Below are 288,358 nucleotides of genomic sequence, written 5' to 3'. Positions count from 1 at the left end.
TTGGATGGGATATCAATAATGGTAAAAATACACAACCAGACAAAAAAGGAAGGAATGGATGGCAGGGAGAGGCCTCCCTTTCCTTTCACTCTATTCTAATAAAGAACAATTCTTCCCATTTGGCAGCTGGACGTACCAGGAGGAAAACTTTGACTCTTGAGAACGTCTTGCTGATTTCTCATCTGTGTGATTGCCCCCACTCCTTTTTAAATCTGAGTGGTTTGGTTTGATTTTCAAATAAATAGGACTCTCCTCCCACTAACTCCCTCTGTGAAGTAGGAAACAAAGGGAAAATACGTGTTTGGGTAGGAACCGTGACCTCTGTTGGATGGAGTTAGAGTGGCTTTATCTAGTGCTCATTGGCTGTGTACTGAAGTCTTCTTTTAGCTGAGGTAGGACCTGATGGTTTGGGTGTAGAAGGATTGGAACTGGAATACTCTCCCTACGATTGCCACAAAGTAATATGCAGCATAGTGACAGTAGTGCAGTCGTAGCTGGCTGGGGCGATCTTACGCTTGTGCTTCACTGGATATGAATATCTTTTTTTCATAAGGAGCATTCACCTTGTGACAAGCTGATTCCGAAACCTCTGCTGACATGATTTCCTGCTGGTTGAAGATGTTCTATTTATGGGCCTTTCTTATGGTTGTTATGGCAACCAGATGCCAGTTACTGGCACCTTTTACAGGCCTGTGCAATGAGCAGCAGGTTTAAATGCTGCACCTGCTGACTCTTAGCCTCTCTGATAGCTTCAAGAGGTCAAAAATCCATGATAATGGCAGAGCTGAACACTTGTACATGCTGGTTCAAGGCAGCACCAAATCTCTGGGTAAGGCTCCATCTGAACACTTGGAATTTACTGTGGTAAAGCAGGACATATTCACTGTTAGCTCTGGGAAAGGTGGAGTTAATTTTAGACACATGACCTCCTGAGGGCTTTCTGTCTTTTTGTGCCTGGGCTGTGATTATTCCCTCCTCTCTTCCAGGCACTGTGCTCTTCCAATTCATTTCCCTTTGCTTCTTCAGCCTGGCGCAGTACCAGCTACCATGTCTCCTCCTTGTGCCTTGTATGTATGCCATATATCTGCAGTCCCCTTTTGCTTATCTTTCTCAGAACCCATCCTTTATATAGTCACCTGCCATCACCCACCTCCACCTGCAACACTACTCAAAAATATAGCTGTAATTAACTCTGCTTGAGGTGGAACCTGAGTGCTCTGGATCGAAAAACATGACTCCACATGCAGTCGAAGCCAATGAAGCATTTTCCTTAGCAAGATGACATTAGATGAGCCTTAAATTCATTGTGGCCCAACCACAAGAACAAGGGTGGATAATAAATGGGCTGTAGGCTGGATGCTTTATTTTCCTGCACATCCTCAGGTACGGCCGCTCGCAGCTCCCATTGGTGGGTTCACTGGCAGCCTATCAGAAGCTAACACTAGTGAACTGCATCTAGCCTGCATGTCACGTATTGTCCACCCCTGCGGTAGGGGCATACCAAGACCTATACTCCCAACAACCCCGTGGGAGTCAGGAGAACACTGAGCAGGACTGAGACCCAAAGATGACAGGTGGGAGAGAGAGGAAATAGCTTTGGCACTCAGTCAAGGGCAAGAGAGTTGTGGCTTGTGTTCCAGTCCCCAGCTCTGAGGCCCAAGGCTGAGTGCTTAGAGTCAGATGTCGGGGGTGGCAGAGCTGGATTTGAAGGTATGACTCCAAACTATGATTTGGAAGTGTTCCTACTCTGCCTGTCACGCAAGAAAACCAGCTAGGCGTTGCAGCGGTTCATACTATGCTTTTTGCTGAAGGCTTTAAGGAACAGAAATACCGTGCTTCGCCTGCTCTTCCCTTGGGAGGAAATCTCCTCTTTATATTTTATTTTTGGTCATGTGCTTATTATAGCTGTTTCCCAATTCATCTCTCTTACTAATAGCTGCTGTCTTACATCCAGTCAGAGAGAGTTGTAGCAGTCCTAGGCTTTAACACTGAGTGACTACAGACTGGGAAGCCGTCATTTTTCTTGCACAATGACTATGAGAAAGGAAGGTTTTAGCACTGTAACAATGAGCCTGGAGGGAGAGAGAAGTGAGCCAGCCCCTCAGAGGACTGCAGTGGGTCACATTAAAATCTCTTAATATGTCCATTTTGTCAGTGTGATTCCAATGCACTGGTTAAGGACAGTTTTACCACCCTGTGAGTCTTCTTTATTTCATTCTATATTGGTTCTTTAGCTTCCTGGCTTTGGATCACCCTCCCTATGGTATCTTGACATCTGTGTTGGCCAAGTTTTGATAGAAGTGTTCTTGTTCAAGAGGGATTGCAGGGTGTCAGTTGTGGGAGGGTACAGCAATAAATGGGGAAAAATGTTAGTGTAATTATGCACTACGGCTGGCTTCTTAAGAGTGATAATCTTTCTGTCAGGTTCTGAGAGCACATAGGGCCTCTCTAATGCTACTGTTTTGTGCAGACAGGGATGAGAGGAACACTGCTTTTGCTGTCGGCTAGGCTGGGTTATGGAGTGATTGAGCATGTACGAGGAGAGGATGTTTGGAGAACAAGGGATGCTGGGATCCACATCCACATTAACTTTACATGGGATTTAAGCCTGGAACTGATTTCAGATTCAGTTACATCAAAATCTTATGAACCTCTTTTGCAAAATTTCAGCTGTAAATGGAACCCAGCTCTCTGAGGTCTAATATTTTAATAAGGTTTCCTGTGTTTCTTGTGGTTTTTTGTCTATATTATGGAACTAAATCAGTGAGATGGTTTGGTACCTATGTTTTGCATAGAAATACCTCTGGAATCCAGAGGGGTTCAGATTGAAGGTTCTGATTTTGGCCTTTCTCCAAAAGTGAGAACACACATGTAGATTCCCATTTGATTTACACAATGGCTTCATTTGCTGGAAATAGTAGAAGAGCTGTAGGTAGAACATCTGCAAATGGAGAACTGCCCTGCAACTGCACTGTAGTATAAGGTGTGAAACTGAGGCATGAGTCCACCCAGTTAAATTTTCAATCATGGTCTTTGAGCTTCTGATTTTATGAATGAACAGATAAGACACAAAAAGCAAGAGTCCAAATAACCATGCTCTATTTTTTTTTTTATTTCATGACTGTTCTCTAAGCTTTGGTCTGGTATTTTCAGCTTGGGACCTTGTTTGCTTGTTTTATATATATACATATAGATAGATATCTATATCTATATCTATATCTATATCTATAGAGAGAGATTTCTACATTCAGCAATTTTTCATTAACATTTGTCCCATTTTAAATTATTTATTAATACAACTTTTACTTTTTATTTGAATAAAAAAGCTATAGAGAACAATATCCATTGTGTCAGCAGAATATGATCTTTTTCAAAAGATGATTTCCAAGGGACTTTTTGCTCAAAATTTAGCACTATGCTCATAAATCTTTAAAAAACCTTGTCAATAATTTTGCCCGTTGCATTTTGAGGTGCTTTATTCAGTTTAAGGCCTAAACATTTAATTCTTCCCCAATGCTAGTCAAACTCCAAAACAGTCTGAACAGCAGCTGCAGCACGAAGCAGCTATATCAGAGAGGTAGACGTGTTAGTCTGTAGCTTCGAGAACAACAAGAAGACTTGTGGCACCTTATAGACTACCAGATATTTTGGAGCATAAGCTTTCATGGGCAAAGACCTGCTTCATCTGATGAAGCGGGTCTTTGCCCTCGAAAGCTTATGCTCCAAAATATCTGTTAGTCTATTAGGTGCCACAAGACTTCTTGTTGTTCATGAAGGAGCTGCTAACTCATTCAATGTCCACTTCTCTCTCCATGTCATGTTTTCACACACACAAGCTGAATGTTTACCTTGATAACTTCCTCTGATCTGTTTATTTGTAAAAAAAAGCACATTTAAATAAACACTGATTAACATCACTTGTTAATTGGAAGAGTATCTTGAACATTTTACCATCCTTTTTTATCCAACATTTTAATAAATTGCAGTGAGGATACCATGCTTTATTAAGTTTTAAGATTGGTGTCTGAAATAGTTTGGTGACACCCTGATTTGGTGTGACAAGCAGGGATAGAGCAAAAGCATGATGGTAGAACTGATCTGGAATCATATACAAATATATAGATTTATTGCTGTAAGTTTTTCATGTCTTTATTAAAAACACGTAGCAGTTCATGACTACAGTAAAACAATGCCTTTAGTCATTGACCCCTATTTTAGTTTTTCTTACATCTGCAAATTATCATTATTTTGTTTTGGCACACTGGCCTTGTTAACAGCTAATGTAGTCAAAATTGAATTGATTCTGTTAACATCCTTCATTTGATGAAAGTGTGACAAATGACGTAAACTTATTAAATGATCCCTTAAAGAAAAGAGTTGAACAGAACTTACACAACAGGCTGCTTTATCCTGGAAGGCAGTGACTCTGAAAAGGATTTGGGGGTCATGGTAGATAATCAGCTGAACATGAGCTCCCAGGAAGATGCTGTGGCCAAAAAGGTTAACATTATCCTTGGATGTGTAAACAAGGAAATACCAAGAGAAATAGGTAGGTGATTCTACCTGTGTATTTGGCACTGGTGCAACCATTGCTATTATAACATGTCTATTATATATAACATGCTAGAGTCAACAGTTCAAGAAGGATGTTGATAAATTGAAGAGAGTTCAGAGAGAGAGCTCCTTAAATCAATGAATGTGTTTAACTTAATAGAGGGAAGCTTAAAGATTAGGATCAAGTCACCTTGTCACTTCTTACACATTTGATAATAGGGGGCTTTTCAGCCTAAGAAAGTTATAAGAAAATGCAATGGTTGAAAGTTGAAGCTAGCAAAATTCAGAATAGACATTTTAAGTTGTGAGGATAAAACAACTATTTTATCTGTTTACCATTAAAACAACCTATGAAGGGGGACATGCCATCCTCAGAAATTTTTAAATCAAAATTGGATGTTTTTCTGGAAGACATGCTGTAGTTCAAACAGGAATTATTTCAGGAAGTTCCTGTGTTATGCAGGTGAGATGAAATAACAGTCCCTTCCAGCTTTATCTATGAATTGTCACTATGAAACCAAAAATTCCTTAGAAATTTTATTAAATTCTATAGGTTTTAGAGCAAAGAGGTAACTTTTCCATCAAACATTAAACCATCCCCAAGAATGCTTGCTATGAAGTTTGTCGGGTATTTTTCTTTCATTTTTTTTTTACATACCCCACTTTGAGTAGGAGATCAGTCTCTTTTCCTGAGGGTTGGGAGATCTTAAGAGTGCATGAATCCTCCAGCCTTTTCTAGACACTGCTGTGAACATTCACCCCTTAACTGTTATAGTATTAAAGTAGTAGGTGAAAGGAGGAGCCAAATAGCTCAAAGGGCTCCAACTGTTACCTTAAAGATTTGAGCAGTTGAAAGGTCTGTCCGTTTTTTGTGCATTTGTCAACTTGCACGGGGATAACTACAATGAACTCTTTGTAGGGCTATCCTTGAACATCATCCAGAATGCTATTGCCTACCTCTCCAATGGGACAACCAATATGACCATGAATCATCAGTGCTTCATGCTTTGATTTGGCTGCCAAGTCAATTTTCAGTGCAATTGAAGATGTTGGTGACCATCACTGAAGCCTTTGGTAGCTTGGGATGTGGCTGCTGGAGAAGCTGCCTCCTCCTGATTCCAGTGGATAAATTCAGCTTGAGGCACTGTTGTTCATAGAGCTGAACACTGCAAAGAGGCAGTGGCTTTATGAATCCCAGCTGGTGGTGTGCAGGTGACAAGATAACTACATCTGTGGTATGTATATATTTATTTTAATTACAGTGATTTCAGCTGGGAGGGAAACTTTAAGTTCTAACAAAGCAACATTATTTCAATTCAGTTTGTTTCCACTGTGGAATTTTAAAGCATACTTCTAGTTGTAATTACTGAGTCTCTGTATCTTGATAGACAAGTATCACTTCATAAATATTGAATTGTGGCATTGTATATGGCACATTTTTGTGTGTGATGGTTACTTAGAAATAAATTGATAGAAATTAGGTAATTATCACTGGAAGTATGAATGAAAATTTGAAAGCAGATAAATAATGAATAAGAATGTCATTTACTCATTCCAAAGAACTTTTAGTGTCATTATCTCATTGATACATTCAATCTGGTATGTTGGAAGGACTATGTGACAGAAGAGAAGAAAAAGCTAAAGGCGATCCACATGTTTGACAGGCAACTATTGTCACCCCAGATCAGTCCAGCAATGGCAAGGGGGGGGAGTCTTGAAGAAGAAAAGAATTGCTTAGTAGATTGTCCCAGTAGACACAGGTCCACAGGTGCTGAAAGCTTCTCTGAGTTATGCCCTGTAAAAGATGACAACCACTAGTACTCTGCCTCAGTTGGGCTGGGTCTACACGTGCCCCTTCCTTTCGAAAGGGGCATGTTAATGAGCGGGTTCGAAAGATGCTAATGAGGTGCTGCAATGAATATGCAGCGCATCATTAGCATAATGACAGCCATGGCGATTCGAAAGTGCAACTTTTCGAATTGCGTGCCGCCCGTGGAGACGGGACCTTCTGGAAGGACACCCCCCCAGTTTTTGAAAGCCCTTCTTCCTATCTGTGATCGGAAGAAGGGCTTTCGGAAACTGGGGGGGTCCTTTCGGAAGGTCCTGTCTCCACGGAAGGTGCGCAATTCGAAAAGCCGCACTTTCGAATCGCCATGGCCGTCATTATGCTAATGAGGCACTGCATATTCATTGCAGCACCTCATTAGCATCTTTCAAACCTGCTCATTAACATGCCCCTTTCGAAAGGAAGGGGCACATGTAGACCCAGCCTTGAAGTCTAGCACTATCCCACTGCAGCAAAACACTTAGTTAAGTTTCAGTGCTTGCCAAATGTGGGCCTATTTAAGCTAAAAGTTTGTCAGTTTAAGCTACCCATATATGTTACAATAAGAGAAGTTAGTTATTCAGAAACTTATTTTTCTAATGTAATAAAGCTGTATTGGGTGTGTAAGGGGAGGTGAGGTGTGGGGAGAAGAAATGTTAAGGAGATAGCTATTGTTACCTCATTTTGCTGCCAATGCCATCTGTTCCAGTTGTAAGAAGAGACTGATGAAATCTTTTTTTTAAATACCATTTTATTAATTTGCAAGGAATGTACAAAGTTCTACTTCTCTGAATTCAGGGGGAATCAAGAACAAAAGAAGCCATTTCTTAGTGTACAGCTCTAAGCTTCTTTAGCCAGAAGTCTTCTGTGCTTACAGGTTCCTGCTTAGCTTTCTCACTCTGCATTTTTTCTTCTTGTTTCATGTGTCCCCACCTGCTAGACCTTTCACACATGCACCAGTGATGCAGCCACCTACTGGATCAAAATTATGACCAGTGGAGCCCTCTGGCCAGATAGTCCTAGTTTCTGGGATGATTATGTAACGCCTTATTGTAGATTAGGCCCATAATTTGTTTAGGTGAAGGGCATGCTCACATATCAGTTTCAGTGAGATTTTAATTCAACCCATAACATTGTTATGGGCTGGCTTAAACCTTATATATATTTGAGAGAATAATAAAATCATCCATTAGCATAATAAACCATCTCTGTGGTCATGCTGGGAAGAGTTGATCTTGTGCTGGTGCTTAGGTCAGTGTGATGTACATCACCAAGGGGGTACCTTATTCATACTTGTGAGTGATATAAATGGATTGGAGAGCGGGAAGCTGTTTCAGATAGTGACAGCTAAAAAGAAGAGGCTTTCCACAAGAGTAATCTTGGTTTTGCACATTATCCAGCCTGTGGCAGAACAGACTGTAAGCAGACTGGACAATGTTAGGACAGAGTAAGTCTCATGGAGGTTGTAAAAACAAATGGACTTTATTTGGAATTTTTAAGTTAAAACCACAGCTTTAAAATTTTAAGATACTGCTTTTTCATTTGCAAGATTATTTCTGTGCATCACTCTTTTCTACTTCACTCTCATCTTTGCCAATAAGACCCAGCATACTGAAGACTCTGAAATACTAGGATATTATTACTTTCATGATTGCCAACAATATATCATATAAAAAGCATCCAGTCTCTTGACTGTTGTAAGCCTTATCTGTAACTAGAGGTGAGATTAAAACCAGGATGTGTTGTGTGTTATTGTGTTGTTAATGTATAATAAATGATTTGGTGAAGCAGAAGTGTCTAAACAAAGTGTACATTGATTTAAGCATTTTCCAGGGTCCCATATGCTCAGAGTGGTGTCTGAACTACTATTGTGTAATCATCTTCAAAGAAGGTTCTTTTTTTATCATCAGGATTGGTGGTTAGCCTTCCCCTGCCTGTCCTCCTATTCTGCCACATTTCAAAGTTCCGTTAGTCAAACTCTGTTTGATAAAAATGCTGAACTCTCTAGTTGCCTTCCACCATGTAATGGCTTTCCTGTATATGCCTTTCTTTGAGTTGTTGATTCTGACTTCATTCATCTGGCTGTTTACGTTCATTTTCTGCGTCGTATCGATTTATAGACAGAAAGTGGGGAAAACTTGTGTTTTTATCTTAAAGACTTAAAAATAATTTTCAAGCATTAAAAACAAATAAAACTAGGAAATTTAGCTTAAAATGCATTTATATGTTGATAGTTCCAAAAGCAAGGATTATTTCCAATCAGTTGTGTATGACTGTTAGGCTAGAAACAATATTCAAAATCTTTACTCAAGCTGCTTATGTTCCACTAGCATGGGACAGAGACATAATTAGATTTATTATTTAAATTCTGTTAAAGATATTTGACTGCCTATACATGTTCTTTCTGAGTCAATTGATATATAGTTTTCCTACTTACTATTTTGAGACCATCTTTTATTTTCTTATGAAAAACTTCATTCTTTCTGTATGTTCAGCCATTTTTCTCTTTGAGCCAATATTGAATCATTGCCCCAGTGGGGTGTAATGGCAATTCCACGGCTGGCTATATCATCCATTGGATGAGATGTAATATTGCAATGCTGATTTCTGGTGGCTGTTTAAAAATGAAATAACAACAAAACCCTTTGCCACTTTTGGGAGTGTTTATAATGACAAACTACTTGAAATTCAAGAAGGGAGGGTGAGGAATTCTTTTTTAAATTTTGTATTTCATCGTGAATTTAAAAATCATCTGATTTTGCTTATTGTATTATCTAAATGTAGCTAAATTTTAAAAATGGTGGCCCACTTGGAGTGACAGTAATGTAATGGAAATGAGAACATGTGTCGTGTGAGTGTAAAATAACCAGTTTGCCAACATGAGGAAACTCCAACTTTGGCTAAAAGGAAATGGTTGAAAATAAAGAGGGGCATGAGATGGAGGGGGTAGCTCACTGTTGTCACAGAGCCTCAATATTAACCTGGTAAGATTCCAGTGTGGCTAAATCTATGCAGCTTACTTAGCCTTCTTCGTGTAGTCTCATGTGGAATTAGGTAAAGAATATCTCCTGTCTTTGAGTTTTTGATTGTTTTGCTGTTTTACAGGAATTGGGAGTATTAATTTTGGGAGCCCTCTAGTGGACCTCCCAGTCTTTTAGTGTAGAAACCACTGGATTTTAACACTCTGTCCGTGTCTACATTACAAAAATAACTTCAAAGTAATAGACTTCAAAGCTGAGCACCTACCCATGCCTTACTTTGAAGTCAAACTTCGAAATAGGGCACTACTCCATTCCCGGGAATGGAGTAAGAACTTTGAAGTTGGGCTTCCTACTTTGAAGTTAACTTTGAAGTAAGGGAAAACGTGTGTAGACTCTTTGCTGGCTACTTCGAAGTAGCGCCTAACTTTGAAGTTAACTTCCAAGTTAGTTTCTAGTGTAGACGCACCCTCTGTGTGTGTGTGTGTGTGTGTGTGTGTAAACATGCGCATACAAGGATACAGCGAGAGAACGCTTGCTAGACTTTGTATGATTTTATATAGTGAGTGGGCATGGTTATTGGAAGCCAGCTGTACCTATGGGCTGTTCCAATAGTGCTGTGAAGGTGTGCACTGTTAATAGCTGCTGTGCTTTGCTATAGAAGCAGTTGAAGTGATTCTTGAAGTACTTGCAAATATCTTGGTAAAGTTTGCAAATCATTCTGCAGTGCTTCCATATATATAATTTGGATCATAATTGTCACCAAGTAGCCATAGTGCAAGGAAGGTAGCTACTGCATTGTTCTGTTTTATGGCCTCTTAATACAGATTAGGAAAAATCCTATTCATTGTCTAAAACAGATTTGATACATTCCATTCTTTGTGGTTTGACACACAGTACCTTCCATTTTGACATGAAACTGATCACTATATCAGGCAGGAAGAAATATAAAATCACATCTAGATCCACTAATCAGTACAACACTGGAATTATTTGATCTGATTTCCCCACATCTCACATGCCTCTTCTCCCCAGATTGATGGAAATATAATAGTTAATAAAATGTCTTCTCAGGATAGATTCATGCCTTGGATAAGGGATCACTCATCTCTAATGGATGTGTTATTGTAGAAAGGCCAATGGAAAGCTATTTAAAGCGTACAGCGCTGTCATTTCCCCATCCCAAAAGCTGTTAGCTCTTGTGTTTCAAGATTTTTCAATTGCTTGAGCAGAGAAATTAATAAAACAAACGAACTTGACATCTATTGATTAGTTAAACTCTGAGCAAATAGGTGGCCTGTGTGGGAACACCGTGGGCCACAGTTGTGCACTGTGCTCTCAGACATGCTTGTATTTAAAAGTTCAGTGTAGCAGAGCCTTCTGTTCCAGGGTGTCGGCTCGGGGAAAGCATCAGAGGCAAATAGGAATGTGCCAGCTGTACCATAAGAAGATAAATCCTGGTCCCATTAAAGGTAAAGTAAGCAGGATTGGGGCCATGGGGTCTGACCCTTTTTTCCCTTTTAAGTTCTGCTCTAGCAATTTCCATGGATGAAATGAAAGATCTCACTTCCAGCTGTGGGTGGGGCATCTGAAATGAGAAGATAAGAGAGACCTCCAGGTAAACTCTTCCTCTCCTTCTGCTCCTTCATGATGCTCTGTTGGCATAAAGGGGGAAGGGGAGGGGACAGAAATGATGAGTCCCTGAGTCCACTTCCTCCCAATTCCTTCTTAGGGAGAAGTTGGGAATGGAAACACGTGGGCTGGGTTACAGACACGGCATTAGTCACTGGTGCAATCTGGGTATTAGCTGTCTTTCACATTCTCCTTCCATTGGCTCCTTCTGGGACTTGGTTTATAGGAGTTAAACTATGCAGGATCTTGCTCAGATCCAGAATATGGTGGAGGCAAAGGGTCAGGCATTTCCTACCACCTTCATTTTTGCATTGAGTGCAGGACTGGAATATCAGAATTGGGCTTGGTGCGTGGGGTGGAGGGAAGGGGAGAGAAAGTGATTCATTGTCTTGCCCTGTGTGCAGTCATTTGCACTTGTGTGAAGCTGGGTGCAAAATACTACTGTTTTGTTACGGATAGCTGTATGTAACAGTACAAGGTACAACACAAAGGTGAAACGGGTTCATAATAATCTCACACAGGAGCTGCTCTGAAAATGACACGGTGTCCAGTTTTCCTCTTTTGAAGAAGGCTTTATTACTTGGTCTTTTCTGATTGTCCAGGTAGAATATTACAGCAAATATCACTGCACAGCCATAATTAGACAGATTGTGGTTTGTATTCTCTCTGTGCAATGGTCAGGAGTGCTTCATTTCAGACATTGGCAATTTGCTTCAGTGACTCTTTCAGTCACACAATCCTTATCGTGGGAAAAGATGAAAGGGAAATACTTATATATTTTTTATTTTGGAAGGTAGACACATTGGACACACATACCCGTGTTCTCCGACAATGGCTGTATTGACAGCAAAGAAATCTCACTATCTCTCAGCTCATCAAACATCAAAGCAAACGTAATTTTTACCATTGTCAGAAAGTTCCATTTTAAGATTAGCTGGTATAGTTTTCATTCCATATATCATAACTGAGCTCAGCTGCTAGTGAAGTTACAAATCCTTAATGCAAGTCAAAAGCATACAGAACAAGATATCTGTAATAGGTTCTTTATACCTATTAACCTATGGGAACCTTGTTGATAAATACAGATTTTATAGTTGACTTGGGCTGTGTACCTTGCGTGAAATCTGAGCTGTCTTGAAGCATAAGGAGGTGTGTGTTAGTATCCTGGTATCTGATCTGATGCTGCAACCCTTATGGACAGTCCTGTTGATTCCAATGGGTCCTCACACAAGAGCAAATATTGCTGCATTTGGCAATAATTTGTACAATAATCATAAACAGCCATGAGTACATTAATCAAAGTTCCAATTGTTTTCATTAATAACTGGGAAATGAGTCTTTTTTGCTGCTCCTGATGTGAACATAAAGTCCTTCATTTAAAAATTGGACTAAGAACATGTTTCTGAGTTCACCAGCTAGAGCAGAGGTCAGCAACCAAAATAGCAAGAAGAGCCATTTTTTGGAATTCAGTAAAAAAACTCAAGTAATTAAAGAGCCACAATTTATGTGAATATGTGGCTGTCCTTAACAAATAACGTCAAACCATACTTTGTGTAACCCCTATTTTAAGAACAGTGCATGCAATAATTTATAATGGGATACCTGTTTACTGCAAGATGTTCACAAACTTTTTAAAAGCAACAAGAAATCCCGTGGCACCTTGAAGACTAATAGATTTTTTGGAGAGCAAGCTTTCGTGGGCAAAGACCCACTTCGTCAGATGCAACCAAAGACCAGAGTGGATCTTTGCTCACAAAATCTCATGCTCAAAAATATCTGTTAGTCTATGAGATGCCACAGGTGATCTTGTTGTTTTCGTGGATACAGATTAACAGAGCCACCCCTCTGATGCAAACTTTTTACATATTCTGTAGAGGTTGCGTTTTTGTTGGCAAATTTCTCATTGCAAATGATATATAAAGGGAGCCAAGATGAGCTTTGTATAAATGTGAAGGATTGGGTTCATTCACGTTGAAATGTGCTATTTTCATCTTTGATTTTCCTCTTTTTTGAAGCCATTCCAACCCCACTTTAATTATATCAATTTTAGTTCATGTTTCATTTCAGTTCTTTCTGAAAATGTGTGTTGCCCTTCACAGAAGGAATGCTGCAAATTTCCTTTTCTTTTTCAAAATCAAGACTTTATTAGCAACATAATCAAAACCCAGACACAATATCATATCCCGCAATGCACTGCACAAAAGGGAATGTATCCAGCGTTTTGAGATCACATATCGTTTGCTATTTAGAGATGAGTTGTTCATTTTTGGGCTTTTAGATGTTCACCATTTATCGAAAATAAGCAGAAGGTTTTTTTTGTTTTTGTTTTTTGCTTTTAACTTTGCAATTATAGCGTTGTGAGCCACAAAAAAGTCCTTAAAGAGCCACCTGCAGCTCCGGAGCCACAGGTTGCAGACCTCTGACCTGGAGCAACTCTCTTGAGCGAAGCAGCAGTATATTAATATTGTTAAGGAAGGCAGGTCCAGTGTGGAAAACCTAAACATCTTTGAAAGTTCCAATTAAAGTAATTGGATTGCAGCATGTTGTGGTGCCAGGAAGGGGTCACAGCTGTGAGTCTGATCCCAGATCACACTGTCAGAGAACTGGGCAGACATACCCAATAATGTGCACTCCTGAATCACTACATTAGTTTTATAATGGAGCTATAGACCATGTGCCTTAGACTTCTCAGCCTGCACTTTCTCACCCAGGCAGACTGGACTTTATGATGAACATTTATTAAAACCAAAACCACCACACATTAGATTTTTTTAGCCCCCAAAGAGCCACTCACTCACCCCAAGTTTGGGTACTCTTTGAATCTCACTGAAGACAACACTGAAGCCAATATGTTTATGAAAGATTTATTAGCACGAAAAGAAAGAAGAATTGTTGAGAGGATTAAAGCAGATAAAATACTTTACTGATGAATCAAAGCATGTAAGTTCAGATAGCAAAGATAGTATATCTGCTTATTCCTCTGAGGAAGAATAGGGCAACATAGACAATTTGCAAATCAGCATTGTAAAACCATGGAACCTTACCATGAAGACAAGGTGCTTCCTCAATTACAGTTCGAGGCAGTTTTCATGACACTTTCACATCAAATGCACTCTTATTGTAAAACTAACATACTTTGTGGGTCTAGTTACCAGAGATTACATAATGGCATAGCCAGAAACAATTCTTCATTAGCTTTCCTATCATCTACATATTAAGTAAGTTCAGTTTAAACAAGCCTAGGTACAGGCCTTTTGACCTAAGCACAGTTGTATATTTAATATATAATTAATCGCAGAGTCGCAGGACATGGGAAAGGATATAGCAACAAAACAGGTTAATTTAGTTATACTAACAGAGAGGTAGCCGTGTTAGTCTGTACTCCAACAAAACAAAACAGCAGAAATGTAGCACTTTAAAGACTAACAAAATGATTTATTTGGTGATGAGCTTTCATGGGACAGACCCATTTTATCAGATCAATTTCATTTCCAATACAGACTGATATTTATAAGTATTTGATTTGATTTTTCAGTTTTTATTGCAACTTTTTCTTTTTCTTTCAGTCCTCTGTACTTGTAAATGTCAGTCCTTATTGGAAATGAAATCTGATGAAGTGGGTCTGTCCCATGAAAGCTCATCACTAAATAAATCATTTATTAGTCTTTAAAGAGCTACATTTCTGCAGCTTTGTTTAGTTATACTAATATATACCAAACAAAATGTAGGTAGATAAAGGCAAATACAATTAGCATCTGTTTTAATAAGTGAATTTTCTGGATACACACAAGCACATTTTAATACTGCTTTGTAGTTCACCGATCAATGAATTTCCCAAGGGCTCTGATCTTCACTGATCTGTCAACATCTGGGAGAGAAATTGTACAGAATATGCCACTAGAAATAGTGATTGCTTAAGGATTTGATTATATAGACTTTGAGACAGATGGGGGCTGTTTGTAATAATTTATGGAGACTATATGTTGGACTGGTTATTGAAACGTTCTCTGTGTGACTAAAGCAGTTTAAATCAAAAGAGGACATCTGGAAAAAAAGGCAGGAAGGAAAAGAAAGGCTCAAGATAAGCTATCCGTAAACACTTGAACGGTTAAGACAGGACAGGGAAGGGCCCTGCAAAAAAAGGAGATTAAAAGAGCTGTAGCAGGTTGAAAAGAAATGTGTTGAGGGGAGAGAAGGGAGGAGTATGTAGTTCTGGGATCCAAGGAGGCATATGGTGTCTGAAGAAGGCAAGCCTGTGTGAGTCACTGTTGGTGTTTGGAAGGGCATTAGATAAAACCGACTGATACTGTAGGTGGTTTTTCTCACCCCCTTCCTCTGTAAACTTTTGTTCCTGCTTCTAAAATAACCAGTTCTTTGGTTTTAAGAAGGCAGCCTGACCACTGTGTACCACTGGTCATTAACTCCAATAGGGAAGAGCAATATGTGTCCAAACTCAGTTAGACTCGTGAGATCAGGACAGTGGAGACATATGATGCTGTATCCTAGAGACTTGTTTAAGAGTGGAAGAGCAGCATAAATTCCACTTCAAGATAGCTAGAGACACAAGGCCTGACATCGGAGGAACTGCACTCAGAGACCAGACAGGAGTCAGCTAAGCATGTAACCATGACAGACCTTAATGAGCATATTTATCTCTGTGTTATTGTGCTTCCAGATTCAAACCAGATAGCTACAGACTTGGCCAGTTTTGAATGCGTCAAGCAGAAGTTGGTCCAATGAAAAATGTTATCTTGCCCACTACATACCTCTCCCAGCCCAAGACCAGTATGGCTGCAACAACATTGCAAACAGCAAACCAGGTAAAGTAGCAAGTGATAGTTTGGGGTTATGGAATGCACAATAAAAAACACTTCCAAGTTGAGCTAAACTATGAGAAATAATATGCGTAATGAACGGAGCTTTGTTGCATTTTAATGAAGTCTGTCTGAAGTACTGATTTTAGAATCAGGCGCTTGACAACTGAACTGATTTCAGAGCAGCTTGCTAAGAAGCCTGACAAATAAGCAGAGAAGGGCTTGAAAATGCTTTCCTAGGCTTTCACAGAAGTGCTCACTTTATGAACAGGGCCAATTCATGGCTAGCAAATTAAAGTGGGATTATTAAGGGGACCAAATTAGTGGAAGTGGAGTATCTAGTTCTTTTAGGCTGTTTGCTAGGTAGATTTAACCACCACTCATATACTGTTATCATTGCTGTAATGTGTTGGGTGGGGTGGCAAAAGAACATAAGAACATAAGAACGGCCATAGTGGGTCAGACCAAAGGTCCATCCAGCCCAGTATCCTGTCTGCTGACAGTGGCCAGTGCCAGGTGCCCCAGAGGAGGTGAACTGAAGACAATGATCAAGCGATTTGTCTCCTGCTATCTTTCTCCAGCCTTTGACTAAAGGCTAGGGGCACCATACTTTACCCTTGGCTAATAGCCATTTATGGACCTGACCTCCAAAAATTTATCAAGCTCTTTTTTAAACTCTGTTAGAGTGCTGGCCTTCACAGCCTCCTCCGGCAAGGAGTTCCACAGGTTGACTGTGCGCTGTGTGAAGAAAAAATTTCTTTTATTAGTTTTGAACCTACTCCCCATTAATTTTGCTTAGTGTCCTCTAGTTCTTATATTATGGGAATAAGTAAATAACTTTTCAATATTCACTTTCTCCACACCATTCATGATTTTATATACCTCTATCATATCGCCCCTCAATCTCCTCTTTTCTAGACTGAAAAGTCCCAGTCTCTCTAGCCTCTCCTCATATGGGACCCTTTCCAAACCCTTAATCATTTTAGTTGCCCTTTTCTGAACTTTTTCTAATGCCAGTATATCTTTTTTGAGGTGAGGAGACCACATCTGAACGCAGTACTCAAGATGTGGGCATACCATAGTTTTATATAGGGGAAGTATGATATTCTTCGTCTTTTTTTCTATCCTTTTTTTTATAATTCCTAACATCCTATTTGCTTTACTGACTGCCACTGCACACTGCGTGGATGTTTTCAGAGAACTATCCACTATAATTCCAAGATCCCTTTCCTGATCTGTTGTACCTAAATTTGCCCCCATCACATTGTATGCATAATTGGGGTTGTTTTTCCCAATGTGCATTACCTTACACTTACCCACATTAAATTTCATTTGCCATTTTGCTGCCCAATCACTCAGTTTGCTGAGATCTTTTTGAAGTTCTTCACAACCTTCTTTGGTTTTGACTATCCTGAACAGCTTGGTATCATCTGCAAATTTTGCCACCTCACTGCTTACCCCTTTCTCTAGATCATTGATGAACAAGTTGAACAGGATTGGTCCCAGGACTGACCCTTGGGGAACACCACTAGTTACCCCCCTCCATTATGAAAATTTACCATTTATTCCAGCCCTTTGTTTCCTGTCTTTTAAACAGTTTCCAATCCATGAAAGGATCTTTCCTCCTATCCCATGACCACCTAATTTACATAAGAGCCTTTGGTGAGGGACCTTGTCAAAGGCTTTCTGGAAATCTAAGTATATTATGTCCACTGGATCCCTCCTGTCTGCATGTTTGTTAACCCCTTCAAAGAACTCTAATAGATTAGTAAAACACGACTTCCCTCTACAGAAACCATGCTGACTTTTGCCCAACAAATCATGTTCTTCTACGTGTCTGACAATTTTATTCTTTACTATTGTTTCTACTAATTTGCCCAGTACTGACGTTAGACTTACCAGTCTGTAATTGCCAGGGTCTCTTCTACAGCCCTTTTTAAATATTGGCGTTATATTAGCTGTCTTCCAGTCATTGGGTACCGAAGCTGATTTAAAGGATAGGTTACAAACCACCATAAATAGCTCTGCAATTTCACATTTGAGTTCTTTCAGAACCCTTGGGTGAATGCCATCTGGTCCTGCAGACTTGTTACTGTTTAGCTTATCAATTAGTTCCAAAACCTCTTCTACTGACACTTCAATCTGGGACAGTTCCTCAGATTTGTCACCTACAAAGGACGGCTCAGATTTGGGAACCTCTGTAATATCCTCAGCCGTGAAGACTGAAGCAAAGAAATCATGACTCTCCCTGAGTTAGGGTGGTCTGGGGAGAATCATGGGCAGGTAGGTAATGTGACCTGTGCCCCTCTTCAGCAGTTGCCACTTCTGCCATGAATGACAGCTGACTGAAAGAAGGGGATGGAATCAACTCCACCATGATGGCTGCCATCCTCACCATCTCTAGTGCCCTGGGACCTAGTTTGACAACATTCTGCCTTCATCGTCCTAATCCTGAAAGAAGTTCTTACTAGGCAGGGCCAGAGACTTCACATCACTACCTCCAATGCTCTGGCTAATTCCGATTCCCCCAGGGATGTGAATCTTTGTTACACTGGTCCTCTGCCTACCCCCACCCCCACCTCCCATCCTTCCATACCCTCGTCTTCTTTCCTTATTCCCAAGATCGTCCCTGGGGGAGCGTTCAGGACCGGGGCAACTTCCCCCCACTGCAGTGGTTCCAGCTCTACCTCAGTTCTGGTCCAGCCCTGACCCCACTGCATCCCTTCCCCCAAGTCCTGCCCCTGCTCTGCCCCCTTCCTCTCCTATTCTGCCTGTGAAGCAGAGTGCAGCGGGCTGGGAGATAGGTGGGGAAGCGGAGCAGTGTGCCAGGGCATTCTGGCTTCTGCCACTGCAGTGAGGGCGGGTGAGCCAAACCCTGCTACCACCTTATGCCAGGCTCCCCACTAATCTCCCAGGCTGCCTCAGGCCTCGTGGGTCCCATTCATAGAACAGTTGAGGCACCTGCTGTCGGTGGGACCTGCTCAAAGCATGAGGCTGTTGCCCTGAACTATCCTATAGATGGCATAGCTTTGCTTGTCCCTCTCTTTTTCCCTCCCTTCTGCATATTTTGAAGCATTGCTGTAAATATGTAACCAGAAATACATCCAAAAACAATGTCTTAAACAACCCGATGCTGGTCCAGTTTGCCAAGTCGCAGAGCGGTTGGTAAGGCTTTGGGCTATATGTGTGTTTTTCCTTTTAAAGTCTGAAAGTGATCAGACAGTTAACAGAGAGACTGGGGCAGAGATCATTGGGGAATGCTAGAAGAGGGTGGACAGAGGCTGTTCTCAGTGGTGACAGATGGCAGAACAAGGAACAATGATCTGAAGTTACAGAGGGAGAGGTGTTGGTTGGATATTAGGAAAAACTATTTCACCAGGAAGCACTGGAATGCGTTACCTAGAAAGGTGGTGGAATATCAATGCCTAGAGGTTTTTAGATCCCAGCTTGACAAAGTCCTGGCTGGGATGATTTAGCTGGGTTTAGGCAGGGGGCTGGACTTGATGACCTCCTAAGGTCCCTTCTAGCCCTAGAATTCTATGAGTCTATGATATTCAAACCTAAAGTCAATAGAGTAGGGTAGGGTAGGCCTTGGTTAGGAAAGACAAGCATATAGCCTGTGGTTTTGAAATCCTTTTTCTCTTATTAAGTAATGTTACTAGAATTTAACAATGCTTAGTTTGGAAGGCTGTGCTGGGCTCACTATATTCTTCAATGGTCACAGTCCCAAAGGGAGGATTTGCAGGTGGTGACCCTCGTTGGTCCTGTTGAAGAATCCTGGCTGACATACAGAGGACTGCAGCCTGGGTACCTGGGCTAAGAGTGGGAGAATTGTACAATTTCACCTGGCAGAGATGGTGGCACAGGGCCTATTACATGAAATGGTGCCGACTGAGAGACCTTAGATGTGTCAAAGGTGCAGCTATCTTGAACTGTGACTGTAGTCCAGATTCCTGGGAGTTTGGTTTAGGGGCATCTCTACTGCAATCTGAACTTCTGCCTGGAGAATAGTTTAAAGTTTGAATATCATGTGAAGAAAAGTTCACATACCGTTTTCTCTAGGAATTTGGAAATCAAAATTTAACACAATATTAAATGAAAATAGAATTTCAACGTAAGCTATATTTCTGTCCTGTAAGAAGAACCTTATGTGTAACCTATTGCATAGGGTAATGAAAAGGTAACACAAGAAAATGAGAAGACAATGGTAGCCCTTGCATTAAAATATGTAATGTTTCCATCCTTATCTAATATTGTAAGATAGAGAGCCACATACCATAATAATTTGTTAATACTTAGAGGTAGCATGGTCTTTAAAATAAGTTGTGATGAGAGTGGGAATCAGAAAAATAGCTTTCTATTTTCAACTCTGCCACTGACTGACTTTGGGAACTTTGGCAAGTCATTTCTGGCTTGGCTCTGCACCCGCTGAAGACAGTGACCTTGACTTCAATGGGTAGGGTCAGACACCCATAGCTTTCTAGCTGTGCCTTCCTTTCTCTATTTGCAAAGTGGGCATAATCATACCTACCACTTTAGTAAACTCTTTGACAAGTATCACGGAAGTGCTAATTATTGATATGGTTATGAAAAATAGTCTGGAAATTGTATTTTCTGCAAAATAGACCCTTTTATTAGTGTGCCCACTGAGTTTTATCCATATTTCTCATTCATGCTCTGCTCAGCAACCACAGGAGGATGGGGCAGAGGGCAGAAAAATCAAGCTGAAATCTTAAGGCGTTAAGTGGATAATGTAGTGTGAGACAGAAGTATGGCACAGGATTACCAAAGTAACTTATCATTGGTCTGACATAAAGTGCTGTACTATGCTTGAATTATATCACTATGATCAATGGAAGCTAGTGCATCCATCTCTGCAATCTGATGGAATAAATAAAGTGTGTAATCAAGTTAGGTCCAATGTAAATGCAAATTGTCAACATTAATTAACAGGAACTGCACAGCAGTTATGTACTGCAAGAACATGCACAAGATTCATAGATACCCCTGCAGCTTTATCTTTTGATAATTAGATTGCTAAGCGAGGAGAAGGAATTTCAGGAGGCAGCAATTGCTTAGGACAGGGAACAGCCCTGACATGCTTGTCTCACTTTGTAATAGCCTGAGTGTAATCACTATGCAGAGTGAAGCGTTAGAGCCATCTCTTCCCACAGCAGCTCCCAACCCCTCACTATTATTGAGATATGGCCCTGCAGGAACAGAGCTGTTAAAATAACACATGGTGCATAAAGTAGTAAGGTGGCAGAGGTGTTATTAAAGCATATGTGTAATTTTTTTAAAAAAGGCCTTTTTTGTTGCCAGCAGCTGTGTAATTGCCAGCTTTCAAGTACAGGGAAAGGGACTGTGTCTCTACGATATAGCATTTAAAATACTTGTTCAACAGGAAACATCAAAAGGCCCAAAGATACAATTGTAACAGTAGCTAGTCCCCAGTAAAAGGCACCCCAAATTATCCATCAGTGTGGCTAGTTTATTCCTGTAATTATTAGAATTATCTTCCCATCTTTGTTTCAATGAAGGTTAGGAATCCTACAAATGCACTCTTTATGTAACAGTGCTGTAAGAGCAGCCCTCTCATTTTTAATTGAATGATGTATAAATGGAGAGAGAACATCACTGTTGATTGATGGACTGAGGTCTTTTACCCCCAGAGTGAGATGGCTTTCTGTACTAATGAATTATGAGGTAAGCATTGCATCTCACTTCCGGCTGGGCTAACAACTACCATGGGTCTGGGGCACGATGTGGGGGGCCCCTGTGTCAAGCCCCTGGAAGGGGCGGGGCCCCAGGTGGAAGGGGCAGGGCTGAAGCTAGCCCGCCCTTAGTGCTGCCTGTAGCAGGACTGTAGATTCTTCACCTCGGCCCTCAGAGCTGTGGTTCCATGGTGTTTCAAAGGGACCTGGGACTCCAGCCACTGCCACCGCTGTAATAGCAGCTGAGTTAGCTGGGAGCTCCAGGTCCCTTTGAAGTGCTGGGCCCCTGAGCAGTTGCCTCCCCACCCCTGGCAGTGACCTGCTCACTTCCCATCATACAGTGCAATGAAATCAGATGTCAATTATATTTGTTTTTGAAAGGCCAACAATTAAGCATTTGTGGAACTCTGATTATTTGTGAATTTTGGTGAAATGAGGGCAGCTTTTTCCCTGGGCCTTTAACTTTTTAGATTTCACTTATTCATCTCCTACTTCCCCCCAAATCTTGTAGGCTAGACTTATTTCGGAATAAAGCTACTGTTTAGACATACCCTGTGTGTACTGAAAACTTTGCTATGGTGCTGCTGCAATACAGATGTTGCTAAACAGACATCCCTTCACTTCTCCCCCAGCCTCCATACAGTCTATCTTCTCTAAAAAACAAGGATGCCATACAGGTGTAGCTGGTTATTGCATTTGCCTATTGGTATGCAGCAGGGTCAGCCAGCAGCAGTAATCAGAGTTAAGTGCATGCAAAGTATTGACACCTGGTGCTTTAGATAAAACAAGTTAATTCTTTGGCAGCTTAGGCAATGAGAAATGTTTTCTATAAACTAATATGTATTTTCAATTAAACAAAATAGCAGTCACGTAGCACTTTAGAGACTAGCAAAATTAGGTGATGAGTTTTTGTGGGACTGACCTACTTTTTCAGATCTATGTAATTTCCAGTCCAGACCCAAATATATAGTACAGAGGTCCAAAAAAACTGCAGTAAAAACTGACAATCAAATACATGAACTGAACGAAGGTATTGGGGTGAGGGATGTTCAATGTCTTGCCTGAGATTATTACAAACATCAAAGGAAGAGAAGTAGTCCTTGTAATGCGTGAAATAATTGTTGTATTTGTTCATACCAAGTGTTAATGTGTGATTTTGAACGTGAAGCCCAATTCACAAATTTCCCTATGTAACCTATGTAATGTTTTTAAAGTCTCTTTGTTGTAGGACGCATATTCTCAGGTCTTTAACAGAATGGCCCACTCCATTGAAATGCTCACTGACTGGCTTATAACAGCAATGAAGGGTCCTGTGGCACCTTATAGACTAACAGAAAAGTTTTGAGCATGAGCTTTCGTGAGCACAGACTCACTTCGTCTGTGCTCACAAAAGCTCATGCTCAAAACTTTTCTGTCAGTCTATAATGTGCCACAGGACCCTTCGTTGCTGTTACAGATCCCGACTAACACGGCTACCCCTCCGATACTTGACTGGCTTATGTGTATGGAGATTCCTGATGTCCTGTGTCCATACGTTCTTTGGCAAAGTGTTTGCCCAGTTTATCCAATGTACATTGTAGCGGGGCATTGCTGGCACAAAATGGCACATATAATATTGGTTGAGGTACACAAGAATGAGCCCCTGATCTTGTAATTAACATGGTTAGGTCCAGCGATGGTATCCCCAGAGTAAATATGTGGGCAAAGTTGGCAATGGGGTTTGTTGCAAAGAGAAGTTCCAGGATTAGTATTACTGTGGGATAGCCTGTGATTGCTAGTTAGAATCTTTCTTCGGTTAGGAGGTTGTCTGTAGGACAGTACGGGCCTGTCACCTAGGGCCTTCTGGAGTGTAGCATCATGATCTAGAATAGGTTGTAGGTTTTAAATTGTTTATCCACTGAAACATCTCAGTTTCAGGGCTGGCTGTGCTAAGACAAGAGGGAATGTGTGGCAGAGGTCAGAAGAACTGTGTGGACTGAAATTTCCCAAAATGAGATCCTTCTATATTCCAGTTATCACTTCCCCGTGTGCTTTTTCTTTATTAATGTACCTGTGAGGTGACTATAATTTTAGAAGCTGATTTCTCACATACATTTACTCTTCCTTTAAAACAAACAAGCAAAATACTTATCTGGGACATTCCTGAAGGCTGAGTTAAATTCTTATTAGATTTGTCTCTCATTGATATACATTGTTTTCTTCCTTCATTTGCTTTGAAGATGAAACCCAAAGTCTGCTTTTAAGGGCTATCATTCTGAGAACCCACAAAGGAGATTTTTATAGTTTTTGAAGACATTAATGTCTTTATTCCATTTTAAAAGCCTCTCACTAATATGTTTGCAGGGTACCTTGTTTCTCCTGTGCATTTCACATGTTCATGATTCTCTCCAGGATGGTATTGGTGCTTGTCCTGATTAGTGCTTATCCTAGTGCAATGCTGTATTCATTAAAGGGATTAGTATGTTTCATGTCCTCTGTCTGAACCTGATTTGAGTATGTTATAACTCCAGGCTCCTGAGCTATTTGTCTAGCTTTAAAAGTCACTGGTTCAAGGCCTGCTATGACTAAGATGGGTTCTATTAACATCTGCATAAGTAGTTAGGTGTGACTTATGTGGAGGATTGAGTAGTAGAAATGTGAACTTTGCCCAGCTCCCAAGTCAATGTCCTATGGAATCTCTCTGAGATGTTTCTGCACAACGTACTGGCTCTTCAGCAGAACACTTTAATATGAATCCTCATAGGTTCTATTTTGCTGTGCAGTATGACCGGAGAAGAGGGTGGGTGTCCATAAGAGCCGGCTACAGCTATATGTTTATGGTCTCATTTTCAAAAGCTTAAATACCAAAAATAAATATGAAAATTTCAATTATTTTTTCTTAGAGTATAGGTGCATTTGTGTCTAAGTCACACAAGCAATTACAATGCCCGCACACAAATGGATTTTTGTGCAGCCGGTTAACTTAGCGACACAACTGGTTGTGCATGTAAATACCTGATTGCATCTGGTCACTGAAATTACAAGTGCAAATGAGATGCATGTATGTTTACATGAAGGCCTGGTCACTTGACCTTTTTGAAAGCCAGGCCCTCAGTTTCTTTAGGCAATCTTATCTCTCAGCTCCAGTGGAAAGAGGAATTGTAAAGAGAGCAGAACAACAGAAAATGTGGATCAGCTGAAGCTTCTGCTCCCGATAAACATGTCTAACAATATCCAGGAAGAAAGAATGACCTAGCCTAGATCTGGCATTAACTGACAATTTAGGGGAATGAAATGTCACAGAGTCTTATATAAGTGGCTCCAGATAAGATGGTGAAAATGCTTCTAATGATGAATGGTGATAATAAAATGTGTTCTTCTCCTGGCAGCTCCTTTTCTGCTGGCAAAATTGATGATTGGCTGCTTGCTGGGCTATGCCATGTTTAGATTACACAGTGTGTGCATGTGCGTGTGTGTGTTGCTTTGGAATTTCTAATTGGTGGAAGAAAATTCCATTCAGTCTCTTCCAATTTCCCTGGCTACCATCTTTTGGTGGGAGACTTCTAATGGCTGGGATTAGGAATGTATCGTAAAGGCAAAGCAGGACGTTTGCATAATCTTGCCCCTTTCCCCTTGCAAACTTTCTCGAGCAGTGGTTACAAAATGGGATTCACCAAACTTGGCAAGGGAGGGCTGCGACTGAAATAATGACCCAAGCCATTTTCAGTCTCGGCGGGGCCAGACAGATGTAATTCCATAATCACTCTTTACTGATAGTTTCTCCTGACTATACAGCATCAGGGAATGTTATAAAGTGTACTGTATGTTGAGACTAGTAACAATGGAAGATGTACTAATCAAACTGGAACTGTGTGAGGACTTTAACTGTAGTACATGCCTATGTAGTGCTGGACTATATCTGTCTGTGGTTGCAAAGGGGACACTAATAATAGCCATAGTGCTATTATTCTACAAGAATTAGAGAGAAAGCATGTTTCAGGCACGCTTGGATGAGGCACTTTCATACAGACACTGGTACTAGAAAGCCAGTGTGGACATAGTCCCTGTAGCCATTATGTGATAGCTGTTGAATGCTGGTCTTGTATACAACATTGCATTCTTTTGAAGAGTTAAACTGATGATTGTAAGTGGACCTGCAGTTGCCTTGAGAAGCACAATACATGCAAGGACTACCACCACTGCTTTTCACCTGCTCCATAGCAAGGAGTTAAAACCACAATTTAGCTCTTCATGATTAGAGCTATGGCCTTAATTTGCATGTACAGAGCAATACAAGCTTTGGGAAGGCAACATTTGGGGACGTAGTATAAGTAAAATAATGTCATGATCTGTAAAACATAAATCCAAACATTAATGAAGTTTTAGCATTGCTGAATGAATAGGTTCTTATTCCTATGGTTTCGCTTTCTCTTAAAACAATCAAACAAAAGCAACAAACCAGCCACATTAGGACTACCATAACTGTTGCTCCCAGGAATATATGTACCTCATCATTAGCAAATGAACCTTCTTCACTGTTAACCTGTATGGAGGAGATCATCCGAAAGCAAAAGGTAGGACATGGGCAATTGCAGATGTATATCTGTCATATGTGACGTTTATTGAAACCACATCTTCATGGGTCCTCCAAACAGCTTTCATCAAATACAGATACGATGCAATCGATCTATATATTCATGCATAACAGAATGAAGGGAGCTGTAGTTATTCCATGGAGAAAGTGGGCTACATGTGTTGCTAGCGACAGGGTGCATTGGGCGTGGGATGGTCATGTGCTCCTCCCCAAATGTTATTGGGTGGCCAGGGGCCATCTGGGTCATAGCCAGAAGGGAAGAGGTGGGCCGCAGTCTCTCCATTTTTGGAGACACAGCCTGGCTGCTGTACTCTCCCAAGCAGCCTTCGGCCACTCTGCCTGGGAGGAGTCACTCTCCAGTGCATTGTGGCAACAGAGGACTGAATAGCAGGATGGGGAGGGAAAGGAATGGGTCCACACAGCTTGGACACTGCTTGCTGCCTAGTGCAATGCAGTGAGATAGAGACACCATTCTCCCCAAGTAATGTGGAATGGGGGTGGGACATGATGGGGAGATCGTTTGGGTCGTGGGATGAAAGGATGGCAAGGAGTCACCTCAGGTCTTATGTGGGAATTCATATTTGCTGGGTGCCCCATTTGTGTCCCCCCCATTAGTTTCCTCTGTCAGCTGTCTGTGTGTTATGTAGGTCACATCCCTGCATGTATACTACTTATATGTCTTTGAGGGTGTCACGTGGTTCAAAAGTGTGTTGATTGGGCCACTAAGCTGCCCCAGGCCAGAGGTTGAGAATCCTTGCTGTGGTTTGTGAAGGTGGTAGCTGTGGGCCTACACAGAGTCTCTTTAACTCAGTCCATTTTCACACTTTCGCTTTTACTGTTGATTGATGTGGTCATTATTGGTGAAGTTGACTATCTAGTGACAAAATCAAAATGTTGATTTCTCGCTCACCCCAGGCAGAGGAGTTAGGGTGCGTGACATATGTCATACGATGTCAAGTGACAGAATATGTATGTGATACAGTTGCTGGCCTGGTACAATAGGATTATAAATGAACCTGGTACTGGTCTGTTCATGAATTTGTGAACATAACATCCTCCATATGAATTCTGCAAATCATAATCTCGTATCTTCTGGGGTTTTTTTTGTTTAAATGGACATTTGTTTGAGAAAAAAGCCAAGTCTGCCTGTAGGTCTTAGAATAAAAATTTAAAGTAGCACATGAAACAGATAATAGGAGTCAGCAACCTTTCTGAGGCAGAGTGCCGAAATTTGACCTTTTGATCTCTATGTATGATTTGAATGCCGGTGATACTTTTTAAAGTCACTAGTAGTCCTACCCACAAGAGCTTCATTAGTAAATAAATGAAAATGCAGAGCTTTACAATTTAGGTGGTAGTTGGTAGCATTAGCTGGTCTTTTGTTAATCCAAAGGTGGCCTGGCTTTGACCAAGCTTCTGGCTGCATGGGGGAGAAGGGGAGAGACTGAGCTCCCGCCTCACGTGCTGATGAAAATTGGCTTGTGTGCCACTCTTGGCATGTGTGCCAAGGATTGATGACCCCTGGTTTATATGAAGAGTTTCCCACTGCAGATTTTTATGCTGATTCAAATATACACGGAGGAAATATTTTGTCCATGAAGTAGTTAGTGATGTTCAGCAGAGAGAAGAGCCAGTGTCTTCCTGGAAGCATTAAAGGGATCCTCATGTACAAAACCATTTAAATATTAATAATTTCATTCTCATTCACAAGTGCCAAGATCAGAAATAGTGTAGGGTAGGAATAACTTTAGTTTTAATTTCAGAACTTTAATAGTTGCTTTATGTCTGTATTGTAAATGCCACCTCTTGTAGAACTCCAGAGAATAGTTCACCACCACAATGTGTGAAGATTACTGACACATTAAATGATCATTATACCTTTTGACTTCAAGCGTTCCTAGTAATTAAACGCACCTAATAAATTACATACCTTGCAGTCTTCATAGCTGCTGATCCTTTAGGCAGCAGTCCTATGAAATGTTGGATACCATTGTTTCCCATTGATTTACCTCTCAGAAGGTGCTTAGAGCCTTTCAGGATTGGCCGTAAGGTTTGCAGTGGGATGACATTCTGAATATAGATCATTCTTTAAACATCCCCTTCAGGTAATGTCGCTTCAGTGACTCTGAGGCCATTCCATTCAACCTTTGTCATATGGGAACAGCACAGACCCTGATTTTGGAGAACAGAATTTAAGTTAACTATCAGCTATGATGCATCAAAGTGGTGGCAGTCAATGAACAAATCTTGTTAGATGCCATAATACAGCATGTAATTACTTGCAAGCTGATGCTTTTTTTAGGGGCTGGGAGAAAGGGTGTGAATAAAATAAGAATTGATGACTCAAAGTTCCATCCAATACTCTGAGTCAAAGTATTTGTGATCAGAAATTAAAATGTATGTAACTTCTTCCCACGCAAGCTTTGTTTAGGTTGATTATTTTCACTTTTCTGTGCATGTCCTTTTCAGCACTGGAAGGAGAGGTCTGTAATACAGCAAGACAGGGTATTTCTTGCCCAGCTGGAAGCAGGAAATCAAAAGAACTTACTAAGAGACTCTGTTGTCTTGAGACTCCATCCCATGTTTGCAGACTTAAGTGGACAGATTTACCCCTTATGTAACTCCATTGATATTTTAAAAAATGGTTTCCAAAACTGATTTCAAAATTTAACTGTAAGTCTAATTAGTATTATTCAGAATCCAAGATGTGCATGATTTGTCACGGAACAAGTAAGATGTGGGCTTCTCCCCAAAAAGCCTAAACAAACTTTGACAATATGTAGTATCTGGTGGTAGAGAGTAAAAAGAAAGATGGTTGGGGTACAAGGATCAGTGAGTTGGAAAGTTAATTATGTGTATTTTATGGTACAGAACTAACCACACACATTTATTGAGTAGTTTTTAATTAGGCTCTTACCTAAAATACTAGGTCTGAAAGAGCCCATCGTTTTGGAAGCAAAAGGATTTGGAATCCAGATTTTTCAATCATCCCTGGACTTTACTGTTAAATCAACATTGAAATGTTGTGGTGGGTAGATCTTTAGTTTAAGCCTATCAGGAGTTAAAATGGGAAAGAACATGATCTTGGACCCTTGCAAATTGTCAGTACTTTGAAAAACGGCAAGACATTTTGCCAGGGATTTTGCTTTTTGTCAGTGTTTCTTATGCAGTGTGCTAAGCATACTATATGTGGATGTAATCCCATCTAGCCAAATAGATTTTTCATTGTAGATTACAAAAAATATAATGCCATTGTGAATTTGATTTATGAAACCAATAAAACATTGCACCAAGGATACTTTATTACTCCAAATCATGGATATAATGTATCGGTGCCAGCACAGAATGGATATTTCATAATACTGCATGCTGTATGGTATTGGAAAGAAAGTCATTTGATTCTAGAAACCCATAAAGGAATTCAGACAGCAGAGAGAATGATGGATTTTATGTAACATCTCATCTATTTGACTACGTTAGATCTAAAATAACATATATTCACCAGATGCCCGCATCTGTCTCAACAAGTATGATCCTGCTTAGCAGGGTCAAGTTATGCCTCTAGGCCGTGGCTACATTAGCACCCCCTCTTTCAAAAGGGGGATGCTAATGAGCCACTTTGGCAGATGCTAATGAGGCACTTCCATGCATACGCAGTACCTTATTAGCATAATGGCAGCCACATGCATTTCAAAACTGCTGCTTTTGAAACCCGTGCCACCGGTGTAGATGTGGGCCTTTCAAAAGGACCCCCAAGAGTTTGAAAGCCCCTTCTTCCCAAAACCAAATGGGAAGAAGGGGCTTTCAAAATTCAGGGGTCCTTTCGAAAGGCCCCTGGCTACGCTGGTGGTGCACATTTTGAAAGAGGCACTTTTGAAACATGTGCGGCTGCCATTATGCTAATGAGGCACTGCATATGCATGGAAGCACCTCATTAGCATCTGCTGAAGTGGCTCATTAGCATCCCCCTTTCGAAAGGAGGGTGCTAGTGTAGCCATGGCCCCAGTGTTTGGATTTACATACCTCATTTCTTGTATTTTGTGCAAGAATGAATAGAAAAATATTTCCCCTTATTTCCTTTCACACTTTGGCATATTTTCTTATGTTTCAGAAGCATGCTTCAGGGTGACAGCAAACAGGTATCAGTGATCTTCAGTTGAACTGAATAAAATCATTAACAAAAATGTGACATTATTAACTTTAGTTAGTAGTATTAGCAGCTAATCAGGATTTGCCCATTGTTAATATATCACTGCAAAATCCCTCGAGGTCCTTTCTCATGCAAAATTCCTGTTAACTTCAATGGGAGTTTTGCTTGATGATCCCTTTGTTAAGGAACTTGGGAATTGATGTCGGTGATTGTAATATACAAGCGAAACACTTGGGATGCTGTCACATTTTTATCTACTTGTATCAGACTTCTGCTCTCCTTTCTGTAACCTTTGTGTGCATGCCTTCACGTGTGAATAAATTCTTACAGTGCATACATTTTGGAGTTGATTGTAAAATGGTAGGTATTTTCTGCAAAACACTTAGAAGGAAATGACACTTTTTGTGGAATGGAAAATATTCCACTCTCACTGATCAATAGGGTAATCACCTTCACAGTGCGATTCTGATTAATAACAAGGGTTTATATGGATTGGATTGTTCCACAGATGGCAACAGAACATTAATGAAACTGCCAGCAGCACCCAGTTTGGTTGGTGGTTATTTGATTTGTTGTTAGATATGAACATGAGGTGGGAGGAGCCCATCTGTCTTCATCATGGTCAACAACATGGCTGGCACAAAAATGCCCCATTTTGCTATAATGCTCTGACATTGTTTTCTGAGTTCTTGTGTATTGATGCCTTTTGTATCCAGAAAGGAGTGACAGGAAGGCATATTGGACTTGCTTTTGCAAATAGCAGGCAATACTGCTGAGCAAACGGCATTAATTTGCATGCTGCTAATTAATTTAGCTGATTGTTATCAGAAAATCTAAGGTTAACTTTCATCGCTGGCTGATGAGCCATGTATCAAGGACTCTGAAATCTTTCTTGCATGTTCTGAGGATTACTGTTTCAGCAGAGCATGTTCAAAGGCTTTTTCTAGGCTTCTCTTTGGGGATGGAGTGTGAGCCTCTCCCTCATGAAGGAGTCATTGCCTTTCACTTGAAGAAAAGTGATGTGTCTGAATGAATGTAGATTGCAAAGAAGGTTATGCAGCTTTCTAAATCAGTTCTGGCAGTGACGCGTGCAGCTTGGGAGCTACAGTCTCACTGCACAGGTTGAATTTTGGCCTTTCTACTTGACTCCCCCTCAAAGAAATTGTCCTATGCACGTAGTAGAACCTCACTAAGTTGATGGCTCTGTTCTTCGAAAGTTATGTTTTAGTTATACCACAAAAGTGTCTAGAGGCCACAGCTGAGATTGGAGTCCAGTTGTTTTAGGCAGCATATAAACCCTTAGTAAGAGTGGGCATCTCTTTCAAAGATCACTGTGTCAATAGAAAGTTGTGGAAAGACCGAGGAAGAAACATTTGCTCAAGTTGCTCACTGTGAATGGCAAAACCTGGTGTGCAAGCCATGTGTCACAGTTTGGAGTGCAAGGCAATTCAGTGAGGAACTGTGTAACTGCCTGCCCTGTAATCCTAGGTGCCTTAATTTCTCTGATGTTGTGGCTCACAGCCTGGACACCAACAGGCAGTAGACAAGCATTCACTGGGTATCTCTGTGTTAAGTACCCCTGGCTCAGCACTCTGACTCCAGCAGCCTGGTTTTTGCACTGCACCCACACTCTGGTAGCTACAGCAATGGATACTGCTGGCCAAGTGACTCCAACATACTCCCCATTCTGATTTTACCCCAAACTAGATAATTTGCAATGTCCAGCCCTTTCCTGGACCATTCAGGGAATAATAGAGGCTGTTTGCTTCTTTAAAGAGGAAATATGTAACAGTTTGACACAGTAACTGGTATTAACAATAGCTTCAATTCAACTATAGCGCTTGGTTGGTTTAGATGGACTCTCCATCCCTAGAGGTTTTTAAGTCCTGGCTTGGATGATTTAGGTAGGGTTGATCCTGCTTTAGGCAGGAGGCTGGACTTGATGACCTCCTGAGGTCCCTTCCAGCCCTTGGATTCTATGATTCTAGATTAAAATAAAACAACTTTATTAACAGGGCTTAGATTAAGTGATGTGAAGTAAAGAAATAAATGTAGATATATTTACAAGCAAATAAAAGTGAAAAACACGTGTCTAAAATTTAATCTAGCTTTTGAGTGAGATGCTTTGTCTCACCAGCCACACTCTGAGAGAAGTGTGCTGGTTTCCATTCACTTCTTAGGTGAAAGAAAACTTGGGACTCTTGTCCCCTTTCTTTTATAGTCCATTGAACCTCTGAAATTGATACTTTGGAAGCTTAACTCCTAAAATAAAGTTCATTCCAGCCATGAGGAAGGAGACATGGAATCTGATGGTGAAGGTAATTCCATGGTGGTTTCTTCTCTTGATGATGTTTGCTAAAATTCAAAACAATCTGTTCCTGCCATCCCCAATACAAATGAATGGCACTTGACGTGTGATAGCTAATTTACAGTCGCTGGGCTGGAGGCATTGGCTTGTTCTTTGGGACAAAGTGCTTACACACTCCCCAAACTTGTCTGTTAAACATATTTTAGTTCCAGATTTCCTTCATATTGGTATGGTCCCACAAACATTTACTGTATACTCACCATACAAGAATATTAATAACCAATGTGCTATTAGTTTTCCAGTGATACCTTACATGGCACCTATTAGATGCAGTTTAACATAAGTGAATTGGTGTACACTGAATGGCCAGCTGAAACTCATTATCAGATACACATGAGCATCTTGCATTAGGATGCTGTTAGGGTCACACAAGATCTCTTGGTTCCCAGTCTATTGCCTTAGTCACTAGACTATATTGCTATTCATCTGTTTTGTGTGGTTTTGGATTATAAATTCTCTGGGGCAGGGATTGTTTCTTACTTCCATGTGTAAAATGCCTAGCTGTGACCTTGACTGAGGCTTTTGAGGTATATGATAATACAAATACGTACTGTTAGTAAATTACAGATTACACAGAGATATTTCTGGATGATCCCTAAGCTTACTTAGTGAGCTCCGTGCCACATTTGAATAATTAAGGTTGTGTTGAATAATTAAATGGTTATATTGGGTGGTTTTTTGTTTTTGTTTTTTTTTGGTACTACAGTAGCTCTTAGCAGCTCCTATCAAGGATCACTTCTCTTAATACCAGGCATTGTCTCAGGAAGAAAGTGCCTGTACCCACAGAGCTCACAGTTGACACGCTGCCTAGAGAGGTGGTGGATTCTCCATCCCTTGAGGTTTTTAAGTCCCAGCTGGACAAGGTCCTGGCTGGGATGACTTAGTGGGGGGTTGATCCTGCTTGAATCAGGGGGCTGAACTAGATGACCTCCTGAGGTCCCTTCCAGCCCTGTGATTCTGTTGGCTGGGAAGTAACAGGCAGATAAAATAGACAAGTGGGATAGGGATGGATTGAGAGAAGGAGTCAATGATAAAACAAACAGAGGGCAATAGAAAAGCAGAGGTGGCAGCTCAGAATTTCACTTCCTGATGCCAGCTGGGAGTGATTTGGCAGCATCCCAACGTGGTAAGAAGGATGTAAACTTAAAATAATGAAAGATAAAGCCAGCATCTTTGTGAAAAAAATTGTTGTTAATTATCAGATCTGTTAGTCTGCTTATTGGCAAGTCAGAGGTATATTACCCAGCCATCAGTTAGGTGGGCGTTTGGAACAGGTGGTTATACGGCCCCAGGCTGGACCTGGCTGAGTTTCTCATTAGCACATAAATAACACACTGTGTTTGTTAATGCACAATGTAAAGGTGTTTTTGTTTGTTTATCCCTACGGCTGAAATCTGAGTAATACATTGTTGTATAGTAAGAGCAGTAGTAACTGCTTTATCTGGAAACCTGTACAGATGTGCTTTGAGAGCTGTGTAGGTGGGGAGAGGAAAGGAGATATCTGACAAATCCATCAGGGATCAGCTACAGCATAGCAGGAGAGAATGCGACCTGCATTTAGTGTAGTGTCACAACTAGACGAAGTAATTTCCAGGTTGTTTCTCCCTACATCTAGCCCCACCCTCCAAATTCCCACTAAACATCTCTCCTTAGCAAGGCAAACAAAATGACACCTACCTGGTGTTTGTAAAATGCGTGATCCTGGAGATAAACAAAATAAAGTTTGTGGGATAAGTCCACCACAATGAAGGGTTTGCAAACACCCTAATGTTCAAATTCCATTTGTGATTTTTTCCAGATTTCCCAGGGGAAATAAATCTACCATGATAGCTTAAGTAACAGGTACAATTTCAGTTGGATTTGTTTCCTTTGGGTGATGGGGCTGGGGAACTACAGAAGGTCGATAGGTTTATAGTGGCAAAGTACCCTAAACCTTAACAGTGGAGATTCAAATCTGTCATATGAACTCTGGGGTAGGCTGTACCTTCAAGATGCAGCCCGGCAGCACTGAAGAAGTGGGTGTGGAGGAAGTTATGCTGCAAATCAAGCCCCCATGAACCCCCAAGAGGAATTCTGGAGGACAGCTTAAAGTCTTCGAGGGGGGCAGAATGTGTTCTACAATAGCTGGAAATCCGCCCTGCTAAAGGGTTCAGCAAATGTTCTCCTCTATGCTGGTCAGTCCAGTAAGCAAGTGGGGTGCTACGATCCAGTTTCTCAGACCTTACACCCTGCCCAACACCCCGCTTCCCTACCCTCAGCTCCCTTCTGCACCACACCCCCTGTAGAGAAAACTGCAGCCCTTGACCACTTACCAAAATGTTGGAATGGCTCCTCATCAAAAACTGCCATCCTTGTGCTATGTCACTTGTTCTCTACCTTCAATCAACTTGACTACTGCTGCTCCCTCTTCATAGCTCTCCTGTATTTTAGCTCACTATACTACAGCCTGGGAAGAATGCTCACTAGACTTTTTACACAAAGATTTGCAGCTCCATCATTCTACAGACCATATGTGTAATGAGGTATGGTCACAGAAGCCCCCTTGGGATTATTTCCCAGTGTGCTGACCATGCCACTGACCCCCAGCTTCTTGCTCTCTGGGGCTCCTCAGCACCCTGTCTTGCTAGACCAGATCCTCTGGTCTCCCCAGACAAGGCACAGAGTTGGGGTTACTGTGTTCCCCTTACCCCTGCAGAGCAATGCAGACACTGAACTATTTCAGTTCTGAAAGCATGCTTTTCTAGGGCACAATATTCAGGAAGCCAAACTATCAGAGGGATCAGACCCCCACATAAATCTCTTCCTCTCTGTGCGTTTTGCAAAGAAAGGGCTCCTGAGGTAAGTCCCCCTTAGCAGTGAAAGACAGAGATTCAGAGGAATGCCTCTCTCAGATAATAATTATTTACACTAACAGCAATGAAGGGTCCTGTGGCACCTTACAGACTAACAGAAAAGTTTTGAGCATGAGCTTTCGTGAGCACAGACTCACTTCATCAGATGCTGGTCATTATTATTTACACTGGGCTTGATCATAGATAAGAGTTTTTATTAAGCATAAAAAAGTATGATTTAAGGGTTGCAAGTAAAACAGATCAAAATAAGTTACTAACTTAAAATGAAAATAAAACTCATACCTAGTTCTAACGTCACTAAGAAACCTATCTCATGTCAATTCTTCCCTAAAAAGGTGTTCTGATATCAAGTCAGAGGCAAACATTTTGAATCCTTTTTGGGTGTGCCAGGACATTTCTAAGGCAGGCTGAAGACTAAAACTGTTAGCTTCCCATTGCTTAAATAGACTGTTCCCCATGGCAGGAATCCTTTGTTTTACAACTGTCCTTCCTCTGGAAAAACACTGGATGACAATGGAGTTCAGAACCAGGCAGTATGGTCACATACCCACCTTCTAGTCTTACAGGGCAAACAAAGTTGTTTACAGGGGTGGGAGTAGGGGGCACTGGTAATGGCTCCCATTAGCACACTTAAAACTATAAACAGACTTACACTTCATATTTCTAACTCCACATGCAAGAATGATACATGCACCAAAATAGGATATACAGATCCAGCAGATTGTAACATTAAAATCGGTAGGTTACATGGGGTATTTTCTCCAAAGCATTTCTGAGTTATGCATATTTATATTAATCAGCCAATTTTAACAAAGCATGGGGGGATTTGTCACAATATGAATGCTCATCTTCATGTCAGACCTAACTTGACCAGCTTATTGTGCTCTGTCACTTCTGTTTCTTCACTGTGATTTTTGCAAGAGCCTTTGCTGCTTCTAACATCTGAGACAGTTTCTTTGCATCTAACTACCTCCTTGACATAACTCATGATTTCAGATCTTGTCTGAAAACATCTGATACTTTTGTTGTCTGTTTATTTGTCTCTCCTTTTTAGTTTCTATATTTTTGATTTAACTGTGATGGGCATAGTAAGTAATGTTTATGAAGGACTTTGATATGTATATAAGAATGTAGCTCCCTCTATTAAGATTTGTATTCTTTGTGCAACTGTATCATAGTGGATCTAGATTGTAATGAAGAATGAGAACATCAAAATGAGCAATACCAGCCAGTGCCTGAGGGGAAGAATAGAGAAGCTATCATAAAGGAGAAAATATGGAAGTTTTTAATGACAGTAAAACTTTATCCTCATGAATATACTTGTTATTCCTCCTCCAGTTTTGTTAAATTTAATGAAAGCATGGAGAACTTTACAACCTGTGCATCTCCTGATTTTTAATGAAAACTCATTGAGGAGATTAGATATTTACTTATAATCCCTTTGGTAAAATGAATAGATTTCTACACATTACAAACAACTCCTGCATAAAAATGCCTATAGGGTGCATTTTTTTATCTCTATTTACTTCCTGTTTTAACAGACAAAATCTGCTACATCTGATATTCACTGGGGACATTTGTTTACACTGGAGAATGGAGTGTTGTTCTGGTGGCTAGTCAAAAAATTTGGTGGATTAGGACTCCTGGCTTTTCCTTTTCACTTTGCCACTGATTTAGTATGCAACCATGGGAAAACTCACCTCTCTGTGTCTCCGTTTAATCCTCTGTAATGCAGAAATAAGATTTCACCACTGCAAAAGGAATTGTGAGGCTAACAGTATGTATAGATTATGTGGAAGATTGACCCAGTCAGGGTCAATCTTCCAGAGTTTGATTTTTGTGTGCCTGGTAGTTACGTGCAAAACTGAGCTATCTGTGGTTGTCCTCAATATCGCCACGGGTAAGGGAGGTTGATGGGAGAGTTTCTCCCATTGACCTCCCTCTGTGAAGATGGCCAGGTCTGTCAATTGCAGATAAACTGATTCTAGGTATGCAGTTGCCATAGCTAAAATTGCATGTCTGTAACTGACTTCTTCTTGGACTGAGCTATTGATCGATAGATCTCGTGTTCTCTGATGCTGTTGGTGAGCGACTAAACCAATCCTTGATCGGCAGAGTTGATTACAGATGTCACATAAATAGCAGCCAACTGCAAGTGTTGTACATTTGTTTCAGATCCTACACTTTTCCTGTAGTGCCTGGGTACCTTGACTCTCAAAGCAATCAAGAGCCTGTACAGTGGTTTACCATCAGAACAATCTGTCCTGAACTGGAGTTTCTAGATTATTAGGAGGTATGCTGAATGACTTCACATTGGCCTTTAAGATGTTTTTATAGCACTTACACTGACCACTGATAAAGCACTTTCCATGAGCAAGCTGGCCATAGAAGACCATCTTTGGTATCCGTGTATCATCCATGGTCATTCCATAGGCGTTTGGTCAATTTTCCAAAGGCAGTGCTGGCTTTAGCTAATTGGGCAGATATGTCATGATCCATGTTTATGCTAGAGGACAGTACACTTCTGAGGTAGCAGAACTTCTCAATAGCCTTAAGGACTGTACCACCAGCAGTGATCACTGGCATGCTGGGCTCTTTCCAAACAGGCTGAGACATAACTTCTGTCATCTTGAGGCTCATTGTGAGTCCAAAGTGGTAAAGCAGAAGTAACAAAGTGGTCAAAAGGCTCCTGTGCACCCTTCACTGAATAAGCCAACAATGCACAGTCATCAGCATACAGAAGCTCATGGATAGTAGTAGTAACCACTGTAGTGCAATTCTGAAGTCTCCAGAGATTGAAAATTCTGCAATCTGTTTCAAACTGAATAGGTATGCCCAATGGGCAGTCCTTAAAAGCAACTAACAGCAGCTTTGAAAAGTAGATGTTGAACAGCACAGGAGCAAGGTCATATCCTTGCTTTGTACCATTTAATATGTCAGGAGGTGATGATAACTCTCAACTGTTTAGGATGCGATCAGGCATGCCATCATGAAAAGACTAAACGATGTTGGTATATTTTTCGGGACAGCCAATTTGCCCAAGTATTTTCCAGAGCCCATTTTTGTTGACCATGTTGAATGCCTTGGTCAAGTCAATGAAGGTCCTGATGCACTCTCCATTTCTCTTGTATCTGTCTGGTTGTGAATATTATGTCAGAAGTGCCTCAAACATCATGAAATCCACACTGGCTTTCAGAAATGATGCCATTTTTGAACACATGTAGTGAAAGCAGGTTGTAAAGCATGAGGGCCAGGATATTACCAGCTTACAGACAGCAGAGAGATGCCCAGATGGTCATCACAATATGCATGGTCACCTTCTGTCTTGCATATGTTGCATCTTTGAAGTCCTGGGGGGTTAGTTCCTTCTCCCAAATGATGCTAAATAAATGGGTGAGATGGTACAAGAAGTGGCCACCAACAGCTTTATTAATTTCTGATGGAATTGCACCTCTGGAAGGTGCCTTTTCAGTTTTCATCTGGTTAGCGGCTTTTTATACCTCACCAAGAGTTGGCGGAATGGCCAGCTGTAAATTGTTAGCCCATTGAGGAATGTCTTCATGAACACTACTGTCAAAAGTTAAGGTCTGGGTCAATACAATGTGAAAATATTCAGCCTAGTGATCAAAGATTTCAGCACTATCTGTGATCAAAGTGAGGCTATCAGCAGAGCCCAGTGGTGTACAGTCAGCAATATGTGGCTCATAGGCTACGTCTACACGTGCACGCTACATCGAAATAGTCTATTTCGATGAATAACGTCTACACGTCCTCCAGGGCTGGCAACGTCGACATTCAACTTCGATGTTGGGCAGCACCACATCGAAATAGGCGCTGTGAGGGAACGTCTACACGCCAAAGTAGCACACATCGAAATAAGGGTGCCAGGAACAGCTGCAGACAGGGTCACAGGGCAGACTCAACAGCAAGCCGCTCCCTTAAAGGGCCCCTCCTGGACACAGTTGCACTAAACAACACAAGATCCACAGAGCCGGCAACTGGTTGCAGACCCTGTGCATGCAGCATGGATCCCCAGCTGCGGCAGCAGCAGCCAGAAGCCCTGTGCTAAGGGCTGCTGCACACGATGACCATAGAGCCCCGCAGGGGCTGGAGAGAGAGCGTCTCTCAACACCTCAGCTGATGGCTGCCATGGTGGACCCCGCTATTTCGATGGTGCGGGACGCAGATCGTCTACACGTGCCCTACTTCGACGTTCAACTTCGAAGTAGGGCGCTATTCCCATCCCCTCATGGGGTTAGCGACTTCGACGTCTCGCCACCTAACGTCGATTTCAACTTCGAAATAGCGCCCAACACGTGTAGCTGTGATGGGCGCTATTTCGAAGTTGGTGCCGCTACTTCGAAGTAGCGTGCATGTGTAGACGCGGCCATAGACTGCCTTCAGTTTGCCATAGAATGCTTTAAGATCATATCTATCAGCTGCATCTTGCAGCTTAGGTGCTTAATATTTCCACCATGCTCTTTCATTTGCCATAATTTGACTTGTGCCTCTTGTTTGGCTCAAATATATCCTGGAGACATTCTCTTTTTGTTGATCCAAGCCAGGTGTGTCACATGCATCTTACCAAGAAGAGCTTCAGCAACTCTTTCCTCATCATCAAACCATTTCTCATGTCTGCGTATTTGGAAACTGAGGCTCTCGACAGCCGTTCTGTAGGTTATTTTTTTTTTATGTAAATCCATTCATCCTCAATACTGGATGACCATTCTGGACCTTCATTGCTGATGACTAAGGAAGTCAAAACTGCATTGCAAAAGGCGCTTGCCTCTCAGGTATTTCAAGTTTACTTAAATCCAGCTTTTTTTAGCATACAGCAGAAAGATGATGTTGTGGTAGACAAAGGTTCAAGGAACAACACTGCGTACCATGTAGTGATGAGACTAGGAGTTCTTGCCATGCATTGCGCAAGTCAACTTGACATCAGAAAGACCTCCTTGTTTTGTGGTGAAGTATTCAGTCATATGCCAATGCTTAGACTGAGGGTTCATCCAATTTGCTTTGTATTTGTTTACCTGTTGGAAGAAAGTGCTTGCAGTAGCAAGCTCATGCTGTGCATAAGTTTGAAGAAGAATGCCATTGAAGTTCTCACTTACAATGCCATGATGTCCAAGCACCTCTGGCCATGTGGGGAAGTCCTAACCAACTCTAGCATATATAGCTTGGATTTAAAAAGTACTGAAGAGATCGTTGAATTCAGGCTAGCCTAGAAAGCCTCCTTTTCACCATCTGCAGTGGTCAAAGTGGGTGCATATGCACTAACAATACAATGCAATGTCCCTGCTTCAGTCTAAGCTTTGTGATCATAAGGCGAGGATTGATAGCATGTGGCTTGAATTCAAGCTGGGGGACTAGTGGTGTCCTGATGGTGAAGCCAACTCCTGCCTGCCTTGGATGACTCTCAGGCTAATCCACACAGTAATATGAATAGTCTGCTCCAACCTCTGTGAACTGGCTGGTACCAGAAATATGTGTTTTGATTAAAGCTGCAACATTAATTTTATAACATGCAAGTTCTCTATCAGTATTTGCTATCCTGCATTCATGGCTATCATTGTGATCAAGAAGTGCACGTACATTCCAGGATGCAAACTATAGTTTCTATTGAGTCATTGATTTTCTTTTGTGACAGCAAAATCTGAATATCCAGTTGGTCGCAGTTAACCTACAGGGAGCAATTGGAACAAGCTGTGTTTAGGGATTGTTTCCTCTCCCACTCTTCTTTTTTCAAAGAAAGTAGAGCTGTCCCTAAATAGGGCTGCTTTAACTCCTAGGCAGGATATGGGAGCTACTGTTCCAGTTCAGCAGACAGATGACCATCACTCCTGGGCCACCTATTTGCAGGTTTGTGGCTCAATGCTTCCAGTGGTATCCTCCGTTTGCAACCGATGTTACTTGCCGATCACCATAGGACTTTCATCAAGAGGTAAATCTTTAGCATCAAGAGAGAGACCTTCACATATGAATGGATTAAAGTGAGGCTGGCTTGTGAGTTCCAGCCCCACTCCCTCTTCCCAGTGGTCATCATCCCCGGCCATAAGAACTGTGATGTACGCTGCAGGGAGAAAGCACAGGTTTGAGATCAGAATGACCTTCTCCTAGACTGGTGTGCCTAAAAAGGCTTAGTGATCTCAGTCTGCCCCAATTTGGAATCAGTTTCCCATCTCCTAGGTAATGCTGGTCCTCAGCGCCTTATTCTATATTATTTGGCACACCCACTCAATCATTCCATGGAAGGTTTCCTCAATTTGCCACCCTGAGAACACGCCCCAATGCTGTAACACCCCAGTGTGAGGACTTATCTGTCTAATGTAGGCCAAGCCTGCATTCACTAAAGTTTATGAAGCTCTTTGAGATCCATAGATGCAAGGTGTGATAGTACAAATATATTAGCAGTCCGCTTTGAAACACTTATTGTACAATGACCACAAGGAGCTCAGATTCAGAGATATGTTTCAAATAGTCATACAGATGAAACTAGAAATGTGTCAGAATTCTGTTTTACTTTGAGAAAAGATGTTAATGTTTTCACCTCTAAATAAATGTTCGTGTGCATCCCACTTGTGGAATGATGCAGACAGCCTATAAGTAGATTCATTTTGCAGACAGGTTTCTTCCACTAACATGGAATCAGTGGTTTTGAATGAGAGCTTGAAGGCCATGGCTGACACCATGATAATCTGGCTTGGCGCTTACAGAACCAGATTTTCATGTGCACTTCTGTACACTTGGGTTGGGTTCTGCATGTGCAAAAATGGAAGTTTTGCCATTAATGTTGATAGCATTTAATCTAGAGCAGTTGAATCCACATTTTTTGTTTTGTTCATTACAGGGGTGAGGAGGGCAGGTTATGAAATTTGGCGTTGGCCTTGTGGTGATTGAAACTTGGCTGTTGCACTAAATCTAATGATAGCACATCTTATCCAAAAATAGAGGGCTTCCATGTCACGTCCTTAATCGGGCAGGTGGCAAGTCTCAATCTGTGAGACTACTCCTAGAGGATGATATTATTGACCAGCAGTAAGGTTAGTAAGATTAAGTCTCTTTACTTGCTTTGCATTGCATGGTATCTTTGAAAGGAGAGTTGCTTCAGTTCAGCTGTCCAGATTTTACTGGAAATGCTGCATATGTCCCTAAGTGAAATATCTTTAACACTTGAGTCTGGGAGGCCACATTTTTGATGGCTGAAAACGTAGATGACTAGTTTCCATGTGCTGGGTATAGTCAATGGGGCTGTTGCCTGTGAAGTTTTTATATATAAAAAATAAGCAGAATGACACAGATTATTCAACTGGAGGCAAATGTAAATGATAAAAAGCTGCTGGGCAAACCACATTAAACACATCCTATTACATGATGGCTGTGTCTACACGTGCACGCTACTTCGACGTAGCGGCACTAACTTCGAAATAGCACCCGTCGCGTCTACACGCGTCGGGCGCTATTTCGAAGTTAACTTCGACGTTAGGCGGCGAGACGTCGAAGTCGCTAACCTCATGAGGGGATCAGAATAGCACCCTACTTCGACGTTCAACGTCGAAGTAGGGACCGTGTAGACAATCCGCGTCCCGCAACGTCGAAATTGTGGGGTCCTCCATGGCAGCCATCAGCTGGGGGGTTGAGAGATGCTGTCTCTCCAGCCCGTGCGCGGCTCTATGGTCACCGTGGGCAGCAGCCTTTAGCCCAGGGCTTCTGGCTGCTGCTGCTGCAGCGGGGGATTCATGCTGCATGCACAGGGTCTGCAACTCGTTGTCGGCTCTGTGTATCTTGTGCTGTTTAGTGCAAGTGTGTCTGGGAGGGGCCCTTTAAGGGAGCGGCTGGCTGTTGAGTCCGCCCTGTGACCCTGTCTGCAGCTGTGCCTGGCACCCTTATTTCGATGTGTGCTACTGTGGCGTGCAGACGTTCCCTCGCAGCGCCTATTTCGATGTGGTGCTGCGCAACGTCAATGTTGAACATCAACGTTGCCAGCCCTGGAGCACGTGTAGACGTTATTCATCGAAATAGCCTATTTCAATGTCGCCACATCGAAATAGGCTACTTCGATGTAGGCTTCACGTGTAGACGTAGCCGATATAAACCAAATTTTGTAGGGTCTTAAACATAATACATTTTTTTAATTTATTTCTCCAATTGACCATTAATTTAAATTCTTATCACTCAATTTTTGAACAAGGTAGGGAAATTTATGAACTGTGTGTCTTGGATATTTTAATACAATTATTATCAGTTTCAGAAATTTTACATGGAATAATGTTATTAGGGTATATATTTATTGTTAAGTCAGAAAGCAAACCTCCTTTTTATAGCCACACAGTTTTCCACCCATAGTTGAATTGTGGGGGAGTCTCTTCCCCTCTGCTTGCTTGTGGGAACTAATCAGGTAGCTAGATAAAGTCACTGAGATTTATAGACCTGCAAGGCAATCTGCAAGCACAAAATCAGAAGGGACAAATTGCATCTAAATAAAAAAGGTTGGGCTTCACAGTGATTTGCAAAGATACCCTTCAAACATGACTGCAGGTATTAGTACAAACTCTGTCTGCACCAGTAGTTTTTCACATCCATTGCCTTCAATAAGAAAAGAATGAATTTGGCCATTAGCCTATTATCAGTCCAGCTGACAGGGACAACCAGGGAGAGCACGTTTTCTAAGAGGTGCATTTGAGATATCTGTCAAATTGTACAGACAAGCAAGGTCTTGGGAGTGACACCAGCTACTAATCTGCTGTCATGGTCTTGCCTTTAACAAGGGCCTTTATTATTCTTTTGGGGTTGGCTGGATAGCCGGGTACCATTTGCTGTGTGAGAACCATGTTAGGGACTTCTTTTTGAATGTGCCTGCTGCAGATGGGCTTTCTGCAAGTTGTAATTTGTTCCATTTCTCTTATTTATCCTAGTGGACAAATGCAGCACCACAGTGGGTGATCTCATCATTCAGACAGCCAATGGTGCCCTTTCAGGGGTGCAGTGTGTGTGTATGTGGGGTGGGAGTTGGTGAGGCGGGGGCAGAAGCTGTGTCCCCTGGGATGCTGCTTCCTCTTCTGCTTGTTCCCCTGACTATCAGGGAGCCAAGAGAAAGTACATAGGTTGTGTGAATCACAACTCTGCTCCCGTCACTCTCCAGCCAGGAATAAGAAGCATGTACATGAGCTTTGTACTTTCCCCTTGTTCCCTGATAGTCAGGGAATGGAAAGAAGAGCAGGCAGTGTCCCAGTACGCATAGCTGCTACCCAACCCCATGCTCCTGTAGTCGTGCCCTCAACACAGGCTCCCCCAAATGTGGGATCAGAACCCTTCACATCTATGTTAAGAGCTGCAGTAAAGATACAGCTGAGCAACTTTGGCCCTCTCGTGTTCATTTCTCAGGAATCATCTTGCCTAGTGTGTGAGAATGTGAGAGTAAATAACAACTTTCAGAGCTTCCATTGATTCTGAGCGTGACAGGGTGTACCAACCCTGCACTAACCAGAGGAGTGGAGGCAGACTTGCTGGGTGGAAAAGCCCCCTTCCCCAAGGCCCTGCTGGTCATGCTCCAACTGCTGCCCAAGTACAGAGGCCAGGAAGGCCAGTCAGAGGTCCTTATGACACCCTTTTAGATACCTGAAAACCGCTCTCATGTCCCCCCTCAATCTTCTTTTTTCCAAACTAAACAAGCCCAGTTCTTTCAGCCTTTCTTCATAGGGCATGTTCGCTAGACCTTTGATCATTCTTGTTGCTCTTTTCTGGACCCTTTCCAATTTCTCCACATCTCTCTTGAAATGTGATGCCCAGAACTGGACACAATACTCCAACTGAAGCCTAACCAGCACAGAGTAGAGTGGAAGAAAGACTTCTCGTGTCTTGCTCACAGCATACCTGTTAATGCATCCCAGAATCATGTATGCGTTTTTTGCAACAGCATCATGCTATTGAATCATATTTAGCTTGTGGTCCACTATAACCCCTAGATCCCTTTGTGTTGTACTCCTTCCTAGACAGTTGCTTCCCATTCTGTATGTGTGAAACTGATTGTTCCTTCCTAAGTGAAATACTTTGCATTTGTCTTTATTAAACTTCATCCTGTTTACCTCAGACCATTTCTCCAATTTGTCCAGAGCATTTTGAATTATGACCCTATGCCCTAAAGCAGTTGCAACCCCTCCCAGCTTGATATCATCTGAAAAATTAATAAGCGTACTTTCTATGCCAGTATCTAAATTGTTGGTGAAGATATTGGACAGAAGTGGTCTCAAAATGGACCCCTCCAGAACACCACTTGCTATACCTTCCCAGCAGGATTGAGAACCATTAATAACTACTCTCTGAGGACAGTTATCCAGCCAGTTTTGCACCCACCTTATAGTAGCCCCATCTGAGTTGTATTTGCCTAGTTTATTGATAAGAATAGCATGCAAGACCATATCAAATGCCTTACTAAAGTATACCACGTCCACTGGTTCTCCCTTATCTACAAGGCTCATTATCCTATCAAAGAAAGGTATCAGATTGGACTGACATGATTTGTGCTTTACGAATCCATGCTGGCTGTTCCCTATCACCTGACCACATTCCAAGTGTTTGCAGATGATCCATGCTTCTAAGTCCTGCTAAAGCCATAAAATAGAGAAAATGCTAAGTGTTTCCATTTATTCACCAGTATTTACTCCACCTCCAAAATACAATTCTCATTAGCTTGCCTTGGTGTGAATCACAAACCAATTTCAATGCAAACCTATCGATCTAAAGACATACGCAATGATCAGCCCAAGCAGGAGAAAACAAATAATAGGTAGCATTAATTAACAATTTATAGCACTACATTCCCCAACTGAAATTTTAAACACAGCTTTATTCTCTCTTAGAATTTTGTTTTGCATAAATGTAGTTATAATTTGCTGTTCAGAAAAGAGAGAAATGGAAATACTGACTTGAACTTGAAATAAAGGATTCAGATGCACTCAGGTCTCCACTCATGTGTCCAAAGTGTGTTGTTAACCCTGTCTCTTATTGTTTCAGTGTTTGAACTCCTTTTCTGAAACAGATGCTGCCCAGTGGCACGTGATACCTGGATAGATGCCCAGACATTATTAGATTAATGCTTGGTTTCTTCATTCATGAGAGAGAATTTGTCTGGTAACAACAAAACAAGAAACAACAAAAGTAAAGTTTACATGAGAAAAGCACGGTGTGTGTGTGTGTGTGAAGTGAGTAAATTTTCTTCTTATTGAACCTAAGATGGAAAAGGAGGTGATGAGATCATTTCTGAATCCAGACAGGGAGAGGAGATTTGTTTTCCACTCACATAAGCTGCGTCTACACGTGCACGCTACTTCGAAGTAGCGGCACCAACTTCGAAATAGCGCCCGTCGCGTCTACACGCGTCGGGCGCTATTTCGAAGTTAACTTCGACGTTAGGCGGCGAGACGTCGAAGTCGCTAACCTCATGAGGAGATAGGAATAGCGCCCTACTTCGACGTTCAACGTCGAAGTAGGGACCGTGTAGACGATCCGCGTCCCGCAACGTCGAAATTGCTGGGTCCTCCATGGCGGCCATCAGCTGGGGGGTTGAGAGATGCTCTCTCTCCAGCCCCTGTGGGGCTCTATGGTCACCGTGGGCAGCAGCCCTTAGCCCAGGGCTTCTGGCTGCTTCTGCAGCAGCTGGGGATCTATGCTGCAGGCACAGGGTCTGCAACCAGTTGTCAGCTCTGTGTATCTTGTGTTGTTTAGTGCAACTGTGTCTGGGAGGGGCCCTTTAAGGGAGCGGCTTGCTGTTGAGTCCGCCCTGTGACCCTGTCTGCAGCTGTGCCTGGCATCCCTATTTCGATGTGTGCTACTTTGACGTGTAGACGTTCCCTCGCTGCGCCTATTTCGATGTTGGGCTGCGCAACGTCGAAGTTGAACATCGACGTTGCCGGCCCTGGAGGACGTGTAGACGTTATTCATCGAAATAGACTATTTCGATGTCGCAACATCGAAATAAGCTATTTTGATGTTGGCTGCACGTGTAGACGTAGCCATAGTGAGACTTCAGGTTCACTGGGTCTAGGATTGGCAGCATTGTATTTGAAACATGAAGGACCGAACCCACTCTTCCCAAATTATAATTAGTACTACTGATAATAAAATTAATAACCAGTACTCACTTATATTTGACAAGGGTATTTCTTGCTGCTTTTTTGCAGTTCTCAGTAGCACTGAATGTCTGAATCAAGCCTGGAAAATAGCTTCTTTGCTCATGGAGTTTTGTTTGTGCAAATGCTTATGAGACTGTGTAGAGGCTACGTGCATTTCCCACCAGAAAAGTAACAAGATTTTGAACATAGTGTAAAGGACAAGTACAGCCCTAGGTTGTCTCTTAGGAGTGAGGCAACCTCTCAATGCATCTCATGTCAACTGATTTTGCATTTCTGAATTTTTCATTTACGCACATGTGCAATTGCTCTCCTGATAACCTCCCCCAGCCTTAAATGTTCAGCAATTGCACCCCGAATAGTTCCACGAAACAAGCAATCAGTTCTGCCTGCACTGTACTTATACAGCCTCTGTAGTTTCTTTGCTGTCCTTACATTTGCTCAGGAACAGGGTATACTTAATTGTTTAGAGCTAGTTCCCGTAAATGTTTACACTAAAAATGTTTCAAAAGCCACTTTCGTAGAGGGACTATTCTTTAGGGAGATTTTCTGAGCTTTTACCATTAAAGTCTGTGTGCGCCACAGTTTGTGGGTTTTTTTTTCCTCCTACCTTTTTATAAATAGCCATCTGAGCACTCTGTGGCATCAGTGTGTTGCTGTGGAGATGACTGTGATGTTGCCCCTGGAGACTGTGACTTCACTGACAGACTCTGAAGTAAAACGGAAACATGAAGAGTGGTTATTGTTTTTGTTTCAGTGTTCAGTCCCTACTGGCTCCATTCTCACAGTTGGCTGTGTTCCCTAGGCTTTTACCCACTGCACTTTGGACTGGAATTAGTGCACAAATCCCCATGTGGTCTGTATTTTGGAATACATATTTAAAAATGTTTTGGATAAGCCCAAATGTAAAAGTCTTCTGAAAGATACGGACCACGGGTATCTTGATACTGACACATATCTGTAACTGCTTGTAAATTTGTACAGTATAAGGGTTAACTTTTCCTGTGTGACTTCATTGTAAATGGCAGCTTTTCACCTCAGGGCTGGTTACCTGGGGCGTAAGAGTAGGCTTTTCCTATCAGTTCATGCCACTGTCCAACAATAAACAAAATCACTTTTTGCCTGCAAATCCCCCTGGTTCACCAGGCGAATTAACATACCCAGCCCCACAGCTACTCCTCTCCTTTTCCTTATTTCTCCTGGCTGCCCTCAAGGTCCAGGGTGATTGCACATATGAGCCTTCCAGCATGACCTGATGGGATCTGGCATTTGATGAGTGGCTGAGAACCCTCACCTGGAATCTTCCAGCTGCAAGTTCCTCACTTCTTAAAAAACAGTTGTGTCCCTTCTAGTGCTGACTTAGCTGCCTCAGTTCCCTTTTTAAAACGTTGCTTATTACCTGAGTTGCAGAGCAAATTACTCATTTTCATTAATCAAGGGGTGGAAAGTACAGAGTGGCATTCATGGAGAAAGCAAGGGAGAGGGGATGGGGCCAGTGCATCATTGTCTCCTGCCTGGTGAAAATGTAATGCAGGTTGTGTTACAGAGCCCTATCTGTTCTCTGTGTGTCTTTGTGAGAACAGAGTTGCCTGGGAGTTGGCGGAAGGCCATAGAGATGCAGAATTGGCTTGGCCTGTCTGTGGCATGTTCTGCTGTGGGGAAAGGAGAAACAAACCACATACGATGATGTAAATGACTGGAGTGAAATCTTGGTGAAGAAACCTTTCAGTCTCCGCCTATCTGTTTTGCTGTGGCATGGGGTAATCAGTCCTTTAGATTTGCAGCTAGATGATGCTACATTGGAGCTGCCATTGTCAATGTCAAACTCAGGTTGTCCACCAGGCTAAAAGAAAATCTAGCTCCAGTGACTTATGCAGGTCCTGCACGACTATCTGTGAAATTCATAGTTATACAAAGTTTTGGATGAAATTCTCAAGCTGTATAAACAAATGACAACGTTAGACAAAGTTAGCACTCTAGGAATACAGTGCATCTCTTTCTGGCAGTCTAGAGGCTCACATTGGAAACTTCTCCCTCTGATGGTAATTGGGTGTCAGCTGATTGCTGCTGAACCATGAATCAACTGCAGCCCATTATTAATAACGATGAACTAAAACATAATCAGAGGTATACTTTACAATGCTCTGCTACAGATTGCGATGATTGTGTGCAGGAAATGGTACCTGTGGCCTCTTCTTAAGAAAAAAAAATCAATCTTTAGAACAGCTGTCTTGGCACGAAATGGAACAGAAAGCAAGAACTGATGTTTCTCTTTTCTGTGTCCCACTGCAATCCTATTTCTGATAGCCTGTTAGAGAGGACTTGTTTCACAGCCATTATGTAGGGCCAAAATAATCAGCAGGCATTATTGTTAGTAGAAGTGAAATGTGCACTCAAAATCAGTTGTGAAAAATGGCACATTAACCTCAGATGTGGATAATTGAAAACTGTATTTTAGGTCTCATCAATACAGGACAATGGCTAATAATATTAATACATGGATAAGATACTGGAGTGATGGAGGTTATATAAATAATTAGATGGAAATTAATATATATGTAATACCTTTCAGATGAGATCTAATGCTACATGCTTTGTCACTAGCAGCCGTGATATTTTTTGTGGTGGGATAGGGTACGTAAGTACTACAGGTTGAACCTCTCTAGCCTGGCACTCTCTGGTCTGGCAACAGCTGTGGTCTGGCATGATTTTAGTCAGTCAGATGTTCTCTTATCATGGGTGTGGCCAAGCTTCCCATGTTCCCGTAAAGTTTGTTTACAACCACCAGTCCTGGCTCTCAGTGTTCTGGGCTGTTATTTAGTTGTAATTTACGCTTAAATATCTTTTCAGAGGCGAGTAAGCAGTGAGAGTGTTGGTAATGTTGCTAGACAGTATTGACCTCATGTGGTCCAGCAAATTCTCTAGTTTGGCATTGGTCAGGTCCCGAGGGTGCCAGACTGGAGAGGTTCAACCTGTAGTGCTCAAGACAAATACCTTTATTCTTGCCTAAAGGCTGGATCCTGAGCACATCACTGCTACTAATGAATGTGGCACATTCTCAGCACACTTCAGATATAGAATCCTCTGTCAATTCCAAGTGGCCTCGGTACTCCTCACTTCCTATTGTCACCTATTATATGGTGACAGTGTGTTGAATAGTTTCTTCATTCCATTCCATAATTATTCTGAATTTTGCCCAGGATTCAGACGTTAGCTGAATAGAAGTCTCTCCCCTAGGAGATTAATTCCAGCTGAATAATTGCAAATTTTAGATAAAGCTCCAAAGCTGATAACTTTTCTAGTTCTTGCCATCTCGGTTGCTCTTATTGTCCCTAGGTTTGCTGCTATTTGGAAAGAGAGCTCTGTTGGATTGTAGATGTGGACTCAGTTCCCTTTTGACTTATGGGCCTTTTGGTTTCTTGTGGCAATTTATGGCAGAAGGGCAATAGACCTGCTCTGGCAGAATAATCTGAAAACGGGAGTTTCTTCAGCTGGCACAGAGCTTATGCTGCTGGTCTGCTCAATACAGGTTAATGAAACAGGAGTTCTGGGCCATAACTCGGTTAAGGGAACTTGGCTGATGACCCAATTCTCTATTCTCTGGTGCCACAGTGGCCCTGAAGGGCCATGGACTACTGAGGCTTGGCCAACACTAGGAAATTAGATTGGTTTAACTTGTGATGGTCAGAGGTGTGAAAAATCTACACTCTGGAGCAGTGGAGTTAAGCCAATCTAAGTTTTGAGGGTGCTCAGTTAATGGAAGAATTCTTCTGTGGAGTGGGTTAGTGCCGCTTGGGGATGTGGATTACCTATGCTGATGAGAGATCCCTATCTATCAGCATATGCCGTATCTAAATGGATGTGGTACAGTGGTGCACCTACAGTCCTGCAGATGTGCCAGTGTAGCATCTTAAGTGTAGAGATAAACTGCCAGTGGCACCAAGAGGTGCTGCGTGCCCTGGGTCAAGGTGGGAGGGGCAGCTCTGTGCCCACAAGGACTGGGGCTAAGAGCGGAATGTGCAGAGCCAAGGGCAGGTCATCCCTCAGCACTGCCTGTACTGTGGCGCTGACCCCATCTCCACGCCCCACTTCCTGTCAGCTGTGGGCAGCTGGGGCAGTGCTGCCACTACATTTTAGTGGAGCCCGGATCTCTGGCTGCCACCTGGCAACTGGAATGCCAGGCCCGCTTGGGCCCCTCACCCCATCCCCGTTCGGCAGCCCTGTACTCTGCCTGTTTGTTAGAGCAGCACAGAGACTGGCTGAGGAGATCCATACTATGGAGAGGTGCAGTGCAGCTAGCACTAGTCAGGAAAAGCCCCATCCCTTGCCTGGAAAAAAAAACACTATTTCATGGGAAAAACACACTGAATTTTTTCAGGTTTTGGCTTTCCCCCCCCCCCCAGTTTTGGGTGTTCAATTTTTCACTATCAAATCAATATTTTTTTTCAAGGAAGCCACATTAGAGTGTATTAGTCATTTTATGTAATATTTATTTAGTTGGAACCCAAAGTTTTTCCATCAAAATGTTTTGGTGGAAAATATCAACCAGTCCTAAATGGTACTTTGCCTCTCTCTGAGCCCAGGCTGGCCATATTAGACAACTGGGTCTTTTAACTGCCTCTGTTTTTGTCAGTAAAGGGCCTGCTGCACTTTTGGTGCTAGATATGTAAATAATTATAAAGAGACAGTACCATTTAATTTAAAAAAGCCCTGTTCTTCATTAATGCTTTGCTCACAGTGTGTCTTGATCTACTGAATCTAATAAGGTGATTGAAGTTTATGAGTTCTCTTCATGTTTGACCTTTGCAGGTCTTGTGTTTGTCAGAGGAACTGGTTCAATTAGCTAGGCTGTTTAGCACTGATTGACTGAAGATTGCAGCTCTGACAATCTTCAGGAAGGGACTCAGTCTGGGAAATTCCATAAAATGCTGGTCAGTGGATGATGATAGAGTGACATGGATGACACAAACCTGGGCAAGGAGAACAAGGTTAATTTACTAAACGTGGCACTAAATGAGCCATTGATTTAGTGATGAGCTCTGCTCTGCTTGGAGAAGAGATGATCTACTTCCAATTAGTCTTTCTGAACTTTACTGCCTTATTTTTTTCAGAATCAACTCATTATTTGCTAAATTGCAGCAGACATGATGAAATCAGAAGAAGGGGAGCAGTCTTTTGACTTTAAGTGCTTAAGGACAACCCTGTGGTGGGGGAGAGCTGGCTGCAGCTTTCTAATGTGATGTGTAGTTAGACTTTAAAGTATATTATATGGTTTACATTTCTCCTTCAGTTTCTTTGCATTCTACATGTTGAAACAGGACAGGGAAGTATGACTGGTGAAACTGTGCACCAGTAGTGAAGGATTTGTACCTGCACATTGAATAAGTTAGTTTGGCTCTTTTACAGAATTCTAGTGTGAGGGGTAGAGATGAAAGATTGACAGGGCATAAAAAGTCCTACCCATTGCTCTTAGCTGTCCTTTTGGAATGATGACCTTTTAGGTCATCATACTCTGAAAATGAAATGGGACTTAATCTGGAGATCCTTGATGTGTCATAACTCGGTTCTTACTTGCTCAAACTCCCATTAAGTAAGGACAAGCAATCCTCTAAAACCTTAAGTAATTTTATTTATTAGGTGGGTAAGACCCACTTAATCAGATTCATCAAGTCTTACGCACCAAAGCTCATTACCAAATAACTAAAATTGTTAGTATTTAAGGTGCTACAGTCTTGCTTTCTTTTCCCCCGGAGCTATAGACTAGCACAGCTACCATTTTGAGACCATTAAGTAAGGAGTAATTTAAATAAAGGATTAAGGACATTCTGGTTTGGCTCATTGTGAAATTCCATATTTACTCCCTCTCAATGACAGCCAGGTCCTTACCTTATAACTTTTTTGTTATGTGAGAGTAGGAAAAGTCATAGTCGTCCTAGAAATACTTAGGCATGTAGACTCATTGATTTCCCAGAGGAAAGACTAAATAGACAATCCCCAAATATTAGCTAGGACCTGAATTGTCTAACATCTGGCATTTGTTCTTCTGGCTCCTCTATTAACCCCAGTAACAAAGACTGAATTTAAGTGAGTGTGCCGTTGGTGACTCATGAAGAGGAAAGAAATTCTGTTTCCCCTTCCATTAGTTTTATTGGCTCTGCCATGTTGAGAGATGTGAAAACTGGTTTTGTCAATAAAATAAATAGATGCAGGTGGAAGAGCCGAATAAGAATGTATAACTTTGACAAAATCAATTTGCTGACCACGAGCACAATTCATATTTGGTCTTGAAGACAACTGTGAGCAACTGACTCTGATGTATTTGCTAGCAGCTTCACCCTCTGCAACATTTGGTATTTGTTCCTTTGGTTTTCCACTGTTCTCACATGAAAGTATCAGTCCTCCGAAAATGTTTCTGATCATAACCAGCCTGAAGACCCTGGTTCTCTCCTATGATGTCACGCAGGACAATGGTGGATATTTCAGACATGAGGGGGCTGATTGTCAACATTCAATGAATGATGAAAAGAGATGTGTTGCAGCTTATAAACTGAGGAAATTTCAATGGTGTGGATGTAGGTTTGAGCCGCCTAAGGGAATGTACTCGTGTTTGCACAAACTTCTGTAGTTCCCTCCTCTTTTAGTAGATTTTGTTCCTCTCTGAAAAATGTTTCCAGTTATGCCCTTTTGAGTGCTTAGGCATCAGTGTCACTGAAAATATCCTCAGCTTTTTAGCTATGCATGATACTTTTTATTCTTGGGTTGTCCAAAATGGCAAATAACCCTGCCACACTTCTTCTTTAGCAAGAGAGGATCCTGTTGGTGCTCCACAGCTCCCTGCCACTCCAGTTTGTTAGTGTGACAAAGTCCTAACTTTTCCTGAACTCTCCAGAACTCTCCCTGCAGCATCCAGCCCCTGTTCCTGGATGCTCATAGGAGCACCAAGTCTGCTGTCTGCAAAGAGACAGAATATTTACAAGCCTCTTAGCTCAGCTGATGATGCACATCTCCCTTTAATGTAATGGCCCTGAGAGGAATTGATAATAAAACAAGAATAAGTGGTACTAAGCAGACATAGTAGCAACAGAAAATGATTGTAAATAAAACATAAAATCTACTCATGCTTTCTAGTGACTAAAAGTTAACTCAACAGGTGGTAATCCTTGTCTTAGGCAGTTTTCTCACCTACAGCTAGTTCTTACTGCCCCTACTCCACACAGTTGGGAATCCACTGTATGAGCACTGACCTCTCCCTTCCCTCTATGATAGGATAACAAGTTGTCCTTTTGTGTCTCCTGATATTCCCTAAAGTCCATTGTGTTTGTCTCAAAAGACAGGATTACCCTGGCTATTCTCTGGTGTGCTGAAGCTATGCTATTTCCTCATCTGCCTCATAACTGGTGTGTTGACTTGACTTAAACCCTTGTGCCCCAGGTGGAGCATAGGTTATCTACAAGTCTACTCCACTTTACTCTGCCTTGGGACAAAACTTCTAGCTGACCTCAGGAGTACCCCAGTTGTTGTCCTTCAATCTCAGTAGATCTTCTCCATGTTGTCTGAAGTTTTCCTCTTTTGTTTTTGACTTGCATGTTCCATTTGAGAGCCTGAGGGACGATGCTGGATGATGGTTTTCTGAAAGTATGGCCTAGCCATCCCCACTTTCTTCTCTTGATTTGAATGTTAAGTGGCTTTTGTGTTGCTCTGTTCCAAAGCTCCTCATTTCTGACCAAGTCTTGCCATTTGATGTGAAGGATGTACCTCAGTCATCTGTTTATAAATGCCTGTAGCTTGTGAATGGCGTGTTTACCTCAGAAGCAAGCGAACCTCTCTTTGTCTCTGGCATCCCCATGTTCAATTTACCTCAGACACAGACAAATCTACATTCCTTTGTCTGAGACAAACTTATTTATGATCTGTATTTCCTGCTTGCGTATATAACTCTTTACACACCATCAACATGTACATTATTTATGATGTACATTTAGCTAACTTTTTGACATTCTGAACTGTGGCATAGGGAGATACTGGACTAGTTTGTGTACATATTTGTTATGTACAGTTTAGCACACACAACTAAGCACACAGTTTAGCAAATCGAGCTTGAATCCTTTTGACATCAATGCCCCTCTGCCATGATTGAACAAACCAGACAGTCTCTGTGCCAAAGGATGAATGAACATAGATCTGATATCAGGAACTCGTATATACACAAAGCCTGTACAGGAACAATTTAACCTCCCTGGATATTCTATGATGGATTTAAAAGTAGCCGTTCTTCTTCAAAGGGATTTCACCACAAGATTACAGAGGGAGACATATGAACAGGAATTCATTTGCAAATCTGACACATTTAAATTAGGCCTTAACAGAGATCTCGACTATCTGAGGCATTATAAGGGCAATTTCCCCACCTCTCATATTTGCAGAAATGAGAAACATCCTACTTCATTTCCTTTAATAAATGGTCCTACTAGTGACAGGTAACCCTCTTCCCACTCTGCCTACCCATCCTCTCCTTGCTATATAAACCCTGCTGCTATTTTTCCACTCCATTTTTCATCTGAAGAAATGTGTTTTATCCACAAAAGGCTCATGTCCTGAGTCTCTAAGGTGCCCCAGGACTGCTTGTAATTTGTGAAGCTGCAGACTAACATGGCTACCCCTCTGTGAGTTAATTTTTGTTAAAATTATCTTGATAGAGGGCTGTCCAGTTTGTTTATATGGGAAAGTTTTAGAAGTTATGCCAGGATTGTTAAGCTGCTACAGTTACACTTGTTTAGGTTTCTGTGAGGACACTTTTATTCTGGAATAAGTGTGCATTTTTTCCCCTTTCAGCTAAATCAAAATGATGACAACTACACTGGAAAAAGCCATTCATTTTCTTATGGTGGAATAGGAGTATCTACTTTGGTGTGGGGGAGGGAAGAGAATAAGTGGCTTTATAGATGTAACTCTGTTTAAATTAAGACCTTAGCTTTTACTAGTTTAACCTTCTGTGACAAAACCTTTCCATCTCTTGTTACAGAGTTTCATAACTGATGCTGGTAGTCCGTTTCATTGTCCTACCTCCAAAAACATCCTTTCCTAATTAAAAAACACAAACAAAACAAACAAATCCCCCCCCCCCACACTTTTTCTTGGCTGCATCTTAAATCCATTTACTCTCCCGTTTTCATTCGCATGAACTTAGTGGTACCAATTTTCTTTGAAAAGACCTTTTGTTAGTTATCATACCTCCATTCTACCTTCTTCCCTTAGTCAGTTTAATTTTTTGTAGGTAAATTTATACTATTCAGTATTTTCCAAATCCCCAGGAGGCCTTCAGTTCATGATTTTTATTTGTGAATTGGAAAGTGCATATATATTCCCTTGTTCTTACAGCATTCACTAAGAGTGTGTCATTATTTCTAATGAAAATGATTTAGTATGCAGATTGCAGTGTAAAAGATACTACCTCACCCACACTGTCTATTTAGAATGCAGTGTTACTTTACTGATTAGTATTACAAGCCATTTAATATACTTCAAAGTTTGTGTGCTTTATATATATGTGACCATAGGTCACAACTGAGAACACCAAATTCTGATCACACTGCTGAGAAAAACAGGAAATACACCCCAAAATACTGGGGCTTATTGCCCATGATACCAAACCCAAATTTCTGTCTCATAGGAAGTCAGAAAAGCAGTTTCCTGAGGCATTCCAGTCATTGTATCACCCCCTACAAACAAAACAAAATGAAACAAACAAAAATCCTACTACATTTAACGATGAGTCATTCTTTAAAACAGTCGCATCAAATAACAGGTTCTTCTGATTGGAAAGGACCAGATGCACACCCCTGTCAATATACAGCTGAGATCTTACCCCAAAATCACGCTGCTGCCACTCCTTTACCATCTAAAAATCAAAATGTTTATTTATAGAAAGAAAGAAAGAAAGAAAAAAAAAGTTACAATTGGTTAAAGGAATCAAATACACACAATAAGTGAAAAGTTCTTGATTCAGGCTTGTAGAAGTGATGGAATAAACTGCTGGCTAAAGTCAAGTCTCTGGTTGCTTCCAAAACATTGGAAGGACTTCCGTCCTTTTGTTAGACTGCTCCCAGTCTTCAGCCCACCAAAGGATGGAAGGGAGAAAGGCGGGGGGAGCAATTGCCCTGGTACCTGGCAATTCAAAGGGGCCTGGAGCTCCCAGCTGCCCCTTTGGATTGCTGCTGAAGTTCTACTCTGTACAGTTCTGAGGACTGGGTTGGGGAACACACAGTGGACTGGATGACGCTAAGGACTGACTGCCCATAGCCCTGCTCCTTCCACCCAAAGCCCAGCCCCTTCCAGGGGAGCAGAGTCCCTCCCAGACCTTGCCCTGGGACCACAGTGAGTATCAGTCCCACTACCCATTAATATGAGCAAGAGAGTCCATAGTTCAGAGGTTTGAGCAAGAAAGAGACCAGATCAGGAAAGAGGCAAAATGGGGGTTTCCATGGCTTTTTATAGCTTCTGCCCTGTTGAAGGAATCCTTTTGTTCTTACTGTGGAAAATTCAGTAATAAGATGGTCACCTGGCCATGCATGATTTCACCTCCTCGCAGCTGTAGCTATTACTATACTTGTGAAAAGTCCACAAGAAAGTCCATTCTGTCCAATGGGGATTATGTGTGTTTTAATGAGTCACTGAGTTTGAACAGTCTTTGCAAGATGTGCTGGCTACAGACCTTGTTGGCATTGCTATAGGACAAACATTTGAAATATAGGAATAGAGCCAATGCTCATAACTTCAAAAACAAAAATGATACATGCTTATAAATAATATAATCATATTCAGCAACTCATAGCCTTTCCATAGGCATGTTACTCAATAATCTTTGCATAAGATTTGTTGCAACTATACAACAGTGGTTGCACAATATTTATATGGTTATATTTTAATAATAATGTCACAATTTCCATTTGTTTGCACTCAGCATTTTTGTTGCAATGCCAGAAAACAAAATGGAGCTACATATCTCTTCAAAGACCCTAAACAGAGACAAGAGAACTAGCAGCCCTGAGAGTAGTACAACAGCCAGGAGTCTTGGTTTTAAATTGAAATGTAGCTAGCTGCTGTATTTGTTTCTCACCAAACTAATGATGTATCATGGTTCTGTAAGCATTGGGGTACTGAAGGGTTAGTACATGGCACAATGGACCTGCTCTGTACTGGAAAGAATGTTTTTTTAAACAATTGTATGAAACTCCTCTTACATCAGGATACACCTGGAGGATATACACAAAGGTAGTGTCCTTTGGAGAGTGAGGGGGTGAATCCTTACTCCAAGTGACCCCTTACTCCAAGGGAACTGTTTACATTTCCCAAATCTTTGCTATAAAGTAAGGCTATATCTATACTACAGGGACAGAAGTTTTTTTCGGAAGATATTTTGCGACAAAACTTCTGTTGACAGATTGTGTCCAGACCACAGGGCGATCAGCTCTGTTGACAGAAAGCAGCTGGACTGCCCGGCCACTCTATTGGCAAAATGGCCACCTGGAAGCACAGCAGAAAGGATTACCCAGTGTTCTGGAGGCCTTTACTGTTGACAGAAGGCTCGCTGGAATGTCCAGATCTGCATTTTGTCAATGGCGGTATGGCTGTTGACAAACGTGTTGAGGGCTGTTGACTTACTGTCGGCAGAATGCCCATGGGAATCTGCATCCTCCAAGTATCAGAGAGGCAGCCATTTTATTCTGTATCTTCAAGACCAACAAGAAGTCCTGTGGCACCTTATAGACTAACAGATATTTTGGAGTATAAGCTTTCATGGGCAGAGACCCGCTTCATCAGATGCATGAGTGGAGGGGGGGGGTGGTTTCAGAGGGGTATTTAAAGAGTGGGGTCCCAGTAAAAGGGAGGGAAAGAGCTGACCAGGTCTATTTGGTCAGGGTGGAAAAGGCCCATTATCAGTAGTAAGTATGAAAAGAGTCAAAAACGAGTCAGATAAGACAGAGGGGATATGGCCCATTGTCAGTCTGGGTTTTGTTGACAAAATGGACATTTTGCCGACAAAGCCCTCTAGTCTAGACGTAGCCTAAGAGTGCAAAATGTAATGACAATAATTATAAGCCAGTATAATTTGTGGGTGTACTTCAACAGCTTGACAGAGAATTACTTGACCTTGAAGGGTAAAGGAATGAGTGAAACAAGGAAGCAAGATTAGCTTTGATTTACATTATAATTAATTTTTAGTGACATCCCTGATTGCCTTTCATGATCTTCCTGCCCCAGTAGTCACGACCCACTGATTGAGAAACATTGCATTAGTATAAAGTGGGCAGAATTTGGCCCTTGTGGTATAATTTAGAACTGCATATACAGGAGTGAATGCCCATGAGGATCCATTCCAAAATATAGGACCAAATCCTGAAGTTGTGGCACTAATTTTACTTACTGTTTACTCACTTTTTACTCAGAACCTGCATTTGATTTTCACCACTGAGAGTAAGACTGGGAGCTCAGTTTTTACTGATTTGGGGGAGGAAGGACTGAATAAAGTCCTCATAGTTTGATTCAGTGAGAGTTTGCCTCTCTCAGAGTGAGATTAAAAGTGAAATGAAACTTTCAGAATTTGCCCTTAAAGCCAACATACATCACCAAACAGCAGTCTGAAAACTTACAGCATCCATCTCCCATCTATTAACAGGCACTCCGCAGGTAACAAATGGACCCAGCTGCTTAGCCAACATTGCGATGTACTTGGAGAAACATCCATTCTAACCTACTACTGAAATATTAGAATTTAAAGAAAATGCTAATGAAGCCTGAAATCACATTTGCATTGCAAACAATGCAATTAGTTCTGCTTTTGTACCTGATTAATTTGAGCTCTGTTTCTTGTTTGTTCCGATTGTGCAGCAGAATAACGAATCTCCTTTGGGAGCCCATCATTGTGAAGAATTTTTTTTCCATAAACAAGGCAGGGTAAATTAAAACTTTGCTAGTCTGAATCGTGACTATACCTTGATCAAGAAATATGGACCTTGACAAAAAATATGACCTCCATGACAGGGATAGTCACTTAAATGCATTGTAGACAGTAGACCCTTCCTTTACTGCAAGATTGTTTAGTCTGTCTGGGCAGAGAAAGGGTGAAGCTAGGTATGGTTGTGATAGGTGGCCTAGGTTGTGTTTAGCTAGAGTACAGGCTCTGCTCAGCAGCTTTATTGTAATACAATTTGGCTAGAAGCTATTGTCCATCGAGTGTTTTACAACACCCAAGTATTTTAGAGACTCCAGTCTCAGTTTTCATTTAATCTAATCCATTTAGTAGCAGAAAGGACTGTTCCCAGCCAGAAAACTTCAATACATTTCTATGTAAATCTACTAATGGAAAGTTCCCCAGTTGTCCCCTCTGCATCATCTCCAATACTTATTTCTCTAAAAGGGAGGGACTCTGCAGCTGCCACTCAGCCTTGGATCCAGGTGCTACCAGATGAAAAGAAAGTGGGGGGCTGCTTCCACATGCACCGTGTGCACAAAGAAAAGCATCCAGTTTATTTTTATCTGTTGTTGATTTGTGGATTCTCTGGGGTGAGACAGATCTGGGAATTCACAGTACCTAGTGTGATGTCATCAGTCATGGTAGCTCTGGGTAGTGCAATGGTTCTGGATAGACTCTGGGCATCTTTTCTATCACACATGACACTGGGACATGGTTTAACCATGATATTGTTGAAGAGACATTGGCCAGTACAATAACCTCCAATCCAGAACTGTCCTTAGAATATACGGGGTCCTGTGCAATACTATTAAACGGGTGCTGCTATGCCAGATGGCAGCTGAGGGTAGTGAGCAATTGCTGGAAGTGCTGGACATCTTCACATTGGGCCTGTTGGACCAGAAGATGCTCAGCAGAGCCAAGCCCATTGTGTGTATGCAAACTTCTTGGCCTACAGCTAAGTGCTAAGAGATATGAAATGTTCTATTGGCTTCAAATTGTTTTTAAAATTAGGTCAATTTCTTGAGCTGTGCTCCAAAGCAAGTCTTCATCAGTAAAAGAACAATAGTGTGTGCATTAATCTAATTTAGTCCTGGTTTAGTTGGGTATTAAAAGCCTTCTCAGGCATCTGAAAATTATGAGCCAGCAGTTTCTGTTAAAGAATGAAATGAAGGAAGCTGGTTCTCATTTTTACTGCTAATGAATCAAACTTTCTGGAACACATCCTGACATCTTTTGAAATCAGCTTGTGTGTTCAGATAAGACATTATTTGCAGCTCTGGTTGTCATTCTGCATCTCGCTTCTAATGAAAACCAAGAGAGGCCTTCTTATATAAAAGGGAAGAGGATCTGCTTCAAACGCTATTCCCCAGTGGTGCTTGCCAGCCATTAATAATGCCCAAGTCTGCCAAAAGAATGAACTGTAGTCCAGCCAGAAGGGAGAACAAAGCATCCCAATGGCATCTGTCTCACTTAGCAGGCTGACTATGTGTTTCATGAAATTCTGTCCAGAACAAGATCACTGACATCATGGTTTACAGGCATTTACTTTAACTTCAGCCCTGCAGCTATCTAGACACAAAATGAGCCCCCACAGGTGGATGCCTTCCCACCAGCCCAGTCAAAGATGTCCTGAGGCTACCACTTGGGATTTTATCATATTTATAACATGTCAGCTGAATGTTTGAAAGATATTTTTAAGAAAGTTGAACGAATAATTTTCATAATTTTTTTTTGCTAGCACAAGAAAACTTACACATGCAAATAGGATACATATTTTCAACCACAGCAAAGTGAAAAGCCTTATATTTTGAGTCCCAGTAGTATACAGAAATTAGTCTGGAGAAATCATTTTGGTGCAAAAGGATTAGACAGTGAAATGAAATTCCAAAGGCTTTTTCAAATGTAGCTAAATTAGGTGTGTGCAATCCCTGAAGCATGCCACACAGGCAAGGCTTTTCACATGCAAATATTGACTTTTGCACACATATCAGTGTGTTTTGCATGCACAGGTCAGGCACACACACAACTTTACTTTGAGGAGGAGGACCTTGTTTCCTAGTGGAAGGTATTGCATAGAGAAACATGGCGTGTAATTAGAAAATTGTGTTATTCTATCTTTGAAATTTTCTTTTGGTTTACACGTTCACAAAGATGTAATTTCTATCACAGAGTTAGTGTATATCTGCTGAAAATATGTATGGGATTATCTGATTTATTGCTGATTTGCTTCCAATTCTCTAATGCTGTGAGTAACTTTTGGTCCATCTTTCCAAAGGACCTTCACAATTAGCGAATACACCCATGCATTTGTACATGAAATAATACATCAGATTATCAGAGAATAGATCTGAATTTCTCAGCTGTGGACCATCTTTTCTGAATCTGCATTTCCTCAAACTTTGGGATAAGATAATTGGGTCAAAAGTTTGTAGTTCTGGTCTATCATCACAAAGGGAAATATCTTTTTTGGTTCATTGCAGAGCTGGGATTCAGAAAGTGTGAACAGATATATTTGCAAATATTTTGGTTTCATTTGCAAAGGCTAATTGACACGTTAGGCCTTTCTGCAGATTGTTTGCAGGGCATATGCTTAATAGTTGGGCAAATGCACTGGGGCTAAGTAGGAAGGAAATGGGGGCAAAAAATTGCTTACCATTCACACCGTGCTGCACCTGAGATGTGTGTGAATCTGAATGTATTACTGCTTGCAAAAGATATCTTGAGCAATTAGCAAAAGCATTCTGGCAAGTAATGGCATCACACAATTAAGTACGTAAGTATACTGTGACTAGCAGAAAAGGTTATGCTATGCTAACAAGCAATTGCCATGAAATTTCATAACTTTTGCTTGTATCAGATCAATTCGAAAGGAGGTTGATATCTCAATAGGGTTTGTATGCCTCATATGGCAAATGCAATGAGACTGAGTGCTATGTCTTATTTCAACAGCAATTTTTCACCATCTACTTTTTTTATTCTTGTTACATGGTTCTAGAACAAAAAGTGAGTGAGTGAAAAATTGCTGTCATAAAAGACTCATCTGCTTTCCATTACAGTGACATTTAAAGATTGTACACATTAAAATTCTCCTACCTGCCTCAGCAACTGACATGGAAAAAAACAGAAGGTACAGTGTGTGAAATTTACAACAGGTGGGAGATTTTATAATGAGACAATACATTAAAAAGAATCCAATGATTTAGACACTATAAAGCTCCCCCCACAACTAATCTCTCCTCAAGCCCACATATAGCTGGCTGTCAAGAGGATGAACTGTCAGTAGAGGGTAAATTGGGGTCTCCTAAAAGGGTCTTTCACCTGTTTAATTCTTAGTGCTGTAGTACCAATATAATCAGGAACCAAATCAGCTGGCCAGATTCCCAGCTAGCACAGTCCCCTTGAATTCAGTGCTTAAAATAAATCAGCAGGTGTAGTCTGTTTCCTGGGTTGCAGTTGTAATAGAGCATTTTTGTTTTAAAAGAGAGCAAATCAGACCCCAAGCCTCTCACCTCTTCTTTGGACAGTGTGCACCCCTGGTACTATATGTAGGGTTTATGGGAAGGTAAGAAGGAACATTTTTGGGAGGGTCTTGTCAAAATTCTAGCAGCACATCTCTGCCCATGGCGGACAAATGATTTAACATCATTATCATGTGAGCATGAAGGGGAAAGGATCTCCAGGCCACCCAGATATTGACAGTAGAGTGGAATCCACCTCCTGCCATCTGATCCCAAGTCTTGCATCAGCTTTTTACTGAGTTCCAGAGGCAGTGCAAGGGGCCATGTCCAGAGAATGATTGATTTGTTCATTGCTGGAATTTAATGATGAGGTCAACCAAATCTGTAGGCTTGCTAGAATTTGATCTTTATTTTTATCATTTCGATGGATAATACTGGTTTTTATTTAATACATTTTTTTTCTATTTTATCCATTTAAATTTTCACCACTGTAGGAAATTGTGGAGAGAGACTCAGTACAAGCAATAAACAGTCTGCAGGCAGATGCAGTTCACCAGGGTTAGCCCATGGTGGGAAACCAGATTATTTATTTACCTGTGCATCGATAGGTACGGCCACTCACAGTTCCCCATTGACCATGGTTCGCTGTTCCCAGCCAATGACAGCTGCAGGGTGCGGTGGCCCAGCTTGTGCTGCTTCCCACATCTCCCATTGGATGAGGATGGCAAACTGTGGCCAATGGGAGTTGCAAGCAGCTGTATTTGCAGACACACAAGTAAATAAAATGCCTGGCAGTCCACTAGGAGCTAACTATGTCTGGCTCACAGGCCATTTAGTGCCCACCCCTGAGCTAGACAATAGGGGAAGGCTAGGGTCACACAATTGTTATTTAATGACAGTAGATGATGCAATTCAAAAATTGAAGCTTTATTTTCATTAATATGCAAATTTTCAGCTTCACAGGCCAAAATAAGAAAAATTAATTATTCTCAAATCAATCTCTTAAGTTCTCAACCAACATTTTTTCTGACACTATTTGTAAACATCAATTATTACTGATGAAATATTTTTTCATCAGTATGTGTGTACATATGGTGAAATCAACATTTACCAGTACAAATCTAATCATTCCACTCCTACATATTTGACGTTTCCTATCAAAATTATAGCAAAACTAATATGTTGAACCTGAATTTTGCCTTTAATAGAAATGGATTTGAAATAAAATAGGGAGCAAACTTTTAACCATACGGGTAGTTAACCATTAGGAATTAGACTAGGTCTATACTGCTGCAGAAGATTGACCTGCCAAGGTCAATCTTCTGTGGTTTTGTTTCACAAATGCGCAAAATGGCACTTTCTGGGGTCACAGTTGAACCCAGAGCTCTGTGCAAGCAGCCAGGATTAAGGAAGATCAATAGGAGAAATGCTTCAGTTGACCTTCTTTCTTGTAGACAGCCATTATAGTCAACCGCTGACAAGTTGATTTGAGCTATGCAATTGGCGTAGCTAAAATTGCATATCAGTGGTCAACTTCTATGTCTAGTATAGACATAGCCATACCAGAATCTCACATCACTCAAATTCTGGTTTTTAAAATGATGGTTATGTATATTTTTAAAAGACATAGAATAACTTTGGCAGAAGTTAGGGCCTAATGCAGAAAGTACTGGGTAAGCTTGTCTGGCCTGTGGTATCCAGGATGTCACACTGTGACTGGTGGATCATATAATGGTCCTTTTTGGTATTAAAAATCTGTGAAACACCTTTGAAATGCATGCATCCCCATTTTGTGGCTTCAACCTATCTCCGGTCTTGAGTTTGAATGGACCCTTATCCTTAACTCAGATTACATTTTTTCTCCTGAAGCTGTGTGAACCAAGTCTACAGGGAAAGATTTGAGTCTTATTTGAACAAATGGTGCAGGGTTTTCTTCTCAAGTGTTCAACAGTAGAGCCTCTCATTGTTTGCACCTCTGAAATCTGCTGGACAAACAACTGCATGTCTAATCTGGGCACACAATTATTGTAAATTTGTATGCACAGTCTGAATAGTTGTGAATGTAAATCAGTGTAACAAGCCAAGTAATCAAAGAATTGGAATAATTAAACTACATAGACCATGTTTTTCAAAAGTGGTTCGTGATTAAACATGCGCACCTGCAAGATATTGTAAGTTGGACACTTTGGATGTCCAACTTGAAATGTCTTGAAGGTGCCTGGGTTTTAGGAAGTGCTCAGTACCCATCTCTGAAAATCATGTCTGTCTTGATAGCTACTCAGTTTTGAAAACTGTGGCCCCCTAAAGCTTTTTTAAAAAATTAGCCTCATTTCCCATCTCTGGTTTCCAAGCATAGAGCACAGTGCTGGGGCTATGGGTTAGGATTGCTTGTCTATTTTTACATTGACTATAAAACAATACCCTGGGGTTTATCTCTTATTCTCCACCCACCAGTATCAAATGTGCTCAGTGTACAAGTCAAAACACGACTTCTCTAACTCCTGTAACTGCCAGCCCAGACTGTTGCCTGCAAATCATTCTCTGTTCAGTCTACTTCATACAATGTCCCTGCCAGCAATTAAGCTGGAATCGGAAAGGGGCTGGCAGCGGTGTTTACACAGGAAAAAAAAATAGTTTACACTTTTGCTATATCAACACTGCATCCTGAAAGGAGAAAACAAAACAAAAACCCAACCTTGATTTTGTCCATAAACAAAGCTGCTTTGTCTTGCAACACGGACCCTAAGTATGGAGATTAAGTATGGAGCGTGCACAGTTTGTTTCGTGACCCTTACAGCCCATTACGGCGGTCTTAGCGTTATATAAAATGCAACTTTCTGCTCAGCAGAAAACCTCTGTCTGCAGTAATAAGATATGTGCTATTTTTGAGCAAAACACAAAATGGAGTTAATTTATGAAATGGGTAAAATTACATAGGTCTGTTAATCAAAAGCAGAACTGTGTGTGGAACCCTGGAATCCTGAGTCTGGCCTGTGGTATGCAGAATGTCACTCTAGTGATTAGCACGATCACTAAACACAAGTGGTGTGCTGCATGTCATACTAGTGACTAGTTCCCTTTGTCAGCATTGAACAGAGTATATCCCTATAGTTAATATTAAAAGACAGAAAATGGAATTGTCTTCGCCAACTATAATACAGGGATGCTATACAGTTACTGGCCCCACACTTGGTGAGAGAGAGTTTAATCTTTCCGGTTAGCCACGTTGCCAGAGCAGCCCCCAGGCTTGCACTAGCCAAACTGCAGCTTCTGCTGCACCTTATCCCAGCCATCCTCCTCTTCCTCCTGTGTAGAGGTGAGCCTGACACCACCATCAAGGAGTAAGACTTCACTGCTGCAGGGCATCACTGGTGCCCACCCCCTTAGGTGAGCAGGTGGGTCTGGAGATATGCCACCACTTCTAACTGGTGGGACTGGTTGGTCATGGGGCAGTGGAATGACCAGCAGTAGCTGCAGAACTTCAAAATGTCCCAGGAACACAGGTGGGTCCTGCTGCAGGGGAGTCCACAGTGCCCTAGGGACTGGCCCAGGGGTACTGATCGGCCACGGTGGGGTCGTTGGATGGATGGCAGGAGGGCTGGGTGCAGCCTGGTCCTCCCTGGAACACACCTGCACTCATGCAGCTCAAAGCGCTGTCCATGGGAGTGGGTGCTGCCTGTTGCCTGTGGGTGTGCCCATGAGCTGAAAGCCACACTCCCTGGTGATGTATCTAGGGTTAGGCCATCACCCGTGTGGCTGGCTTGTTCCCAACCGTGGCAGAGGTAGGCAGGGTCCCCTTCCCCCAGGGCCCTGGGGCTCATGCAGCCTTCTGTGGGGCTGGCATTGGGCCGGTGCCCATGCCCAAGGGCTGTCTGTTTGGTGCAGGTCGGACATGCTGCACAGTATGGAGTATCGCGCGAGCTGGCTCAGCAAGGCTCATGGCATGTCCCATCTGTGTCTGCCCCCCAGATCCCAGGGGATGTAACCTGTGGAGTACTCACCAGAGGGGCCCTCAAAGAGGTCCAGGGATATACTGGAGCGGCCCTGGCTGGAGGAGGGGCCCGACTCAAGTGTGATGACCAGGGAGCCATTGCTGACCATGGGTCCGCTGGCTCTGCCGGGTCCTTGGTTGCTGCTCCTCCACCGGGGGGGTCCTCAGTTGTGTCCAGGGGGCTGCTGGAGGGGAAATGTCCTCATCCTGCAGGAGCTGGGGCAGCTCCTCATTATAGGAGCTGTTTGCCTGTCCTGTCCCAGACCTCCTTGTGGCATCCTGGGCCCGGGTGTAGCCCTGCCTTAGCTCTTTGACTTTAGCCCGGACCCATTCCATGATCCAGGTGGGGTGGCTGTATGCCTCCAGGGCAGTGGTGACCTGGATGTACCCTGGGGCATTCCATCTCTTGGCACCTGGGTCGAGAAGCGTGGTCTTCGCCGACCACAGGCTGAACAAGTCCTGGATCTCGGGCTCCGTCCATGATGGGACCTGCCTTTGAGACCCCCAGGGTGGGTTCTGGGAGCCCTCAGCTTGCTCTCTGGAGGGACCACGGAGGTTGTGGGGTGCCTGGCTTGCTGCCGTATGCCTTGCATCATGAAACAGGGAGTGGCTGGTGAGCTGGGAGCAGACGGTGTGCTGTTATGCTGCTTGTATACACTTGACTTCCTGCCACAGAGATCCCTGGGCTCCCTGTAGCTTAGAGGTCGTGTCTGCACTAGCCCCAAACTTCAAAATGGCCACACAAATGGCCATTTCAAAGTTTACTAATGAAGCGCTGAAATACATATTCAGTGCTTCATTAGCATGCGGGTGGCCGCAGCACTTCGAAATTGACATGGCTTGCTGCCGTGTGGCTCGTCCCGATGGGGCTCCTTTTCCAAAGGACCCCGCCTACTTCGAAGTGCCCTTATTCCCATGAGCAGATGGGAATAAGGGGACTTCGAAGTAGGCGGGGTCCTTTCAAAAAGGAGCCCCTTTGGGACAAGCCGCGCGGCGGTCAGCCATGTCAATTTCGAAGTGCTGCGGCCGCCCGCATGCTAATGAAGCGCTGAACATGTATTTCAGCGCTTCATTAGTAAACTTCGAAATGGCCATTTGCGTGGCCATTTCGAAGTTTGGGGCTAGCGTAGACATAGCCTAAGAGTGGCCAGAGGCAGAGAGCATAGAGCTCTGATTGTATGGACAGAGTGCTCCCCTGGCCAGCTGGCTGGCACTCCAGAGCCGCCACACTTCAGTGTTGTCGACAGAATCTGTTGAGACACACATTCTGCCTCATGAGGGAGAGGCACAAGTCTGTTGAGAGAAGTGCTAAGTTCTGTCTACAGTATGGCGATAGAATGCATTTTAGGTGTAGACGTTCTGGGGGTTTTGTCGACAAAACCCTATAGTGTAGCCATACCTGAGCTGTGTGCAGAAATAAGTGGTGTTGGTGAGAGGGCAACATGAACTCTACGAAGAAAAAACCAACACAAGGGAATGAATGTCAGTGCTGCACCAGGCATTGCAACATTTAGCTGGGATGTTAGGGATCAATAACAGTCATTTTCTTTTTAGCAATATTCTATTACCTGTTGCATTTCATCTGTTTTCAGTAAATACTGAGGATAGGAAATAACTGCTTCTGATAGACTCAATGGGGAATTGCAATCAAAATGGAGAGCAAAGACTACCTCTGACACTCCATTTGTAGGGCTTCAAAGAAGGCCAGCAAACTGTAATGGTCCGTTTTGTTATAAAAGGCCATAGGCATTTCTAAACACCTTTTGTTGTAGATGGTGAAGTTTCAGCATGATACTTAGTGTCCCTCTTTGTGCCTGAGTATTTCCATTTATAAAATGGAGATGCCAATAGAAAATGCTCTGTACAAAGAGTATCTGAATCAAGTGTTCATATTTTGAATCCACAGATACATTTCTGAAGGGTGCTAGAGACTGAACTCACTAATGCTTGTAAAATGCTGTGTCTTTTTCCTCAAGGTTTTCAAAGTCTTAGAACAAAACCCAAAACAGAGGGGCAGGGTGATCTGAACATACAGGACTGGAACACAGGAGACCTGTATGTAGTTCCTAGCTCTGCCTCAGACTGCCTCTGCATTCTTGGGCAAATCTTTTAAACCTTATTCCAGCAAGTACTATGCATTGACTGTGTGTTGTGTGAAGTGCATCCTTCTGCTGGTTTTAAATCTGCTGCCTGTTAACTTTACTGGGTGACCTCTATGCATGGGTGTGGCAGTTCCTGATACCCTTTATAGCTAGAGCTGCTGGTGACACTGGGTTTACACTGCAGTGGCTACAGAGGTACAGGTATGGCCTGTGACTGACATAGAGTCAGTAGCAGATCTCTGAACGGAATTCAGACTTGGCTTCCTTATACTGTGGAAAATTTAATAAGCTGTTAAACTTTCGCCATGTTGGTCTCCTCTGATTTATGTTCTCAGTAACACATGCTCTTTCCAGTTTGACAGCTATTGCTAGATATTTAAAACCAGTTATTTATAATGCTAGTAAACCCTTTTATAGTTCCGACTCTTCTTTACTGCTATAATATGTGCAGCTTGGATAATTTTATCCTTCCTATCAGAAGACTCAAAACTGGCAATTTAGTAGAAATTGGTTATAAAAAGCTAGGCTATATACTGGAGAGGCATAGTTGTGAGGTTGGAAGAACACAGGTGGCTGTGACCCATATTTATAAGATTTGGAATGTGGAGTGGCTTGTAATAAGTAAAAAGCCTTTAAAGATATCTTTGTTCTGTCTCAGATGAGTATGTTGTTGTTATTTAGTTTATAATACCATTACCCCTTTCACCTGAGCAGCTAGTCCAAGTCTGGGGTCCTAGGGATGTTCCAGCAGGAAGTAGAAAATAGTGATCATATTTCTTTGATGCAGTTTTGTTTGATTTACAAAAATTGCACCAAGTCCTGTATTTCTGAAGACGGAAGCAATCGAATAGCAGGAATTTGCTTCTTTAGCTCAAAGCACCAAGAACACTTGTTTCAGTGTGCACCCCACTGAGAAATCTCTCCCCAGGTCTCTGCCAGGGTCAGATATCATCAGGGAGGGACAACAGAATTGCTGCGCTCCTGGACATGGTGGAGGGAGTGTCTCTGTACCCCTAAAAAAGGGTGGGGCAGACATGGTGGGGCTGGGGAAGCCTCTTGCCACTAGCCCTTCAGAGCTCCCCACAGCATGCCACATGAAGCTCTGGTGATGATTTAAAGGCTCTGGGGCTCCCGACACTGCCACTGCAGTGGCCAGGAGCCCCAGACCCTTTTGAATCACTGAGCCCCAAAACAGTAGCTCCCTTTTTCCCATCCTTGTCAGCAGGCCTGGACATCAAGTTCTTCAGCTGCTGCATCCAGCAGTCTCCCCCAGTGTCTCTATCTTTCTCTCATTGTTGCTCTCTGCTTTTCTCTTTTGCATACACAACCCCATGTTGCTAGTTTCTGAGCAGACTCCAGCAGGTGTCCTTGCTGCAGTAGGTGGGCCCCTTATGCATTTCTTTCAATTGTCTTTAGTAAAGGGCACATTCAAACATCTGCATCAGCAAGGCAAGAGCTGGGGCCATAGCAGTGGCCAAAAGCCTGGCCTGTGCCAGAGCTGAAGCCCCTGCCAGCCCTGCTGGAATGGGGGTGGGGAGGGCAGAGCACCCACTGGAGCCTGGAGATGGTGGCAGAGCCCCTACTGGTACCCCCTTAGGAGGAGGAAGAGGGAAGCTGGGGAGCAGAAGACAGCAGACCCTGGTGGCTGGAGAGCCAGCGGTGAGCATCAGGGCCCCGACAGCTGGGGAAGTGATAAGGGAGCAGTGGGGCTGGAAAGACAGGGAGCCTGCAGAAAGCCAGCAGGAAACCACAGGCTGGGAGCCAGCTGGGGAGCTGCAGGGCTGGGAAGCTGTGGGCCAGGGAGTCAGCTGGGGATCAACAGGGCTGGGCGTGGCCAGGGAACTGCAGGGATAAGGGTGGGGAGCCAGCTGGGGAGCTGTGGGGCTGGGAAGCCACAGGCCAGGGAGATACTGGGGAGCCAAGGGGCGGGAGTGAGTGGGAAGTCGAGAAAGTGGCTGAGGGTGGGGGACAGGAGGGGAGCCCCAGGGGCATTGCCCACTCCTGGTCTGGCAAAATCCCTCATCCAGGATTACTCAGGTCAAAAGGGTGCAGGATGAGGGAGGGGCAACCTGTATAACATGAAAATGAGGCAAACAAGCCTCCCAGTGAGTGTGTCCCCTCAAAGATAGCGGGGCTTTTGCATCATTTGCCCTGAGACAATCCCACCTCTTCCCTCTGAAACTATGGGGGGATTACAAGCAGGGTAGAAAATTTATGGCTCAATTCCTCTGGCTCAGTTCCTCACCCGGGTGGTTTGCCTTCTGCCATGGGCTGTGACACACTTTGACGTAGGCCAGGGAAGGCTCTGTCTCCCCCAGTGCAGCCAGACCCCAATCCCCATTGTAGGGGTTGAGGAAAAGTTTGTTTTATTATGCCCTGTGCGGGTTCTGGGGTGGCTGTGGAGGCAGTGAGTGCTATTCAGCTTTCTGGGTTCATCGCTGATCTCGCTGGAGGGAGGGGGATAGCAAATACGCTCATCCCTCATTTAACAAATACTTTACTTGTGAGTACTCACTCAAACAAGGGACATACATACATACCTTTGTTCACTAAAAGGGTGAACTTCCTCTGCTTGTATGAGCCAGCCGTGGGGTCCCTGGCTGGCGGGGGGAGACCCGCAGCCACATGGCTGGAGCAGAGCCAGCCGTGGGGTTCCTGGCTGGAGCACGGGGAGACCCACAGCCCTGCAATGGAGTGGAGCCAGCCACGGGGTCCTTCACCAGGCTGTGAGGAGATCAGCAGCCCCGGCCCAGCCCAATCCCAGCACCCCTGGCCTGCGAGCCTTTGGCCCTGCCCACTCCCAACACCCACCCAGGCCTGGTGCCGATCCCCCCTTGCCCACTGCACCCCGCATAGGTACTGCTGCTGCAGCCCCAGGAACCAGCTGCCACCTCCTTCCTGCTCATGGCCCCAAAATGCCCCCAGCCTTTAACCTTTTCTAACCCTCGCCCTCCCGCCCCCCGCACCCAAGGTTCAAAAAGCAGCGCCACGTGCCACTTTTCAAAAGCAGCGCCGCATGCTGCCATGCCTTCCCCCCAATTAGGAGCATTAGGAACCAATCAGAGACTTTAACATGTATTTTAATGGTAATTTAGTGTCCCTCTTGCAAGTTTCTGGTTACAAGCAGAAAGTTGGGAACCAACTGTGCTCATATAGCCAGGGATGAGTGTAACCAACTCTTCAGCTGCCCTGCATGGGGTATGGCAAAAGGGGCTTTCAGACCACAAACACATTTCCTCTGGGCGGCTTGGAGTCTGGAGAGGGGAAGCTGGAGTTAGTGTGCAGCAGGCTCAGGGCTCCTATAGGAAGGTGTGGGGGGGGAGGGCCCTCTGGTGGTGGGTGGGGCATATAGGTAGCAGAGCTGAGGCTTGGTTCTCCCAAGGGGGGAGGGGTGGAGGGCTCTACCCACCATCCATGCCCTGTGTTTTCCCTCCAGAGCTGACTTTTCAGTTTTTGAAAGCCTTGCTGCAACTCACCTGGGTAAGCAAGTTCCAAACTGGCCAAAGCCTCTTTGGTTTTCCTCTGTTTCATGGGGGGAAATGACGGTCTGTGGCAATCAGATTGCTGGTCGCCTCATTTTACCATCTGAGCTGGAGTTTGTGCTGTGGGAGGGAGGGTGGCAGTTCTGTGCTACCAGATGGGGGAGGCCTGGGGTGGAAGGTGAGGGGCCGGGGCAGAGAGACCTCAGATATGGCAGACAGCAACACACCCTCCCCACAGCCCTCCATGCCACCTGGTCCACTCAGCACATCTCCCCAGCTCCAGCCTGCAGTGCAGTGGCGGTGATTTAAAGGGCCCAGGGCTTTGAGTGCCCCAGATTCTTTTGAAACACCAGGCCCCAGGGCAGTTGCCTCCTTGGATCTCCCTGTCAGTGGGCCTTGGTTCATCAGGGTAGCACTTCCCAAGCTTTCTCCTTAGAGTGATCCCATGGAGTGCCAGTGATCCTCCTTTCCAGCCTGAGCAGCCGGTCAAAAACCAGGGTCTAATAGAGTCCTAGGACATGATGGGAATGTGCATGCACTGTTGTTTAGTTACTGGCTGGTAAGGTTTCATGAGGAAGTTTTAAAATTAAAAGATCAAATTCTGTTCCATTTTGAACCCCGTTAAATCTGTGAGTGGAATCTGATTTAGCCAAGAGAGTTCTGCTTATCGACTATACTGTAGCTTTAAAGGTAATTGAATTGGCTGGGTATTCCCATTTGGTCTCAGACATGAAACATATATTCTGGAAAGGATTTATTATGTCCAGATGAATCAACAGAGTGGTTAAAAGAACAATGGGAGGAAAAAATACCTGTAATGCTTTGGATACTTTTAAATCGCAGACTCTCCTATAGTATGCATGTGTAAGGAGGCAGACTAAAAGAAAGACAGTGTGCTGTAGTACCAGTGCTCTGGGCTAGGACTCAGCAGCCATGGGGGATTTTTACAGAGCTCTAGTGTTGATCTAGTGGTTCAGATTTCACGTGGCAGGACCTAAACAGAAATATCACAGCTGGGATTGCTGAAGGCTGAGCCAGCCAGACACACAGAGCTGCCTACCACTCTATTACAAATGAAGGATTTGCAGTGCTGAGGAGAACAGAAGGGAAAGGAACTTTCTTCAAAAAGTTAACCACCAAGTGGCCATAGTGCCTTTTAACTTCAAGCCATAGTCCAGATCTGTTGTCTTTGATAATAACAAACAACAGCATGATCCTACCAACCCTTTTTTCTTCTAAAGGAATTACTGCTGATCTGTAAAAGCCTGGCGAAAGTTGAATTGTGTTATGTATGTAACCCTTCTACTAATGCCAGATGCCTGCCAGAAGGGCCGGATTCAACTCCTGTGGGGTTTTCCTGTTAAGGATACAACCAACCGGCTCGAGCCCCCACCCAGTGGCCTGGGATAATTTCACCCCCTGTGCTGGGTGCCTGTAAGGTGGTTCTCCCCCTCCCCCTCGCAAGCACAGAGTCTCAGATAGAAATGGCTTGTTTAATGACCATAACCTACCCCAAGGTTACAGTGACAGATGCAGTATATCTAAGCAAAGAAGAGACAACCCCTTTACCAAGATACCATCCCCATATGCAGTGGAACCAAGTCTCTTGCTGGGGCTCTTGGCGCTTTACCCCGCACACAATTGCAGGGTGTACCTTCTGCGGTGCAGTCCCAAACCCAAAGCCCACAGATACATCACCAGGGCAGTACTAGCTGTCCACTTGTCTGCAGCCTCCCCTTGCTGCCACTGGCCGCCCACCGGTCGCCATTGTCAGCCACTCCCTCCTACTGGCCTTCTGCCGGTTGCCATCATCCGCCGCTCCTCCTACCGGCCGCTCGCCAGTCGCCGTCGTCCGCCGCTCCTCCTACCGGCCACCCGCCGGTCGCCGTCGTCCGCCGCTCCTCCTACGGGCCGCCCGCCGGTCGCCGTCGTCTGCCGCTCCTCCTACTGGCTGCCCGCCGGTCACCGTCGTCTGCTGCTCCTCCTACCGGCCGCCCGCCATTGTCCGCCGCCGCTCCTCCTACCGGCCGCCCGCCGGTTGCCGTCGTCCGCCACCCCTCCTATCAGCCGCCTGCTGCCGCTCCTACCCCACTGCTTGGGATCGCCCTGAGGCAGAGCCTTGTGATTTCAGCTCTGCATGGCCTCAGCTGCCACTCTGTGATTTCAGCTCTTGGTATCTCTAGTGTGGGGTTTCACAACCACCCTAGTATCCAGCTCCATCTTTCAACATGGGAGGTGGGGAGGGTTAGTCAAGCCAGTCTTATAGCTGTATGGCCAAGGCATAGGCAGTGCCAAGGCACTCAGCAAACTGGCTCAACCAGTATCCCTCCCCTTCTCCTCTACAATGCTTTAAAGCAGGGAGCCCTGTGTAATCAATGTTTTATGCAGCTGTGGTGATGGCCCTGTCCCCCACAACAACCCAGAGCATTGGTGAGATCTCACAACTCCTGCACTAAGTGTCATCTTAAATTGTGATTTTACAACTACATGTTTACAATAGACCAAATCTCATGGCTTACTTGCTACCCATTAGGCTTTGCCTGAAAAGGTATCACACATGCACACCTTTGCATTCTCATGCAAATGATCTCTGGGAGACACATTCCTCCCAGCCTCAGTATCACACCTGCAGCCCTTTGCATTCTCATGCAGATGACCTCTGGGAGACACATTCCTCCCAGCCTTCAGCAGCATTGCGTTCCTTCTGCCACATTCCCTACATGTACTTCAGAATACTTAATCTTGACTTGCTTTAGGTGACTAACATGGCAAGACTCAGCCAGTGACTTTCAGAATCAATGAACAAAATCTCTGGGCTCATCTGCATTATCTGTAGCCAATAAACACCATCTAAGAGCCTGAAATAGAAATAAAGGTTCTGGATTCACCAAGGTCCTCTGCTGATTAGGCGGTGACCATCTGTCCCAGTTTTGGTGGGACAGTCCCGTATTTGGGATGTCCCCATTTATTTTGTCACAGGGGCTAATTGCCCCTTATTTTCAGATGGCTGCTACCCGCTTCCCTTGGCTCCCGTGTGGCTGCTCCACAGCTCCCCCAGCTCATCTGCAGCAGTGTGGCTGCCCCACAACTTCCCCCCCCCGGGGAGTGGGTAGCCAGACCTGTGCCATGGCTGCCCCCACCAGCTTCCCTCAGCGTGGGGAACTGTAGCTGGACCTGCACAGCAGAGCGGCTGCCTGCACCCCCAGCTTCCCTCAGCTGGGGGAGCTGGGAGCCAGACTGGCAACACAGTGATGCCCACCACAGCTGCTGGAAACTGGGAGCTTCACAGGGAGGGTTACAGCCCTCACAGGGCAGCCACCTCCTGACTCCCACATAGGGTGACCATCTCTCCTGTTTTGGCTAGGATGGCATCATTCCCTGTGTCCCACATTTGGGCTGGGGAGATCTGGTCACCCTGTTGATTAACAACTAGTCATGCAGGCCACAGACAAGTTTGTTGTTTGCAGATCTCCGTCTTAATTATTTAGGGGAAAAAATGTTTTTCTGAGGAAAGGTGGTTTATTTTGGGGGAAGAAGGTAGTTTGGAAAATACCGGTTAATTAAAATGGAAACTGCGAGAAAGGCCAGTTTGGATGGACTTCCTGTTTTAAAAAATATCACTGTCAACACTGCATTGTTAGTGTGGCAATATCCTGAAATCCTACCAGAGCCTTGTGGGCTGGGGACCCCCTGCAGTTCTGTGAGCATATATGCAGTACCATAGCTCCTTAGCTTGCTGCAGGTCCTGTACAGTAATCCCTCGAGATACATGCATTTGAGATATGGGCATTCAAAATGTGCATATCTTGCCCCGTATTTTCAGGCAGCTGCTGCCAGCTTCCCCTGGCTCCTGTGAGGCTGCTTCACAGCTTCACACTGCTCCCCCAGTGGCATGGCTGCCCCCCAACTTTCCTCTGCTGGGGGATTTATTTTGTCAAAGGGACTAATTGCTCCGCATTTTCAGTAGGCTGCTGCCCACTTCCCCCAGCTCATGCGTGGCTGCGTGGAAGGGATTGTAGGGTGGCGGGGGTTTGTGCCAAGGGGTGGGCAGGGAGCCTGCAGCCCTGTGGCTGGGAAGTGGCTGGGCTCTCAGCCCAGGCCCCAGCAGCAGCCCCAGAGAAGGCTGCCATTTGGTTCCCCTCTCCTCTGCCTGCGGGACCCAGGAAACTGACCAGCCATGAGCTGGTTCCCATCTCCCCTCAGCTTGTGCAAAAATTGGAGTTACAACATTGTTGAGACACATGAAATCTGACGAGGCCAAAAGAAGGATGCCACAGCTAATTTCTGCTGAAGATGGTTTCCCGGTTAGCCAGAGAGTGTCAGAATGCATGCTGTGTGGCTGTGTCCTGCACCAGGGAGAGGTGCTAACAATGTACAGTTATGCGGTACGTTTATTCCGAAAGAAGACCTCTGGGACTGGAATGGCAGGGCAGTGGGTCAGCATAAAGCAGTTTCAGGGAAGCTCTCCATGGGAGAATTTCACCTTTCATCGGCCAACACACTTGCCCCACTTGCCAGCACTATGCTATACCTAAAATAGGAGAAGAGCTGGATGGCATTATTTACAAACAGTAAGTTCATTCCGAAATGTAAAGGGTGCAAAAATACATACAGCCCTAGCTAACTCGCTTAAAACCAAAGCATCTCACTTTTCATTCTCCTATTGAAATTTACAAGGTCTATTTTTATTAGTAATTAGCATTCTTGATAAATACTGCCTTTAAAATGCACACACAAATCTCTGTCCCTGGCCTTGGGACCTTTACCTAGGGACAGGAGAGTTTTCTCTTGTGTCAGTTTTATTCTTATCTGCCATTTTGGCCTTTTTAAAATGTTCTGAATTCTTTGGATGGAAGGTGCTTGCAGTGCAAAATATAATAATAAGCCTCCCCCTCCCCCTCTACTCCCACCCCCATGATTCCCAAAGCTGAGGGAGGTGTTGTAGTGTTAACAGACTGAAGGCTACAGTTTTCAGACATCCTTCATTATCCTGAAAAGTATGTGCTTGGAAATGGCAATTAGATGCACATTTGCAGATGTTGGGCATCAGGATTACTGATGTATATGCCTACATGAATGCGTGAGTCACCGAACAGCTAACAGATGGCAGTGATTTTTGATCACTCCCAGCTTGGGCTGAATTCCAATTAAGGACCTAGAGATGGAAGGTTCCATATGCAATTTCCAGTTCCCTGAGCCATACACCCCCCGCCCCGTTGGTTTGGATTCTTAGGGCTTACTTTTTCGTACCAACTAGAACAATAGATTAAAAAGACACTGTTCTTTTACCTATTGATGAAAATGTTCATTGGAAACTGTTCTGAGATCCCTATGTACTTAAATGTTTCCATAGTAAATAATATGAAAGAGAAAGCTGTAAAGCTACCATTGGACTACTATTTCCTCCAATCTATCTTTGGAAGAAGCTACAGGTTGAATCTCTGTAGTCTGGCACCCTCAGGACCTGATCAGTGCTGAACAAAAAAATTTCCTGAACCACGGGTGGTCAATATTGTCTAGCACATTACCAACACTTCCTTTGCTCACTGAGCTCTTTGAAGACATTTAGGGTAAATTACATCTAAAAACCAGCACAGAACACTGACCACCAGGACTGGTGGCTGTAAACAAACATTATAGGACCACAGAACATTTGGCCACACCGATAAGTGGTCACTCAGCTGACTAAAATCATGCCAGATTATGGATGTTGCCAGGTAAAAGAGTTCCAGAGTAGAGTGGTTCAACCTGTACAGAGTTTTTTGAAGACTGGATTGTTGCTGGCATCTAAAGATTTTGCCTGATCTACTCAACCAGAGTTGCTTTCCTTGTAAACATTTTTTGTCTGTAATACATGTTTCACCAGGAATCTCAGCAATAACTTAGGCACAGGTGTTTTCAATGTTTAGCATGAATGAATTAAGTAAAATATAAAGTAGCAAAGGAATAGATGGTAATATTAATGAAAGTAATGAAGCCAAACTTTTAATATCAAAGGAATAGCTCAAGTGTTGTGACATATGAGTTAATTAATGAGATTTGTACCTTAGCTTTTATCACCCCCCAACCTCAGCCACTCCCAGGTACCACTGGTGCAGCCCAGAGGAACGAGCCTCCACCTCTAAGTGTATAATACAACCTGAACTTGACAGCCTCATCCCAAGTCTTCCAGAAATGTCTGAGCTAGTTGCACAGCCTATGGTGGAGGAACTTTCTCAAGCTCTTGATGTGCTCTCCAATGGACAGCACCAGGAAACAACAGAATCCCAGCTGAAGTCCTGAAGGCTGTGCTCTTCTGCTTCCTCTATGATTTACTCCTAAAATAATGGTGAGCAGGTGATAGCCCAAATGCCATGAAGAATGCAAACATCATCACTCTCTCTTAAAAAAAAAAAAGGTGACAAAGGTGACTGCAACAACTACAGAGGCGTCTTGTTACTGAGCAGCACAGCCAAAACATTTGCCATGCCATTCTCAAAAGCCTGCAAAAACTTGTAGATCGAGTCTATCCAAAAACACAAGGTGTTCGACACAGTCAGTAGATGAGGACTGTACCGAGTATTAACCAAGATTGGCTGTCCACCGACCCTACTCAAGTTCGTTTCACAAAAACATGGAAGCATCAGTGCAATATGATGGATTTACATCAAAAACATTTGTGATGAACAGTGGAGTCAAACAAGGATATGTTCTTGCCCCTACCCTCTTCAGCATATTCTTCTCAGTTCTACTAAATTGCACGTTTCAAAACTCATGCAGTGATGTATTTCTCCACACAAGATTAGATGGCTCTCTACAACCTGGCAAGACTCAAGGCCAAAACTAAGGTCAAGAAAGTTCCCGTCAGGGAACTCCTCTTTGCAGATGATGCAGCTCTCGTTGATCATAATGAAGACTCGCTACAGTCACTGATGGAGTCTCTGTACACAGCCTGCAAGTTGTTTTACCTTGACATGAGCATGAAGAAAACTGTTGTATTTACTCAAGGTGTACCTCAGCGACCCAATGTCATTCTGGTAACGGCCCATTAGATGTGGTTCAACAATTCTGTTAACTTGGAATTATTGTCACTGAAAACCTATCCATGGATGAAGAACAGAACATCAGAATTGGGAAGGCAGCTACAAAATGAGTATGTAACAATCCTGAACTGACAGTGAAAACAAAGATACTAATCTATCAGGCATGTGTATTGAGTATCCTGCTGTGTGGTTCTGAGGCATGGACCACCTACTTGAACCAAGAGAAAAAACTGAACACTTTCCATCTTCACTGCCTCCACAGAATTAAGAATGTCAACTGGCAAGAAAAAGTTTCAAAAGCAGATGTCCTGTCATGATCTGGCATACCCAGCCTCATAGTGATCCTCAACAGCAGAAGACTACAATGGCTTGGTCATGTGAGAAGAATGGGTGACGAATGTCTTCCCAAAGAAATCCTCTTCAGTGAACTGTCATGTGGGTTGAGAACAAGAGGAAGACCAAAGCTAAGATTCAAGGATACATGCAAAAAACGCCATGAAAACATTCAACATTGATCGAAAATCCTGGGAATCTGCATCATCAGATCGAAATACCTGGGGATGATTGCTATGACAGGGCACATCATTCTTTGATAGAATATATGCAAGTCATGTCAAAGAACTTTGTCTTAGAAGGAAAAACTCTAAGACTCAAGAATTTAGAAATAGACTGACGTGGTTATTGCAACTGACCATGCAAATCCAATATTGGATGGATAAGCCACGACAGCAGCTGCAGACTCAAACACTGCCCATGGATCCTCACCACCACTGCTAATCACCATCTCTTGAGATGAAAAGGGGCCATAGTAGTAACCTCAGCCACTCTGTCATAGTTTCCCTAGTTAATTGATAGAAGCAGATTTGACAGAATGAAGCTAGGGCCTTTTTACAGGGTGCCTTAATCCACACTAGTGGGGTGTAAATTCAATGGTGTACTAGTTGTTGTGCACTAGCTGGTTCCTGTCAACATTGCTGATGTGCACTAAAAGTTCCATAGTGCTCATTAATTCAATTGTACTATCATGTATAAGAGATGTTTTAGCATGTGCCTGGAGGATCCACACGGGTCAATTAGGCTATGTCTAGATGGTGCCCTAACCTTGAAGTAGGCTATTTTGAGGCATCCCTGTACTCCTCAAGTGATGAGGTTTACAGGGATGCTGGAATAGCACACCCATTAACTCGAAAACCTTTGTATATGAAATAGCGCTTCCTGTGTAGACCTAGCCTTAGTGTTCAACCTGCTAGTGCTCATTAGAAGTCACTCACACCACAGTTAGACTAAGGCTCCATGTAGACATCCCCTACTGGAGTTTTGATGATCGGGTTGCCTAGATTTGTGGATATGAGTTTACCCAAAAGGTTCGTCTGTCTTGCTTTTACCATCAATCTATTGTTCAGAGTAAAAATTGCACATGAAAAGAAACCCAGCTTAAAGTGGGCCGGCAAAGAAAAGATATCTGGGCACATATTCTTTATATATTAAAAAGGACACAACCACCTGTTAAGGGGTTTTCTTCTGCTTGTTTTTCTCCATATATTGGGACCATCAAGTCTGGTAGTCTGAGGTAATTCATTAATATTCTCAGATATGATTTGTAAGACCTTTTCTAATCTTTAATTGAAAAGGGCAGAGGTAACAAAAATATCTTCTCTGAAGTGTTTCTTAGATGTCAGAGTTAAAGTAGTATTAAGAAAAACAATCAGCTTTAAATAGTCTGAAGAAAAGTCACTTCCCATCTCAGTGTTCTGGAATCACAGCAGTGAGAGGCCGTGTCTACACTAGCCAAAAACTTTGAAATGGCCATGCAAATGGCCATTTCGAAGTTTACTAATGAAGCACTGAAATACATATTCAGTACCTTATTAGCATGCGGGCAGCTGTGGCACTTCGAAATTGATGCAGTTCGCCGCCGCGCGGTTCATCCAGACAGGGCTCCTTTTCGAAAGGACCCCGGCTACTTTGAAGTCCCCTTAGTCCCATCTACTCATAGGAATAAGGGGACTTTGAAGTAGGCGGGGTCCTTTCGAAAAGGAGCCCCATCTGGATGACCTGCGCGGTGGCGAGCAGCATCAATTTCGAAGTGCTGTGGCCGCCCGCATGCTAATGATGTGCTGCATATGTATTTCAGCGCTTCATTAGTAAACTTTGAAATGGCCATTTGCATGGCAATTTTGAAGTTTTTGGCTAGTGTAGATGTAGCCAGACTGTGCAAGTGAAACCTATCAATTCTCCAGTCATTTAGGGCAATCTGAGTGCATAAGGCCTGGATGTCCTGTATATATATATATATATATATATATATATATATATATATATATATATATATATATATATGTAAAACTAAACAAAAAACAGGAAAAGAACTTTGAAAAAATAGACATTTTAGACCTTTTTGAAAACACGCTATTAAGCACCAAAGAAAAATAGAAAAAAGCTCATAGCCTGTCCTTTTTCCCTTTCAAGATCACCTTGATAAGGCGTTTTTGTTAACATCAGCTGTGCCAGTTTGTTATTTATTTCTGTAAAAGACTCTCTCCATTCACTCTGGTACGTGTTACCAACTAGGTCTGACATTTTCAAAAGTAGGTGGCTAAAGTGAGTTTTCTACACCTAGTCACCTAGAATCAGACTTTTAAGAAATTTGTAGTTTCCACTGCCATTATCTTTAAAGGATCCTGGTCTTAGGGCCTGATTCAGCATGCTTGAAACTTAGTGGAGAGACTTCCTTTGTCTCTCAAAAAGAGTAGATGGATTTTCAAGGGTGCTGAATGCCTATTTACTTCACTTTTGAAAAAACACATTTTTAGATTCCTGCTACAGATTTATTTAGGCACTGAATTTGATTTCGCATAAGCTTGGAAATTCTGACTTAGAGATTTATGGTCAGCTAGTAAAACAGCACATTGTTCACCAACATGCTTCAATTCTCTCTTACTCTATAGTGATGCTTCTAAACATAGCTCTTAATGAGGTATTTGGGTGAAAACAAGTTCAAGAGGTTGCCTGACAAGATGAGGTTAATACTCTGTTGGATATCAATCCATCTGTGTAATTAGTGACTGTCCCTTGGTGGTATAAATAGTGTTACTAATTACGTTCATATTAACATCACCACCAATATTATGAAGCTTCATTGCAGATACAAATTGGGTTTGCTTCAGGATCAGAGAAATCAGCAACAGAGGGAATTTGTGATGGACTCTCACCAGGGTCCAAACCACACAAGTGCCTGTAAATTAAAGAAATTTTGAAATATTCAGTCATTAATACTTCATCTTGTCCCTCTCTGACCTGGATGATAACACCAAAGAGCCCAATTTATGTCCACATCAATGGAGAGACTCCAGCTGAGTTCAATAGGAATTGGACCAATCTTCAAGGCAGGAAGAAGTTTAGATCCAAGAGAAGCAAGAGAGGCATGGAGTTGTCTTTCCTCATTCTCTTATTGGGTAGGGTTAGCCAAGGGAAGAGAATAGCAAATGCAAACTAGAAAGAGGCAAACTGGGAGGATTAAAGCATCAACCGTAAGATTTCTAATTTGCACTTACAGTTAGTCCATAAATGTTCTGATTCTCATGATATTACTATGTATTTAGAAGTTACTGCTTCTGGTCCCAGATGCAGATTAATAATGTCTAACAACAGAGAATGAGCGAGAATTTCTTTGTTGTGTCAAACTTGCAGATGATGTTTTGGATGAGGGTGTAGACCGCGGGGGCCCACCCGTGGCTCTTGAGCCGCATGCATCTCTTTGAGCTGTTAAATGTAGCTCCTCCTCAGAGCCACGAGCCAGGACTTCCATCACTGCTCTATATGTGTGTTCCACTGCTTCGTGAGAGAAGTATATGGTGGCAGTGGTAGTGGCAGTGGTAGTGATGGGGCGGTGGCTCTGGGGCAGCAGCAACGATGGTGATGACTCTGGTGAGTTGCCGGCATTGAGTTAGAGCAGTGGGGGAACAGGTGCTGAGGGGCCCTGACTCTGGGGGAGCGGGAGGGCTTTGATTTAGAACAGAGAGGCTCAGGGTGCCTGGTTTTTGGGGAGGGGTGGGGGATTGGATTAGAGTGAGGGTCTGGGGTGCCTGCTTCTAGAGGAGGGAGAGGGTATTCTGCTATGTAGTATATGTTTATCTATAAGTCTATAGATATATATTATATTTATATAGGTAGATAAAAATAAAAACATAATACATGACTCTCTGTGCTCTGTCTGTGGCTTTTCATCTGTAACTGGTTGGCTACCTTTGGTGCAGACTATTGCTTGCTTTAGGCACACATATTCCTCTATTCCTAATTGCCTCTGAATCTACTGCCACAGCCAGCATTCATGTGAGGCTGGGGCCTCCTTAGGATTTACAGGGGCCTACACAGTACTATTAAACTGGTGCCCCTATCTCCGATGACAGCCTATGGATGAAGCAGTATATGGTGTTTTTTTTAGAAGTGTGATTTTATAATCTTCAGCAACACACTGAGATATTTTAAAACAAATTTTAAACTAAGGTCCTGTCAGAAACTCATAGCTAATGCCTGTTACCTGGCTTCATGACCACTTGAATGGCTCTTTCACAGGGTCACTGCTCTGCTAATAGCTCTGGTAGGCTTTTTCACTTTAAAGTTAACTAGTTCCTCTCCCAAGGAAGCAGAGCTGCTGACCAGGGTTAAGAAGAGGCAGAGGGATGGGCAGTAAGACCCAGTGATATCCCAAATTTTCAGTATCAGAGAGGTAACCACGTTAGTCTGTATCTTCAAAAACAACAAGAAATCCTGTAGCACCTTATAGACTAACACATATTTTGGAGCATAAACTTTCATGGATGTTTGTCACAAAAGCTTATGCTCCAAATTTTCAGGTGCCTGGTATTTCAGGTGCGGCTGTATATTCTGTATGTGGGCGAGGACAGCCCTGGTGCTAAGGACTGTATTTTGAAAGGTAGCAAGCACTTCATGTCAGACCATGCAACCCTCAGGTCTGCTTACCATTTTAGGTAGAGGAGAAACAGTTCAGCACATTATAGATTTGACTAAGAAACAATCTAGAAGGGGATGTGAGAAGAGCTTGCCAACCCCATAACTAAGGCTCCAGGATGTCTTCATAGATAAGTGTTTGATTTATAATGCAGTTAGGTGCCATTCACCTCAAATTAATAGCAAGAAATCCACATAAAAACTGCAATTGACAAGGGGATGCCAGGATTCCTAATAAGAACTGGAAAGTGGTGAAAACTGACTCTGGGCTATATTACGCTATGGGCATTCTTTATAAAGAGAGTTTAAAACAAATTTGGGTAATTTATCCTCTATCAGTAAGTGAAAGCCTTAGGTCTTGGTTATTTCAAGGAAGAAGGGAAGTTTTTTCTTTTTCTTTTGATTATTACTCCTGGCAGCCGTAGGCTACTTGAAGGAAATTCCTAGGTCCTTCTTTTTGGTATGTGTGCATAATCAAAGTTAATGGGCTTTGAACCAGATTATCAGTGTGGAATCAAAAGCACTTGAACTCTTTAAGCCACAGTTTGACTCAGAGAGTTGTGAAGAGGTGTATTAATGCTGGACTGTTGCTTGATGAAGAATAAAGCCTTCTACAAAAGCTGAGCAAGAAATGGGTCTCTCTTTGAGTCCCTTTAGTAGTACATGTTCTCTGATTCTGCTGCTATGAGAATGTATTATATAACTATATTGTGCCTCCACAGCAGCCAGCATGAGAGGAAAGTTGCCTTTAAAAATGAAGAAATGGGATTGTAAATAAGGTGAGGGGAAAGATTAGTTGAATGCCTTCAGCTGAGTTCTTGATGAGCCAGCAAACAACCCCCCAAAACAACAGTGTCTAAGATATATCCTCCATATTAAGGGGTCCCACTCCATTCAAGTGAAAGCACCATGGGCCAAATTCAGCCCTGACATAAGCTGGCACAGCAACTCCAGTGGTTTCATTACCTAATGAATTCTCATGCCAGAGGTTGCAATGCACAACAGGTCATACAACGAGCCTGCCTCACCCATATGGCTCAAGGGGAGACTAGATCCCAGTTTTCTGGAAGGGAGGGAGGGTTCCCATATGGAAAATGTTGAGAATGACTGCACTGAAGTCAGCAAACATGGCCTGGAGCTGAACTTCAAGCAATGCAAACTATCATTTAAGTTGCAGTTTGGGGCCTCCATGGCTTGGCATCTTGCAAATGGTACTCATGTGCTAAGCAAAATCCATCTGGGATTCTGCCTGTTCAATCATCAGAGGTTGGGTTTTACACCTTAAAAGCACTCACCTGGCCTAGGTATAAATGTAGGGTGACCATCCATCCCATTTTGGGTGGGACAGCCCCATATTCCGGGTGCCATCCCAGCCTCCCAATTTATTTTGTCAAAGGGGCTAATTGCCCCATATTCCACTTTTTCAGGAGTGCAGGAGACTGCCCCCGGTTCTGGCTCCCCGTGGCTGGGGGAGCCAGGCACCAGACCTGCATGGCTGCTGCCCAGCTTCCCCCAGCTGGTAGAAGCCGAGAGCTCTGCTGGCAGTGTGGCAGCCCAAGTCATGGGGCAGCTGAGAACTGCAGGTACCGTCCCCCTTCAGCTCCCCAAGCAGGGTGGTAGCACCCACAGGGCAGCCTCTGCCTGAGTCCCAGTTAGGGTGACCATCTATCCCATTTTGGCTGGGACAGCATCATTCTCCCATGTTCCATATTTGGCATGGGGAGATACAGTCACTCTATATATACAACTAGGCAAAGTTTAAGCTAGTGGAGAGTTGGAGCCAGATTCCACATGCAGGGCAAGTGGCACGAAGTGCAAGTCTGGCACAGGTGGGGACAGTTTCTCATATCTGGGGATCAGCTGGGTCCAAAACCACCCTGACCATACCCCCAACCTGATACCCTCTGCCAGGGCCTGGTAGGGGAGGTGGCATAGGATCCACTCAGATATTTACCAGGGACCAGCTGCTTTGCAGCATTGGAAAGGTACAGAATGACCAGAGCACCAAGAGAATTAAGGTTTCATCTTCCAAGTATAAATTGCCAGTACATGAGTGAGCGGCAAAGTAATGTATCTTGCTCTGATTTTGCATTCAGCCATTGTGTAACTTACACTCTGAGGTGGGTGTTTTAGCAGGAAAAGCAGTTAGCAGGAGGATATAAAATAAAGCAGTTCCCACCTCATGCATTTAAACTTATGCCCACATAATCCCCAGAGCAAACTCAAAGCTATCTTAAGCATGTGTTGCTTTCATTACCTTCCATTCATACCAAGGCTGAGTTTGATCCTTCACTCCCAGCCCTTTGCTGAAAGTGATTTCAGTTAAATCCCAGATTCGAACCCCAAATCAAATCCTAGCCCTAACATGTGTCAGGAAGCAGGCTGTTCTGTAAGGAAGGTAACATTTAGTCAGTCAAGCACAGATCCTTTAATTTATTTAGGGGCCTCACTCCTGCTGTTTTCAATGGGAGTCAGGTACCTGCATATGTCTGAGGATCTGGGCTTCCCTGCTAATGGTCAACCCCTTTGGGGCAGAGTTTCAGGCTGAAATAACAAGTATGGCCCATGCTTAAAGTCCAAGATCTTTATACCATACCAGTCTGTTCTGTAGATACTAAGGGGAAAGAATAAGGAAAACAAAATTAACAAAACTTTATAAAACATCGAGATAGTTTGTTTCAGGTTTGTGAGAAAGGTTTGAGTTGGCTTGTGCCATCTGTAAAATGGAAGCCTCTATGTGCAGAGATTAGTAACTACTCCTGCTGTTCTGGACAGAGTGTTCACCTTTACTGGAGGCAAATACTCCTCTCTGAGGTGAAAGCAGAACACTAGTCACCGAGCCATTTTTAATAGTATTAGGAGTATTTTGCAAGTGCCAGTAATGTGCATGGGCTATGTAAGATGCAGAATGCAGGGAATCCCTGCTAGTGCCCATGCTGTGCTGGTCCTGTAAGTATGCAACAAGACCTTGCAATCCTTGAACTGTAAATCTAGCAGCACTAAAAATTAATATGCAATGTACATATTGTACATATAAACAAATTAAATGTGTGTGAGAAGAGGGGATTCTGGCTCTCAGCATAGGCCTTAGCTATTGTCCCTTTCCCTTCCCAATAAATGTACCCATATTAATTTTTTTGGAAAAGTAACGTACATGCATTGTCAGGGCTGTGCCTCTCCGGGGTGCGCCCTAACTTTACGTGAGGACAGTTCTGTGTTTCTTTCAAATAAAAGGGAAATTTCCAGATTTCCTGCCTCTGTTACTCCAGCCTAGGAGGAGGAGGTGGAGGAGGATGGTTTTTAATACGTGGTGCGTAAGAGTCGAATGTCTGAGGCAGAAAGACAATATTGATCTTGCTGTTAGAATGAGCTGTTTTCCTTACTGGACCTCCATTTACTTGACTGCTCTTGTAACCCAAGTTAGCTAACCCATGTGAAGAGTCCCTGCTGTGTGGGAGTCACCGAGGGGAAAATACCAACAAGAAGTAGTCCGCTGGCTTGAAGCTGAGAGTTACATTAGCAACGCAGTGCGGGGAAGGTGGTGGTGCTGTAAATATATTGGGGACAGTTAGAATTCAGACTCGGGAGTTCTTGGTCAGCAGTAGCCCCTCCAAACAGCATTCAGTTCAAAGATTTAAAATTTAGTGGCTATTAAAAAAAAAAAAACAACCCAACAACGGCAGCTCTCTATGAATTACAATGGCACAAAATAACCACATTCCAGTAGGAAGGTTACTCTCAGGAATGAAATTAACTTAAAATTTCTTACAGGTCCTGTTCTATTGCAACCCAGGTTCCTGCCAGCTCTTTCCATAGCTGCATGCTGACTTTTGCTGCCGCTGAGGCAGCTCTTGCCAGAGCTGCGCTCCTGTTTACTTTCACCATTTGATTCTCTGCAAGGTCAATTTTTTAAATTTCCAGTTAAATTTTTAAGTCAGCCTGAAGCTTTGTTCCCTCAGAAAGTTGCATGCACCTCTCTTGGCATTTCCAATATTTGCATCTGTGTGTCCACGAACCAGATATGTGGACATATCAGTTCTGCTGTTCATTTCACAAATTGAGTATGAAATTGTTTGGATGTGCAAAATCACAGGTGCCAAATTAGCCTCTACATATGTATTCAAAGAGGAGTTGAGGTATTTGAAATGTATTCAGTTTTACTGAAATACAATACAGGTTGTTTACCACCTTTCTCCTCTTTTTAAAGATTTATCTTTTAACCCACATTTCAAAGCTAGAGACAGTTATACCCATGGAGCACCCTCCCTCTTAACTCTGTGAAATTGCCCTAAGGTGCTTACCTTCATTTGATGTTAGGCAGTCATTATTCACTAAACAATCTCATGTCCCCTTCTTATAAATCATCAGCATTAAACCTGCAGCTATGAAAGCTCTCAGTCTCCTCTGAGACTCCATTTGTAGTCCAGAGCTGACTGTCAGATAGTTAGGAGTTTAAGTACCTGTGGCTACCTACAATGAGTGGATTTAAAAAGAAGGAGAACTTATGAAGACAGATGAGTAATACCAGCAGTACAAGAGCCTGGGGCTGGAGGGCTTGATTCTGATCACGCATTACTCGTTTTGCGCTGATGTAAATCATACCATTCTGCTTTCTTTCTGAATAGTAACAGAGAGGAAGCCCTGCTAGTCTATACATTATCAAAACAAAAAGCAGTCAAGTAGCACTTTAAAGACTAGCAAAATAGTTTATTAGGTGAGCTTTCGTGGGAGAGACCCACTTCTTCAGACCATAGCCAGACCAGAACAGACTCAATATTTAAGGCACAGAGAACCAAAAACAGTAATCAAGGAGGACAAGTCAGAAAAAGATAATCAAGGTGAGCAAATCAGAGAGTGGAGGGGTAGGGGGAGGTCAAGAATTAGATTAAGCCAAGTATGCAGACGAGCCCCACAGTGACTCAGAAAGTTCCCGTCCCGATTTAAACCATGTGTTAACATGCTGAATTTGAATATAAAAGCCAGCTCGGCTGCTTCCCTGTGAAGAACGGTGCGAAAATTCTTTTTCTGTAACACACATACCTTTAGGTCATTAATAGAATGCCCGATTCCGTTAAAATGTTGACTAACTGGTTTGTGGATCTGGAGTGTTTTGATGTCTGTTTTGTGCCCATTAACCCTTTGTCTAAGGGAGTTAGAAGTCTGTCCAATATACAAAGCATCTGGGCATTGTTGGCACGTGATGGCATATATAATGATAGTAAAACAAAAAGCAGTCAAGTAGCACTTTAAAGACGAGCAAAATAGTTCATTAGAGCTGCGTCTACACGTGCACGCTACTTCGAAGTAGCGGCACCTACTTCGAAATAGCGCCCGTCGCGTCTACACGCGTCGGGCGCTATTTCGAAGTTAACTTCGACGTTAGGCGGCGAGACGTCGAAGTCGCTAACCTCATGAGGAGATAGGAATAGTGCCCTACTTCGACGTTCAACGTCGAAGTAGGGACTGTGTAGACGATCCGCGTCCCGAAACGTCGAAATTGCTGGGTCCTCCATGGCGGCCATCAGCTGGGGGGTTGAGAGATGCTCTCTCTCCAGCCCCTGCGGGGCTCTATGGTCACCGTGGGCAGCAGCCCTTAGCCCAGGGCTTCTGGCTGCTTCTGCGGCAGCTGGGGATCTATGCTGCAGGCACAGGGTCTGCAACCAGTTGTCAGCTCTGTGTATCTTGTGTTGTTAAGTGCAACTGTGTCTGGGAGGGGCCCTTTAAGGGAGCGGCTGGCTGTTGAGTCCGCCCTGTGACCCTGTCTGCAGCTGTGCCGGGCATCCCTATTTCGATGTGTGCTGCTTTGACGTGTAGACGTTCCCTCGCTGCGCCTATTTCGATGTTGGGCTGAGCAACGTCGAAGTTGAACATCGACGTTGCCGGCCCTGGAGGACGTGTAGACGTTATTCATCGAAATAGACTATTTTGATGTCGCAACATCGAAATAAGCTATTTCGATGTTGGCTGCAAGTGTAGACGTAGCCTAGGTGAGCTTTCGTGGGACAGACCCACTTCTTCAGAGCATAGCCAGACCAGAACAGACTCGATACTTAAGGCACAGAGAACCAAAAACAGTAAGCAAGGAGGACAAATCAGAAAAAGATAATCAAGGTGAGCAAATCATAGCGTGGAGGGGTGGGGGTGGGGTCAAGAATTAGATTGAGCCAAGTATGCAGACGAGCCCCTATTGTGATTCAGAAAGTTCCCATCACGATTTAAACGATGTGTTAATGTGCCGAATTTGAATATAAAAGCCACCTCGGCTGTTTCCCAGAATCACGGGCACTTCCTCATGCTCCTCTACTAACATCATATATGCCATCATGTGCCAACAATGCCCAGATGCTTTGTATATTGGACAGAATTCTAACTCCCTTAGACAAAGGGTCAGTGGGCACAAAACAGACATCAAAACACTCCAGATCCACAAACCAGTTAGTCAACATTTTAATGGAGTGGGGCATTCTATTAATGACCTAAAGGTATGTGTGTTACTGAAAAAGAATTTTCGCACTGTTCTTCAAAGGGAAGCAGCCGAGCTGGCTTTTATATTCAAATTCGGCACATTAACACATGGTTTAAACCGGGACAGAAACTTTCTGAGTCACTATAGGGGCTCGTCTGCATACTTGGCTTAATCTAATTCTTGACCTCCCCCCCCACCCCTCCACTCTCTGATTTGCTCACCTTGATTATCTTTTTCTGATTTGTCCTCCTTGATTACTGTTTTTGGTTCTCTGTGCCTTAAATATTGAGTCTGTTCTGGTCTGGCTATGGTCTGAAGAAGTGGGTCTGTCCCATGAAAGCTCACCTAATAAACTATTTTGCTAGTCTTTAAAGTGTTACTTGACTGCTTTTTGCTTTCTTTCTGTCTCATATGTACAGCATTACATCTAGTAGTGGTGAAAGGTGATGAATTGATGGAATTAAGGGCCACTATTCACCAAAAGGACACATCACTGGCCAGAGTATATGCAAATTTCCTTATTCTGCACCTTAATCCTCACCTGGAATAGAGATTATTATTTATAATGTCCTCTGCAGTTGCACCTAGAGGCTTCCACTAAGAATTCAGGCCCCATGGTGTCCATTATTGTAGTGACAAATATCAGAGGGGTAGCCATATTAGTTTGTATCCGCAAAAACAATAAGAAGTGCTGTGGCACCTTTTAGACTAATAGATATTTTGGAGCATAAACTTTCATGGGCAAAGACCTACTTTGTTAGATGCATGCATGCATCTGATAAAGCAGGTCTTTGCCCACGAAAGCTTATACTCCAAAAAATCCATTAGTCTATAAGGAGCCACAGGACTTCTTATGGTAGTGACAGAGTATAGTGACAGTCACTTCCTTGAGGAACTTGCAGCCTAATTTGGGGAGAGAAGTGGTGTTCCCTCTATTTTTTCTATCTGTGAGTAAAATAAATTTTATGTGCACCCAGGTATATGTGGATGTGCACCACCAATACAAACATATGCTGGTGGCTGTGGGTGGTCTGTTAATCACCTGGGTGGCACCTGAATCTCTCCTGTGCAGCCTCCCAAGTGCTCAGCTTTCAGGGAAAGCTGTTGAAACGGTAATTCAGACTCCATGTCCCTCAGTCTTTTCCTTTTGAACCTCATGTGGCAGAAAAGGTGCCAGGAGTGTTGGTTACTTTTGTAATGTCAATAGTTAGCTTCAAGGAACTGTATTCCCGGCAAATCAATCTAAACATCTCTCCAAACATCCATCAGGTGGAACTGACCTATTCCCCTTAATATCATTTAGGGCTTAGTCACAAGTCAGTGGTCCATTGACATCCACGGGCTTTGGATCCAGACCTTATTCATTAAAATTACACGAGGGAAAAAAGTCTTTCTGTTAAGGATTTCATGATTTTGACGCTCAAGATCTGTAAGAGAAAGTATGGCTTGCTGAACTATTAACGTTTCATATAATGCACAGATAACATGTACAATGAACCTCTTAGACCGTTTTAAAAACAGGCATGACATTTGCACATTAAATTAAGAAGCACCACTTTCCCTTAAATCAGCCCCTTGTTTTCTGACATTGGACTTCAGAATGAATTCTTCTAGTCTTTCACAAGAGATCTGCAGATTCCCATAGTGACCATAATACTATGAATAGAAAAAAAAATGAGAATTGCACTGTGACCCTCTCACTGGTGGGGAGGAAGAGGGACCAACCCCAGTTGAGGCAAGTCCAAAGATTTCCATGCAAAAAAAAACCCAACCCAAACCAAAACCCTTGGACACTGAGGCTTTAATGGATCATGAATAATACAACAAATGTCCACTAAATGGTTGTAGTATGTCTAAAACATCCTCTCTATTGACCTATTTTAATGATGACTCCAAATTTTCTGCACAGAAGTCAAAAGGCATTCCATCCAAAAGTGGCTTCTTTGTGACAGTGACTTTCTGCCAGAATCTCTCCAGTTACAGAAGGAAACCAGCAGTCATGCAGCACTTTAAAGATTAACAAAATAATTTATTAGGTGATGAGCTTTCATGGGGCAGACCCACTTCCTCAGATATCTCCAGCTCAGAGGAAGTAGGTCTGCCCCATGAAAGCTCATCACCTAATAAATTATTTTGTTAGTCTTTAAAGTGCTACTGGACTGCTGATTTGTTTTGATAGACTAACAAGGCTACCTTTCTGTTACTCCTAGTTAGTCTGCACTCAAGCCTAGTTGATTTGTCAGTTTTTATTGCAATATTGTTTTGGTCCTCTGTATTTATAAATGTCAGTCTGTATTGGAAATGAGATTGATCTGATGAAGTGGGTCTGTCCCATGAAAGCTCGTCACCAAATAAATATTTTTTTTTAGTCTTTAAAGTGCTACATTTCTGCTTCTCTGTTACCAGTTACAGAAGGGGGAGGCTCCCCTCTTGTGGCCATAAAGGAAAATTGCTGACTTTTTTATATTGACTTCCTCATATTTCTTGTTATGAAAGGGGAATAAACAAAAAAGTTACAAAATTCTAACACCTCCCTTCTGATTACATGAGCTAATACGATACTGTACATTTTTGTAGAGGGGTAGCGGAATTATAGCAGTCTTTCCCTGGCTGCCAGAGCTACAGCAGGGTTAAAATAGCTGTGTGGTAACACTATTCTTGACAGGTTGTGTTTAGTCCATCTGTGAGTGAGAGAATCTCTAAGAGCTACATGTTTAGTCTGTTTCCAGCAGCTTCAATAATGAATTTTTATCTAACACAACCATTTGGTTTCTCTTCTTTGTTGCAAAGAAAATTGGATTTCTCAGGGCACATTTTCTAAGGGCATTTTATGAAAAAGAATCATTTTACTCATCAACAACATGCAGCAACTTCTGGATTGGATCACGGCAACTGTTTAACACAACAGAGAAACACCAAATAAGTTAGTGAGAGAGGCTAAATTAGAAACACATCTGATATGTGTGATTTGGTGGAGGGATTGGAATCAGAGCACAGAGAGGGCTTGTATCTTGCAATTTGGAAGACATTCCAAGTTCTAGTTGACAGCTGGGATTCAAATCTGAATTACCGCAAAACCCAAAGGGCTTTGGATGCAGAGTTCTGCTTTTGGCCCACCCCTAAAGGAAATACGTAGGCAGGTTGGCTTAAGACACTATAACTATAATAAAAGCAATCAGTTAAAATCTTGGGCTATTTCTGAAATACAGATACAATAATCCACAAAATCTAATCAATAAAACCTGGTTCCTGTCCTTATTTTGAAAATAAAAGCTTTCTAGTTTTGAAGAAGCTTTTATTTTGTAAATTTCCAATTTGTGGTCACCGTTTATTTTCTTTAAAGCAAAAGTCTTTAGCCCAGTAGTCTGGGATATTTAGGAACACTGTCTTTTTTGCTACCTCTTTAATATATGAGGACATTCAATCTTGAAACTTTCCTTGTGCAACTGGCAGGTAGCTCTGTCCAAAAGAACTCAGATTAGCATGGAAATTGAATTCATCTTAAGAGTATGATATGAATGGAACAGAACCCTAACCTCATTCCATTCTTAAAACTCTAGTCTATTCCTGAAGCAGTGGCACAGGGGAAGAAAACAAAGGAAAAGAGGAGGTGGGGGGATCTGTTGGAGAAGAGAGGAACATGCCCACAGTCCTTAGGGACAGTTTTGTTTTTCAGTTTTATGTGGATGGCTTTTTTATTTTATTTTTTTCTCTTCCTTGTTCAGCTTGTGGAGGCTGGTAGGGGGCAGTGTGCTATACCAGAAGTAGAATCCGGGTAAGGGGTGGGACTTCCTTGAGTAGGAAGCTTATAAAGGCAGCCAAAAAGTCATCCCCCTGCAGAGAAGCAGCAAACAGAGGAGACTTTGAGTGGAAGTAGTCATGACTGGAAGACAGGTTTTGAAAGTATGTGCTGTTTAGGAGAGGCAGAGGCAGAGGTGAAGGTGGTGGAGTAGCGCTGTATGTCAGTGCTGAGGTGGACAGTAAAGAATTCAGAAGTGATGGAATGGCTAAGACAGAGTCTGTTCAGGCCAAAATCACTTTGAGGAAGAAAGCTTGCTAGAGCCAGGGTGGGGAACCCCCAGCCCATGGTCCAGATTTGGACTATGGATTGTGTGAATCTGGCCCCTGAGGCTCAGGGCTCCCCTCCCCAGCATCCAGCCCATGGTGGGTTGGGGTGGTGTGGAACCCTGAGCCTTGTGGGCCAGAGCCAGCAAGCCAGTGCTGGAATTGGCCCATGGGCTCTATCTGGTGGGGGCAGAAAGCAGCACCACCACTGCTGCACCTCCTCCCTCTTCCCCGGCTGGGGGATGTCAGTGTAGCGCTGCCTGGAGAGAGGCTTCCCCTGCTGTTCTGATTGGCCGGGACTCCAGCCAACCAGAGCAGCAGGGAGTGGTGCCTGGGAGCTCATGAGAAGAGCCTCTCCAGGGAGCTTTTCCATGCACTCCTGCATGCCTGGAGGTAAGCACCCTTCCCTGCATTGCGTAGGCCCTCCACCTTGCTCCTGCATCTTCCTCCCCCTCCCCACTACTGCCCCCGGTCCTCTTCTGCACCTTCCCTTCCACCCTAGCCTACTTCTGCACACTCCCTCCTGTACACTGAACCCTGACCCCGCTTTTTGGCTCCCCAGAATAATTGCCTGCAGGGAAGCCCTGAACCTCAGACTCTCCTGCTCCTGCCCATGGTGCTGGAGCATGAGGTGAGTGAGGTGTCTCAATCAGGGGCCACACCAGTGAGGGTTTTGTGTTTGTTTTGGTTTGTTGTTGTTTGCTTTGCTCCTCACTTTTATGTGGGCCCCCACTGATTTTTCTGTTGTTCAGTGGCCTCCAACCCAATAAAAGTTCCCCACCCCTGTGCTGGAGATTCCCTGCCATAGTGCTTGGAGTGTGTTACAGATCACCACAATCTGATCTGGATATGGATAGAGAGCTCTTTAACGCCTTAAATGAAATAAATAGCAATTGGGAATTGTGCAACTTTGGGAGACTTTAATTTCCCAGATACAGATTGGATGACAAGTGCTGCTAATAGTAGTAGGGGCCAGATTTCTAGCTGACAGGTTTCTTCACCAAACAGTTGCAGAACCAATAGGGTGATGCCATTTTACATTTAGTATTGGTGAGCAGTGAGAATATTGTAGAAGAACTGGCTGTAGAGGACAAAATTAGTTTGAATGATCATGTGCTAATTCAGTTTAAATGAACCAGAAGCATAAGCAAATGGCAACAAGGGGCCTTGATTTTAAAAAAGCTAACTAAAAGTAAAGGGAACTAGTTAGGGAAGTAGATTGGACCAAAGAACTCAAAAATTGGATTGTGGAGACTTGGAATTATTTTAAATCAAAGCTGCAGAAGCTGTCTGGAGCCTGCATCCCAAGCAAGGGGAAAAATTAACGGGAAGAGTTGCATATTAAGCTGAATGAGCAAGTGTCTCAAACAGATGATTAAGAGGAAGCCAAAAGCCTACAAAGTACATGAAATTGCAAGCCCAATAGCAAGGATTTTTAATGAACCAGTAACCTTTGATGTCATACTGAACAGTCAGGCTGGAGGGATGTTACTAGTGGAATTCCATATGCGTTAGTGTGGGGACCAATCTTATTTAACATTTTTATTACTGATCATGGCACAAAAAGTGAAAGTATGCAGTGGGAGGGCAGATGGGCAGGGTGGGGGGTCTGAATTACTACATTGAATTCCCTCCCAGGTGGCTGGCTGGTAGGTCTTGCCCACATATTCAAAATAACAAATGGACATATTTGTGGTCAGAAATTTTCCCCTGGGTCAGATTGGCAGAGACCCTGGAGAGTTCTCACTTTCCTCTGCAGCATGGAATACAGGGCCCTTGCAGGTTTAATGTAGTGGAAATGTTAAATTCTCTGAACTTAAAGTCTTTAAAGCGTGGTTTGAGGATTTCAGAAACTCAGCCCAAGATTATGAATCTATTTCAGGAGTGGGTGGGTGAGGTTCTGGTGATCACGATACTTCTTTCTGACTTGAAAGTTTCTGAAGCTGAGTCTATGAGACACAAAACTGGTTTAGAAAGAAGCATGGCAATTGTCATATCACATCAGAATGTGGGTCCCTCTACTTTAACATACTGCCTTTAGCAATGGCCCACTCCAGATACTAAAGGGAAGACAAGACCAGGAAAAAAAATTAAAAGAAACCATAATGCACCTTTTTGGTTTGTGCACTGTTATAGCAGGGAAATTTATGTAGGAATTGCTTTGTCTAACCCACCCTTACACACATATGAATCTTGCACAGGGATTGAATGTACCCTGATTGTACTTTGCATTCACAGGTAAAAACATTATGGATGGTCAGACTAATCCAATTCTTTCTTCTAATCCAGACAAACTACCATTTTAATTATTATTGATGATTTCCTGTGGCAACGGTAATTTAACACATACAGCACAGCAGGAACAAAGGTGAATGAGTGTTGCTGTTCTTTGATAACACAGGGAAAATGTAGAGCTTTTCAGCTGGAACTATCTCCAAATTGATTATGTTTATCTAGTATGCATATATTATGCATGTCCTTGAGTACGCTGAGGGCTTCTCCTGAGATGTAGCTGTGATCACAATATACCTGAATATTTATTCTCATCTGGTAAACAAAAATGTGTTAAAGAAGGCAATTTTTGACTGCTGCCTTTAGATCTATACCACTATTTGTACAAGCAGTCTTTTTGGAATTAAGGGCACTTAGAGAGTCTATCTGTACACTTAGAAATCGATATACAGTGCACTTCAAGAGCAATCAAAAGTCCCCTTGTTAACACTGTGCCATCTCTTGTTAGTTCTGTTGTGGTTGTGAGAGCTGTCCAATATAGATGGTGTTTATAGGTATGGTTGCACAACTTGTTATCATGAATAAAAAAGACAAACTATTCCACATCAAAACTACTGTGGAAGCTGAGTGAGGCAGTGAAAAATGGGAGCAATTTTCCTTATGCATTGTCTGTGGGGGGACATTCAGACATGATTGTTTCCCTTAAAGAATGATGCTTCAGTCTCAAGTTCTGCTGTTTCATATCAATCAGGTCATGGTCTAGAACTGTATAATTCAACGACCAGCTACAAACTAGCCTTCTCAGTATCTGGAATGCTTCCAGGGTAGAGTTAATAGATTCGCTATGGGTAGCTGCAGTCCCACAGAAATTAATGGCACAGCCTTGTTTTCTGATGGAGGTGAGCTCTGTTTCTCAGACATAAGAAGTGAACAAGCCAAGCTTGTTTAAATCTGAATATGTGTTGGGCATTTGACTAGAAGCAGAAGTGTAAGCAGAGAAATTTGTACAGGTTGCACCTCCCTTGTCTGACATGGTTGGGACCAGACCAGTCCTGAACAAGAGAATTTGCTGGACCGGGGAGAACCCCTGCCCCCAGCCCTCAAGTCCTGCCCCCACACTCCCAGCCCCAGCCCAATGCTCAGCTCCAGCCCTGTGCTGCCTCAGGGCTGTGGCCGGGCTCCAGCTTTGATGCTGGCCCCGCACTGCTGCAGGGCTGACAAGGGGTCCTACTTCATTCCTAACCTCATGTTGCTGCGGGACTGCCACAGTTCTCTGGCCTTAGTCTCATGCTGCCTGCAGCTAGGCTGCTGATTCTGTTGCCTTTGGCTCAGCTGGCCCTCCTGCCCTTAGGTTCTTGGGCTCTTTGGTCCAGGAACATCCATGGTCCTGCTGGACCAGGGATGTTGCCAGACCAAAGAGTGACAATTTTAGGAGATGAAACCTGTATTCAGATCTACATTTTTGACTACGTGGATCCAGAGTTCTGATGTGGCCTATTTTAGGAAGAAGAGGTAGTTTGTGAAATCTGCAGCTGGATTTGGGTCTTGAGTTTGAATTTCATGGAATCATGGGGTTGGAAGAGACCTCAGGAGGTCATCAAGTCTAACGCCCTGCAGAAAGCAGGATCATCCCAGTCAGGGCTTTGTCACTTCCAGACTTAAAGACTTTTGTGGAAGGAGATTCTGCCACCTCCCGAAGTAACTCCTTCCAGAGCTTTGCCATCCGAGACTTCTCCCACTGCAACTTCAGACCACTACTACTCATTCTGTCACCTGTCACCACTGAGAACAGCCTCTCTCCATTCTCTTTGAATCCCCCTTCACTCTTCTCTTCTGCAGACTAAAGCCCAAATTCCTCAGTCTCACCTCATAAGTCATGTGCTCCAGACCCCTAATCATTTGTGTCACCCTCCACTGGACTGTCTCCAGTGTGGCCACATCCTTTCTGTGATGGGGGGAAGGGATGCCCAGAATTCAAAGTGCTACTCCAGATTCAGCCTTATCGGTGCTGAATAAAGGGGAATAATCACTCCGCTAGATCTGCTGGCAATGCTCCCACTAATGCGCCCCAGAATGCTGTTAGCTTTCTTGGCTACAAGGCCACACTGTGGGCTAATATCCAGGTTCTCATCCACTGGTCCTTTTCTGAAGAACTGCTGCTTTGCCAGCCAGTTCTCAACCTGTAGCAGTGCCTGGGATTCCTTCGTTCTAAGGGCAGGACTCCGCTCTTGTCCTTGTTGAACCTCATCATATTTCTTTTGGCCCAATCCTCCAATTTGCCTAGGCCAACCTGGATCCTATCCTACCTTCCAGTATATCAACATCTCCCCCCCTAGTTTAGTGTCATCTGCAAATTTGCTGAGGAATTTATCCAAAGGTCAGAGATTTGGAGTTCAGCATAACTTGACTCAAAGGTTTTGTCTGTAGCTTATCACTGACTGAAACTTGAGTTATGCTTTTATTTATCTAACAAGTTAATATTTATTTTGTTGGGCTCATTTTGTTTTTGCATGATTTGCTTATGAAAGACATTGCTTCAGTGAGCTCTAGTAAAAGGTTAGCAAAAGAATTTGATTTCAAACTACTCTGTTAGCTCAAAACTTTTCTGTTAGTCTATAAGGTGCCACAGGACCCTTTGTTTCTGTTAATATTGTACACTGTGTTAGCAAGAGTATTTTTAAAAAAAATGCCACTAACTATGTGCCCATGATGTTTAATGCCCACATCATTTGTAGGTGCAAATTTTAACATCTAGCTGCTAGAGAGAAATGCATTTTCAACTGCAAATTACGTAGAGAGATGTATTAAATGTTTTTTCAAATGTGCCTTGAAATGCTTAGGTGCACACAGTGGTGAGTGTAAATATAGAGAGTGGGAGGAGACCCTTTTGAAAGTATTTCCACATCTGTGATCTTACCATATCTTGTGTGCTGTGCAGTTGCACTCCTGACCAAAATAGGGATAAAAGATCTCCAAAAACCTCCCCTTCTTCCCTGGTACTTTGAAAAGTAGTTTGAAGGTCAGTGGATGGCACAATCCTATCAATCCCAGAGATAGATCTAAAACACCTGCTCCAAAGCTTCTCAGATATCCTTGATCATACAGTAAATACTATAGTGGCTACTGCTGTAGTAAACTAGTCATGTTATTCTGAAAAAGAAAATAAAATATAAATTTTCCAAAACAGGAAAAAAATTTCCAGCTGTAAGCTGCAGCTTATGATGTTGCATGGCGATTTCCGGACTAAGAGGCATATTTAAGCTATTCTATCAGCTGGCGGATGTCGTCTTCTAGCAGGTAAGTCAAATTAATGGAAAGTGACTTCAGACTTCAGAAAGATCTTAAATTTTATTTTCTGAAAATTTTTGTGTTTTAGATTTAAAAAAAAATTAAGTGTAACAATTTTTGAGTTTTTATTGTTCAGGACAACTAGCCATGCTCAACCAGCCAAATAGCCACATGTGGTGAGTAGCTAGTGTATTGGGCACTACAGCAGTAGAATTTCAGAGCCATGAATACCAGAGTTATGAACTGACCAGTCAACCATGCACCTCATTTGGAACCGTAAGTACCCAATCAGGCAGCACAGATTTAAAAAATAAAAATAAAAGAGCATGTACTGTGTAGTACTGTGTTAAACATAAACTACTAATAAAAAAGAGAAAGTTTTAAAAGAGATTTGCAAGGTAAAGAAACTATTTTGTGCTTGTTTCATGTAAACTGAGATGGTTAAAAGCAGCATTTTTCTTCTGCACAAGAAAGTTTCCAAGTTGTATTAAATCAATGGTTCAGCTGTGAACCTTTGAAAGAACAACCACAATGTTTTATTTAGTTTCAAACATTTCAGAGTTACAAACAATTGCCATTCCTGACCTATGTGTAAGTCTGACAGTCTACTGTACTCAGGTCCTGAGGTGAATTTCTTGGTTTGGGCACATCTCCCTCATGACTTGCCATGACAGTGGAGGATATGTGCAGTAATAGTGGCTGTTTCTTTCTGAAAGACTCAAAATCCAGGGTCAAATCCTGCTTGTTTTACTAACATGAATCAATGGGATTGGTTTCTAGAGTAAAGAAAGCAGGATAATCATCTGCTGTCAATCAAATACTAATGCAAGACAGATGTTTGTTTGTGTGTGAAATTCATCCTTCGTGCTGGCACCAGCTTAGGGCCTATGTGCCATTTAAGCTCCATTTTCAGGTTTGGGCCATTCTTTGGTCAGAGTTGTCCTATCCACAGGATGAGGTGGATTGGCCACCCCAAGCCTGTGCTTTTGGGGGCCCTGTGGCAGCTGGTCTAATCATCCTATGGAGGAGAAGGACTGAGAGATTGCGTGGGCAGGTGTGGGACTGCAGCAGGAGGGGTTGTTCCCCCCTCACTCACTATGTGGGTGGTGGGATCTCCATTGCCTGCTTCACTCCTCCATGCTGCCCTCCTGGCCAGCTTTGCTCCACTTCTCTGCAGCAGTAGAAAGCAGAGTGCCCTGGCACCAGGGCACTCCACTTCCTGCTGCCACAGAGAAGTGGGATGCAGTGAGCTAGAAGGGCAGTGTGGTGGGACAGAGTTCTTCTGTTGTTCCCACCGCCTATGTGGTGACTGGAAGGGGCATGTGAGGGCATAACAGGGACAGGGCTGGGGAGGGAGTGAGGCCTTAAGCATGGCAGAGATTTGTCCTGGGCCCCTCACCTAGAGCACTGTAGTGGGGAGTTGTCCAAGGTCCTGCCCCACCCAGGATTATCTTTGGTAATGACCGACATCAAATCGTTCTTTGTGCTGTGCTATATACAAGAATAAATTATTTTCTAGTAGGCATGTAGGGCCTGGAAGGGAATCCTACAAGATGTATACAAACTGACCCTGCAAACCTACATAGTTTTATAGATCTCATTTGCGTGAGTAGCCCCAGTGGCTGGAATGAGATTATTTGCAGTAGCAAGCAGAAAGGATTGAGTCCTGTATACTGTGTGGAATTCACATTACCAGCTCTGTACTTGCATTTCTGTGCTTTACAGAGCTCAGCTTACTCACATTTGTGAATTCCTTAGTTTATAACATAGTTTGAGGTAAAATGTGCTACTGAAGGGGTGCTGGTTTTATGTTCCATTTAAAAATAAGGATTTAATTAGCTCCAGGTTTTCTAAGGTAATGAATATTTGCACAATGAATACTTGCACAATGACTGTTACAAATGTTTTACAACTTTATTCTTCCCATCATTAAAAATTATGGGTGAAATCCTGGCCCGCTTGAAGTCAATGGGTCAAATTTTGAAAAATGCTCAGCCCCAGCAATTTTCACGGAGAACAGCTGGTGCTGAGTGTTTTTGAAAAACATTCAGGTGCGTAAGTAAGAGCTGAACACTTTACAAAATCTGGCTTGCCTTAACTTTTAACCCCTGCATTTGTATACATACTTATAAGGCAGCTTTGCATGCAGCTTCTTGTATTTGTAATAGCTTCACCAAGTCCTAAAACAGAAACTCTGATACATTGCTCAATTTATTAAAATCATTGCTGTTGTCTCCTTGTCTTGCTGCCTATATTAATATCCCAGTAAAAAGATTTTATTTTATAATTAAGACTCAAGATAAATGACAAATACATTGTCTCCTTCAAGGGAGCAATTAAGTTAAAATAATCATGTTTCTTCTCCTCATTTAAAAACCTTGTTTTTGTCCTATTAAAAATTATTTTTGTTTAAGTGAATGAATTTGGTACCTTCAATTTGCATTACACCATTGCTTGCTTTTTGTATCACTTTCAACTGCAATAATAAAAATAGTCTTGTATTAGTGATAATAATACTTATAATTATTAATATACTATTTACTTGTTTTATTTTGAGGCATGCTAAGTGCTTCACCAAAGAAACATAAAAACAGAAAATGAACCTTTTTAAAAGTCAGTTTCTGGTCATTTTTACTTTGTGGTTTTGATTCCCAGGCACATTGTTGAAACATTTGAGTTGCAAGCACAATAATTGGTTGTTTACTTCCAAACAAAAACCAGATTTTTGGAAATGAAACAATTTAAGGAAATTTTATTGATGTTCGGTTTTGTCAAGTCTTTTATTTGGGGCTAAATTGAATGGGGATTGTTGCTGCTAACAAAAAGCAGCATAGCTCCACTGACTTCAGTGAAACTGTGCCAATATATACCAACTAAAGTGTCAGGCCCTTCTCTTGTGTTAAAAATATTTTAATTTCTTTATATTATGAGCATATGTCTAACATATTATATGATTCTGCTGCCGATAAAGTAAAATTGGGTTCCTCATTCATTTTAAAAGAGTGGTGGGCAAATACTACCACGTGGGCCAAATCCAGTTCACCAGGGTTAGCCCCTGATGGTACACCACCACTGCATTTACCTGGGCCTCCTAAGTCACAGGTGATTGCAGCACCCATGGGCCACAGATCACCATCCCTGGCCAATGGGAGCTGCAGGAAGCCGGTCTACACCGCTTCCCACAGCTCTCATTGGCCAGAAATGGTACTATGCAGTCAACAGGTGCTGCCATTGCCCTTACCTGTGGAAATATAGGTAAATATAGTGGGGCCCAACAGGGTCTACGCCTGCTGAATTGAGAGCATTTTATTGTCCACCCCTGATTTAACAGGAATATGATGGGGCCCATTGGGCATGATTCTGATCACACATTCATTCACATATCTCAGTGCATGGAGTAACGTCGGGGTGAGTTCAGAAGAATAGGCCCGTGATCTGTACTAACAGCCAAAATGCGAACAATATTCCTTCTAAATTGTCAGGAAGAAATCAGCCCCATACATTGAATGCCTGCCCATCGTTCATTATGTATCCAGGATGACTGAACTTCTTTTGAAAAATGTCTGTTTTTCTTTCTTGTTCTAATGACTATGAATACCAGGTCTATGAAAATGAGCAGATACTGAAAAGCTTTCCAGGATTCTGCATGGATTAATTTCTTCTGCTGTTGGCAGAATATTGGAGACACAACCCACTCTGATGTCATGGTATACTATCGCTCTAAATTACCCACCAATGTTTCTGTGGTCAGCCAGGGTCTAGAAGTGTCTGTACCATCATGAAATAAGTTTCCTGAGCTATGGGTTTGGTTACCAATAATTGCGTGTGTGTGTGTGTACAAATGAGAAACAAACATTTCTGAAAACTTGCAATGCACCAGTTGGAACCTCCAGTGCAGAATGAACACCCTGGGAACCTAGAGCTCGTAAAAGAATCTATGCAATTTAGAGCTTAGCATTAGTAAATTACAAATGCCTCTCATTTAACAAAGGAAAAGGAGGGCCCTCAGATTTTTAAGTTGAAACAAGCATATCTGAAGGGTCTGGTAACAATTTTTGCTTGTTACTATTTATTTGTGCTGTCAGATTAGAAGGGAGAGTTGGGGGTGGGACTTCTTTTTAGGGCAGAAATTTGGCAGCTCAGTTGAATAGTTTCAGTCATTTTCATCCTGGACTTCATTCTACCCTTTCACATGTGAAAAAGAGTGGAAAGGAGTCAGCAACATCCCGCCTCATGGCTGCCTTGGGCTGTTGCTCTGCCATGACATGGTCGCTGGGATGTGAGGAGTAGCTGAGTGGGGTGAAATAGGAGTGGAGGTCCTCTGAATTATCCACCCCATGGTCATCATCAGTGTGAAACTAGCCATTGTGGAGGGCAGGGTGGGCGGAATCATTCTGGAGTGTATACCTCCTTTGTTATTGGTGTGGCAAAGAAAAGGGGAGTGTGGTTAGAGAATACGGCAGGTCTGGATACCACTCTGCTAAGGCAATTATGGGCTACGTTTTGGGCCCTCATTTACCTTAAAACAGCTCTTGAGGAGGAGGGAATGCAAAGACCAGTATCAGGGTGGTATTGGAGGAGGAGGGGTCCAAGCCCCTTTTGTCCCCACCACTCTGCATTTAAGCTGCACCTGAGGGTCTGAGCCCTGAAGTTTTTATGGCATGCAATTTTTTATTTCCTAAGGGAAATCTAAGCTAATTCAATGAGACCATGATCTATTTGATGATAATGGGGGCTCTATGAGGGAAGAAATGTGTGGAGGTGCCATTGATAGGAATGAACTGTCTGTGGTTATAACAAAGAAAAGGAAAACATATCTTGCCTTCATCCTGCTGTTTTCTTTGCTTATTATACCCAGGGCTGAGGTTCTGGAAAAGTTTATGAACATTTTATAGGACTTTACTGGCATTGTCTGCCATATGAACCACTTCCTATCATAACAGTAATTTCCTAGCATTATGGCAGAGCATTTGTGATGCTCTGGTAAAGATGTGTCAGTATTTCCATTAGAAATTCTGTCTTTCCAGAGTTTTGTAACTGTGGTAGCAATTCCTTCCCAAGACAAAACTTGGTTTATAGGGTGTCAAAGCTGAACCCAGGTAATTTCTTCTATAAGTGCTGAGCAATTGCCAAAAAAGTGATTTATTGGAAATGGGCCAGCGTAACTTCATTAAGCAACCCAACAGTAACTCCACTAATACCTCCTCTTAAATGATTATTAATTCTATTACAGTGGCATCTAGTGGCCCCACGTGAGAATAGGGCCACCCTCCTAGGTGTTGCACAAACACATCTTGAAAGACAGCCCTTGGTATGAGAAATTTCATAGTCAAGAAGATAACACAGACAAAGGTGGGACATAGGAAGGATTATTATCTGCATTTTACAGATTGGAAAATAAGGTGTGAGGGATTAAATCACTTGCCAAAGATAACAAAAAAATCTGTGGCAGAAATTGGATTTAAATGCAGCTGTCTTGCATCCCAATACAGTGCCTAAACCCAGAGCTGGTGACAGACTTCACTGAGCAGGGGGAAATGGGGCAGGGGGGCTTGCAGAAGGGGTGGAGCCTCAGGAAGAAAGGATGGGGCTACACACTAGCCTCCCCCAGCCAGTCCTCAGCACTGTGCACAGCTCTGGCAGAGATTTAAAGGTCCCAGGCAGTGCCCTATTAAGGAGGGGACTGAGGGCACTGAAGCTCCAGGCCCATCATCAGAATATATCCTGTAACTGCAGGTCTTACAAGTCGTAAAGCAAGAAAAGTAACATTATAGACATTCTGCTCTGCAAGTGTTTTATTTTATTAAAATAAAAATTATGAATTCAGAAAAATTGTTGTTATTTTGAATTCTAGTGTGTAGTGTAGGCCCATCAAAAATTCTCGGCTTCTGGCCCAATAGGCCCTTAATCTGGCCCTGGGAGTGGCAACTTGGAACCCAAAGCCCTTTCTAACAGCTGGCCTAAGGGGTAAGTGCACATTTGCCCCAGCTGTCGGCAGCCCTGCCTTTCCCATATGTTCATTTCTTCCACCCAAAATCAAATAAGGGTTTAAAAAGAATCTGGTTTAATCAGAAATATTCCATGCAGCAGCCATCGACAATGTTACTTCATAGAATGTTAACATTAACGGATGGAAGAGACCAATTAGATCACCCGTTTTATTTCCCTGAGACATTAATAAGCTTAGTCTCCCAATATCCATATGAGGGACAGGGTAAGGATTATATTATTGACTGAATATTTATTATATTCAGATGGTGAAGCTGAGTCACATGGTTAAGTGACTTGCACAAGGACATCCTGGAAGCTGGTACTGGAGCAAATAATCCTGATTCTATGGTGTATGCTATTTGTTCCTGTTGTATCTTTTACTGTTATCATTTCCTTGGACCCTATTATCACCTCTGCTATATTCTTTGATTTTGCAAATCATTACAGCTATATAGTAATGTAACTTAATGGAAAAATCCAGATAGTTTCATGTGTCTGTGAGTCCAAACTGTCACACTACCTAATTCTTCAGAGAGAGAAATTTTAAGACAAAGCCTAATTGCTCTGAAACAATCTGTATTTCTAAAGATTATGATTTTTTTTATTTTTTATATTTTAGTATAGATGAGAGTTAAAATTTATGGAGCTTATTTGATTAATCTATTAAACCAAATGGAGCACTCCTAAAAACACATTCAAAAGGTCACATCTGCCAATTCCAAAAAATAACTTCAAATGAATCTATATATCTCATATATTCACAGTGGGATTGGGCTAAATCCAGAGGAAGTCATGCTGGCCAGCAATAACAAGATACACATGAGCAATGTGTGCTACCAGGCTTTCATCCAAGGGCTGTTTGGAGACAAGATAGTAGGCCAGCAAAATCATGGTTTAAGTGATATTGCTCCTTGCCATGCTCTTCTTCCTTGTTTTCCCACAATGTTGATCAGATAGTCTTCCCAGTGAGACCCCTAGCTCTGTTTGCTCCGTCAAGACATAACTGTCATATGTGCTTCTCCTCAGCTCCTCCATGTAGGATTTCACTAGACTGTAGTTGAAAGAAAACAGTTGGATTGAAGTTAATGGAGACGTGTTCAGTATTTTTGTGCAAAAAAGACATACATGTTTGTATGCGTATTGTGCATGTGCGCACACTGAACTGGCATATATAACTCAGCTTTTTATGAGAACAAATGATCAGTTAAATGCTGAACTGGCCATTTGCATGCACATTTATTGTGATTGCATACATAAACACAAGTAATTGTGAGTAGAGTGCAGGCACATTTTGCACTCAGACTTTTGCAACTCAGGACTCAATACTTTATTTACCAAGATATTGCTACACAGCAAGGTTATTTCACAATAGCAGCTGCTATTTCTAAATACCTATGCAAGCATCTACACTACACAACTGCTGTTTCAAAATAGTGGATGCCTTATTTCAAAATTGGTAAACCTCATGGTTGGGTCTACACGTGCCCCTTCCTTTCAAAAGGGGCATATTAATGAGCGGGTTCAAAAGATGCTAATGAGGCACTGCAATGAATATGCAGTGCCTCATTAGCATAATGGCAGCCGTGGCGATTCGAAAGTGCGGCTTTTCGAATCGCGAGCCGCCCATGGAGACAGGACCTTCTGAAAGGATCCCCCCACCGCTATTCGAAAGCCCTTCTTCCGATCACAGATATAGTCTGTAGTGCGTTCAATGGCTCTATTTCAAAATAGGCTCTATTGTGTGTAGACACACTAGTTCGAAATAAACTATTCTGGAATACCTCTGCTGGAATAGCTTATTCAGGAATAATGCTGCTGTGTAGACATAATCCAAGAGACCTGTAGAGGGCTGCTATCATGATCACATAACATTTCCATAGTGTCCTTGAGCATATGTTTGCACAGAAAAAGCTGTACATGGGCTAGTCTACCTAAACTAGCTTGCATCCAGCTAGTGTGAGTAACACTAGTAGTGAAAACAGAAAGCACAGGCTAGTGAGCCAATTAGGCACTCAGGTTCCGTGCCAGGCTTGTACTACTTCCTCTGCTACCTTTGTCACTAGTGTTACCAATGCTATCAGGATTCAGGCTAGCTCAGGTTGCCTAGCCTATGCACAACTTTTGCTGGACAGACATACCCTAGATTACACACCTCTGTTGGGATACATATTCCTGTATGATACATGAGACCTGTTCTCTGGTGCTGGCACAGCAATGTTAGAAATAGGACTGACCCTACAGCTTTCAGATAACATTATGGACCTCGCTTTTCAAGGGCCTCCAGAATAGTGCCACAACATTTTCCCATTCGAAATTATCACAAGAAAAACTGTATCTGAGTCTGCACCGCTGAGCATTAGTGCACCCACAATGTGAAGCTGCATGTATATGTATTCATCCTGCATATGAAAATGCAGGGTGCAAAATGAACACACTTGCAAACTGTGTGCGCATATTTGAATGCCATTTTTCAATGTGGCCCAATCTATAAAATACAAATCTCAAAAGACAGCGCTTTGAAGGTGAATGCTGATACATTTGTTGGTTCTGGTGGCAGCCTTAGCATTCTATTAATTGCACTTTGGAATTTAGAAACTTGGTGTGCCCCATTTTGTTTCCGTTGATTCATAATTGGGATTTTGTGCATGAATCTCTCTGTTTATCCAAATAACAACATGCCTTTTTGTCTGTGACCTGTAGCTTGTATTGTCACTAATGATATTATATTAGTATAGTTAAGCGCTAATAGAATTTTGATACTCCAAGGAAGTTATGGAAATTCACTAAAAGAATTAAATTGGAATAATGCCTCAGAGTAGTAGTGTCACTAGGGGCAGTGAACACTTTTATAAGGTGACAGTATAGAACATTGCAAACATTGCAGAAAAAATAATAGAGCCCTGTCCATGAAACATGTCAGAATTAAATGTTATAAAGATATATTTGACACAAAATTCCCATTAAATTTATTAGGACGTATGCATGCATGACTAGGGGAAAATGTGTATACATGCACACAGCTACTCAGGCTTGTCCTTTTGAAGTAATGGGTGAAATTTCTGCAAAAGATCAAGTCTGAGATTATTACAGCAAATTTACCACACGTAAAAGTTTTATTTGTCACCCTTTTCCAGACTTGCAGCATTAGAATCCACATTTGAATTCTCACTTTAGAGGCATGCAATGGCTCAAGTGTAAAAATGGGATACCTGGATTCAGAATTATTAGCTTGAGTGAGGGGTTTTGTGCTATAGTAAGTGACCAGTTTTGGTAGGTAGTCAGATGCAGAACCAGAGACTACTTATGGATGGTGAAATGTTTGGATTTCCACATGCAAATTTGGTCTTACACAGCTGAACAAACAATTCTAATGGTTCTAATATAACCACTTTGCAACTGTCTGTTCTGAAGATGTCTAGCTACTTGCTCTTCATTTGAGGAAATGAAGCACATGTAAGGCCTCGATTCTTCTTCTTGAATGGTGCTGTCTCCTTGCCAATAGTGAAACCTGAATCCCTTTTGAGAGATAGCTAAAATTACTGAAAGTTTAGAGTCCATTAAATGATGCTGGAAATAAGTATGTGACCTGCTTACTCCCCTCCTTGGAGCAATTGATTGGAGTATTGGAGGGTGGACAATCAGAAGAATCACTATTCCACCCCTTCCATTCATTGGTCTGGGTAGCTGAATTGGCCTTTTATGCCAGTAGAAAATTAACATTTATCTGGACCAAGGAAGAGCAAGTGAGGAAATATCACTGAGAGGGGTATCTCTGAACTGCAGTGCTGTGTAGGACTTCTCTTGGCAGGTAGCATCTACTCATCAATCTTTTCTCAGGGCTGTGCTCACTCATGTTGATCTGTCCCAGTTTGAATTTTGCAGTGTGAACAGGGGATGGAGGTGGGGAGTTACTGGGGAGCTGGTTACAGCTCCAGGATCTGCACTGAACTATAGCAGCCTCCATACAGCTCTAACTTATGCCCCAGTGTAAGGAAGATATAGCATAAAGTAGTGTAAACACCATAGGTAAACACATGGCATTTGTAAATGTGATCATGAGTTAGTACACCACTGTTACAAACTCTGTTGGCTTCTCTGTATTGTTTGTAAGAGCTGTTAAAGATCCAGTATATGTCTATTGTAACTACAGCTGGACTCTCTGTCTCTCCTGCTGGTTTCCACCATCTTGAAATTCCATCACTAGCTTAAAAGGCAAAGTATCAGGTACTTTAGGAGATGTGTTGCATGCAGCTCATTTTGATTAATGCAGTTCAATGTTTCCCAAATAGTGTTCTCTGGAACACTGGTGTTCTGTGAGCTGCAGATAGGTGTTCCATGAAAAAATTTTGATGCTAGTGATATTTTTTCTTCTAAAATATTAAATATGAAATTTGAGTGTATCAAAAATACTAAGGTATTTGAATAGTATTGAGATTGTAGGTTTATTAATATTTTAATGCATCCATAATAGTATAGTTGATATTATTTGACTTAAGCTGAAACAATCAGGCTATCTGGATATTTTCAGCATGAATCATGTTCAGAGAAATCACGTGATGCTGCACCTGATATGAGGAACCAACGCTCCAGTACTGTTCATAATATTTAGCAGATTTGTGATCGAAAGATGCAAAAACACGCTTCCCATTTAAAAAGCTGTCAAATGTTACTTATTTTTATTTTCCAGTAGTTTTCTGTAAAAATAACACATTTATAAAAACAAAACAAAACAAAAATTAAAAATATTTTTCCATACCTAATTTGTTTTGCATTTCTTTTTCATAAAAATGTTTAAGCTTTAAGGAAGGACAGTCATTTTCTAGACAATATTGTCCTTTCTATTTTTGTACCAAGGAACGACCCTATTGATCCTTCTTTTGGCTGTTATACTGATATTTTGTTTTGGGCTTTTATTTCATTTTTAAACTTAATTATAGGGTTGCTAACTGTCCTCCAATCAGAAGGACATGAGTTGTTCATTCAGATGGTTTTTATCTTGTTATTTTTTGCTCTTTGTAAAACAAAAGACATCGAAAAAAACTAACTCTTTAAAATCAACTTTTGAGCATTACATATGGCAATTTATTGGTGTGAAATCCTCCACCCTGTGCGCCACCCCGTCCCGCCCCTGCAACCAGCATGTATGTGTTGCATCAATATATTCCAAACCCCAAAGTGTTCTGTGCCCAAGCGACTTGTAACTGCCTGTAGTGCACTACCAATGGCAGGAATGTCCTTTGATTGAGTCCGGCAGAGTGCACTTTATGTCAGCCTCTAGATGTAGGTAAATGACAAGAAGGAATAAAATTTACAGGACCTCATGATGAAATAGAGCTCCAGAAGTCCAAATCACAGCATGTTTTCTATCCTTTCAAATTGGGACCATAAATTCTTCAGTTTATTCCATGGCTGATGTATCTTTTGTCTTGTGGGAGGTAGTAGTGGAACCATCTGCTGTAGAAATCCTCCGGACCCACGAAGGAGCAGCTGGAAACTGGCAGAAAGAGGAACTAAAGCAATGAGAGGAGCAAGAGTCCTGCCTTAACAGATGACTAGGAGAATGGCTTCAGATTCGCCATGAACAAAGCCATCACAGAGCTCCAACACAGCCCCAAAGCAAAAGAAGCAACAATGGTAGTAGCAGGTTTTAGGGCATAGATTGAACTTCTCTTTTTAGCAATGAGAATAAAATGGGCAGAACACCAGTCTTTTCAAACTCTCTACTTACAAAGACCTGGGTGGCTTTGCTAAAATTGTCATTGGGGAAATAGTTATCCATCTTTTGAGTTCAGAATCCAAATCCACTGTGATGCCTAGGGCTGGCTCACACCAGAGCGCTTCATTCCTCTATGTGCAAACTCGGCAGGCTAGCACTTAATCGGTAACTCTTTTTCTGGGAGGTTTTTTCCTCACCTCAGCACTTAAATTCTGTAGGAATTGAAGGGGCCACCAGAGAAGTGCTGATATAACGATACCACTGAATACCAGCTCACTCCATCCTCTGGCTTCAGGGAAGCTACTGAGGCCACATTAGTGAGGAGTTACAGTGAACAGAGCAGAATTGAAAAGGGTTCTTGTTAACTCAGTTAAATCCTAATTCCTCTCCTGGGTGTGTTGGCTGTAATAGTCATCTGCCATTTTTGTACCAGCCAAACAAAGCAAGTGTCAGAAACAGAAGGAAAGCCTGAGAAAACCATCCTTGATACGCTACTGGCTAACTTTACAAAAGCTGGGTGGTGTCTCTGGTGCGCCAATATTTGAGTAGGGACTGAATATCTGAGCAGGCGTACAGTCTATTGAGTCAAAGTGGTGGGAGCCAAGAATCCTAGGTTTTATTCCTCATTTTATTAGTGATGTATTGTCTTAGCTGGAATAATCACTTTACTGGCTTGTGCCTCAGTTTCCCCAACAGTAAAATGGCGATCATGTGCCTTTCTTTTTGACTTGTACAGATTAACTAGTTAATATTTGTAAAGTACTTGCAGATCCTAGGAGGGAAGTGGTATAGCTACTAATGGTATGTCTTTATGACAGATTTATTAGATCTTTCTATATGTGTGGTATGTCCTTCCAAGCATTAAGTCTGAAAAAGGCCTCAGCATTTGAAAAGTTGACTGGAGAAAAGGAATTCAGCAAGTGCTCTCTGTTTTCATTATGGCATGCTCTTCGCTGTACTTTGAATTTCAGCCAAAACGAATTACCACTCTGGCTGCAACAGTACCTTCTTAGTACAGGCAGACTGTCTCTCTCCTTGGGACTTTGTATTTCAGGTCCTACCAAAAGAAATAAAATGTGGTATACATAGCTCCCAGAACACCAGACTGGATGTCCCTCTCCCACCCACACACCCTCTTTCTGCTCAAGGCTGTAAGCTTGGCAGGTCTGAAGTCAGTTTAGTAAGTCTTTGCTCTTGCATTTTTGCGCCACGTTAATCAGTCCTTTATTATGAAAGGAGCAAAAATAGTGCGGTTTTAATGTTTCTGGTTTAAATTTTAATTTGAAGTGAAAGCTTTATGCGGGACACTCTATGTATAGAATTGTGAGACTGAAAACAACCTTGAGAGTTCATCTAGTGTAGTCCCCTGTATACATGGCAGGATTGAGTATTACCTAGCCCATCCCTGACAAATTTGTCTAACCTGTTCTTAAAAATTTCAAGTGCTGGAGATTCCACAATCACCCTAGGCAATTTATTCCAGTGCTTAACCACCTTTACAGTCAGGACATTTTTCCTAATGTCTAACCTAATCCACATTTTCTGCAGTTTAAGCCTATTGCTTCTAGTCTTAGCCTGAGCAGTTAAAAACAATTTTTCTCCCTTCTCCTTGTAACAACCTTTCATGTATTTAAAAGCTATTATCATGTCTTCTCTCAGTCTTCTCGTCTCCAGATTAAACAAATCCATTTTTTTCTAGTCTTCCCTATAGGTCATGTTTTCTAGATCCTTAGTCATTTTTGTTACTTTCCTCTGGAGTTTATCCAAGTTGTCCATATCTTTCCTGATATGTGGCACCTAGAACTGGATGCAGTACTCCAGCTGAGTCCTAATCAGCAAGGAATAGAGCACGAGAATTGCTTCTCGTGTCTTGCAACACTCCTGTCCATACATATTGTTACAGTTCCTTTATGCAGGGATCACTGTCTGGAAGCAAAGTGCAGTAACCTAGCCTGTTGAAGAAGGGCTGAGGCAGAGTTGCCTAGTGCTAAGCCAACGCAGAAAAATCCACTCATGCTTCCTCCCCATCTCAGTCCCAGAATACCCTTGCCTCAGAAGGCTTTTTCTGCCATGTATGAAGATGTCTTTGTGTTCACCTGCATTTGGGACAGGGTATCTCCTCAGACAGCGATGGACATTGTTTGTTGGGAAGGTGAGTGGCTAGGGTGGTCTTGTAACCCAGGAGGAATAGGCAGTCTGGTGCATGTTGTTTCCCTAATCCCAGCCTTCACTAGGAGCTGAACTGGCCTCCAGCAATATGAAGTTCAGAATTAAGCCCATAAGCGCCTTCCTGTCAGTTTCTGTATTCAGCTTGGTTCCAAAGGAGAAATGTGTTGGGGCTGGAGAAGGTCCATGTCAATAGATCAAACCACTAGGCACTGAGGGTCTCCACAATAAGGCATCAACAATGTCCACTGTTGAGAGTATTATTTTAAATGACAATATTTGTCTTTCAGTTGACTCTCTTGTGGGCACTACAGAAGAAGACAGAAAGGAGAGAGTTGGATGCAGAAGATGGTGAATCAAAAGGTCAGAATTTCCTCACTTTTTCTCCTCAGAATTACACTATGGACTATACCCTACTTTCACTGAGGCCAGACAGTCTTGCTGTCAGAGTATCATCTATGTGTAACACTGACAGACCTGGGTTGCTGGCTCCAGGCATAGAACCTGCAAACATAGGGTCTAAAGCCCTGTGCTCTACCATATGAGCTAAAGGCCATCTAGTGCTGAGCTGAGGCTGTAGAGCAAAGACTTTACTCACCCCAGATGAGGTCTCAGTACCTCTGGGTACTACATGCTTCCCTGGGCTGAGAAGGCTTCTGAGGCCTTCCAGCAACTCTTTCTGGCCAAGGCACCAGTTGTAACACTGATAGACCTGGGTTGTAGGCCCTAGAAATAGAACCTGTGAATATGGGGTCTAAAGCCCTGCACGCTACCACATGAGCTAAAGGCCAGCTGGTTCTCAGGGGGAGCTCGTAGAGCAGAGACTTCACTCACCCCAGATAAGGTCTCAGTACCTCTGGGTACTATGTATGCATTTTCTAAATCTGGAGTTTCAAAGTGGGATTTCAGCACTGTTGTTAATCACTCTAGCTCTGCATTGTTGGGCCATCCTATGGATGTGGACACAGTGGCAAATGAGAACAGACACCTGCATGGAATTAAGTGTCAGATGCAACTTTTATTAAATTTTAACACTGGGGAAGAGCACTGCCTGGCCAGCACCAAGATGGTCCTGGACCAGGTGGTTAATTAGTTCCGGTGTGGAGTATCCAGAGCTCCTTACCATAGAATGAATAATGAGAGGAAGGCTCACCTCAGCCCATGCCCCAGCACTCATCTCTCTCTGAGTCCTAGCACCCTTTCCCGCCATACAAGCGGGGGATGGGAGGGGGTAGACAGACAGTGCAGAAGGGTGGGGACCTCAGTCCACAAGTGCCTCAAATTTTCACTCCATCCCATGAACCCAAGTCTGATTGCAAAACTCCCCAGTAATTTATCTCTGGTAACTATTCACTTCATTTACTTAACCACAGTAGAAATGGGTCACACCAGTATTGCTTGTAAACTCAGTGCCTGGGTGGCTGGTCAGGAATCGCCCAGCTGATTAGCAGACCACCCACGTCATCCACAGCCAGCAGCATATATTTCTACTGGTGGTATACATCCACACATGCCTCGTGCACATAACTAAAGCTGTTCTGCCCATGGACAGAAAAAAAATTAGAGGGAACCCTGGTCACAAGTTGTGATGAATGAACAAGTTCACCCCAGTACCTCAGGTATTTAGGACATTTCTGCTTAACCCACTATGGCTTGATGGAGCTGTTAGAAAGGAAACAAACTGTCTTCTCCTCCACCAGTTGGCTCATGGAAGAAAAAAATTAATTCCTAACTCCCAAACAAGTGGCTAGACCAGGACTATCTGTCAATCTGGCTTCTCAGCCTTAGACCAGGTGAGTCAGTAGGGCTGCTGGAATGGAACTGAAAAAGTTTCCATGTGAACCCCAGACCAAGTTAAATATTGAGAACTAGGGAATATGGACCAATCAGCATCATGCTTCTCCAGAGACACCTAGGGGGAAGAGTTACCGATTGTCCCTCGGTGACTGTCTCCCTTCTTTGTTGCTAGGACTGTTCCCCTTTCACTCCTGGTCTCATCAGTTTGCTCACCCATTGATGAAAGCGGGTGGCATTTATAATGCTTGCCCTAGCAGCACTTGTGAGTTGGAGAGATAACTCCTGGGATGGATAATTGGGGACATGTAACATTTTTATTGCAGACAGGTATTCATGTAATCCAGGCTTCTGAGGGCTCATATAATCCATGTGCTCCTGGTATGTCAGAGTTAATGACTGCTCCTAGATATGAAATGCTAGTCTTGGGAAAAAAGTTTAGCCATAGATGATAAAGAGATGGAGAAAAAGGTGAGATCAGGAGAGAAAGAAGAATGGGTGTGTGAGGAACTTTCTGTTTCACAGCATTGCATTACCTATTACATTCATTAATTCAATGACCTGATGATAATTTTCATGGCCACATATGATGCCAAGCTCTTTGGTATTTAAGAAAATATATAGCTTCAAAACTGAGTCACAAACCAGTTCTGATATTTCACCCTTGGCTGCAGTGGTGAAGGGATATTTTAATATAAAGATCACTTGCTTCTTCCCGCTATTGCTAAGACTTCTCAGTTCTCAGAACGTTAAGAGCATTATGACAAGCAGATTGTTTTCCATAGATGCCTGAAGTCAAATATAGCATGAAATTCATAGCTTGTGAGACCACCCATTATTACAATGTTAATTATTTTCTAAAAATTTTAGTCTGGAGACAATATATTGCTATTCAATCGTACTGGGAGGTTCCAAGTTCTTGCTCCCAGGGAGCACCAGTTAAGAAACTATCTGGCCTTGCATTCCATTGAGAAGTTTTGAGCAGGGTTTTGTGCTGTTGATGAACTGAATGCACTTTTTGAGCACCTTTTTGGGAGCACACAGTATGTCATGTGTTAGTGAGCTGGTTTTGTAGGCTGGTGAGTGGGTGCTTGGGCAATGCAGAAAGTTGTGTCTACTGGCACAAAACAACAAAAATCGATGGTAACATGCGAGGTTTCCTTCACCTAAAATTGGAGTCGAGCTCAAGGTATAGCAGATCACACCAGTGTTGGCTGCACTATTGTCCTAAGAAAAGGATCTCTGATTTTAGAATTACAAACACCCAGCATGTTTCTAGAGTCATAGAAGTTAGCCAGGTACCAGACCTGCCAGAATATCCAGAGTATTGATGTGCAAATGCAGGTCCTATGGTAGAGGATGTAAAACTATACCTCAATAAACTCTTTATGATTACACTTTCTTGCTAACCCCTTTTCTTCCATGTAGCAATGGACCGTAGAAGCATCACTGTCTTTGGAACATTTTAGGATGCTGAGGCAAAGCATGCTTAGTCGCCTTAAGCTATATCTACACAGCAACCCCTATGCAATTGGCACTACACAAATTGTGCAGCGTATTTTGAGTGTTGCTTGAAACAGGCTATTCAGCATTTGGCACTGCCTAAACAGGAACTAACCACATCAGGGACCCATACACCTGCACATCCTGCTTGTTATTTGTGAAGGTTCAGCCTAGCACAGCTTCCCCTTGGAGACTATATATCCTTTAGTTGTAATATAAGCCAGCTTCTCCATTTGAGTCCCTTAAATGTTCTCTTGCCTTCATTCTTCCTTTCTCCAGGCTGGGATCAGTGAGTGGCAAGCAATGTTTAGCTTAATGGGGAGGACAGGAACATTCCAGTCACATAATTGCCACATATGCTGGTAAGCATTCCAGACAGTACCAGTTTGTACTGATGTTTTTCCAGAGAGTGCCAACAAGAGGTGGCTGCTGCATGAGCAGAAATTGCTTTTGCGTGTGTGTGTGTGTGTGTGTGTGTGTGTGTGTGTGTGTGTGTGCGCGCGCATGCACGCGTGCACACACGCTCACATCTGTATCTGATTTTCAGTCACGACTTGGTTGGTGACAGGCCAACTAATCTATGGCTCTGAGTTCATTTTCTTCTTCAAAGGGCTAGTCTGAGCCAACTTTAGGACCATGAAACTAATGTTGTTGTTTTTTAATGGAGGGCTGTTGCACATGGAATTTTCAAACATATCTCTGCGGAAATTATTGTTATTATTTATTTACTGATATTCTGGTAGTGCCTGAGTCCCACTCACAGACCAGGTCTCAGCGTGCAAAGTACTGTACAAACACAGAACAAAAAATGGCTCCTGCCTCAAGAGCTTACAGTCTGAAGCCCTTGTGTGGTATGTCCATCTAGACTGACCCCCCCCCCCCCCCCACCCCCTCCATCTGTGCACTCAAGTCATAAGAGTGGGCATAATTTGAACCGGATGAAAACCAATAAAATTTCCACAAGATTTTGCTAACATTTTTGGTGTTTTGTTTGGGATGAAATCACTTACATCCCCTCAGGTATAAGTTTTTGTGTGAAATATGATGAAATGGCTGTTTTTGTGCTTTGAAGATGTGTGAAAATTCATATGTAAAATTCAGAGCTGCATAAAACTGGCCTATTTTCAGTCATTTTCTCACTACAAAATATATTGTATTTGGGGCATAAGGAGCCTTTTTCAAGCTGGTACCAAAATGTAAAACTATTTCCCATAGTTTCTTCTTTTGCTGCAATTATTCTATGAAATACAATAACATAAAGAACTTAACAATGCCTTAACCTGCCAAAGAACAGTCTAATGTTGCCTTTCCCATTATTTATCTGTCCAAGTCACAGTCCCCATTTATATTAGGCTCATTTTTTAAAGTAGCATGTTTAGTTTGGAGGTGCATTTAGGGCTCTTGAAAGTTGTTGCACTGACATCTTTGGTGAATGATGATCTTTCTTTATCCAGAGAAGGGGTTACGGGAAATATATAGATGAGGGGGAGGGTGGAAGCAGTAAAGTTACCAAAAAGTAAAAGTTACTGCAGCACTGAATATGGTGTAGGGTTGTGCAACATTAATCACTGTTCTAAAGATGCTTTCTCCATACTAACCTGTTGAAAGGCCTTGTCACTTGTCATCCCTTATCTGGAAAAGTTCCCTCTGCGGATGAGCTACAATAGTTGTGATTCATGATTAATTAATCATTTATCTTTCAGCTGACTGTGCCAGACTGGTAGTGGTTTTTGTGATGTGCATACCTATCCATCTGCTCGGAACTCAACCAAGATGATGGCTTTGCTTCCCTGTCAGGCAGGTCATTGAGATGGCTGGATTAACTCTTCTGGGGGTCCAGCTGAGTTAGCTTTTGTGCCACCCCCAATGCCAGTGTGGGACAAAAAATGAGGGGGGTTCAGTGTGTGGGAGGGAGTTGCATGTTGAAGCAGGAGGGTGGATGTAGGAGGGGTGAGGGCTTTGACTGGAGGTGTGTGAGCTCTCAGGTAGGGCTGGGGAGGAGGAATTTGAGGTGCAGGAGGAGGCTCCAGGCTGGTGCCAAGGAGTTCAGATGTGGCGGGGGGAGGCTCAGGGCAGGAGATTGGGGTGAGGGTGCAACGTCTGGGATGGAGTTAGGGGGCTGGAGGGGACTCATGATTGGGCCCTGGGATCTAGGAAGGAGTTAGGATGCAGAAGAGGACTCAGAGCTGGGGACTGCAGTGGGGAATCTGGAAAGGAGTTCATGTATGAACAGGGGGCTTAGGGCTGGGGCAGAAGGCTAGGGTGTGGGGCATTTATCTGGGGCAGCTCATCTTTGGTGGGAGGAAGGGCAGGTGGCTCCGGGCTGCCCAGCATTCACCTGCAAGTATTGGTCCTCTCAAAGGGCCCATTGTTTGTGCGTCCTGGTCAGTGCAAGCTGTAGGGGGTGAAGCCTCCAGGTGAGGGCAGCACAGGGACAGCTTCCCACTGCTCTTGAGTCCAGCCTGGGGTGGGCCTAGAGGGAGAAAGGACTGTAGCATGTGGAAACACCTCCTCTTCTCCCCCAGGAAGGGCTCGTCCAGAGCAAAGGGGCTTTAGGGGGCCACAGACAGGGGGTCCAGGATCAAGGAGTCCCTCTTCATCTGGGGCCCTCGACTGTAGCCCTATAGCCCCTTTCTTAGTCCAGCCTTGGGCACTGGACACCCATTTGCTCCCTAATCAACTCAATGCGGCCAAAAAAACGAGACCTTAACATTTCCCATTTCATATCCATGTGGTCGTCCTTAGTAAGAAGACATAGCACCTGATTCTCCACTCCCTTCCAGCTTTTGTCATCATTTATGGGTGCCATTCAAAGTGTGTGTAAAACACACCCTAAATCCAAATGCTTGTGTTTTATAGCCACCTTTCCTATGTTTTTTTTGGGAAAGAAAGTGACAGCACCAGGGGAATTGCTAACAGAGGATCAGAACCAGTACTCTTGCAGTTCTTTGGCATCCTTGCATAAACTGTGAAAAGATAATACTAATGTGGCTCTGCTAAAGAGCTGCAGACTAAATGTGTGTGCATGTATTGGCTAAGCTATGTCCCAAGGGCAAATTATCTGTATTGCAGCAAGGCACAATATATTTTAGGTGCTGTATGCAATATGCATGGGTATAGGAAGGCACAATCCAAGAGTTGAAAAGCTTACAGAATAAACATAAAATTTAATAACGTGGCAATATTGAATAACTGCTCAGTTGCCAGGACCTTTTGGGTCTAGAAAGTAAGCACATGTTGGAATTGGCAAACATTCGTTGTTCAGCCTAAATGCTGCTGCATTTATGCTCTTATTTTACTGATGCTCCCTCTAGTGGTATCTTTTGACTAGGATGGCTGTTACCGTTTGCCTTTAAACATGGTGAGGGTATTATTCTTTTTACTGTCCTGTGACTTGGAACAAGTTTTCTGCAGCCTTTTTTCCCTTCCCTAAAAGGACAGCACTGTGAATCAGAGTCTAGTTCTACCACCCTTAAGTTGGCAATTGCACTGTCATGCAAATATTATTAAACCCATTAAATGAACCCCATTAATAACTTACTGTAATAGCTAATACTCACTGAAAGAAGCTGGTAGCTTAAATGGCTGTGAGCTTATAAACTGATAATAAATCTGTTGCTAGACCAAAATATTTTCACTTATATGCCCAAAGCAGAAGGTTAGTTTGAAAAAGGGACAATCTGGAAAACGAAGTCTTTCATTCTACATTTGATTAGTCACCTCTTGGCAAGTGGTAAGCTCACTCACATGCTTTGCACATAAAGCTGCTCATCAGTAACTGCCTGGGTCATCCCTGCAAGACTTGATGTTTTAAAAATTGTAACAATTGAAGACTAAGTATATTTCAGGCGCATACGGCACAATGATTGGATGGAGCAGACCAAATGAGGAAACTTGGCAGCCTTGTTTGTGTAGGGAGTTAACTAACTAACCGACTGGCTATTCAAGAAGTTTGTTGGTGTTATTGGCAGCAAACACATGCCTGATTATGATGCCTTTACCTTTGGTGACTACATATGAGTAAAGCATTAATTTAGATCTGTGTTGTCCAACATGCTAGCCACTAACCATATGTGGCTATTTGGCCAGTTGACTGTGGCCAGTTGGCTTGAAGAATAAATATCTTTTCAGAATAGTGTTGCCAGTTTGCTATAGCAGTAGTCACTGAAGTGGCTGTTGCTTCACTGGTTGGATGCTATGGATTTAGAACTTGAATCTTAAAATGAATTTATAGCAGATTGACAGATTTGTTTCTTCCACACTGAGCTGACAGTAAAACAAGTGAAGTTTTAAAGGGAATTGCAGCCTACACCGCATTCAATCTTTGGTATTTTTGATAAGCGTGTGCAGTATGGTATACTTCCTGTAATATACATTAGCATGTATTGATGTCTTTCTGGCAATGGTTGAAATCACGCCTTCTTCCGTCTGATTTTTGTGTGCATAGCCAGCATATTTTCCCCTGCATATGACTCACACACCACTGTGCAAACATATAACCTGTGATTTCAGTGGGTTCTTTTAAAGTCTCTTTACTTCTGCCACCCTCAGCCTACAGGAAAAAAAAAGGTTTGCCTTTAAAGGAAAAATGCTGAACTTCTGTATACCTCGTTTCCGACTGAACAGCGCTCTGTGTGTTAATCCTCCGCTATACAATGGAACTCTTACAGTGAACATTAGGTTAGTGGCTCCTTATTTAGAATCATTCATCACCACACCACAGGCTCATGTGTCCAGGGCAGATTTACATCAGTGAAACTGAGAAATAAAAACAAAGGCCTCATGAGCTGAGGGTGAGTGGGAATTATTTATGGCGTGTCAGCAACGTGCTAGAGACTGAGCTAAAATCATGGATTCATTCCAAAGCCTGGAGCGTGCTTCAGTGGTGCCACTGCAGCAAACTACAGAATGCTGCTTCAGGGAGGAGAATGTGTCCAGCACCCCAAGGCTAGAGTTATAAAGGGGCTTAGCCTAAATGCTAACACAGCTAAAAATGCCAACACCATGAGCATGCACAACCCACCCCACTCAGCTGTCCCCAGCCCAGAGGCTCTCTAGGTGCTTCTACTGGTAAAGCCTCACCAGTACCTAAAGTTTGGGCATATGCATAGCTGCTTCAGTCCTGTCATTGCTCAGCAGCTTGGTCTCAGAAAGGTCCTAAGGTTAGATGTTTCAAGGCCCAATCCAGTAATCAGTGGGCGAGAGACAATAAGAATGATGCTTGTCCTGGGTTTGGCTTTAGGCAGCAGGGCTTAAAAAAAAAAATGCAGTGTTGTCATTTGGGCTTAGGCCAGAGAAGGGACTCTATGATCAATTCGATTGCAGGACCTTAACACCCAGGCTCCAGTCCCGGCATAAACAGCTGCACTACAATTTTTAGCCTGAGAGTATGAGTCCTGTGAACCCAGGTCAGCTGACTCAGGCTAGCTCGGGGCATGCTGTCGGCATTTTACTGCAGTGTGAACACATCCTTAGTCCCTTCAAAAGGCATGAGGTAAATGGCCTCAGTGGTGTATTGGCCTCATCTCACTTGTGGGATACTAGGGATGACAAATGGGGTTACAAATGATTCTGTGGGATGTTTCCTCAATTTATACCTAAGTGACAGGGCCAAGATGGTAGTGGTTTGGCCATACCCTCAGAAAACCAACCATCACAAGGCAAGCCTTAGGTTGGATCCCACAAGGAAAAGAGGGTGCCCAAGAAACGCCTGGCATAGAGACTTGAAGGCAGACACTAAAATGATGGGATGCACCTGGTCAGAACTGGAAAAGATCTCCCAGGACACGGGATGCTGGCAAATGGTACTCAGTGACCTGTGCTTCAAGATGTAGGAGTGGAAGAGGCGAACAGAGCCAAGCTAGTTAGGAAATGGATCCTTCCAGGACACGGAAGCCATGATTGCTTAGCGTCCCTTTTGTCCCTCCTGCATCTTTTGAACTTGCCACAGTATTTGCCTGCAGTTACTCATTTTACCCAAATAAACTAGATACATTCATAAATGCTGTAGTTCCAGTTAAGCTGAAAATATAGCCCCTGGAGTATATCATTTCCTCCATTTGAAGAATCACAAATACATAAATGTACATTCATGTCTACCATTTGACACAGTTTACAGCGACCAGTACAATTGCCAGACTTCAACGTTCTGAATTGTGGAGCTCAAACACATGGGCCGCACTCAGACAGGGTTCCCTGAGCGCTTCACTTGCATAAGGGCTGCAGGGTTTCATGCACAGTGATGTGACATCATCTAAACAAATGTGTTACGCAGTTCATTCACAAAACCTCTGCATTACCATGGAGCTCCTGGCTAAACAGTCAGTTGCTAGGCAATGAGGAAGCATTACCACATGCTGTGTGTACTAGTGTTTTTTGTTACAAGAGGAGAAACAGCATCTCTTGGCTTGTGGGAGTTCTTTTGGTTTCATAGGCATTTCTGTTTGGTGAGTGTTCTCAGCTGCAGCACGCCCTTCCAGGGAGGGCACTGACTCATGGTTTTAGCTGTCACAATGACTGTTTTCATAAACAAAATTTAATGTGCTGTGTTTGCTCATTAGGGAGACAAAATCAGATGGCTGAGCAACCAAGAAAAATGTGCTTGGGCTTAGAGCTTTATTCATCTTTCTTTAAAGTTGGGCTGGGGGTGGGTGGGGGGTGTGGAAATGTGAAAAAGAGTTTATAAAAAAAAAAAACGCAGACTTTGGATTCATACTCCTGATATAAGCTGAAATGCACAAGGGACTGGCTCGTGGGATATTCAGGAGGAATTTACAGGCCTCGTTGAGAGCTGAAGACAATGGTCTAAAGTGTGATATTAAACTCACACACAGCACAGCAGTAAGGAATAGGAAGTGTTAAAGAACTGAGGTTTAAACAGCATTCCAAGTTAGTGCTGGTGAAAGGTGGGGGGTCACTTGGAGACAGATGCTCTGTGTTCCACAAAGCAGGTATTATGTGGGCACTGACCAGGCTAGTCGCTCCCACCCTTCCTGGACAATGTTCCTTCCATACCCATGGCTGGAGGAAGTCAAGTACTGTACTCCAGGCCATGCTAGCATGGCTATGGCTCTGTGTCAAGTCGTAAAATGGGGCAAGCAGTTAGAACCCCAAAAGTAGCAAGTTTCATATAAAATGATGACGCAAACATAAAAATGCATTTACATTAAGCATCCACATGGAAGTATCTGAAAGACGGGATAGCCATGTTAAAGGCTACGGCTACACTTACCAAAAATTTTGAAATGGCCATGCTATTGGCCAGATTGAAGAATACTAATGAGGTGCTAAAATGCATATGCAGCACCTCATTAGCATGCTGCTGGCCACAGCACTTCAAAACTGCCACATTTTGCTGCTGTGTGTCTCGTCTACATGGGGGTCCTTTTCAAAAATGACCAACATCGAAATCCCCTACTTCCATGGATTCCATGGTGGGCAGCATGCTAATGAGGCGCTGAATATTCATTTCAGCACCTTATTAGTATTCTTTGAGCTGGCCAGTAGCATGGCCATTTCGAAGTTTTTGGTAAGTGTAGATACAACCAAAAATGACTAAGCCCCAGAATTTAACACCCTCAGCTACAAATAGGGCAATGAATCATGAATCCTGGGCACAGATAAGCCTGGTTATGTCTTTCCATCCCAACTCACCAATGCAGGATAGTTCCCAAGGTATATTTCCTACTGCCTCGTTCTTCTGGTTTTTTTTTTTTCTGTGTTTCCAAGAATGATGTTTCAATCATTTACCGAGGAACGCTGTAATCCAGGTAGAAGTCAAATGACAGCGAATCCAAGGATCAGAGGGTAGCCGAGTTAGTCTGTGTCTTCAAAAACGACAAGAAGTCCTAGGGCACCTGATAGACTACTTGGAGCATACGCTTTCATGGGCAAAGACCCGCTGACGAAGCAGGTGTTTGCGCATGAAAGCTTATGCGCCAAAATATCTGTTAGAGAATCCAAGAAGATTTGAGAAATGTCCCAACACTGCACTAATGATTCTATCAGAGGTGTGTCTGGTCCCATGAAAAGGCTATATTTCGTGGGACAAAAATGACAATGATTATAAAGCCAAAGATAAGAAAACTGGAAGGCAGTAGCAGTAATACTATTTTCATAGCTATTTCATTATGTGGTGGGTTTTTAATCCTACCCTTTGAAGGGCGATCCTTTATTGGAATCGTCATTCATTATCAATACGTGTTATTTCTGGAAAGAAAATAAACCTAGAGTTCCTAGTCTCAACAAAATCCCCTTTGGCCCTTTTTTTCTATACTAATCTTGATTCTTTTGCGCAGAAAATCAGCATGGAATTTGCTGCCTTTGCATTAAGAATGGATTTCAACCATTCCTGAAAGCCTGCTTCCCGCCACACATACAGTAAGCAAAGTGGATACTTTTCACTTGTGCTCTTGAGGGAACCATAACTCAGTAGTGGGGGACAGCAGAATAACAAGGGTGTTTCTGGCACTAACATACTTGAAATATATCCGGTGCCAAAAGCAACGACTACTTAAATTGCAGCACCCATGCCAAGCTAGTATATGTACGTTTGTTACAGTGACTCACCTTTCAGTAACAAGAATAATATTGTCTGCAAATGACAAGATACAGTTTCTTACAAATGTCACACTGCAGGAAGATAGATCTGCCACCTAATTTGATTGATTTTTAAAGAGTGGTAAGCTGAGGCAATGGATAGTGCAGTAGGCCGGGGCTCAGGAGTTCTGGAGTATGTGTTACTGTGCTGCAGCATAATCCTGAACAAATAATGTCACTTCTGGGGAGGGTGTCACAGTGTCACTGCCAGTAAAACAGGCCTTGCTTTGTAAATGCATTGAGGCCCAGGGAGTTATAACTACACAGTATTCTGTTTTTAAAAATTAAATAGCATTTTTCCATGTGCAGCCCTTTGGTTTTTTTAGGCTTGACCACTGATTCCTTCCAGCTGAGATTTTGCACATGCAAAAAATGAACCTAATTTGTGTTCTGCTAAGGGCAGATCCAAATATGCACATGGAGTCCTGGAAACTTCATAAAGGAAGGCTGGGGTAAGTGTATACCTGTAAATCACCCTCCAGCTCATGTTGGCAGTGTTCTAGTTATTTTGATCCCAGGACACTGAGGAGGCTGGGTGGGTGAAGTAACATCTTTTATTGGGTTAACTTCCTTTGGGGAAAGAGACAAGCTTGGGAGCTAGCCAGAGGTCCTCTTCCGGTCAGGCCACAGGTAATGGTATTTTTCCTTCTGTTGGCCTGGGAATCTTTTGTCCCTCAGAAGTGTATAAGTTGCGCTTGCAGTGACCAATGTGAAGAGGCTGAGTTTAATTCCTCGCACCGTGTGCCCATCAGCCTCGAAATCCCATTAGTCATACGCATTCCCTCAAATGCATCTCGCCGATCTGTATAAATGAATACCTCTTGAATAGTACTACTTCTGAATAATTAGCTCTCCGAGCCGAATGTTCAAAGGTATTTTTATGCCTAGCTCCCGTTGAAACAAGTTAGCTGCCTAAATACCGTGGGAGATGTGTAGTTCTAAATGTGATGTCCTACATCGAACTAAGGGATTCCAAAGCATTGTGTCCTATGTCAAGGTTGCTGCGAAATTTTGTTTCGCATTTTTAAAATGCTATTGTCTTCTTATCTCCTTAATAAAACAGCCATGGCAGCAAGGCTCCCTCCATTCTGTTTTTATGTACATGTAGATTTTTTTCCATCCATGTGCGGAATAATTTTTTCTATGTGCACTGAGGCAAGTGTGAAGGTGTACCACTCGTAGAAACAAAAACCTAGCTGTGGGCACTCTGCTAATCAGCTGGGTGCCATTTGACTGTCTTCCAAGTGGCTGCACAAGCATGCAGCTTAAAGGGAATGCCACATGGCAGAATTGTCATAATAAATTTTCAGACCTGAAACGCCCACGGCTTGCATCTGGTCCTAAGTTACAATGAAAAGCTAAGCTACGTCAGATTTCAAACAGCCCAAAGTTCAGCGATGTTTAGCGCTTATATGTTAGTTTGAGACATTCTCAGAAGGGAGATAGTCTTAAAAACTTGAGAGCTCTCTCTGGTACACCTTCACTGGGTAACTTTTGCTTGGGATTCTGTCACTATTGGTAGGACATGGAGATCCTCTAAACCTTACCCTCTGATTTTCTTCTCAAGTACATGATTGCTGCACACCGCCTCTCGCCTTCGTAAGAGAGTTGCTACCATCTCCTGAGGATATGTGTTGTATGGCTAAAAATTTTCTTCTTCTTTCTAAGGATCCCAGGTGGAGTCTAAGATCCGGCCTTGTCTGATAAAACGTTAATGAAGATGAGTAATGCTGGACAATGCTAAAGACAAAATGGATCTCATTTGCGTATGGCACCTTGCAGAAAAATTGTAAGGTTTGCCTAATTAATTACTAAGGAATGTAAGAATCATTCACTTAAATGATTATTAATTAGTACCAAATGCACAACTTCATGTAATTCAGCACCACTTCCATCTTTCAGAAAAAAAAAACCACAGTCTGCTTGTTTTGTAGAAGGGGAACTAAGCTCCAACTCAAAGTTTAGTCTGCACAAAACTGTAGTGGCAATGGCATAGTGAATGATGTTCAGTTCTTGAAAACAGCAAACCTGAGTTCTGCGCCTGCTGCTGTTGATAACCTGCTATGTGAACTTGGGCAGATGCCTGTATTTTGGTTCCCCAGCTGTACAATGGCGCTATTGCTGCTAACTTGGAGGATTTAGTGTACACTGCAGCTGGGAGGAGTTTGGAGAAGGACGCAGGAAGTCAGTCTGTGTTCATATGGCTACAAAGCTACTCCGCACGTGTAACAGCCTAGAGCGAGACACTTGGGAAGGTAGGATTTCCAGACAAAACACTGCACAAACCTGGAACACCTCCCAAGCTTGGCAAAGTGGTGTGAGTTTCTTGGATGAAGAAGACATTCCACGTGATTACTACTTTCTTTGGATGTAGAAACTCTTAAGGATCAAATTGTCATCTCCTTCGCATGTAACTGCCTCTTGGAGGGAAGTGATTACTCCTGATCTTTGACTTGCAGAGTGTTCGTGGCAGTCTCCTTTTAGCAGGCAGGGGATTGTGCAAAGAAAATTTATGAGCTGAATGTATTTTTAGGTGATGCCCAGGGATCCAAGCAAGCAAATTCTGCAGCATGAGGGGGGGAGACACCTTCTTTCCTGTCTCAGGAGTTTGCTGTTGCATATATAGCATCTATTTAACAAAAACTTTACCAAAGAATTCTCTGGATTGCTCCAGAGTAGTGAGGCTGTTCCCCAGATTCCTCAGGAGGTCCAGCTCAAAGTTGCAGACTACATGGTGCTTGCCCTGTGGCACGTTCATTCAAGCCCATCTCTGCCTGATTAATGCTTCCATCCAATAGACCTCATGGGAATACAGCTTAATTCCGGTTTTGGCAGGTGATGAGTTAATGGCTTGCCAGTCTCTCTCTCTCTCTGGGCTTTCATCATGTCCTTGGGGCTTCTTTGTTCCCCTCAGCGCAACACAAGCACATGTTGAGCATACAGTGACAAGCTCTGCGTGCTCACTTGATGGCATGCTAATATTTTTCATCTGATGTAACTGGATTCAGATCACCAAGACAGCTGTGAGCCCTACTGTCCTCCAGATGGCAGTGATATTCTGCATAGCACAGAATCCTGACCACCAGTTCTAGAGTGACTTCTGTTTTTAAAAGGAGGAAAATGGTTCTTTTTATGCAAAAGAAAAAACATGTGGCGTCAAATGAACAATTTTTGTTTTGGCAGCAAAGTACACGCGAAAGGGATCAGTGCCATTATATGAGAGAATATTTCAAAGCCAACACACAAATTTGTAATAATGTAAGAAAAGAGGGCCTGGGTCAATTACATTTATTCGTTTCATTTTGTTCTGTGTTGTATGTCTGTTTGGAGGAAAAGGAAGCCAGAACAGTATCTTGCAAAATCTTTGTACATGGCCAGCAGGCATCCAGATTTTTAGAACTGTATGAATGAATGAGAAGTGAGAGCGAGACACTTTGGTACTAATGATGGCGGGAGCTGGTCATCGGGGCCTGATCACAAGGAGCAAGCACTTCCTTGCCTTCTCCCTTTGCCCACAGCTCCCTCCAACAGGGCTGAGTTGGAAAAGGTTGTAACGCCATAATCTGTTGAACCTGGATTGAGAAGCAAACTGGAGTCCAATATTTAGTCTAGCCTGAGATGCTTACTACTGCTAATACAGTCAAGAGGCTGTGACTAGGCCAGTACCCTATTTCCAATAGATTATATAACATGGCTATAAAAACTAGTTTCAGCCAACTTGCAATATTAAAAAGCACTCAGTTTGCTAATAAAATAGCTTTACCTCTTGTGGAACCATTCATCTGTTACTGAGTATATTAGAGTGTTGAGAGAGGACCTGGGCCATACTCAAGACCCTATTGTAAATCTAAGGAAGGTACCTTTCCTATCACTTTAGATATGTTTTGACTCCAAATTTTTCTAGATATGCATAGCTAAGCATCTAGAAAACATTACCATGCAAGTATTAAATTTATAATTTTCTCCGTATAATAAATATGCATGTTTTTCTGGAAAATAACTGGATGTCTTTTTTGGTTCTTCCCAGCTCACTCAGCAGTCTGTTACAGTTGCGCCGATACAAACAGTGTGTAGATATTTCACTGCTTGCTGGAAAACTTGGGATTTCAGGATGTGACAAAAGCCAAACATGAGCGTCTTCATAAATTAGTAGGGAAGGATTTGATTTTAATAATAAACATTGGTAATAATCAATGCTCCTGCCAAAAGAGGCACAAGAAAATCAAAATTTATGGAGAGTGAAATTAAAACCCTATGATTAGCGATGGGCCTATGTTGTTATGTTACAGTGTAGTCAGCAGTCTCTTCAATGATTGCTTATCCCAGACTAGGTTTTTGCGGACACAAATAAACACAAACTGTAGTGACTCAGTGTGGGTGCTGGAGAATCTGTGGGAACCAGAGTGTTTGTCCACATCCAGCTACCTCAATATTAATGTATAATCCAGTTCATGTTTATTAGGACGGAGTTTTGTCCCTTCTCTACCATATGGGATTTTCAGTCACACCATGTGAATGCAAAGCCAAGCAAGTGCATACTGTGAAGCGATTTCTTTCTAGTGTTTTAAATTCAGGCTCACATCTCTGTATATTGCATTCTTTTGTATCCAGCAGCCAACAGGGTCTCACAGACTAGGAGTGTCCTGAAATATGATAATTTGTCTCTCAATGAATTAGGGATTTTTGCCTTTTGTGGGCATCACATTTTCAACAAATAAGTTTTGTGAGGCACAGCTTATGAAACGTTTAACTAGCGCAAAAAAGGTAAGTAAATGAAAAAAGCAAATGGAATGAGCACTCATCATCTGCCAAAAATTAATACACAAACCAAAGTTTGTACATTCCAGACTTACTCGTATTATCATTAGGGGCTTGCCTCAGTGGGTGCAGTCAGGCAAGATAACCTGAATGAACTAAAGCTATGAATTTAAAGGGGCTAGTTAATCTCCTACATGGACCAAAAAAAATCACATTCATAATTAAAGTCACCTTAAGTCATATTTCATTTAGTTTTAGCTTTAAGACAATTTTAGTTCTGAAGGCGCATGTCCACACAAGAGAAGTTTAAATAATCTGCTTTTACAGTCGCTGAGGGCAGACACTGTAGGCAAACACTAAGAATTTCTTGGAGCACTTCTGAGCGACTTCCAAAAGTTACCTAACGCACGCTGTATCTTCAGCAGTGTTTGGCACTAGAACATTTCTTTATGCACCCTTCTGAACAAGGGGTAATGCTTCGATGGTTTCTGATGGCATATCTGAATCGTATGTCCTCCACTGCTTCCGCCTTACATGGCAGGGTAAGCGACCTGCTCGTAACAGGCTGCTGGTCATTACCAGAAGCAAATTACAATACCCCTTGCAATTGCATAGCTGTGGCTGTGGTGCCTAGCCTGCTTCTACCTGTAATGAGTACGAACACAGCACTTGCTGTCTCCCATGCACGTGCGCCCAGAGTCTGGCTAATTTGTATATAGCGTTTTAGGATTTCTGATTTCCCCTTACTCCCTGGCATAGTTGTGTTGGCTGAGCTGCAGTAGAATGTACTGGTACCCCAGTGTGTGATTAGTTCCTGGATGCAGTCATCCTAGTTGTGCTTCAGTGCTATACTGAGAGCCCCCCCGCCTTTTTTTTTAAAGAAACAAAGAGTGTGCTTTTAAGCCGGTAATCAACCAGGAAAGGCTATCAAGAAGGCACCTGCATCTATTGCTCATCTTTATGTCATCACAATGAGTGGCATCATGATAATCTGGTGGGTTTTTTTGCCGGGGGCTAAATGGGAAACAATTTAAACTTAGTACAGGGAATGCAATGATGAAAGGGCAGACATGACATGTGGGATATGGTTGTCAGGTTCTGAGTTTGGGCCCACCATATGTATTAAATCTCAGCTCAGGTGCTCAAATTTTCAGCCTTAAGTGTGCAATTTTGAGGTTACATAACTTGCATTTTCCTGTTGCTGAATACAACTAAAATTATGTGTCCCATTTAGTTACTCATCATAAAATGTTCCCCCTAGCCAGTAGCAGCTTCGTTGTTGGCGAAGGTTGTCTGTTTTATGGGCTTCCCAGCCTTTGTACAGTGCAGAGGGAGTTAAAAACTTCCATATGGCTCTTGCTCTGAGGCTTTTGTGAATAAGCAAAGCATTTGCTTCTATGTCTAGTAAATGTATCAAACGTAGTTTGAATTTTGTTTTTAAATGCAAAGGATAATATTGATTTTGTTAAGGTAAATGCCTTTAATCGTATGCTGTATAAATTCAAAAGTTACCAAGCAATAATGGGCTTTCTGGGCACCCTTCCAGCACAGCAGTCTGAAAAATGTACCTTTTAGTGTGTCCAGAAAAGAAATTGCAGAGTTGGGATTTAGAGGAACACAAATTAAATGGATCACATCCCCAATAACTATAAATGATGTGTATGAATGCTTTGCTCAAATGGAAATTAAATTTGAACAATTCCATAGCATTCTACAGAGCATCTGCTAATTTGGCCTATTTGATTCTTACTAAGAAAACAGAAAATGACTGTTGACACTGAGGATGGACTTTTTTTTTTCCACTGTAATTCAACCTGTTCTACAACAACTGGGAAAACATTAATGCAGAGGGACACTGAGCAGAACCTACTGTGCAAACAATGTCAGTTGTGAAATCCTTGCTTATACCAGCTTACCCAAAAAGTTGCACTAAAGCAGTCTCACTGGGCTTATTCAGGAGTGTGATGGTTAGAAGATGAGGCCTAATGATTTTTAAAAAAGGTGATACAAGTATTTAAAAATACACAAACACACATGCCACAGATATTGTCCTTTGATTTATTGCTAAACTATCATAGTACAAGCTATATAAAATATTTTACAGATAGGAGAAATCATTGAATTGGAGGTTAACCATGTTTTGCATAGGAATGTGCATAAGCCCCTCTTCACTTTTTTAAATTTAAATTTTGTGCCAGTAAAATGTTTGTTTGAAAATCATTTGCTTACTTCAGTCGAGTATCTGCATTTAAGCAGCGTGTTAGCTGAACATAGGGGCTGACAGTAGAGCAGCAAGTCTGGGAATATGGCAATTGTGGGTTATGGTTATTTTAATTGATTTACTTATTGCCCTATTGTGCCATCTTTAGGGGCACTGAACAGCTCCTCACTACACTCATTGACCTACTCATGTAGGAAGGTACTGCTCAACTTGAGAATGAGCACCGCAGGCTAGTCCTTGGGTTATTTTCAAATACTACAGGTTGAACCTCTCTAGTCCTGCACCCTTGAGACCTGACTGGTGCAGAATGAAAGAATTTGCTGAACCACAGGTGGTCAATATTGTCTAGTAGCATTACAACACTTCCACTACTTACTGGGCCCTTAGAAGACATTTAGGTGTAAATCAGAGCTAAATAACAGGACAGAACAGAGCCAGGATTTGTGGCTGTAAAACTTTATGGGACCCTGACAAATTTGGCTGCACCCATAAGTGGTCAACAGGCTAACTAAAGTCATGCTGGATTAGGAATGTGGCCAGATGAGGGAGTGCCAGACTACAGAGGATCAACCCTGTACTCTCCATTCTACAACAGATATATGGACTTTTTCAGAAACTCAGTATAGCCGTATGGTATTTCCATAGATCATTATTGCTGGAATCTTCCAGCATTTTTGTAGCACTTTCCAGAAGAGTTAGAGAAGGAAACTCAAAATAAAAAAAACTTTTCCCCTGCTTGCCTCTCACTGGCAGCCTATATGATCATATACAGCTACCAGCAGCTGCATTTGAAACTTTATTACAACATTGTTTAGGTTTCTTTGTTTCTTTGGATAACACACAAGGACAAATTAAAAATAGATAAATCTTGCATGGACTATCATAAAATGATTGATGCTGGTTAAGCAAATTGTTATCAGCTGGCATTCACTGGGGTTACACGGCCCAGAGGTAATAGAAAGGTATGCTAACTTGATGTGAAATGTTCAATGGTCTGGATACTTCATATTGTGTTAACAACTCATTGGTGTCTATCCATTTTCATGTCTGATGGCAAACTCAATGCTTTAGAATTACATGAGTGAAATGATGGACAGTACAAAAAACACACTACAAATTTGACAGGAAACAAGAAGTAGCGGGGCCTTAGGAATCTGTGGTCCACTTTTTTAAAACACAATAAAGGCACCTCTCCCGAGTCCACAAGCAAAAACAGTACAAACAACAAACATTCAATGTGGAGACTACATTGAGCCATCAGAGAACAAAAAAGGATCAGATCCAATGATGCTTTTGATCCACTTTTATATCTTAAATGTAGACAGGCATTTTCTTGTGGGAAACAATTGTTGTGTGATACACAACAATTTGGAAAGCGATTCATGGGAAAACAAGTCACACTGAAGTACTTTGAAAAACTGTGTTCAAAAACACATTTGGAGTCTTTGGAACACTTATCAAATACCAACTTGAAATCATTTATCTTATGAGGAATATTTCAATAACAAATACATAGAGAAATTAATGCACTTGGGGAAAAAACCAATCCTTTATAAATACAATTTCTAATGCAAAAGACATTGCATAGTTTGGGGGAGATAAACTTAGACACTTATTTTTTAAGACATGGATTATAAAATATATTAAAAAACATGCTAACTAATTTTGAGAACTGTTTTAGATATATTATCAAGCAGCAGTATTTTTATACAATAGAGAATAACATAGTGCGGTCTTTGGAAATATACTACATTCAGAAATGGTGTATTCCTACAAAAAGAATGGAAGTAATACATATTTACATGGGTACAAATAAAGCAAGTGCAAAAATATGGCTCTTCTACATTCTTTCTACCAATAAAAACACATACAATAGACACTTTCAAACCACTGCTGCTGTTCAGATCTTACATTTTGCTCATTCTCATGGAGAAAACCAAAACTGGACTGCATATTTCATTACAAATCTCTTCACAAACAATCGCTTCCCTAGCAAACTTACTTACATTTGCAACTGACAAAAAAATCTTCCTTATAGCTGTCAACTCCTATTACACTTTCAGATTGTTTATGTATCAAAAATGATGATTCTGTTTTAAGTGTGTGTATACATAATTGATGCAATGCTTTATAGTAGCTCTTCCTGTAATTTACAGCGTGGGTGGGGGAGACAGCTAGACGAACTTTGAGTTACAATGCGTCCCATGTATTTAACATAGTATAACATTGATGGAAAATGCAGTAGAGTTGTTCACCCTGTTGGAGGGCTTTTGGTACAATAGCAGGAAGGCACTGTGGTGAAACATTCAGATAACTGAGGAAAGACAGAATTTCCTCATGTGCAAATATGGCTGTTTTCCAGATAAAGTGAGAACAAATTACTCACAAATGCTATTAACTCTTCCAAGGTGAACCTAATGTTTCTACAGAGAGCAAGAGAGCAATTTTTATTTAATTAACAATATTAATACTGGAACAACACTGCTCAGCAAAAAGAGGAAATAATTTAGTACTGTATATTTCAAAGCTATTCAGCCAGCTATAACATTTTTAAGAGATAAAAAACTGCATAACTCTGTCTTGGGAGCCTCCCTCTCTCTAGAAATAAATATGAAGCTGGTTAAGGCTATATCATTTTTCAAATGTGTTGCATGTAAAATGATGAAAAGTAAACACAGTAGCATAGGCAGACTTCATGTAGCTGTAAAGAAAAACCACTAAAATGTAGTCTATATTACATACACGTATAAAGAGTCTTGATCTGTTAGCTGACATCATGCAAGCGCAGAGATCTGTCCCTTTGGTGCAAGATGCAGGACTGCAACCCAAGTATATAACACATGCATGTATATGCACATACACAAACATAGCTAAAGGCTAATTACTTATGTCTCATACTTTAGGAAAGAAAAGCATCCAGCTTAATGCAAGCAGCAATAGAACCCCTCTAGCACATAAAAACCACGCTGCACAGCTATCTCTGCAGGGGAAAAATGTAAGCTGAATGGATTTAAAAACAAAAACAAAACAAGTCTTCCACCAAAATAGGAGAGAAAGTATGTTGATCAGGCAGATCCTGCAATATGACTTCAGGGGAACTTCACTGTAAGGAGTGAAGCCTTGGTTTCTGTGGTAAGACAAGCCTAATATATAAAATGGGGAAATGCTGCAGGATGCTTAAATGATAATTTATAGGCAGGATCAGAACAGCTAGGCACACATAATGGGGGCATATTTCATTTGGGTAACTGCACATTGGGACAACGAAACTTTCTCGTGGATTTATGTGTGCAATTACCCCATATACATGTCCAAGTCAGGAGTGCATTTGTATAATGTTTTTGAAAACCTGTCCCTTCTTGGGGATTTATTTTGAGACTATCACCTAATAAGTTTCAGTATTTTTTTAAGAATGTGTCATCTAGCCAATTTATTGTGTAAACAAAATAATTAGTTCACATACTTCTTAGTGCTGCTTATTAAAAATCCAATGTGAAGAGAGTCCACATGGGAAAAAAGTCTGCCAAGTAATTTTTATGGTAGCTTTTTGTTACTTCTATGCCTAAATTGTGTAAAAGTGGAAAACGTTTTAGGACTGCACACTTGCAAAGTCAGCTGAAATAAATAACTTGTGCAAGATGACTTTTTTTTCCTCCTTGAGAATCAAGACAATTCAAAACAATGGGATGTTTTGCCTGGAATTTTTATCTGCCATAAAAAGAACCAGAAATCTAGAATATCTCAGGTATGATGCATTATTAAAGCAATAAATTCAAATAAAGTCTCTGAGGAAATCAAGCATGTTTAAAGCATACCACCTAGAGTTGTTGAAAAGTATAAAATAATTCTACTAAATTGGGTAATTTTAGGTAATTTTTAATTAATCACATGCAAAGGGAAGCCAATGTCAATTGACTTCAATGCATCCATGTATTATTTACTGATGGAGCATGTGTAGCTAGCTTTACGATGATCATGTGAAATATTCCTGTTGGGAAGAATTGTGTGATAGTCACACTTAGTATTGCAAAAATGACATATGGGAAAATGACCTTTGCAAAAAATATTCTAATCATGCAAAGTACCTAATCATATTCTGATCAGACCTTTCAACTGGAAGGAATGATCCTGCATAGTCTGTGTGTTATACTAGATCTGATTACATTTATGAGCAGTGTATGTTTGACCCACTTGAAAAAAAATGCAAATTTCTAGAGCAGGCTACATTTTTAACCAACTTGTCAATTAAGGATAGAAATGGGCTCAAGCAAGTCAAAAAATTCTGTTTAGGTTATAAATCCAGATTTTAAATGACCTAAGAAGGTTTGAATCCAGACTTTTGGTTTTTCCTATTTGCCAAATTCTGATTTAAAATCATCCAAAGATCCTGAGTTGTTTACGAGCCAAGATTTTGGCTAGGGTCAGTTTCTCAATCAGACATTCTGAAGCTATGCAAAGATTCATATCCTGGAGACAGTTAGTGAAATGCTGTATACTAACTCTCAGAAGATTATAAGTCTTTTCATAGTTTAAGTGGCACAATTTGGTGGCAGAAAATATATATTTTCACTATACTCATGAAGAATGATTGTGCCAAACCCTGTACTTACTACATGGGCTCTATGCACTTATCTTTCTTGCAGTGTTGGGAAAACATCCTACAGATGTTCTGCTGATCTAATATTTTCATACATCCTAATTCGTGCTGTCACCATGTGGACACATAGCTACAGACGATCTGTATTTTGAAACCCTTGAGTGTTTCGCTAGCGTGCCTTCCAGAGTGATCTTTTAGCACTGCAAATTTCCTATAAGCACCCTTAAGGATATTGATTTCTTTAATTTATTAAAAGGTTATTACATATTTGCTGCAATGTTATGGTTAGCCCTTACTGTATTTATATTATCCATATATAATATCTTTTTAACATGTCAGGGAAGCAATAACACACTAAATGAAAAGTGTGAAACTTGACAAGCTTGCTAGCTGCATGATTGCAAATGACAGGCATTATACATATTCTGCTTCCTACTGTGATTAACTTTCATGAGCACATTATATTCAAACTATGTGTTAGCACTAGTAGTCGTAAAGACTAACAAGGAAGTTCAGCCTTTCTGTAAATTGCTACTGGCTTTTCAAAGCAAAAGGAAAAAACGGCAAATAAATGTGTGGCTTCTTTTAGATGTAATTACTTTCCCCTGTAGTTTGTGTGATTAAATGTTGTGGCTTCTAAATGAGAACAGTTATGAATTGAAGGCAGGTTCTATATGACATTAAAGAGCAGCACTTTATCAGAATAAAAACATTAAAAGCTGTCAGTGTGTGAGGTAACCACTAGTTTAGGTCAATCACAAAGTCTTTTGACAGGCGTAATTCCACTTGAATTTTGTAACTCCAACAGATGCATCCTCTTCATTTTATTAAGGGTTATTTTAACTTGGGCTATACATTAGAGATGTTTAAATGCTTTTTCAAGTTAATGCTCCTTAAGCATTCCCTCTCCTTGAAAGGCAAATCAGTGCTGACTGAAAACAGCAAAGAAAATCCTGGATTCAAGTGGCAACTACAGTTTGTTGTGACAGAGTCAAGAAACCTGGCTTCTGTTCCCAGATCAGACTGAGACCTGATCTACTCTAAAATGTTAGGTCAACATGGGTACACCTTTAAACACCATAGCTATGGTGACCTAAACTCCAGGACAGATGCAGCTAGTTTGATGGAAGAATTTTTCTAGCACTCTAATCCCTGCCCCTGGGAGAGGTGGCTTGCTACACTGATAGAAAAACACCCTCCATCAATGCAGAACCCATTTTGCAGATGCGGCCTGACTTCTGCAAGTCTCTTAACTGCCGGGTGCCTTGGTTATCATCACTGATAACATTGGGAATAGGAATACATAACCTGTGTTTGTAAAGGGCTTCGAGATCTGGATGGAAAGGTGCTGCTATTTAAATGCAAAGCATTGTTAAGTTTATATGAAACACAGAAACTCCTCTATCCTTATTTCCCATCCCTATCTAAATGCTAAAATATAACTACATTTGATGTAAAACAGCGCTCTGGAGTGATGCCTTTCTTCTCTCTTATTACGGTATAGATATTTTTGCAGCAGGCAAGACACATACCATGTTATATGAGAACAATACAATCTTTGGACTAAAGGAAGGGTGTCCTTTTGATGTTTACAGAGAGAGGTGGTGAGGTGCTTTGTCAAGGCTGTCTGCTTGATGCCAATACATTGTTCCTTGCATTGAATCAGTGCCTTGAGATGAACCATTAAGGAAGCAGGAGGTTGTAAGGGCAGTGGAAGGGTTTAAACAGGTCAGTTATGGAAGGAGTTAGTAAAAGTTGTCTCACAATTTCTCTTCTTCTATGTCTGATTTCTGGCAGGGAGTCCAGAAAACTCCTTCCTGATAATTTCATTAACTGTGAAATAAAAAAAAAAGAGAAAGATATTTAGCATGTTCTGACAGTGATGGGAAGCCAAAACAATCCTAACAGGTTTTGCTATTAAGTTTCAAATGTCCCTTTAGCATTTTAAAATGATAACATATCTATTATTAACAACAAACCCAAACCTGAACGCTCACGTAGCTCAGTTTCTATCTGGATCACCAAAAGATGCACATACCTAAACTGTGAAACCACATTTGCTCTAATCTTTGTCATCTAGTCCTGTCCATGCTGTTTAACCCCGTTTATTGACTCATACCTAAAGTAGGGCTTGATCCTGCAACAATTACTTATGGGTACAGTTCTAGGTACTGGCATACTGGTTTACTATCCTAGACGATAACGAGTTGAAAGTGGTCACAGGATTAGGCCATTAGATGTGAAATATTTTTGGACAAAACCCACGTATTGCTGCTTTTCCATCTAGCGTTCAGCACATTTCAAGCGCAATAAAAATCAGATTGACATTTTGTGTCCTATGATCATGCATTTGATGCATAAAATAATTCTTTTCTTGCTTCATAGACAAAAGTCCCAAATAGTCAGTGCATATTGATACTCTTACCAAGATGCCATAAAAATAATTAGAAAAGTGAAGCACCAGATTTTGGAAAGTGCACTTTTACACATGCCAAACTTGTGTGCTTGCAATGAAAATTCTGTACACGGAAGATATGTGCAAAAATATTTTCCTGAAAATCAGGCCTTACCATAATTGTTGCATAGTGTATTTTAATTTACTGCACAAAAGTAAAAGTTTAATGTTCCATGCTTCCTTATACATTTATTACTCTAGCCTCCTGACATTGTGCTAGATGTGCTAGATTAATAATAAAGCCCAAGAGAAGGCATTAGCATATTCTCTTTCTTGCTCTTTTATTCAATAACCCAGAACAACATTGAGTCTGTGGCCACACTTGGCCAAAATTTTGAAATGGGCAAGCTAATGGCCAAATGAGAGGATACCAATGAGATGCTGCAATGAATATTCAGTGCCTCATTAGCATGCTGCCCTCCATGAAACTTCGAAAGTGCCACGGTTCAATTGCACACGGCTCAGCTACACAGGGGTCCTTTTTGAAAGGACCCCACAGACTTCGAAATCCCTTAATCCCTGTCAGCTGATACTCTTTAAGCATCCCTCTTCCACTCCTCAGCTGATCAAAACGTGGCACTTTCATTTCAGCACCTCATTAGTATCCTCCAATTTAGTCATTAGAATTTGGTCATTTTGAAATGTTGGCTAAGTGTGGCCACAGTCTGTGTGTTATATACAGCAGAAGCTCAGAGTTATGAATGTCTCAGGAACAGAGGTTGTTCAGCTTTGAAACTTTACTATGCAGAGGAAAACTTTCCCTTTTATAAACTAGTTTAGGTTTAACACAGTACTGTACTTGCTTCTTTTTTGGGGTAGGGAAGGTGTGTCTCTGCCTGATTGTACCCTTTTGGTTTTCAATGGGGTGTGTGGTTGGCCAGTCAGTTCACAACTCTGGGGTTCTATTATATTAGACAGTGTCTCCACATATTGGGTGATATATTTTATTGGACCATTTTCTGCTGGTGAGAGGAACAGGCTTTCAAGCGTACAGTGAGAGGGAGGGACACAGCGACAGACACCAGTTCAGGAAAGGACATGTGCATGCTTAATTACTCTCTGGCTACAGCTACACTACAGAGATCTTCTGAAAGAAACCCTTCCGGAAGATCTCTTCCAAAATAACTTCTTTTGAAAGAGGGCATCCACACACAAAAAAGCGGATTAAAAGAGTGATCTGCTCTTTTGAAAGAGAGCGCCCACACAGCCCTCCCGCTTTCGAAAGACTGGGCCAGAGAGCGAAAAATCAGGCCCCATGAGGACTGCTCTTTCGCAAAAAAGGGCCTGCAGAGCATCTACACACGCTTTCTTTCGAAAGAAGCTTTCAAAAGGGGATGCTCGTCCTGAAACAGGAAAGGAAGAGCAATTTGGGAATAAGCGCCCAATTGTTTTGATTTACTTTCGAAAGAACACTTTCAGCGTGTAGATGCTCCATGGGACCTTTCGAAAGAGCCCCCTTCTTTAGAAAATTCTTTTGAAAGAACTTGCTAGTGTAGGCACAGCCTCTCATAATAAGGAGATGATTTTCTGAAGTGGGCCTAGAAAGAGAGAGAAATATATAGAACTAGGCCTGCTGATGGGGAAGGTAGTGGGGACCAAGAGGGCAGTTGCCCAAGGGCCCGGCAAGTCAAAGGGAGTCAGGTGTCTGGCTGCTGCTGCCAGGGCCCTTTAAAGTGCTGCTGGAGAGGAGGCAGATGCTGTGGGCAGTGCTAAGGGCTGGCATGTGTGGGGGGGTGTGCGGTGCGCTCAAGGCAGTGCTGAGGGCCTCTTCCACCCTCAGCCCTGCCATTTCTGGGGGTGCAGAGTCCCTCTCCCCCTATACACCTTGCCCAAGGCCAAAAGAGACTGTCAGGTCCCCTTCATGGCACTCTTTTCATTCATCAGAGAAAGAACCTAAGCAGAGAATAAAATATTCAGTGTCACATGTTAAGGTTCCATAAACCATGGACCGGTTAAGGGCCAGGGCTGCTGAGACAATGTAGTGTCAATGCAACAAACCAACTGGTGATTCCTACAATAAATGGCCCTTTTGGAAAAAAATCCTTTAGGGTGCAGAGCTTGGTGCTTTATGTTGCAGAGTGGATTTGGACTCCCAGAATTCTACACCACCCCAGGCAGCAGAACAGTATTACATTCAATGCATTCCAGGCTCCCACACACCTGGAAGGGGAGGTAGATGCTACTCTTCTGAGCAAAGGAATCCCACTGGCAGTACAGCTCCAAATTTAGCCTCCCTCCTAACTCCTGTCAAGCTGTGCTGTTACATACCTGACCTTAGTTTGAGTGGTAGAGGCACCTACTGTAAAGCAATGGTATGCTGGGAAAATGGTTATACCATAAAAGGGATGTTTACCATTTCCCCATGCCTAACTTCCATCTGCCACATCTTCCCTCAGCTGCTGCTCCATAAGAGCTTGTGCATGTTCAGTGAAACAATTGTATAGCTGATGGTTATTTGCTCTATCATATTTCTGAGGCTTTGCAATGTAATCAAACAGCCAGTGGGAGGTGAGATTGCTCTAGTTTCATGCAAAAACAGCTTTTCTCAGTTTAAAAGACTTCCTGTTTTCTCTACCCAGGAAATGAGAGGAGCAGAACTTCAATGGAAATTTTTCATAGCCTCTGACTGCTAAAAATAGCAGTGAGGTGAAAGAAGTGGGCACTGACTCTGCAGGGTCATTTCCTTTATAAAAAGGAGTGGGCTGGATTGGCAAGCCCATTTATTTATCAACACATTTGTTCGTTTAGTCAGTGTATCTAAAACATATTGTATATGCATTTCCTGTCAATTTAAGACAGCCACCTCATATGGAAACATAACACTCTTCCTGATGACAAGAGGTCAATTCGCTCTAGGGAGGGCTAATATTTTAGGTGAAAAAGAATGTGAAACAAACTTACCCTGTTTGGAAAATAGACCTAAACTAATCTCTTAAATGTGCTGAGGGAAATTCATTTGAGATGCTGATTTTTTTTACATTTTCTTTCTACAACCAGAAGTAAAACTTGAGTAAAGCAAAATCTGCAGGGCAGGTCTGCCAAGTTAATAGCATAGAGACGGGAGAACAGCAACTAGCTGATCTCCTGTGCAAATATGGACAACGCTGTAGTGGGCAGGCACAAAACAATGTGGTCAGTGTAGCGAGCACTTGAAATCTAGCGGTTATGGGGTTTATTTGACAGTCAGCTTCACTTTCTCCTCTTCATGTTACATTCATTTGCATTGCAGGCTGATCGCGGGTGTGGTTGACTGAGGTGGCTAGTGGACAACACTACTGTTTCTTTGACTACTTCATGGGTTTCAGCAAGGGCAGAGTTTAGTCTGGGCCGGTGAGGTTGTTGGTTCCTGGGGGCTGCAGTGCAAAGTCTCAGTCTTGTAAATATTTACTACTAACAAAAGTCAGAACGAGTGCGTAAGGCTATGAATTAAGCTAGCCAGAGGCTACTCTCTTTTCACTATCACAACACTGGCTGAGCAATACTATTTGCACACAGCGTGGCCGACACTGCGAGCTTGGAGGCAAGGGGTGGGGGAATCTGTCTCCTTGCTGCCTGAAGCATGGAGCATCAGGTGGAAGGAGCAGGGCCAAGGGTAATCAGCTCTTCTTGAGGCTGGAAGCACAGTGCTGGCCACTTCCCAGCCCCCAAAAGCTGCATGGAGCAGTGAAGTGAGACTCCTGCAGTGTTTCAAAGGGACCCAGAGCTCCTGGCTGCTGTTAGTGCAGCAGTGGCTGGAAACTCTGGGCTCTTTTGAAACACCAGGCCCCTAAATAATTGGCCCCCTTGCCCTACTTCTTCCTGTCAGTGGGTCTTTTTGTGCAGCACTTAGTACAACAGTAGTCCTGGTCCAAGACTGGGGCTCCTATTCATTGCTGCAGTACAAATAAATAATAGCAGCACCTGGAACCAATCTTCCCAGCTCAGGAAAAACAAGCAGTCCCGTGGTGCCTTCAAGACTAACCATTTTATTTATTCATTAATGAGATTTCATAGGTAAAACCCACTTCTTTTACTCACAAAAGCTCATTACCTAATAAATAAAATGGTTAGTCTTGAAGGTGCTACAGGACCCCTTGTTTTTTGTGAAGCTGCAGACTAACACAGCTACCTTGGAGACTGTGGGTTATTTATAAGTTGGGCTGAATGAAACCATTCACAATGAATTGGCCTTCCCCATTCATGTGGGAGAATCTGAACCCCTATCCAGATCTAACCTTAAGTGACCCAGGTTGAGCTGAATGTGAGCTACAAATGCAACTACACCCAAACTTTGGAGGAAGTATGCATTCTGATCTGACTTCCATCTTCACATTTCTCTCTATTTGTCATGGCGTAGGCCTGGTCTACACTACAGAGTTAGCTCAATGTAAGGCAGCTTACATCAACCTCGCTATGTCAGTGTACAGCCTACAGCCTTGTCCAACCAATGTAAGTGTCCTACAACACTGACTTCATAGGTCCGCCCTGAGGACAGGCGGCACACTTACGTCAGTGTAGTTGAGGGATGCAGCATGGAGACTCTGCGCTACTTGTATCAGCTTTAGGCGGCTTTGTCAGGAAAGCTGGGCTCTTAGAACCTTGCAGTGCCCCCAGCTGGGCTGCTGCCCAGAAACTCCCTGCTCAGGAAGCTGAGAAGCTCATATGGTTGTGATCCTCCCCCACCTGGGAGCAGGGAAGCAAGAGCTGAGCAAAGCTAGGCTCCTGCTGGAGAGCAGCATGAAGCTGAGAGGCAGCCTCCCACACTGCCCCACTTTAGCCAGTGGAAGTGCTCTTGGTGAGGATGCGCACCATGGATAGGAGGGTAGTTATTGCAGTGACTCTAAGTTGAGCTCCATTAGATTGACTTATGGGCTGTAGTTTTTACATGCCAATAGTTAAAGTGTCCAGTATAGGTTGGACATTGTCGTATCCCCAGCATGCCACACATTCCAGTACTGCCAGGAACAGCATGGCCTCATCTGCCGATACGAATACAGAAGCACTATGCATGTGAAATCATGCCGCATGGAGGAATCCATTCATGAACTCCCCTGTCCCCTGATGGCATGATGTCATATGTATGGTGCATAGGAAGTCATGCTGGTGGGATGTAGGCGGTGTGCCATTCGACATATTTTCTCCATCTACGATACGGGATAGATCTAGTTTTGGCTCAGTACCGGACAGGGGCCTAACCTTATCAGAAGGGGACTCTCCAGCTTAACACCAGACACATGGTTTCAGCCAGGTTCAGAGTCCTCAGAACCTGGCTGCACTTGCTCATGGATTGAAAGTAAAGAGAAATGATCTGATTAATAAATAAAATGTTATCATCTTAAGGTACCTATGGTGTCTCTGCTTTGGAGTGTACTGTCACTTATATTGTAACGAGAAGCCAGAAGAGTTGATAAAACAGGACAAGCCATGTCACGAGGATATAAGCAAACATTATGAAAATTAAATAATAAAAGAAACACACTTAAATAACATCTGACTTCAGCTGGACAGACCAGGGAAATTCTCAGGTCAAAATTCCAGCTGCAGTTTGTCTTTTTGAGTGACTTCATCTAATGCAACAGTATTGCTCTAATACCACAACAGAATATCTTCTTTACCCTTGATTACTTTGGGTTAGAATTAGTCCTTTACCGTCCAGTTTTCCAAGAACCTTCAAACCATGATGGCAACAACAAACGCCCCTTCCCCTGCATATTTGCACATGCAAATAAGCACTGGAGCAAAAGCAGACAGTTGCATTACTGTTAGATACTCATTTGGCACATGCAAATATTTGCTGTGTCATGCACAAACATTGAGCCACAATTTCAGTAGGGTAGCTTCCATTTCATAAGTGCAGTTTGCACTTATAATTTTGTACTTGGATTATGGGCATGATTTGAAGTCACTTGCCTGAGCATGTGATTTGGGTTGTTACAGGCAGAAGAACTCTCATTTGCACATAAACATAAAGTGCACATGGGGAAAAAAGCCATTACAAGCCATTTAGGGATTCGGACTGATTTTTAAATTTTTAACTTCCTATTTTAGGTAATATACGTAGAAATCAGGATAAACCATTAAAAAGACTAAGTCCCTGGGCTCTGTAAGGATGCAGCAAAGTTTGATTTGTTGTACATGATCTACCTGAACAATGGGAAGTATTAGTGTACTCTGGATAAAATGCACTCTAATACAGTAGTAACAAAGCCACTCTCTTGTTCCATGTCATCACCTTGTGTTCCCCAGCCCTGCCAAACAGGCAGTTCTGTCTGTGCAGCCTGGCACACAAAAGGGTGTCCAATCATCTGCCCAGCCCACTTAGGTTGGGGATGATAGTGGCAACAGCAGCAAGTTAGTTGTCAAACAGCTGTGTTATGGCTACAGTAGAAGTTGATAGGAATGGATTCTACTCTACTATGTGCTCCATAGTCCCCCTGCACACACTTATTCACGTGGTCTCTGTGCAAAAAGGCTGAATTCCATCTGCTCTGATTTTGATATTATGGAATATATAATCCATACGAAAGATTTGTAGATGGGGGCTTTAGACCGTCTCTCAACAGACCTGGATGCTGTTGGCAGCTCTGCCACAGACTTGCTGCATGACCTTGGGTAAGTCAATTAACATTTTCGTGTCTTAGCTCCCCGTCTGCTCTAGATTGATAACAACAGTCACCTGCCCCACAGATGGCTATGCCTCTAGAAAAAGGGCCCAGAATTCAATGTCCTCCTGACTTTTCAGTTTAAATTTGCATTATTCCAGAAAAGTCTGCATGCACATTTGCAATAAAGCAGCTCTCTGAAAGACAAACAAAACAGGGCCAAAACTATAATTCGTAAAACTCTGTAGTGCCAGGCTTCTGCTCTGAGCAACTTTTTACAGATGAGTAATAAATCCCTTTAAAGGGGTGGGGAGCGTAATCATATAAAACAACCTGCCTAACTCATGGCAACAGGGAAGTTAGTGGGAACTATGGCATGGTACCCTTGTATACATGTGAGTCCAACCAGTTAAAAAGAGTAGAAGCCTTAATGGATTCTTGCTAGCACTTTTACAGTGAGGATATTAACCCAAAATAATACAACGATCATTACTGTACTTTTGAATAGTAACAGAGAGTAAGCTGTGCTAGTCTATACACTATCAAAACAAAAAGCAGTCAAGTAGCACTTTAAAGACTAGCAAAATAGTTTATTAGGTGAGCTTTCGTGTGTGGGTCTGTCTCACGAAAGCTCACCTAATAAACTATTTTGCTAGTATTTAAAGTGCTACTTGACTGCTTTTTGTTTTGATACTGTACTTTTGTTTGTTAACATCCTCACCGTAAAAGGATTGCTATCCTTCCTGGGCTGACAATGCTAGGTGCCAAGTTTATATGTACTTGACAAAGTCACAGTTTTAATAAATTAATACATTAAAAAAACCCCTTCATCTTGATACCTAAATTTAACAGTTTGAGCCAGCAAATGATATGTCCAAGGAAAGATAAACAAGGGTCACTGAGTTCTTGCTCAAGCAATATTCAGAGGGCCAAAGTCAGACTAAATCCACTTAATTCAGAGTCGATGCAAAACAACTTCAAGTAAGGCTGATTCTCATTTCACCTAAGGCCCTATCCAACAATCATTGAAATCAAAGGAAATACTCTCACTGGTTTTGCTGGGTATTGAGTCAGGTCCCTGTAGCTGCATAAATAAGAAGCAATTCCTATGGCACCTTATAGACTAACAGATTTTTTGGAGCGTAAACTTTCGTGGGCAAAGACCCTCTTTGTCAGATGCATGTGACAAAGGGTGTCTTTGCCCATGAAACCTTAAGCAATTCCTAAACATATCATTGCAGCTATGCCACCACAAAACCAGGAAAAGGACAGGACTCTCTTGCCCAGCTGGAGTTCTGTGACAGTAAGGTCTGCGGGATCTGGCCCCAAAACTTCACTAAATGAAATAAAACTAATCTGCATTGCAGGATAATTCCCCTATATTCTCTGTGCTGCAGTTAAGAAATCCTTTTGTATTCAGTGCTTGTTTCATGGACAATGTCAGGCGTTCTGCATATGAAGCAAGTGAAGAATAGGCATTAGGGACCTGACCACATATAGGAGCTCCAGAGTGAGAAGTGGGGCAGACAATCCTTTCCCACAGATGCAGAGTGATGCATATATTAGGAACACAGATACACCTAAGCAAGCTGCAGATTCTAACAACAAAGAGTAGCCATCAAATGTAAATATCAATTGTCTTACACAAACAGCATGCACAAACCAATGCCTCTTCCCTGCCCACCATGCCCCAGATATTTCAGGAAATCTATAAGGTATTTAAAATGAAGGAAGAGGAATTAAAAAAAAAAGATTTAAAAGCTTTTAAGCCAAATTAAAAGTGCCATGATGTTTAATTTTTAAATAAGTTTAAGGTTCAGAAAACACTCAGCTGGAGAAAAGGCAGAAAAATATCAATTACCTTTTTCTTTGATTGCTTGGATCAAAGATCACAGTCATTCTGTTTCATATAATGTTTTGTATCCAGCTAAGGTGTGTATCTATCAGCTCTGAAAAAGATTTGCAAAACCATTTTTGAGAAAAAAATTGTAACCTTCAGCCTATTTCATAAGGCCAAATGTTACAGTATCGGCTACTCTTTCATTGTGTGTCTTAGTTTATTAAATGGACATTTCAGCATACACAATACACAAGGCAGAAATTAACCGCTGACCTTTTATTTGCTCAGATCCAACACTCTATTTTACTTTTTTAAAAGTTTCCTAACTGATATTATTATCTAAAAAGGCATATTAAAACATTATACTGATATAGTACCTTGATTCAAACAGTATGAGAAGTGCTAATAATTTGATCTGAGATTTCTGAGGCACAGGAAGTCCATGTGTCTTACAAGCCAGGTCAAAGACTAGTCACTGCCTTTTACAGTAATTCTGTATAATTATCATCATTGCGGCCCAAATGAAACATGACAAAAGTACGCCAGACCTAATCTCAGCCTCTTTTAAATTCTTTGGTGGCCACATAAACACAATAGACTTTTGTATAATCTATGAAAAACATGGAAGTTATCTGCAAACAAATTCTGAAAGTGACATCTTTGCTTTAGTCACAAAAGATGTGAAACTTTTTTCTCATAAAATGGCTACACTTTATTTTCATTTACTTTTTATCTGTCATATCTCTTTAGATTTCTTTTCAGTTCATTGTGACAGCCTTTGGGTCTAGTTTAAACACAGTGCAAAGATTTAAAAAAATCATAGTATTAAAGTAATAAAAATGCTCTTTCAAGACTAGTCTAATATTCAGTCCAAAATTCATAAATATCTTTGCAGTTGGATTTCAGTTGGCTATACATGGAAGAGAAATATTTTACTTGGCTCCCTAAGATGGTGTAGCAGCATATTCTGTGCTTGAGTCTACCATCCAGTACATGCCATACTTTAGACCCTCTGTCTTGAAACACCATCCTTTGAACATACAAACACATCAACTTCCTAAAGTACAAAGTCAGTCATATCATCCGGAAGAAACCAAGCCCCAGCTATCTGCACTGGTAAAAAAAAAAATACAAGGGAACTTTTTAGTATTGTAAACAGAATGTAAAACACATCCTGGAACAAGAGAGATCGAGAAAGACGTGCACAGTTCAGTCATTTAATTAGCCCCTATTACAAAATTCCACTCCCTGAATTAAAGAATAAGCTTGAACCCCTCCTGGACCTATTCCTCCTTCTACTCCCCATTATCTGTGCCTTTCCTCACTCTTTCACCATCCCTGGCATAGCAAGCTAGCTTGTAAATATCATTTAATTGAACAAACGCTTGAAACAAGATAGATATTTAAAAGTAAATGATAATTCAGCCCCCAGGCATATACTTTGTGCCAGTTTCAACCCATCCAACCAACAAGATCTTTCCAGGACTCTAACATACATCATGTAGAAATCTTCTGGAAAACAGAATCTAAATATATTGCACTGCTTAGAAGTAATATTTGCACTTGTGGCTACAGCCTAGTTCCACCTAGATCAATATCAAAACTCCCACAGAGCTCAGGGGGCCTGAATTTGGTCCATAATATTTTGAATACCCTCTAGTTATCCTAGTTGCAAAGTAAGGAACAAAGAACCGAAAATGGACATTGCACTACCGTACTTAGAATTCCTAACAGGAAACTTGGCAAGTCTGTGAAAGAAGAATGAAAAAATACAATATGTGTCTGTTCCTTTCAAACCAAAAGTCTCCTGCGTGCACAATGTAATGCTATCTTCTAACTTTGGTCCTGCCTTTAGTACACAGAAAATCAGTCATTATGATACAGGTGGGCTGTGGAATTTTTATAGCATATGGATGGGGAGGCTCAGAAAGATAAAGATTGAGACCCCTCTGCTCCAAAGTGTCCACTAAGGATCTGATTTTGAAAAGTAATGAGGTGCCTAAAGATGCAACTGAGCACCTAATGGGCAGAGCTGGCCCAGTGGGTCCCGGCCAATAGGCGGGGCCCAAGGCAGCATGCTGACAGTGGGGCATAGCTGGTGAGCAGGGCCCAAGGTGGCACATGGACAGCAAGGCACAACTGGTGGGTGGTGGATGCTATTTTCAATTGGACCACAAGGCTCTGAAGGGGTGGGGCCCAAGGCAATCACCTTGCTTGCCTTGCCCTACGGCTGGGACTGCTAATAGTGTTTTCAGAATTGCCTAAGCAGGTTACATGCCTAAATCCTGCAGCCTCCTCTCTGCATCCTTAAGCACCTAAATTCCTTTGACAATTTGGCCCTAAGTGCCTAAGTCTTTAAGCTGTCCTCCTAGAAGTACTCAGGGCAGTTTGCCTAAACTTCAGTTGAATTTTTGGTACTTAGGACCTCTAAGAATCAGGACCTAGATGTTTCATTTTGAACAGCCAAAAATTGAGGCACCTCAGCTTAGATGACATTCGAAAACTTGAATGTTGGCACCTCGGTGTCTGCATTTACTCATCTTTAAGATGGTCAGACGAAAGTTACTACGAAGAAATGCAGAATATGACCATGAACAGCAAACATTCTGGGCCAGGAAAATGTTTCTTGAAGGCATTTTCTTCTCAATGACTTATGTGAAAAAATGTATGTATAAAGAGAGAAAAAAAATGGAGTGGTTTGCCTGAGTGTAGCTAATGTGAAACTTGTATTACCTCAAGAATCTTTTCCTACAAGTGTGTGCAGACTTGTTGGGTTGCTTTACTGATTTGCCATGCTTCACATGGGGCAAATAGTTACAGTCTTGTAAATCAGTAATAAGTCACACCTGAGTTTGTAAGTGACCGGTTAAGTCATTACACTTTTGTGGCCAGAGGGCTTTCACACAGTTCAACTGGTTGTGGAAACCAGTTTATTAAAATCCCACAATAAGAGAAGCGAAATCAGAGAGCAAATGGGGGAAGAGGTGTTATTTGTAAGCCCAAAATCTTCACTGGGAAAAGACAGGAAATATCACAGTAAGAGCAAGTGAAATATTAAAAGTTTTAAATTATATTAAAGGGTTATCTCTGGTGATTTCTGTTATTTAAATGTTTTCCCTTTTAAAGCCCACTGGATAGCAATGAATTAGGGATTCTATGCTGTTTCTTCATGAACTGGGAATAAGTGGTGCTGCAATGTATGTAGGACACACAAATTATCTTAACTTGCTTAATTTTTTTCAGCAAGGGAAGGTTTGTTGGTTTGCAATTGCAAAGCAATATTTTTGCTTCAGATGTGTGATTTCCTGTTTGCTTGATGGATTGCAGTATTTTATCATTGGTTTCTCATCAGAAGATTCTAAGATAGGCACAAACTCTGCCTACACATTGAGCTGGAGGAAGAATTTGCGTCAGCTGAAAATCAAGAAAGTGCACTTTCATGCAAAACTTTCATGTACTTTCCCTCCTTTCATGCAAGCCATTTGTTATTAACATATTGTTGCAGGAGGTATCTTGAGCTGATGTGGAGGCTCTTCCCCCCTAACGTCCAGAAAACAATCACATGGAGAGCTGAATTTATGACGCCCAAACATCAGGGAATAGGGGATTAGCATGCCATGCCAATAACAAGGAACATTCAGCTTGACTTGTCTTTCCTACCATCCCTTTTCTGAGTGGCTCACACCACTGCTTGTACTCGAAGTTGAACAGACCACAGAAATTCAGTATGGTACCAAATACCATCATTGGTGTTCCAATCCATGAGTCAGTGGAGTGAGGTACTCATCAGCATGAATAAGGCCCTATACCACAATCAGGCCCTATATAATTAAGGAACAGGACTCCTTAATCACATCAAACCTCTAGACGTCACGAAAAGAATGAGGAGCATAAATATTCTACTTATAGTGCTTGATAGTTTGCCAGTTCAATCTTTATAAAACTTGGTAAGACATACATAATGGATTGAAAAGTGATTTGAAATCATTGTGTGTGCATTCTCAAAGTGTAAATTGTACCTTACAAAAGTGACAGTGGAAACCTGAATTGAATTTGATGCGATGTTTAAGGCTAGCATCTCCTTGCAGATTTGCTTTGCTGTAGCTAATGGCAAAGGTTTTTATAAAGCATTATTTCTGATTGCATATATTTAGATTTGACTTTCATTGTGTAATTGTTTGATGCCAAGGTGTTTTGGCTGAAATTGTAAGAGAAGGACATGTGTTTAAGTCATGCATCTGGCTCTCTATTGGGTATGTCTAGAGAGCAGCCTTATTTGGATATATGCTGTTCCAGAAGAGCTATTCTGGAAGAGCTTCTTTCGAAATAACGCTGCTACATATGCTTAGTATTTCAAAATACAGCATCTGTACACATAGAGCCTATTTCAAAATAAAGCTATTGGATACACTATGGCTTATTTAAAAATAGGCTCTATTCCCTGTCTAAACAGCACCTATTTTAACACAGCTATTTCAAAATATGCACTATTCCTCATAGAATGAGTTTTACCAATTTCAAAATAAGCCAACTGCTATTTCAAAATTATTTTGGAATAGCAGTTGTGTTGTGTAGATGGTAGGATAATTATTTTGAAATAACTTTGCTGTGTACACCTGTCCTCTTACAGAGAAGACATTAACATGGAGTTTAATTTTAGGAATCATGTGGTGAGATCAAATGAAATATTCCAAGTAGTACTTTTGCCCTTGGAATAAATATGTATACATTTATACAGAAGTTGAAGAGGAAGCAGATCTCCTTAAACCAGAATGGAGGGTTAAAGCAATACAGAAGTGTGTCAGCAAAATGACTGAATCCAAAGAAGGGACATAATCAGAGGACAGGAGTCTCTACTTGGCTACTGCAGTTTTAGGCTGATGGAACCTCACTGCACTGGTTTAAACTGGAGTAAAGCAGTGGTGAATCACAATTGCATTTGTCTATGAGTGGATACTGAGGCCCATAAACTTGTTAAATAAATGCTGGGATATGTTGTGCTATTTGCAATTAATAAATCTTCCTTTTAAATTTAAAACAGCAACATTAAAATGGATTAGTGATGGATTTTTATTCCTATAAATTAGACCTCTTCTATTAATGCTATGGCAAATACCAGCAGTTACCTCAGTGCTTCTCCAATAGCAAGAACTGGCAGGAAAAACATACATACTAAACCATTTGTCACTCTGCAGTTCAAATAGTTCTAGATCTAACATATCTGATAGCAGACAATAGTAGCCATTTAATTAAGCATTTTAAAAATGAGAGGGAAAATGGACCGGGAAAGGTCACTTTTTATTGAAAATAAATATGGCATAGGAATCCAAGACAGCTACTGGATGTTCATAACTAGTGGTGAGAAATAAGAATCTGTTACTTATTTCTTGTAAGTGCAGCTGCTTATTAACTTCTCTGCCACCAACATTATTTAACATATATAATTATTAGAACATATATTTCTTAGACTGGGAAACAAAGCAATTATTTTAGACAGTATATAGATTAATAGGTCATAACCTAATCTGTCCACCTCTCCTTCCTACCCCAAACATTTCTAGTTATTTCCACTTACTCACATAACTACTTCCTGGGCTTCATTCTGTCACCCTTACTCCTTCTGAATCATCCTTTATTCTGTAAGCAACCCTACAGAAATCAGTGGGGCTTCTCATTGAACTGGCCGCCTGATGGCCAACAAAAGTTCTCCAAGAGCATGTATGAAGTAAAGCTTGGTGCTGACTCTTTGGTGTCATGATGCTATCCACAGGCCCATGACACAGAAGCAGCATGTATACATTATCAGCTAAATTTACGTACAAAATAAGCTCACAGTTAGCTTTTTGCATGCCATGTTTCAGTTGTCACATGCAATCTGAGTGACAGCATGTGCAAAGGAGGTTTGCATTTTGCTTGTATAATTGCACGCTCCAGGCTAGGGTATTCAAGTGGTTAAAAGGAAGTAGGTGTTCAGCTCTACCTGAAAAATCAATGGAAGCGAGGCACTTAACTTCCCCAGGGTCCTTTGAAAATCTCAGCCCTAAACTGCATGAAATCTGTTCTTGTATATGTATCCCACTCCAATTACAACCCCACCCCTCTCCAAAAGATGAACATTTTGAGCCATAGGCTCCTAATGTTAGGAACAGAGTTGTGATCTAAATGAGAAACTTCTTAAGAAGCTACCACATACAGTGCATATGCAGATATTAGAATATATGACATACTCAGAGGATGCATTTAGTGTAGAAGCTTGCTAAAACCCATCCAGCTACACTGTAATTACAAGAAAAAAACTAGAGACTACAGGAAACCAACAATACATTTGTATTTGCATCTCATCTAAATAAGGCCTGAAACCTCTTACCAGCAAATAGTCTGAGATTAGAAGAAAATATTACACCCATCATCCAAAGAGTCAAAACTTTCAGTATGAGTAAATTGTGCTAGTGAGAAAACTTTTGTTTTAAGTAAGAATAAAGAGATACCAATTACCAGAAACTACACTGAGCTCTTCATTGTATAGTAGCAGTTAGATCATTTTATTTTTGGGGTAAGGGGAAGACGAGCTCAAGAGTTATAAGGTTAGGTAATTCCCAACCTCATAATAAGAGCAACGACTAAAACCAGTGGGACCCTTAGATTATTTTAAAAATCTGACCTCCATGCTTTGGGGATATCCCCTGCAGACATTATATCAAGATTCTGGAACAACTAAAGAAAAGACTGCCCCAGAGAAGCTGTCTCAAGTTTTAATGTGCTATTCCAAACTGTACAACAGTACAAGTCTTTGTGCTAGGTGGATACACATGTAGTGCAAACAAGACCAATAAATACATATTCACCATAGACTCTCTGGTACATGATTTAAGAAGCGCCCAGTAACTGTGAACTTTATGACCATCTACAGCCCTGTACGCTCACATACATGGACAGCCTCGGATCTAGCAGTTGTAACTTGTATTGAACATATTGTATTTTAATTTGTTTTTACAAGAAATGTATTACTCATACATGGGTATGATTCTGGGTGAGTTCCAACCCAACTAATACAGATTTTGGAACTCCATGGTTTTAAAGCACTCTCCTCTCTGAAATCAAACGTCTTGGTAATGTCTGGCATAATCTGACGGGAGAGTGGCATATAGCCAAAGAGAATTGTCTGTTTTATATATATAGTCATTGACTCACAGAGGTGGAAGGGACCCAAAAGGTCATCTAGTCCAGCTTCTATGCTGGTTCATGGCCAAGTATGGCTTGATGCATGTTTGTCCAACATGTTCTTGAAAACCTCCAAGGGTAGGGGACCCCCAATCTGTTATCAGGTCTGCCTCCCACCCCGGCCCTTTTTACTTTTTTCCTCGAGGCTAAATATATCCATTTTTTTAAACCTCTCCTCATATGTGGGGATTCCGGGATTCTTATATTTTTGTCATGTTTGTCCCTATCCTCTGGACTCTCTCCAGCTTGGTCACATATGCCTTAAAGTATGGTGCCCAAAATGGGACAGAGTACTCCAGCGGAGGCCTCACTAGTAGAATAGAACAGTTACCAGCCTTGCCATACATACACTACGGTTAACACATGCTAGAAAGATGTCAGCCATTTTTGCATCTCCCCATATTGTCACCTCATATTCAATTTGCAATCCACCATACTCCTCAGATCACTTTCTGTGGTACTCCTCCCTAGCATTTCTCCCCTTTTTGTATTTGTGAAGTTAATTCTTCCTTCTTAAGCAAAGTACTGTGCATTTGTGATTATTGAATTTCATCCTTGTTGATTTCAGGCCAATTCTCTAATTTGTCAAGGTCATTTTGAAGTCTAATCCTGTCTTTCAGAGCATTTGCAATCACTCCCATCTTGCTGTCATACTCAGACTTTATAAACAGGAGCATCATTTGCTCTGGGGAGAGCAGTTCCTCGCCGTATGTGCTATGTCTCCTACCCACTCTTCATGGGTGCATAGACTTCATTCTTTGTCCTCTTATCTTGGTCCCAAAATTTGCAGGATAACATATATTCACACATGATGATCTAAACACTCACAACTTGGCTTCCCCCAGAATTTTTCTAAAATGTCTCTGTTTATAAGCATACTCTCCAATCCATTATCCAAACCACTGAGGTAAGTACTGACTTGTATCAAACCCCAAACAGACTCCTATGGTACTCTACTAGATGTGACCTCTCAGTTTGACAGGGAACCACTGATAACTATTCTTTTAGTATATTTTTTTTCAACCAGTCCTGTGCCCATTTTATAGGAATGCCAACTAGACCACATTTCCCTAATTTGCTTATGAGAATGTCATGTGGGACAGGGACAAAACCTTTGCTACAATCAAGATAAGTCACGTCTACTGCTTCCCCTCTGAACACTAGGCCACTAACCCTGTTGAGGAAGGAAATTAGGTTGGTTTGGCATGATTTGTTCTTGACAAGTCCATGCTGGGTATTACTTATCACCCTATTATCCTCTAGGGGCTTACAAATTAATTGTTTAATAATTTGTTCCAGTTGACTGTGCTCATGCAAGGTTAGATGGGAATAATGTGTATTTTGTAAAGTGGGGAACTAACTGAAGACAGAACTATAAAAATACTCTTAGTGAATCCTGAGACCTTACCAAGTCATCATTACTCTTTCAACATACCCTTATGAGTACAGCAAGATTCCCTTCTACCCAACAAGCATAAAGTTCTTTTTGATGAAAATACTCAAGAGACAAATACATTAATTTCAACAACATGTTAGCAACATTCTAGATGTTCATCTTTTTCACAATGACTACATGAATAAATGAATCCATTTAATAAATGTCTTTTGTTTGCAAAAGAATCTTGTTTTTGTTCACAAAAACTGATATACAGGTTCAGAAGCATGTGGCTTTTATCCCACCCCATATCTGATATTAGTCATCATTTTGGACTCCTCATCTTCTGAGTTTTTTTATAAACAAATATCAGATACACCTGACAAAGTGGGTCTTTGCCTGTGAAAGCTTATGCTCCAAAAAATCTGTTAGTCTACAAGGTGCCATAGTACTTATTGTTTTTATCACTGGAATGCTACTCTAACAGTGGATAAACAGAGGTGTGAATGGTTGGCAATAATAATTAGCCTCAGCTAATTCCTTGTGAGGTGCTTTTTTGCCTCCTCATGGTTTCAGTGCAGTAGCATCATGAGGAAGGATGTTGATGAATTGATGCAGCATTGTGTCATGATAGGGCAGTTCTCTCAATGGGGCAGTGGTGCCTGGTGATGCAGAAAGGCAAAGCCTGAACCTCAGTTTGGTTTTAAGGCTGTGGGCGCTGCTGTGAAAACAAGCCTGACAGGAGACTCCTGCCAGTGTGCATAGTTCAGGGCTAAGTGCAGAGGGGAGGACTCCAAATTCAATCAAAAGACCAGCTATAAATTCAAACTGCCACGTTCCCATAATTTGCATGAGTGCAGTTGACGTGGCTGTGTAATGTACCACACACTTAAGCATCTGTCAGCAGCTGCATGCAGGTTCAAATGGTCTCCTACAGAATAGCATGGTCTCCCAGCAGCTATTTGCAGGCAGTAGTAACCAGCCTGTGGGTAGTAATTACTTGCCTGGTCACAAGATCGCTTATGAGAGCCAGCAGCAAGAAAACAGGAAGGTGCCCAGTCACAAAGACAGAATATTCAGGAGGGACAAAAATGCTAATAGAAGAGGAATAAAAATGAAGGGGAGTCACTGCTGGAGAAAGGTGCCTGTAGAGACTGCCTGTGCTAATGCCCTGACACAGCACTTTCAGTACAGCCATTTAAGGCCAGCTGTCTTCAAGACGAATGCACACAAGTGTTTTGATGAAGCCAAGCAGATCCCAGTAGGCATGTAAATGCTGAGCTAAATGGACGCTTTGTGTGTAAAGAGTGAACAACAGCAGTGGAGGTTCCCCCCGGTCCCCCGTTGCACTGCAAGTCTCCCGGCTTCAGGAGTTAGAGAGTAGGTCAATCTCAATGGCCAGTTCAATGATCTGCCTCTCAGCAAGGGAGCTGATGACTTAAGTTGGATTTTTTGCAGGGGAGATATAAGGTCATCAGCTGGTAATGACTGTTGCTCACTCCTGCCCTGGCTTTGCCTCTGAATTGCTTACCTACCCATGGAAGGCTCCACATTCCTGTCAGCACTAGTTTTTGGAGATATCAGCTCCCATCCCTTCCCTTCCCCCCAACATCTATTTTCAAGTCAAAAGTCAGAGTGCAAACTTTTCTGGTCGATACATTTCTGTGCCCATAAATGTCAGTGATAACAATCTCCAGGTTGTTATCCAAGTGCCCTCAGTGACTAACGTGATATGGTATGCCACTGTGCGGGGGCAGCATCAGAGGCAGGTCAAGGAGTAACATGAGAGACTTCTTTATTTTTTTAAATTTTGAAATGTCATTTGCATCCAGCTGTTGTTATTTTGGAAATCTGCTGGGCTTTGTTTGCTTCTCTGATTCAGCATGGCTGCTGTTCCAGCTGCAAAATCCTAGGCAGCCAATGGCTCTCTTTAACCTTACAGCATGTCCTGCCTTGCTACATTCTCCTTTTAAAATGTTCTTAGCCTTCACTGCTTCTTTTTCTTCAAAAACAAGACTGGATAAAACAATACAGTGAAGGGAAAAATCATATGCTATAATCCACGGCAGTGTTTCTTAAATTATGTTCCACGGAACATGGTATTCAGTGAACAACTCACGTGTGCCACGACAGCGTGGTAACTAACAATGATGTGCAGTGCGGGTATATAATTTCTGTTATTAAAACCAGATACAGCGTTACTTCTTCATTGCTATTATACATGATTAAATTACTTCGTTTTGTTTTTGCTGTATAAGTTCCTGTTTGGTCTGTCTGTTTTGGGTCTGACAAAAATTATTTTTGAAGAAAATTTTCATAGCTGTTCCACATAAAAAATGTTATTGTTTGGTGTTCCATGGTCTCAAAATGTTTAAGAAAAACTGGTCTAGGGGATGAACTGGATAGTGTACATGGTCTTTTCCATCACCAGATTCTACAAGAAAGGGAAGCCAGCACAGGAGATGACACCTTGTTTAGAACCACCATTTTCAGGGTAAAATAAAAAATATATAGAGAAGGCATTTCTCAGGAGGATGTGCTAACTGCCAAGTTTATAAACTCACGTGGAGGACAAACTTCCAAGCACAAATCACCACCAGCTCCCCAGGTGAAATGTGCTCCAGGGCAGCATAACAGAGGGGAGGGATATAGCTCAGTGGTTTCAGCATTGGCCTGCTAAACCCATGGTTGCAATCTCAGCCCTTGAGGGGGCCATATAGGGAGCTGGGATTTAAAAAAAAAATCTGTCAGGGATGGTGATACTGTGAGTGCAGGGGGCTGGGATCAATGACCTCTCGAAGTCCCTTCCAGTTCTACGAGATACGTATATCGCTATTTAAAAAAGGAAAAATAAAAGTGGGTCCTACCATAATACAACCACAAACTATTAAACTGGCAAAGAACCACGGTACAGGTCTAGGCTTCCAGAGGTAAAAGAGTAATGACATCAAAGGCTATAGAAAAGATGGAGGGACTGTCCACATTGTCTAGCAGATAAGTGTAGAAACTTGAGACCAAACAAGGATTTCAGTCCTTTTGTGATTTCCCCATCTAGTAGCTGAATTGTTACACCCAGTTTTTATGCATCCAATTGTAAGTGCATTTGCACTCTCACTTGCACATTTAAGTGTCCATGATTGTATACACTATCCATCCTATATATTGAAGTCCCACATTAGTACAGTGAACAGTTGTACCAGATATGATAGCCTCCCTGGCACTTCTGTGTTCTACATACAACCAGTGGTGAGCAGCAAGGGACCAGACCTTGGAGATATACAGATAATGGCTGTGTATACACAGGCACAAATCTTTGAAGTAGCCATTCTAATGGCCATTTTGAAGATTACTAATGGGGCACTAAATTGAATATTCAGCACCTCATTAGCATTAGGACACTTCCGGCCACGGCCCTTTGAAACCACTGCTTTCGAACGCCCACGGCTTGGTGCAGCTACACGGGGGTCCTTTTTGAAAGGACCCCAAACATTTTGAAATCCCCTTATTGTGCTCAGTTGAGCGGAATAAGGGGATTTCGAAAAGGACCCGTGCAGCCATGCCGAGCCGCAGGCGTTTGAAAGCAGTGCTTTCGAAGTGCTGTGGCCGCAAGTGTCCTAATGCTAATGAGGCACTGAATATTCAATTCAGCACCTCATTCGTAATCTTCAAAATGGCCATTAGCATGGCTATTTCCAAGATTTGTGCCTGTGTAGACATAGTCATACCGAGGAAATTATAACATCTGATCAGTGTATCAGCTGCAGTAGGGTGTGGCAGGGTGCAGGATGCATTTAGGTGGGGTGCCAGGGAGATATTCACTGAAAGGTTTTGGCAATTGGAAGTGGGGGAATTCACGCTTAGGTGGACTCACTAGTTTTGTGGGGAAGGCAGAATGACCACATATGATAAAGCTGGCTGCAGATTTTCAAGGTGCCTAGTTGTTTAGCCAGTCTGCTGTCACTTGCACTGGAGTATACCACTGGTTTACAAAAGCCATCACCTGTTTTGTAAAACCCATACAGGTTAAACTTCTCATCTGGCACCCTTGGGATCTGACTGGTGCTGGACGAGAAAATTTGCCAGACTGCAGGAGATCAATATTGTCTAGCATGTTACCAACAATACCACTGCTTACTGGGCTCTTAGAAGACAGGTGGGGTGAATTACAGCTAAACAGCAGCACAGAACACTCAGAGCCAAGACTAGTGACCATAGACAAACTTTATGGGACCATGGGAAACTCAGCCAGACGTTTGCTCCCCCCACCCCACCCTCAGCCAATCCCATGGCTAGGGTTGCCTAGGTGCAGGTACTCAGTACTAGCAAGTACCAGCACAAAATAGCACTGCCCACACCTATGATAAGTAGTCATCCAGCTAACTAAAATCATGCTGGATTATGGATGCTGCCAGATGAGAGAGTTCCAGATTACAGAGGTTGAAACTGAACCAACTACCTGGAAAAAGGCCTCATTTTTCACTTATGCTCTTGGGTTGCTGCAATGCATAACCACATGTTGGAAGTGAGTAAAAGACACAGTCATGATGCATCTACCCCACATGCAGAAAAATACAAGGTAAAGTTGTTGCACAAACATCCTTTTGAGGTGATCGCTAGCTCCTGCTGTGCATTACACAAAGCAGAAAAGCAGAACATCCTGGCTGAACACAAATTGCGTTCACCCTGAATTTAACTTATGATGCGTTACAGGACATGTGTGAGGAGAAAACAATTATAGCAGTATATGGTATGCAATGCTTATAAGGTCCAATGATAAGAAGCAATATTTTATTTCCCTTTCACCCGGAAACAAAAATAACTAAAAGCCCTATCCTTGATTTATCAGAGTGAAAAAAACCAACCCTCTGAGAACAGGGATGGTTAAAAATGTCTCATTGATTTCATGTTGTTTTCCATCCCTTTAGAAGTAGAACCTTGCAGTGTGCCTTTTACCACAGCTGAGCTCTGGGCAGGCATGTTGGGGGAGGAGGAGAAAGGGGATGTGAAGTTTGCTGTGCAGCCCAGAAGATGAAAACACTACTGCTGTTTATAAAGGGAAACCCAGTTTGTCGGCCCAAATGAATTCCTTTGCTAATCCATGCAGGCTTCATGTTTTCCATCAGCCCTGGCCCCTGTAAAGACTATCTTTAGGAGGCACAGTGTGTTTGGAAAGGAGCAGCTGGAAAGAGGAGGCCGTTTATGCCATCTTGGCAGGGTTTTTGGTATGGAAAAAGAGGAATGCTCTCTTGGGTCCCCCCACAAAATTAAAGCATCTTCGTCCAGAGTAAAGCGATGCCAATCACAACAAACAAAAACGGCTTTCCCCAAGCCTCCTGGGCAGCTTCACTCCAAGGTTTCACAATGGTTTCCATAGAACTTGTTTTGCTATCATAACAAATTCAGTCTGTCCAGGCACTATGGCGCGCATTGTGTGCTGAAGACAAGAAAATTAATTTCCTGGCTTATTGGCCTGCCAAGGCATTTTTGTCTAGGGGCCACAAACAGACTCCCCAGATAACTGGTGCATCTGCCTTTCAGCAAACTGTAGCATTCAGCTTTTTAAAAAATCTCTTGTAATCTGTGAGTCTAAATACAAAGGAAAGATGAGTTAACACTGCTGCAAGGGCTGAGGGAAGATGCCTTCCTTGCCTGAGCGCTCCAACACCTTGGCCTCAGATTCTCCCAATTAAACCAAGCCAACCTTGTGTGCAACGTGTGTGTGTGGCAATGTAAGTTTCCTGTAATAAACCAGCCTTCAACTGCATGTATCCCTCCTTGCATACATAGAGGAAATGAACGTCTCGCTCTACTCACCACAATATTGCTGAAATGATAGTAAATATTACAGCCCAGTTGTGATTAAAGACTTGATTATTTGAACTGCTGAGGGGTACTTTCTGTCAAGGCACAAGGATAAGAATTCTAGTGGAATGTAACACACAAGGGGAACCCTCCTTGAGCATTTTAGCTGACACAGTCAAAGGTTTTAAATAGCCATGATGTTTTCCTAAGTGCCAGACGAGCTGGGGAAACATAAAGAGCTGATTCAAACCTATCCCCTTGATTGGAACCAGCAGCTTCAGACCCTATAAGTTATCGAGGCTCTTAATTCCAGTGAAAGTTAGCAGCCTAAGTTAGCAGCCTAACTTCCTTTGAGGATGTGGGCCATCGAGTTTTGGGAAACTCTGTGTTTTGAGCTCAGCTATATAGCTAGTACCTGGCTCTAGTCCATATATTCAGTTCAGAGAAGTCTGCATAAATATTTGCACTATTCAGACCCGTTGAAAAGTGCTTTAGAATTTAATGGGGATAAAAGAAATAGAATAGAGCTTACTCTAAAAATGACAATTTAATGGAGCATGAGAGCCTTTGAGTAGATTCATATTGTAACACCTGCCCTTGTTAAGTGTATGGCAGGAATATAAATATGAAATCTTATCCGATGACTTTTTAAAAAAACAAACAAAAAACCCCAACACAACAGGAATTTCCTTTAACCAAATAGGTAATTAAGCTTTTTTGTTTTCTCCCATGGCCGGAGAGGGGAGGGAAGCTCTGTAGCATATACAGCACTGAGCTGGGCAATTCATAAGACCAAGCAGTCTTCTTGTGACAGCTTGTCAGATGTGCCTGCTAGTCAGGGTGGTATTATCAAGTGACAGGTTCAATAGCATGATATATCGGCCCTCAGAATGTGTATTTACACTGGGAGGTGGCAAGTGGACAAAACTTAAGAAAACAAAAACTCCTCCTCCTTTTACACCATGTTTGCTGATTTGGCTTGTAGTGGCGTGTGCATTCAGATCACTTGTTATAGCCAACCCAGTTTTCTCACCTGTGCATGGAGTGGCTAGTACTACAGGTTGGACTGCTCTAGTCTGGAACTCTCTTGTTTGGCAACTTCTATAATTTGCATGATTTTATTTAAGATACATATCTCAGAGCTGGAAGGGACCTCGAGAGGTCATTGAGTCCAGTCCCCAGCTCTCTTGGCAAGACCAAGCACAATCCCTAACTGTTTTTTTTTAAATCTATTTGCCCCAGACCCCTAAATGGAGCTCATAACTCTGGCTTTATGAGGCTAGTGCTCAAACCACTGAGCTTAGTGGTTTGAGCATTGGCCTGCTAAACCCAAGGTTGTGGGCTCAGTCCTTGAGGAGGCCATTTAGGGGTCTGAGGCAAATTGATTTAAAAAAAAAAATCTGCCAGGGATGGTGCTTGGTCCTGCCAAGAGGGCAGGGGACTGAGCTCAATGACCTCCTGAGGTCCTTTCCAGTTCTGCGTGATGTGTACTTAGCTGAGTAGATGCTTATCATTGGTGTGGCCAATTTTCCCGTGGTCCCATGAAGTTTCTTTACAGCCATCAGTCCTGGCTCTCACTGTTCTGTGCTGTTATTAATCTGTAATTTACCCCTAAATGTTTTCTAAGAGCCCAGTAAGCAGTGGAAGAATTCACAATGTACTAGACAATATTGACCTCACACAGCTTGGAAAATTCTCTTGTCCGGTACCGGCAATGCTTGCCTTTTTTGTGCAGCATTACATGCCATAATAGATGACACTGGCATGTCGCTAAAAGATTATTTGTCCACACAACCATTTTGATGGCTACCTAGAAATGAAGGTGTTAATGCAACATCTGTGTGCCACCGGGGTGCAAAAGCAGATGTTGAAGATGCTATTTAGACCAGCAGCATTTGAAAATTTTGGCTCATTCCAGAATTTTTAATTACCAGACTTGTCATTCATGTGCCTTCCTATAGGATTCCCTTATAGCCAGCACCACATGGAGGGATCCAAGTGCTACCAATGCACAGAATTAGCTCTAGGCATGACGTGAAATGAGACGTTTGGGGCACCAGACAGTTTTCTCTCCAGCAGACCTGTACCAGTGAGGCTAATGAGTCTGGTAAAGGCTGCCAAGCAAAGTAGAATTCTTGTAAAATGTGTGCTATTATTGCTCATAATGACCAGATATTTAACCCAGGGAGTTTTTGAATGCCACAACACTTCTACCACTAGCTACTGGCTCATCTCTCTGGAGTGTCTCCCCTTCAGTTAGTCATGCTCACTCTTTCAAAAGAAGCTTAGAAACCACCTAAATAAACCAGCACAGTTTGAGACATTGCAAATGTCACAGGAGTTATTCATGAGTCTTACTATTTGTCCTACATTTGATTCAATTCATCCTGGGATGATGAAGTCATTTGATCATTTGAAAAATGCCAAGCCAAACCAAACTTGACCACACTTTGGGAATCTTTGACTGGACTTCTGGGGTAGTGATAATCAAAAGGAGTGATTACAACTTTACTGCTTTTCTTGCTCTGGTCCAAATTAATGTGTACTTGTTAAATGCAAAGTTCATGAGTCTTCATGCTAATTCAGGCCTAGTTGAAAGCTAAGCATTATAAATGCATTTAGGTTATTGAAGATATACAATTAAGTTTCAAGTAACTTGGGTTTTCCTGTAACGTCTCAACACAGTCTCCCCTGCTGAATGCATAATTTTCCATTTATGCAAACTGTGTGCACTTTGATCCATTAATAGCTACAAATCTGCTTAAGTACAATTGGCATGTGAAAATTGCACGCATATGCATGTGCTTCAAAGTGCATATGCAAACGTGCATGTGGATTGGTGGAGACGGCAAAGTGAAAATCTTTGCATTGTACTTTGAGGCGCTCTGTTTGCGGACAAAATTTGCCCTCAACTGCAAACACAGAGTCCCCTTTCACACGTATGGGTGAAATCCTGGACTTGTTGAATTCAATGACAAAATGTCCATCAACATCAATTCGACCAGGATTTTGCCCCATTAGAATTGTGATGTGTATCTGAAGACAGAATTTGGCCCATGCTTTCCAACTGGCATAAAGTTACAGAATTAAAAATCCATACTGGGCCATAACTTAGGTGATGGGCTAAGATGGAAACTGTTTGCTCAGAAACTTGTGTGCTTTACCATTGCATTGATAGTGAAATTCCTAGGACAGATTCCAGTGGAGTTATGCTGATTTATACCAGCTGACGATCTACCCCTTGTATGACTGAAGTAGACCACTGGTTAAACCCAGCCCAAGCCCAGAGGCAACAAAATTATTTCTATCTGCCCCCTGGAAGACCACCTACTTAAAGGAGCTAAGACAATAACAGCGTTCACAACAGAACTATTAGCCAGGATGGGCAGGGGTGATGTTCCTAGCCTGTGCTTGCCAGACACTGGGAATGGGTGACAGGGAGTGGCTCACTTGATGATTACCTGTTCTGTTCATTCCCTTTGAAACACCTGACATTCGCCACTATCAAACAGTACGATACTGGGGTAGAACACATTTGGTATACTCAGTATGGCCATTCTTATTTACCAGAAAGACTGTACTATGTGTATTAGAGGCAGGTACATACTGCCAGGCACCTGTGCCTGCCTCTAATAAACATACTGCAGAATTTGTTCCGGATTTTGAATGCCCCCAAAAGATGGATTTGGTGGGAGGGGGTTGGTTTCAGCCTCTTCTTGAGATAGGATCCATCTGTGAAATCTGCACTTGCCTTTTCACAGATTTCAACACTTGCAAAATTGGGGCATGAGCTTTTGATTCAAACACATCACTACGATTTATATATTTTAGGTTACCTGATAGCTAGGGCACCATTTGGGGAGGGCAAAGAGAGTCACAGCCATACAAATAGGAATGTTGCTTGCTCTTCTTCTCCTTCCCCTCATGACCAGGGAAGCAAGAGGAAAGCACACAGCTTGTGTGTCTGCCTCTCACTCCCAACTACTGAGGGGGCAGAGGAGTAAGTGATGCAAGCTGTGTACTTTCCCCTCAGTCCCTGATCATGAGGGGAAGGGAGAGAGGAGCACATTGTGTCCCATTAGGCACAGCTGCACTGTCCTGAAATTGAGCCCTTGCCTGTTCTCCTCCTCTTATTTTGTCTCTGTTAACTTTAAAAAGATGATGTGTTATAAAACAAGAGAAAAGGCATGAATCTGAGAGACAGCAATCTGCTACAAGTTAGTGAGATGTACCTCAGCAGGGTCAGGAGCTCTGTGATGTTCAGTCATTTTCTCTGACTCCTGCTGGGCTAGCCCCAAAGGTACAGCTTGCTTTTTTCAAATCATTGCAGCTAGACCTTTCTTGTCATCAATGCAAAATTTCCCTACAGAGTTTCTCCTCATATACTTGTCCAGTCTGGTTTTCAATTTTCTCTAGACACATTCAGCATTGAAAGTAGAGCACAGACGTCTCTCAGAACTGGTGAGTAAACAGTCCTACAGAACAATCTGAAAAAGTAAGCTCATAGCAGCTTCTGCGATGGCAGAGGAAAAGGGCTCGCATCCTCATGAGCTTTCTTTAAGCAAAGTAACTTGCAAATGGATGGAAAAATTCAGATGATTCATCACCTGACTCCAGGCACTAGGACCTGGGAAAAATTGAACTATCTGAACTGCTGGTAGCGCTACTGCACCATTCAATGTGGCTCTCAGGGGGCCCAGCACCACAGTCCCACGAGTGCAGAGGGCAACTGCCTTTGGCCCCACCCCATCTGCCCTGGGTCCTGCCCCTTCCAGTGTGCAGAGCCAGGTCCCCCCCACATACTTTGCCTTGGGGCCTACAATGGCTGTTGGGTCCGCTGGCAGATACAGCAACGAAGGGTCCTGTGGCACCTCATAGACTAATAGAAAAGTTTTGAGCATGGGCTTTTGTGAGCACAGACTCACTTCATCAGATGCTGGTCTTGGAAATCTGCAGGGCCAGGTATAAATAAGCCAGAGCAAGGGTGGGGATAACAAGGTTAGCTCAGTCAGCAAGGGTGAGGCTTACTACCAGCGGTTGATCTGGAGGTGTGAACACCAAGGGAGGGGAAGCTGCTTTTGTCAACTGTTGGTAGTAAGCCTCACCCTTGCTGACCGAGCTAACCTTGTTATCCTCACCTTTGCTCTGGCTTATTTATACCTGGCCCTGCAGGTTTCCAAGACCAGCATCTGATGAAGTGAGTCTGGGCTCACGAAAGCTCATGCTCAAAACTTTTCTGTTAGTCTATAAGGTGCCACAGGACCCTTCGTTGCTGCTACAGATCCAGACTAACACGGCTACCCCTCCGATATTTGGCAGATACAAGCACTTTTATACCACTATAATTGCACGTAAGGCTTAATACCAACGTTAGCAAATGAACAAACAAACAAAAATCAATCACATATCCCTAAACTTCTGAAAATGTAGGCCATGACTCTCAGCTTCTTGCTAATGGCTTACATGGGGAGTGAGTGATGAGTGGGTTCTATGTGGGCCCAATGCAGAGGGCACTATGTGGGCCCAGTGTAAGGTGACGTATTTCACCCAAGCAGCAATTTGTTCATACATTTACACACAGTTGCACAGTAACTGCATGCACAGTTATGCATGGTTTTTTCACATGTATTTTATAAAGTTGATCTTTGGGGAACTATTTCAATTTAAAACAAAAATTTTGATTTAATGAAAGAATCTTTGCACAAGCAATCTTGAATCCCCTCTACATACAATGAGCTATAAGGGAAAAGAAAAACTTTTGATTTATTTTAACATTATGGTTACATAGTTTATATGTTGCAATGTGGTACAATCTAGTGGATAACACGGAGAACAGGGAATTAGCATTCCTTGTTATATTTTCACTTTTTCCAGTGACTCCTGTCTGAACTTGGGCAAGTCACTTAACTGTTCAGTGTCTCAGTTTACCAATTTATATAATACAATCTTAGCACATTAGAACTGGAGGTTCAAGAGGTCATTGAATCCAGCCCCTGCCCTCACAGCAGGACCAAACACCATCTAGACCATCCCCGATAGATGTCTCTCTAACCTGCTCTGAAACCTCTCCAGTGATAGTGATACTGCAACCTCCCTAGGCAATTTATTCCAGTGCTTAACCACTCTGAGAGTTAGGGAATTTTTCTTAGTGTCCAGCCTAACCCTCCCTTGCTGCAAGTTAAGCCCATTGCTTCTTGACCTATCCTCAGGGGGCCAAGGACAACAATTTTGCTCCCTCCTCCTTGTGTAACACGCTTTTAGGTACCTGAAAACCGCTATCATGTCCCCGTTAAGTCTTCTCTTTTCTAAACTAAACAAGCCCAGTTCTTTCAGTCTTCCCTCATAGCTCAGGGTCTCTAGATTTTTAATCATTCTTGTTGCAGATCAGCATGCAGCCAATAACACTCAACTGCCTCCTGAGCTGGTAGTGTTAGGTATAATTCATTAGTGTCTCTCTCACTTGAGTGACAAGTGTCCCAGGAGTCACAAGAACTATGACTAATTTGGAAGTGAAGATTCTATATGAATGGAGTGAGTAAAAGTAAATAGATGCCTTATTTTGGCAAGCCTCTTCCAGCAGCTGAACATCTAATGATGTTCCTATGGTCTTTTTTATAGGAGCTGTCTGCTGCCTGTGATTCAGACTGCCTGTGGAATGCAGTGAGTATGGAGTAAGTGGACATGAAGTCTGGGAATGGACTTTATTGTGGTTTAGAAGCTTTCAGTTCCCAACTTGATGAACACATTCCTTTTTCAAGTTATTGTTTCCCAGGATTTCAAAATTACAATCGAAAGTTGTCTGATGCCATCTGGTAACTTACTCCTCAGTGCTGATAATTGTCATGTGACTTAGTTTCCAAACAACAAGTTTGTCTTCCACCAGCCAGGAGATGGGATTTTTTCCTCGTACTGGTGAACCAGTTGTCTGACAGGCCCTGTTCACAAACAGAGGGAATGTACGTGTACCCTACTCGACTGTCAATTCTCCGTAGTCCTCTTCCTCTCTTAATGGACTTTGCATGTTCTTCTGAACAGGAAATGCTTTGTCAGAAACTTGCCTGTAGGCATTGTGCTGCATCAATTAAAGATTCCTGAACTCAAGAACAAAGAGATGCCAGTGGAACTGTGCTTTTAATCACTTGGTTCATATTTTTTCCTTCCTCTGTGGCTGATTTTGGATGTATGGCGTCTTATGTTTTTGTTTTTGACAGCCACTTGGGAACGTTGCTGGGGAAACATCTTCAATTTTACATATGCAGAGAAGGTATTAGGCTGCTTATGCAAAGATTCTTTGAATTCAATCATAATATTTATTATTTTTAATTGAAATATTTCCTTATGGGCAGATTTTTAGAATGGGAGTTCCTGGTGCTTGTACACAGATGAAAAGATTCTTGGGCTTTTTCTGTCTTGTGTTGTTTCAGGAGGCCTGTGAAAAATCAGAGGGGTGCCAACCACGATGCTAATGACACCTGACATTTAACTACGTACACCATGCCTTTTTCCCAATGATTCCTGTGAACTTTACTAACATGAATCAACTTACCCTCACAACACCTCCTGGGATTGGGATACATTTTTATATGCAAGTACGACGAAGCCCAGAGTGATTAGATGACTTGGTCATGCAGAAGTCCTGCTGCCCAATGTTGTGTTCCTTACACTTCTATATAATAAAGATTAAGATGTTGGATGTAGGGACCACATTTCTCTTCTGCATTTGTATAGGGACTAGCACAATGAGACCTAGGCCTGTGGCTGGGGCTGTAGAGCACTACTGCAGTGCAAATAAATAAAGTGATAAAATATATTATGTGTACTGGAACCAAACCACAGAACAGCAACCTCACCTGAGACCAAGGGGCTAATACTGAGTAATAAGAGCTATAGTCTCAGAATCAGATTGGCTAATGCATAGATTTGCTTTAGTCCAGGAAAAATTGCTTGGCGAACGTATTGGATTGACTCAGAGGCTACTGAATCTGTGACCACACCTTCTATGAAAAGCTGTTCTAATTATAAACAGAAAGTGGCTTTCTTGATGCAAACTCTTTCTCTAATCAAACCACAACCCTGCAACATACAAATTCACTCCCTTCCATAAGGTGAAGAAATAGGAAGATAATTTTTTTTTCTCTTTCTGGACTACTCGTAGGTGAAAAAAGAGCAAACTAAACCCAAAGTGTAATTTAAACATAAGAGACCATGTACTTTGCAGGCTGAGGTTGAAAAAAAAAAGTGTGAATGCAAAGAGAGAGCTTCGCTGAAGCCAGTCAGAGGACTAAGTCCTTGGTGCTGGGTAAGTTGTCTGGTCTACTCCAGTAGCATGAATGGAACTGGAAGCTGCCTGGATCATGCAGCTAAGGTTTCCCTTGTGTCGGGGGACTCCCCAGCTGGCATAAAGCCAACATCAGAGTGGGCTGGAGAGGGCAGAGTGGGAGCTCAGTATTCTGTGATAATCCTGGACAGAAAGGTCCAATGAAAACTGCTCCAGATAGAATAAATTAGAGCAGCCCTTTGCCCTGAAAATAACTACTGATCCTGCCTCTTCTTTCTTCCCATATAAATAACCCTCCCCTTCCCTATCATACAGAAAGCCTGCTTCTTCCCCTGAAACACAGCTGGGGCCATGCACCAGACCACAGCAAGCTGAAGCCTGCACTGGTGAAATCCAAGAAGCCTCCTCCATTTGCTCCCTCTATATCGGAGTCAGCCATAAGCAAGTCCCTATGCTCTGAATGTACAAAACTGCTGGGGACAGATGCAGCCCCAGCATAGACTGGAACCACACTTTCAGTCCCATCTTGTGGAAGACACAGCACCTGTGGTCCCACCTAATGGATGATAAAGCAGCTGCATTAATCCAGCGCACCAGGAAACACTCCCTCTCCCAGAATATCACCTGAGGCAGGGCTGCTTTGCATTGTGTGCCTAGTGGAGATCTCTGGCTCATGGTTCAGCCTGGGTCATTATTAGTGAGAGAAAAAGACAAGAGGTGTGCACTGCAACTCCTGAGCTAGTCTTCGGGACCCTGTAAGTTTTGGTAACTTTCTCCAAGTGGGCGGAGGCATGCAGTAGAATCATTTGTTAAGTAACACTTTGGTGTCTTGCTGTATAAAGATAGGCAGAATTATACTGAAGTGTCAATAATCAGAATAAAAATCTCCTTTGGGCAACATTTGTGTGGTGTGTGGCAGAACCCACAGAGAGTAAAATCCTGGTTTTAGTGCAGTTGAGTGAAAGTCCTGGATCGTTTATATGTTTTGCAAGATGCAGGTTGCAATTTCAGTTCTGCTGAAACATCCACTTGTAGGGCAGCTCTTCTGAGAAACAAATCATTTGCTGTAAAACGTGCTCGGCTGCACTTCCGCCTGATGAACTGGAGCAGTTGTGCATCCCACCTTCCTTTTCACTGCTCTTCTGGTTATTGACACACAAAATAATTCAGCAGTTCTGAGCCTATTGTGGGGGTCTGAGAGGTGGGTAGATAGTTGCTGTCTGAATTACAAACTTATCTTCTGACAACAAACATGTAACTTACATATTCTCAGTCTGGAAAAACAAGGCCACTTTGGTGAATAGCTTCATGTTTGTTTACTTATTTAGGCCCAGATTCTACCTCCTTTATTTATTCCTACTGAGTCTGTCTAAGGTAGTTTTCTGGCTCCTATTTCTGTAGTACCTGAGCATCTCAGAATCATCAATGTATTGATGTCATACCCCTCTGATATCAATACATTGATGACTGTGATTATTGTATTGTGATTATACCATTGTACAGAGAGGAATTTGATACACACAGAGATTAAATGATTTGCCCATGGTCACACAGGAGCTCTGTGGCATTGAGGGGTCTTGAATCTTGGGTCACAGTAAGCTAGTTCCCTGACAGCTGTGCCTTCATTTCGTACCCAAAATTCTGAGTCTCCTGTGCCTAGCGACACTGGGGAAAGACACGTTGCCCACGGCTATCTATCCAGCACAAGATGTTTCATTCTATCGTAAGTTGTCTCCTTGACTGCAGTATGTTGCTATTGTCCTGCACTGGGACTTTTTTTTTTTGCCTCCCCCATCTTCTCTTTCCTACCGGTTGAATCAAATCTAAGGTGTATCTTGTGCTTCTGACACAGGTTGGCATAGGGGAAATGACTGAAACAGGTCCAAATCAGAACTCTGGACAAAACCTCCCTGAAGAGCTGGACAGACTTCCTTCAGACATCCACCTCAAATTGATCTGCATACATTTTACATTTCCAAGTACAAACTAATCTGCTGGGCAGCTTTGTTCTATGCAACCTTGAAATAATGCTATCATAGAATCTTAGAACTGGGAAATACCTTGAGAGGTCTTCAAGTCCAATCCCTTGCACTCATGGCAGGACCAAACACCAACTAGAGCATCCCTGACAGGTATTTGTCTAAATGGCTCTTAAAAATCTCCAATAATGGAGATTCCACAACCTCCCTAAGCAATTTATTTCAGTACTTAACCACCCTGACAGTTAGGAACTATACCTCCCTTCCTGAAATCTAAACCCATTGCTTCTTGTCTCCCTCCTCCTTGTGACAGCCTTTTAGGTACTTGAAAGCTGTTATCATGGCCCCCTCAGTCTTCCCTTTTTCAGGCTAAACAAACCCAATTCTTTCAGTCGTCCCTTATAGATCCTGTTTTTCTAGCTCTTATTTTTGTTGTTCTTCTCTGGACCTTCTCCAGCGTGTCCACATCGTTCCTGAAATGTGGTGCCGAGAACTGGACACATTACTCCAGTTGAGGCCAATTCAGCTCAGAGTAGAGCAAAAAGATTTACTTCTTGCTCACAGCCGTGTTGTAAATACATCCCAGAATGATGTTTGCTTTTTTGGGGGAGAAATAAAGAAGGAATTTTGAGGAGAAAGGCTATGGACAAGCAAAGTGGTTTTCAAGACTTGAACATTTTGGAATAATTTTTTATATGGAAGGATGAAAAGTGCCCGCCCCTGTCTGTAAGACCAAGGAAGGTGGGAAGAAGATGGAAGTGCACTCAGGGGATTGGGATGATCTTGTAAACCAGCTGACCTCTTATTGTAGTATGTAACTATTATAGAAAGGCATTACTGATGTGTGTGTGAAGCATAAGGACCCAGCAAGGGCAATACAGTTTGGAGATGGAACATGAATCATATTTTAAAGGTGGGGGGGTGAGGAAGAGAGGAGCTATATGGCTTACTCTTAATAACATGTGCCAGTAGCTAGGGTCTTTGGAGCACAGAGTGCACTGGGCAAAGAAAGAACCATAATTTCAAAAAGAAGGAAAGCAGCTTTTTTGCTGCAAATGGGAGGACAATAGGGAGACAATGAGAGACCTGGCAGCAAAATCACAATAGGAAGGCTGGAAGAAAGTAAGGGACATAATAATAATAATAGTTTTACCCTCTATTTCTCTGGTTGCTTCCAAGATTGTTCAAACTGTGTGGCAGTAGTTATCTCCCACTGAACATATGAGGAACTGATAGGGCAGGATTTGCCCCAGCATCACATAGGAACTTTACGTCAAAACTGAGAATAGATTTGTAGTTCGCTGAATTGTCCAACTCTGCATTAACCACAAGAGCAAGGCATATGGAGATAGAAAAGAGATGGTAGGATGCAATGATAACACAAAATCAATTTTGGCCTGTCAGCAGAAATCTGGAGAGAGAACAACAGGCTGAAGGACTAGGAGTAGGAACATAGTGGAAGAAAAAAGAGAAGGGAAGCAGAGACACCAAATTAACCACTGCCTAACCTCAGAAATGGGAGTGACAAAGTGGGCAAGGTAATGTCTTTTATCAGACCAACTTCTGTTGGTGAAAGAGACAAGTTTTTACCTGTGCAGAGCTATTCATTGGTCTGTCACAGGTGGAACTAGCCATGGGAATGGTCATCTAAACACCCACCTGTAAGTGTCTCAGCAAGATTTATCACCTGTTTAATCTCAGGAGACTAATTCAGTCAAATGGACTTGTAAATCTTGTTGATTTAGGTTTCTTTTAATACTATAAGCACAAAAATAAACTTTCTAGTTAGAAAAATGTGGTTCTTTTATATTCTAAATCACTTTTCCCCATGGAAAACTAAGGTGGTCTTCAAGACCTGAACATTTTGGACTCTCATGTTTTGCAAAGTAAAAGATAACTATCCCAAGGGCTCCTTCTTAGGAAAGAAAATATGCAAAGTAGAAAAGGGATATACTAGTGTGAATAGTTTCCCATTGTCCAAGCTGGGCATCATACCTCGTAATTAAATGTGAGGATTCTGAAAACACAGATGATTGAGAGCTGACCTCTGATTTTGACCTATAATGTGCAACAGCATGATAATCTGTGCATACTTTATATGTTCATTCCTTGAATGGGTATGGCTTCTGCCATAAAAAAAACAACTAACAACTTTAAAAAGGTTCCAGGTAAATAAAATGTGCCCAAATATCAGACCAAAACAGCTGTTTGTCACTTGCAAAACTTCTCTATAGAAAAGGATTCTGTTCTGCACTTCTGACTCACACATAACTCCTGCAAACAAATAACTTTGAGCAATATTATGTGCTTGGGTGGCATGCAATTTTTTAATGCTTTTCTGAGAGGCAGGCACCTTTTTCTGCACATAGGTGCTATTATTCGACAGATTTCAGTGGACTGTTCGTATGCAAACTAACAGCCAACCCAATGACAAAGAGGTTCAAACAGAAGTCTGCAGTGTCATTCCTAACTCCCTGCCAGTCCTTCATTAACTCCCCCTGGTTTGTAACACAGGCTTTGAGGCAGTCTGGTGCACTCATGGTATAGTGGGACATTACAGATGTGAGGCTAATCCCACTGAAGTCTTCCTTTTCACTTCAGTGAGCTTTGGAACAAGGCCTGTGTTCCCTCTAATTTTTTCCATCTATGGGTGGAATACATTTTCTTATGTGCGCCAAGGCCTCTGTAGATGTGCACCACCAATAGAAACACACACTGCCACCTGTGGGTGGTGGTGGGTTCTCTTCTAATCACCTGTATGGCACCTGAACCTCTCCTGGGCAGTGGTCAAAGCACTCAGCTTACAGGGAACACTGAACAGAATCCAAAGTTAATCAGCCTTTGCTTTGCAGTTCCCTATTTTTTCATTTGTATTGCAACCATGAGACTTTTTTTTTGTATCCAGTATTTATAAACGTGAGGAAGAATCTCTGATGCTCTAATATGATAAAGAACGTTAAGACACAGTGGCCACTTTTATAACTGAGAAAAAAATATATCTTGCACTGTTATAAAGCTGCTTTCATTGAGCAGTCTCTGGCTTCCATGTATTTTATTTAATGTCCCAAGAATACTAGTAAAATTCTGTCTGTGGACAAGGATTCATTTTATATGTGTAAAAACTGCTCCCAAATGATGCTGTGATAGTTTCAAGATTACATCAATTGCAGTGGGTTGAATGAAATAGATCAAACTTTTCAAATACAGACAACATTACAAAGGGGGTGCAGGGAATAGAATGAGGTGGAGAGTGGGAACTTTTTGCCCACAGCAAAAGGAAGTGACGACCGTGTCAGAGAAAGCTGTCTTCGAATATTCAGCCTCTCCAGATTCACAATGGCAAACAGAAAGCTGAAATTTTAATTCTATAACCATATAACTGTTCAGGATAAGCATTGTTTGCCTGATTTGTATATGAATTGTCAGAATTTCTCATGCACTGTCATGAGACCAAAATTGGTAACGTGCACTTGCCATTCTCAGATTGTGAGTGTAACTGTAACCGCTCAAAGACAAACTGGGACCTCTGGAGCTTAGTGCATGAGCCTGTACAGTTTGAGCTAAAAGCCAACTGCTTCTCAGCTAAGGCTATAGAGGAGGTTCATTCTTTCACTGTGTAAGTGATTTAAGTGCCACTACATGGAACAGTGAACCACACCTAAGTGAGGGTTACACAGTGGCTGTAATAGTACATGAAAATTAGGTATACATTTTATAGACACAATTGCACAATCCATTCCACTCCACTTATATGCAATGTTCTCATCAAAGGCTTCTGCTCTCATGAAGTAAACATGGGTTCTTCTACCAGTTTTAATGGGTTCCGGATCTACACCCCAAGGCTTAGCTTTGTATCTTATTCCCTGCTATGAAACAGTACCAACAGTTAACAAAACAGCCAATCAACCACTTTGCCAATAACTCGCAGCTACCTAAGGATAAACAGGATATATTCAAACAAAGCTTAACTCTTACTTTTATTCATCCTAACAGCTAAGTCTACTGGACTCGCAACAAAGAAATGACATTGTTTTATTAATCAATGTATTACTGTTCATCCAGAACATCTAGTTTTGCCTGCAGCACTACCCCATTCATTATTCATCTTCATGAACTTTTCAATTAAGCATTTTAAAATTTATTTATGAAACACACAAAAGGGTTTTGCATTGTAGAATTTGCATTGATATAAATAATACTTTGTGTTAGGTTCCCCGTTTTCAGCTAACGTTTGACACATGTTGAAAAATTAGAAATAGTTAGACCTGCCTATAGAGTGGGGCAAAGGAGGGAACAACCCTGGGGGCTGTTAATTCAAAAGGGCCCAGGGTTCCCAGCCACCACTGCTGATACTGTAGCAGTGGTGGCGGCTGGAGTTCCAGCCTTCTAAGTTGCTGCCAGATCTCCAGGTGGTGCACTCCGGAAGGTGCTGAAAGACCGCCAGGTGGACGTTAGTTCAAGCCCCCACCCCTTCTGGAAGTATGGAGTGCCCCCATAACCCCCGCCCACCTTGCCCAAACACCCAGCAATTCTGTCAGCTGACCTGGAATCAGTTTAAAACCCGACAGTTTAGCCTGCAACCTACAGAGAGAGGTTTTGTATAGACTGTAGAAATGCTTCTTTTTTGGACTTGCCAGAGTGTTTTGCTGTCCACCAAAAACACACCTGATGAAAGGCTTTCACAATAAGAAACTGCAAAATTTTACAAAAGATGGGTTCACATCCTGTCAAGGAGGAGGCCACACTATATATAGAGGAACAGATGGGATGTATGTAATAAAAAATGAGTGCTGCCTACCGTCATCCAGATATGCTTGGTCCAGATTCTGTTCCTGTTTAATAGTGACTCCAGCTGGTAACACTTCTTTCTGATCGCTAATGGGTGGTCCATTTTTTGCTGCTCTCTGGCTTGAGGCTGTCTGCTGCTGGATCACTGTAGGATATGAACTTGGACTTATCCTTTGTGCTTGACTGACCTGCGGCTGGCTGGGTCTTGCTACGTTAGAGGTAAAATTTTCACAGCACATGATATGCTGGAATTCTTGATGACTTCCACACCTCAGCTGCTGATTGGTAGGAGAATAGTGAATCACAGGAGAAGACTGTTGACTGGCTGGAGAGTGGTGGAGCACAGCTGAGGTTTGGCCTGGGGAACCAGTATGCACAAGCACTGACCTGTGTGCATCTGAAATGGAAACCTGCGTGGCCATCAGATTGGATTGCTGGTAGCCTAGTTGGCTAGGACTGAGACTTTTGCTTCTTTGGTATATTACAGCGGCTGGATTCTGCTGATGATATCGAGAATCTGGAGAAGACAGGCCTGAACGCAACTGCTGGCAGGAAGCCATAGTGGCCACAAGACAGGAGTGGGATTCGGGAACCATTGTGTGCTGTGAATAGTAAGGCTGTGTTACTGTTCCCAGACCACTGTGTATTGTATTGCAGATTAAGGCTGGATCATAGTCATCAATGGGCTCTGTTTTGATTGATGGTACTAGAATAAAGCATGCAAAGGACATTATTCTTAATGAGCAACTGAGATTGTTTTATCCTAGCACTATTAAAAAACCTGCATTGTGAGGGTGTGTGTGGGTGAGTACATTTCTCCACAAGGCCTCTACATGTACTAAATGGCTTGAGTGCAATCATGGGAAAATCTCTTGTAAAAGCACTTTGCATTAGGATGGACAAAAGCCTTTACCCAAAATGTAAACCTCACATTTAAAGGTTGAAAATTCTGATTCTCTTACTATTTTTATTGCTGTCATTTTAATTCACTTTTGACTCAGTTCTGCAATCTCTAGTTCAGGTGGGACCCAAAGCAAATGTACGAAGAAACCAGGAGTGAGGTGTTCCTCAGAGCACTTCTGGGTCAAGTGGAAAAACGAATTAGTGGACATTTTATGAGATGTGCTGATATTACAAGATTTATGATCCTGTTTTTCAATCCAACAGATTAACTAGTGATCCAAAGGAACACTCTAGGCTTGACAATTTTTGGAGCTGTCTTGAGACCCAATTTTTTGGGTGTGTCTTCCTGAATAACAATGGTCAACACCATGTACAAATGGAAAATAAACTTACATTTGTAAAAATTGACTGAATCTTGATGTGTTGGGGGGAAAAGGCCTTTTGCAGGCAAATAATGAAATTTTTACTCCTGGTATCTTTTCAATGCCTTGAATCTTAGTGCAGAGATGCAAACCAGGCAGAATGGAAAATAGTATGTAGAACAGATGAATTCCTAATGGAATCTTCTAGTTTTCTTAAAGTTTGACATTTTGAGGCACTTTTTAAAGTAAGGGCATATACACAAATGTAATTTCACAGTGCAACAATTTAGTGGCTATCAAAAGCCTTAATGATATCCTCTTTCCTACTATCAATAGAGTCATGCAAATCCACAGATGTCCTGCTGTGAAGGCCAGGACTCTATTAGGGTTTAAAAAAGAGCTTGATAAATTTTTGCAGGTTAGGTCCATAAATGGCTATTAGCCAGGGATAAAGTATGGTGCCCTAGCCTTCAGAACAAGTGCAGGAGATGGATGGCAGGAGATAAATCACTTGATCATTGTCTTCTGTTCTCCTTCTCTGGGGCACCTGGCATTGGCCACTGTCGGCAGATGGGATGCTGAGCTGGATGGACCTTTGGTCTGACCCAGTATGGCCATTCTTATGTTCTTATGTTCTTATATCAATGTGGATCCACATCCACAGCTGATACCTGCAGCTCATTTTTGATAAACATTGTATTTAGAACAATGCAAACTTGTAGCTATCTGCTTTATATCCACAGGTATTCCATTCTGTGGATGTGGATATCCACAGCCCATTTTTGCAGCTATAGATGCAGATGCAAATTTTATATCCACTCAGGTCTCTACCTATCAATTACACCGAACAATGAAACAATTTCTTTTAAGGATGTGTGCAGCACTTTGTACTATGTCAGTACTGACCCGGATGTTTCCCCATCCTTAGAAATTAGCAGCACTGAGATATCATTTCAAAGCTTGAAAAACCAGCCAGGTTTTTAACTGAGAAAAATCAGGCAAAGCTGGGAAGCGCTGGGAATCTCAAATAATGCTGTTTCACTTCTCATAAGGATTGCTCACCAATTCCCAAGGGAAAGCGTTTCAGAGCAGCACCCAAACTTTTTTTTTTCAAATCTAAACTGGCCCTCCATTAAAGAACATGTCTCAATCTGCCCCTTCTATACTCTGTTACTCCTTTCTCCAGATCTGATGGTAACTTCCAGTGGTACATGACAACTAGGGAAGGTAAAGGCAGTTCTCATTGATTTCACTGGGTCTGGTGCTCCTGCTCTCAGTGAAGTCATCTGCAAACTCCTGTCGTCTTAACTGGGGCAGAATCAGTCCATTGCCTGAACATCTGATGTAAAGCCCCCTTCCATGCATGCATGTATACATATAAAAAATTCCTCCTCCAAAATTACATGCAACCTTTAAACCAAATAATAGCTGGTGACCTGGCAGTGATTCTGCTTTAAACCAGAAAAAACTCATATGCTTAATTAATGACAAGAGACTGAGGTATCAGACTATAAGGCTTGCCTTGTGAGAAATTGTAGCCCAATCTGAACTCTGCATCAAGAATTACCTGGGTGGTAGGTAAAATGCTGTGGCTGACTTCTTTTTCTTTTCCCATTGATGACATAGAAATTCACCTTCACAGGTGTACGGATGTGCTTGTTCCGATATTCTGGTATCTCGACAAAAAGCATGCTCTGAAACAAGGAAATGCGACACTATCGTATTAGAAATTGAAGAGCAACGATCAGTGGGCTCTCAGCAATCACAGCCTGGACCGCATATCCCTGGAGGGAAGAAAAAGAGGGTTTCTTCATCTCTGAAAAGGAGGAAGTTGGAGGGGAAGGGGCAGGTGGGTTAGGACTGGAAGATTTCTGATATTAGGAAGCTGTTTTTTAAAGCTGTGTCTACACTTACAAAAATCTTCTAAATGGCCATGCTTATGGCCAAATTGAAGAATACTAATGAGGCACTGAAAGGCACCTCATTAGCATGCCGCTGGCCACGGCACTTTGAAAGTGCCACGGTTCGCTCACCCGTGGCTCATCTACACGGGGGTCCTTTTCTAAAGGACCCTGCCAGCATCGAAATCCACTATCTGCTGATAGGAATAAGGAGATTTTGATGTTGGTAGGGTCATTTCGAAATGGACCCCTGTGTAGAAGAGCTGTGGGTAAGCGAACCGTGGCACTTTCAAAGTGCCGTGGCGAGCAGCATGCGAATGAGGCACAGAACATTCATGTCGGTGCCTCATTAGTATTCTTAGATTTGGCCATTAGCATGGCCATTCGAAGGTTTAGGTACGTGTAGATGTAGCCTAAATGTCACATCCTCTGTGGCCACTGTGTCCAATACAGTCATCACTCACCACATCTGGCGAATGGGACACCACAATGTGGCAAATCAACTCTGGAGCCACATGCAGCTCATTGAACTTTTAAATGTGGCTCCTCCTGGGCCTGCACATGAGCGCTGCCTGCCTGCACATGCACCTCACCCCTGGTGGGAGAAACATGTGGCCGCTCCAGCGGCAGCCCCAGCTGCTCCTTTGGCCCCTGCAGCCCCTCCAGCCCCACAGCCCCAGCCATGGTGGATGTTCTGGCAGCTCCTCCGTCCCCAGCAGCTCCTCTGGTCCCAGCAGACCCAGCCACTCCTTTGGCCCCAGTCGTGACTGTGGCCTCAGCGACTCTAGTGAGGCGCCGGGGTGGCGGGGAGGGGAGCCCTGTGCATGCCTGCCTGGAAGGGGAGCTTGGGGCATATGCAGAAAGACAACAACCATAAGTGTGATGATCTTTCAATCCCCATTGGATGCTACTCCTCCGTGGTACCTGTTGATGTGCTGAACTTGAAGACAGACATCTCAGCTAAACATGGAACAAACACAATACAGAATTTCCAGGTCTGAAGAAGTGGGTCTAATAAATCGTATTGTAAAGTGCTACATGACAGTTCTTCTGTTTTGTGAAGACACAGACACACAACTGCCTCTCTGTGACAATACTGATTAATGTTTCAGTGCTTTAACTACTCTTATGCACTGGAGAAACATGAAATGTAATTATTTTATATATTTATTACTTATGCTTAACAGGATCCAATTTCCATAGCAACAGTGCCATTCCCCTTCTTAGGAGCAGATAAGGCCCATTATACTATAAGGGCTGGATCCTAGAGGGTTCCACTGATCTTAGTGGGAGTCAAGCCTGCTCAGCACTTTGCAGAATCACGCCTTAAGTGTAAATAGAGCAACTCAAGCAAAGTGTCCCAGACAGCAAAGGCCTGAGCAGCCCTAATTCTCATTAAAGTCAATGGTAGTTGGAGGTGCTCAGCACCCTGCAGAAGATGTTCTCGGCATATATCTGAAAAGCAGGGCATAAAGAACATTCATCAGTTTGCATACTTACAGGCTGGCTTTTATCTTTATCCACTGTTGCCTCCATCTCCCAGATCTGTTGACCATCTAAAAGTAACATTACAGTATTAACATATTATTGGACACTATCAGCAGAAATCTGGCTTTAAAAAAAGTCAAATGACTCATGAAGGCTCTGATTTAACAGAACATTTAAGCATACTGTGAATTCCAACTGAAGTTAATAGGATTTAAATGTGAGCATAAACTTGACTACCTTCCTGAACAGGAAAAGATTTATGCACATGCTTAAGTGCTTTGCTGAACTGAGTCTACGCTGCTGCTTAACACGTAAATAATAAGAACGTTCAACACAGATGATACAGCTGCTTTACAGCAAGGCTCTGATTTTATCCAAAAAGACTGACTGAGGGTACAAGGAGGTCAAATGACTTGACCAGAGTCATACTGTGAGTCACCACCTCAGCAGAACCTGGCTGAATCTTTGCTGTTCGTTTTAACCACAAGACTGAAAGTTTTCATCTTCCTTAATAATGTACATGTTACTGACAGAAGAGTTAGATTCTGGTAATAAATATATATAGTGAAATATAAGTCCTAATTTTTCTCCTAATTTTGGTTTCCTCTAGTCTCAAGTGTCCAAATTAAGACACCCAGGGCTTTGATTTTCAAAGATGCCGAGCACCCGCAACGCCCACTAAAATCACATGATGGTGTGAATGGTCAGAGCCTCTGCAAATGAAAGCTCCAGCTTTCTCTGGTAGTACTTTATAGGAACAAATTGTTACTGAATTTTTTAAACAGGAACAAAGCAATTTCCCAAAATGAAGGGAAATATGGAACTTTAAATGCTTTCTAGTCCATCAGTAACTAGGAAGGGTGGTAAACAGTAACTATTAAAAGTTAAACATTTGGCTAGGTTCAATAACTTGCATTCAGGAATAGAAAAAGCTCTTTAATCATTACAGTTGATTTTTAACAATTGTTGGACTACCAGCAAAAGGGTGGGAGAGCAGCCCAGTGGTTAAAGCCTGCAAATGTCTGGAGACTTGGCTCCTCGCACTGGATAGAGAACCTAAGCCAGTGCAGGGAATATGCAGCGGTTTACTATATTACAAGTGAGCAGTAAATCACTTTCCCTCCTCTCTCTGCCAGCAAGGCAGAGTCAGAGAGGAATTGTGACTCAACATGTTTCTGAGTCACAGTCCCCCCCGCCCCCCGGACTACTCCTGAGTTTGTATAGTTTATGCACTGCCTAAGCTCTGAGCTGCACCTAATGGCACAATCTACTCCTTTGTCTAAAATTTGGAGGCCCATATTTTCAGAACGATGCACACGGTCATCAGAATACTCCAGACAGTCACAGCACTGACATATACACATGCCCCATTAGAGATTCAGTTCCTTGCAATTGCAAGCAAACACAAATGGCTACACAACCACTGCAGCACGGACTGGGAATGCAGACATGCATAGATTGTGAAAATCTGACCAGTGTTCACAGTAAGTGGGGTGCTTGTGCTCAGGAGAAATTTAAATGCCTCCCAGCTGATGGGCACAGTGCCCACAACTAGGCTTTTGTTTCTACTGGTGGTGCACATTCACATGCCTTGGTGCACATAAAAAATATTCCACACATGGGTAGAAAAGATTATAGGGAACATGAGTGTTGACATTTTCTTTACATCCTCTCAGACACTATATTTATTTATTTATTTGTTACTGTACGGGAAGAAAATGCTGAGTAACTTCCTTTTAGTTCTCAGCATTTCAGTTCCTCCAAAATCAGCCTGTTGTCTCTTTTACAAACACCGTAACAGACTGACAGAGTGCAGACAGCATCAGCAGGCTGTAAAACCAGTCTGCAAACCTCTCACCTGATTTGCTGCTTAGCCCTAACATCCCAGAGGACCACCGTGTAAATTAATGGAGCAGATTCCAGAATTTTTATAATGAGCATTTATTTTGGCCACTGCTGGAGATTGTCACAGGTTACAGTTATGCTCTTGTTAACACACTTACAGCTGAAAGCTATAGAGTCAGTTGAAACAAAAACAGCATGTGTGTGTATATAAGGGGGTGGGGGTGGAGGGCCCTCCAGCAAAAACAAGGTCACCTCATGGCTGAAAAGCAGCATTTAGTGATGGATTTTCTTTGTAGTTGTCGTTACGGTGAAAATCCATCATACTGGCTATTAAGGATTCTTCATCAATCAAATATCAAAGAGATTGCTATTGAGATTCCTATGAGTGTAAGGAGCAGAAGAGACCAGCAGCAAAAAGTGAAATAGTTTATAAATAAATAAATTGGGAGTTGGTTGGGGATTTTTTTTTTTCTGCTCAAGGAATTGAAGGATAGGCTGAAAGCATTTGAAAAGCACCGCTGGTGGCAGGCACACTGCAATGGTGCTTACACTGAGCAGGTGATATACTTCACTTTTCACTTACTGTTAAGTTCTGGGTCTCTACCAACGCTCCCTGTAAGTTGAGCACTTGTGAAGCCACTCGGGAGAGATTCAAATTCCACCCAACTTATAAGCAAAGTGCCCACAGCTAGGTTTTTGTTTCTACTGGTGGGGCAGAGCCATACGTGCCTCAGCACACACAGAAAAAATTATTCTGCGCATAGGTGGAAAAAAATCCACACATGAATGGAAAAGATTAGAGAGAACGTTGGTCTCCAGACCAGTCTGTCAAAGCACCTCAACAGGCAATATTTACTTTTATTACAGTCCTGGCTCTCTATATTACTGCCAGTGCCTCAAAGGCAGATGCACTTTTTATTTCAGCCCTTGACATCTTCAAATTACCTCTGAAGCAGTACTGTGAGATGAGAAAATTCACTTCAGATTCTATTTTATTAATTTGCATTATGGACCTTTTCTTGCCTTTACATTTGAACTCAGGACTTCCTGGGTGACAAGCTGGGCTTACTTTAAATGACACCTTTGGAGAAGGTAAAGATTTAGATATGTTTGACATATAAACTGTTTTAAGATTTTGCGCATGTAGGTTAAGTACTATAAATTCTTGAACTTGGAGAAGGATTGAAGAATTAGGGTAGAGTTGAATGTCAAATAAGCCAAGAAAATCCTATTTGCAAAACCAATAGCTTACTGGTATATTTCTAGTTACAAGTCTGGGGGCTAGTCTTACTCTCACAGCTGCAGGGGTTAACCAGTTCCTTAACTAACACTAACAGCCAGCTGACACCTGCATATAACTTTGACTCATCTAAACAGTGTAACATGACCCTCCCTAATAACTCAGGCAACTACATGAGACTTTTGACACTCTTTCTCCTCATTACAGCATTTGATTGGGTACTGTACCCTGTATGTACATGTGTGTATTATATATACACATGCGCAAAATCTTAAAACAGTTTGTTCGTCAAACATATCTAAATCTTTACCTTCTCCAAAGGTGTCATTTAAAGTTAGCCCAGTTTGTCACCCAGGAAGTCCTGGGGTCAAATGTAAAGGCAAGAAAAGGTCCATCATGAAAATTAATTCAATTGAATCTGAAGTGAATATATATATAAAAAATATAAAAGTGAGTAAACAAATAAATAAATATACAAAATGTTACTTTGGCATAGAAGTACTACAGGCAGAGGGTTTCCTGTCAGTAGTGCATAAAACAAAGGCAACACAAGCATCAGAGTCACATTCAATACTCAAGAGGTCTCTGAAGCATACACAAACCACAACATTTGATTTGATTTAGCAACTAAGCCACTGCAATTGCATTGGAAACTAATGAATTCAGGCATAAAAATCAGACAATGTTTAGACTCAGTTCAAAGTCTACGGGGTTTAAGAGTGGAAAGGAGACTAACATCAAGTAAACAGGGAATGTATTTATTTTGGGGTTATCATTCTCGTGATGACGGATGCTTCTACATGGATCTATTTATGCCCACAGCTGGTAAACATTTTCCTACCATATCTGTCATCATGACAATTCCTGGTGTGTAAACACTGAAACACTCTTGAATACAAACATATTTCAGTTCATGTGCTGACCTTTATGCTTAAATATCATGTGGCATGCTCCATCTGTCTTGCTGCTTTTCTTTTATAGTCATGAACATACAAACCCTAATTTTAGATGGTCAATATTTGCTTTTCCCTTAACCCCCATCTATATGATCAGTGGAGCGAGCTCCTGGCAGAGGAAATGAGAGTATGCTTTAATGGCTGTGTTCATTAAAAAGGGCCTCACTTGAGCCTACTTTTTTGTAACAGTAATAATAAAAAGAAACCTCTGCATTGTGCACATGCAGACAGGTAACTGAAAATCAGAATCAAATATGAACCAGACATGGCTCCTCTTGGGTTCATTGGTGGAGCAATCTGAGGAATCCCGGAACATGGAACTACTTTTTCCACACAGTTGCAAACACAACACATTTCATCAGCATGAAAAATACACAAATGTGGCAGGAAGGAAGGGGAGAGAGAGCCACTGGAGCAAAATTTGTAAATGAGCTGTTAAAAAGATGTCTGCAATGTAGTTGCAGCCATGTCTTTCTCTCCCTCTCTCTCTCACAAAAAGAAGTTGATCCAGTAAAAGATTATCTTGCACACCTTGCCCCTCTATTCAAAAGGTGATGTTTTTACCAGGAAGGTGGATGCTCTGAGAGCTTACGAAGAGGTTACTAATACCTATATTATAGTAAAATCTAAAGGCCCCATCTGAGATTGAGATGCCATAAGCCCAATGTTTCTCAACCAGGGTATGAGTACCCTTGAGGGGACACCAAGGTCTTCCTGGGGGTACATCAGCTCACCTAGATATTTGCCTAGTTTTACAACAGGCTACATAAAAAACACCAGTAATGTCAGTACAATCTAAAAGTTCATTCAGAGAATGACTTGTTTCTACTGCTTCGTATGCCTTATGCTGAAATGTAAGTACAATATTTTTATTCCAATTCCTTTATTTGATAATAAGATGGTAGAAAGTAAGCAAGTTTTCAGGAGTGGTCTTCTGTGATATTTTTTTAAGTTAATGGTTTTTAAGTGAGGTGTAACTTGGTTGTATGCAAAATAAATCTGAGTCCTGAAAAGGGAACAGTAAACTGGAAAGGTTGAATGGCACTTGCTTCAAGATCTCAGATTATCTTAGGACCATATTTCTCAAATGAATTCTGGGGGTACTTATAATTGTTTTTTGAAAAAAGGTACTTTATTTAAAAAAAAAGTTGAGAAACACTGCTAGAGCCTTTCCATAGGTTTGGAAGGATTAACTTTTTACCAGTAAAAGCTAATTTCACTTTGGACTCAAACACATGAAACAATAAATAAAATATTTCCACTGATCATGATCAAAAATTTACAGATAGGTAAAAACAGAAAAATGATGCTTGAGACAATGTTACATAAAGTTTCAACTTTTTGAATACCAATGTCAACTGTCACTAAATTATTTTCCGGACCCTCACTTGTTTAAGTTGACCCACAAAAATTCCTGCAACTGTGAAACTATAAATTAACAATTGAAGAGAGGCTTAAAATAGCTTCAATATTATCCCCTGAAATTCAAATAAATAAATAAATAAATAAATAAATCTAATTCTCTCAAACCTACTTTTGTAGCTGGATGTAAATTTCTTCCCCACTTAGCAACACACCCAATGTCAGCATTGGAGAGTGTTAAGATCTCATAATCAGGCTCTATCCACATGTTAGACAGAAACAAATTTCCAATTGCCTCTACTTGCTAATAGAGAAACCTGGGTGTTAGCCTGGCTGATAATTTGCCCCCAAGAATGTGTGTATAACACTGCTCTCTGCTGGATAGCATCAGAGCATCCCCAGCTGCACGCTGAGATAAGGAGGCCACAAAAGTGCAGCAAGAAGCCAGCCGAACAGCCCAACTGCCCTAGCAAAGGACTGGCATGCTCTCCAGAGTCAACCTTATGATTGTGCACATGGGTAACTGGAATAGATTAGAGAGCCTTCCCTAAAATTTAGGCCCAGAGCCATACAAGGAAACAAAGTGGAATGGTGGGCATAGAAAAATCCATTTCAAAGCCATTGGAATCTATTCAGTTCCATGTTCTACTTAAGGTTTTGCAGGAGTTTATTTCTGACCTTATATACCCATTTGAATAAAGGAGAAATAATGCACTGTACCTAAACCCACTTTAATGGCTTATTTAACTCTTTATCGTCATGTTTACTAAAGCCAGGTCTACACTAGACCTGAAAGTCTATTTCGGCTAGGCAATTCTACCTATGGCAATTGTGTAGCTAAACTCAATGTATTGGAAATCGACTTACATGACGGTCTTCACTAAGGAAGGTCGACGGGAGCATTTCTCCTGTCAACCTCCTTACTCCGCAGTACATGGGCTGATGGCCAACCCCCAAACAGATAGATTTTGCACAGCTTTACCAGACACATGAAATTGAATTCTGGAAGATTGACCCTGGGTCTGGAATATTTGGGTCAGTCTTCGCGAAAGTGTAGACAAGCCCATGAATGTGGCAGTGGAGCGCCTTTGTGTTTTGTTACCTAAAATCAGTGGTTGATACCCCAATGAACAGACACCCACTTGAAAATGCATTGCCATTACCATCCAAAGACACAGCATCATTGCCCCATCCCTGTTCTGCATCTTCACCACCAGGACCCTTCACCTCATTGATGGCAAGTTTCCAGATGGTGTGAAGATTGTCTATAGAATGAATGAGAAGCTTTTCAATCTCAGGAGACTGAAGGCTAAAAGGAAGACTTCCATGACCTCAATCATGGAGCTCCAGTAGCTGGATGACAACATGTATGCTCAGCTAAAGAAGGTAAAAGTAGCTGCACTTAGACCTCTAAGCCATGGTGGTCTTGACAGACAGCTTTACTGGTGTGGGTCCCTGTATTTGTTCTTTTAATTGTTTGTCTTAGTTGACATGTCTATAATACTACAGTGCAGTGAAATGTTCAAGAAATAGCTGATTTTTGTGCTGCTTCAGGGTTGTGAGCTATAGCACAAAGCCCTGCTGAGGGATCTGATTGTGAAAGCACTCTCTTTAGGAATGAATGAGTTGTTAGAAGAATGTAATTCTACACTTTCTATCCCAAACCATGATCAGACCAAAAGTCTTGCTTCAAACACTGGGGAAAATCAAAGTGTCAATCTGTATTAGGAAAACCTTGCATGATCCTTTGCAGGTCCCATTTAGCTGTTTTTCTGACTGAGTAAGCTAAGTTTTCCTGAACCAGTTACAGCCTTTGCACATTATTGACAAGTTCTTCATTACTGGGCTTGTGAACTAACAGGAAAATGAGCTTTCTGCCATCACTGAGCTGGCATGACTGATGGACTGAGACATTCAGAAAATTCTCTTCACTGTTCTCACAAACTGAAGACTAACCACATTAGTCTGTGGATTCCAGGGCAGTTGGTAAATGATTTTCAATTGAAAATGTGTGTTGCCTTTTAAGGATCACACCAATTATGTAATGGATGATGCATTCACTTTTCATCACATGGAAAACCCATGTCAACTTGTAAAGAAATTTAGTATGGTTAGTAGGACAGTTGCTTCATCATTAAATTCCTATATAGAATAGCTTCTGCACTTGGCTATTCACAGTGCTGCTCAGAACTCTTCTAAAATGCACAAAGATTAATGTGTCTTTGACTTCTTATTGGCAGGCAATTGGCTGCCCCTCTCCCCAACTGCTCCAAGAAGAACCTAGAACATTTTTCAAGATACCCTGAGAACAAAAACTGTCACAACTTTGCCAACAGAACCCTCCTTTGCAGTGTTCCCCTGTAAGCTGAGCACTTGGGCGGTCACCCAAGAGGGATTCAGGTGCTGTCTAGCTGATTAGCAGAGTGCCCACAGACACCCACAGTAGGCAGCTGGTGCTGCACATCACATGCCTTGGTGCACAAAAAATTCATTCTGTGCATGGATGGAAAAGGAACCCTGCTCCTGGGAGATGGCATCTGATCCCAGCCAGTGGCCTTAGTCTGAGTCATAACACTTAAAATGAGGTGGCCCTAGGCAATGCTTCCATTTAGTGATGACTCTCAAAGTTCAAGTGACTGCTGCTGGAACACAGCTTACCCCAAAAGGGCCACTTAGTTCTTCCAGGGTTCAGTGCCAAGGACTTTCTTTTGGCTTTTTTATTTTGGGAGCAAAACTCCCATTGTAGCTAATTAAGATGTGCTTCTAGTGAGCTGAAAAGCTAGTGCTTAAATTTCACTGAGGACTTGACTTTGAATCACCAAGGCCAAAGATACATGTCAGGGTCTGGGTGGTAAAAGGCCAGTGAATTAGTCATCCATCACTCAGCTCCACCCCAAATCTGACATTTGGTACAGTGAGAACAAGTCTAGAGGAGCAGTCTCTGAGTCTACTGTGTAAGGAATTTGACTTGAGTTGCAATTAAATTAGTACAGTAGTTGAGTAATGAAACAGCAGAGGCAAATTCTAATTTCAGAGCTGCTCCAAATGATTCCTTATGCCAATTCATGGAAATATACTTAGGGTTTGTTTGTTTGTTTGTTTGTTTTTTAAGAAATCGATAGTATACATATCGTTCTATATTTTATTAAACAAAAGCTCCACTCAAAATAAAACCAGTGGGAACCTCCAGATAATAAAATGAGTCACACAAGGATGCGATGACTAAGTGGGAGAACAGGGAATTCCACTGCCTACGCCAGCTTTTTACATGATCAGTTTGTTTTCAACAGGTGATGGGAGCTTCTCTCGCTGCCTTTTGTTTATTCCAAGAAATTTTTTTTAAAAAAACAAAAAAAAAATATTCCTTTAAACCCATTCTGTTTCAAAGCTCAATAATCAGGAACAGGCCTGCTTCCACTCCAAGCCCCCATAGTAAACAGTAAGCCAGGGAATGCAAGCCAGTAGTGGCTGCTTGTGTTAATAAGGATTTACCAGCTGTAAAATTCCAAAACTGTGTGTCATATGGAGAAACCTTCCAAAAACACTGGATTCCACCCTGTCTCAATGAGTCTCCCACAGCTAGGGCTACTCAGCTTCACTGGCCATATTTTTAAACTATCTTAATATATACTTGATGAATATATCGTCAGGTCCCACTCCCTCTCCCTCACCCCCTTTTGCAGTGGAGTTTAGGGGAATCGCCAGCTTGACATCTGAACACTTCCCCCTGGAGTGTGAGAGCGCTTGGGGTGCTGCCCATCGCAGCCAAGCTAAAGCATGCAGTTTGAGCCTTTGGCAATGCTTTCAGCAACTGTTAGACTGAGCAAAGCAGAACGTTCCATTTACCAGTGAATCTTCCAGGCTGCTCAGCAGAAAAAAAGACAAATGTTAAGCTTCCATGAAAGCCGACATAACAAGCATGGGGCATTTTGATGGCTGGATGCACCTCTTCAGCCAAACACAAAAGCACTGGAATTTATCAGGGCATCTTTGTCTTTCCTTTCCCAAAGCGCTGCCCTCTACAGTCTGTTCTCAAATCTGACCTCATTTGTGAGCAAAAGTGACCTGCTGGCAGATATTTTTTCTTTTTCTTTTGCGACATGCAGCCATAAGGAGAGGAGATTAACTTGTAAGGCAGTGGGTCACCTTTAACTACTGTGAAAAGCAGGGGGAGGGTGTGGAACGACTCCCCACACAGAAAAGTATAATTTATTCTCCTGAACCATCCCACTGCTCTGCAGCAGGGTGTACTGGGAGAGGCTGTGCCGCCAGAAGCATACAGCATCAAAGGTGGATTCCAGCCACAAAGAGAGAGGACCAGAGAAAATCCTAGCAATCCAGTGCACCAAGAAAGGAGCAATACTAGCAATGGGGCATGTTTGTTTTACATAATCCCTGGGAAAACCTTGCTGATCCATAATTAACTGAGTAATCCCATGTTCAAAGGTGACAAGCTCAGATCTGTTGAGCTTGTTGCTTTTCCCAGAATCTATGACTCCTTCTCTGGTCTCCTCTACCGAAAAACTGGACCAAATTCCTGTTATTCCTGATGCTGAGTTCTGGGTTCAGCAAGTTATGAAAACAGAAAGTGGTGTGTGCATGTGCATGGTGAGATTTTTATGAAAGCAAAGAGTTGGGGGGGGACAGTGTAATCTATAATCTCCTTAAGTCATGCTCTATTGCTCTGGCAAAATTTAGATTTTCCCATTTCAACTCCTTTGCATTTGAAAGCTGCCATCAGAATTTACTGGGGCTTCCTTGGAATTCTGCAGGTTGTTCTCTGGGGTTAGAAAGCAGAATTTTCTGCAAGGAAAAATGGAAATGCTTTACTCTGCAGCCTTAATTCTCCAGAGAATCATTAAATCCAGCAGGACAGCTGTTGCAAATGGCCTGATATTTCTGTTTTTCCCTTGGATGTTTTTCAGATGAATGGAGTGATCATTAGTAAACTGGGAGGATTATTAGAAGGGAGCTGTACCCCCACTGCTCATTACTTTAAACCTGGCACCATGAAAAAGAGAAGAGGACTATTGGTCTAGGACAAGAAGTATCTTCTCTATATAGGGACACAAAGGGGCCCTAAACTTGATTGGGGCTCCCAGGCTGTACTATAATATAAATAAATAACTGAATATTTGATTTATGGCCTAGTAACGTGTGATTGTCCCTTTAAGTTGGAGCTGCGAAAGTAAAACTTTAGCACTGTGAGGACACGTGCTTCTTGTGGTTTGTCTCTCAATTTACACTCACACAGGATAGCGTGTGTGTGTGTGTGTGTGTGTGTGTAAGTTAAGGATGTTAGGAGGTGTACACAACAGAATGCCTACATGCACATTCCAGCAAGGTGCTGCACACCAGCAACACTATGTCTCTGGACAGTATGCCCGCCACAGCAAAGCACAGAAAGACACTTCCAGAAGTGGCCTTTATTAGGGCCTGTTTTTAAGAGCAACCTCTGCAGCGGTCATTTGGATTCAGTAGGGGCTGGAAGTGCACAACAGGATTTAGCCCTTCATGTGCAGTTAAAGCCTCACCAAAAATGTTGTCCTCAAGTTGGCACTATGTTTAGTTTCGATCCTTGCACGCCTTCTGTACTCCCCCTGTCCCCACACTCACCTTTGCAATCTGGCTGTATAAAGCTAGAAGACCTGATACTCTGAGACACTGAGGATCCCAAACACCCATTAAAAATGAGGGTTTCCCCTCTTCTCCCCTTACGCATGCAGTGCCTTTTAGGTCAGATGTTCCAAGCACCTGCTGCCAAAGACTTTAGCTAAAACCAAGGGTCCACAGTACCACTAAATGCCAAGCTCCCAGTGATGAGAGCGTTAAGATTCATCTTTTCTTATTTCATCCACAGTTCATTCGACCTACATTTTAAAGCTATCTTGACAATCCATGTTTAACCAATGAGAGGAGAAGATTATAAAAGCCAAAGTTTCCCTTAAACTGTTGCAGGCAGCAGCATATAATGTATTTTATTGGGACTGACAGCATGCATCAAGTCTAGTGTATCTTCCTCTATGAACAATAGTTGTTCTTTAGAGGAGGAATGCCAGCCAACAGACTGTATCCCTATGCTCATCTGTTTTGAATTACATTCTCCAGGAATATTTAGAGAGTACACTTAGAAAAAAATGCTGTAAAATCTGTTATTTTTATGAGTGAAGCAGTATGTTTCTATGAACTGAACAGATTTGCCGAATGTAAGTGTTCTAAGGCTAGGCTGGTGTTGTTAGAAATCAGCAAAAGAAAGAGGGCAAAGGAACTTGGTTGTTTACTGTTAGAAGGCAGTGAGGGATGAGTATTCAAAAAACATTGGCTTGCACATCTGCATGCCTACCTTGGCATGCAGGCATAATTACTGTGTGAAAAGCAGGTAATGGGAGCACAGATGCTTAATTAGGCACATTTGAACATGCAGTCACTTATTTGGCGCATGCAGTCAGGGACTTGCTCACACAAATTACCACAGGTATAAGGTGCACATGAGCAGTAACAGTAGCTTCTTTCACATCTGTACTGCAACAATCCCTCAAATAGCATGTGGATGTTTAGCCACCAGCTCAAGAGAAGCATGGTTAAAACACAGCTCCTAATTTCCCCCACTATCTCCTTCCTTAATCACTATGAGCAACACCATCTTCTTGCCTGTCAAACAGGCTTCTAACCTGAACATCTTGTCAACTCTGACCACACTGTAAAGCCTCACATCCAGGCTATGTCTAAATCTTGCCAGTTCTATCTGCATAACAGGTCTAAGACGTGGCCCTTTTTATCAATCCATACAGTGAAAACTCATCTGGACTCTTCATCATTTTGCCTCAATTGCAGAACAGTCTTGTCTCTGGCCTTGAGAAATGCAGACCTGCCCTGCTCTTATCCATTCTTTTCCTAGGTCAGGGGTCAGCAACCTTTCTGAAAGAGAGTGAGGAAATGTGACCTTTTGACCTCTATAGTCGGCATGCTGGGGATACTTTTGAAAGTCACTAATAGTCCTACTTACAACAGCTTACTTGATTAATAAATTACGGTTCAGCGTTTTACCATTTAGGTGGTGGTTGGTAGCATTAGTTGGTCTTTTGTTAATCCCCAGGCAGCATGGCTTTGAGCAAGCTCCTGGCAGCCTGGAGGAGGAGGGGCAGGACTGAGCTCCTGCCTCACATGCTAATGAAAAATAGGTTGGCATGCTGCTCTTGGCACCTGTGATGGTGGGTGCTGACCTGTGTCTTAGACTAACACTTTGACCAAGGCACCTCTCTCTTTGAGTAACTCCACCAGCTCCCGCCTCTCCAGCGCATCAAACACAAGTTGCTTGTATTCACTTTCAAGGGCATTCCTAGCCAATATCCATCCTGCCCGTCATCTGTTGTTCAGGACTGAGCTGTTGATGTCTGACTCTGATCACACCCACGATCCCAGCCTTCATGGCCTACTTGTTAAATTTTCAAACAAGTCCCTTAATGTTTTCTCCTGAAATGCCCCTTCCCTCCTACCAACCCAGCATGCTCAGCCCCATCCCTCGTAGCTGAGACCCAGCAGTGGTCTGCCACCGTCCTGCCTCAGGCAGATGTGAGGTGAGCAGAGAATTTTGTGGGGGGAGGCATATCAGGAGGGCTCACTTAATCCTCCATTCCCGTCCATGAATCTCCTCTATTTGCTGTGATAGTGCATGGATCGGTGAGTTACTGTTGGTGCAGTGCTTTGAATGTACTAACTGATAGGTACATTTGAAACAATAGTCCCAATATGCATAGAGATGGCCTAGACAGAGTTCCACACCCATGTGGAGCTCCACTAAAGCCAGTGGGCCTCCATTCAGAGTCAGTGGGTCCATGTAGATAGATGGCTACTGGAGTGGAGCCTGAGGTACCCAGAGATGGAAGCCTCAGAACTGTGAGATAGACAAACTTGGGAGGAGAAAAAGCTTAGGACCCTGCTGCCTGAATTTGGAAAGGTGGAGAGATTTTTTTTTCTTAAATTGACCTATTTAAGCATACATGTGTCAGAGACCTCAACAGCTGCACTGAGTTCAAAGGGGAAAGAAGCAGCCACCCCCTCTCCTTACACAGTATAGTTGACTAAATTAAAGATTTATGATAGATCTACTCCAAAGACATGCACTTTCCATGTGGGTTTTTCTTCCACCTCCTGCATTGTCCTACAGATGATTCATGATGTCCATGTGGCCACCATAAGAGTTTGGCAAAGGAAAACACCAAGCATACGTACAATTCTCCCAGAGAAAGATAAAGCTTTTCTACTACTTGCAGAAATCAGCAGTAACCAGCACACAACTGGGGAGAGAATATGAAGCAACTGAAGGCATGTACTTTGCAAATTACTCAACAGCAATTAAAACAAATCTAAAAGGAAAATTGCAGAATTTTCTTAACATAGATTTTACTAGCAAGACTGAGGCATTTCCAAAAGAGGGACAGACTTGAATTTCAGGATCTTTGAAACTCTCCTCTGACGTTTATCAGAGGGGTAGTGGGTGTCTGCCTACGAAAGCTAATGCTCCAAAATATCCGTTAGTCTACAAGGTGCCACAGGACTCTTTTTGTTTTCCTCTGACGCTGGAGCCGTCCTTTACCAAGATCAAGATAAAAAGAACAATTTGGCCACAGACTAATTATTTTGTTAGTCTTTAAAGTGCTACATAACTGCTGGCTTGTTTAATTTGGCCTCAGAAAATTAATCTGCAAAATCATTTGCTTCCTCATCAAGTTTTACAGATTCAGTTGTTATATTTATGTGACTTGGAGCCAGGGACAAATTTTAACTCACTTTCAGACAGATTTCCAGCTCTATTAATTCTAGTGAGCCACAATGACTTCCACCACCTGAGGATCTGCCCCTTAGTTTTGAGATGCCTTCTTAATAAAAGCATGCAATGCAGTACACCTTGGCTGGCACCCAAGACTACAGTGCTTAACACTCTGCATGATCCACAGACAACTTGAATAAAGTGTGCTATGCTGATACATCAGCTTCTCAAACACGAGTGAGTGTTTTATCCAACTGCTAACATACAAGCTACTTAGCACCCAGCCCCTGAGTTCACTTCCTGCTACCATTTCCTGTACCAGTCTTAAAATAGCAGTACACAGCAGTGGTTAGTGAGTGTATCGTAGAATCATAGGGCTGGAAGGGCCCTCAGGAAGTCATTTGGTCCAGCCCCCTGCTTCAAGTAGGATCAACCCCAACTAACTCATCCCAGCCAGGACCTTGTTAAACTGGGACTTAAAAACCTCTAGGGATGGAGAATCCACCAGCCCTCTAGGTAATGCATTCCAGTGCTTCACCACCCTCCTGGTGAAGTAGTTTTTCCTAATATCCAACCTACTCCTCTCTTTCTGGAACTTCAGACCATTGCTCCTTACTCTGTTAGTCTATAAAGGTGCCACAGGACCCTTTGTTGCTATTCAGAAGTTTCTCTCCATCCTCTTTAGAACACCCCTTCAGGAAGTTGAAAGGTGCTATTAAATCATCCCTCAGCCTTCTCTTCTGTAAACTAAATAAGCCCATATCCCTCAGCCTCTCCTCATAGGTCATGTGCTCCAGCCCCTTAATCATTTTGCTGCCCTCTGTTGAACCTGCTCCAGAACATCAACATTGATTCGTGTGGTGGTCAGTACAATAAAGAAAGCATGGTTAATTTTAACATTGCCAGCAGAGACTATTTCAGCCTATCACCTAATGTGTTGCTCAGGGGAAAAATCTGTAATGCCCTCTTTGATGCAGTGAAATAGTTTGTTCACAGAATCCATATCGATAACATTGGTCATTGCTTCTAATGGCACGGTGTATGTCAGCAACAAATATGGGCAGTTCTGATTTGCAAATGAGGAAGGCTGAGTCACCTATAAAATCCAAAGAAGAAAGGTCTGGGGTTCGTGGTTTATGTTTGCATTTCAGAACAAAAACTGTCAGACTGAACAAATCTCAGATCCACAGCAGAAGAGGATTCTTATGATTTCTTGCTGCGTGGAGACAGCTTTGCTAGACTCTTTGCTTAAAAAAAAAATTCTGATCCTCACCACCTGCAGGTTCAATCATACTAGCATCAGCTGGATTATTCAGGCTTCTGAAACTTCACCTTTTAAGGATCACATTATCTAAGCATGTTCAAAGCAGGCATACACATTGTCCAGTGTTTAAATGCCCTTACTTGCTAATGCCTTGTTCACACAAGTGCTCCTACGCTTATTACCACTGATGGAGCTGAAACTGCGACCACCAACGTGGACATAGCCCATGAGTTCACAAAGTGAAACCCAGAAATAATCATGCTTTCCTGTGTATTGGTGCCTCTTTCTTCTGCCACAAAGATGCAATTCTTGCATAGGCTCACTAGGGCAGCTGAGCTATCAGGAAGCAGAAGCAACAGTGACAGGGGCATCGGAAATATGCACAACCCACCCACTGTGGGTTTATTTTGGCTTTGTTTGCTTCTGAACAGTTTACCAATGTTTCTAATAAGGTCGTATGAAGATCAGAACTGCAGCATGCATGATGCTCCTTTCAAAACAAATTCTGAGCATTTCTTCAGCACTTTGTGCCCATGGATCTCAAATACTGTTACAAGCATTGTTAAATTAGGTTTCACATGCTTCCTCTGAGACACAGGACTGCATTATCCCTCTCATTGTTTCTTGATGGTCTCTTGTCTATCTATTGTCTCTTGTCCTGAATTTAAACCGCAAATTCTTTGGACGCAGGAGTCATCCCTTTGTTTTATGTTTATACTGCACCGAACGAGTTGGCAGTCTGGTCCATGACTGAGGCCTCTAGATGTTACAGTAATGCCTATAATTAACAACAATAATAATTTTATAGATAAGATAAATGATGTGCAGAGGCCCTGATTATCAGAGGCACCAAGCAGCATTCCCTGAAGCTGACTGCTTAGTCATTGGCCCAGGAGAAATTCAGGTGCCACCCAGCTGATCTGCAGAGTGCGCACACTGCCCACAGCCAACAGCATGTGTTTCTATTTGTGGTGCACATATGCACGTGCCTTGGTGCATGTAACAAAATTTATTCCTGCAATGGATGGAAAAAATTAGAGGGATCACTGATACTAAGCACCTGCAGCTCCCACTGGCTTCAAACAGTTGGGAAGAGAACCATTTTTCATCTTCCCATTCAATGCCTTACCACAAGAACCCCATCCTTCCTTCCTCTCTCTTGGACTGATATTCCCTGCAGCCTACTATTCAGAAGGTACATCTGGCAAGAATTAAGGCATTTACTAACACAGATTAAAATTAACCTCACCATTGTTTGCTTGGGTTAGTAATGAAGAGATATGCAATATTTTCATTCTGTTATTAAAAATACTTCCTTTGTTCAGTCAGTTTGTAAGAGTGGTACATTGCCTTGGAAAGATTTTCAAACCCATCATTTTCTTTTGTTTGTGAGGCACATATTGTACTACTTCCCACACACTATCTCCATCAACTGAGTCTCATATTTTCTCTCTACTACTAAGGTCATGCAATGCCATTCAGATAGTCTTAGGTGATGTTCCAGTTTCTGATGGATGGGGACCACCCCAGATTGAAAACATCAATCTCAGACTGAGTTTAGGTCTTTATCCTTTTTACAATAGTTGCCCTTAGATTTCATGTGGTCATAACTCTTGTTCATTTCCCTTTCTAACATCTAGTCTATCACCACAGATTTCTCTGGAAGTCCCATGGAAATAAGGGGGAGGGCGTTTCGGACACCACTTCCTAATGACCTCAAGAAGGGGCATTAGCTCTTTTTAGTCACTGCAAATCTCCTAGTGTTGCTATGCTACCAAACATACTTTCACGCACCTGAACAATTCACCGATACTGATGGAACAATGGCAGCCCAGCAGGGAAAGAATCGATACACGGGCCCAATCAGAAAAAAAATATAGTTTGATTCTTTCTAGTCCAGCACCCTCAGGACCTCACTGGGGCCAAACTAGAGAATCTGTTGTACCTCAGGAAATCAGTATTGTCTAGCAGCATTACCAACACTTCCACTGCTTACTGGCTCTTAAGAAAACATTTAGAGGTAAATTAGGATTAGGTAACAGTACAGAACGCTGACAGCCAGGACTTGTTGCTGTAAACAAACTTTATGGGACCATTTGAAACTTGGCCACACTCACAATAAGTGGACATCCAGATAACAAAAATCATTCCAGACCATGGATGTTGCCAGACCAGAGAATGCCAGATTAAAGAGGTTCAACCTGCATAGCAAGAAATTGCTCTGATTGACATTGTAAATTCCAAGGAAGGATTAGTGGCCCACAGACCTCTGGTATCTCCACTAAATAGCAACATGTTCTGATGGTGCGTGGAGCGACTGAGCCTAGTCTCACTTTTATTTTAACTGCACCCATACTGAGCAATTTCTGTCCCTAACATTCTTTTTTCCCCCACAAAAGACGACTATCATCAAAATACATGTCATCTTAAAATTATACTCTGCTCAAGTGTCCCAAGCCCAGTTACTCCTGTGAGATGTTGGGCATATTGCTTAATCATTCCATGCCTCAGCTTACCCAACTATAAAATGGGAACAACACTATTTACCTTATCTTCCCAGGGCATTGCAAGAATCAGTTTAAAAGGGACAGATTCTCAACTAGTCTCAACTCCTCAATTAGTACAAATGAAGTCAGCACAAGTACATGCAGAACAATCTGGCCCTTCCATTTGTAAAATGTTTGTGATCCGTGGACCAAAGGGGGTTATTTTGTTAGAGTTCACTATAATTCTTATGTTGTGCATCATCTAAAATACAAAAGTCAAGTCTTTTGTAGGATTTGCTATACAAAGCTAGATAGTTGGTAAAAGCAAAAAAGGGTCTTTTTCTGAAAACAAGAGGAAATGTAGAATACAATCAGAATAAGAACTAGGTTTGTCTCTGGGGAAAGAGGCAATTAATGAGCAGAATGTATTCATTTGCATTTCCCTCTTGCAAATATAATAGTCTGGACTTGTGCTACCTTGCTTAAAAACTTTAGACCACACTGAATATATATGCAAAAGGCAGGTATATTTGGGATTAGAAATCAAAGGTCTACAGGCTCTTATTACTGACATCCTATTATGAACACAGTAGGAGCGGTTTACAAAGCTGGTAACGACAAGTCTAGGAAGATAAAAACCCCTCAACAACTACCATTATTTTCCTTCTAGCAGAACTACAGGTTCCAAATCCAGGGCTCCCAGGGGTAGGCATTGTGCAAACACATAACAGGCTGTACACTCAAAGAGGTAGCAACTGTATAAGCACTTGCCTATATAGTGGGGTAACGGGCATGACAGGAATGTGATTTCTAAGGTGCACTGATGTGCAGCACATTAACTCTTCCAGGTAACCCTTGCTGCGGCACACTAAACAATTTCAAACAGTCCTGTGTGAAAGTGCACTAGGGAGTCTTTAGTGCAGGGGTGGGCAACTAAAATATTTTGGCATTAGAAAAGGTTCAGAAAAGGGCAACCTATTCTCTCTACAGAAGAGGCTGAAATTATAATTACGCAATAGGTCTGCAACAATATAGAAGATTAAAAGTAACTTTCTTTGCATTTCAATATGAATACAAAAATCATCCTATCTTCACAAAGAAATACAAATTCACATTTTTTCCAAAGAAGATGGATCCATTTTATATCAGATATGTGACAGAAAAAGTTCAGTTTCAAATATATCTATCAGAGAAATTGACTTTCAATAAATGGAAAACAAATAGCATTAGAATGCAGCAATATCCCAATAAACATCAGCATATTTCTTTGATAAGATTTCATATTTCTGCTTATCAGTGGTTTCTTTGTACTCCTGGAAGCCTCCTAGAACAATGTCCCCTTGAGTCACTATTTGTTGGGCTTGAAAGTTAAGGACCTAATATCACAGCTATTATTCTCAGGAGTAACTTTCCTTACATGATAAGCTTCAGTGACTGCAATGGCTTTTACTCAGGTGAACTTCAATGGAACTACTCATATGAACAGAATTACTCATGTGTGACATAGTTTTAGGATCAGTTACTAAGACAATATATTTCACCAGAGAAACATGGCAAAAGCTGCCTTACCTGATGTCTTCTCAGTGAATACAACTTTAGACTCTGCTGTGAAATTCTGACCAGAGAGAATCATCTGCTGTCCACCGTAAACCAGGCAACTATCAATATCTTGTCTTTCAACCATTGGAAGCTCATGGGCTGATCTCTGAGCTGTGGACAAAATGTAAACATGAGTGAAAGCAAATATGTTTTACTAGGGCTTTCCAGATCTTCACAGAACTATCCATGGATTGATCTTGTCATTGTCACTATCCTCTTGCTGCCAAAGGATCTTCTCTGAGATGCTAAATTTAGGTTTCAAAAGGAAAAATAAATTTACTCAAGACCTGTTATTTGGAAACATTCAGTAACAAGCTCCAAAGTTGTAGCTGTGCTGGCCTGGTTACTTTCCCTGGACGAAGGACAGCTTGGATGAATGAGCTAGAGTGTGTCCATGTCCATTTCCAGATAAATGGCCAAATTTTACAGTGCTCACGCACTACAATCCTAGAGCCTAAACATTCCACCTCTGAGATGGATTCCACTGAACAACAATGAATTCCTTATTTAAAAGCCCAGTACAAAACTCCACCCCTTTCCCAGAAGGATGGCCAACACAAAAAGGCTTCAGAACAATCCATTCACCACCAAAATACTCAACTGCTGTGTACACAAAGCCCTGAGTGTGTACCCTCAACTAGCTGTTTAGAAACACAAGACAGCCCATGGCATGCACACAGTGCTAAAGGTGCAGCAGTGGGTGCAGAGAGGCTCTGCTCCATTCAAGGCCTTGTGGGGTTACTTGCCTCTCCAAGGATACCCCAGTAACAAGTCTGTGCATCACAGACATCGAAAATTTGGACATGACAACATACAGAACAAGGGGCGTGTCAGCTGAAGGAGGATCCCTATGGAGATGTGTTACTGATTGATGCCCATCTCCATCAGAGGCAGCTGTATCTACAGGGAGCCGGACGGGATCTTAGACTAAGAATATTTCTCCACTTCTCTGGGTTTAGTTAGCCCAGTCAGGCAACTGAGGAGAGTAATACTTTCTTGCCTGGCAGGAGGAAGAGAGAGAGAGAATTACAAAGCACATGAGGGTCTTCTATGGAAATGTAATACGTATAGCATCTTCCAGACTATAATCACTGAGTAAAATCATAGAATGCTAGAACTGGAAGGGACCTCAAGAGGTCATCAAGGCTCGTTCCCTGCCCTCAGGGCAGGAACATGCAGCAGCTATATCATCCCTGACAGATGTTTGTCTAACCTGCTCTTAAATATCTCCAATGATCGAGATTCCATAGCCTTTCTAGGTAATTCATCCCAGTGCATAACCACCCTGACAATGAACAATTCATATGGACAGGAAAAAACATTTCTAGGAATGATATCTCCATGCTCATGCTTGCTCACAAGCAGCAGTATCTGGGGAAATAAAAAGCCCTCATCCAGAAGTCCTTTTAAAGTGTAGAGTGAGAGGACTGTAGTATGCAAATACTTCAAAAATACTCCTGGATCATGTTTTTTTTATTTCCCCAGATACCGCTGCTTGTGAGCAAGCATGAGCACGGAGCTGGAAAGGATTAAACACAGTCCTGGGACCAAGCCAAGTGTTTAGCGCAAATATTTTTGTGTGTACAATTTTGCAAGTGACACTATGGAGGCTGGGCACGAGGTCAGCTGACAATCTCCACCTCCAATCCCAGAATATCCTTCATACTTATTGACAAATATAGCTTGGGATCTATCACAGTAACTGCATCACTGTACTTTTTTATTCTTTGTTTTGAATTTAGGATAGTCTTGTGCCTTACCATGCCCATCAAATGTCCTACAACAGCCCCACTCAGAAGATGGCAATTGAGTATCTCTGAAGAGGGGCCCACAGAGGCTGACAGATGCACTGGGACATGCATATGCGTTGCAGGCCCTCATTTTCCATTCCAGACCCCTTTAATTCTAAAAGTTATTTTCACACTGGCCCATGCAAGTATGCATTCAAAATTTGCACTTGATTTGCACATGCAGGTTCAGCAACTGCTCAGCCAAATCTTGCAACTGCACACACAAATAGGCAATTGCAGTCATTTGCCTGTACAATTACCAATACGCACATGCTGGGATCATAAACACATGTATTAGTTATCCACCACTGCCAGGGAATTTTTTTTGCATGCAACTGCACATCTTGTGCCTCTGAAAACTGTGCTTGTATATTGGGATCATTTTACTCATCACTGAAATGCAGCCATTTCTGGTGGTGGAATGGACAAGACTCATGCACCCAAATATTAGATGCCAGTTAAGAACAGCGAAGCATTCCATATCTACTTAAAACATCAGAATTAGCATTGTTACTGTTAATTCTCCAAGAGTTTCTATCACAGGGTTTGTATTTTCTCCTTGATGCAGATATACAGTTAATAGGAGCACTAGGAGAAAAGGTGAGGTCAGGGTGCATCCCCTGTTTTATTCAGAAGACATTTGCCTGTATGCATCTAGCATTTTGTTTTCTTTTACACGGGATATTAATCACCAGAAAATCCTCTTCTTCTGAGCCTCATGATGGATGGCCTGAATGCAATAATTTCACATAATTTCTTCTCTCCCAGGGATAGGCACTTCATAAAGCGATCTCTAGCTACTGTCATTTATGAGCTCGAATAAATAAAGCACTGTTGACTTAACCAGTTGGGGTGTTTACTTTCAATAGCAACAGTTACTGACAGAAGGCAGCAAAGCAAATGTTACAGAAAGTCTCACACTTGGCCTGAAGCGGCGTGTCAACCTATTAGCAGTGCGCCTTGTTTTTCTATTTTAGGTGACTGTCTGCAAATCAAGATGTCATGGATCCTCAGTGCCAAGAAATACAATAAGCCCAGTGACAGGAGAGAAAATGGGAACTGCTGTCTAGGGGGGTGCTGGACTGAGCCTCTGCAAGCCCCACCCTCCAAACAAGAGGAGAAAGGGAAAGGGACAAGGAAAATGCTCCACGTGCCATGCTTCAGACAGGCAGTGCAGGCGATCAGCAGAATGTAGTCTGGTAGAAAGGGATGTGGGCCCTATGTCTTTCTGGTGGCATAGTACATTCCAAGATCTCAAGGCTATTGCGGTGACCCACTTTGCTTTCCTAGGGCCTCCCATAGAACTTTGGACAGACTAACAATGCCAGAAGGATTTATGCTGCACTTCAGGTGCGTGAGAATTGGGGATGTGACTGACCTTTGGACAGGTGTCCTCAGGTAGCGGAAGGGAGCTCCTTGTACTCCTTGCTCTCCCCTTCTTCTGCCTAGTTCCACAGAACCTCTCCCATCCTCACAAGTTCCCCATGGAAAAGCTGATGTTTCCTTGTATGAAGAAGATGGAAGAGAGCAAGGGGCTCAGAGACAATCAGCCCTTGAAATAAGCACCACTGTGGGCCTGATCCTGCCTTCAGGGAGTGTTGTTAATGGCTGCATAGCAGACAGAGTTGGGTTCCAAGTGACAAACTCTAGTAACGGCCTTACAAGCATTATTTCAAATAATCGCTGATCCTTCCAGCTTCATCTAAGACTGCCTCCCCCATCACCCCAAGAGGTGCAGCAATTCTCCTCCACTTTCACTGTGCAATGCCTCTCTTTGGATAAGTAGATCTAGCCCTGCTTTAGGGTCCTACTTGTTTCCATTGCCTGGGAAAGCTGCCAAGCATTGCCCTGTTTTCCCCGCACGTCGACTGGTAGATGACAGTGACTATTCACTCACACAGTGATTGTCCAGGTTCCAAAGTCTGTTTTTCTCCAGTGCAACAACAAATACTCAGATGTTTTCATAACACTGTAATACTGTCAATCTGGGGAAAGAACAGTGAGTGGGTGTGAAGTGGGGAGGTCTGGTGTCTAGGGCTCTGACCAGGGCTCCTGGCCAGTGAGAGACTCAGACACGGTAAGAGTCTATTTAGTCTTCCCAACAGAAACTTCACTGGAACCAACGTCTCCAAGAAATGTTTCCACTTTGGTGAAATTTCAGTTAGCCTAAAATGTCCTGGACCACTTCTTGTCCTGACTCATTGTATGACTCAACTTCACTGAGTCTAATGCTCACCTAAGAGCCACCAGAGAGGCACCTCCTAGGCATTCTTTCTTTGCGTGAAAGGTGCGTGTGAGAGGAGGAGTAGAGTGGAATGAGAGAGGTGAACAAAACCCACTAAACTCATCTGCCTTGGGTGAATTAGACTCATGGGCTTGCCTTGGGCAGTGCCAATCCAGCCATACAGAACAGACACTCTGCTATGTACACACACGGCTGGCTCCTGTCCCCTCTTTTCAGGGGTGAGAGCCTTTTTAGAAATTAAACAACCAGGATTAACATACATACGTTAGCGTCACTGCACTGGCCAAATGTTTTCACTTTGTTAGGAATTACATGGATAGGAAAGATGGGATTTGATCTGAAGTCCATTGAAATCAAGAAGGGGGTTCCCCCGGCCTTGTTTGGCTCTGGATCAGAGACCTACCTCTGTTCTATAGTGACTGTTGTACAGGGCTGTCCCTACCTGTGATGGTGCCCCGCAGGGGCATGCTGGGGGGCAGAAGGTGTGGAGACAGGGCATTGACAGCTCTCCCCGACCAGACACACTGGACATCATTGTTGTAGTGGTGGTGTCCACTCTGGGAGCGTTGGCAACCTTGGAGCAGGGCAGAGCGGCAGGGTCACCTTGCCCTCAGGTGGGAAGTGCAGACAGCAGAGAGTGGTGCAAACATGGGCCAAGGGAGCAGAAAGTGGCTGGAGAGAAGCAACGCTTTGAAAAGGAAACCACCTTCTCTCTCCAGCTGCCAGCTCTGCAACCACCCTCTTTTCCTCCAGAATCCTCAGGCCTGCACTTGCACCACTGCCTGGTGGGAGGGGGCACAGCCCTTGAGGGGGTTGGAGACTGGTAGTGACCCAGCACTGAGCACAGGAGGGTGAGAGTGGTGGCCATCCCTAGGCATACACAGCACTGGTACCCCAAATTCAGTAGTGCCCTACACAGGTGTATATTCTGTGTTTTCCTAAGGATTGCCCTGCTCTTATATTGCCCTCATCACTGTATTACCTTGGCACCTTAATCCCTGGGACTTGTTCAGTCTGGTTGCAATAATATCCCCAAAAGCTTATCCTGGCCTCCATGAACACCTCTGCAGAAAGAGTACGAAGGATAGCCAGCAGAGATGGGCTCAGTTATGCACCCAGTTTTCAAACTCCTGAAAAGTTCAGCTTGTTTGGTCCCAGAGTTTTGGTCTGACATTATATCATGAAGTCATCTGCAAAACTCTGACTGGGGGCAGCATTTTCATTTTGATCTCTCCTCAACTCAAAGCTCAGCAGTTTTCAAATCAAGATTGTTAGCTTGTGGCCACCTCCCTCGCCCCCAAAGTTGAAAGGAATAGAAACAGGATGTCTAATGAGGAATGTCTGAAAGGACAGTTTATGCGTGGCTCAAATCAAAGACAGTAGACATAAGCTAAAATAGTATAGAAAGGAACAGCTAAACCTTACAAGATTTGGAGCTGAGGCTTAGTTGGTAAAAGCATCTAAATTCATCAGGAATCTATGGGCATGTTTGTTATTTCAGAATAATGATTCTAGCATCGACGCAACGCAGATGCTATTTTGAAATAATTTTGAAACAGCGGTTGACTTATTTCAAAATTAGCAAACCTCATTGCACGAGGAATGGATGAAGGTTCAGGAGTTCACTCTTATTTCACGTGACCTGGTTTGCCCAGACTTGGGGCTTTGCAGGGAATCAAAAGCAAGGACAGAGACTGGTCAAAGGAAACAAGGAAGCAGTGATGACTAGAAGTAGCCAGGAAGCGAAAAGTGAAAGGGAGTGGGTTACAGGGAAACATCAGTGCCACAAATTTGGCAAATTGGTGGCGCCCGCTCCTCAAAGAGCCCATCATGCTCACACTTGAGGATACTGTAGGAATTACATCTTAGATCCACATTGCAATTGTCTCTCCATGCATATGTCAGCCACCCTCTGGACATGCCCACCCAACCCATGTCTCAGCCAGCCAGAGTTCTCCTCAGCCACCGTGAACTCATCTTGGCAGGCAAGCTTTCATCTAATTGATCAAAACAGGTTCCCCAGTCCCCACAGTCTTGACTCAGGCCCTTTGCTTGAGTCATACGGGGGGAAGGGGAAGACAGGAATAGATGACTGAGAAGATGCCTTCTGGTGCTAAAATTATCCAATCCTATACAATTTAAACTAAAACCTGAGAGCAATAGGGAAGAACCAAGAAAGGCAGCATTTGCTGGGAGACAGCAGAACAATCCTTCTTTTTCTCCTTAGAGTGAAACTTACTGAGCCAAAATAAATATCTCTTTCCTCCTGTCACACTGTGTTTATTAACCACAAGCTGCTTGCCTCAGGCAGGGTAGACGTTAGCAGAGCTCCTGAGTCTAATGCCTAGCGTTGAAGCAAAATGTTTCTGACGAGACTTCAATCCAACAATCACAGGCAGAGAAGCACTCCAAGCCTGGTGGGCTATGTGTGTGGGAAGGCTGCAGGAGCAAGGGGACAAAGGTAGGGCTTAATTTGTGCCAGGGATTGGCAAGCCTCAGCCCTGACACCTCTGGGCTTGGCATTTTGTAGCCTTAGCACCTCTGCCACATCAGTTCTGAAAATGAAAAATTTGCTTGTGCCCCAGCACCTCTTTCATTACCAATCAAGCCCTGGCTGGAGGCAGCTCTGAATCCTGGGATTTCCATAAGGAGAAAGAGGATGGGAGGCAATTTCAGTAGAAAGGAGGGAATCAGCATTCCTTGTCAGCTGAGCACTTGGGCAGTCACCCAGGCAAGATTCAAATGCCACCCAGCTGATCTGCAGAGTGCCCACAGCTGGCAGTATGTGTTTTTATTGGTGGTGCACATCCACATGTGCCTCAGTGTCTACAACAAAATTTATTCTGCACATGGATGGAAAAAAATCAGATGGCACGTTGGATGGGAGACTTTATTTCCAGGGAGTGAAGGGTGGTGACTGGCCTACATGAAAAATTGCAGTTTTCATTAAACAAACAAACAAACAAAACAACACACAGCCATGTTTCCCATCCTTGGCACTACGGAACAAAGCTTGTAGATATGACCACAGTACACCAAAAAGGATTTTTTAAAAAGGCAAAGAAAGAACCTAAAGTTTATTAAATAATTCAAACTTTGGGGGCTGGCTGTTTCCAGTGCTTGGGGTGGGCAGTATTGACTACTGTCTCCTCTTACCCTGAACAAGATTAAATGGTCCCAGGCGAGGACTCTCATGGGAAATGGTAGGGAAGTGTAGACCTGAGACAGCAATTTACAGGGAGGATAACCACTCTGAAAACATTTGTTTCCAGCACAACTTAAGCAGCAGTTTTTACAGGGCCTTTAGAACAGAAACAATGCACAATAAATAGAGGGTTTGTTCATGGTCTCCCCTTGCATGTGCCTGTTTTGAGGAGATCTTTGGGGAGGAGAAGTAAACAGCATTGATGGCAACACAGTGAGTTCAGAATGGTACTTTGTATACTGCTACCCTCTCACCAACCCAACATGTGATTAATGACAGGAAAACCATGGCCTCGCTTCACTTCACTGCAGAACAACTCTCTGGGTATGCACAGCATTTCCTTTTTAATCCCTCACGGAGGAGCTCTGTGGAGATTAACCTTTGCTCAAAAGTTTATGGTCTGCATAATGTACTGAGTTGTTTGCTTACACTTACAGCAGTGTGGCCATGACAGGCAGTAAACAGGAGTTTACTTTCTCACTGGGACTTTCAGCCTGAAACTGTGGGTGCGCGTTATCCTACTGTCAGCAGCTCACAGTTGCCAGGTTGAAATCTGACGGCAAGCACTGGGGTAAATATGGAATTCTGATTGCCTAGAATTATACAAACTGTTGTCGAAAAAGGCAAACACTATCTCCAATTCTAAATTCTGAAAAGGGATAGCCTACTATTTTTGAGCAAAAATACCCTCACAGTTTCAAGGTAACTTTTCTGATGGCCAATTTTCATGAAATAAAAATATGTTCTTTTTTCAAATTTAACTGAGGACAGTTGCAATCATCTTAGCACCCATGCTGCATTGAAGGAGCAAATTAAACAAACTACCAATTGTCAACTGATCATTTTTTTCTGCTTTTAATCTCTATAAACTAAAGCCCCTCTAGTCTCTCTCTGCTGTTTGATCTACGGGGATTCATAGCTGAGGAAAAGCAATAAAGGATTTGCCAAGAAGCAGACAACATTCTTTAAAATGACTAGCTCTTTCTATCATAGTTATTAATGTGCCACATATTATACACTGAGAACGTCTACATTTATGGGAAAATCTACTAGAAGGAGAGAAAAATAAAGGAAATTTCCAGGGAAATTGATTAAAAAGAAATAAAATCTTTGATTCAGTTTAGTGAAACAAAATTAGATAATCAGAAGCATCTACATTCCTCATATGCACACTACTAAAGGAAGAGTAACAGAGAGTAAGCCGTGCTAGTCTATACACTATCAAAACAAAAAGCAGTCAAGTAGCACTTTAAAGACTAGCAAAATAGTTTATTAGGTGAGCTTTCATGGGACAGACCCACACACGAAAGCTCACCTAATAAACTATTTTGCTAGTCTTTAAAGTGCTACTTGACTGCTTTTTGTTTTACTAAAGGAAGAGATTTTTTTAAACAAACCAACCACCTTATCATGTAAGAACAGGCTTTCAGAACCTAACAACATAAGAATAGCCATTACTGGGTAAGACCAAAGGTCCATCTAGCCCAGCATCCCATCTGCTGGGTGCCCCACAGGGGTGGGCCGAAGAAAATGAGCAAGCCACTTGTCTCCTGCCATCCATCTCCAGCCCCTGACAAGCAGAGGCCAGGGATACCATTTCTACCCCCGGCTAATAGCCTTTATGGACCTAACCTCCATGAATTTATCTAGCTCTTCTTTGAACTCTCTTATAGTCCTAGCCTTCACAGCCTCCTCTGGCAAGGAGTTCCACAGGTTGACTGTGCACTGTATGAAAAAGAATTTTCTTTTATTAGTTTTAAGTCTGCTACCCATTAATTTCATTTGGTGTCCTCTAGTTCTTATATTATGGGAATAAGTAAATAACTGTTCTTTATTCACCCTCTCCACACCGCTCATGATTTTATGTACCTCTCACATATCCTGCCTCAGTCTCCTCTTTTCTAAACTGAAAAGTGCCAATTTCTTTAACCTTTCCTCATATGGGACCCATTCCAAGCCCCTAATAATTTTAGTTTGCCCTTTTCTAAACATTTTCTAATGCCAAAATATCTTTTTTGAGGTGAGGAGACCACATCTGTACACAGAATTCAAGATGCGAGTATACCACAGTTTTATATAGGGGCAGTAAAATATTGTGTCTTATTTTCTATCCCTTTTTAAATAATTCCTAACATCCTATTTGCTTTTTTGACTGCTGCTGCACACTGTGTGCATGTTTTCAGAGAACTATCCACCGTAACCCCAAGATCTCTCTCCTGATCATTTGTAGCTAAATTAGCCCCCATCATATTGAATGTATACTTGGGGTTATTTTTTCCAATGTGCATTACTTTACATTTATCCACATTAAATTTCATTTGTCATTTTGTTGCCCAATCACTCAGTTCGGTGAGATGTTTTTGAAGCTCTTAACAGTCTGCTTTCCTCTTGACTATTATGAACAGTTTAATGTTGTCAGCAAACTTTACCCCCTCCCTACTTACCCCTTTCTCTAGATCATTTATGAATAAGTTGAATAGGATTGTCCTAGGACTGACCCTTGGGGAATACCACACATTACCCTTCTGCATTCAGAAAATTTACCATTTATTCTGACCCTTTGTTTCCTGCCTTTTAATCAGATCTCAATCCATGAAAGGATCTTCCCTCTTATTTCATGACAACCTAATTTACACAACAGCCTTTAGTGAGGGAATTTGTCAAAGGTTTTCTGTAAATCTAAGTACAGTATATCTACTGGATCCCTCTTGTATGCATGTTTGTTAACCCCTTCAAAGAATTCTAATAGATTAGTAAGACATGATTTCCCTTCACCAAGTTGACTTTTGCCCAACAAATTATGTTCTTCTACGTGTCTGACAATTTTATTCTTTCCTGTTGTTTCAACTAATTTGCCTGGTACTGACTTTAGACTTACCGGTCCATAATTGCCAGGGTCACCTCTAGAACCCTTTTTAAATATTGGTGATATGAACTCTCTGTTATGTCAACTGCAGCCATTGTAAAGCATTTACTAGTCCAGCATAACAACTGCAAACATGGACTTCATAATAAAAGAGCTGCCAGATAATTCAAAAAAGGACTAAAGCCACATTTACTAAAAAAGAAGCTACGACACAGCTTGAATGGTATTCATCATGATTCTTGCATTCATTTCCCGTAAGGGATTGTGTTTGTTTGCAAGAATGTTTGAGGAAAGCAAAATGCCAATGTGCTGCAGTGCCAGAAGAGGTTGTCGGGCTACCTGGAAATCCCTTCTGTAACCCTCCTCCTCTGTATGGAAGTTTGAGTCAAGGAGCAAAACCAATAAATGCCATTTGATTCAGGTAACTAATCACACACCAAGGAGAAACCTCGGCTGAGAGTAAAAGATGCAGTGCAAGCAAATGGGCTGAAGTAATTTCACAGAGAGTGTCTGAACAATTCTGCAATACTGGACAAGCTTCTAAAGATTCAAATGCATTCACAGATGAGTCACAAAGAGGAAAAAAAGGAGGAGGGAGCGCTATATTCGCTGAATAAGCTATTCATGACGACAAGTTTCCCCAGCTCTGATAGAAGCTATGTATCCAGAAATGTCATGCTGAACCTAATAGAGAATCAAATTTGGCACTAATGAAATAAGGGCTCAGATTTTCAGATCAAAAACCTGGATTGTTTCTTTAGGCTGAGCAGGCTTAGGTATGTAAAAACAGAGGGCCCTGGAGCACAGAGAGAAACACACAGTTGTTCTATAATCAGGTACATCTAGATACAAGGTCACTTTTGAGACATAACTGATCATTGAAACACTGCTCAAGATTACATGACAATCACATTCTGTCAGCAGCAAGATACAGGTCCAGGGGCAAAGGAGGACTGCTCCTTCTGAGAGCCCCTAGGGCACAATACACCCTTGTGCATCAGGCCGAGCATGCCGCACCTCCTGAAATGTTATGGGAGCTCACACACTCCTCCAGCGTGTCCCACAGCCCACTGGGATTGTTGGCTCAACACGTCATGTATTATGCAGCTAGACACTGATTCAGCCAGGTACTTAAGCATGTGCTTAACTTTAAGGACATGGATGTACGTGCCTAAGTAACTTGTTCATTAGAGGCCCTAAATTGTCACTACTATAACCACATATGCTACACACAGGTGACCAGCCAGCAGAGTGACAAAGTAACCAGTTGTGTGTCTGCTGGGACCGTGATCAAGCAGCACGCACAATAACTGGCCAGTTAATTTGCCTGTGAAAAGGCATTCGTGTGCAGAGAGATTTGAGGGCTGAGGGAACAGGCCGAGGGAACACACTGCTATGGAGATCCATTGGCTATAGACAGTCCCAGAGATGTGGGAGCTGGTACATCATCAGGGCTCCACAGCCTGCAGGGAGGATTCCTTTCAGTCCATATGGAACCCTCCCCTGCCCCCACCACCACCAGTGCCAAGCCTACAAGGGAGTGGATTTAGTCATAAGCAAACATTAACTGTTACTACAGTTAACAAAGCAGTTTAAAATTCCTTTGGTTCAGGGAAAAAGCAGCAATCACCAAAGGCACTACAGGCTGGACCTCCCTGATCCAGCACCCTTGAGATCTGACTGGTCCCAAACAAGGGAGATTGCTGGACCAGGGGAGATCAGGCTTGGGAGGGGAGGCACCAGCTTATCTGCTGGACTACCTTCTCCAGCCCTCACCAGGCCCTGCTGCCCCTGGACCTGCTGCCACCAGTTCCACAGGCTCCACTGCACCCAGCCCAATCTGCTCTTGGCCTCCAACAACCTCTGCTACTGGGGCTCTCTGCCAGACCACATATTTGCCGGACCAGAGAGGTACAACGTGTAGCTGCTCTATAATCAGGTATGGCTAGATACAAGGACTCTTCTGAGACGTAACTGATCATTCAAACACTGCTCAGGAAGATATGATTTAATCACGTTCTTCCAGAATCCATCTTGGGAGGAACTTACTCCTGATGGTTCTTTTGAAGTCACTCCTGAATCTAAGTACTGAATTTCATACACAGTTGATCAGAACTCCCCTGAAAGAAAGGTATTTCAATGATTCACAATTCTTGGTTCCTTGCAGCCCATGATCTGCTGACACCCAGGGGAGTTCTTAATCAGGCTCATCTTCTGCCAAAGTGGACAGTCCAGCATGCTTTTGGTAGCAATCTCTGGGAAGCTCCAGGGAGCAGGGCAAATGACCAGTTCACTTAATGATGCGTCCCCTTTGGGACATTTTAAACTGCTGCTGAATTGGTGGGTCTCATGGGAGGCTTTATCAGGGACAAGGACTCTCAAGAGACGCAAATAGCTGAAGGGACAAATAGCCGAACAGTGAAACCACATAAATGCTTGAATGTAAGTGTGGGGTGGAGATGAGCCTCTGACCCAGTAAGTGTCCTGGATTGTCACATCCAGGGTGGTGACTCTAGACATCGTGATGCTGACCATTTGTACGAACTAAGCTGAGTCACAACTAGAAGGAGCTCTGTTTCTGTAAACTAGCCTGCAGGAACATCGTTTTCTCCATTGTTGCGCACTGTTACCTGCTTTGCTAATGTTGCTGGGATCTCCCAGAACAAGGCCGAGGTTAGTAGCTGATGCTGTCATTTGTAAACACTGATAATTAACTAGTGTATGCTGGAAGCAGAAAAGACATGCTATTCCTAATCAGTTAGTCCATCCCCTCAAACTATGCAAGATGGCTCCCTAAAATACATTAAACAGTGTTTTATCCCCTATAGGGTTAAGTGTACCAAATGATGGGGCTTCCTCTTTTTTTCACTGGTGAAACAAATCCGTCTTCCCCCAATAGGAGCTTTAATTACTTATTAGAGGAACCTAATTTTTCATTGGCTAAATTAAATTCTGATGACCCTAGTAATAAGCCACCTGAGCCAATCTTTTACTTTTTGGTGTTTACATCTATCATATATTTGTAAAAATTATTGTATCACCAGGCTAATGGCGTGGGCATTTTTAGGCCTACATTTTCAAAATAGCAAGTATGCTATTGCAGCAATTGCTCAGGCAATTGTGCACAATGGTGCATGCAAATTACCAGCTCCTTGATTGACTCCTAGCATCCTATGACTGTGTGAACAATTTTGATGCACAATTGTGAATGGCTTTAAAACCTTCAGGCTGCATTCTTTTCAAAAGAGAGTGCTGCTCTTCAGGCAGTAGCCTGGGAACCCAAACACCTGGGTACTTAGCCACTGACTCATTATGTGACCTTGGAGCAAGTCACTCACCACTCTGCATTCATTTTACCTCTCAGTAAAGTAAGTATAAGACTTACCCTGCCTAGCTCACAATGGTGCACTGAAGCTTAATTCATTCTGATAAGTGCTTTGATAGCTTTTATAGCTGATTTCTTCAGATGACAGTAACTAGGAAGATATAAAGTTTAGCTAATGTTCCCTTATAAACCAGTCCTCCTTCCCCTAGTCACTTTTGCAACTCTTCTCCAAACCAGCTAACTCCAGGAATAACTTAATATTTGCAACACTTGCTTTGTTATCACAAAGTTGCTTCACCTGCCCTATAACATTTACCCTAATTGCCCTAAATAGAGCTTGCTTCTGAATTATAAAACACATGGTGACCTCTTCAGTAACCTCCTTCATATGGCTTTTTACAAAACGGCCTTTGTACATGGACATGAGTCATGCAGTGAAAGTAGCAAAAATGGTTCATCATGTATTTGTGAAATCCCCAAACAATTGAGAAAGCTCCAATCACCAACAAAAAGTATCACAGAATGCACACAGGCCAGTCAAGTAGATGGAGCCCTTCCAGAAATGACCTTCAGGATTGGGTGCATTTTGTTAGAGGCCTTTTTAGGGTTTCTTTAAGTCTTCAACTCTCATTAAAACCAGTGGTAGATGTGGGATTTTTAGAATCTTACAGGATCTAGTCTTCAGAGAATCAAACTCACACGCTTTCCTCCACCTCTCAGTTGTGATCACCATCATGCCCAGCACTCCAAGGGCTCTTCCTAGTTTGTTCTCAGAAGCCACAGCTGTTCTCCCAAGCTTTCAGAGCACTTAAACAGCTATCAAAGATGAATGCACCCTTCAAAATCCAGAGCTCCATTGTACATTCCTCCTCCCTTCCAAATTACAAAACAAAAACAAAACAGCTCAGAGACTTTCAGCTATGCAAATTGGGGTTAATTCGTAACAGAAATACAGGTTAGCCATAAAGCTAGGATCTGATTTGGGTTCAGATTCCAGACATCCCAATGTCTCTGAGCATTTGGACATAGAGTTTTCCTTCTGGTATCTTTCTACTAAATATAAAAAATGACTCTGGGTAGTTTATGCAGGTGTATTTGACACACACAGCTAATGTTAAATTGGATTTTCAAAAATACCTACCGGGATTTAGACACGTAAGCACGTTTGAAAATCCTACTGTAAACCTTTTCCACACCCAAAGTTAAATGCTATTGCCTGAGGCACAAACCTTAGAACCAAATTCTGCCATATACTGAAAAATTGGGGCCCATGTGCATCTCTGGATTCTGAACCTACAGCTCTGCATGCCTGAACAATCCTGGCTCGTTGAGAAGTCCTCTAATTTCAATGGAGCAACACACATCAGCAAGGAGAGCTCACAAGAGTGGGAGCTGCCCATGTACCTATATAAGCAACACCATGACACGACCTAACCACATCAGCCACACCATCAGGGGCTCATACACCTACACATCTGCTAATGTAATATACGCCACCATGTGCAAGCAATGCACTTCTGCAATGTACATTGGACAAACCAGATAGTCTCAGTGCCAAAGGATGAAAGGGCATAAATCCGATATCAGGAATTGGAATACACACACCTGCAGGGGAATGATTTAACCTTCCCGGACATTTCATAACGGATTCAAAAGCAGCCATTTTTCTACAAAAGAATTTTAACCTTCCCCCCAAACCCTACAATATAAACTCTGGATTCTGTTTTTCCATTCCATTCAATTATTTTTTTTCATCAGAGGACATAGGCTTTATCCACTAAAGCACACGGCCTAGTAATTGTGTTAGTCTCTAACGTGCTGCAGGACTGCTTGCTGTTTGTGAGCCCATAATTGAGAGCTGTGAGACTGGGCCCCTGATCTGGGCTGAGTCACATAAAGCCAACCAGTGAGAAAGGCAGAACATCTGCACTTTGCCTGAGGACGTGTACAGTATGTGGGATGTGCTAATTTCCCTTTACTGCATTCTGGCACACGAGGACAATGAAACATAATGGGTGGGGGAAACATTAAGAGAACATAATGTGCAACTTACAGCATTCAATGGGATTAGACGCCACTTGCAAAGAGACTATTCTGCCACTGTTTTCAGGGATGTGCACACGGAAAACAAGCCGCACCCGAGTGTTCTTCCTCCCGATGTCAGTCTCCCCTTTCCTCAGTTCGATGTCCGCATTCCTCAGCTTCAAAATCCCTGCACAGTCAATGCTGTCAAACAAACAGAAGCTGTTTCATGTATGCATAACTCAATGTCTCTGCTCTCAAACATTTCAAAGCCATTTAAAAGACAAGAAGGCTACGCCATTTTGCTTTGGTGATTTTGAAGAAACTATGATAAGAGAACCCTGAATTCTTTTTTTCCATTTTTAATTTAGCTGTTACAGTTCAGATGGCAAAGTGGTTTTCAGCAGCATGACTCAGCAGCTGTGCACCTCATTTGTGACTTGTAGTGCTGCAGTTGCATGAACAGTCACAGTGATTATGCATGCTAACTAGTCAACCGTGCATGTAAGTTCAATGCTCAGCTATTGCGATGATACTTGTTATCAGTGCATACTCAGGTAGAGTAGATCGCATCTGTGTATACTCATAGTAATTGCACAATCAAATGAGACTCAATGCACGGACCTTTCTCTTGAAAATATATATGTACATACTTAAAACTCAAGGTTCCATAAGCCAGAAAACAAAAATCAGTGATGTGCTGTAAGGGTTATAACATAGGCCTGAGTGTCAGGATTCTAACTCCAGCTGTGATATTGGGCAAGTTATTTACATTCTGGGCACCATAGGTAAGGTAGTGGACACTCCTTCTTGCACCCCAGAACTGTTATGAGAATTAGAGAGCCAGGCATTCGAGACTATCAAATAAAAATCCTATTAAGTGTTGCAGGAAACATAACTTTTAAAAAGGTATTTTAATCACAATTTTAAATGTATTTTTAAACTTATTAAGAGTTAACATCGACACTTTGGAGACTAGAACCTGGAATCTGTGTTGCAAAAAAATGTTTTGGTCATTAAAGTAATTTATTATTTTTTGCTGCACATATTAGTTTCTTATTCCATGGTTTCTCATGAAGGAGTGGCAGTTTATCCTCACTTTGGTTCTAGGTTTACTTACAGCTGGGGTGCTGCTATTTATTGATGGTGAAGTGGCGGGAAGGGGAACAAAGAACGATGAAGCACTTGTTTTGGAAAAGCAAAAGAATTGTGTAGATTTTGCAATACAGTATATTTTTTAAAAAACAAAACAGGGTAAGTGGTAAGCCTCTACTAGCTTTACCCATATCCATTTAAAATGGTAGGATAGTCCCTTTCTCTAAAAAAATCCTATAGCCATTTGGAACACATTCAAGCTGGAATTTAAGTCTTGTTTGGCTTTTGCTCTATTTGTACATTACTAATATCTGGGGAGGGAGGATAGCCTAGTGCACAAAGCTGCCATCTTTGGCTGGGCATACTCAGAGAGGTTTCATCTTCTGACTTTCTCTTTAATTTAAGATTAATCTTAAATTCCTGCAGACCCAACGCAATCCTGGAGGGTTGGCAACCCTAAAAGAGTACTGGACAGAGGATTCAAGATGTCTGAGTTCTAGTTCCAGCTCTGTTGCTAGGTTACCTTGAACAAGCCACCTCACCCCTCAGTTTGACTGCCTGAAAAATGGGAATAATGTGACTAACCTCCATAAAGCACTTTGATATTTATGGATGAAACATTCTGTGTAGCAGCTGCATTTTATTATTGGCAACGTACCTTTGAGATATATCAGCAAGGCTCTCTAGACTCCAAGAGGTACTTTAGCAAATCTCCCTAAAAAGGGAGAATTTCTGGATCGAAACATGCCTTGCCGGAATTCTGAGTTCTCACCAGATGATGTACAGCTGATAACATCTACCCTTGATCCCTAATCCACGCCCCCTGCCACACACACATCTTACGTCCCTCACCACACTGCACAATATTTGCATATTTCCTTCAGTTCATATCACTAGTCACTGCAGCAGGATTTTTCCCACCCCCTAAAATACTCCAAAGGCCAAGTCATTAAGAACATTTATATCACTCTGGAATCATAAAAAGGGCCTTCAGTGGAACAACTTACATTGACACCAAAGAATCTGGAACCCCTCCCCAGCACAGGTAGTTGATTCATTTAAATGACTCCTCTCCAAACAAGGAATTTCCCACACAAATTAATTCTGCCTGATATCTACTACTACTGAGATAGGCTGTGATAGCATCCTTACGTTGCTCTCATGTTGTTTTTGGGCTCCAGGGGGATCTCTAGGACTTTGGTGTTGCCTATGATTTTCTCATAGCTGGTGGTGGTAACAGTTTTCCCTGTAATGCGATGGACTTGATAGAAAGCATGAGGTTTAAGTATCCGTTCATCTGCTGTCCCAATGAAAATCTGAAGACCCAGGGGTTTGTTCTCCATGTAACCATGAAGCTGTGAAGAAATCAAATCTATTAGCACGTTGTACTCTCCATGCTCTCAATCATGTAGATGTTAAAACAAAGATACAATACTAAAACCAGTTTCATCCCATCTCCTGCAAACAGGGTATTTTTTTCCCCCAAGTATACATGGACTACAGCTAAGAGAAGATGGTTTATTAGTTATACTTTGATTTTAGGTGAAGAAAAGAAACTCATTGTCTCAGTTTGGTTTTTTATTTCAATCTTTAAAAAGAACTGGGAAGTGAGAGTGGAAGTTCCTTGTTGCTTGACTCACCCATTTTTGAAGCAGACAGACAGGAGGAAGGCTCCTGCTATTTAGGTCAGACGAGGTTTTCAATAAAAGACTATCTTTTTGTTCTATGTTTTCACAGCACCTGGCACAATAGGTGCACTTTGTGCAACAGCAAGACGTAATAAAATAATTCCAACAATAATGAATAAGTGCAAGTTTTTGAAGTACATTTGCTAGGATAAGAACAAAACATGACTACAGTTTCTCTCTAAGCGAGGAATCAAGGACTATATCTTTGCTCATTAACTTTACTCAAATCTTTTAACATGTCTCTCATCCCTGAAAATTAAAACCAGATATATCTACTGCCTAGCCAGGGATCTAGCTGAAAGGGACCTTTGTGGCCTGGTGCACTCTAAATTTGCTTTCAATTACTTTGCCCACATACAAACTCTTGATGAAGCTATACAAAGCAAATAATGTTGGAAGATCAGGGAACAAAGCCATTAAGCAAATAACATCCCTGGCCAAAATCTCCTTCATTTTCACCAGTCAGCAGGAGGTATCTTTGCACATGGATGAAATCACTCCACCCTGCCCCTGGGAAAGAAAGAGACCACATGCAGCCTCAGTGCATTTCTGGCAACTTTCCCTTGGTATGGTAAATGTAACACTCGCTCTCCACTGATCTATTATGAGTCATATAGCGTATATTCACCAAACGTATGAAGATGGGATACTCAGCCCAGAGATCTCACAAGCTAAGGGCCTAATCTTGCTACTTTTACTCAGACGATGAATCCTACTGAAGTCAATGAAACTTAAATCCCAGAGAATAAAGATCCCTTGTGTAAGTAACAGTTATGTGATCAAGCCCAGGGACAATTCACTGCCACACATGGGATGGCAGTTCAGATGTCAGAAGACCTGGCGACATTGCTAATGGAGAGATGGAATGAAGGGGGTGCCTCACTGAGAATGGGAGAAAGATGACGGCAGCAATGAAGAGATTTGGGAATGTATGGGTCCAAAACGGGTATGGAGGTTAAATGTGGACACAGATGGAACTGACGATTCCATGGAGCTACCTCAAGCAGACGTGGCTTTAGATCACTCCCCAACTACCTGAACATACTCACTAAACCAACGTCTTGGAGGCCACAAGGTTTAGAGTTGTACTGGAATTGAACTTTAATGTACTGCATTCAAAACACAAGGTTTCTTAGCAGCAGGGCTGACAGCCATTGTGGGTCCCAGGGCAAGGTGTGAGGTGGGGGACTGGCTCCGTGCCCCAAATGGGCAGGCCTGAGGGAATTTAGCCCTCTGCACTGCAGCACTTCCCCCACCCCCACAGCCACGACAGTGGTGGAGCAGCACTGCTGCGGCAGTTCAAAGGGGCCTGGAGCTACAGCCACCCTCATTGCCAAAGTAGCAGAGACAGGAGTCAGAGCTCTAGGCCCCTTTGAATTGTTGGGCTTGGGGCAATTGTTCCCTTTGCCCCCACCATCAGCAGGCCTGATCCTTAGCCTGGGTACATACTTCAGTTTAAGTTGGGAGACGTGGTCTCACTGGGGGTGGGAATAAGCCTCCCCTTTGAACTATGGAAAGGACACCCAAGGGAGCCGATAGCTTTGCCAGGCCCCTAGGCAAGAGAAGGGGGAGTGGGTGTGGCTGTGCACTTCCAGAAGAGGTGGTGCCTTCGAAGACAGGCGTGGAGCCAGCAGCATCCAGCCTTCAGCGGTGCCCCGCCTTCCAGCCCTCAGCACTGCCTGGAGCACCCCACCCGGCGCTCCATCAATGATTATAACGGCCTGGGTTCCGATCACTACCATTGCCACAGTAGCAGCAGCCGAGAACATAGGGCCCATTTAAACTGCCAGGCTCTGGGGCAGTTGCCCCCTTTGCCCCTTCCCAGATAGTGGGCCTGGTTACACCAGTCTAAGTGCCAGTGCAAACAGTGCTATGTTAGTGAGTGAATTTTTCTTGCCAATATATTTAGCACTGCTCATGGGCCTGGAGTAATTAGCCTGACAGGAGAACTCTCTCCTCCTCCAATTAAATTGAGGCTCAGAGCATCTGCACCAGGAGAGCTAAGTCTGCACAGCTATAAGATGTGTAGTGTAGCCATAACCTGAGCCTCCTTGGACAAAGAACCATAGAGAAAAGGGAAAAAGCTGGGAGGAAGGACAGATTCTTCTTTAGCGGATGGTTCCTATTATATTCCACTGAGAGGTTACACACACATGAGGAAAGGGAGACTTTTTGAAATATTCTCAGACTAGGATGGAGAGCCATGAAGTCCTGAAAACCTAATACCAACTCTGCCACTGATCTGCCATCTGGCCTTGGTACATCACATAGCCTCTCCATGCTTCCGTTTTCTCATCTGTACAATGGGGCTAATGCTACTAAACCTACCACTTGTGGGTTCTGGGAAGAACAACAAAGTAACATTTTGTGCAGCACTTTGTAGAGAGAAGCTAGTGAAGAAAATAAAACAGCCCATGAAGGCTTTATTAGAAAGCTATCTTTCCTCAAAGATTGAATTATAAGGGCACTTAAGGCTTAATAAGTAGTTACCTAAGGTATGTAACCCAGGCAGCTAATTGCAGAATAGTACTAACCACTATACTGTGTGGAGACAGAAAACAGAAGGAGATCATTCAGAGACTCACGAAATTATTTCAGCCTTTCTAACCAAACTCCTATCTAACTCAAAGACTACAGAGTTTTCATTACGCTTATATACTGTCATAGTCTACAGCAGGGATTCCCAACCTATGGGTCGCCATTAGATTTTTCTAAGGGTTGCCGGTTGGGTAACTCCGAGTTGCATATAGCTCTTTATGGAGCCATGTGCAGCTCCTGACTTTGCCACTGCTCACTCCTCTGTCTCCTAGTCCCTGCCCTGCTGTGCTGAAAGGGAACTCAATTTAATTGGTTTAACAGCGGCATGAGGGATCCAGCCATTAAACCAGCTAAACTGAGTTTCATTTCAACAACAGGAGGGATCCAGCTGTTAAACCAATTAAATTGAGTCCTATTTCAGCATGGCAGGGCAGGGAACTACCCATACTGCAGATGGGGGAAGGAATTAGGAGGGCTGGAGGGAGCTGTGTGGTGGCAGCAGCCCAGCAAAGAAGCAGCAGGGGGCAGCAGCAGTGCTCGTTTGAGGTAGGTGAGGGGCATTTCAAGGCTATGAGGCGCAAATCAAGATTTATAAAAAGGAAAAATATTTCCCAGGGGAGAATAACCCCTCCCCACCCTGGTTTGAATGCATTGGGTCACAAAGCCTTAGTGAATTGTCAAAATGGGTCCCCATCTCAAAAAGGTTGGGAACTGCTGGTCTGGGGAAAGGGCACGGTGCATCTTTCAATTCAGGTTAAATGGGAGTTTCACTTGAGTAATGAATACAGGATCATCTCCTACGGCCTAGGCGTTGCCCCAGTTTAATTTTTACTCCTTTCAGCAAAGCAGAAAATAACAGTCTGGATTTCAGGGACAGAGCCTAAAAATTGAGAATGATTTATGACTAGGCAACCCTGACTGGGAATATTTTGGGGTAATATAAAGTGAACTATTCACAATAAAACTCCCCTAAACTATATACAGTTTGGGCTGGAGAAAAACCAACTCCTTTGAGTCACATTTGCCACATGGGGAAAGAGAAGCCAGACATGATGTGTACCTTTCCATACTCTATTTTGGGATTTTAAGATCCTACTTCTTTTAGTTGAAAAGGTTTAAAAAAAAACAAAAACAAAAAACAACAATTTTGCTTTTGCATAACTCTTATATGTTAACATAATTAGCCATGGGCTTGTCTGTGACCTGAGGAAATGCAAGGCACTTTGGCAGATAAACAAATAACATCATTCAGAAAACAAGGAGACTTTTCTTGTTTGGTTTGCTGCAGCAACTGGATTTTATAAACAAACTAGAAATTTGTGGCATGATTTGACTTACTGCTGCATAAACAAGGTTCATTCATGTACTTTACATTGCATCTATGTATCAACATCAGTTAAAAACTTATGTCTCTGTTTAAGTGCATTATGGCTCTGATTTTCAGAACTGTACACCCATAAATTTTAAATGCAAAAATTCTCTGTGCATGTGCAATTTTAAATGCAAAAATTCTGTGTGCATGTGCAATGAGCCATTTAGACACAAAATTACCACTCAGAATTGCATTCACTGTGACCACAAATTAGCCATGCAAATGAAAATGGAATGTTTGTGCATTTTTAAGCAAATAGGCCAGTATATCCTACAAATAGATGTAAACAAAAATCCAAAATTCATAAAGCCTTTATGAGGGAGGTTGAAATTCAAATCTGAATTGACCCAAATAATAGGCTAAACCAAAATCCAAGTTTAAACTATCCTTCAGCTTCAAAGGGTTTGAAAACCCAGGCTCTTCCTTAAAGTTTTACACCATGCACTCTGAATGAATCCCATCACTTTGGATTTAATGGGAGACTCCATTAACATTCCTTAGTTATTGCAAATGAAAATAGCATGATAAATGTATAGTGTACATCAATGATAGAAAGGTAAATTCCTTACCATCTCCATGTGTGCTCACATATAGATATTACACACACTTATTTGTGTCTACAAGGAATTTAATCTGCCCTTCTCTGAAGCACATTTACTGTCTTAAATTTATATTGGTCACCACAGAGCTTATAAATAACAAAACTTTGCCTTTTCAGAGATGTCACTCGTTGTTCGATGAGAGTCATAACCCTGGTGTATGAAGGGGAAACGTGCTGCACAGAGGTGAACTGATTTGCCTATGGTCACACAGTAAATTATGAATTGGGAGACAATTGGAGATAAGAAAATTAGGAACATTATAGTTTGTAGCTATGCACAGTGCAGTAGACCACACTACAAGAATTCTAAATTAACTTGATATTCCAAGAATTAAATTGAAACAATTTCTACCACCATCCTGCTCTTTGTGGCTTGTGCTCTTTATACACCAGTATTTGTTACTTAATAGTATTGTCTTTATTACTTTGCTGGGCCTATTTTTAGGGGGCTTCTGTTTTGGGCACTTGCACATCAGAAAATTGCACACCTGGCTGCCTGCTGAGTGCAAGTAAATGTTGATACATTTTGCACAAAGAAAAATGGAGACCCCTGAAAATCTTGTGGACACCTCTCAGAAGGTCCATAGCAAATGTGACCCTGTGTGATAGAAGTCCAAGTTGTATGCCAGAGTGGAAGAGAATTTTGGTTTCCCCCTCATCCCAACAGAGCTTCTCCTGGTCAGAACTTGCACTCTCTCTCATTTGGAGGTTGGCCAGGGAAGATAAAGGTGCATCTTTAAACTTCATCACACACACCTTCCTGTCTAGACAACGTAAGACACTGCCAAAAGGAATGTATAAAATAGGCAAATCAATTAACAGGCTATATTCGTTCTGTTTACTTGAAATCATCAGCTCCTGTTTATTTCAGTTTACCACAATCAGAGAACTGGTTTGTTAACTGCTGGGTATTATTCGCTATCTTCCTTTGGAAGTGATTTCAGCTTCCTCCTGAATGAAATATGTGCCTACGTGTGGGCGAGAGTGCGCGTGCGGTCAGCTTTTAAAATAATGTGCTGGTGATTCAGCGAGACAGTCATCAGCCTTAGGTGAAAAGTGGGAAAACAGACCTGCACTGGTGACATTTAATTGGAAGTAAATACAAAGCAGCGTGAGAAATCGCTTCCGTGTACTGCTTCCCTTTTCCTGCTGTACACGAAAAGATAAGAAAACCCAGAGACTAGCTCTAAAAGGAATGGTGTAGGATTTCAGCTTGCAGCTCCCTCTAGCTCAAACTGGAGCAACAAGCCTGCGGAATTCCCTCCGCCCCATTATCCATGGAGAGGGTTCCCCAAGTAAAATAAATGGCTCTCAAAGTTTTTGACATTATGAACCATTTCCCCAAATAAATTCATCATCTTCTCTGTGTCTAATAAAATTCTCAGCTACACGAAACACAACAGTAGGACAAGACTGAAGAGACAGGGTGAAGAAATACTTGTGCAAGTACCTCCTGCTTACGTCACCATTGTCTGGCTTGAATGCTGTATTTGTCTCCTGGGAGGAAGACTGTTACATTTGCTGTCTAATCGCCTACTAATCATTCATTTTCTTAGACTGCAATGTTTATATTTACAAACATTCCAACCTGAATTAGAAACCCTCATTCTTTGATCCCATGAAGACCAGGGGATCAGTAGCTATCACTAAGCAGAGCCGCTGTTCACATAGGAGCTGCCATGCTTGTTTTAGGCTATGTCTATGTTAGAGCATAAAGTTGATTTTAAGGGAGTTAGGTCGATTTTATAATGTACTTGTTTTCACTACAAATATCATTAGGTCGATTTTAAGCGGTCGTAAGGTTGCCTTTTCTACTGCAGCTTTTTGGCTGCTTCTACACACGCCCCCCGAGGTGCTAATGTGCATAGTCAGTACCTTGTTAGCATAATAACAACAGCTGTGGAAATTTCAAAGTGAACACGAAGAACTGCAGATTGACAGTGTAGATGGGGGCAGCTTCAAAATAAGCACCCCACTTTGACATTCCCTTAGTCTGATCTAGTTCTGTGGTAGTAAGGGAATGTTGAAGCGGGGAACTTATTTCAAAGCTAGCCCCATCTTCACTGTCAATCTGCAATTCGAAGTCTGCACTTTGAAATTCGCGCAGCTGCCATTATGATAATGAGGCACTGAATATGCATGCTAGCACCTCATTAGTCTGGTTTGAATTGCCTCATTACCATGCCACCTCCAACAGGAGGTGGCGAGTATAGAAGCAGCTTAAGAGTAACGCCAAATTCGAATTTGCAAGGTTGACTTAATGCTAGTGTAGACACAGCATTATTTAATTCGATTTTACTGTCCTCCAAAAATATCCCACAATGCCCCCAATGTGTCCATTCTGACCATCGCTTTCACCTCCACTGCTCTCCAAGGCTATGTCTACACTAGCCCCAAACTTCGAAATGGCCATACAAATGGCCATTTCGAAGTTTAATAATGAAGCGCTGAAATGCATATTCAGCGCTTCATTAGCATGCGGGCGGCCGCGGCACTTCGAAATTGACGCGCCTCGCCGCCGCGCGGCTCATCCCGATGGGGCTCCTTTTCGAAAGGACCCCGCCTACTTCGAAGTCCCCTTATTCCCATGAGCTCATGGGAATAATGAGATAATAAAATAACGAGCTCATGGGAATAATGAGATAATAAAATAACGAGCTCATGGGAATAAGGGGACTTCGAAGTAGGCAGGGTCCTTTCGAAAAGGAGCCCCGTCGGGACGAGCCGCGCGGCGGCGAGGCGCGTCAATTTTGAAGTGCCGCGGCCACCCGCATGCTAATGAAGCGCTGAATATGCATTTCAGCGCTTCATTAGTAAACTTCGAAATGGCCATTTGCATGGCCATTTTGAAGTTTGGGGCTAGTGTAGATACAGCCAGGAAGAATCAGCCAAGGCCCTCTGGCTGCCCCCCGCACCACACAGCTGCCAGGCTCTCTGGTTTCACCCTCCCCACCGCTTGGCTACTGGGCTCTCTGGCTCAGGCACCCTCCACACCCCCACAGCTGCCAGGCTCTCCAGTGGCTCCCCACACCACATGGCTATTGAGCTCTTTGGCTGCCCCCCGCATGAGGCGGCCAGGTCAAAATTAAATGAATCAAAAAAACACTATCAAAATGAAGCATTTCCACAATACCAAAAATCAACTTTTCAATAGCTCCTAATTGAAACCTTTCAGATTTTTTATTTCTGCATTTTACATTTCTAGAACTAGCCCACTAGCCTTGTCATGGCATACTCCAAAGGCAGGCTGTAGAAAAGTGGTGTGAAAATGCATTTGGCAGGTTGTTTTCAATGGGAGCAGGGAGTGATGGCAATGCACTCTGGGATGATGACATCAGACACCCACAACCACTTGCAACGCATTTTGCCCCCATAACACACTGGCACAGAAACCCAGAATGCAACAGGGCTGCAGGAACTGTGTGATAGGTAGCCACAAGGCACTGCTGACACAGTCAACCTTAGCAAAGGTAATGGGGACATACTATATCAACTTTCTAAACGTGTGGACACTCTCTGTTGACTTTATAAATTCCAAGGGTATAAAGTCAATGTTAATCAATTTGACTTTATTTCCTAGTGTAGGCATAGCTTTGGTTAACATTCACATCAAGCAATAAAGAGGAAACTTGTCCAGAGTTCTTTTCAACATAATGCAGTCAGATTGTTCCAAGAGAACACCAGCAAAAGGAACGCTCTTCCCTAGTTCTTTTTACTACTTACAGAGACAGCCTGAAAAAGGCTCACATGATTATCGTTCAACATCTGATTCTGCCAAATGGTGAATTTTTGTTATGCTCATTTTAGTGTATTTTATTCTGATGATATTTTAGTAAAATGCCAGAGACCTGAATCACATTTACGCTAGTGTCTCTCTAATGAGGTAGGCTTCAAGTGTTTGGAATTTCAGTTCCTTAAAGAGACAGTACTGGATTAAGCTAGATCTCTGGGGAAAAAGAGGCAGCCAAGTGTTGTGGCTAGAGTAAGTGATAGAGCACGAGACCCCCATAGGTTCTAGTCCTGGCTCTTTTAGTGTTGACTTACTCTGAGACCTTGGGCAAGGCCCTCTGTCTTTCTGTTCCTCCATTCCCTCCCCAGTCTATGCTATCCTGACACAATGGTTTTGAGGTACTTTAAACATCTCTAAAGAAAAATGCTACAGAAGCACAGTGTATATTACTATTGGCTATGTACAGAAATGGTGAAGCCAATGCACTTCTGTATAGTTATATTTCACACCTATGTGGGATAATTGATATTTTCTAGGAGGAAAAGTATGTGTTTTGCCGTTACCAGCATGTGATTCTCTCCTTTCAAGCACTGGTGAAGTTAGGATATAATCTTCTTGAGCAGATTATTTCGTGCTTGTTTACCTTTTCTAGAGTTTGACCAAAACATACAAACAAAGAGGAGGTAGGAGGACCACTGACACAAATGGACCTTTTAAAGGGAAATTTATTGGGGAACAGACTCAATCGGAACAGGGCAAATGACTCTCTATAAAGGGACATACGCAATAGCTGGTTATGCTTTTCCCAATGAGATATATGGGGATTGTTTAATAGCTGTGGATCAGATCTACTACACATGAATGGAAATATAACTTAATATTTAGAGTAAACTGTATAATTTAAAGGGTTCTGTTTTCTGTTCACTTATGTTAATGACAAAAATAAAAAGTTTATATAAAACAACATATTCACCCTCCCTGTCTCACATAAATCACAAAGGGTCTAAAATTCACCATGGGTGTAAAGCTACTGACTTAGATTTTGGCTTCACTGTATGTTAAGCACAAGGCAAACAATTCTAGAGCAAGTTAACCCATGTTAGCCTAGGCTGCGATACCATGACCACTTTCCTGGGCTGCCAAGCCCTGTTTCCATACTAGCTCTATGGCTGGCGGGTTCATGCAGTACAGTTGTCTAGGGATGCATCCCAAGATTCATAGCTCTGTATTTCAGTGTGCTGCCCTATGCTTTCATTCACTAGAGGATGGTGAGACAACTTATCTACTTAGGCTAGGGACTGTGGAAAGAAACGGTCTATAGTCACAGAAGTCACTTCCTGGCATACCCTTTCCAGGGCTTCACCTCAACCTCAGGCTATATGTATGCAAGGAAACTTTCTCTCCTCTTTGTGCTAACTCTAACTTCCTTCTTCAGGGATAGATTACTCTCCCTGGCATGTCTCTGTGTAACTTGTAAGTAATGCTCCCTTGCCTTAAGTGTCTCCCAATATCCCTAGCTATCCTCTGAAATAAATCCACTGTTAAACAGAATGGTTTCACAACTGCCACACACACACACACCTGAGGCTTTTCCCACCTTTGGTTAGGAATCACATATTGTGCAGGTCTGCTGGCTGACTCAGTTTCCCCACTTTCTGCTGGGCATAAAATGGAGAAGCCACAAACAGGAAGCTGATTGGAGGGGAGGTGGCATGGAATGGAGGCCGAACGATTAAGCGTGTTTGGTTCCTATCTCCTATTGAACTCAATGTGAGTTAGGTGTCTAGCTGAAAGACCTAAGGGAAGTGAGGGTAGAACTATCCCATCTCAATTGTTATGGCTGCCCGTGGATGCACTGCAGTCACATCCAGAGAGAAATAAGCATCATTAACAATGACCCCAGAGTCAGCCTCACAGCTCAGTGCATGGTGGTTGCCTTGTTGTGTAACACTGATAAAGGTGTGTGGCTTTAGAGCTGATGAAGGGGAAAACGGGAGCTGAGCCTGCAGGAAAGACAGGATGGTACCCCATGGGAACAGCTTCTTTGTGTGGGGCATGGCAAAGGAGAGTGAAGTGTCACTTGGTTAAATGTTTCTTTAGCAGCCCACTATCCCAGTCCACTGCCACATGCACTTTGAACTTCCTGGTAGTTAGGTGTCACAACAGATTTGGGATCTCAAGCATCAATCTACATCCTGCAAAATAGTTATATGTTTTATAACTGTTTACATAGCCCTCAGAGAGACTGTTGTGTAATTCACACACCGCACCATGTGTGAAGGTAACAAACAGTGGAAATGGGGTGAGGAAGGATGTAAATTGCCGTGATAAAAATCTCAGAGTTATTCAGCATTGGGACATGCATGTGATAGTAATTCAGTTGCATTTTATTTTAAAAAATCATATTAACACACTCATTGTAGGTGAAACTGAAGCAGTGGGGGTTCACAAAATAAGGAGAGGGATTGCTTGGAAAAATGTGATGAAGTGTTATGGCACTAAGGTGATTAATAACATGAGAAAGGTAGCATGACTGAGTCTTTACACCTCCCATTCCATGGCCATTTGCATGAATACTGTCTGGTTTTCCAGAGTGCCTAGACACAATAACTCTTATTAAGTTCAGTAGGCGTTAGGTACCAAATACGCTTAAGCTCTCGGTTCCCCATCTGCTAAATAGGATAATGCTATTTCCATATGCTGATAATATAGTAAAAATTGTGAGGAGTTCAGATGCTACAGGTACTAAATACACACAATTACCTAACACAGGAAGAACTGCAGGCTGAAAGGGACCTTTATGATCACCTACTCTAACCCGCACAGCCCAGTGCAAAGAACTTAACCCAGTAACTTCTGTATCAAGCCCAAACCTTCTGTTTGAGCTAGACTGCATCTGTTAGAATGTTATCCAGTCTCAATTTAAAGACTTCAAGCAATGGAGCATCCACATTTCCCGAAGAGAATTGTTCCAGAGGTTAATTACCCTCACAGCTATTAAAGGAGGCATAGATTCCAGGGTAGCCTGCACTTCTTTTCCTTCCTTTTTGCTTTATCATCAGGGGTCTTCCTTGACATTCTCCATTAAGCAGTCTGGCTTCCTCTGTACATATAAACCAGCATCAAGTTCCTCCAGATTTACAGGAACTATATTTGATGTATGTAGTAATTTCATTTTCTATTTAGCGCCACTGAACATTTAGCTCCTTAGTTCTTCAAAACAAGGAAATGTTAGGTGTTTGGCAAACCTGGATTGACAAAGCCCCTTGGAACTAACTGTAAAGACAATTACCTGATCTGCCTGAATATTTGGCAGTTTTCTTTAAAGAGAGTTTTTCAAATTAGCCCAAAGTGTAGGCCCCTTATTTTCAGAACTGTATAGCCTTTACTGCACTCTGCATACATAATTGAGGTAGATAGTCTACAGACTACTTACCATGCATGGCACTTCATTTAGTCATTTGGAGTGCAAATCAATCAACTAATTTGTTAGTCTTTAACATGCTGCAGGAGTGCTTGATCATGGAGGTAGATCTACCCTCACTAATATCAGTTTAGTGTCTAATTGTGCATTAGGATGACTATGCATGTGGAAAATCAAACTACCTAGCACTTTTGCGCTTAAATTAGGCATGAAACATGTGTCAGTTTGACATGTGTTGCATGTGTGTTCAGGTCTGAAAATCTGGATCAATCTTTATGAGAAGGTCTGAGAAGAGGAACGGGAGTGCAAACAAGGTTATTGCTTGCTAGGAAGAGGAAAGTAACTGGGCTGGACACAGCATGAGTTTGCTTCACTGTATTAAATACAAAACAAACCAGCAGTTGTGTAGCACTTCAAAGACTAACAAAATGATTTATTAGGTCATGAACTTTTCTGGGACAGACCCACTTCTTCAGATCTGGATAGACGAAATGTTAAGCAAGGAGCAAACACAGAACTTGAATCTGGAACCCGTACTCACACTGAGGCTATGTCTACATTTCAAACACTACAGCGCTGCAGCAGCAGCTCTGTAGCTCTGAGGCTAGAACGTTTCAGCGTAGACACTATCCACGCTGATAGGAAGTGACTAGGCCAATGGAAGAATTCATCTGTTGACCTAGCACTGTCTACACTGGGGTTAGGTCGGTACAGCTACTTCTCAGGGATGTGGATTTTTCACACCCCCAAGAAATGTAGACATACCAATGTAAGTTCATAGTGTAGACCAGGCCTTACACAATGAGTCTTATTTAAAGCAATGAGTGGGAGTGGAGTGCAGGGAGATTAGTGGAAGAAAACTGTTTAAAAACTAGTATTTGCCTTGCTTGATTTGCCATATACAGAATACCCACTTGTGACAGGTAATTCTGAATTCAAACAGTAAGTCCCACTCAGTGCATGTTTGGATTGCATCATCATCAAGCCCATCTTCTAGTGTTATGTTTGCATCTGACTGTCTGGTTTTGCCAATGACCCTAAAAGTACTAGCTGAACATTAAACTTACATACATGCAAAAGTCAGAGCCGTACAGGGAAGTCTGAGCTAGCAAACAATGGCCTCTTTGACTTGAAACCACAAGAGAACACCCACCACAGAATGCTTGATTCAAAGGGGAAAGCAAAAAGCAAATCTGCGATTATAAAACTAGCTCCCGCATGTTGCACTAACAACTAGACAGTTGTAACTTCTTTGAATTAATTGTTTAAAAAAAAAAAAAAAAAACAAGCAAGTCACAGTGATCATTAAAGAGTTAAAAACAAGGGGCTAAAGAGAGGAAAATTTTCTGTGCTCTACTGATTGCATGAGTCGCTTTTAAACACTGTCACTTCTCTTTCTTTGAATACAGGAGAAGAGCTCCACAGCAGCATGAAGTACACCACAGACTACACAGACTAGCCTTGGTAATGCAATAGATGTTATTCCTTTAATATTTTTCAGTTCAGGATCAGATACTTTGCAGACATTAAGGCCTTGCCTGCATGTGAAATTTGTACCAGTATGTCGATTAGTGATGTGATTTTTTTTAAACCAGTCTCATTATACTGATACTAGCCTAGTGTGGAAGCAGTTATACCAATATAAAAGGTACCTTAAAGCTTATTCCCTATCCTGTAGGACAATAGTTACACAGTAACAAAGCACCTTCAGGCTCATATAACTGCAGCTGTAGTGGGGGGGGGTGAGGGTGGGTTATTGTTTTGGATATACTGATGCAGTGGTAGATCGAGGAAAAGAAATCAGGGTTCCTGCCTTTCTCCCAGTAATTTGCTGTAAACTGAGATTTTTCAAGGTGCCTTAAATTATGTGTGCTCTTAACTCACACAGGTGCTTTTGAAAATCCCACTCTAAAACCAGGTCAGCTTACATTGAGGGAGGTGGGAGGGGGCACTAGACTTTGATGAAAGGTCACAGCAGAATAATCAAGAACAAACACTCTCTCCTTAACTGTAAGACAGAGAGCTGTGCTTTTGATCCAAACACAAAGGTATATAAGCAATAAGGTGATGCAGGAGTTTGTTTGAAATAGAACCAAAAAGCAACAAGATGCCAGGGTTATGAAAGTTCTTTTTAACTAGTTATTGCTTACAAGTTCTTTGAGTTTAAAAGTTCTACAAAAAGGTGAACTTTCCAGCTGGAATCCACCCTGTCCAGGTAATAAAAATAGCTAATTGCATGAACTCAGCTGACAATGGGCAAGGAATATTATTTCATTAAAAATGCCATTACGAGAAGTTATTCTAGCTTGAGGGTTAAAAAGCAGATTCAGATACCTTATTGTTATCTTCCTTTCAAATTTTCCCCAACTTGGAGTTTAATTTCTATGTGCCTTGTACTTCTCCTGACATGCTATTCATGTGCACAGCCCTCAGTGAAGTAGTTTTAATTTATGTATTACTCACCACACTTTAAAACGGCTATTTCCAGCATGCCTTGGAGCATGGGCCAGACTGTCATATAAGTCTCATGCAAACAAAATAACTGTACATGCAAAACATGACTAATTAACCACATGCAAGCACAATTATCCACATAATATGTGCAGCCTTTGCAAAAACTAACTGCAACATGATATGCCTAACTTGGTTAAAAATCTGTCCGTTTGCGCATTACTAAAAGGCAGTCACCTTGAGGGAAGAGCATGGCATCTGTTTAACAGTTTCCAGAAACTTTACATCACTGTTTATGTTGAGACCAAAAATGAAATGGTTTTAACTTTTCAAATAAATTCAACCGCCTGCAAAACCAATTTGACACAAAGCCAAGGGGCTACTTAAACACCTCTAAAAAAGACTTAATGGGCCTTAGGCCCCTAGGGAGCTGGTCGTAGTGGCGGGCAAGCCTGGCTGTCACCTGGAGCTGCCAATTTCAAGGGGCTGCCGAAATGGACTGGCCCATGTGGGGCTGGAGCCAACAGGCACTTGCCTCTAATTTTTCCATCCATGGGCAGAATATATTTTGTTACTTGCACCAAAACACATGCAGATGTGAACCACCAACAGAAACACATGCTGCTGACTTTGGGAGCTGTGGGCATTCTGCTAATCAGCTGGGTGGCATGTGAATCTCTCCTGGGCAACCACCCAAGTGCTCAGCTTACAGGGAGCATTGGTATGGGGACTATAGTATTTCTTCTCTCTGCCACCTTTGCTCTGTCTAGTCTTACAGCACAAGCTGTCTTTCACTGATCTTGGATGGAGTCTCTAGAGTGGGGTTACCATAATATAAACAATAGTCCCCCTGCCCCTTTCTTGGCCCTTCAATGCCAATAAACCTAGCGGACACTTGCAAGGAGGAATTTGAACTTTCTCCTTCCATCAGCAGTGACCATGCTGACCCGGTCAGAACATAGGTAAGATGTGGGAGTGTCAGACTTCCCCCACCCTCTGCACTCACCGTCAGCACTGCACTGGTTCTGATGAGTGTGGAGGCAGTCCTCCTACCCCTCCCCACAGTGATTCGGCCTGATAGCGGTACCAGCTTCCTAGCTTGTACTACTGCCAGGGTCAAGTCACTCTGGGGGCTGTTGGGGAGGATGTCACTGCCCCCCTACACCCGACTCACTGGAAGCGGCACAACTCTTCTGCAGGAAGAGGCAGGTGGAAGTGGAGCAGAGGTGGGGAAAGGACAGAGCAAGTGCAGGAGAGGAAGGGGCATGGGTGGGATGGAGCAGATGTCTGGTACCTCTCCCCTCCCACCCCCCACTGTAATCCTTGCACTAGTCTCCTCTGAGTCCGCTGTTAACACCATTCTTTGTTCCTGACTCACAGGCTTCCGTTGCCTCAGCAGAAAACACAAAAGCAAATGTCCTAGATCTGTGGTTTCAACCTGTGGTCCATGGGCCCCTGGGGATCTGCAGGCTATGTCTAAGATTTCCAAAGGGGCCCGGCCCTCCCTTCAAAATTTAGTAGGGATCCACAAACCCAAAAGAGAGAAAACCACAGTCCTAGTTCAATATGACTTGTCCTGTCAGAGCGTCTAGCTAGTATTCTGCCACTCTTCCCTTGGGCAGTGCTACGCTAAACACGCAAAGAGGAAGCAGCCTCAGAATGATCAACCACGAGATAAAATTGGAAGGATATGACATCTTCTGGCTTGTGGCTCAGAGGACCCAAAAATAAAAATGTGCATGCAAAATACACATTTGAAAAAGGAAAAAAAATTTTTGATCAATATAATAGTGTGGAAATTTTCTCCTCACAAAGAATTTGTGGGGTAGTCTAGGCACATACACATGCTCTCTCCCAACGTATGCAAAAAGACTTTTTAAAAGCAGGATTAACTGACAGAGAGGGTAGCTGAAATGGTGGAATCAGTTTCAACAGAGGTAAGCAGCAGACTCAGATAGGAAGATATTGTAGCTCCTACACAAGGGGTCAGTTTGGCACATAATATTTAAGTACTATTGGACAGCATTGAAAGAATTGTATAGGATCAGACTTAGGAAAGTTACTACAGGGAGGTACTAGTAAAACCCTTCCAAAGAAACCCTAGGACATATTTTAAGAGTTGTCAAACACAGGTGGTGGTGAGTCTGTAATTTCAAGTTATCTGGCTGCTGGACAACCACAGCTCCATCAACACTGTGCAAGCAGCATCAGCTTCCTACTTTGACTCTTAAAAGGAGAGAACTTGCTGAACATTAATTTTCATTAGTTAATAGTCCATTCCCAGCCAGATGCTAAAAGGCTCCTGCACATTGTCAGCAACACAGTCTCTATGAGGTATAATCATAACCACCATCACTCGCCTGCTTTATTTCTTTCACTTCTGTACAATTTCAACTAAAAAGGAGCAAACACAAAAGTTGAAATATACTGAGGGGAAGAAATAAAAATCAGAGCCAAATAAATTTTATTACCTAAAAGCTTTGGATTTTTTACTAGCCTGCTCTGGTTTCAGATGTCATAAAGCATACAGGTGTAACTCTGTCATATTGCTCTGCATCCATATGAACGTTATTACAGGAGACTGAACTGAAATCCAGTGAATATTTCCAGGTTTATAACGAACCCTTATAAAGAACCTATCCATATTTCCCCCATAAACATGCGCAACTGTTCGGAAACATCTGTTTGAGAGAGCATATCATTAATCGTTCGAATGTGCAGCTCAGTCTCCTTAAGTCTGACTGCAAAATGAGGACAAAACAAGGCGCATCTGTTCCTGTCGCCACCAGGAAATGTTCTGGCTGATATTGACGAGAGGAAAGAAGCAAAGCGCTGTTCCCCGTCCTTTCATATCACATGAACTCCTTCACTGTGATAAACATCCCCCAGTGAGCATTATCTTGGAATGGTGACTGTCACCAACTTTTAAGCAACATAAGGGATGAGTAAACACTGATTGGTCATTTATGTTATAGAGCCATATGTCTTCATACATACTGTCCTGAGTCATGAGCTTGTCAGTTCCACAAGCGAAGCGATTGAAAATGTTTACATCAACAGACTGATGTTCAGTAATCCCTCGCTTTACACAGAGGTTACATCCTGGGCGTAAATTGAATTTCGCATAAATTGCGGGGGGGGGGGGCGTTAGGGTTGGGGAGATCCCCAGAATTCCCCTGGCTGGGGGAGTGGGCAGCTAGCAGGGGCAGCCACGTGGTCCCCAGCTTCTCCCAGCTGCGGGGCGCAAAGCTGTTTGCAGCGCAGTTTCTCCCAGCTGGAGGAGCCACGGGCTAGAGTGGGGGGTGGTTTTGATTTGCACTAAACTCACGTTAGTGTGAGTTAAGTGCAAATCAAAATTGCGCTTCTTGAGGGTTTACTGTACACCAAAAACACGAGGGCTGTTTATTGCTCTAACTCCCTTGCTTGAACTCCTGACACCTAAGCACAGTCCAGATGAAATAAATGAAGGCCATTTTTGTAAGGGCCAAGGACTTGATCCTGAAAGGTGCTGAGCACCCTAGCCTGATCCGAGAAGACACTAATGCCCATGCTTAAATTAAGGCATATGCTTAGACCCATCTGTGGGATTGCTGGTGTGCTTAATGTGCTTTGATGGATCAGGTCAGAAGATCTAAAATGTTACAGTTCAAGGCCTAGTGCAAGAGGAAACTTTAAAGCATCTGGCCCTGCCCTTGGCTAATCCAAATTAATTTTAGTTCCTGTGTTTGATATACTAGTATCACTTCCTCATGCTACTGTAGCTTCCAAGCACACCAGACAAAAATTATACTTAGTTCCTGAACTATTTTAGCTGAAACCAAGAGGAACTTAAAAGCCTGTTATGTCCCACAGGAATATTGCTCAGTTACTCGCCCATCCTTTTATCCAGTGCTTTTAATAGGGAATATCAATCTTACAAAGACAGTAAATTCCATAAACTAGCATCTTAGATGATCTATCTTTGTGTTAGACAAGGCGCCCAATTCTGCTCTAATTTAAACCAGTATAAATTTGAAGTTCTTCCATTGATTTCAATTCAGTGTCTTCCACTTAAATCAGAGTAACTCAGAGCAGAATTTATGTCTGATCACTGATACTTGTATCAGATTCTGATGCACATATACCATAGGTTATACAACAAAACGCACTGTTTCTGTGATTACATCATCCCAATCCATAAGTGAAGTCCTGTCCTATACTCAGACTGCCTTTCTCCACAGACTAATGCACCCAATAAACATGTCTTCTCTCTATTTACAGCCTTACAGCAGGCTATCAAACTTCTTGAAAGCAATCCCAGCACTGTGGTACTTAAGTTGTCCTCCTGTCCCCGTATCACGCCCCAACTGTTGTTCATGTATGGATTTCCTTTTGGGGTCATATAGCCAGTACATTGAGAAAAGGAATTGTTACAATTGCTGACAAATGGAACTGCATGCAAAGTCTTAAATAGAGGCACGATTCAGCATCTGCTTGGTGAATTGAATGTATCCCAGGCAAAACATTAAAATGCATATGCTGAGGGAGTCAACTAAGGAGAAGAGAACTTTTCTGGATTAATATCAAACCCTCTTAAACCCCCTACTTTTAATCTAATTAATTGATAGTAGGGTTTGCTATCCACTTAGGGGAGACTTTTTAAAAAAGGAGTAGAGGACATAAGGCAATTTAATGGAAAAACAGCATAAAGTAGTTGAGAAGAGAGAGGAACAGAGAAAAAAAAAAGATTTTAAAATGAATTAGTAATGCAGAGAGAGAAATTCTAAAACATAATGGAAAAAGTAAGCTTCATTTGTATAATGACATATACAGCACATCACCTGCCCTAGTCAAGCTTTCAGGGTGGGGATGGGAATCTTGCGGTCCCTGTATATAGCAGAGGCTTCTTTTTAGATATTAAAATACAGGGTCAGCTTCTCTCAGTTGCATGGGTGAGAACCACAATACAACACAGATCAAGGTAGAGAAGTATTTACATTAGATGGGGAAAAAAAGTTTGGGAATTCAAACAGGCTTGGGAAATTAAATTTCAAAAAACAGTTCTAAGATATTTGCAAAACCTCAACCACTAGTCCTAGAGGATCACCCAGCTCTGTCTTAAATGAACTCACATGAGTTCGGGGCAGCATCCTATTAACTCTTTGGAAACTGTAGCTGACAGCACACACTGTCCCAAATTCAACTCAAATGAAAGTCCAAGGGAGTGGTCACTGTCCTTGCACTGTACTGGAAGCTGGGTGAGCCCTTAGTTCTTATTTGGAACAAAAAGATGAAGGTTTAGATACACTCAGAAGTATGGTTGGTACCCTCTAGCTGGTGGGAATGTATTGTGCAGTCCATGTAATCCAGGGAGCTGGACTCGACAGCTACACTGGCTGCCAGTAGAGAGAAAGGTAGCAGTTCAGAGACAGTAAAGCGCTTTTATGAGCATTCACTGGAAAGCCCTGCTATGAACCCAACAATGAACTCATTTCTGAGGTTGAAAAAAATAGATTAATTATTTCACAAAATAGTAACAATTGCAAAAGGCCTGAAGTGACACAAATAGAAAGGTTGTTGTGAGAATTAAGTTTGCAAACTCAAAATAGGAATGGTTGGGTATCTAAGGATACGGAGAGGAGAGTTTTAATGTGACTTCTAGTACATAAAAGTTGATATAAACGTCAGCTGAGCCACTGAACATTTTGTTAATTAATCTCCAAACTTTCTGAAAATCAACATCCCTCAGCTTCAGAGACTTCCTGCATGCTGGTGAGTGCAAACATGTTACTGCTTTTCATTTATGTTCGCACTTGTCCCGCCGTAGGATTATCTTCACATAAGCTTTTTAAAAATGAATTCACATGTTTCCCAGCTGCCCAACCTCAACCACCTGCACATCATTAATTTTAAAATCTCTTACCTGGACCACAGGATGGCTCCCTGTTGGTGCTTTGACTGCCCCTCGACTCCCCTCTGTCTCGTAGTGCGCCCGATGGTGAGGTTTTGGCTGCACTTCAATGCGCAATTCGTAAGAGCCAGACTGACTGGAGAGCGGCCACTCCAGAGGTGGGAGGGATGCAACAGGTACACTGGACAGGGAAAGATCAGGCAGTTTGAAAAACTTTCTGAGGTGTAGGTGTGATGCTGGCAAACCAGCTAACCTGTAATAACTTAACAGGAGAGGACAACTCGCTTGTGTGTGAACTGAAGAGATGTAAGCAGACCAGCAATTACGAGCCCCATTCATTTGTAGTGACAGGACTCAAGGAAGATGCTAAAAGTGTATACTTATGTCCTGCACAAGTTTATGAATGGAACCAAATTAGCTGGTAGAGGAAGTCCCATTCACTGTCTTAATAGCCTTTGCATTGTGTATGTGAATGTGTTCAGTCAACATTAAGAGCAAAGATGTGAGACACTACATGAAATTAATATTAATGTACAGGTTGAACCTCTCATCTGACACCCTTGGGATCAGATTCGTGCCGAACAAGGGAATTTGCTGAACTGTGGGAGGCCAATATTGTCTAGCGGCATTACCGACACTTCCACTGCTTACTGGGCTCTTAGAAGATATTTAAGGGGTGAATTAAAGCTAAATCACAGCACAGAACACTGAAAGCCAGGACTGGTGCCTGTTAAAAAACAAAACAAAACAAAAACTTTATGGGACCACGGGAACCTTGGCTACACCCATGATAAGTGGTCTTCCAGCTATCTAAAATCATGCTGCCTTACAAATGTTGCCAGATGAGAAAATTCTGGATTACAGATGTTCAACTTGTACTGCCTTCAGCTTATCTAACCCCTTGCCCATGGGGCCTGGCAATCCAAAGGGTTTCATCGCAGGCAGCTGCGATGAAAGTCTTATGCCCTTTAAATTATTGACAGAACGCTGCTCTGCACAGCACTGAGGGCTGGAGGCGGGAGCTAGCATTGCAGTCCAGGCAGCACGACGGGCTGGCTGGCCAAGCTCTGCCCCTTCCACCTGAGGCTCTGCTCCTTCCGGGGGCACAGATCTTGCCCCCCCACCTTGCCTGGGGGCCCACAAAAGCTGCTCCCCACCCCATCTATCTGTGAAATAATGAATGACGGGCAACTGCCTTACATAAACCAGTGTAACTGGATTACCTGTGTGTATATTTAGGAAATAATATATTAGCTTCCAAACAATGGGTCACTGCATGTGCTCAATAAAGAAGAATCTGTAGTCATATGCTGTGCTCAAAACACTTGACAACCTGTTTCAGTAATAAAAGAGAAACCTTGGGCCTGATCCTACCATCTCTAAACTGCTCTATGTTAAATAGAGAAGGTTTATGCTGTGGGACTGAAATTTCCCAGTAGTTTCTTGAAATACTGTGGAAAATGCATGGAAAGATTCTAGCAGATTCCACATCTAGAGGGTACATCTACCCTGCCCATTTTATAGCGCTGCCCCTGCTGCATTGTCATGTAGACCGTGTAGTCAATCTCAAACATCAGGCGAGAGCTCTCAGAGCACCGCTCACACCAGGTACTCAGAAAAGTACTTGTAAGCTTTTCCTCTCCCTAGAGCTAAGGTACTGGGGATGACCCCCTGGCTCCACTGAAGCCACTGGAAATTTTTCCATTAACTTCAGTGGGGTCAGGACTTCACCTTGTATACAATTAAAATCCATGATTAGCAAATCTTTCTGTACGCCACACTCCCTGCAGAGACATGATAGCTTCCTAATAAAATACTCTGAGCGTGCGCACTTATATCTGATCTTGGCTATGCACCTTAGATTTTGATCATTTTCTGTGAAATAATAAATCTCCACTTACTTAACAGTTGCGTAAACTGTGTGGGTGGGTGGGGGTTGTTTGTTTTTGGTTATATTAAAAGAACCAAGTGACGTTTCTCATACATGAAAATAAAGATAATAAAGCCCAAAAAACAGCAATAAAATGCTAAGGTTTCTTACCAGATACTACATTTTCCTGTCATTAAAGTACAGGAAAATCTCGTATCATAAAGTTACGGAAAGAGAAAATACGTTCAGTGCTGGCAATGGATCTTAACCAACTATTACCTCATTGACATAAACTTCAGCAAAGACTCCTCTGATCAGACAACCAACAGAATTTAATCTCCTATACATTTTGCATTAGATCTGTGGTTACTGATCCTAGAGACTAATGGGTTAAATCACTCTAGGTCCAAGTGTCTGGACTGCTGAGGAGCTTTGTTTCCCACTAGAGTCACATCAGTGGGACTCAAGAGCATTTGGTACCATAAAGGAGTGAGTCCATAATTTCCAAATGCATCACTGAATATTGGGGTACCAATCCTACAGCATGATCTGATGCAAAGGCACTTCACACAAGGATCAAGACAGGTGAATCATACTGCAGGACTGGGATTGAAAATGACTTGGGAGGGGAACTATTTGTGTTTGAAGCATGCCAGTGGCACTGAATAAATTACGTACAGTGCTTCCACTGATAAAGTCTCTCTCTTTACAGCAATGCAGCATATCAGTGAAGAATCTCAGATGTATTGGTGGGCCTGGGGATAGATAGGGTCAATGACTAAGCCTGGCCAGTGAAAATATACAAATGTGAAAAGTACAACATACCTGCAGATGGGTATTGCAGGCACCAGTTGCTTTGACCATGATGGAGGTACTAACAAAATAGATTCCGGTGCCGAGTTTCTCCTGTCTTCCTGATCGCAGGGCCCAAGATAGTCAACGGTCTGAAAGACGTGACATGGAATGCTGTTTTTGTGGGAAGGCACCGATGGGGGATCAGGGCTGGTCTTCCAAATTTTCGTGGGAACGCCACAGGGAGGATCCGTGCTAAGGTTGTTCATAGCATCCATGAGAGTAGAAGAGCTGGGCAACTGGGTGTAAGTGACCAAAGAGTTGTCTTCTCTCAAAGGGACGTGAGGAGAGGCTTGTGGAGAGGGGGTCCTTGACTGTCGTGGAGAAGCGGAAGGCGGCTGAGTGTTGCAGAGCTCGGTGCAAGAGTACCTCCGTTTTGCACCTGGTGATGAAGACCTTGAGTTGGGACGGGGTGATGGTGAATGTGATCCCAAGCAGGTATCCTCCGTGATGCTTGTTCGTGGTGACATTATTGGCGAGGTTCTAGGGGAATAACGAGTAGGGATGTTTTGAAACTGTGGACAAAGGTCATCACTAGGACCATTATTTGGTGAAACACACGGTGATGTGTAAGGAGATAAATTTGTCTCTGAAATGAAACTTGCAGATGAGCCGCTACTAGCAGGGCTCAAACACAGCGGTTCTCTGTAGGCCTCAAAGCCAGGGACAGGCAGTGTAAACCTTGGGCTAGCGGTGGCTGAGTTGGACAGATGTTCTACCAAAAGATCTGTGTCTCTGCTGCGGAAGGGAACCCCTGAATAAATCAGTTCATGGGATGGAGTGATCTCAATCCTAGGGCTCAAAGCAGAGGCCCCAGACTTTACAGGGTCCAAGTTGCATTTTGACCCTATGCTATCTGGCTGTCCATATCTGCCCATGTGATCTGCAGAAAGACTAGGAAAAGCCAGGGGGCTGTATGGCTTGAGGCCATAGTCCAAGACATCATCATGAGGGTATGTAATTCCAGAGGGTGGGCTGTTGGTTTTATGTGATGGAGTCGGTTCTTCTGGAAAAAGAAGGGTCTCTTTAAGACTACAGACTACTACAGAAGCTGAGCAATAATGGATTAAAAAATGCATATTGATAAAATGGATGTGATCTGCTATTAAGTGAATAGTAGTTTTATTAAACTATTTTTACAGCAGTTTATGCATGTGAAAGGTACTGGATTAACAGCTCAGGAAGCTTAAATCCTCAGAACAGGCGCAGGACGGACAATAACACTGCAAACTTCTCCACACTGTCCTGCCAATCTACTGCTACCTGAGCTCTGACACCTGTGGGGGTGAAACAGCAGTAGTCCATTTTCTGTGCCTGTTTAACCTTTGGCCTCTCTGCTAATGCTGCCAACAGGGTACAAATTAGTGCCAATTGTGGTGATGTGATTTTTGTCTCATTTCCTCTGCCAGGAACTGGACTGAGACCTAACATGTCCCAAAACCAGAACCCAAAGGGACTGAATAAAACCAAAAGATAAAAAAAATAGTTTTCTAATTTCTTATATGCAAAGTAAAAATAAAGATCAACACAAATATTACAATTGCCAATTAATTCTGTTTGCCATATTGTAGCTTTGCTGGTCCCAGTACAGGAGAGAGACAAGATAGGTGAGCTAATTTCTGTTATCAAACCAACTTCTGCTGGTGGGGAAGAGACAAGCTTTTGAATTTCTCAGAGCTCTTATTTGAGCTCGAAAATGTGACCAGAGCATCCCAGTATCAACTGTACCTTTGAGAATGAGGACTGATTAGTCATTTCATACCTAACCTGCAGCAGGGCCAATAGCCACCGCAGGCGTGGGGGGCAAGGTGTAGGGGCGCCCAGCTTCATACCCCCAAAAAGGGGTGAAGCCAAGGGCAGCTAGACCTTAGCACCACCTGGAGCAAAGTGCTGCCTCCCTTCCCCCTCCCCACACCCAACCCCCTGCAGCCCTCAGAATCCATGTGGAGCAGTGGAGTGATGCTCACACAGCATTTCAAAGGGTCTCCGAGCAACCGGCCACTACTGCTGCCACAGTAGCAGCGGCTGGAAGCTTCAGGCCCTTTTGAAACACAGGGTCCCCATTCATTTGCCCCTTCGCACCGCCCCCATCAGCAGGCCTGCTAACCTGACACTAAAAATGAGGGACTGAGAGACATGGGCTTTATGGCTCATCACAACCATTTGCAACTTAAGCAGCCCTTTTGGTCCTGTGACTGAAGAAGTGTTAATTGCTCGGTTCATGTTCAGTGGTTTATTGCTTCACAATCTGTCCCACCTTATGTTTAGCTGTGGCATTCCGATTACCTTCTTCCAGGCCTGAAGAAGAGCTCTGTGGAGTTCCAAGACTTGCCCCTTCAACCAACAGATGGCCCAATAAAAGGAATTACCTCACAAAGCATGGCTCGCTGAATAATTTGGAGTGGCAGACTCTTTAGCTTCATATTAGCTCAACAAGCCATTCAATAAGTCTCAAACAAGTAGTCAGAAAATGCATTATACAGTTAGTATTTAAAAATTAAATATGTATAGGAAAGCCAACCTATTTCTTATTCAAGCCAATTATTTCTTGATGTCAAGTCAACAAGCATTTTGTCTGAATAAGGAGTATATGGTTCAGCAGATGTTACGGTTCAACCTTACAGCTTTTGCTTATACAAGTCACATAGCAGGCCAAAGCCTACAATCATCTAAGAACACGGACTGAGCATCCCGCTCTATTTGAGAGCGGTGTCTGCAAGCCACAGTCTCCACTCTGCTGCCTTTGAAATCAATATCAAAATTTCCCACTAATGTCCCACAGTAGGGGGTCGATGGGAGAAACTCTCCCATTGACTTCTCTTGCTCCTCATGACCGGGGAGGATGATGGAGCCCTGCTGGTTTGATTTAGCCTGGCCTCCCTCGGGGGTGCTAAATCAAAGACTGACCACCACCACATTGATCTTTCGGTAAGTGTAGATGCACCGATTCTCAAACAGCACTCCAAGCAAGAGACCAGCAGTACGTATGTCACTTGGGAGCAGCGTTCCATGTTAGCTGTGCGCTTGTGCAGCCACTCAGAAGTCTCAAATGCCACCCAGCTGATTAGCAGAGACCCACAGCTCAGTTTTTGTTTCTATTGGTAGCATACATTCGCACATGCCTCCGTGCATATAAAAAATGTATTCCATGATTGGTGGGAAAGAAATCTGCATATGGATGGAAAAGAGCAGTGGGAATATTGCTCGGGAGGTACCAACTGTGCTTCTTATAAAAAAAGTGAATATTTTTCCATGAAACGTTTGCTCACGCTCATACACACACAATATCCCATTTTATTTTAGGGGTTATTTTGCACTATTTAGTGTTTTTTCCTGATAAAAAGAGAATTAATTAATTCATTCAATGGCAGTTTGCATTGAAAGCCTGAAGGATTTCAAAACTGTTGACTTTCCCATTTCAACTCAATCTTTTCTTATCAAAATAAACTCATGCTTCCCCTACTTCCCCAGATCACTTTCCAAGTGAAAAAACAAAATCAAACGCCCTTAGTGCTTGATTAAATGACACTTATTTATGACAACACAAGAAAAGCCCACTCCAAAATACCAAAAGCCACTAATTTGGGCTATTTCAGCTTTGTGTTCTGCACTGCCTCTGGGATGATGCATTTAAATAGAAAATTTTTTGTGGGTTATTTTCTCCTTATCTTCTATGGCTCAAAAAAAAGGCACTGAATTTTTATTTTACAGAGCCACAGACAACTCTCAAAGTCTCGCTTGCAGATTTCTTCAGGCTTCTATTAGCAGTTGCCTCATTTCACCACATCAAATGGCTGTGTATGGGGATTAAAACATGGAGATATACATATCTCACAGAGCTGGAAAAGACCACTCACACAGCAGGACCTGTCACCATCTCTGACAGATTTTTTTTTTTTTTAAATCTAACCTGCCCCAGACCTTTCAAGGATTGAATGCACAACCCTGGATCCACAAGGCCAATGATCTAACCACTGAGCTATCCCTCGCCCCATCAGAAGTAACTAATCTTGAGCAGGATACATTTTGATATTGGTGATCTCAAATATCAAATCTTTGGTATCCATTTGGGAAACAGACTGTCATGCAGATCATTCAAGTTCTGTGGCACCCAACCCCAGAGAGTGATCCTATCCATCCCTTACCGTACAACAGTAATATGCCCCTTCCCCATCATGCAAAATTACCCAGTCTTTATTTCAGTGGAATCATTCCTGATCGACACTGACGTACATGAGAGCAAAATCAGACCCCTCTCCCCCAACCAGACCAGGACATGATCTCCACACAATAGTAACTTAAATTTCTGCGTTGTCACTGATCACAGAACAGTTCTCCAGGCTGATCAGTGTCACACAGGGAACAGTAAAATGATTGCATGTTTCAGTTCCCAGATCAACTATGGCCCCTATCAGATATAGCAATGTCACACGGGCACATTATGAATGCCACAGACAGCTAGATGAGGTGTACAAAGGGGAAGCACTATAATTATTGGCCTCAGATCCTTTGTTATGTTTGTTAAATGGTGCCATTTCCCAGAATGAGAGTGTGGATGTGGATGTGCCCATGGGGGGCATGAGGGAAATTAAGAAACCATACATGGAGTTCTCAGAGTTGCTGCTGCTAACAACCCTCACTCCTTCACATGTTTTAAACTGAGCTACTGGTTTAATGACAAATTCACACATGAACAAATGTTAAAGAAATGTTAATGCAATAAAATTGTTGTGGTGATTATCATTCTAAAATCACTTTGCTCATTATTAAATTACAAAATATTTCCGAAGTCACTTCGCTCTGGCCAGATACTTCTTCTGTCAGGCCAAGCAGGAGAATTCACATCCCTGCTCCCATGCCCAGCAACAAACAACAACGTGACCGTATGTTCAAATAGCGCATTCTCATCCTCAGACATTCCAAGGTCTCTGTAGACTGTGTATACAGATCACTCACCCACCACATAAATCTGGCTGGCATTCTGGGTCAACAACACTACACACAATGACAATAAAACCCATCTTTATGTAAGCTGCATGGTAAGTTACTGATAGAACAGGCACATCACTGGCATCTGATCAAGAAACTAAGCAGAACATCTCTGCTCTTGGGGGGGAACAAAAAGTCAGAGGATCTTGACTGATTGAAAAATAGCCAAGACCTCAGTATTACATCTCCTGCAACAGAGAGCACCTCCAGCAGCACAGAGAGCTCTTTAGCACCACCATAGTATATTGGCTCAGTTCTGACTCACAGAGAAGGCTGCTGCTCACTGAATCATCTGCCTAACTTCCTGCAGTGCCTAAGTTTTTCTTGGAGTTCTCCCATCCAAATGTCAACTCTGCTAGGCTTAGCTGCAATGAAATCACTGTCTGAGGTGGTATGGCTACAACCCGTGTGTTTGTGACATCACAGTCTGTTGCCATAGAAATGGCTGTGATGTTACAAATGCAGCATTGTGACTTTGCAGAAGGAAGGAAGAAGAGCAGGTCAGTGTGGAGCAGTAATTCTTGCTTTAAATTTAAATCACTTTCTTTAGGGTCCAATTTGGTTTGCACTGAAATAGGGGGAGGGAGAGTTTTGCCTTTAACTTCAGTGGAAGCAGGATGGGCCCTTAATTAGGAGACATATCATGGTCAAGAGTTTTGGAATCTGTTCCAGGAAGGAATAAACCCAGCCAACATCCCAGCTCCCGCTGCTTGAGTGCCACAGGCGTTTGTTTTTGTAAACAATGGCAGGCTCCTGCCTCTAAGAGGGGAAGTGAGGTTGCTTCTCCACATGGTGGGCAGAGAACTAGAGTGACCTGCCCAGCCACTTTCCCTCTGCAGCCACAGGCACCAACAAAAGTGCAGAGCAGCCCAAACACCGAGAGAGAACCCGGGGGGACGGTTTAGCCAGATGGCCCTCAAGCTGTGCCCTGCCCCTCCAGGAGATGAGAGAAGTGTAGCCAATGCATAGTTGGGCCAGGAAATCTAGGTGCAGAGCAGAGGGCAGAAATTCTCCCTGTGGCTGACCATCCAACTTGACACAGATGCACTGGGTGATAAATGGGGGAGCCTGTGCAGCAAAGAGAGGGGTGTAATCAGTTGTGCTATGGAGACAAAGAGGCATCGATGGTACTGGCTGGGCAAGAAAAAGACAAGTGGCAGGAGAGAAGTGGCAGAACTTTCAAGCCCTTTCTTCTGTTACTTACACAATTTGGAAGAGTAGAGTCAAAGTTTGTTTCCTTATTGAAACGTGCATTGCTCCACTGCATGCATGTATTGGTCCCTTTATTACAGAGCTGCTGCTGAACACTTGGCTGTGCATACTGGTTTGTTTATTTGTCGGGCTATTCACTAGGACTGGGGTGCGGATATTTTCTCTTTTAATAACAACAGTATAAAAGATTTTTGGCCAGGCACAGACTGGAAGAAAGTAAGGGAGACTGAAAACAAAAGAAGCCAGGTTCTACATTTGACTTATCAACTTTGTCAGTGTTCCTTTAAATTTGTGTACAAGATTATCACTACACTGAACATGTTTCACAGGCCTTTCAAAGCCTTAGCAAAATGTTTGTGCTCAACAGCCAACTGCTGCCTTCAGACAGACCAGAGAGTCCCAACCTAGGGGTTGTGACCCAAACATGGGTTATTAGATTTGGTAAGGGTTGCCGGCTGGGCAGCTCCGAGCCATAGGTGGCTCTTAAAGCAGCCCTTTGTGGTTCTACTGCTGCTCACTCCTTCGGTTCCTTGTCCCTGCCCTGCCTCACCATGCTGAAACGGAACTCAATTTAATTGGTTTAATGGCCATCAGGAGGGATCTGACCATTCAACCAATTAGACTGAGTCCCATTTCAGTGTGGTAGGGCAGGGAAATGCCAGAGCTGAAGGTGGGAAAAGGGACTAGGAGAGCTGGGGGGAACCACACAGAGGAGGCGGCGGTGGCAGCCCAGTGAAGGAGCTGTGGAGGGCAGCAGCGGCAGCGCATGGAAGTTGTGTGAGGTAGGTAGGAGGGCTGAGAGGGGTTTAAGCCTGGGAATGAGGCCGAGGCTGGGAGGAGCTCAGAGACAGCCAGAGCTTTGCGCCCCTGCCCGCTCCCAGCTGCAGGGTCCTCCTGCCCTCCCCTGGCCAGCGATCCCACAGCTGGCACTGCTGGCCAGGGCTCCACATCTCAGCCGGCTCCCAGATGCAGTGCTGTGGGCTCCCTCCTTGCCCCCACTCCCACAGCTGGGGATCCTGCTGCTGGTGCTCCTGGCCAGGGCTCTGCACCACAGACAGTTCTCAACCATGGGGATGTGGGGTCTCCGCCCCTCCCCCACATTTCAGTTTTTTCAAAATCTTAAGCAGAACAGGCAGGCCTAGCTGGGGATCCCATGTGTGGGGCTGCCTGACCCTGCATAAGTCTTCCAAAAACTCTGGCAACCCTAGCTGAGAGGGGTTTCAGCCGGGGTGGGGGGAAGGGGAGGGCTGAGAGGGGTTTAAGCCTGGAAGCAGGGGTGTTGGGAAGGAGCTGAGAGAGTCACATTGTCAAAATGGGTCCACGTCTCGAAAAGATTGGGAACTGCTTGGATGGACACCCCAGCTTGCATCATTGTTAATGGCACTTGCTTATAACGTAGGGCAGAATTTGTCCTCCATCATTTTATAAAGGGAAAAGACATTTTTATGGGTCTCAGATGACTCTACAGAGAAGGCACCCCATTCTAAAGCCTCAGTATTAATGGATCTCAACTAATCATCAACAAATTGTTGGATAGCAAAGAAAGACCACATCCAATTCCAGAATACAGGAACATAGGAATTGTCATACAGGATCAGAGCAAGTCTATCTAGTCTAGCATTTTGTATTCCACAGTAGCCGGTACTCAGCAACATCCAATGAGATATATGAAATGGCACAGAAAGGTTGGTGTGACCCACTCATATAGGAAGTTTCTTTCTGAGAAAGAGAAAGGTTTATGAGAATTGTAGCCTCTCAGCTAAAAAAATTATATATGGCGATCTTTATTTGGATGAAATTCAAGTTTCAAGCAGACCCTGTCTCTGAGCAACAGAGGAGGACATCTCTCAAAGTCAGCTTTCAAAATGAGATAAATATCAAGGCAGCAACCTTACGCAGCCCTCGAAGCACTGATAAAGTGCTTCCGCAAGGGCATAAAAAAAAAATATTACACCCCTCTTTGGTTACCAAGGGAAAACTTAATGCTCATACCTTAAACAGCCCTCTTTTCAGAAGTCTGTTTCTCTAAGCAGACCTCTCCGTCCAGCCTGTTAATAGCTGGCATTTCTAATTCCAATACCATCAGTAGAAGATCGCTAATGAAAACCTCAAGATCAAAGTGAAAAGGTGGAAAGAAACACCTTTTTGCTAGACTCCTTCCTGCCTGCATAAGCACCTGACTTAGAGGTGAAAATTTAATATTAATAATGTTGACTGCTGGATTTTTATTTACCCTTAATTCTCTGTTATTATTTTAGCAACTCGTGCTCCTGTTGTGTCAGACACACGTAAGCACAGAGACTACATGGTGCTTTCAGTGAGGCTGTTACTATCTTTTCCATGGCAACAGATTGTAATATAGATACTAATTTTAAGGCAAAAGCTTAAAGGGACACTGTCAAGTTACAGCGGGGTAGGGGTGAGTTCATTTGTCTAAAACAAATTTTCCTCAGGCTCCAATCCTAACACCTGAAATTGACATTTGTTTCCTTGCCAAAAAATGTATCCTCTCTGGCATGCTTATGGTGACTTCTTATAGTGTGGGCCAGGAGAAGTGGGTCGAGCATCTTAATCTATAAGGCAAAACCAGATTCTCATAGCTAGATGTCTCAATGTACAAACTGGATTCAAAACTAGGCTCCAAAGATACTCCTATGGTTTTGGTTGTGTTTTGAATCTAAACCTTAAAAAGACCTCCCTGTTCCTATTGAGATGTGGCCAAAATCTCTCAAAGCCAAACACCTTAAACTAGAACCAGTTTGACATATGGATTAAACCTCTTTCTCTAAATTTTCTGCTTCATTCTAAAAATGTGCTAATCATTAGTATATTAAAGGTGACTGGTGCACACGGATTGCTTACAGGTTTTTTTCAAAGGCGAGGAATGTTGTCCAGATTACAGTACTAATACTTAGTTGTGATTTTATGTTAATTATTTTCATTTTGTTGGTTCCCAAGATGGAGAGTACTTACGGCTTCTAGTCATTCAGCTCTGGGGAAAGCAGGGTCTAGAAGGAAGTTGCATATTTTTACAGGCATACAATGCTCACCATTAGTGTGGTTGAAAAGCTGAAGTTTTCTGCACCCACCCACATACTATAATATCCTGTGGAGTTTCCCACTACAGACTACTCAGCGCTAGCCTCTACACGAAAGAGATGAATGAAAAAACAAGAATCTGAAGAACTGAAATAGGGTTTTCATCAAAATAATTGCCCTCAGTCACTGACTTACTTTAGCAACTCTGAAATTGTATTGAACCTAAGATATTGTGAATGTAAAATGAACTTGAGATTATATTAACCATCCTTCTTCTATTACATTGTTTGTGCCTAGGAATACAGCAACTAAAAAAAAAAAATCTACCATGCTAATTGTGCCGTACTTGCTACCTATTTTATCTCCTCTCACACTGCCCCCATGCTCTGAACATGCCTCCAATTCCATTACGTTGTCTTCATTCAACTCCCTCTCCCCGTAAAAAAAATTAACTCCTTTTACAATGATCACAAAAAATGATTCCATCTCAGAAAACAAATGCTAGGTACTCCCTTCTCTGTGTACTATCAACTGGAAACTTCAGGGAACTGGAACTCTGTTTATTTTATATCATTTAGCTAACAAACAGTAAGCAGTCAAGGATGCTTAATTTTGTTAGGCCTGGACAGCTAAACACTGTGGCTCTCAACCTTCCAAGACTACTGTACACCTTTCAGGAGTCTGATATGTCCTGTGTACCCCCAAGTTTCTCCTCACTTGAAAACTAAAATCAGACATATGAATACAGTACAAAAGTGGCATAGCACACTGTTATTGAAAGCATTCCTACTTTCATATTGCTGCTATATAACTATAAAATAAATCAATGGGAATATAAATATTATACTATGCACTGAAATGTAAGGACATAGAGCTGTATATAGTCTCTCTGAAATTCAGTTTGTGCTGATTTTGCTAGTACTTTTTAAATAGCCTATTGTAAAACTAGGCTGATATCTAGATGAGGCGAGATACCCCCCTGGATGACCTCTGAGTAACCCCAGAGGTACGTGTACCCCTTGTTGAGAACTATGGGCTTAAATGTAACTTTGTGGGGGGCAGAGCAAAGGCACATATTCACATATCAACCTTTACAGTAACTCAGGCTTATGTAAGCGTAGCAGAATGACAAAATACCACTAATGCCCCATCATTTTTGTTTTCCTGGATGGACTCGAACTGTAAACTTTGGAACTAGGAAACTCCTCAACGTTCACAAATGACTTTCGGTTTGGGTTCAGGCCCACCCAATTTTTTTCTCCTTAAAATTTGAAATCCACATCGTCTTTTAAGCCAGACATTTATTATGTCAAGTAGCACACAGGATTGCTCTTTTAAATACAGCTTCCAAGATCTACTCTGCCAAAGTGATGAATCATAAGGAGCATAATAAGGCATCCTCAACTTCAGTCAATTCCATTGCCCAAGGCTGTATTGTTGACGCTCCTGTGCAATGTATTTTAGAAAGGGCAGAAGAGTGCTTCCAATCATTCAAATCACTACTCATGGCCAAGCAACCTTGCATCGGTGATTGATAGTTACAGTCTTACAAAGAATCTGAAACTTAAAGCAACCACCCATTTCACCTAAAACTATCTTGCAAAATAGTAATTTCACTCACTATTACTCACTCCAGAAAAGTATAATTTAGGCCTCATTCCTGCAAAGATTTATGCACACGTTTAACTTTACAGCTGTGAATGCCTACAAATAAAGTTCAGCAGGTGGATTAAGGCTTTGCAGGATGGGAGCCACAGTGTGGAAATGTGACCATTTAAAAGTAAATTCAAAGGACACTCAACACTTTAAATTATGGTTCTCTCTTCTGCAATAACCACTTTTTAAAATATAAAACGTAAAGGTTAAGAAACTTTGAGCAACATAGACCAACATGAGGTGGGGTATTACATGGGCTCACTGGCTGCCTCTGTCTGGGTGATTAAATTCAGCTGCCAGCTCTCTTGTCATTCATCCCATTACAGCCAAAGCCAGTAGGGTTAAGACATTACAGTTGCTACTGCAGGGCAAGCAGCATGGGGAGTTAGTTCTCTTTATCGACCTTTCCTCATGCAAAGAAACTATCAGCCGACTGCCCCATACGGATATGGCAAACCTAACCAGAATATGTAACGTTTCTCTACCGCCCTCTGAGGGTTCACTGGAGCAAACCCCCGAGAGCGCAGCCAGAATACTCTTTCTGCCCCAGGTCTGGAAGGAGCAGGCTCCGCCTTGGCGCAGAGCCCGGCATGTTACAGGCACGCCCCGCGCTTGGAAGCCCTCATTTCACACATCCAGGGGCGCGGGAGCTGCAGCTGGGCGTGTTACGGGCCCCGGCCACAAACCTTCGATCGGCTTCGAGTAATCATAATCGAATAGGATGGAGAAGTCGAACTCCTCCTGCGGGCTGAGGCTCTGCGGGGGGCCGTGCTCTCCGGGCTGCGGGTCGCACGCCGGCTCCTTCGGGGTGGAACTCATCTGCGTCGCCGGGGCACGTCCTGCTTTGGGACCGGACAGGGTCTGGGGGCAGAGGCACAGCAGCCAAGTTCACGCCCACCACGGGGCCAGATCCTTCCAGGGAGGGGGGAAAACCTCCCAGGCGCCTGCTGCACTTCTTCAGGTCCACGCGGGTCTCTTAGTCCGGCCTAGGCGAAGGAGCTGGGGCGTCCCCAGGCGGCTCGGTGACGGCTGACTGCTACCCGGCGGAGGTTGCCCGCTCCCGGCCAGCCCCTGTCACACAGCCGCTTGTCAGGGACCAGAGTGTGAAATTAACCAGATGAACAGTGGCAACTTCCTGTTCTCAGCAGCCACCTGCAGCTAGGAGGCGGGGACTGCCGGGGGCGGGAGGAGCCCCCTGCTGCACCAGCCCCGGGGAGCCTGCAGCCGGGAGGGGCCGCTGCAATACAGGCGAGGGATCAGAGAGCGAGCCCCGGCCCGGGGGGAAGGGGGATCGGCCGCAGCTGAAAGTAGGCTGGGGGTGGCCACATGTGTGGGGCGTACAGCCAGGAGTCTGCAGGGGTGGAACAGAGGGGGCTGGGGCCAAAGGAAGGGGGCAGGGAGGGGAACAGGCCGGAAGGAAGGAAAAGGACGGAGTATTTGCTCAATACGACAAACTCGACTTTAAAAATAGGGTGGAGAGAGGGAGTCAAAGGGGGAAAAACGGGAGGGACTGAAAAGTGAAAGCAAACAGAACAAACCCAAGAGACGCACAATGATGCTTTAAAGGGCCTTATGCGCCAGGTTTCTTAACCAGGGGTTCAAGTACCCCTGGGAGGTACAGCGAGGTCTTGCAGGGGGTACATCAGCTCATCTAGATATTTGCCTAGTTTTACATCAGAATCCATAAAAAAAACACTGGTAAAGTCAGTCCAATCTAAAAGTTCATTCAGACAATGACTTGTTACTGCTTCATATGCTTTATACAGAAATGTAAGTACAGTACAATATTTCTATTCCAATTCCTTTGATAATAAAATGATAGAAAGTCAGCAAGTTTTCAATGGTAGTTTTCTGTGCTATTTTGCATGATTTTTTAAGTATGTAGTTTTTAAGTGAGGTGTAACTTGCTGGTATACAAATAACTCTGACTCCTGTAAAGGGTACAGTAATCTGAAAAGGTTGAATGGCACTTGTTTCAAGACCTCAGGTTACCTTAGGACCATATTTCTCAACCAATAGTATGCATACGTACTCTTCTGTGAGAGTAGTCTGGGGGTACATATCATTGTTTTTTTGAAAAGGGGGTACTGTATTAAAAAAAGGTTGAGAATCACTGTAATACACAATAGAGAGGCTACATGGCAAAATGGGTGAGGGTGTTGTTAGAGGGATGGATAGCATGAACCCCTGGGATTATGGCCAGAAATGTGCTAAAAGCAATGAGCTGCCTAGGGCAGCTTTGTCCAGACATTCCCCTTCCCTTGGCTATATTTGTATTTCTATGCTGAACAAAATTTTTCCTCTCTGATCCACCCTCCCCATGCCTGGGATTGTTGATACCCCTTGCACTTGTTTTATGAACTCCAGAGGGAACACGGGTATCCCAGACAGCTCCTTGCTAAGCCCTCAGCCACTGCTTCAGATAGGTTTCATTCCTTCAATTTCAACCATCTGGAGATTTTCACGGGTGTAGGACCATGGGCAAGTTTTGAATGGGACCTATCCAGCAAACAAGGACTGGCCTCTCCAGGCTAGGATGCCTATAGGAGAAAGACATCTGACCTCCATCTTAAGAAGGCTCCCTATTCTGCTCACCCCTCACCTCAGGGGAAATAATAATCTCACAAAACCCACCATCCAAGTCCCTTTGTGCCCTTCCCACTAACCACACTGCCAGTGCAACCTGGCTCCACACCCCTTAATCAGCTCCTCCACCAACCAGCTCCATCTTTGCCACAGTTCTCAGGACATCTTTCTTGAGCTAGTCACAAGGCTGCTATGCCCTCCTGCCTCAAATCTTAAAAACTCACCTCTACTGTGATGCCTTGGATGGGATGTGGCTTCCATTAGGCGTTCAGTATACTTGTACTATAGATTTTATTTCTGAAGCATGTACTGTATTATGTAGGTATCTATCTGACTCTCATTGTAGTAGCATATGAGTAAATCAGTCTTTCAACATGTCCAGTAAAGTAGGGAAAAACACTATGATTTCCACTCTACAGATGAGGAAGGAGGAACAAAGATGCTTTTGTAACCTTCAGCTGATTACCTAGGGCCAAGCTTTTAAAAATATTTAGATGTTGCTGCACTCAGAGTTGCAATGTCTCACTGATTTAGGCACCAAAACTTTATTTTTCGAAAGGATGTGGGCATCTAGGAACCTATATCCCACTATATTTAAACATCTAGGCTTAAGTGACCTGCAGAAGGTTACACAGTAGTGAAGCAGGGACCAGATCTCTGGTCTGTCAAGTCTCAAGTTAGTACCCTAATCACTGGGCCCTCTCACTAGTATATATTGTAGCCAACACTTGCTGTTACTCTACTTGCTTGTCGTTCTCCCTTCCTTTAGTTTTCATGTCTCTTAGTGCTAAAAGAGAAGGTGGATGACCTAACATCTTTGATTGGACCAACTTTTCTTTGTTTTGTCATTTTTTGGTTGCAAGCTCTTTGGCATAGATACTGTGCTTTCTTCTGGTTTGGAAAGCACCTCAGACATTGTGACCACCACCACATACAGTTTGAAAGCAGATATTGAATACTTCCCATTTATACAGCCTCTTCAACTCCCACAGAAGAGAAGCCACTGATGGGATGGAATTTGGGCATGGTATACTAGTCAACAGACACTCTACACAATACTCCCTGACATGAAATGAAGATAATGAATGCTGTAACATACCTCTTGTAGTTTCAGGTAGGTAAAGAAAAGTGGCAGCACTGGAATCTGACCTGACTAACATGCTCACACTCCAACTTTCATAGAAAGCAGCATGAAATACTTAAAGCAAGTTTTCAAAAAGGCAGGTGCAATTCCTTACCTAGTTAGCCTGTGCTATTACTGTGGTTGCACATACAACTCTGATTTATTACACATATTAGAGAGTTGGTCTATTCAAAAATTCCTAAATGGTAAGAGCTAGGACCACCAAATTCAGTATACAGCTTCCTCTTAAAGCAAGGTCAGGGTTTGGCTGTGTCAGGAAAACAGGATGTGCCTGTAATGAGAGAGCTTTTCAGAAAACCATACAGAAAGACAGAATCACTAGACAGGTGAAAGGGCTGGCTAGGGGACTGCCCCAGCCTCCCATCCCCCACGCATCCTTTGGGGATGGGAGTGAGGGGCTGAAGCTCCCTCATCCCAGATTTGTGTGGGGATGTTTCTGGCTGTTCCCCTTTGTCACCATCAAGAAGCGATACGAGAGTGCACAAAGTTAATGAGCTAAGCAAAGCTGATAAATGTGTTAATGTTTATATAAGCAGAAAGGTAGTTAGGAGCCCCATAAAGTCTCGTGGCATTTTTTGCACAAGTTTTCATTGCATGACATGATTTAAATAATCAGAGGAGAATCATACTCAAGTCTATAATTTATTGAACATTATGCTGCAATTAATGCTATATTTCAACCCATCAGAGATTAAAAGGGCCACATCACACTTAATTCCAGCAAAATTAATGCTAAGCTTCCTTGGAGCAAGCAACTTGAACTGTCTTCTGCACATGCTGCCAAAACAGCTAGGCAAGACAGTTGACTGGGTTTCCACTTTGTCAGCACACGTGCATATGTATGTGTAGAAGGAAAACAGAGATAGAGGCTCACAGAGCATTTTTTTGCCTCCTTTCATGGAATGTGATGCTTTCTCCTTGCCTGAAGTGTCTCTTTGTTACTTCTGGGGCTCCTGAGGACACCTTGAAAAAGTTTCAGTGTTGCTTCCATCTTCAAACTTGAGCCAACTCTTAAAAATCTCTACAGTCCCCCTCTTTTTCACTTGGTCTGGTTTCATGGAATCTGTATTACTACTGGAATCTGGCCCCTGGTACTGCTGAGATTAGCTTCTAGCCTTGTGGGGTCTCTGCTGTTTCTGAGGTTAGGGGTCTCGGCTAGTAGGCTTAGAAAATGTTGCTGCCTCAGGCTACTTCTACATGACAGCCCAATTTTGAAATAAGATATTATTTCAAAATAACAGAACCACACACAAAATGCATTTCAAAATCGCACCCAAGACATTGTGAGCCATCCTGTTACTCCATCGCTCAAAGCAAAGAGCACGGCATGGACTGAACCAGCATAACAGTGAATTCTGCTAATTTTAAGTCCCCACCCCTTACTTTCTAGATGGCCTGTGACTACATCAAGGATCTGAGTTTCAAACTTAGCCTTAACATTTCTCAGAAGAAGTCATGTGTTGAGAAACAGAAGATGAAGCTTTTTTCTTCTTCCAAGAAAACCATATTGTTTTAAACCTTGGCCACTGAAATTCAATTTAAACATAATTAAAGAATCTTGGGTGGAAGCCAGAAGGAGTAATGAGACAAAATCTCGCTGGCTGGCCACCTTGGGCTGTAGACAATGTTTCACCCACCATCCAGGTCCCCCATCCACTGGAATAAAGAAATGGACTGCTGTATTGGCAACAGGAGGTGAGAAGCAGGCCCCATTGGCTGAGAAGGAGAAATCATCTGCCCCCAGGGCTGGCAGGGTCAAAGTTCCTGCAAGGAAGCGCCACAGGGTGACAGAGGTACCTGACAGGATGTTCCAGGAGGTGTACTTCCTGTCAAGTACCTAGGCCTGACAATAGTCAGTTCCAGGCAGAAGGACTATTGGGAAGTGATGGGATCCAGCCTACCAAGAAAGGGGAAAATGTTTTCATGAAGTAATTAGCCAAACTAGTGAAGAGGCTGTAAACTAGATTCCAAGGAGACAAAAATGAAAGCCCCATGGGGAAGCATTGAAAAATTGTGGCCTTAACAGAGGTCTAGATGTTGGGGGATGGGACATGGAAAATTACAGCAAGGTCACAGAAGCAACAAGAGGAAAAGCAAGGGGGTGGGGCGAATCTGCTCAACATCATATATATCTATATGTCACTGTATGAGTGTGGGGAACAGACAGGAAGAACTGGAGATATTAATACATAAGCTAAATCACAACTTAACTGGCAACGTGCAGACTTATTATAATAAACTTCATAGCTGGAATATTGGTGTAGAGGGGTACACCTTATTCAGGAAGGACAGGCAGAGAAAAAAGGAAGGAGGTTATTATACATGATATATTAGGTATTCTTCTTAGCGATCACTCGATAACAAATAGGACATCTTCATGTCACCCTCCTATTTGTGAGTCCAATTAGGAGTACATATACTTTTTCTGAGACAAGGCCTGGTGAAATTTGTTCAGTAATGCTCGAAGAACTAGCTGAAGCAATCTAAGAACAGTTGGCAATTATCTTCAAGAACTCATAAAGCAGAGGTCAGCAACCCCCAGCACTGATGCCAAGAGTATCACACAAGCCAATTTTGATCAGCATGTGAGGCAGGAGCTCAGCCCCCACCTGTCCTCCCCCACGCAGCCAGGAGTTTGCTCAAAGCCATGCTGCCTATGGATTAATAAAAGACCAGCTAATGCTACCAACCACCATCTAAATGGTAAAGCTCTGCACCTTACTGTTGTAAGAAGCTGCTGTAAGTCAGACTATTAGTGATTTTAAAAAGTATCACCAGCACTCGGACCTGCACTCAGACTGTACATAAAGGTCAAAAGGTCAAATATCAGCACTCCGCCTTGAAAAGGTGCTGACTCTAGTGAGGGCTCCCATAATACCTACCTTTGAAAAAGAGGACCCAATAGAACCTCAAAACCTTGAAAGATACCCAAATTATTAAACAACTTATTTGTAAGCATCTAGAAGATAACGGGTGATAAGGAATAGGCAGCACAGATTTACCAAGAATAAGACATGTCAAAACAATCTAATTTCCTTCTTTGACAGAGTTATTGACCTAGTGGATAGGAGGATGCAATATAAAGAATAGGATTTTAGTAAGGTTTTTGACACAGTCCCACTGACATTGTCATGTGCCAAGTAGGAAGGATTCGGGTTTTTTTGTTTTGTTTTGTTTTGTTTTTAAATCAGTAAATGTCAGCAAACATCAATTTCACCACATACACAAACTGATAAAAACATTTCCATTTATAATAATCAAACTATCCCAGTATACAAAATAAGAAAAATGTAAGTTGGGAACTTAAGATTTTCAGAATATTTACATTGTGTATTTTGACATACGATTTTGACAAATTGTATTTTAACGGTTATAAAGCTTTAACTTGCTGAAATGTCAGCATCTCCTATCTATGATACTGATGCGGTACATCTACACTGGGAACTAACTTCGAAGTTAACCTCAAAGTTAGATGCTACTTCGAAGTAGCCTGCAGAGTGTCTACACACATTTTTCCCTTACTTCGAAGTAAGGGAGCCCAACTTCAAAGTCCTTACTCCATTCCTGGGAAAGGAGTAGTGCCCTACTTCAAAGTTTAACTTTGAATGAGGGTGTGTATGGATGCTCAACTTCGAAGTTATTTTTCTAGTCCAGACACAGCCATGGAGTAGCTGTCTGTTTTGCCAACCTCCCCCTGTCTTAACTGAACACTGACAAATACACAGCCGGAATTAGACTGGCTTACCTGTGTGTTAAAATAGGTATTAGAATGTGTTTAGGATTTAGATTTTAAAATCCTTGTGAGGTACTGTATACATTAATCTCATTCATAACCTCTGTATTGCCTATTTTAAAGTAATATTTGAGCAGTTGTACTGGAAGGCTGTCTGTGTAAATCACCAGACATGAGAGAGGCATTAACTGTATTATTAACTGGATATTAACTGGATTAACTGGCTGATCTCCAACGGGAGGTGGCAGGTGTTACTCCTTTCCCAAAAAGAAAAGTCCATTTATACCAGATGGATTATGGTGGGAGGTTGCAACTGGAACTTTCTTCTGTGTTAGCAATAAATGGACTGAAGACTTTTGATGTTACTCATGAAGATGAGTCATGCCAGGGACTTTTCCCATCAGCTGAGCTTTGCAGCCAAAATCTTGTGGAAAAAGCAGAATTAAACCTCTAACAAGAAAGAACTCTGGGAAGCAAGGGGTTTTGGGCATAAGCAAGAGATCCCCCGCTGCTCAACCTGTGTTAGTCTTTTGGGACCTATAGAACTTGCTGATTATAGAAGCTTCTATGATATTTGAAACAGGATTGTAATACATTTGGTATTTATGTTTACAAATGTCAACCTTGTAAATAACCCTCATTTCCTTTTCTTATTTAATAAATTTTTGGATTATAAGATTGGTTATAAGCATTGTCTTTGGAGTGAGGTCTAAAGAACAGTTGTGACTCTTGTTATAAGGGACCAGCTATCACGAGGATATGCTTACCTGGGTCATAACTCAGAGTACCCAAGGGGACTGTCTAGGATCCCATGTTAAGATTGTTATAGTGTTGAATTTGCTATTGACAACGGGTGGGTGAAATCTAAGGATAGAACTCACAACCAATTTTAAGCATTTGCCCTGGTTCTCAAAATCTGTCCTGCAGTTGGTTCTCATGCTTTTGAGCCACTGTGGGCAGTTATATGGTCGTTAAATAATTATTGCCTGACACACACACTGAGTAGTTGATCTCTGTTATAAATTCTGAAAACCACGAACATTTAAATTTATAAAAGTAAAAAGCTTAAAACCAGACACGGATATTAACTATCAACAGTGTTAAAAAATAAAAATTCCATTCTACAAGGCCTGCTCACTGTTATGCCAGAACACTATACTCGATGGCCATGGCTACACTGTGGGGTTGCTATTTCAGGATACAAATGTGGCTATTTTGAGGGCAGTATTCTGTTTCTGCCACCCCTCATCATGAGAGAGGAAGCAGAAACTGAAATAGCTGCTTATTTTGAACTTCAGTGCCATCTGAAAGGCACCAAGTTTGAAGTAAGTTAACTTGAAATAACTTACGCAATTTGCATTGTGCAAATTGTGTAAGATATTTCAAGTTATGGCTGCAGTGTAGCCTATCGTAAATTATATCAAACCATGTGTCTTCTCAGAAAAATGCAACTGCTCAAAATTCATATCAAACTCAAGCAAAATTTAGACAATTTTATGGAAGAGGTTTTTGACTATATTTTATAGAGGCTAAGGTAGCCTTAGTTTACATTTATGTGAGGAGAACAATTTTGCCTATCAATATACATAAGAACTTTTTTTTTTCAAAATAAAGCAAATTTTTTGACGGTGAATGACCATATAAAAGATATGGCGCTTACATATCATAGTTTCAAACAGTGAAAATGCTGTTAATCTTAAATACAAAAACTGGTAGTTCCAGTGGTGTATGTGGCATGCGTTAGGAGCCTAAAACTTGCAAGTGGATTTCATCCAAGTTCTTAAAAAGTGAGCTCATTTGGTTCTGACTCCAAATGACTAGTTTGGGGTTGGTTTGTTTTTCAATAAAAAAAAAAAGAGGGGGAATGCTACTGCTTGTATAGTCTTTTAAAACAAGCGCAAACATTCATTTTTGGGGTCAGACTGAGTCAGATATTACCCCCCAATTTCAGACTCAAAGTGGTTTGGCAAGAAAAGCTAATGGAAACATTGCTTATAGCGTCCATGTTCCCATTAAATTCTACAGTCTGCTCTGCAAACCAATGGAATGTACATAGCATAGTAAAAAAAAAAAAAAGAGAGACCAATAGTGGAAAAGAAACTCTAAGAGATGATTATCCCTTGCCCATCCCAAGAGTGAAGCTTATAAAAAGAATCTTCTGGTTATGGCAGTTTCCCTTCCACATCTGTGAATGAGATTTCCTTGCTACAGGAAAGCGTTTGAGGACATTCAGCTCCAGGTCTGGCTCCTGGCAGCCCCTCTCCTCAGAACAGAGCCACGAAAAACAGGGTGAATCCCATTTCAAATATTCAGGACTACTGGCCATGCTCTGTGAGATTTGTGAGGCTGAGTGGTATGGGAGGGTTCGAATGCCCACTGGCTGGAATTCAGCCCAGTGAGTGAAAGCCCTTAACATTTTACGGTTATTTGGCATTGTCTGTGAAATACGCTTGGTGATTGCAGCCCTACGCCTAATAGACAGATGGCTGCCTCTCTCGTGAAAACCCCAAACCAGCCTTGCTGGTATTCACAACACAGGCCAAGCACAGAGCAAAAGAGTGAAGATGCTGAAGTATCTTCTCACCCACACAGCTAGTTCAGGAGTGAGGTAAAATTTTCATTGCCCATGCTATACCTGCTCTGTGAACCAAGAGATGACTGCACCCACACCTACCTTTTGCAAACTTATTTCACAGCATTTCTGTAACTCAAGCTAGAAAGATACATACACCAAAAAATCCTTATACTTTGCACCGTGTTATCATTGTGCATGGGCAGCTTAGCGCTGCTCTTCTCCATGTGTATCACTATGCCAGAGAATTAGTGGGGAGCAGGGTTATGACATCAGGGATAAATCAACCAACCATCAGCCTCCCTACTTCTCCCACCCCAGTGCTGGGAGCAGCTTCAGTGAGAGTTTTGACTACGTGAGGAGCCAGGTTTAATTCTCCCTTGGCTAGCTGAGGGTTAGATAGCATAAGTACACTACATTGTTGCTTTGCTTGCTGAGATTCCACTGTTTAAGCTAAACCCCTGAACTTTTATTTTGCCTCTGCAGGTTGCTGGCTACCCAGGGCCAACATCCAGCTCAGTGCTGAGGAGAAGAGAGAAGAGAATTTCCTCTGGAATTTTTGACAGCCTTGGGAAATTACAAGAGATGCATACCAGCAAGGCAGCTCTCTAGCTACCATCCCAGTGCTTCATGTAGCCGTTTGATATCCAGGTACAGAGCTGGCTTTTGCAAAGCAGGTGGGACTGTGACCTGCCCACACACAAAGGAGCCAGAAGAACTCCTCAGGTTTTTCCTCTTTATATTTGTAGCAAATTAGCATGTTGAACAGGGAAAGCAGAGGCAGAGATTCAGATGGTGTGTACATTTGAGGGTGTAGTAAGGGCAACAGGGCTGGACAGGAGAGGGGACAAGGCCCTGTAGGTACTTAGGGCTGGAGGAAGTTTGGGTTATGTGTACAGGACAGTAGGGAAAGGGGCAGTGAGGCCTGACACCAGACTTGGGGAAACCACCTGCAGGGACTCCGAGGAACTCCAAGGGCTCAGAGCCAGAGCGGGGGCTGGCGGAGTGGGCTGGTGCAGGTTAGTGAGTGTGGTTCAGCAGGTGTCTCCTGGACCGCCCTCTCCCTAAAGCAAAAGCAACCAGCGGCCACAAGGCGCCTTCCAAGGCAGATCCCGGGGCTGCCGGGGGCGGCAGGGCAGCACCAGTGTGATCCACGCGGCGCCGGGGAGCACTTGGGCGCGGAGCCTGTCCCGCCTTTGGCAGCTTCTCACCCTTAACTTCACCGCCCCCGGCATCTGAAAGGGGGGAGGGGGGATCGGGGCTCGCCCCCTCCCGGTGCTCCCAGCCCGTCACCTCCTTTGCCGCCGCACGCCTGGCTCCGCAGGGGGGCGCGCTGGGGGCGTGGTCGGGCCGGGCTCGCAGTGCCCCCCTGCCGGTGGGGCAGGCGCCACCGCCTGTGTGAAGCCCGCCTCCCGGCCGGCTCCGCCCCGCCCCAGCAGCCCTGGGGGCCGGGCTTGAGAGCGGAGACAGCCCCCTGCACACTGGGCGGTGGAAGCAGAGCGGCTCGGCGGCGCCGATTGATGCGGCGTTTACACGCGCCCAGGGAGAGGCGCAAGGGGTCCGCCGCGCGCTGCTGGCGGCTTTGCAAAGCCGAGCCCGGGCAGGAGGCAGGGACGCGGCTGGAGGCACTGGGGGAACGGCGAACCTCCCTGACCCCGCCCGGCTGCGGCTCACCGCCTCGGGCTCCTCCGGCACCACAGCCGGACCCGTAGCAGCTGGTGCGGGGACCCAGCGCCCTCTGCTCTCGCCCCGCCGGCGGCCGTGCCCATCCCCGGAGCTCGGCCCTGCCCACGAGTGGGACCAGTCCCCGCCCCGCTCCTCTGTCCCGCGCGGCCAATTACAGCCTAGCCCTGAGCGTTCCTTTGGGGAGAGCGGGATGCAGCCTTGTGCGAGCTGCACCGCCGCTCCCGCCTGTCACACGCCTCCGAGCCCGGCGAGCGCTTGGCACGTTCAAAGCTGGGGGCGGGGGGGCTCAGCTGTGTTCAGTGCAAGGGACCGTATTCCCCCACCGCCAGCGCGCGCCAAGCGCATCTTCAGCCCTGATCCGCTGACGCCGCGCGAGCTCCTCCCCCGCCCGACGAGCTTACCCTCCCCGCACGCTGCCCGCTCCCAGCTGCTTTCGGCTGCCGTCACCAAGCCCAGCCAAGGGCCCTCGGCCCCGCGCAATCAGAGGCGACCGCAGCTCGTAGCGCGTCCCGGCTGCGCAGCTTCGGGAAGCCCCGCGGGGGATAAGCAGAGCCCAGTGGCTCCGCTCCGCTTTCAGGTGAATTCCAGGGGGCGGCCACACAGGACTTCACCCGCCCGAACGCGCGGGGCGCAGCACCCTGCAGACCGACGCGAGGGATTTAGCAAAGCGAAGGGGAACGGACATCCCACGCAAGCCCCCCCCCCAGCCCCCGGCCGCTCGCTGCTGGGCTATTGCAGCCGGCGTGACCCAGCCCGAGGCCGAGCTTGTTTCCTAATGAAAATTGCACTTCCAAAGCCCCCGGCTGTAAGGGTCCACGAAGGGTTAACCACAGCAGCAGTTAGTAAGCAAGACCTCTGGCGCTGAACCTCCCGCTGGCTGCGCTTGAAAGGAGAGTTGTTGAGCCACCTTTTGAGCGCTCCTCAACCCAAGCCTGAAAGGTTTCTGTGGCGGCTCAAGCCAGGGAACCCTCCCTACCTGGGCAGCCTGGAGCTGTGCTGCTCTGAAGCAGAAACTCCCCAGGCTGGAACAGAACCGCTGCCCCTTGAGGCGAGAGCGACAGCGAAGTCTCTGCAGGACTAGAGAGCGCGCGCGAGAAGGTAGAAGGGTGAGGACTCTACCTGGATCCATAGACCTCATGATGTGGTGGTAACGTACCAGCCTGCAGGCAGTTTCTCGCTGCATGAGGAGATTTTAAAAAAAGTTAGTGGCAGCGGGAAAAAAAAAAAGTCTTCTTTAAACCATATTCGAGCCCGGCTGCCGGAAGAGAGGCACCCCCGTTGCTCGCTTCCCCGTGCTGGCTTTGGAGGTGCAACGAGGGATCCGAACAGGGCTGAGAGTGTTCCTCAAGTGAAGTCAGTGCTCTGCTCTGAGATGTGGGTTACTAGAGAGGGAAAGGCCACTTCCTTCCCTGCGCCGAGTGTTTATAGTCTTTGAATGCTGTAAAATAACGGGATTCCCTCACTGTTTCCTCCTGTTTATCCCAGTGCCATGGAAACCCCTGGATCGCCTCCATCTCCCAAACTGAGGGCTTTCCTGCAAACTTCACACTCAGGAATCCATGACGTCTCCCAGCTCCGGGCCAAGGCAGCTCTGTGGCTTTTCTCAGTCTGCAGCACAAGCACTTAATTGTTGAGCAGAAAGTTACAAGCGTGAGAGAGGGGGAGCGAGAGAACGAGGGATGAGGTTTAAAAGCCCAGTGTGTGTGTTTTTAAACAAAACTTGCAGGCGCTGCAGAGGCTCGAAAAGCACCGGGGCTTCTGTGCAGTTTTCCCTCTGCCCCCCAGACAAATTCAAGCGGCTGCTGCTGTTTTATCTTTGCAAAAAATAAAGTCAGAAAACTCCAATCCCAGGCTCTTGAAATTTGCCAGCGCCTTAATAATATCCATCTTGTTGTTGGCACAGGCGTTACCTCCTCATTACCCCTGGCTCGCTCCTTCAGTCAATAAATATGGCTAGTGTCATTTCACAAATCTCTCTCTGTCTCTATTTTTAGAGCAGTGTGTGTGTGGGCGGAGGGGCGCTGCCCCGTGGATTTCCATTGATACACGTGGATCTTTAGCAAGAATGAAATCGCCAAGGAAGCCTCTGAAACCAAGACAACCCCTGTGTGTTTACACGGACTGTGTATAAACAGGAAAATAAAGCCGAAGGTGTCGTGACCTCGGGGTGTCTTACATGACAGAGACGTGTCCCTTAACAAGCGACTCCTGGATCTCCGCAGGAATTGCAGCTTACACTCAGGTGGCAATTTTACCCCGTAAGAGATCGAAGTCAGAAATCAAGCGCGCTTAATGTGCAAGTTGCCATCTCCCAAGACCCTCGCCGAGCTTTGGTACAGAAGCTGTGAAATTGACATGAGTTGCAGCCGAGGTCAGATAGAACCGTGGGTAGCAATAGAGTGAGTCACTTTCTTTGCAGATGGACTTGGACTTCGCTTCCATGGAGGGGTGGCTGGCACTGGCGGGACATTTCCATTTTTCACTCCCTCGGTCCCAAGTCAACTCGAAGGAGGCGTCCCAGTCCAACTTTCTGCTTCTCTCGTTTGTTGTCTTGCAGGCTAGCAACTGCCGGCAGGCCAGGGAAAGAAGCACACCTCACTTTCCTAGCCTTTGTCATTTTTGGACCTGCTCAAGCGGAAATACATTGTACCTTCCTGAGCCCCAGTAGGCTGTTATGTAACCAGAGGACTTCCACTGAACTCTAAAAGCAGCTAGCAGTGAGCATGAGAGCCAGTGAGGGGGGAATCCATCTTAACTTCATGCAATTAAGGGGAACCAACTTTTGAGAAGCAGAGGCTCAGGAGGCTGGTGTGTTCTGCAGCTGCTTGAGGATTAAGGGTGTGACTGCACACCCACACCTAGGGAGGTCCCATATAGAGTCCTTTAATTCTCCACACCTTCATTTCACTTTTAAGCTTCCCAGTGGATCAGAGTCAATGCTATTTTTTTAAAAGTGACTCTCTGCCCTGAATGCCCATGTAACACAGGACCACTGACCAGTTTTCAATGAAGGACTTAAAGAGAACAGGGGAAACACTGTTGTCAGGGAAATGCTGAAGAAATAGAACAACCCCCAGACTCATAGTGGATCCCCTAACGACTTGATAATTCTACTCATAATGAAGTAAAACAATTTTATGAGCCCAAATCTTAAGAACATAAGAATGGCCATACTGGGTCAGACCAAAGGTCCATCCAGCCCAGTATCCCGTCTGCCGACAGTGGCCAATGCCAGGTATCCCAGAGAAGGAGAACAGAAGACAATGATCAAGTGATTTATCTCCTGCCATCCATCTCCTGCCCTTGTACTGAAGGCTAGGGGCACCATACTTTACCCCTGGCTAATAGCCATTTATGGACCTAACCTGCAAAAATTTATCGAGCTCTTTTTTAAACCTTAATAGAGTCCTGGCCTTCACAGCCTCCTCGGGCAAGGAGTTCCACAGGTTGACTGTGCGCTGTGTGAAGAAAAATTTCCTTTTATTAGTTTTGAACCTACTACCCATCAATTTCATTTGGTGTCCCCTAGTTCTTGTATTATGGGAAAAGGTAAATAATTTTTCTATGTTCACTTTCTCCACACCATTCATGATTTTATATACCTCTATCATATCATCCCTCAATCGCCTCTTTTCCAGACTGAAAAGTCCCAGTCTCTCTAGCCTCTCCCCATATGGGACCCATTCCAAACCCCTAATCATCTTAGTCGCCCTTTTCTGAACCTTTTCTAATGCCAATATATCTTTTTTGAGGTGAGGAGACCACATCTGCACACAGTACTCAAGATGTGGGCGTACCATAGTTTTATATAGGGGAAGTATGATATCTTTTGTCTTATCTATCCCTTTTTTAATAATTCCTAACATCCTATTTGCTTTACTAACTGCTGCTGCACACTGCATGGATGTCTTCAGAGAACTATCCACTATAACTCCAAGATCCCTTTCCTGATCTGTCATAGCTAAATTTGACCCCATCATGTTGTATGTGTAATTTGGGTTATTTTTTCCAATGTGCATTACCTTACACTTACCCACATTAAATTTCATTTGCCATTTTGCTGCCCAATCACTCAGTTTGCTGAGATCTTTTTGTAGTTCTTCACAATCCCTTTTGGTTTTGACTGTCCTGAACAACTTGGTGTCATCTGCAAACTTTGCCACCTCACTGCTTACCTCATTTTCTAGATCATTGATGAACAAGTTGAACAGGATCGGTCCCAGGACTGACCCCTGGGGAACACCACTAGTTACCCTCCTCCATTGTGAAAATTTACCATTTATTCCCACCCTTTGTTTTCTGTCTTTTAACCAATTCCCAATCCATGAAAGGATCTTTCCTCCTATCCCATGACCGCCTAATTTACATAAAAGACTTTGGTGTGGGACCGTGTCAAAGGCTTTCTGGAAATCTAGGTAGATTATGTCCACTGGGTGCCCCTTGTCTGCATGTTTATTAACCCCTTCAAAGAATTCTAATAGATTAGTTAGACATGACTTCCCTCTGCAGAAACCATGCTGACTTTTGCCCAACAATTCGTGCTCTTCTACATGCCTTGCAATTTTATTCTTTATTATTGTTTCTACTAATTTGCCTGGTACTGATGTTAGACTTCACAAACGTTACTATCTATTTCATCTCTGTGGCCATCAAAGTAAACCTAACAACAAATACTTGTCCCAGCTTCACATATATTTCACTATTTCCCCACAGATGAGGTTCTGCTCCTTTAAATGGATCTTTTTTTTTTACCTTGTCTGTTTTCCTCGAAATGCTTAACAAGACCTTTCCAGACAATCTCTTTGTTTCCAAGTGAGTTTGTTATTTGCTTGATCACTTATAACATTCGTTGCCCCCCTTGAATTAAAGGCTGTAGGAGTGACCTTTATTGGTTTTGATTTTAAGCTTTAGGTCCTTGCATACCAGCTAATGATAACTATGCGCCATCTTCCAAGAAGAATAAAGTTACCACCTTAAACCAAGATACCAACTCTCTTCCTAGCCCTTGGAGTTAGATCCCACCTTACTAGCCATGAGACAAATCAACAGAGAGGAGATGAATAAGCATAATTGCAGCATGGGAGGTTTAGGTTGGATATGAGGCAAAACTTCCTACCAGTGTCAAACTCTGGAATAAATTGCCTAGGGAGGTTGTGGAATCTCCATCATTTGAGACATTGAAAAGTAAGTGAAACAAACATCAATCAGGGAAGATCTAGATAGTGCTTGGTCCTGCTGAGAGGACAGGGTACAGGACTTGATGATCTTATGAGATCCCTTCCTGGTCTAATGGTGTATGCTTCTATAATGAGTATTGAAGTGTAGGTCAGAGGCTGATGGAAGTGACCCAGTGGGGGACAGGGTGACCAGGGGATCAGAGATAGAGGAAACATAGGAACAGCTTGGGCGCATGAGGGCAGGAGTGAATAGCTTGCCAGAGGTTACCCCAAAGTGAATGGAGAATGGGCTGCTGCCCCTGTGGAAAGCTTCACCTCATCTTTGACCACACGCTGCATAATAATCTGGGGAACTGGCCCAGCTCAGTGGGTATGGCACACAGATTGGCTTCCCCAAGCTGAACAGTCTAAAAATACAAATGTCTTTCTTTTAATAGCTCAGTTTGATGGGCTCCAGCTCGCTCACAAGACGGAGTTTTCCTAAAATATCTCCTTGCACCAGTTTTTTCCAACTTAAAAATGCTGAATCCTGCTACCAAAATTAAACTCGGTGAAAAAAAAAAAAAGACAGAAGAGCGGGGCTGGCGGCCGTCTCTGTAATGCTAGCATTCCCCACACCAGCATATGACACAACTGTAAGATTTCCAAGGCTTTTGGAGAGTTCAGCGAGAGAACTGTGTCCTCCATTGGCTGCAACTCCACAGCTGAGTTAAACTTTCCTGGTGGAACCTTTTCTCCATCTGGCTTCTGCTACTAGAGATTTGTGAGTGATTGTGGAGAAGGGATAGTCCAGCTGTTATATAACTGTACAAACTCAAAGAGGGGGGTAGAGACTTTCCCTAGAAACGAGAGATTTTTATATATATAGTTACTTTCAACTTCCTTTTCAAAGGAAGGCCAAACACCTCCCTCTTTCCTTTGCTTTCTAATTTTGGGATCACTAAGGGATTCTATTTTTGTAGAATAGGAGACAATAACTATTTATTCCTCTTCATTACAATATTCCCTCTTCTTTTGAATGGCACTTTGAAGAAAAATACTTTCCCCTCAACAAATACACCAGTTTTCCCATTTTAGCATGGCTCAACCCCAGAGGGATCTGCAAACCCATGGCAGGATTTTGAAAAATGACTAGTGAATATACATAACCTCCTAAAAGGGTCTGATTTGCAGAATGCTTCAAAGACAAGACCCTTGAATCATCTGAATTTGTGCTTCCTTAAACTGAAGCACTTAATCACTAATCATTTGTGAAAACCTTGGCTTGAGCTGCTCAGCTTGCCTGAGTCACTACATTATTTAAGGCTAATTATCCTGAGCTGAGTTTGTTCCCTAATTTCAGTTGTGATTGATATTGTCAGCCACAGAAAATACTCCTGGGAGAGTACGGCAACTCTGCTCTCACAACAACACTGAAATCAGTCCTCACTATTAAGGGGTGAACTGCAGTGTAAAAGCATCCTGCCTTACAATAGCTCATTCCATTATCAACAGCTTCATACACATTTTTCTCTGCAAGTTGTATTTAGCTTAGAGCATTAAGCGGAGAAGGATAATTTAAAAGGTACAGCACAGGCAAGGGAGAAAGACACATTTGGGTAAAATCTGAAATAAGCCAGAAAAGAAGCAGGCAGCTCTAGCAAGCAGATTTTTGAGATCAGCAGCAGCAGCAGCAAAGGTGAAGATTCTCTCAGCAACAGTTTCATCTAATCTCTGTTCCCACACCAGTTAGAGCAAAGCATGTTTCAGACACAGTGAAACTCCATATAAAGTAGAAAGAAAGGCACTCATATACCAGGGGACAAGGGCAAATCTAAAAAAATTCATTGTGTCGTGATATACAGTTTGTCACTGTGGTTACAGGGTGACATTCACAATGATCTGGACAAACTGGAGACATGATCTGAGCTAAATAGGATGAAATTCAGTAAGGACAGATGTCATGTATTCCACTTAGGAAAGAATAATCAGTTGCATCCCATACATACAAAATGAGAAATGTCCATCTAGGAAGGAATACTGCAGAAAGGGATCTAGAGGCCACAGTGAACCACAAGCAAAATATGAGTCAGCTGTGTGATATTGCTACAATCAGTCTCCCCCTCCCACCCAAAAAAAAAATCATCCTTGGATGTGTTAAAAGGAGTGTTGTAACCAACACACAAGTAATTCTTCAAATGTACTCTGTGCTGAGTAGGCCCCAACTGAAACTGTGTTCAGTTCTGGGCACCACATTTCAAGAAATATGTGAACCAATTGGAAAAAGTCCAGAGAAAAGCAACAAAAATGATTAAAGGTCTAGAGAACATGAGCTATGAGGGAAGATTGAAAGAACTGGGTTTGTTTGGTCTGGAGGAGAGAAGAGTAAGAGGAGATATAAAAGCCTTTAAGCACCTAAAAAGTTACCAGGAAGGTAGAGAAAAATTATTCTCCTTAACTTCTGATGATAGGACAAAAAGCAATGAGCTTAAATTGCAATAAGAGAGGTTGAGTTCGGACAATAGAAAAAAAAATCTTCCTAACTGTCAGGGTGGTTAAATACTGGAATAAATTGACTAGGGAAGTTGTGGAATCTCCATCACTGGAGACTTTTGAGATCAAATTAGAAAATCACATGAGAGATATGGTCTAGATGATGCTTGGTCCTGCCATGAGTACTGGGGATTGGACTTGATAATCTCTCAAGGTTCCTTCCAGTTCTATTACCCTCCACCCTGCTCCCCCACCCCCCAGACTCTGCATCCTACAGAGTCTGGCTTCACATGAATTCTGTACAGCTCCAGCGCACGTAGGAAGACTGTGGGAAGGATGGATTTCACCATTAGAATGAATCCACTGCTACAAATTAGTCATTTGTTTTCCAAGTGAGTCTTAGCTCAAGAGACTCTAGGAACTGGAAGAAGGGCTACAAAGAGGCTGTGGGGCTACCTGGCTCACTCCTTGTGGAGTGGAGTGGGAGAAGACTCCCGCCCACAAGCCTGACAGTGGTGCCCCATGTGAAGTCCATTCACCTTAGCTCTGTGCCAGGAATGCAGGTGCATATGTAGATGTACCCCTGAAGCATGAGGTTTATGTCCATGAAAGAGGGTTCATGGTACATGCTGTTCTGTGTGATTATTTTATGTCTTGATCTTATTTTCTAGAGGCCTTTTGGATCTAGATCACTGTTGCTTGCAGTTGCTTTCTGGATAGGAAATTTTCTTTTCTGTAGGTTCTTATGCCACCCTCTCCACCCTGGTCTGCGACGGCCTGCTAGTAGCATGTTCAACAGTATGACTAACACCTGTCAGCTGTTTGTTCTCTCATCCTCTCCCCCAGGGAGAAGTCAACAGGGGAGTGTCTTGTTTTGGTAAAGTTTCACAGATTTTTTTTTTTTTGTTCGTTTTAAATATACATGTAAGAAGGCAACATCAAAGGAACAGGCCTTGCTTTTGCTGTGGAGGATGGTGAGATTTGTGACTAAGGTTTGTTACACCCTGTCCTGTCCTGTCCTCCCCCCTTCCCCACAATGAATATGCTGAGTAAACAGGGTTGAATTTACAAAACTGCCCGAAGGGGAAGACTCCACAGTAGAAACCAGAGAGATCTGTATCATTACACTTGCAATAAAAATGAAATGCCATTTTTTTCTCATGCTCCCTAAGACATCATGGCTTCCTGAGGATATGTGCTTCAGCCACTGTGGCAGCTGCTCTGAGCTTATCATAATAGTTTTCATGGAGAGATGTCTATTTTCCATTTGTGAAAAAGTATTTCAGGCTCACAGTAACAATAGGTATTTGTGACAAAAGACCATAATCCTTCCAAAGTAAATAATCCTCTTTGGATCCACCATCAAATGCAAGGCAGCGCTGACAGTACATTGAAATTGGCTAAGGTGTTTCTAAAGTCTTGGTAATGTGTAAGCACTGATTTGTACACAAGGCCATGTCTACATGAGTAGGACATTACTGGCAGAGGAATACCACACTGGCAATTCACTCTTCATGTGGAAGCAGCTATACTGCTAAAACTGAGCTTTGCACCAGTATAGTAGAACTACCCACCATGAATGGGGAAAAAAGCTTTATCAGTACAAGAGTAGCTTTGCCATTATAGCTGCTTCAACACTAGGAACTTGTGCTAGAATGCATGTGAATAAGACTTTATTACCAACACGATCAAAACACAGATACAGTATCATATTCCACAATGCACTGCACATATTAAAGGTGGAGTTATCCAATGTTTGGAGATAACCTCATTTGCTATTTAGATGTGAGCTGCTCATGGTTGGGCTTTTAGACGTTCACCATTTATCAAAAATAATCAGGAGGTTTTTTTGTTTTTTTTTCTTGTAATAACATCAGGAGCCACAAAGAACTCCTTAAAGAGCTGCATGTGGTTCCAGAGCCATAAGTTGCAGCCCCCTGACCTAGGCTCTTTATGGGTCCGAACAAATGCAAGCCAGGCTATACAATCCACCCCTGCATTTGGCCTCCTTCAGTAATGCATACATGCATCTCCCTCCATTTTGGAATAGTTCTTCTCTTTTTGGCTACAGAATTTTTAGTGGAAAAAAGTGTAACCAAATTAAGCTTGCACTGGTTTGAAAAACACACACAGTTGTTAAAGTTACAAACTAAGTCTCCAATCCTGTCATGTGCCATGGTCCAAGACTCTACCCAACCACACACTGATGAAAGGTGGATGTACTTTTTCCATCAAAGTAATTTCTGCCCAGAAGAGGAGGTGGTTTTTTTTTTTTTGGTCTGTCAAAAATTAAAATGTTTGTAGAGGCCAAATTTGTTTTTAAATGAAAAAATGGAAACTTTTTCCAGTTAAACAGTCAGGCTTTGCTGAACAAATTGGCTTTCAATAAAAATATCAAGTTTTTAATAGATTTAAAAAAAATATTTTTAATCAAAAAAAGTTGTCAAAATCCCAAACCATAAGTAACCAAACAACAAAATAGTGAGAGAAGTTTTGATAACATTTTCTCTCTAAATTTCTCACAAAAAAAGAGAACATATTTTGACAAATCAGATTCTTTCTGGACCTCTCGCGGTTTTCAGTCAGACAACACCTCTGAGTATAGAGTGAGATGTGGCATCAGGAGAATACAGCTGTTTCAGTCGGTCTGATATATGCTCTGCTAGGTGTTGCAATGCCAGTGGCCTAGAAATGTTTAGTGTATCATATGAGGGGATGGGGGAAGGGAAATCACACAGTGGATCAGATTTTTCAGAATAATCTCGTGACCGTGGATATAATTAGTACAGTTACTGTTTTCTCATTTGTCCATGCAATTACCAGATTTGCATATACAGCTTCAGTAACAGCTCATGAAAATCAGGCACATTACTGTACCTCCATGTTTTGAAAACTGGCTGCCCATATTTAGAGGCAAAAGGCAGCAAAAACTGCAGCCTACAACTGTTAAGGCTACTGAAAGACAAAGTGAAAATACACTTCATTAATTAGATCAGCAATGGACAACCTAGGCTTGCGGGTGGGACTCTTGAGTGGCCCTCCATCTCAGTGGGCCACAAGATTGTCATACCCAAGACTGTCCTCAGAGACAGTGTAGTTTTGCTGACTGCACTTGTGCACCTAGAATGTATGGGGTGTCTGTTGTAAACTGCCGTCAGTGCAGGGGACTGGACGTGGTGACCTCTCACGGTCCCTTCCAGCGCTATGAGATATGAATCTCTCCATGTATTATCACCGTCTACACAGCCGATAGATCAAAATAAGCACTATTCCTCAGGCAATGAAGTTTACCTATTTCAAAATAAGCCAACTGCTATTTCAAAATTATTTTGAAATAGCAGCAGCATTGTGTAGACACTGTTACTTCAAAAAATTTTTGCTGTGTAGACATACCCTTAGTTTGTAGATATGAGCATATTATAAAATTGAACTGTTGGCAGTTTTAACAGCTCAACTATTTTAAAAAATTAGAGCTAAGAACAAGCTGTGAATTAAGATGCTTGCCAAAGGTTTTTTTTTTTTTTTATTGAGGATTATAAAAAATGTTGGCGTAAACTAGTGTTTGTCAACCTTTTCTTATTTGTGGACTCCTACAAAATTTTGAATGTACTCCTTTGGAAATCTTAGACATTGTGGATGCTCCCTGCCCTAGAGTCACAGACCACAGTTCCGAACTATAGCTCAAACAATTGAGCTATATAGCTAGAGACAGCTAGCTCAAACAATTGCCCTATTGGAATAATTAGATGGTAATCAGATTCAAAGAGTCAGCAAGGTACTATTATTTTAATTTAAAGCAAACAAAACTGTGTTTTACTACTCAGCTAACTTCACCTTCCTTACTGCTGAAATCATTTTAACTTCAGTCACCGGGTCAGATTTGGTGATTGTATGTGTGCCACTATGCACATGAAGTACACACACAATGACATTGAAGACAGCTTCTTTGACCCACTCTGCTCTCTCCCCACCTAGTGTTCCAACGCCAGGGAATCTCTAGTCAAATAGAGCTGGCTCATATGTTTCTTTCCCTGTAGTCCCTGAGAGTAGCTGGAGAACTAAGTGCTTTAGCTAACTCCAGCTGATGTATAATTCCTAGATAACCACAACCAGCTGGCTCAATTTAGAGCAGCCCGTGACCTGCACTAACCTGCACCAAGGGCCTGGAATGAGCAGAGAATCAGGGCGCCATAACTGACTTCTTGAGAATCACTCTTGCCCTGCTGCATTCTGTGAAAGTTGGATGTAGGAAAGAACATGTGCCCTTATTTTTGTCTGCAATTATTGGGAGAGCTAGTCACATTTGCACTTGCAGTTACTCAACTTGCAGATTATAACACAATAGTTACAGATCAGTTGTACATTTTGTATGTACAGTTATAAATCTAAAATAGTGGGTGATCTAACCCATAAGTCTTTATTAATTCAGTAGAAATGTAAAGCATTTCTAATGGAGTGATCTGAAGGGACTTAACTGACCAGAGTTGATCATGACTTGTTTTACTAGCTTTCATTTTAGACGATCTGAGTTCACATTCTATGTAGTGTCCAAATGAAATCTAAAGGGATGATTTTATTATTGTGTGCGCACACCTTTCCCAAACTACCACACATTTAGCTCTGCTTACTAGTGACACCTCAGGAAAGGCTGAGTACTAGGTCTAGCGAGGTGGGGCTAATCAAAGCCAATGGGTGTTGGCAGAACAATTGGAAGGAGTGCTTGAAAAGGGCAAACACTTCACGGAAGGCTTGTCTAGGCAAGTCAGATACATAACATATGGCATCCTTTTATTTAGAAAATAAGGTGACAAAAAGATGTCTTGAATCTGTACTGTAGGATTACCCAGTTCTAAAGACACCGACATTCACTGTGAGGATAGCACTCTGCATTTTGCAGCAATTTCAACTGGATCTTGTAATTTACCTCCTGTCCTGCATTGGACACACTTACAGGTTGTGTTCCACCCTAGATATGAAGTGATTCTTGCATGTAAGCTTACATTCTATCCTGCGATAGGAGTGGTGTTCATAAATGAAAGGCATGACTATAACACTGCATATAAGTGAATGATGTCAGTTTCAATTACAGCAGGGTTGAATTTTCTCCATTATTAATAATTACAATGAATGAAGCAATTAAACAACTGTATAGCAGATGAATGGGAATTGGGAGTGGGGACAAGGTACAATTATTAGATGCATCTTATGACAATTAGACTAAACCATGACGACAATGAAAGGTTTTTAGTTATTAATCAGTGTTTCAAAAAGATGATGCTATCCCTTTAAATCCACAGCCGGATCTTACCTTCTATTCACATTTTACAATTCATTACAGTGGACACTGGCCACACCTTGGAACTAATATAGAATGTCACACATTTAATGAACTCCATATTTGAAATACGTGGCCTGTAAAATCTGACTTACACTGTTGTTAGAATACTTGGCATTAGAAAGAAAATGTTTTAAAAGTACGTATTTGTGCACAGTTTTTAAAAACTCCCTCAAAACTAGTCATTAGTTTACCCAAATGCATATAAAATGTTCCCTAAAGCATTATTTTTCATGCAGTATTTCTTTCAGCACTTTAGATTTAGTCACTATGTTTTTGAGAGCTAGTGTGTTCAGCTATAGAAAGATGGAGAAAGCCTTCACAATGTAACTAGTTTCTTCAAATAGTAATTTAACTTGACAAGTGAGTTCATGAGGTAGTCCAGGTTCTATAATTAGCACTTACCTGCCATCATAATAAAAAAGCTGTATTAGGTCAGTTCTCGCCTGGGCCATACAAGAGGTACCTTCCCATTCCATTTTATTCAGGCGTGTCAGATTTTTATAGGATGTTAACACGTGATATTTCCTTCAGGCTCTGGTTTTACTGACTGCTTGGTTGGATTATGTTCTTTGAAGCTGGAATGGCAACAGGAGCTGCCCTGAAAAGGAAGAGTGGGAATGGTTATAACTCAGTTCACGGCATAGTATCCTAATGGTGAAATAACAAAAAAAAGAAACATGGACTGCTACAAGCAAGAGCTGTCATTCAAACATGAAATACAAGATGTTTCTGTCTACTGGAGGATATTTATTGTGAATGCTGGAGCTGTAAAAATTAGTTTCTCACTTCAATAGCAAAGTCTTTTGGGACTCAAAGTTTGGCTTGAACTAATAAAGGCCAGATCCCCAGCTTGAGTAACTAGTATAGTTCCTATGTTCATTTACCATGCTAGGGTTGTGGCCATAGAAATCTAAATGATACACTTCTCACCATGATGCTGATGGGAGGATACTTTTCCAAGGAGTAATGATGTAAATAAATTCATATGACAATCTTGTGTGCTAGAGCCTGGGCAAATGTGTGTTCCCTACAACTTACAGGGAAATTAGCCTTAAACAAATTAAAAAAACGAGTACGTGCACCAAGCAGGAAGCTTGAGATTGCCTCAAAGAAGAGCTCAGGTGCTCCAATTTAAAACCTTTATCTATAGCATGAATAAGTTGCCTGGAATCTTCTTTGGCACTACTTCAATTTGAAATGTAAATTGTCACTTTTAATAACTGATTGGGAGCTAACAAAAAGGCAAAACCTTGGCTCAATAAAAACAGAATGCACCAAGAAATGAGGTGCTTAGGCTTGTATCCAGAGAAGGCAAGGCATAACTCAGTTTGAGTAAGAACGTAAGAATGGTCACACTAGGTCAGACCAAAGGCCCATCTAGCCCAGTTATCTAGTACTCAGACAGTGGCCAATGCCAGGTGCCACAGAGAATGCACAGAACAGGTAAATCATCAAGTAAGTGATTCATCCTCTCTCACCCCTGCCCAGCTTCTGGCAAACAGAAGCTAGGGACACCAACCCGACCAATAACCATGAATGTACATAGTTCTTCTTCAAACTCTTATCAGCCTGTTATAGCCCAGATGTAATGGCAGAGAAACTAGGGCTTGGTCGACATTAGGCAGATAAGTTAATTGCAGATACACAGTTCTAGTTATGGCAATTGCATAGCTAAAATGACTTATCTGCAATCTACTTACCTGGCCATCTTCACTGAGGAAGGTTGACGGGAGAGTTTCTCCTGTTGACCTCCCTTACTCCTTGTGATAGCAAGGAGGACAAGGGTCAACTGCTGACATCTGACAGGTCAATTTTGCACATCTCTACCAGGTGCACAAAATCGAACCCTGGAAGATTAACCCCGAGTGCTTCAACCATCCAGATAACATAGACATGGCCTAAGTTACTGTGCACCAATGAAAAGTTCTTTGATACTGGCTAATGAGAGATCAGGATGACTCTGTAAGGCTCAGGCCCCACATTTGATAACTGAACCCATCTTCTTATTTGGGCTTTACCTGGCCTTGGAAACAAGCACATTCCAAAGGAAAGGAGAGACAAATGTTTGAAAAAAAATCTTCTACTTGCTTCCAAATTTTTGTTTAACTCAGAGCTTTTCAGCTTCAGTGTTCAGCTCCCTCCTCTTGCCATCAGGCTTCCCAGTAATTTCCTCTGGCTGGAACGAAAGCAAAATGCCATTTAAAGTTGTATTAATAACTTCAAGATGTATCTGCTCCAGTCATTTTTCTTTAAATACAATTAAATAGCAGACACTGGTGTAAATGGAGGTATTGTGCAGGCAATAGCTATGAAAGAACCAATGGAAATCAAATAAGGCCACTGAAAAAATGGACATCTCAACCACTGCATTAAAGAGATTTAGGACAGCTTATCCCTGCCTGTGCTAGTCTTTTGCTTCAACTTTAACAGGGTTGCAACCACATGCCAAGCTCCTGCAGTTGGAGGTCTAATGTAGATAGTCACTGGGATTTTAATCACCATGTAATCTAAACTAGTTCTGAGGAAGGCTAGGCAACACAGTAGTAAAAATGTGTCACTACCGTATCTATGTGGGTGTTTCCAACCTTCCTACCCATGGAACTGTACTCATGGTTAAGTTCAAGGAAATCATAAAGGGAAAAAAATGTCTAGTGTAGATGCCGTTTTGAAAAGCTTCTCCTATTCAAATTGCAGGTGAAATTTAAAAAGGGAAAAATAATTTTCCTCATTGGAATTTGACTGGGACATCAGAGGTAAGTTTGTCATCCATGACCCTGAGCAGTAATGGCCAAAATATGACCCTTTAGTAGCACCATGCTGGGGCACTGGTACGGAAACCTCCCTATTAAAATCACATACTTTCTGCAGCATCTCAGAGGTCTGTCACCCAAGAAAGAAAATGGTTGTATCTGTCATTCTTTGAGATGTATTGCTCTTATCTATTCCGATCAGTTTGCATGCACTATCTGCACAACTGTCAGAAAGTTTTACCCTAGCTGCTACCAATTGGGTTGGCTGTAGAGTCTCTGGCATGGTGTAAAACCTTATGTATAACCCCACTGACCCAAACACCCCTCAATTCCTTCTTGCAAGCCACCCCAGCAGAGGGGAAGGAGGGTCGGTATCAAATAGATTTGAGCAACGTATCTCAGAGAACAACCATTACAATGGTGAGTGACTGTTTGTCTTCGAGTGCTTGCTTATATCTACCCTTTTCTGGTGATCTACAAGCCTTACCCAGAGACGTGGTTGGAGTCAACATGTGGCTGACTTGAGAAACATGGCACCAAAAGTTGCATCACTTCTGGACCACTGCATGATAGCATAGTGTGGTGTGAAAGTACATACTGAGGAAGTGAGCCAAAGAGGTTTGTGCTTGTGTAGAATGCACTGTAATAAGCATTGGGGCAACCTTACCAAGTCGTAACGTGCATGGATGCACGATATAATGCAAGAGGAAACACCCTGCAGCAAAATAGAGAACGCCTTCATATGATCAGCAACCACCACAAAGAATTGCAAGGACTTACTTCTGTTGATGTAGGCCAGCATGCATCTCTCAACTAGAGAATGCAGTCAGTTCCCGCAAGGTATGGTCAGGGTTAGGATAGAAGATGGTAAGGAAATATCCTGACCAATACGAAATCTGAAGATCAACCTCAGGAGAAAAGCTGTGTGTGACCTAAGCTGGACTTTGTCTTTAAGAAAAACTGTGGATGAGGGCTCTGACATGAGGGTACAGAGCTCCAACACCCATTTGGCAGTGGTGATGGCCACCAGGAAAGCCACCTTTCAGGAAAGGTAAAGTAGACAACATGTGGCCAAGTGCTTAAAGGGAGGACCCATGAGGACCCAAGCTGGTGGTCCCTTCAGGAACTGCCCAGCCAGGGGGCTTGCAGAAACAGAATGACCCACTTCCCCAGAGTGGAAGGCTGAAATGGCTGGTAGATGGACTTTGAATAAAGTTCTATTCAGCTACCTCTTCAATAGGGAGGTTGAGGCTAAGGATCACCTTGTGGAGGAGGTCCTGCAAAGCCCAGTAATGCATTGGGGGCATGTGTGGTGGGGGGGCATAAGACCAAGGTATTTGCCACAGCTTCATCCAGTGAGGAATTGAAGGAAGACATGGGCGGGACTGCCTCAGCCATTTCCTGTGGCTCCCTTTGTGCAGGAGGAGGTGTATGACGAGCCACCTCAGGCCGGGGATGCGGGGGGTGAGGAACTAACAGTTGCCTCTGGTACCTGGGACACAGTGGGAGCTGGCAGCAAGGAAGACAGCCTCATACCCTGAGCCTGACAAAACATCCACAGTGTCCAGAACTGCCACTGGTGGGGCCATTTGGGAACCCCTGAGCAGATGACGATCTGCCAGCAGGGACCATTGGGAAAGGATTGAAGCCTCCCAGAATGAGCCCGAATGAGAGGGCCACACTGGTCCCAATCCCAGCCAATGCTGTATGCCTCAGGGATGACTAGCAATGAGACAAAGAACGGTGCAATTCCAACTGGCTGTGCCAAGAAGCACCTGTGTGTTCTGAGGAATGAGGCCAAGCCTGCCTCCTATCACAACTGCCATGCTGGCCAGCCAGACCTCACTTGAAATGATGCCAGGACGTTTGGTGCCCAGAGAGGACACAGTGTTGACTCTGTACAATGGGCAGAGCATGTTGACAATCCAGAGGTTAACTGAGAGCCACCAGCTACAGAAGCCCTCAAACGTGAATGGCCATATGGGGATCAGGTCAGAGAGTGGTGCCAGAAGTGTGACCAGTGTTGTGAGTCAGACTGGTGATGCCGTGAACAATTATGCCAGGATTCCAAGTTGAAAGACCCTCATAGTCAGCTTGCCCCTGGAAAGATGCCAAGGGGCAGAGGTCTCTGCCTGCATTGGGAGCTGAAACATCTTCATGAGTCTCCAGCATCATCTGGAAGGCATCCAGAGTGCAGGGGTGAGGGGGAAGTGACTGCCACCTGTTAAATTCTGGGAGAGTCCAGGAGGGCAGAACTTGGTGAACAGGAGACCGATGTGTCAGTGCCTCAGGCCCAAAGGCCATCTGGACCTGCTGACTGAGCTGTTGCCACGGTAGGAACCATCTTTGCTGGCATCAAGGGCTTGACCAGTTTGGAAGACAATGCTGTGGAGCGGGAACAGTGCTGGGCAGGTGGCTTCAGAGAATGCCTTTACCAACAAGAGTCTTTCTTCAGTGCCAGGCCCAGAATGGAAGACAGGCACCCTGCGCAGTGAAGAGCTCATTGTGGGCTCCTGCCTAAGGCTGAAATGTGGACTCTAGAAGTTGATGAAGGTGAAAGTCACACTCCTTACGGGTACAGGGCTTGAAAGTCTTACAGATCCTACACTTGTCAGATGGGTGAGCTGCCCCCAAACAATGAAGGCATGACTCTTGGAGGGGTGGGGAATGTCACTCTTTGGCAAAGACTTCAAACAAGAACTACAATATTTGAAGCCTGGGACTTTGGCCAGAGGGGACGCAGGGAGAGTGAGGGGAAACCCCTTTTCCATCCACTTGCTAATTTGAACAAGCTACCTACATCTGAAAGGGAACTCTTTACGTAGTGAGGAGCTAGGGACGTGTGGCATAGCTGCGAAGCAATCAGCCACAGTTCCAACAGCTGTGGTAGGAAGGAACTGAGGGGCACTGGGGTCCTATATAGGGTGTCACTTTGGCACCACACAAGGGTGCTCCCCAGCAGGCCCGACGGTTAGCAGCTAGGGTAAAACTTTACAACTGTGCGCACCTTGCACACCTAATTGGAATATATATGAACAAGCATTGGAAGAAGAATCTTCACTTTAGAGACCTAATAAGATTAAAGCCCAAGGCCTACTCATACTTACCTGTTAGGGTTTTCAGCTCCACGTCAGAGCCCTGATCTGCCCTAAGTACAGCTGATCCCCATTCACAGCCTTTCATGAGGTCAGGAATTCCAAAGATGACTCTGCTTGCAGCAAGATACAAGAATGCAGTCATAGCAACAGAAGATGCAGAATACAGCAATTCATGTGTCAGAAAGGAGACATTGTTTGACAGAAATAATGGCGACCCTTGTAAATGTGCCTTTTATTCAGAAACTTGACTTCAGATTTACAAATGATGCAAAGGAATTCTGCCCCTCTTTACAATCTGCTTTGATTTCAGGATAGACTCAGCACTGGATGACATGTTTTCAGAAGGATTACATCACTCATTTTGAGATAGATGATATACTTCAGAAATGCCAATGCATGAAACTAACAGGTTTCTGTTAAACTTAAAAATACAAGACAGTTTGTTGCATAACCTTTGGTGTTACTTGTCCAGGTTTTTCACTACTGTCCATTACAAAAAACTGTGTGTGGAAAAGTGTTAAGTAACAGATATTTGTCAATGTTATCAGATACAAACAGGCCATTAAGGTATTTCTTGTGCTAGAATTAAGACTCTTTAAGTATCAGAGAGGTCGCAATGCTAGTCTGTACCTTCGAGAACAACAAGAAGTCCTGTGTCACCTTGTAGACTAACAGATATTTTGGAGCATAAGCTTTTGTGGGCAAAGACCCTCTTCACCAGATGCATCTGAGGAAGCGGGTCTTTGCCCACGAAAGCGTATGCTCCAAAATACCTGTTAAGTCTATAAGGTGACACAGGACTTCTTGCTGGACTCTTAAATAGTTACATTTTATATGAAGAGAGATGTGTAGTGCCAACAGTGTAGTTAGAATATATGTATTTTTTGGAGTAGATGAATTGCACGATGAAGTTGTGGGTGTAGAAGACACCTTGTGTGTATATATAGGGATTTGTGTATGCAATCTAATTATTTCAACATTTCTGAAATAATTTAAGAGAATGCGGTAGTGTAATCAGCTTACCTTTGTTCATGCTTTAATTTATATTGTGGGCAATTATACTCTTCCCTTGGTAAACAAGTTTCTGGATATAGTTAAGCAACTCAGAGCGCATTTAAAATAAAATCTGTTTCACATAAAGGGACAAATGAGAATGACTATTACCCCCCTCTTTAATGCACTAAATTCTTTTGCACACATTGTTCTTGTTACTATTTCTTTATTGAAAAGGATCTGAGCAGCACACAATATTTCTTCCTACGTGCATGACTGCAACAAGCCACGTTAAGGAAATGTAAGAAGTAGGTACACTGCTGTTTTAATGGTGCTATACTATTAAATCACTTTTTCTGTAACACATTCACCCATTATATTTACCAACAAAAGGCTCTAAGTGGCAGGTTAGGAGATAAAATAAAAGCACAGTCTTATACAGGGCAGATCTGATGAACTGTTCCATTCCTCCAGCTCCAGTCAGGACTTTGGAGGAGTCACCATGTCATCTAGAGACAGCAACTGTACTCAAGAGATGTAGGGTTAGAGCATACAAATCAAAGGGCTAATTCTATGCAAGTTTATATATTTGACTGGCTGAAGGGCCAGCTGAGAAGCCTCAGATTGTGTGCACCCTTGATTGAATTTTGCCACTGAAGTCAAAGGGAGGAGGACTGGGATTTAGTGTTACCAAGCAGCTTCAGTGCATTCAGCAGCTTTAACTTACAAATATGTTTTCTTATTGTCATGGATCATGGGGGTCACCAGGCCCTGCACCCCCATCCATAGTCAGATGTGACTCTCATTCACCAGGTAGAACAAAAGGTTTATTAGTCAACATGCATAGAGCAGACTTGTCAGCACAGAAACCAGAAGCAGCCAGTACAATCTTCCTGGGGAAAATGGGGCCCAGAATGGTTCCGAGCCAGGATCCTGGCCCCCATTTCTTGCTCTCCAGTCAGATCAGGTTGCACATCTCCCCAACTGCCCACTTCAAATTCAAACAGTCCAGGCTCACCCACCTTTGTCCTGTTTCGGCGGCAGGTAGAAGGTGGTGTCACCTGGTTGCCTAAGTTCTGAAGGGCATGGAGGGCCACTGTGTACATGTCAGAAGTCATCACACCAAAACTCCCATCACCAACTATGCATTGCTCCTGTCCCTAGGGAAACTGAGGCACCCACATGGGGTTACTACAGGACAGTAGGAAACACCCGCAACATAACAAGGGGAATAAAATCCCCACTTCATCACACTTACTGCAATGGAACGTGATAAAGCTGACACTGTTACCTGCTTCTCACTTTGTTCTGACACGGCTTCAGTAAAGCCTCACAAAATATTTAGCTAAAAAGTAACTTTTGAGGTCCAGTGGTTCTCTAAAACTGAAATGTGAAAAGCCTGATTTTTGGTTTGAGGCTTATGGATACTCTGCCACAACCAAGAACATTTTGGAGGTCTGCAATCCCACCTG

The 288,358-nt window shown here is 42.7% G+C and overlaps 1 protein-coding gene across 7 annotated transcripts; it reads right to left on the bottom strand.

The window, feature by feature from the left end:
• Nucleotides 1-134,209: 134,209 nt before the first annotated feature.
• On the bottom strand, nucleotides 134,210-268,388 carry NFATC2 (nuclear factor of activated T cells 2). 7 transcript variants are annotated; one of them, XM_075011610.1, is made up of 10 exons: nucleotides 268,178-268,388; nucleotides 244,415-245,447; nucleotides 241,732-241,900; nucleotides 221,178-221,380; nucleotides 218,962-219,134; nucleotides 203,448-203,588; nucleotides 183,968-184,023; nucleotides 182,134-182,260; nucleotides 179,312-180,007; nucleotides 134,210-140,815 (listed from the first exon to the last, which is right to left on the bottom strand). In XM_075011610.1, exons 1-10 carry the CDS (start codon nucleotides 268,239-268,241, stop codon nucleotides 140,760-140,762), a joined length of 2,718 nt encoding a protein of 905 aa, XP_074867711.1. In that variant the 5' UTR covers nucleotides 268,242-268,388; the 3' UTR covers nucleotides 134,210-140,759. The 7 variants fall into 7 exon arrangements, with proteins under 7 accessions (XP_074867711.1, XP_074867713.1, XP_074867714.1 ...); XM_075011612.1 differs by having other exon boundaries at nucleotides 244,415-245,444; XM_075011613.1 differs by having other exon boundaries at nucleotides 244,415-244,924.
• Between the last annotated feature and the right edge of the window lie 19,970 nt (nucleotides 268,389-288,358).

The sequence above is a fragment of the Carettochelys insculpta genome, chromosome 17 (assembly GCF_033958435.1).
Source record: "Carettochelys insculpta isolate YL-2023 chromosome 17, ASM3395843v1, whole genome shotgun sequence".
Lineage (NCBI taxonomy): Eukaryota > Metazoa > Chordata > Testudines > Carettochelyidae > Carettochelys > Carettochelys insculpta.
This window is presented reverse-complemented; position numbering and strand designations above follow the sequence as displayed.

What these genes read in the sequence shown, in the direction of transcription:
- NFATC2 (XM_075011615.1), bottom strand. Translation starts at nt 256,156, where the DNA reads ATGAGTTCCACCCCGAAGGAGCCGGCGTGCGACCCGCAGCCCGGAGAG. An exon ending in GTCTAATCCCATTGAATGCT is followed by an intron (nt 203,589 to 218,961) that starts GTAAGTTGCACA and finishes TTTTGTCCACAG; the next exon opens with CTCAGAGATCAGCCCATGAG. An exon ending in CCAAGCATATCTGGATGACG is followed by an intron (nt 140,816 to 179,311) that starts GTAGGCAGCACT and finishes TTTATTTCACAG; the next exon opens with TTAATGAAATTATCAGGAAG.